General features: G+C 44.5%; 18 protein-coding genes across 34 annotated transcripts; 13 read left to right on the forward strand and 5 right to left on the reverse strand.

Annotated features, from left to right (window-relative positions):
* Window positions 1–7137: 7137 nt before the first annotated feature.
* Window positions 7138–18452, forward strand: si:ch211-199g17.2. 6 transcript variants are annotated; one of them, XM_034294773.1, is made up of 9 exons: window positions 7138–7412; window positions 10081–10123; window positions 10213–10290; window positions 10405–10544; window positions 14175–14297; window positions 14377–14434; window positions 14566–14778; window positions 15112–16287; window positions 16417–18452. In XM_034294773.1, the coding sequence occupies exons 1-9, from the start codon at window positions 7347–7349 to the stop codon at window positions 17244–17246; spliced, it is 2727 nt and encodes a 908-aa protein (XP_034150664.1). In that variant the 5' UTR covers window positions 7138–7346; the 3' UTR covers window positions 17247–18452. The 6 variants fall into 6 exon arrangements, with proteins under 6 accessions (XP_034150664.1, XP_034150663.1, XP_010871602.4 ...); XM_034294772.1 differs by having other exon boundaries at window positions 7139–7412; window positions 15112–16204; window positions 16265–18452; XM_013135512.4 differs by lacking the exon at window positions 7138–7412 and adding exons at window positions 7489–7504; window positions 7900–7977 and having other exon boundaries at window positions 15112–18452.
* A 1715-nt stretch (window positions 18453–20167) lies between these two features.
* si:ch211-199g17.9 (SYCE1 domain-containing protein) lies at window positions 20168–31000 on the forward strand. The gene is made up of 9 exons (XM_020050117.2): window positions 20168–20183; window positions 20289–20354; window positions 20514–20588; window positions 28639–28686; window positions 28989–29043; window positions 29796–29885; window positions 29988–30051; window positions 30216–30282; window positions 30380–31000. Exons 1-9 carry the CDS (start codon window positions 20174–20176, stop codon window positions 30469–30471), a joined length of 567 nt encoding a protein of 188 aa, XP_019905676.1. The 5' UTR covers window positions 20168–20173; the 3' UTR covers window positions 30472–31000.
* Window positions 31001–33805: 2805 nt separating this feature from the next.
* fam83hb (family with sequence similarity 83 member Hb) lies at window positions 33806–50950 on the forward strand. Of its 3 annotated transcripts, none has more exons than XM_010873306.5 (13): window positions 33806–33973; window positions 40727–40889; window positions 40982–41116; window positions 41629–41826; window positions 42531–42695; window positions 43518–43642; window positions 43793–44203; window positions 44383–44520; window positions 44713–44961; window positions 45101–45698; window positions 45813–46773; window positions 46913–47424; window positions 48111–50950. In XM_010873306.5, exons 2-13 carry the CDS (start codon window positions 40767–40769, stop codon window positions 48129–48131), a joined length of 3636 nt encoding a protein of 1211 aa, XP_010871608.5. In that variant the 5' UTR covers window positions 33806–33973; window positions 40727–40766; the 3' UTR covers window positions 48132–50950. The 3 variants fall into 3 exon arrangements, with proteins under 3 accessions (XP_010871608.5, XP_010871606.5, XP_019905670.3); XM_010873304.5 differs by having other exon boundaries at window positions 33807–34046; XM_020050111.3 differs by lacking the exon at window positions 33806–33973 and adding an exon at window positions 38686–38940.
* Window positions 50951–51415: 465 nt separating this feature from the next.
* rtp3 (receptor (chemosensory) transporter protein 3) lies at window positions 51416–52888 on the forward strand. Its single transcript, NM_001304185.1, is given in 5 exon segments — window positions 51416–51516; window positions 51864–52029; window positions 52263–52402; window positions 52404–52408; window positions 52410–52888. Coding segments are annotated over 5 exon segments (531 nt in total). The 5' UTR covers window positions 51416–51506; the 3' UTR covers window positions 52620–52888.
* Window positions 52889–55044: 2156 nt separating this feature from the next.
* Window positions 55045–68785, forward strand: LOC105012452 (ankyrin repeat and IBR domain-containing protein 1). Of its 2 annotated transcripts, none has more exons than XM_034294788.1 (21): window positions 55045–55215; window positions 56426–56498; window positions 56692–56881; window positions 57640–57811; window positions 57906–58037; window positions 58286–58465; window positions 59737–59869; window positions 60246–60457; window positions 60767–60855; window positions 61029–61173; window positions 61588–61745; window positions 63431–63519; window positions 63629–63759; window positions 63833–63967; window positions 64575–64661; window positions 64767–64833; window positions 64916–65061; window positions 65182–65360; window positions 65530–65581; window positions 65708–65831; window positions 65929–68785. In XM_034294788.1, exons 3-21 carry the CDS (start codon window positions 56694–56696, stop codon window positions 67569–67571), a joined length of 4062 nt encoding a protein of 1353 aa, XP_034150679.1. In that variant the 5' UTR covers window positions 55045–55215; window positions 56426–56498; window positions 56692–56693; the 3' UTR covers window positions 67572–68785. The 2 variants fall into 2 exon arrangements, with proteins under 2 accessions (XP_034150679.1, XP_010871610.2); XM_010873308.4 differs by having other exon boundaries at window positions 59737–59854.
* Window positions 68786–69732: 947 nt separating this feature from the next.
* snrpd1 (small nuclear ribonucleoprotein D1 polypeptide) lies at window positions 69733–72968 on the forward strand. Its single transcript, XM_010873309.4, has 4 exons — window positions 69733–69861; window positions 70521–70597; window positions 72080–72271; window positions 72743–72968. The coding sequence occupies exons 1-4, from the start codon at window positions 69848–69850 to the stop codon at window positions 72817–72819; spliced, it is 360 nt and encodes a 119-aa protein (XP_010871611.1). The 5' UTR covers window positions 69733–69847; the 3' UTR covers window positions 72820–72968.
* Window positions 72969–75098: 2130 nt separating this feature from the next.
* On the forward strand, window positions 75099–76901 carry ggcta (gamma-glutamylcyclotransferase a). Its single transcript, XM_010873310.5, has 4 exons — window positions 75099–75366; window positions 75737–75882; window positions 76042–76177; window positions 76573–76901. Exons 1-4 carry the CDS (start codon window positions 75253–75255, stop codon window positions 76696–76698), a joined length of 522 nt encoding a protein of 173 aa, XP_010871612.1. The 5' UTR covers window positions 75099–75252; the 3' UTR covers window positions 76699–76901.
* A 98-nt stretch (window positions 76902–76999) lies between these two features.
* On the reverse strand, window positions 77000–82106 carry znrf2a (zinc and ring finger 2a). Of its 2 annotated transcripts, none has more exons than XM_010873311.4 (5): window positions 81262–82106; window positions 80933–81083; window positions 79627–79722; window positions 79404–79509; window positions 77000–79317 (listed from the first exon to the last, which is right to left on the reverse strand). In XM_010873311.4, the coding sequence occupies exons 1-5, from the start codon at window positions 81433–81435 to the stop codon at window positions 79260–79262; spliced, it is 585 nt and encodes a 194-aa protein (XP_010871613.1). In that variant the 5' UTR covers window positions 81436–82106; the 3' UTR covers window positions 77000–79259. The 2 variants fall into 2 exon arrangements, with proteins under 2 accessions (XP_010871613.1, XP_010871614.1); XM_010873312.4 differs by having other exon boundaries at window positions 81268–82104.
* A 3304-nt stretch (window positions 82107–85410) lies between these two features.
* mturn (maturin, neural progenitor differentiation regulator homolog (Xenopus)) lies at window positions 85411–93771 on the reverse strand. Its single transcript, XM_010873314.4, has 4 exons — window positions 93670–93771; window positions 91164–91469; window positions 86898–87020; window positions 85411–86662 (listed from the first exon to the last, which is right to left on the reverse strand). The coding sequence occupies exons 2-4, from the start codon at window positions 91332–91334 to the stop codon at window positions 86555–86557; spliced, it is 402 nt and encodes a 133-aa protein (XP_010871616.1). The 5' UTR covers window positions 91335–91469; window positions 93670–93771; the 3' UTR covers window positions 85411–86554.
* Window positions 93772–94388: 617 nt separating this feature from the next.
* On the forward strand, window positions 94389–109628 carry sh3bp5a (SH3-domain binding protein 5a (BTK-associated)). Its single transcript, XM_010873315.5, has 9 exons — window positions 94389–95138; window positions 97300–97362; window positions 100675–100803; window positions 105571–105735; window positions 105940–106070; window positions 107774–107816; window positions 107912–108128; window positions 108234–108560; window positions 108826–109628. The coding sequence occupies exons 1-9, from the start codon at window positions 95061–95063 to the stop codon at window positions 108954–108956; spliced, it is 1284 nt and encodes a 427-aa protein (XP_010871617.2). The 5' UTR covers window positions 94389–95060; the 3' UTR covers window positions 108957–109628.
* A 2300-nt stretch (window positions 109629–111928) lies between these two features.
* Window positions 111929–114800, forward strand: btd (biotinidase). The gene is made up of 6 exons (XM_010873320.3): window positions 111929–112433; window positions 112630–112779; window positions 112859–113016; window positions 113320–113497; window positions 113597–114217; window positions 114449–114800. Exons 1-6 carry the CDS (start codon window positions 112194–112196, stop codon window positions 114713–114715), a joined length of 1614 nt encoding a protein of 537 aa, XP_010871622.2. The 5' UTR covers window positions 111929–112193; the 3' UTR covers window positions 114716–114800.
* A 655-nt stretch (window positions 114801–115455) lies between these two features.
* LOC105012459 (serine/threonine-protein phosphatase 6 regulatory ankyrin repeat subunit A) lies at window positions 115456–133801 on the reverse strand. Of its 3 annotated transcripts, none has more exons than XM_010873318.4 (28): window positions 133404–133801; window positions 124724–124807; window positions 123393–123471; window positions 122868–122938; window positions 122556–122756; window positions 122212–122299; window positions 121950–122092; window positions 121754–121861; window positions 121464–121568; window positions 121088–121166; window positions 120889–121003; window positions 120406–120552; window positions 120224–120292; window positions 119984–120121; window positions 119801–119912; window positions 119674–119700; window positions 119479–119553; window positions 119168–119369; window positions 119006–119093; window positions 118411–118528; window positions 118109–118328; window positions 117873–117960; window positions 117587–117670; window positions 117353–117501; window positions 117170–117252; window positions 116968–117050; window positions 116734–116825; window positions 115456–116505 (listed from the first exon to the last, which is right to left on the reverse strand). In XM_010873318.4, exons 1-28 carry the CDS (start codon window positions 133428–133430, stop codon window positions 116231–116233), a joined length of 3150 nt encoding a protein of 1049 aa, XP_010871620.2. In that variant the 5' UTR covers window positions 133431–133801; the 3' UTR covers window positions 115456–116230. The 3 variants fall into 3 exon arrangements, with proteins under 3 accessions (XP_010871620.2, XP_010871618.2, XP_010871621.2); XM_010873316.4 differs by lacking the exon at window positions 133404–133801 and adding an exon at window positions 126117–126749; XM_010873319.3 differs by lacking the exon at window positions 133404–133801 and adding an exon at window positions 125956–126058.
* A 1507-nt stretch (window positions 133802–135308) lies between these two features.
* On the reverse strand, window positions 135309–157315 carry snx13 (sorting nexin 13). Of its 6 annotated transcripts, none has more exons than XM_029122749.2 (27): window positions 157100–157315; window positions 149729–149841; window positions 149438–149540; window positions 148539–148628; window positions 148034–148155; window positions 147613–147734; window positions 147403–147507; window positions 147213–147301; window positions 146873–146956; window positions 146604–146742; window positions 146425–146513; window positions 146195–146294; window positions 145878–146068; window positions 145651–145758; window positions 145379–145511; window positions 144592–144629; window positions 144239–144308; window positions 143970–144077; window positions 143161–143369; window positions 142874–142981; window positions 142574–142684; window positions 141295–141456; window positions 139218–139289; window positions 138980–139125; window positions 138776–138844; window positions 138576–138688; window positions 135309–138460 (listed from the first exon to the last, which is right to left on the reverse strand). In XM_029122749.2, exons 1-27 carry the CDS (start codon window positions 157109–157111, stop codon window positions 138225–138227), a joined length of 3042 nt encoding a protein of 1013 aa, XP_028978582.1. In that variant the 5' UTR covers window positions 157112–157315; the 3' UTR covers window positions 135309–138224. The 6 variants fall into 6 exon arrangements, with proteins under 6 accessions (XP_028978582.1, XP_034150603.1, XP_028978583.1 ...); XM_034294712.1 differs by lacking the exon at window positions 157100–157315 and adding an exon at window positions 156748–156895; XM_029122750.2 differs by lacking the exon at window positions 157100–157315 and having other exon boundaries at window positions 143161–143303.
* A 5520-nt stretch (window positions 157316–162835) lies between these two features.
* On the forward strand, window positions 162836–166029 carry LOC105012526 (fer3-like protein). Its single transcript, XM_034294900.1, has one exon. The coding sequence runs from the start codon at window positions 163648–163650 to the stop codon at window positions 164176–164178; it is 531 nt and encodes a 176-aa protein (XP_034150791.1). The 5' UTR covers window positions 162836–163647; the 3' UTR covers window positions 164179–166029.
* Window positions 166030–166792: 763 nt separating this feature from the next.
* twist1a (twist family bHLH transcription factor 1a) lies at window positions 166793–169767 on the forward strand. Its single transcript, XM_010873324.3, has 3 exons — window positions 166793–168168; window positions 168377–168566; window positions 168733–169767. Exons 1-2 carry the CDS (start codon window positions 167736–167738, stop codon window positions 168532–168534), a joined length of 591 nt encoding a protein of 196 aa, XP_010871626.2. The 5' UTR covers window positions 166793–167735; the 3' UTR covers window positions 168535–168566; window positions 168733–169767.
* A 655-nt stretch (window positions 169768–170422) lies between these two features.
* Window positions 170423–174696, forward strand: polr1f (RNA polymerase I subunit F). Its single transcript, XM_010873325.3, has 4 exons — window positions 170423–170771; window positions 172896–173037; window positions 173180–173388; window positions 173555–174696. Exons 1-4 carry the CDS (start codon window positions 170473–170475, stop codon window positions 173985–173987), a joined length of 1083 nt encoding a protein of 360 aa, XP_010871627.1. The 5' UTR covers window positions 170423–170472; the 3' UTR covers window positions 173988–174696.
* An 8019-nt stretch (window positions 174697–182715) lies between these two features.
* Window positions 182716–201794, reverse strand: LOC105012527 (transmembrane protein 196). The gene is made up of 6 exons (XM_020050177.2): window positions 201733–201794; window positions 187108–187363; window positions 186640–186696; window positions 184028–184163; window positions 183667–183809; window positions 182716–183526 (listed from the first exon to the last, which is right to left on the reverse strand). The coding sequence occupies exons 2-6, from the start codon at window positions 187270–187272 to the stop codon at window positions 183458–183460; spliced, it is 570 nt and encodes a 189-aa protein (XP_019905736.1). The 5' UTR covers window positions 187273–187363; window positions 201733–201794; the 3' UTR covers window positions 182716–183457.
* Window positions 201795–219238: 17444 nt separating this feature from the next.
* Window positions 219239–233063, forward strand: itgb8 (integrin, beta 8). Its single transcript, XM_010873326.3, has 16 exons — window positions 219239–220048; window positions 223367–223452; window positions 225117–225285; window positions 225433–225539; window positions 225891–226030; window positions 226147–226312; window positions 227050–227208; window positions 227320–227415; window positions 227692–227772; window positions 228479–228622; window positions 229297–229711; window positions 229913–230135; window positions 230331–230434; window positions 230697–230798; window positions 231757–231917; window positions 232043–233063. The coding sequence occupies exons 1-16, from the start codon at window positions 219949–219951 to the stop codon at window positions 232169–232171; spliced, it is 2382 nt and encodes a 793-aa protein (XP_010871628.2). The 5' UTR covers window positions 219239–219948; the 3' UTR covers window positions 232172–233063.
* Window positions 233064–235260: the final 2197 nt, after the last annotated feature.

A 235260-nucleotide genomic window follows, 5' to 3' on the forward strand; every position in this document is an offset into this window, starting at 1 on the left:
GAAAGAACTATGGAAGGTTATCATCGTAAACCTCATGCTGAATAAAGGCTCTCCCCTGACTTCTGGTTGCATTTATTTTGTTCATGGATCAAACTTGGACAGAATCTAACAATCTAAACATGGGGACACAATAATTTAATCAATTAGAATCAGTTCAAGAAATGTCCATAACATACTTCTTTATCTTATGCTATATGAGGTGCCATATTGCAAGCAGTTGGTATCCACTGTTGAGGGGCCCTACACAACCTGATAAGCATGTGGCCCAGGAATTTGAAAGGGGACACTACCAGGCCATGTTAGATTAGGATATAGAATACACGTGTGTGATTGAAAGACAGCCAGATACTACAGGGGATGTGCTGGAGAATAAAATACTGTGTTAACTTTGTAATTATTGGAGAACATGTAAGAACTGTGCAAGATCAACATCTTGGACTCATGCTAAATAAAGACTCTCCCCTGACTTCATGTTGCATACATTTTGTTCACGGATCAAAAATGGACAGAATCTAACACCTATCACCTCTATTTCATCCAACATATTTTCCTCCTGAGTGTTTGACGTCTCCTTTCACCTTTACCACGCCCGTAACTATTGAGTATACTATTGAGCTGGTGTAAGGTGGGGGCCTTACTTGTCCTCCTTTCTCACTTTTTCTGTGCCTTCCTCACTTTCCTTCAGCAGTTCTCTAGCCTTCTTCATGTTCTTCAGTAATCATTCTATTTTAACTAGTCTCAATACTTCCTGTTCTTTTTCTCTCTTCTTGTGTCTGTTTTTTCCCCTTATTTTTTGCATGTTTTTTACATACAGTTTCCATCTCCTCACACAATGAGACATCGAATGTTCCCTTCTCCTGCCAAACTGTACCCATCTTACTTGTATGCTTGTTCCATCATGCTGTTAGATTCTGTCCAAGTATGATCCATGAACAAAATAAATGCAACCGGAAGTCAGGGGAGAGCCATCTTTATTCAGCATGAGTCTATGATGTTGACCTTCCATTTCTCATTTCAATCTCTCTCCAATGATTTCAAAGTGGACACAGTATTTATGCCCCAGCACATCCCCTCCAACATCTGGCTGTCTTCCAATCACATAAGTGTATTCTACATCCTAACCTCACATGGCCTAATAGTGTCCCCTCTTAAGTTTCTTGGGTCCACAGCTTATCAGGTTGTGTGAGGCCCCTCAGTAGTAGATACCAACTGCTTGTGATACGGTACCTCATATGGCACAAGATAACAAACCACTTCTTCTAACAAGAGAATAGAGCTAAAATACATGCATATCATCAGGTACAGACAGGTTTCCTCACAATGGTGTGTGACAACCTACGGTCCATGGGACTATTCATAGGGTCTATGAAAGTCAGATGGAAAACTCCTATCAGGAGGTATGGACAGGATGTGTGGAAATCATCAGAAATGGGGCATCACATTTCCTACCTAGTGTCCTTCGTACAGAGGTCATTAATACTCTCATACATTGTGTAATTCAGCTACTTTTCTATCAGTGCCATGCTTATTTCCACTCTACACATCCTGTATCTATCTCCCAAAAGCTCTCCGGCTGTCTTAGTCATTTTTAAGGTCTATTCTTTCAAGTCAATTACTGTCACTTTTAGATTCAGGTATTTCTCTTTTGGTAGGGTTTGCAGGTACTTTTCTATGTGTCCTAATTTTTCTATCTTTTCCTTTTATTTTCCTAAGGATAATCTGTCCACACGCTCTCTTCTTCCATCCACAATTCAACTACAGTAAATATCAGAATCCAAAATGATTTTATTGGCAGGAAAGTTTCACAACAAACGAGGAATTTGTTCTGGCCCGTTGGTGCAGCAATCAATACAAAAGGAATAAGGGAAATAAAAACAAATAAGAACAGTAGACATTGCATAAAAACGGTAGACTGAGCATTTATAAATAATAAAAAAATATTTAAGGTTCATGATTTGTCCAGTTCAGCGTTGTGTGTGTGTGGGGGGGGCAGGGGTTATAGATTTGTACTGTTGAGGGTTGTGTGTGTATGTGGGCAGGGGTTATAGATTTGTACTGTTGAGGGTTGTGTGTGTATGTGGGCAGGGGTTATAGATTTGTACTGTTGAGGGTTGTGTGTGTATGTGGGGAGGGGTTATAGATTTGTACTGTTGAGGGTTGTGTGTGTATGTGGGCAGGGGTTATAGATTTGTACTGTTGAGGGTTGTGTGTGTATGTGGGCAGGGGTTATAGATTTGTACTGTTGAGGGTTGTGTGTGTATGTGGGCAGGGGTTATAGATTTGTACTGTTGAGGGTTGTGTGTGTGTATGTGGGGAGGGGTTATAGATTTGTACTGTTGAGGGTTGTGTGTGTATGTGGGCAGGGGTTATAGATTTGTACTGTTGAGGGTTGTGTGTGTATGCGGGGAGGGGTTATAGATTTGTACTGTTGAGGGTTGTGTGTATGTGGGCAGAGGTTATAGATTTGTACTGTTGAGGGTTGTGTGTGTATGTGAGCAGGGGTTATAGATTTGTACTGTTGAGGGTTGTGTGTGTATGTGGGCAGGGGTTATAGATTTGTACTGTTGAGGGTTGTGTGTGTATGTGGGCAGGGGTTATAGATTTGTACTGTTGAGGGTTGTGTGTGTATGTGGGGAGGGGTTATAGATTTGTACTGTTGAGGGTTGTGTGTGTATGTGGGCAGGGGTTATAGATTTGTACTGTTGAGGGTTGTGTGTGTATGTGGGCAGGGGTTATAGATTTGTACTGTTGAGGGTTGTGTGTGTATGTGGGCAGGGGTTATAGATTTGTACTGTTGAGGGTTGTGTGTATGTGGGCAGGGGTTATAGATTTGTACTGTTGAGGGTTGTGTGTGTATGTGGGGAGGGGTTATAGATTTGTACTGTTGAGGGTTGTGTGTGTATGAGGGGAGGGGTTATAGATTTGTACTGTTGAGGGTTGTGTGTATGTGGGCAGGGGTTATAGATTTGTCCAGTTGAGGGTTCTGTGTGTATGAGGGGAGGGGTTATAGATTTGTACTGTTGAGGGTTGTGTGTATGTGGGCAGAGGTTATAGATTTGCCCAGTTGAGGGTTGAGTGTGTATGTGGGGAGGGGTTATAGATTTGTCCAGTTGAGGGTTGTGTGTGTATGCGGGGAGGGGTTATAGATTTGTCCAGTTGAGGGTTCTGTGTGTATGAGGGGAGGCTATAGTCAGTTTGGTTCTGGGGGCATGTTCATGAGGCCTACTGCTATAGTAAAGAAACTGTTCTTGTGGCAAGAGGTTTTGGTCCTGATAGACCTCTACCTTCCGCCAGAGGGGAGAGCTCTGAATGGTCCATTTCATGGGTGAGAGGGAGCAGCCCCTCACATTGCCGCCCACCTCTGCGTGCTGGACGTGTCTAGAGTTTGTGTAGACATGGCAGATTGCAACCAATCACCCTTTCTGCAGAGTAGACGATGCACTGCAGCCTGCTCTCGTCTTTGGCATCGGCTGCAGCATACCAGACGCTGATGGAAGAGGTCAGAATGGACTCCAGGATGGCAGTGTAGAAATGCACTATCGTAATCTTTGACAGGTTGAACGAGTGAATCAGCCAACCAGGACAAATGGAATGAATGAACTCGAATGAACAAGTGAACCAGCCTGGACAGACCAAATGAACAAAACAAGCTGAATCGAACAAATCGAAGCAACTGAGTTGAACAAGTGAGTCAGACAACCCACACGAGTGACCCACGAAGACGGAATGAATGAGAACGACCGAACGGAGCAGACTGAGTGATCCACCGGAATAAGCCACGTTTCCCTGTGTTCCCTACTATAATAACCTAATTATTTTGCATGCATTTTTTTCAAGCTCAGAATTATACATTTTTTCAGAGAGACCTACTTTATTTGGAGAGACCTACTTTGTGTCCTAGCTGCGGGGGCCGTCAACAGGGCAAGCCACACAATTTCTATGCTAATTAGTAAGAACTCAGCCCACCTGTCTTTTCGTGGCCACCTTGTGTAGCTGGCTCCAGAAATCGTACCCAGACGCAGGCATTCACCTTTCTTAATCTCTTTTCTTCAACCCTGCTCGCAGTGTCAAAGTATGTGGTAGAAATTCTTCTTCAAAAAAGGACTTACCACATGTGGGCTTAAAACAAGGAACCCCTAACTGGAATGGTCCTGACTCCACCCGCCCCTTCGGTCTACATTAGATGTACCTGACTCTGACTTTGGATTGGAACACCCCAAAGAAAGACCTTAATCGTATTCCTAAAATCCCCTCCTCCCAAGCAGTTTCTTTCCTTGTGCTCTGGCCCTCAGCAACTAGCCTGTCCCACAGTGTCTAACTAGACTATGCTCACCATGTTGGGCAGCTGTTAGTCAGTGTATATGTTGTATACATTTCCCATGATCCTATAAGTTGACCACCCATTGTTAGAAACACTGTCATTTTAGTGTGTTCTGCATGCTGTCTACCAGAAGCAGTGACATTACGGAGTAACATTCAGAGCACATGTATGTGTACATTTACTTCATTCTGTATCCTTGAGACCCTTAGCTAACAGCACTGGCCTACACCAGAGGATACTATTAAACCCCAGGCTCCCGAAAAATGGATCAGAACCAAACGCTGACACTGAACTGTCCCTTCGCACTGAGCCGACTGAGCCGACTTCGCACTGAGCTCTTGACTTTGAAATTTACTTTATTATGACTAACAAAGCCGATGGGATCCTACGGACACCAACTCTGGTCTCCCTTAACATACCTTTTCACATTTACATAAACATGTATGTCCATCCCTTTCTGGCACTATTCCTTAATTCCCTTGTGCAGTGCTCACCAGGTATTGTGGCTAGTGGTTTTCCAAAGTTACTAGTCACTTAGCATTTTCACTAGCCATCATTTTGGTGTAGGGAAATTATGTTTTGTTTGTTTATCAGTGCTACATCGTAGCCTGTCTAGTTTACACTGTTGGTCACTGGTGTGCAAGGCAAAAGGCCTAACACAAATGGACAAGAATCCAACACTGTATGTAAGAAGTGCTCATGGGAGTCGTAATGTCACTCTCATTGCAATGAATAAAAACATGTGTGTGTGTTTATACGTATATACAGGTGCTGGTCATAAAATTAGAATATCATCAAAAAGTTGATTTATTTCAGTAATTCCATTCAAAAAGTGAAACTTGTATATTATATTCATTCATTACACACAGACTGATATATTTCAAATGTTTATTTCTTTAATTGTGATGATTATAACTGACAACTAATGAAAATCCCAAATTCAGTATCTCGGAAAATTAGAATTAGAAACCTGTATTAAATCTGCCTTGTGTTAAATCTGCCCTGTTGTCCATGTCCACGTGAGCTGCTAATGCACGCTGCAATGTCCTCCCTAATATCAACCAAAATATATAAGCAATATATTTATTCTTAACATAGACCTATTAGCATGTTATTTAAAAAGAAATATGAAATCAATCATGGGCTATATATCAGCCAATATTATTGTTGTCTATTTTCGTTGTTATGCTATATTCTTGTTAATATAGACTTGCATGTATATATTACAGCCTTGTCACGTTATTCTTTCCTCCATCCTTGCCCTGACGCCATATCGTTAATCTCCCTCTCTCGACCTCCATCTGTACTAGGCTCTGTTGTCGCTGATCCAAAGTCTTCTTCACGTACATATATTTAAATTCTTAGTGACTTAAATATGTTAATTGTATATATTTTTTTATTGTATATTGCATATATAGCCCAATGTTTTTGGTGACAGTACACACCCTAATCTGATTATCTTTTCACCAGTCATCTTCATTTGTCTCGTGATCTCTCTTAAAATAAATCTGTAATTGTATTAGTCACTTGAAAGGTCACTTGAAAAAATGTATGCGGCTTGGATGTAGTTTGAGATTATTACGTTTTAATGAAATATTTTTACATGCTTGGGTGTAAAAGAAAACTAAGATCTACTTACTATCCACTTATTTCTTATTTCTGACTTAACTCATCTCCGCTATGTCAGGACCCGTGTGGTCCTTTATGCAAGGTTGTATTTCATTAAAAGTACGGCTATTCTCCTGCAGAAAATCATGTTTTACCATGCCACACACAGAGGCGGTGCGAGATTTTGGTTTGAGTTTTGAAACATGGAAATCCCCTGTGTATAGATATAGAATGCCACCCGCCAAAGTGGCTAGTAATAGTGACTGCGTTACCCGCCACAGCCGAATTCCACCTGCATTTGGCAGGTGGGCGGGTGCCAATGTCAAGCACTGCTCTTGTGATATGGTGCATATTCCTTACTCAAAGTTGTCCCCCTTCTCTCTCTGCTGCGCCTAAAATCTATAGTATAATTCCAAACATCCGCATAAACATTCTGAGTTTCTCAAACTCAGAGACCCCGTTTCTCAATGATCTGTACATTGTGTGACAGATTCTTATCGTTTCTGAGTCAGGTGTCTGGCTCTCTCCCCTTCTCATAGTATTAGTCCTTTTTCTTTTCTAGCCTTGGCATCCTTTTTTCTCTGATCTGTATTCTAGTATTAGTACGGCCTACCCTGAATGGCATTTGTACATTATACAAATCTCTCAGCTTAAACTTCTACAGGAATATATTATCTGCAAATACTTTATTAGTTATACAGTGAATGTAGTAATGAACATCAGTGCTCCTTTACTTTAAATCAGATTATACTGATAAATATTCCATAACTTCAATAGTCCTTACCACAACACAAATGCCAGCTATGCAGACACCGTCTTTTACCTGCTAGCACTCAGCTCTTAAAAGCATTGACGTCTTCTTGAACAGGTCCTAACATTAGATTACTCCACTGATGGTGTCTGTGAGGTCAAGAGGTATGGACCTTGACTTGATCTGAACACTACCCTAGTTGGGGTTTATGAAATACCATGTCAGTGCTCATCCCAAAAGTATGCAGTGTGTATTGTAATGCTTATGGTGGTATTAAAAAAATCTGTAGAAGAGATTAACTAAGATTTTGAAAGGCATCAGTTTGGTTTTCGTCCTAGCACAGAATATGTGAAAAAATATGTGACATGTTGCAAATGAGGAAGGACTTACTGGTTAAAGACAGATAGTGGTTAAAGAGAAGTTGCCTAAGTCAAAGCGAACAAGAATATTTCTCCATGAATAATAGATGAACGAATGGTCCTCCTGAATACTCTGGGGCGAGGATAGGTCTTTATTGCAGGCTGTACAATAATATTACAAGCAGGAGCCAGACAATTTACATGTAAATACGGCGAATTGTGTGATTTCCATGGCATAGCAACAGTAACAAATGTGTACACCCAAAGTGTATTTTTAATACATCCAAAGTGTATTAAAAAAAACATTATGATCAATATTATTGTGTATGCGGCAGAGCAATTCCCGAATCTTCACGACTGCTTGACAGAAGAGGTAAGTAGATAAGAATCAGGAGCATTAACATTTACGCCCTAGTGTCTGGAGGACAGAACGACAAAAGCTGGGAAACCCCACTGAAGAAACCGGTAGTGCTATATATATATATATGCTGTTCGTTTATGTTTCTTTATCTGTTAGTCGCAGCTTTTAGTTTTCACAGGTTACTCGCGGAGATCGAATTAGGCAATAATTGTACAGTGGATCATCTGACTCCATTACGAATCATTATCTTATATCAAACTCTTTTACAAGAATTCATGTGGAATTTTAAATGATTTCGAGGATCTCTGTGGACATCAGATACGTTGGAATCTTGTTGTGGATCCTCTGACCTGATGAGTAATCATTATCTTATCTAAAAAAATAACTGTAACAAGGACAGATTCGAAGGCTCAAAGAGATTCCTGACCACTCCGGCTTCGCAATCTACACTCGTTTGTGTCCCGACACGTGCATTTTGTTCTCTTGTCTTACTCTACAGGTCTTATTGTTTCTTCTGACAACTTATATTTAAGACAGAGAGATCAAGCTCGTCATTAACACCGACGTGTACATTCGGGTAGGTGTTCATTGTGTTACTTTAAACGTTAACGAGGAACTTAACCATCTGGCTAACTTTTTTTTTTTAGATAGCTAACTGCTTAGCTAGCGATTTGATTAGCTATTACTACTACGGGCACAGCAGTTTTGCGTGGAGAGTCAGCCGGAGTGTCATTTCTGTATCAATTCATTGATGCATAGCAATACAAGTAAGCTAAGCTTAGCAAAACGTTCGTCCTTTATTTTTCATAGGAATCTACTCTTATCGCTCTAGGAAACCGCTTGCCGACAATTTGAGTCCCGGAGTTACTTTCGTTTCGTTTTAGTAAACAACTTTAGTGAATGCGTCAACTATAAACTTGTATTAGTATAGTAATATTATGCTTATGGTAAGCTACTGTACTAGCCTCATTTAAAAACTTTTAACCTACACTACATGTATAGGGTCACTGGATGTTTCGTAGTATTATGCGTTAAATTACGAATTACAGACGTAATTTTACAGACAGACGTGAAGGAGTAGTCTTCAGGCAGGTAGCTTCTAAGCTTAAAAGTTATTGTGTACTGTCCTGGCTTTGTGGCAAAAATCTATCGCACATAATTCAGAACAGGCAAATGTATACATAATTTGGGACCAAGGTGCAAACTTTACTGACAGCACGAGCGGGAAGACGTTTTGTTCAGTGGATGCTGAGAGGCCGAGTGTGGGACGGTATGAAACAGATCTGGAATTGACAGACGAAGCGTGTCTGTTCGCTGCATTATCGTTTGTGAAAATTTGGTAAATATATATATGGGTGACCTGTTGACAAAACACGGACGGAGGTCATTTACAACATCCAAGATGCGCTAATGTCAGCCTGCAGTGAGAAATCTTATCAATTTCTAAATCAGCTGTTGAATACATTAATTTTTTTGCCGTGAACTAGAGATATTTATCAGATACCGAAATATATACCCAAACCGAACGGTTAGTGGAATTCCAATCCGGCACCTACAATATCCTTTCGTTTTTTGTAAAAACAATATCGATTCAGACCGGGGTAGGTAATATTTAAATTTAAGTTGTGTCGGATATGCATAGGACTCAAATATTAGAATGACACCTGCTAGCAGAAGATGCCTGTTTTAACCTGCGACTCTGAACGTTGAACCACATCCCAACATCTACAGACCGAAATATTGTCATCCATTCTTTAGAATGTCGAAGATATATTAAGAAGATATTATTGCGCTCATCCTTTCACATCCTTTCTCCAAATTGCACTCTATTTTGCTTGTGGTAAATAGATAACAAAAGCAGAAGACAGGCAACATTTGTCCAAGTGAATAAACTTTAAACATCACGTTTCTTTCATCCTATAACCGTTTCTTCTTGAGGATAAACCTCGTGGAGGATTGGTGTTGAATTCACCTGTTTTACCCGCCTGGGAAATGTACTGATGTAGGCTTACTGTTCAACATGTCTATGTGTGGAATATTAAAAACACTCAAGGGAATATCAGCCTGTTCCCAAGCTAGCTTGTTTTGATTGACTAAAGAAAACGTAATTTTTCCAAAGCTATTCAGGTCTTTTACTGCTAATTCTGCACCATCATTATTACAGGGAATCCTTTTTATTAAATTTTTTAAGTTAGTTGTTTTCTGACAGTTGTTCTTTGGTAGGTTTCTACACTGTCTTTCTTCCATATAAAGCATTTCTTAAAATAATGCAGTTTGCCTCGTGGTTGAGTACTGCTTGTTTGAGGTAGGTTGTGTTTTTTCTGTGTTCTGAAAGCGTTGTGCAGACAGTGAATGCTCTGAGAGCCTCTGAGGTAGGTTGTGTTTTTTCTGTGTTCTGATAGCGTTGTGCAGACATTGAATGCTCTGAGAGCCTCTGGGTTGAGGTCAGTGATGACATATTCTACATTTCTGCTGCCAAGGATGAGTTGTAGGTTGTATCCACTGTATGAGTCCCCTCGAACCCTGATGGAAACATTTGACTCACATATAATAAATAACAATGGAAACAATATAAAAAATATAAAGTAAATACCTAGTAAACATTACACAAGATACATTTTGAGCCATATGTTATAGTCATTTTTCTCTCTCTGCCCCCCCCCCCCCCCCCCCCATTTAGTGTTTCCTGAAATCTGCCGCTATGCAGCTGGAAGCACAGAAAGGTAGGCTAAGGTGTCATCAGCTATTTATAATGGAATTCATCCTTTCACTCATCAACTGATATCATTTGTTCATTCTCTTTATCATGAAGTTGTATGTGGCCAGAGCTTGCTGTCCAGTTCCCTCAGAGTGTATCTGAACAACAAGAACCGACTGCAGCCCATCATCGGTCAGAACGTGTGTGTGTGTGTGTGTGTGTGTGTGATACATGTTTGTGTATTTTACTTACACATCTGCTTTGAATCCCTGTGAGCTGCGTGCATGTGACGTGTGTTTGTTTCAGGTCTGAGCTGCATGACAGAGTGTGTTAAGCTCAGTGGAGGCTCTGAGGCGGTGTACTTGTGTGATGTGTGTATGTGTCGTCTCGGTAAGGCCGACGTCCGGAGCCACATCATGGGGAGTCTCCACCGATACAACTACATCGTAAGTCCGTGTTTCGGGATCTGTTTACTAACAAGCTACTCTCTGGTCTTGAAGGGTGGTTGTAATACCCGGTACCGGGTTCTGGACTTTTGGGGTCCCTAAGAAATATTTGATTCGGGGCCCTTTCTCTCCTAGTGGTCGGGGGTTCCCTAGTTGTTGGGGGACCACTAGCGGTCGGGGCCCTGAGCGAATGCTTGTGTCGCTTATGCCTAGAACCGGCCCGGGTAATACCTCCATGTCGGGTTGGTGTTGAGGTTCACCAAATCCACAATACACTTCTACTTTCTGAACCAGAATCTCTGAAAGAGGATTCTGGTTTCTTGGGATAGACGTGAACATGGCTCAGATTGGTATTGGGGCTTTTATGTTAAACTGTGATACTGCCTCATACTGAGCTTCTGTCTGCTGCCCAGTCATGTTCCTCTCAACGGGGGCGTGCTGTAATAGTTAAAAACACTCAAGGGAATATCAGCCTGTTCCCAAGCAAGCTTGTTTTGATTGACTAAACAAAATGTAATTTTTACAAAGCTATTCAGGTCTTTTACTGCTAATTCTGCACCATCATTATTCCAGGGAATCCTTTTTATTTTTTAACGTTAGTTGTTTTTTGACAGTTGTTCTTTGGTAGGTTTCTTCACTGTCTTTCTTCCATGTAGAGCATTTCTTAAAATAATGCAGTTTGCCTCGTGGTTGAGTACTGCTTGTTTGAGGTAGGTTGTGTTTTTTCTGTGTTCTGATAGCGTTGTGCAGACAGTGAATGCTCTGAGAGCCTCTGGGTTGAGGTCAGTGATGACATATTCTACATTTCTGCTGTCAAACATGAGCTGTAGGTTGTATCCACTGTATGAGTCCCCTTGAACCCTGATGGAAACATTTGACTCCCATATAATAAATAATATGTATAATACAAGTGTTAATTCACTGTGGGTACAAGAGTTTCAGACCACTGTGATAAGTGCAACACTTTAGAGGCTTGCCTTTATAATCGAGGCTACTACCTGTTTGCGCTAATGAGGGCTTGAGGGACGTTCATAACGTGTCTCAAACACATCATTATTGGGGGAGGGTGTTCTACCGCTGAGTGAACTGTCTCTCTCCTTAGTTATTTTTAGTTTTTTTTTTTTTAGGCTTTGTTTGACGGTAGGAATCAGGGAGATGGGTGAAGTGGAGGAGGGTGGAAATGGGTATCGAACCCCGCTCTCTGACGAGGAGACACCTTTTTGCGTTGAGCCGGGAGTGTCACCATTGGGGGCCTAGAGGGCCGCACAAAACCCCCTATTTTCAACCACAGAATGGACACATGGCCACAGATGGGAGCAGAGTCGAGATTAACGTGTGCTCACGCCTCCTGTTGTTTCAGACGGAACCTGAAACAGTGGATTCCAACTCCACCATTACTCGCCACGTGTAATGCACGTTTGTTTTGGTCCCGGATAAACATACCAATTCCCATCTAATTTACACGGCCTGCTGATATGTTCACAGGTTGAACAGGTGTTTTTGTGTTGAGGAAGAAATTCGCCAGAGAGGGAGATGTTGGATATTATGCCTTTGCCCAGCCTAGAACAAGGCAGTACTGTGGTGAAAGAATACCAAGAGATTCTGGTCAACAACAATGTAAACTGTGTGTGTCTGTCTGTCTGTGTGTGTGTGTGGAAGACAGCTGGTGCGTCCCGTTATTCTCTTATCTGTGCTCCTACTCCCATGGTCTGTAAGAGTGAATGGTATTTTTATCTCCTGTGGAGGACAGATTAACAGCCTGTTTCCTTGACTCTCCTGAAGGAGTATATGTATCCACATTACCTAGGGGGAGGGTGGGAACCTCAGGATGGTTGCATTATGATGTGTAACTCCGTTCTTTCCCCTGGGCTCTGGGGGAAAAAAAGAAAAGAATAATTGACTTCAGAAACACTAGCCTTGATTTCTTTTAATTAGGAATACTGGGACGCTGCCAGGATTAGACTCAAAGGTTACATGTCACACACAACTTACAGTTCAGACACACTGACAGAAGGGAGGGCTGAGTCGGTCTAAGTTCTTGCAGGGTGTAGTGTATATTTCTAGTTAAAGAAATGAAGGTGATTGTCTCTGAGTCACTGATTCTTTTATTCCAAGCTGGTTGTTGGTGCCAGACGGGCCGGTCTGAGTATTTAACAATCTGCTCAGTTACTGGGATTTTCACGCACAACCATTTCTAGGGTTTACAAAGAATGGTGTGAAAAGGTGTGGAAAAACATCCAGTATGCGGCAGTCCTGTGGGCGAAAATGCCTTGTTGATGCTAGAGGTCAGAGGAGAATGGGCCGACTGATTCAAGCAGATAGAAGAGCAACTTTGACTGAAATAACCACTCGTTACAACTGAGGTATGCAGCAAAGCATTTGTGAAGCCACAACACGCACAACCTTGAGGCGGATGGGCTACAACAGCAGAAGACCCAACCGGGTACCACTCATCTCCACTACAAATAGGAAAAAGAGGCTACAATTTGCACGAGCTCACCAAAATTGGACAGTTGAAGACTGGAACAATGTTGCCTGGTCTGATGAGTTTCGATTTCTGTTGAGACATTCAGATAGTAGAGTCAGAATTTGGCGTAAACAGAATGAGAACATGGATCCATCCTGCCTTGTTACCACTGTGCAGGCTGGTGGTGGTGGTGTAATGGTGTGGGGGATGTTTTCTTGGCACACTTTAGGCCCCTTAGTGCCAATCGGGCATCGTTTAAATGCCACGGCCTACCTGAGCATTGTTTCTTACCATGTCCATCCCTTAAATGACCACCATGTACCCATCCTCTGATGGCTACTTCCAGCAGGATAATGCACCATGTCACAAAGCTCGAATCATTTCAAATTGGTTTCTTGAACATGACAATGAGTTCACTGTACTGAAATGGCCCCCACAGTCACCAGATCTCAACCCAATAGAGCATGGGATGTGGTGGAACGGGAGCTTCGTGCCCTGGATGTGCATCCCACAAATCTCCATCAACTGCAAGATGCTATCCTATCAATATGGGCCAACATTTCTAAAGAATGCTTTCAGCACCTTGTTGAATCAATGCCACGTAGAATTAAGGCAGTTCTGAAGGCGAAAGGGGGTCAAACACAGTATTAGTATGGTGTTCCTAATAATCCTTTAGGTGAGTGTATGTTCTGGACTTTCAGTCAAGTTTACATGAACTGCTCCACAGCAGTTTTTTGTTTTTGTTGCATTCCTCTAAGCCCCCTTTCCCATCTTGCTTAAGAAACAAATCCAGTGTGTAATAATGTTTTTCGGCAAAGGAAACGCATGAGTAAACTTTATGCATAGCCAAGTAACCTGGGGCAGAGACATGGTCTTATCTTTTGCTCTTGTCTGAGGCTGGTGGGGTAAAAAAGTGTTACTGTTTAGGGTGGAGTTGGAAACCAATGGTATACAAGGTTTTGGGGCGGGGGTTCCAGCTTAAAAAAAGACCAGCTTTGGCGTGGTCTATAGACTGTTGTCATACAGGCAGTGATTTACCTGTACAATGTAAGCACAAGTCAGTACACAATCACTGACTAGCCTAATACAGCAGCATGCGTACAACAAATACTTATTCAAGCTAATATGTGTGCATCCTCTGTTTGTTGGCTGTGGTTGCATAGAAAATCCATCACCCTCACTTTGTGTCTGAGTGGAAGCAGAGCACTGAGCTGTCCAAGATGGCTCGGCCTCTTATGGAGATGGCTCAAATACTGGAGAACAAGGAAGGAACCGGGGACGTGCAGGTCTGCATATGTTTCTTTATGTTTGGCGTATGTCTGTGTGTGTGTCTGGGTGAAAATGTCCTCTGTCCTGTCCTGTTAGGTGCTGAGGTTGGATGCTGCTATGTTTGAGGAGGTCACAGCCCACAGTGAGAGTGATGGTGAGAATGGGTATTACTGGTCCATCCTCTCCTCTCACCTCTCCTCTGTCTATCCTGTATCACCAAATCACCCTTCATCACCCTCTCCTCTCATTCCCTTTCACTCCTTCACCTCTTCCTCTCTCCTCAAGTTCTCATCCTGTTGCGTGCTATCAAGACCGAACAAAAGCGGACGGTGACCCAGGGCCAATCGGAGGAGGCTTTAGCCGGTTCTGAGTGTTCACTCGTCCCGTCACAGAGAACTGTGATATCCCCCGGGAGGCTCCCGGTCCAGCTGGAGAAGGCTGCTGTCCAAATTGACAGCCAGAGGGGAGGGTTTGTCCACAGAAGCAACCCCCTGCTTGGTGAGTGTATGACCTCGTGGGATGATATACTGTCTTTATTTATTACAAGTGTGTTAAGTCTGGGTTGGGGTATCAAGTGTGAGAGACACAGTTTTGTTGGACTCCGATTCTATGCGTTGCGTCCTCTTTTAGCGCCAAATCATCCTTTTACACACATTGCTACAGTTGTTGTTGTTGTTATGTGGATGAGTCGTTAATTTTGCCCTTAGCTTGGGAACTGTAGTGTTAATATCTCACTCTTACCTGACATTTATCACTCTACTCTGTGAGTGTGTCCTCCCTCGCTCTCTCTCTTGCTCTGTCGCTCTCCCTCCTGTTTTTCTTCCACCAAAGGTGCTTCAGTAAAGCGTCCTGCATCAGCCTTACCATGGCCGCACGACAACGGTCTTTCCCTGATCCATGATGACGTCACAGACGGAGGTCAGGTGTTACCGGGCGGGTCTGTGGGGGAGGGGTTTGGACAAGACGGAGTTCCTGCGAAGCTTATTCGTTGTGAGCCGGTGTTCAAGGTGAGTCTGCCTTTGACTGATGGCCCCCTGCTGCTGGAGAGGAATTCCTTTAGCCTGGAACCCTCCCCCGCCTCCCCCGCCTCCCCCATACACTCACCCGTTCACTCAACCAGCGTAGGTGCCTCGCCCCAGCCCCCTTCCACATCCTTGCATTCAGTTGGTCAGCCAAGAAACAGAGCTGCAACGGGACCTGGAAACACACAGATAGTTGAATATAAACGCACTGTCAATGCCAGAGTCGACACAGCCAGACACAATCAACAGCTGACTAGGGGAGAGGAACAGAGGGCAACTGACCACGGCCTGTACATCGGGAGAGATCAGGACAGAGCTGACCGTCTGTTTTCAAAGAATACCAGATTCACCGATACAAAGTTCGGTGTCCGCGTGATACAGGACCACAGACTGCGCAGTACTGACCCTGGTGCTGGAGATACGATCGCTGACTTAGTGTCTGCTGCCCAACCGATTTTCCTTACTACTGGTCATCACTCGGGTTGTGTGGAAGAGGAGAGCTTGACCAACAGTCCTCCAATGGATGAAGAACAGGAGGAAGTGAAAGGGAATATTTGTCATTCTGCTAGGGGACAGAGGCTTGCAGAGGACCACAGGACAACAGACTGTCTGTATTCTACTGGAGAGAGGATAGCTGACAGTGGGTATTCCACAGGAAGCAAGTCAATTGACAGAATGTACCAAACAGTAGAAAGATCAACTGACAGTCAGTTCTTTATAGCAGAAGCGACGTCTGATCGTGGGTACTCAACTGGAGTGGCGCTTACTGAACGGGGGTACTCAGGAGTGGGGCTAACTGAACGGGGGTACTCTACAGGAGTGGGCCTAACTGAACGGGGGTACTCAGGAGTGGGGCTAACTGAACGTGGGTACTCTTCAGGAGAGGGGCTAACTGAACGGGGGTACTCAGGAGTGGGGCTAACTGAACGGGGGTACTCAGGAGTGGGGCTAACTGAACGGGGGTACTCTTCAGGAGAGGGGCTAACTGAACGGGGGTACTCTTCAGGAGAGGGGCTAACTGAACGGGGGTACTCAGGAGTGGGGCTAACTGAACGTGGGTACTCTTCAGGAGAGGGGCTAACTGAATGGGGGTACTCTTCAAGAGAGGGGCTAACTGAACGGGGGTACTCTTCAGGAGTGGGGCTAACTGACTGTGAGGTTTTAGAGGAAGAAAAGGGTTTCAGAGATGAAATGCAGAAAGGATGTGGACTTATTGTAGAGGTCATGGTGGGGAACCATAGACGGGGAAGAAAAAGTGAAAAGAAAAAAAGAAAGAGGGAGAAATCGAACTTTTACAGAAAACAGTACTTTAAATTGCAGCCTCCAAAACTGCACCAGGCACAGGGTTTCACAGGAGCTCATAACGGTGCCTCAGGGCTTTGCATGGTTGACACAGTAGATCTCCAACATGGCATAGCCACCTATAGAGACCAGACAGAGCCAGTCTACCACAGAGCAGACATGAGCAGTCATAATGATGTCATAAGTAGACCTATGAGTGACCTAGCAGCAATGTCACAGGTACACTTGGAGTGCAGAAGATCCTGGCACTATGAAGGCACACAGCTGACCGCTGATACTTACAGAACCGGGCCATGTGAGTATGAGACCCACCCTAATCACTCTAACCCTGACCGGTTCAGACCCGAGCCCCTCCGGTACCCGCATCATGCTCTGGCCCCAGGGACTAGACCCCATCTTGACTCTGGTCCTTTCCCCGTGAAGATTGGGGGCGTTCAGACACCAGGTTATGATGGGTTTCCCCGGGCCCTGTCTGTGACGGCTTCTTCACCCCGCCACCCTTGGCCCTGTGAAGTGGAAGGTTATGGCCCGGCCCCGTCTGACCCATACCCGCTCCCGAGCCATGATCGTTACAGAGAGGTGGCCCGGGGCCACGGGCCTGCCACGTTTCAGTGGACTTTTTCAGCACCACCCCGGTTCTAGCTACCACACGTGTTTTGTATTTCATTTACACTAGTCGTTCTCCGACCACTCCTCAGGACGCCCAGATGTCTCGCAATTCCTTTTTAACGCTGAACTAGGGACTAGTTGAAAAATGCAAACTGGTCAAAACTGTAACATTTGCTGAACATTTACATTGCTGTGCAATGTGCATGAAAAGTAAATGATGATAATTAACTAGCTAACCTGAATTATATAGCTGATAATGAGTTTACAGAGGTGGCCTGCAGTACGTCAAATACGTGGAATGGCTGGGGTGCCCAGGAAACGTTTGAAAACCACTCCTTAAGTTTCACTTTATGTTGGTTAAAATGGGCAGGTGTTTTGTGTGTTTGTTTTATACACTGGATTTCACCCTGTAAATGTGATTTGGATTTCATGCCTTCTTGATTCTTTTAGCTTTTCTGTGTGGGAACGTATTTTTGTATGCCGAATGAAGATGGAGTTATAAAAAAAGCATTGAATAGTGCCTCAGTATTTGTCTGTTGTTAAGCCTATGTGAGCACATTCTTAGTTTGACATGCTGTTTAAAGAATATGATACAGAATATGCTACGGAGCTGATCTATGTTGAAATTCAGCAATTTTGCTAAAATGTTAAAAGGTAATTGAGGAGAAATGTTATTGGGTCTATTCTATAGGTTGAATATTGATCTTTCTTGAAGTCCTGAGGGAAGCTTCACCATGTACATACATTTTTAATTTGGATCAGCTGAGGAATCAGCTTGAGGTTCAGTGTGTTGAACATGTTATGGACAACACAGGTTTTTTAACTTTCATTTTCTTACCAAGTAACTTGTCTATGAGGTTATATTATATTCAGCAAACATCCATGTTGAGCAATTTCATATGGTTAATTTGCTCATGTGAAGATTTTTTCTTTGTAATTTACAAGTTCCGCACCACCCTGTAAAGTGATTTGAGGATTTATTCTTGTTTGTTTTTTTGTCACTTGTGTGTTGTCACTTGGCCTGTTCTCAATTGTTCTCCTTACCTCGCCTCCTGAAAACCAGTTTGTAGAGAAGGGCAGGACATATGACTTCTCAGCCAGATGGGGTGCAGAGGCTATTGTTAAATAGCAGTTGACCAAACTAAAGCTTCTCACCGCCCAATATATGTTTGTGAAGAACACACTGAATTGAAGTAAAATTTTCTAGCAGTTCCTAATAAAGACTTGAATAACACCTTTCATGTAGTAAATTGTTTTTTATTTTACTTCATTCAGTTTCAGGTAATGTATTGAAGCTTCTCATTTCATTGTCTACCTTTGTGTTGCTGCTGCATTTGAGCCTATTTGCTAATGAAGTCAGTATTATCATTGTCTTGCTTCCTCTAATTCAATGATTCTCTACTGGATTTATATAAACAAGCCACCTTTCATTGAGTCAAATATATATACTGTACAAACATCTTTTCTGAATTTGTAAGACCCATCGTTATAAATCCATTATAGAGAAAAGCTTAACACAGGTATCAAACCGGATCCAAGGAGGGCTGAGTGCAGGTTTTTGCTCTCATCTTGTGCTTGATTGGTTAATTAGATAAATAATGTGTTAGTACCTCACCTTGCCTGGTTGTGTATGTCTCAAATGGGCACAAAAAACTAAAACCAGCATATACTATGGCCCTCTGTGGAATCTGTTTGACACCTGTGTCTTAAAGGGTTATTACACTGGTCTACTACTGGACTGAAAACGCTGCAAGTTAATTGACAGTTCAACTGTGTAATATAATCTATTGAATCAGGTTATTCAGATTTAAGGTTGAAATCCTGTGTGGAAAATATAGTTTTATTACTTATTATAGTACTTTGTTCTTTCCAAATTCCTGTTTTTCTGTTTACCTGATGCACAATGAATAACCATAGCTATGTCTTCCATGGTCATTGTGTTTTCCTACTGTGTATCGAGGCACATTGTAATGTGCAAGGCTCCTCGTTTTGGTCAGTTTGAGGAAGACTAGGCCTTGGGCCCAGTAGAAACCATTAGAAGTCTTTCTTTTGGTAGAACACGTTAATAGCAGCGCTGGTGCTCCTGCTCCTTGTATCGTGAAAGTGAACAGGACTCAATTCCTTACTGGCAGAGCTAAGTTAGCAGAACCATGTATTGGAACATACCCCAACTGTCCTGCATGATTTTTGACCATGTTGTCTGGGTAACCAACATTCTATGATTACCTATGTCTTCTAGGTCTATGTCTATATTCGACTGATGGAAGTAATCCATACAATTTGGAAAGCTATATATAAATGGGACAAGCATTAGCTGGAGTCCACATCAATTCCAGATACATTTCTGCATTTACACGGGAAAGTTTCTTTTGATCTTTTCCTAATCAGATCAGCTAAGAATAAGTTTGATGTGATTGGACAAAAGATGACTGGGACAATGTTAGCAATGCTTTTGCTTGGTGTACGTTAGCTTACAAAATGAGATACATGCTGTTTTTAAATTCTGTAACGTTCTATTGAAAGGGACCAATTCAGTGATTTAAAGATGTAACTGGGAGAACAAAAACAATCCTTGCAGCATTATTCACAATGCGCGTGAGAAACGCTGACTTGTCTGGCGCCAATTTTAAACGGTCCCGAAGAAGGAAGCAGTTGTCCTGACTGAGAGTTTGTCTCTGGTTTTTACTTTTTTGTCTTTAGCAGGGCAAAAGCTGTCATAATAATGGGCGTGCGTATAGGTCAGTGGTCATTTGTGAGATATTTAAGAAGTTGGTTTTTTATCGAACTTGATAAAAAAAAATATATTTAACTATAACAAGCTAGCAGAAATCAGAGCTAGCCTTTTAACCCCGTTAAACGTGTAAAAGTGTACTGTGTTAGCTGTAAGTGGTCTCTTTTGTATACAAACTTTCGTCTTTATAGGTTCATCTTTTAACGTTGAGGATATCCTTAGACCTTCTATGAACGATGGTAACATTAACCTAACTTTCTAATAGTCTGATTTAATTGATCACGTTGCTCAGAAAATTATGTTTTCATAACATAAGCCAAGCTGACCGTTGTTTTGTGTTTTAGGTTGGCATGAACATGTGGAACCTAAGGTTGAGCAGCTAACAAATAAACTAAGAAGGCTGCAACAAGGTTTTCATTACCCTCCCATACAAATTGATCATGTAGTCTTTACTATTCTTCTAATATGTAGAACATTTTAAAAATAAAGAAATACCCTTGAATGAAGAGGTGTGTCCAAACTTATGACTGGTACTTTATGTTGTACATGTGGTTTGTGTTTTCTTTAAGGTAAGCAAGCTCTGGGTGAAGAGGTAAAAGAGGTGCAGTCACTCAGAGACTCTCTTCAGGAAGAACTTGATGCCTGTAAGAAAACCCTGAAGAAATCCCGTCTTCAGTTCTTGTGCTTTATAATATTAGCTACAACCATTGTTCATTATTCTATTGCTTTGTTTGCATAATTACTTATCCACATGCTATCTCTTCCACGTTCACCCATCCATGATCTTCAATTAGAGAAAAGCATACTTCAACGACAGTGTTATTGTGTAAAGTACAAAAACAGTTTTTAAAAATGTGGTTAAAGGGGCTTACAAACCGGAACCGGCAACCGCCGACCGAAACGCCTCGTTTTTATTAATCATCGGTGGCAATTAGGGCGGTACGCAAAGAGGCAAACATGTTGAGCGATTTTCTGGGGATCAAGTCACTGTGATGTCATTCACGTTTTGGTCAACATCTACTCTGACTTGACATATCAGTTCGCCAAGTATGTTAATATTATAATTTCAGTTAGTAATATGTACAACTAAACTGAATGTGAAATATCGGTTTGGTACATGTTGTGATCCAATGAATATAGTCTAGTTTAACCGCGCACGTAACTTTTTTGTGTGTGGAATTGTAAACTCCGATTTTCCCCCGGAACGGACCTTGGAGCCGTAACTATAGCAACCGAAGTAGCCTAGCACATTTGATGCAACATAGTAAACATGGCAAATGACAAGTGCTGAAGTCTAACACTTCCCCGAGTTGGTTTGATGGAAAGGAGAATAACACACCAGGGGTCAGGTCAATACCAATTCCGTATCATCCGTTTATTACAGAAGCTTCTGGAGACAGAGTGTCGCCCCACAATGTCTGAATATCAGCAGTATCACAAATACTATTTATACTATGAATACACCTAGAAAGCCAAGCGTGTGCGTCCTTCGACCTGTTAGGTTCTGTGTCTCCTGTGTGTACGTGCAGCCCAACCATCATCTTGCCCTTTGTGGTTTCTGTCTTGTCTATTCTTAATCCATCCCTGCCCAGACAATGTGCATGTGTTAGTTATCTGTCCTCTTCTGTTTCCTGTTAGTCTGACACCCGGGCTTAGTCTGCTCTTCGACCCCAGCATCAGCTTTCAATTTCAGCTTATGCTACATACATTCAATATCTTGCTTTAATGCTCATAACAGTTTTAAAGCTTGTACATTCAGTGTATCCACAATTCCCCCTTTTGATCTCTCCTCAGAGAGATCACCCCAATTCTCCAAGCTCCAGTTCCCCTGGGTCGTGCTGTTCCAGTGGAGGCATCAGCATCCCTGGTGATGGTCCTGGAGCCTTCTCTGTGGCTGTAGAGATCACTCTCATGGCGAGCCCTCTTATGCATAGGATACAACAACACCCATAAGTCACCAATATAGCACAAAATGTAGCAAGCGATAAAAGAACAGACATTATCAAACCTTTCCACTGGCCGAACATGGAGGTCATCCATTCCTCCAGCGGGTTGTCTATCCCAGAATGCTGTATGCGACCCCTTAACATAGTCCAATTCAATGCCCCCAAATTTCCTCAAGCAGGTGTCCTCAGGTGGGGTCGCGAACCTCTTCGCTGGGGGAATGAAGACCCGATCCCAACCTGGGAAACCTGTAGCAACATACAACACCCATATCATTATTCCACCAACGCCCATGTACCACTTCATCCTGTCATCATCCTCCTACCCCTTTCTCTGTAACCCTGTCATCTTGGTACGAGTGGTAGGAGCCACTCTGTGTCCTATACCCCCTTTTGTTACAGTATTCTTCAGTTCCTTCCCCTAAAAGTATATTCCCCTGGCACCATCCTTTGTCTCCTTCTCTTGCTCGTAGTCCCGCAGTATCCTGGGGTCCGCTCCGGGCACCGGTCCGGCTGGTTTTGGTCCTCCTTCCATCCACACTGGGGCGAGCTCCTTCCCGGTTTGCATGTTTTAGGCCCAATAGGCTCTCTACCTTCTGTAAGTCTTAAAGTGATTCCGACCTGTCTGACCTGATTTTCTCCAGGAAGCCGTGTCTGGGAATGTACTGGTTTATTAAACACTTGATTACTGTCTGGCTGTCCTCCTTTCTTGCCGGCCAGGCCTCTGGGCACCCTGTAAACACATCCACACACACCAACAGATACCGGCAACCCCGTACTGGATTCCCCATGTCTGCGTAATCTATCACTATCTCTTGTCCAGGTCTCGTCGTCATGGGGAACGCCCCCATCTCAGGTTTAATCGTTGGTTTCGGATTGTGATGGGTGCAAATGGTGCACGTCTTAGTGTAGATACGTACCATGTCAACCATGAAAGGATGCCACCAGTGGCACAGATTTCTTAGCATCTGCGCCGGCCCCACATGCCCTAACCCATGGGCTTCTGCATACTTGTCGCCCCGCATGGCCGGTGGCAATATGACTTTGCCTTCTGGCCCCCTCCAGACCCCCTGTGTTTCTGTAGCTCCCCTCTGTTGCCAAATTGTTTTCTCCTGTGGGGACGCCCCCTTTTGGTGTTTAACTAGTTCGTCTCTCTCTGGGCCTTCCCCCCACCTGTCTTCCTACTCTGCTCTTACCATCATTACACGCGGGGTGTATCCTGCTGCCTGTTTCGCTGCTGTGTCTGCCGCTCGATTTCCCTGAGCTACTACGCTATTTGAGTTATCGTGTCCCTTGCATTTTATGATTGCTACCTTTTCGGGCAGCTCCAGGGCCTCGGCTAGCTCTCTCATCTCTGCCTTGTGTTTAATCGGTTTGTCCCCTGCTGTCCTAAACCCGGCTTTTAACCACTGTCCTAGCTCCACGCGCCTGCCGCGTATGCCAAACCTGTGTAGATGTTTACCCGCTTCCCTTTGGCCTGCCTAAGTGCCTCTATCACTGCTCTCACTTCTGATCTCTGAGCTGACTGCAGCCCCTGGAGCCTTTCTCTTTTCACTGTGACTAAACCCTCTGGTGTTTGTTTCACTACCGCAAACGCCGCCCTCAGCCCATCTTGTTTGTGTCTGAAAGAACACCCATCGGTGAAGAGGTCCTCTGTCCCTTTGAGGGGTTCTGCCTCCAGATCGGTTTGTGTCTTACTGTCCCTCACTACCTCTTGCGTGCACTCATGTGGCAGCCCCGTCCCCATCCGGTCTGCCATGTTTATCCCCTCATGTGTGAAATTTGGAGCTCCGAGATTTTTGCGGAGGTGTTGTTGCCTGAGGGAAGTCATGGTGAACATCTGTGAGTTTACATACACCACTACACTGTGTGTTGTGAGTATCTGAAGTTGATGTCCCATCACTATGTGTGCGCATTTTGAATGAGTCTCGCCACCCCCGCGGCATGCTGTGTGCAGGTGGGGTGCTTTTTTTCGGTTTTGTCAAGTCCTACGCTGATGTACATGAGGATGTGCCTATCGCCCCCTTTTTTCTGAAACAGGACCCTGTTCATGACTTGCCCTGTTTCAGAAACATCTAGAAAAAAGGTTTTTGTGTAGTCTGGAATTGCCAGATCGGCTGCGGTCGCTAGTTGTTGTTTTAGCAGAATGAAGGCCTGGTCAGCCGGGCAAGTCCAATTGAATGTGGCTTTATGTTTACGCATTCCCTGCTCTTTAACTAGCGCTCTGAGTGGCTCTGTGAGCCCTGAGTAGTTTGGGATGTAATTGTGACTATACCCCGTGAGCCCCAGGAATGATAGCATTTCCTGAAGGGTTGTGGGTTTGGGATGGTGGAGGATGGTTGTGCGGTGTGCCGGTGAAAGCCCCGCTCCCTTATGCGAGATAACTCTGCCCAGAAAGGAGACCTGTGTTCTTACCAGCTGTAGCTTTTCTTTCGACACCTTGAACCCTTTCTCAGCCAGTCTGGTGAGGACCATCATTGTGGCATGGATGCAGGTTGCCTCCGTCGGGGCCGCCAGTAACAGGTCATCTACGTACTGGACCAAAGTCACCCCTATCGGAAGCGAGCATCCCTGTAGCGCTTCCCTCAATACCTGGTTGAATAGGCCAGTGAAAAGTGCGAACCCCTGTGGTAGTCTCATGTATCGCCATTGCCGCCCCCTATGTGTAAACGAGAAGATGTCTCGGAGATCCTCTGCTAGTGGGAGACAGAAAAAAGTGTTAGCCAGGTCAATGCAGGTGAAGCATTTTTGATCAGGGGTCAAATTAGTGAGTGCTAAATACGGGTTAGGTACCGGTATGGTGGGTGTGAGTAAAATGTTGTTAATAGCTCTGAGATCATGGGCCATACGGTATTTCCCCGTCCCTTTCTTTTCAACTGGGAGGATAGGCGTGTTCCATGCGGAACACGACTCCTCCAACACCCCTGTGGGCCACAAGCCGTTCAATGTCACATCCAGCCCTTCCTCCGCCTCTGGTTTGTGTGGGTATTGAGGCAGCCATATGGGCTCTCCCGGTCTGATTTTAAAGGTGACCGGTGGGCAATCGGTGAGCCCCACGTCCCCAACTCATTGAGTCTTGCCGTGGCTGCAGGGTGATCCATCCTTTCCCTCCCATTATCCCAAGTTATCTCCCTTCGTTCTAAATATACCCAATCGGTCCCTGGTGCATGTCTTACAGCTGGGTGAGTACCATACGTTTGGCACCTGAGTGGGTGTCCAATCAGTGCATTCGACCGCCCTTTTAACCATGGGCCCCAGGTCTTTCGCTTGGTGTTTAGGATGCAGGGCCAGTGACACATGCGGGACGGACTCCTCCGCCATCATGTGCCACTGTTCCTGCTCGTCAGTCAATTGTACATCTGCCGCTACCCCTTCCGGGCCTACATATATGAATTTAGACCCGATCTGCCACGTGTCCCCACACACTGCATCCCCAAACCCCTCTCTATACACCTCGTCACCCTGCCGATCATAAAATAGGGTTACGTGAGGGGGGTCTGGCGGGGGGAAAGTACGGCTCGAGAAGAGAGATCCACGGCCTCCACTTGAAGTACTGTGACAAAATGCCCTGTTTGTCCGGCTTTTCGCCCTTCACTGGCTGGTGGACTACTGGCTTTGATGGACTACTGGCTTTCCGTCTGGTCTCGGGCCCGCACACCGCCGACATCCCATTCGGTAACGTGACAGTTAGTCCATCTGGAGAACATAAAATAGTAGCCCCCAGTTTTATTAGTAAGTCTCTTCCCAATAAGTTCACTGGTGTGTTTGCCGACACCACATACGGATGGCTGAGGGCCTGTTTACCCAGTATCGTTTTAAGGGGAAACGTCACTGGCAACGTCTGTCCCACCCCTTCAAACCCCACAACCTCCACTGTCTTGGAGGATAGTAGTCCTGAGGCGGGAGGGGCGGTGATGGTGGAAAAAGTGGCACCTGTGTCGACCAGAAAGGAAAAGTCCCTCCCGTCGACATTCAGGGACAGCATTGGGTCTGCCTTTCCCCCGCTGTCCCCTCCCCTCCCTGTGGACCGTCATTCCTGGTCCCACCCACCCTTATAAGAGAGCGGGTACTGGCCAGGTGCACTAGGTGGTGGGACGGCGTGTGGGTTGGGAACTGGAGCTGCCCCTGGGTTCGGGTATCCTCTGCCTCTTCCGGCGTTCTGTGGGCACTCCCTTGACCAGTGGTTCGGGTCCCCACACCTAAAACAGGCTCCGTATGGGACTTGGGCTCCCGGGGCCCCTCTGCCTCTATCCCGCCCTCTCCCCCTACCGTAACCTCCCCTCGGAGTCCCTGGTCGATAGGGCGCGGTGAATGCCCCCCGGCAAACATGAGGTTGGGGAGCCCATGGGGGAACAGGGTATAAATCGGGTGTGTCTGGCTCCTCTGAGCCCAGGGCCGCCATCTGCTTATGTTTCTTTTTACACTCGTTTGCCTTTACTTTGAAATCCCGTAGCTGTAAGCGCAACAACCTCTCTTTCAGGTAATCTATTTGTTTCTCTTTTTCTGACTCCTCGTCCTTAGCTCTCTGCAGATGGTGTACTACATGTACTACATGCCTTTCCCGTACGTGTGACTCGCTCCAAGGCAAGTCTGGATTTGCCTCTTTTATTTTCTCTGGTAGTCCCTCTAACACTGCCCTTCTAAACCACTCCTGCTGCATACCTCCCTTCCCCGGATGGTGCCCTGTGTGTTTGGCCCATGTTTCTTTGCATTCTTCCAGATTCTGTCTAGGGTGTTGATCTGTTTCCCAGGGTAACTTAGGTACCGGGGCCCCAGCTGTTAATGGGAATCGTTCCCTCAAGGCTGCGTCTATGCGTCCGACCACCTGACCGAAAGGGGTGTCGTCAGGGTTCCGCCTAGTGGCGGCCCCTTTTTCTATCTCAGTCATATCCTGGGCGGACATGGCTCGGGCGGCTACTGCCCTCCAGTCCCCCAGTGCCAACGTTTGACTGGCTGTGAGTTTGTCAAATTGTGCCAACCACAGTCCACCTACCTCTCCCATCAGGGGTAATTTATCTACCAGTGCCTGTACGTCTCCCAGCCCCAGTGGTTTGTACCGTGCCTCGCCGCCTCCCACTCTAAAAAAAGGCAGCTGTAACCCAGCGCCGCTACCTTTGCCTGCTTGTGATCGTGTGTACATTTTTGTCTTTTGAGCCGATTCTACTGCGTCGTGGTGTAGTTTTTGTTCTGGTGGGGGCGAACGCGGAGGACGGTCTACATCTACGTCTCCCTCCCCCCAGTCTCTACTGCTGTCTGAGTCGGTGTCTGAGTCTGCCCATCTCGCTACTGCTTTCCCCGTGAGTACCATCTGTCCCTTGTGTGAATTTCCCTTTTTCTTCTTCCCATCAGACCCCGACTCTGTGTCCTTGTCTAACCAGCCTTTGCCACTGCCCGACTTCTTCCTCCTAACTCCTTTCACCTCATCCTGTTTCTCCAAAACCGTCTCCTGTACCTCTCTCTGTTTTTTCTCTCCTACTTTCTTCGCTTTCTTACTCCTCTCCTCATACCTCCCGCACTCTCTCTCTGCTCTTGCCTTAAACGGCCTCACTTCCTCCTCAGTGTCTGTCTCGCTCTCTGACTTTGCCTTTCTACTTAACTTCTTCTTTTCTTTCTTTCCCCACCCATCATCATCCAACTCTCTCTCAAATTCCCCGTTCATTTCCTTAATATTGTCTATCTGTCGTGTGAAACGTTAACTCACTCGTTATATTCGAAGTGTCCCTATCTCCTCGGGCCTTTAACCCAACTGATTGTCGAGACTCTAGCTCACAATCTCCACCTCCCCGTCGAGAAGTGGTGGGGGGTAGTCAACCCCAGAACAATTACCGTCCCGCACGACCTCCTGAATTTAAACCAGTCCACCTATGTTCTTCACAGGTTCACAATTTGGTTCACAGCCAATACGCAGATTTAGATATAACAGGCTCTGCTTACCTTTCTGATGCGCCGGCGCTGGAACCTGTGAATACCGTGTAGGTTAGCTGGACCGGATCGAATTCCTTCTCCTTTATTCCAACCCAGACGAACCGCCAAAATTGTTGAAGTCTAACACTTCCCCGAGTTGGTTTGATGGAAAGGAGAATAACACACCAGGAGTCAGGGCAATACCAATTCCGTATCATCCGTTTATAACAGAAGCTTCTGGAGACAGAGTGTCGCCCCACAATGTCTGCATATCAGCAGTATCACAAATACTATTTATACTACGAATTCACCTAGCCCAGACTATGTGCATGTGTTAGTTATCTGTCCTCTTCTGTTTCTTGTTAATCTGACATCCGGGCTTAGTCTGCTCTTCTACCCCAGCAAAAGCCTAAATAAGATTTTCTGTTTTCTACTTGCAACTTTCAGTTTCAGCTTATGCCACATACATTCAATATCTTGCTTTAATGCTCACAACAGTTTGACAGCTTTATACATTCAGTGTATCCACACAAGCCAAACTTTTATGTGCCTTCCTTCGTTTAGGGAATTATGCCGAATTTCGTTTTGTTACTATATCATTCTTAGACGTTGTGTAATTTAACTCCGGGTACTCTGACACCATAAAAAATGTCCATTGTTGCGATAGAGCAACCGAGACAAAAGCACGATCTCTGATTGGCTATCGTCCAGCGGCAAGAGGCAAACGTTGAACTTGGTGGAGTAGGCAGCGTTTGCCGGTTCCGGTGTGTAAGCCCCATAAGTGGTCTTTGTTTTCTAGTAGTCTTGAAGTCTACAGAATTGGTTACAACAGTATTCTTTTCCCTAGTACAAACAGAAGCCTACCAACTAGAGGCATTTCACAAAGAGAAAGAAGGTACAACGATAACATGCAAAACAATTCTTAGAAATACGTTAGTAAAATACATTTGTATTGATGTAATGATAAAGGTAGACTTTCTGGATTCTTATACATTGACATCATGGTAACAGCCATGCTTTGAAAGTATACAGACCCTCTTCTTTGGTTAACTCAATTAGTTTATAACTTATGCACAATTGTTTACAACACATTCATGCACATACTATCATAATCATTACACTCTGTTTCCTTCTATTCCTTTCTTTCAGTGGACAGTTTTGTCTATTTAAATTTCATTATGATTATTTTTACCGTAGAGTTGTGCAGGATCCTGCAGTTTCAATGTGAGGAGATAGAGCAGGACTCTACCAGGTAGGCAGTTACACCTGCCTAGTAACACATACCTTCACATCTATTCGCAAACATCGTTTTAGTCAAATAGTCAGCTTCCGGACCACATAAACAGATTATATCTTCAGATCAGAAGCTAGGTGGCAGCATAGGTTCATGTTAAACGGATAATATCTTCAGATCAGAAGGTAGGTGGCAGCATATGTTCATGTTAAAGCAGGCCTCTTTTCTATTCAGAATGAGTTTAAAGAACTTGATTTTCAATGGTTCCCCTTATTGAAAGAAGTACATAGGCCAAAATAAACGGATTAAAATTACATCTACTTACATGCCCCCATTACCGCCATAGAATTGTTACTAGCGTTGGCCTAAGTTAACTGATACTAGTAATGACTATTTATATAAAATTTAACCTGAACCATCTAAAATCAATTTAAAATAAAACATTTCAATGCTTTATTTTAAAAAGGTGACCCCATGCAGTGTTTGAATCATAGTTGTATCCAGGGTTGGTTTCAGACAATAGTTGCCTTTTGCAACTGCTTGTTGTAGGTTGGATGCCCGCAGGCTCAATAGTGGTTGTTGTTTGGTGAATGCATTCTCCATTAAGAGCGTCAGTGCTTGCGAATGCTTCCTGGTTGAACAAACCAGGGTGATTAGAACCAGAATTGTTTGGCAAGATGTGCTATTCAGTACACCTTAAAAAAAGGTGGTAGAAAGCATATCGGAGGTGCAGACATTAAGTTTAATGTATGTAAGTGTCCTGTCCACAGGCAAAAGCAGCTAAACAGGAGAAGTAAGGACCTGATAGAACTGTACAGATGTCAGATACAAGAGACCAAACTCAGACACAGGAAACAAAGGTTACTACATTGAATATTGATGGAGGGGGAGGGAACAGAATGTGGGCTTTAACTAACACCTGCATAAAATCAGACCATTGTGTTCCTTATTTTTTCTGACAGGATGAAGTTTGAAAACCAGCTCCAACAGCTGATCGAGCAGCATAAGAACCTGCACTCTCTATTTGTGAGTTTTCTGCTCTCCTGTGGGAAATCCTTGAATCTCAATAGCTGTTAAAAAAAAAAAGAAGGAAAAAAAAGAAAATGGCATGAACTGAGCATGCGAATAAGCTTCAGTTTTATCTATCCAGTCCAGTCCAGTTTTCAGACCATTTTGTCTCCTCTCGTTAGAGCCCAGACAGACTGCCGTCTGAAATAGAGAATGTTACAAACAGCAAGTTTCAGCTGCTGAAGGCTGGTAAGAAACTCTACATGTGATGGACTTCAACATGAGCCATTTAACACCACCTGGTGTGTTAACTGTGGCGTGTGCGTGTGGGCATCTATGTTTATAGAGCAGCAGAAGTTGTCTCAGCTCTGCCATCTAGAAGAGAAGCTGGATGAGGCCAGGAGTCGGACTGAGACGACTGACACACACACAGGTTGAACCCTGGGCCACTGTGTACATCATAGCTAAAGATACTTTAATGGCTTATAGTTACAGATAGTTCCATAGTTTGTAGGTGTGTAGCAAAGTTATGATTGTTCTTAACTTTGCGCATATATAATGATTGTTCTTCTACTTTATGATATTTTGTGTTGTATTCCCCTTTATTATCACTTATTTATTTTCTGCTGCTCAGATTGCTTTTAAATAGAGGCCGTTGGTGATGTGTTTGAGGTTTCAGAGTCTCACACTGAGTGACAGACAATAACACAAATGATCGACAGACTGTTCTGGTAACAGTAACCTACTGTAGTTATGAAGGCCTTATTGGAAACACTTGGATATTTTTAACCAACAGAAGAACAATTTAAGATAGGGATTCAAATGTATCAAGTTTGGGTGTAGTTTCAGTCACCTTAAGGTTAGGGAAATGCGTAACGATAACAATTAGAATACTGATCATTTCCCGTTGGTCCAACTGGCTGGGAAACGTTTAAAAACCACTGTATGCCCTTTTGTTTACTGTAAATTTCTCTGAATTAGAGTGTCATCTAAATTAAAATAAAGTAATATTTAAATGTGTACAACCGGTTGGTGGTGACTAACCTTTACAAGAATTACACTTCACAATAAATACACTAATTAAAGCATATTCCATCTGACACATTGCTGTCTAATGCTGTAGAACCTGCTGAGAAACAGAGGTCTCTATCTGAATGTAACTACACCTGACACACACATATCTGCCACACAGACACATCCTGATCTCCCACATACGCACCTTTCCCTGATGCACGCACATGCAATGCATACCTGTGAGCTGTTTCTACAGGCACGTCTGATGAGGTACTTTTAAAAATTGCCTGAAATGTAATCAGTTGTCACTACTGGCACGTTACAGTACTAAGGTGTTGTATGTCGGAGAAAGGGGAATAGAATTTTCCCTGATACTGGTGCAATAACCTTTCTGGTTCCTTCATACTGCTGTGGGAGTGTGTCAGGTTTCTTGTGTCTTGTCTCTTATATTATGCAGGCACTCACAACCCCTCAGAGGGCAACACTGAGGTAGTCAACACAGATGTCTTACTAAAAGCAATGGATGTGGTCTCTCATCAGTGTTGGACACACACACACACACACACAGCATGCTGACATGCTACTGCCTACCTCTACTCCACACAGTGAGGTGAGGGACAGCCTTGCACCACACTATGTGAATGTGTGGTTGACCTTAAAGTGTGTTTGGGCTAAAGCAAGTCACTTGATATGCAGGTGTGACATTACAGCGGGCAAAATGCATTCTGGGAAAGCTAACTAGGAGGGTACTATTCATGTTTCCCCAAGTGCATTCATAGCGGTTACGGTATCTAACCAGTAATTTAAACATTGCCAAATCAAATCCCCTAGCTGGCAAACTGAAGTTAAAATATGTAATTTTGTTCTTGAGCAAGACAGTTAACATTAAATCATCCTGTACAGTTACACTGAAAGATATATTCTGCTATTAACATAAATGTATGAATGTCTGGGTGCATTGAGGGGTTTTACATCAACGTATAACCTTTTCGCCAATGCCCCATTCTCTGAATTAAAGGCTTGAGGTTGATCATTGTCTTCTGCTTTAAATAGGATTTCTCTCAAACCCCTGATCCACCTAATCCACTGATCCCATCCCACTCTCTCAAGAGCCCCAGGTTACATTTCAGTGTGATCCATGCCAGGGTTTATTTTCTTCCCAGCATAATGCCCTGACCTGTGGCTTTGTTCTGTTGCTGCATTCATTACCAAGTTGGGAAATTACCAGTTGTGAACTCATAAATGCCAGTTGCTAACCCGACCAGTAGAGTCAACCAAACAGCTATAACACTTGAAAACAAACAATGTAGAGTTCCAAAACCAAATCCATGAATATATTTTTAAGTAATGTATTGTTGTTGAATATAACTGACAAAAATAAAATTTCGTGTTATTTCCCAATAGTTTATAGCAGAGGTTCTCATGTGGGAGAAGTCAGTACTCAGACATGCTTTGAAAAGTCAGAATTATAGACAAGTTTCCCACTTAATTACCCGTTGGAGTCTTAAACTGGATTTTTCTGTGTTGAATGTGGTAAATTACCACTTCCCGTTTGTTTACGAACACATCGCTGTGCTAGGAGATGAGTCAGAGAGAGGGGGTAAGAAAGGAGAGGAAAGGGGAGCTGGGTGTGGCTCTATAGCCTGAGGCACATTCCAAGTGGCTGCACCCTCAATAGCATCTTGCACACAGACTCACCTTTCCAGCTGTTAACTTGGTTGAGTAAAATGTTCAGCCTGGTAGCAAACTCTACTCATTCAAGTTTGTTGATATACTCACAACATATGCAAATACACATAGTAGTATATTTGCATACATTGTAGTATATTTGTCTTTACCGGGTCTAGAGTAGTTGTGTTTGCATCTGTGCATCTGCAGGTATGGTAGGCTCCACCCAGCTAAGCGGGCAGACATCCAAACCATGAGACACACCCTGAGGAGCAAATACTGAAAGATATCTGGGGATCAGGGTAGGGCGGATCTGACAGGACAAAGGACAGTTTACGTCACAAATACTCAAAAAAACACAGTAAGCAAACTTGGTGCCCCTCATAATCTAAGGAAGAGAAATACCATCAAACAATCCTCACCATACAATTTATCTTCACCATCGAAGGGTTGAGAATTTTCCCTTTTTTGTGGGTTCCACATTACTGGGCAGGGCAAATGAAAGAATTTGAGTACATTCAAAAGTATGTGACAGATGCATCAGACCTGTGGCTGGTGGACATGAGGGACATGGCTGTTTTAACACTTTGCTGCTGAATCAGCATGCTGGACATAAAGCTCTATGACTCAGACTTCCCAGTTGGTACTTAAAAGACAGAGGGGGAGGAGGGTAGTTTCAGAAACTCGCCCCTAGGATACACTGTGGTAAACTAAGAAAGAGGGACATTAGAGAGATGGGGAGGGAGAGAGAGGTGTTCACACCTGGTAGTAAATAAACAAATGAATAGTAGGACACGCCACTATTCTACCGTTGTATATCTCACAATTTTCCCAACGACTGCAACATTCAAGAAATCATACATAATCCAAGGTGGACTTTTTATGAATATTTTTAACTGGCTCTAAAACGTACAGAACCGAAGACAATGCAGAAATATCCCCGGGGGACCGTACCCCATCCCTAACCTCGGTCCAAGGTTATCATTTTTGAAAAATGTCACTACAGTTAACTTCCAATGGTAAGAGGGGGAGGAGTTAGGGGAAAAGTCTGGCAAAGGGAGTAACTAAACTTTTCCTGGTTTCCTGGTTTCTGTGTGGAAGAGGGCGGGCAAACGGTAGATGAAGTCGACGCAAACTGGTCGAGCCTGAGTAGTGTGCAGATCCAGGGTATTTTGGGCGGTTACCGGGAGACAGGAATGTATCACACCGCGGACAGGCACTGACGAGCCGTGGAACACTAGTGGAAGTACGGCGGGAGGTACTGATATACATCCATATCAAGCGGCCTAAGCCAAAAAGAAAAAATTATTTAACTTGTTGCCTGCGTGAGGGTAAGAGATTGTATTATTCTGTCTTTAACAAACAGGTTAATCTATCCAGGTGATCTCTACGTGCTGGAAAATTAGCCTACATTTAAGTCAACGTATGTAGTTTTCAGTGAGATTAAATGGTCATTCAATTTTCAACCAGTTCCGTACGTGATGTATATTTTGTTCATTGTTCTATAATTAGGTTATAACTCTTTAGTAACTTTGGGTTTTATTGAAAGTTGCGAAAAGGCACTGAATACTGTACTATTATAGCCCTCTATTTTAGACTATACTCCTGCAATCATGCATAGACAAAACATGTTGAGCGGCCCAATAATACGATATGGCCAGTGTAGGCTACGGGGGGGGGAAAGTCAATTGATCATACATGTATTTTCTGTTGCAAAATACCAAAAAGGTGTGTTTAAGCGCTGAGTATAGATGTTTTGTTCTGTGTCTGACAGAGACTTTGGTTCATGACTATAGAGCCTGTCAGATAATAGAAATACTGTAGCTTCCTTTTATATCAGTATAATACTGTTTCTGTGTTAGAGTTTGGGACAATAAACCGGAAATGATCCATACCATGCCATAATGACCACTTGATGTTCTATAAAAATCTGTTTTCCACTATGATTAATTATTATTGGGGACAGTTAATTGCTACAATAATTAAATTACACACAAAAAATGGTTCTTCATCTGTCCCTTTAGGGCAGTGTTTCATAATCCTGGTCCTGGGGACCCAAAGGGGACCCAAATTAAAGACTTGATTATAGGTTGATCACGTCAATCAAGTGTGTGAGTGGTAGGGCAACAATTGAATCAGTTGTGTGAGTGCTAGGGCCAAAACAAAAACATGCAACCCTTTGGGTCCCCAGGACCAGGATTAAGAAACACTGCTGTAGGGGAACTCTATTTTGGTTCCAGGGACAACACTTTTTGGTACTAGAGAATCACTACAAATTGTGTACCTGAAGTTAGTCTGTATTGGCCTCAAGACTTCTATATAATACCACATAAAAACATACAAATGTAAAAATAAAAACGAGACGCACTTCGTTGTAAACTCAATGACAATACGTGGCTCTAATCTTAGAGTTCAGACTTTGTATTGTAATATACTGGATATGAACATAGGAACAGAACATATGGACCTCTTCAGTGCATGTCTCTTTACTTGCAAACTGTAAACAGCAATGGTGTGTGTGTGTGCGCACGTTTGTTTGGCTCCCATTTGCCCATTTGCAGTCAAGTTGCACCCATTATGTTTGCATTGTCTGTGCGAGGTGCCTGTCCATCTGGGGTCCTGTGTGGATCAGACGCTGCGGAATGGCTCTTGCTTTGCCAGGATGGTGCAATGGATTGCCAGGGCCGTCATCACGTGAACGTCATTACTTCAAGTCGGAGTTATGACTAAAAGCGTCTGCTGGATACATATTGTCATTGTTGTCCCTTGGGATAGTTATTTACAACGCGGGCATGTTTGTGCTTGTAGTATGTGACCTTGAGTCAGTGTGTCTGGTGGCTTGCCTGTACATTCAGGGGCCGTCTTATCATTCAGACATGACAGCACGGTGATAATGTAGGAGACCGTTGCCTCGCTGCGCTTCAGTTGACGGCTGCTCCCCATTGCAAGGTACATCTGCCCGGTACCCGGGAAGACTACAGGACAGGCGTTTGTTAACGTGTTATTAGAAGAGAATTAAGATGAGGAAAGGACGCGACAAAGCCCTTACTAGCCCGCTACAGCCTTTGTGCGGTGTCTCTCAGTCACTTTCTGTCTTTCCCTCTGTTATTCTCTCTGGGTAATCTGTTTAGATGAACAACTGTAGAATCCACCTGAATTGGTATGCATGGTCAATCTGTGTGTTTGTTCTGTGAGGTGTGTTTAGGTGTGTTTGCATGCGGGTTCTGTCTCAGAGTTACTCATTCACGTGTTGAGACAGAGACAAATGGACCCTCTTTTCTCTCTCCCGATCCCTTGCTTCCACATCATCTCTCTCCCTCTCTCTCTCCCTCTCTCCCTCCCTCCCTCTATCTCTCCTACTTTCTCCATTTCTCCCTCTTCCCTACTCTGCCTCCGTTCAAACAGGAATGCAGAGAATGAGCATGCAGAAAGTTGATTGAACAAGCATGCGTTAGGCAACTCTGAGTCACAGGAAGAGGATATATATATATGGCTGTGCAGTCTGGAGGGCAGGTTTGGGGTTTGGCTGGTGGTCCGATCCTCTTGTGTGTTCGTTTTTTCTGCCGTTAAAAGTTGTCTGCTCTTTTCTAAGAAACACAGCAGATAAAAAAACACATTCATTTGCAGACACAAATATATGTATACCCACTACACTTGTGAGTTTTGTTTCGCAGGCCAAAATGTATTCACATCAGCGCATCACTGCAAAAGGCCATACAACTGGCCAGCACTTCCTGGGTTTGAGGGGTTAGAATAGGCTTTCCTCGTCACGCTCTACCAACTCCATGTAACAGCCTGCGCCGAGTGTGCTTAGTCAAGGTAGAAGCCAGAGGAAAAGGATTCCAGTCTAAACTTCCTGGTTGAGCAGTTTGAACAAGAAGGACATCAGATGTCCTTCAGAAGAGACATATCTTGACACCAACTGTCCCAATTCCACTGGGAGCAGCTGCCGTGAAGCAGTGCCTAAATCACAACTTTGGAGAAAAATAAAATCTGAATATCCCTCCAAACCATAAACAGCCTGTTTTTCATGTAACGACTGGCAAAATGTCATAGGTTTTCCTGATTTGCAGTGGCTTGTTATTCTTGTGAAGACTTCTGGTTCTCACAAGTGGGTAATACACATACACTAACTACAATGAAGAGACAGACTCACACACTCACACAGACTCACACACTCACACATACAGACTCACACACTCAAAAACACAGACTCACACACTCACACATACAGACTCATGAACTCACACACAGACTCTCACACTCACACATACAGACTCATGAACTCACACACAGACTCTCACACTCACACATACAGACTCACTCACTCACGCATACAGACTCACACACTCACACATACAGACACACGCACTCACACACACAGACCCACGCACTCACACACACAGACTCACACTTACAGACTCACACACTCACACACACAGACTCACACAGACTCACTCACGCACTCACACACACAGACTCACACACTCACACACATAGACTCACACACTCACACACACAGACTCACACACTCACACATACAGACTCACACACACACAGACTCACACACACAGACTCACGCACACAGACTCACACAATAGCAAAGCAGAAGGGTTCTTGTTATTGTTTCTGTTTGAGTTGATAAAAAAGTTGTTGCCACCACAAACCCCCAAAAAACTGTCATGACTGGATGTGACTGTTCATCTGATTTTTAGGTACAGTAGAAACTGTCAGGACTGGATGTGGTTGTTCCTCTGATATTTATGTACAGTGGAAACTGTCAGGATTGGATGTGATTGTTCGTCTGATTTTTACTGATATCGTTCATCAGTCTGAAAATCAGTCAGCAGGCCTCTTGTTCTCATACATTCAGTAAAACGGTTTGTGAATGGCTGCCTGCAGAGCTAGGACGATAAACCGGAGGTGACAGCCGTCCCAGGTGCACGCTCTGTGTTGAGTAACCTCTACTTGCCCTTAGGTCAGGGTGTGTTACCTCACCTAGACAGGTATACTGTAGCTCTGACCAAATAATGGATGTCAAAGGACAGGTTAGTGCAGGCCTTAATCAGATGATCTAGATTAAACTTGGCCTCTGGGTGTTACCGTTAGCCAATAACTTTAGTGTACCAGTTGTAGACTGTTAGCCGTAGGCCACCGGCCTTTTCTGTCTGACTGCTGGGGCTACTGAAGGCTAGCAGTCTTGACCAACTCACAGGTGAGTCTCAGTGCTGATGTAGACTGGCAGTCTTGAGCAAACTTCAAGTGAGTCATATTGGAGCTATGGCCATCTTCTGAAACGGAGGGTAGGACCTCAACCTACCTGGTTATTAACAGTATAGCTGTAGTTGTGTGAGAACGTTTCCTTAACATATAAATACACATGCACTCAGTAAGCCCACAGGCTAAATCAGGAACAGACCGCAGGTTTCCATGGTGACGCAAGCAAACAGGGGAAAACAATTTCTCCAGTTTAGTTGACATGTTCAGACTCCATTTAAGAACAGGGCCAGTAAATACATCCTTATGGCCCACATATATTGCTGTTTAAGGCATTTTATTGTATTCATAGATGTTCCCATGTTCCATCTACTGTGGATTGTATTCACCTCCTTTGGACTTTTTCAATTTGTTGCGCTATAAAGTGTGATTTTAAGGGATTTAATTTGATTTTGTTTTATAATGGATCTATAAAAAATATCCCAAAATGTCAAAGGGAACATAAAAGTTGACATATTTTTACACATTTTGAAATCGTTTACCATATTTACTTTACATGCCCAAACTCAGTTGGGCTTCGCCAAATAATATGGCTGATATGTTAATACATTGACTTTGGTTGCCGATTTTCCCCACGTCCGAGGAAATGTGACTGTTGCAGACAGGCTCACTCCCCCATGTAAAGATTTAAATTCACCCCTCAGAATTTGATTGGAATTCAGCAATTCAGTAGATTGGATTGAACCACACTGTTACCAGGCTTTATGTGCCGGAAGTTCAGGTCATGGGAAGAGGTTGAGCAACACCTAATCGAGTTACTTTTCTGACTGTCAAGCCTGGACGTGACTGTAACATGGGAATGCTTGACATCAGCAAAGACGGGAGTTTTTCAGTTGAAAAGAAATGGGATGCAGATAAGCCCAGGCAAAATCTTTGAAGACCTGTTTCAGTGTTCTTTGTCCCCAATTCAAAGCCAAATCAACGCTGGAGTTGATCACCAAGATTACAGTGAATGTTTCTAATGTTTCTAAGTTTTGACTTAAGTTCTGTCACGTGCGCTTTACCAAAGTGAATGCCCACCCATGTCAAACTAGCTGCAGTTCAGCGCGCCTAATAGCGTTTCGGTGCTCAGTTAGGGCGTAGAATATTCTACTTGTGTATTACATATTACAAGTTAAGAATGTGTAGTCATCTAGCTATTATTTTACACGTGTGAACTGCTTTACCCACTGAAAGTACCAAAAGCACCGCAATGGACGTCTTACCAAAGCGTGTGCGACTTACTTAAAAAGTGCGAGCGACTTAGTTAAGCGCGCGTGCAACTTAGTTAAGCGTGCATGCAAGTTATATAACGCACACGCCCTTAACATTTTTCCCCAATCCATGTCACCTCCGGGTCTCTGTAGTTTACAAAACAAATAAGTATTAGTACTTGCAAGGATGACAGCACTGAGCCTTTTCCTGTCGGTATGAGGATGCAGAACAACTTCGAAGGGGTCCGTTTCTGCACACAAAATCTTTTCAAGTCTTCGAGGTCCTCCTGTCAGCATTTGTGAACTATCTTCGTAAATTCAAACCACAGATTTTCGATGTTATTTCAGTTTAGAGAGATGAAAGATGGCCATTGGAAAATGTTGATCTTATTGTCAATTAACTATTTCTTTGTGGAATTTGATGTGTGCTTGGTGTCTTGCTGGAAGAACCATTGTGAACAAGTTTCAGCCTCTGGGGAAGGCCCACCAGGTGTTTTGTCTGACAGTAGCACCCAATTCCAGTCCAGGTGCCGATGCCATACATTTGTTGGTTGCTGTCAATGAAAGCTATTTTCTGGCAAAGTCGCCTACTGGCATGGCCGTGGTGCCTGACTTTACATTTTAATCTTGGTGAACCCAAAACGTAACTCAACTCCTGTGACTCCAGCTGTGGCCCTTGGATCCTTGTTTGCCTCCTGAACAATCTTTGTCACTGTGGGTGGGGCATATGTGTAATCAACCAGTTGTTTCATACCCATTGCCTGAATGAAAGTCAACAACCGTTTGTTTCTTTTCAGTAGTGATTTTTTTTTTTGCAATCCCCCATGGTAACAGATGACAAATGGATTTTAAACATGTTACCTAATTTGTACCACAGTGAAACAGGAACCCACAGAAGGCCACGAGACAGTTCCTTAAGACTGAGAAGTGCATTAACTAAGTAAAGTGTTAATGCAGAATTTTTTGTTTGACTTGAGATTATCTGAGGGGCCAATAATGTGTTGTTTGTTTTACAGCCTTTCCCCTTTTATTAAAGGTGCCAGTAATTTTGGCAGTGACTGGAAGAACCAATTTCCTGCAGGATATTATAGAGAGCCGTGTGGGAATCAATGCTACGTGGGGCTATTGGTGTCAGTTAGTGTGTGTTAATGTGGAAAGTGTGATCTTCACGGGTGTGATCTGTGATCTGATATTTGTTGAGTCACTGTAGTCTGTGACTCAACAACATCAGCAACAACAATGGCATGTCTCTCTAAGAGGCCATCAGCAATAACAAGAAAGTCGTTTGACTGTGAGGCCTCTTTCTCTAATCTAATAATGACCTGTTTGAATCCTTGTCTCTTTATATTCCATCTCTCTCTATCTCCTCCTTTCTGGTTACAGCGTATTGTTGAGAGAGAATGTTATGTTTTGTATACGCTAAGCGGTGGATTGTTTTTAATAAGGTTATGTTTGCTCTGTTACCTTCAGACACAACATATGCAGTAGGATATGCGAAGGAACCTTACTAAATTGAGTAACAATCTGTTTCTTTCTCACAGGTTTGAGTCCCTGACCCCTGAACTCTAACCCTAATCCATCATGCCCAACCGGTCCCAGAGTTCGGATGTCGGGGACAACCCTCTAGACCCTAATTACCTGCCACCCCACTACAGAGAAGAATACCGTATTGCCATCGATGCCCTGGTGGAGAATGACAGAGAGGTACAATATGTCTGTCAGTGTGTGTGTGTAATACTTCAGTGTTTGTGTCTCTGTGTCAGTGTGTGACAATTGTGTGCTTGTTCTCACTCCAGGGCTACCTTGAATTCCTCCAGAAAGCAGACGTGGTCGATTTCCTCAGTGAACCAGAGATTGAACACATTAAGAGCACGATCCAAACACCAAACCCTGCACCAACCTCAGCCGTACCGGAGCTGCTCTATCATGAGGTAGCACTTAATATGGGTACACAGACCCGCCCGGCAGCCACTGCAGACCGCCGTCAAGTTTCCGATCACTGATAGGTTTATATTTTCCCGGTTGACATAGGATAAATATAGTGTTCTGTAGTTAAGTACAGATGCCATAACGTAATTTTAGCATGTTTTACACAGCATGTGGATTATAATTCATGGATTTTTTTTTAAAGAAGTTGATATTTATTTTCAGGGCAAAAATATTTGAAAATGTAACGGACAACTACGAGCCTTTTATACCTTGAATACACTTCAGTCTTTTGCTGTGCTGGAGAAGTTGTGCAACAACAAGATGATCCAATTAAGATACAGCCTTTTGCTGTGGTAGAGAGGTTGTGCAACAACAAGATACAGCCTTTTTGCTGTGCTAGAGAAGTTGTGCAACAACAAGATACAGCCTTTTGCTGTGGTAGAGAAGTTGTGCAACAACAAGATGACCCAATTAAGATCCAGCCAATTTAGCAGCCTGCCCGTGTTTACCTCAGGCTAACGCAGACGGCTCGTCAGACACCTACTGGCCGCTACACTCTGACACCGCGGCGCCGGGACTGGACCTGGGCTGGCCTCCCCAGGCACACAGCTTCATTGGCCCCACAGAGGTCACGACCCTGGTCAACCCCAGTGAACCCGAAATGCCTAGCATCAAGGAGCAGGCCAGACGACTCATCAAGAATGCACAGCACGTAAGTGTCACACACTGACACACAGCGCCTGAAGAGGTTCATAAGCACCCCTGTTCAGGTCTACATGGTGTAAAACAGTGTCTCCCAACCTTTTTCAGTTACTGTACCCCCCAAAAAAATGTGCACTGCTTTCAGTACCCCTGAAGTACCCCCTCATGTTAATTTCACTAGTAAGTCTATGGTGTCATGAGTGTTTTCAAGTACCCCCTGTGGAGAGGCCAAGTACCCCCAGGGGTCCTAGTACCCCTGGTTGGGAACCACTGGTGTAAAAGGTAGTGAGTGTTCCAGTCCACTGAGCGACAGATCACATCCCAGAGTTACAGTGGATCCATGATTCCCTGTAACGCTGCCATTTGCGTTATCACAAACTCAGTGTCAGTCTGTCTGGTTAGTCAGCCTGCTGCCCTCCACTACGCCCTTTGTGTTAATGTGGTGTGTGTGTTAATGTCCCCAGAGTGGGCGAACCGGTTAGTCCCTCTCTCTAACTCTCCTGCCTAGAGAGCGTGTGTCTGTGTTTTGTGTCTGTGTTTTGTTTGGCGCGTTTTGATACTCTGTTATTAAAAGACAAAGGAAAATGTCTACTACATGGCCTCACCATGTATTTGTTTGATGCACAACCCTGTGAAAAAAAACGGAACCCAATGTGATATTTCTCTGTTTCTAATTGGCTGGTGTAATATTCCCCCATCTCTGATTGGGCGTAGGTGATTGCCGTGGTGATGGACATGTTTACCGACGTGGACCTGTTTGCTGACTTACTGGATGCTGCTGCGCGTCATGTGCCTGTCTACATCCTATTGGACGAACAGAACGCCTGTTACTTTGTCTCCATGGTGCACAAATGCAACGTCAATCTGGACCTCATCCACGTGAGTCCCAGTGTGTCCCCTGCATTTAACTATTTTAGGTGGCGGCGAGTCTCCACGCCTTAACTCAGGTTACTCCTGTCCCTAAAGACCTACTGGCTGTGCAGGCTTTTGATACAGCCCAACACTTCCATAAAATGCAATGACGTTATTAATAACATTAGTTAATGTTATGCTGAAACACTGTTTTACAGTCTTAAAAACAGTGATCAGGTGTGTGTGTGTGTGTGTGTGTTAATTGGCAGGGGGCCAATGTCTCATAACCGTAGTCATTATTTACCTACTGTAACGTGACATAACGTCTGACTCTGGCTGGACCACGGGGTCTTCAACATTTTGGGCATAAGGGCTACTTATTGAAACATGCGCCTATTTCATGGGCCAGTCTTGGATTAGTCTTTAGCCTACAACTGCAAATATTTCATACAAATAATGTACTTATGATGCTTTGCAGTTTTGAGAAGGTTTTGGAGAAAGTTCCAATTATTTCTGTCAACCCTCAAGACATGATTACCATTGACTGATCAAATGCACCTCACATGATGTGAATGAGCTGCCAGATATGGCGTTAGGTTCTGATAATGTCTTGAGCAAACGGTGGGATAATGTCAATGACGTATGGCTTAGATCGTTTCTGGGAATCTGCAGTGTCTGCAAGTCGCCAGGAGCTTGCGATTGAGCCATTGGAGCCCTCTGCTCTGGACCTCGGAGAGGTTACACAATGTAAACAGAATAGCTAAACGGGTTGGATTCCCCCTTAGACCTCAACACAGAAGACAAGAAACCCTGGTGACTGAGTAACTTGCTGTTGTGTGTGTGCTGCAGATGATGCGTGTGCGGACTGTGGCGGGGGTGACCTATTTCTGCCGGACAGGAAAGTCTTTCAAAGGACAGGTTAAAGACCGCTTCCTATTGGCTGACTGCAGAGCCGTGCTCAGTGGAAACTACAGGTGAGCCTAGAAACAGAAGGGATATCATGTTATCCATTAGAAACACAGAGTTTTGTGTTTTTTATTCATTTTCCGAGTGAGGTTTCATAAGAGAATCTGCATTGCTGAGGTATTGGTTGTAATAAATGGTTCTGATGATGTTTCCTGTAGTTTCATGTGGTCCTATGAAAAGCTTCATCGCTGCATCGCTCATCTCTTCCTGGGTGAGCTGGTCGCCTCCTTTGACGAGGAGTTCCGGATCCTCTTTGCCCAATCACAGCCTCTCACCGTAGACCACGCCCTGGTGCCCGTCTCCTCGGACAACAGTTACTATAGCAAACAGTTCGGCCTGAAGCGCACCCAGTCCCTGTTGAACCCCCGTGGATTTCAGCGAAACACTCCAGAACTCCAGGCCTTCCCATTGGGAGGAGGAGATCTAGAGCGTACTGCGTTCCGTAGGGATGACCTGTTCCGGCACAACATGGAACCCGGAGGAGGGCTGACTTTTGGGAAGTTTGCGACTTCGCAGCAGTTCAGGATGCAGCAGTCTTTCCTGGAGCAGGGCCGCTCCATGGTCTCCAGGTGGGATTTATAGAACTCCCCATCACATGAAGGATCGTGTCAGGACTCCCACTGTAATCCCTATAGATACTACAACAAAGTGAACCTTTGACATTTCGATTACCTACTTTGGGTAACCCCACCCTTGAAACTACATAATGTACTGAAGTGTTCATACATCATGTTTCCTGTATTTTCAGGCAGATGGAAATAAGCGCCATTGATTATAAGAGGCACAGCTATGCAGAGGGAACCCAGGAGAGCTACTCCTCGTCCAGACAATACATGAAGCACAGGGTCATGAATAACCTGGAGGAGACTGAGCAGCAGTACCGCCGGTAGTAGATCGTTTGTAACTTTCAACGCGGTAATAATATGGTGATTGTCTTAATCAAATGCCTAGGGGCCCTGGTGATCATCTTACAAAAATACATTTTGAGTTTTTATAGTTTGTTATTGTTAAAACGATGCTCCCCCCCCTGTTGCTCGTGACGATAGTTCTAATGATTTATTCCAACGTTTGTATTCAGGGAGCAGGTCAGCCACCTCTACCAGGGTGGGGAGGTCCCTGGGTTAATGCCGGGTCTGGGCTCAGGCATGGGAGGGTCAGGGTCAGGCCATGGACACTACGACAGGCTGAGGAACAGACTGGCCCTGGACCAGTACTCTGACTCAGGTTATCCCCACGAGGAACCGCCTGGCTCAGAGGGCTACAGCAGAGACTACCTCTCCTCAGGGGACCTGAAACCCCACCTAGGGCAACCGCCGGCGGGCGACAGGTACGTGGCGCGCAGGAGCCCCACGGGCTAAAGAATAATCGTGTTAGCAGTGCACGTGTGACGCTCGGTCAAACCCCCCTGTATGCCTGTCAACCACGTCGGTCGAAAATGTCCCTAAAGGAAAAGTTTCCCTCTTCAGGTACGGAGGCGGGGTCGGTCAGAAGAGGCCGTCCGTGGGTCAGTCCTACGCCTGCCAGCCGTCCCCCACCCATCCACACCCTCCGGAGAAGCATCTGTTTGCGGCCCCTGCAGAGTCGGGGCAAGACAAGGACCCCAACCTCCGTAGCTGGAGGATCAACTCCTTCCTCAGCACCTGTGAGGACCCCGGGGAAGAGGGGCTGTCCCAACCTATGGGGCCCGATGCCTTCGAAGAGCAAGAGTCTGAGGGCAAACCATACGCCGCTGAGGGGCCTGCGCCCCGCTATGGGGTGAAAGAGCCTCCCAATGTCCCCTCTAAGCCTAGAGTGGACATCCGACCGCCGCGCTACGGCAAGCCTTTCATTCCCGAGAGAACGGACAGCCGGACCGCAGAGTGGGAGAGAGACAAGCTGAGGGAGGCGGGTGTGGACGTGGAGGTGCCGCCGTCGAGGGAGGCTCCGGGGGAGGTTGGGCTCTCCAAAAACGAGTCATTCCGGACGCGGATCAACCCGATGCTCCAGAGGAGCTCCCGGCTGCGCTCTTCCCTCATCTTTTCCTCCTCCAAGACAGAGAGCCACTTGGGAAGCCTTGGAATGAAGGTTGGTCTTTATCATCTTTACTTATCATCTAGGGTTGTTTTTCATGTATTCATGTGCTGCGTTGTGAACAGCACAGAATGTAAACGTGCTGAACAGATGCTTGATTTGATGCAGGTGGCCGACGAGGAGGAAGAGGATTCCAACCTGATCCGCACTACCTCCATCGTCCAGCAGATCCTGGAGAAGAGACGCTCCATGACCCGGGAACCGTTCGAGTGGAGGAAGAAGGCAGAGGAGGCGGAGATGGAGAAGAAGGGGAAAGAGGAGAAAATGGCGCAGTTGAAAGAGGAGGCCAAGCCAATGGACGATACCCTGAATGTCACTCCAGCTAGCAGACAGGTGCCTAAGCACACCCTGGCAGAGGTGGAAAGCCAAAAGAACGACGCAGCATCTACCAACCCCACCCAACCCCAGCCCATAAACATGAATGACCCTGCCAGTAGATTAAAATACTTTAAAGAGCTGGCCGCTAAGAGGAATGCATCCAAAGAGGCTGTGATGAAAGAACCCCCTCAGAAGAAACCAGATCACTCAGAACCTCCTTCGTCCGTCACCACACCCACCTCCTCCACCTCGACTACTCCTGTCCCCTCTGTGTGTGTGACGGCTCCGGAGCCTGCCCCAAAGCAACTAGAAATACCAGCCACACCAGAGCCAACACGCAAGCTGTCCCTCTCTTCAATAATGAAAACGTTTGAGCCGTCTTCTACCGCAGCCCAGAGAAAAGACAGTAGCTCGGAGTCATCAAAGAAAGAGAAGGAGGCCAGTAAGACTCTGAAGCCGGCTCTTTCTCCGAAGATCATAAAGAGGGAACTGCTGAAGCCGTTTAAGAGCTCCAATCCCCGCCGCGTCTCCTATGACGAGGATATGCTAACGACAGATGCAACGGACGCGGAGAAGAGCAAGCTAAAGAAGTCTCGCTCCCTTAGCACATCAGGCATGCTGCAGGCGGAGGTCAAGGATGGCCTCCACAAGAACCTGGGCTCCAACACCTCCCTTAACTCCTTGGCAGGGGAGGGCAAGGTCGACGCCAAACCCATGGACTTCATCAAGAAGCAGACCCAGAGACTGAAAGGTACTGCCTGTAGTGTACTGCACGTCCGTCACAGATTGTGTATCATTTAGCATCGCTATGCTCATGATGAGGATTTTATTGAAAACATGTTCATTTAGGGGTTTTCATTCATTGGTTAATGTGTTTCCTCGTTCAAAAGGATTCCTGGGAACCAAGGACAAGAAGAGCTCCGGCAGCGCTACGACAGCGTCCAGCAGCGATGACAAGGGCATGAGTACCGTGCCGGAGAGCTCAGAGGAGCCTGGGACTGTCGGCAAACCCCTGAGCTCCCCCACCGCCGACACTAAAACCATTGAATACACCCCACCCGCAGCCAATCACAAAGCTGCGTCCAAAACGACCAGTCCATCTCGCTACCATAGCTCGGGCGGCTCGATTCTGTTCAGCAGCAACTTGAGAGACGACACCAAGGTCATCTTGGAACAGATCTCCGCCAACAGCCAGAAGAACCGCCTGGAGAGAGGAGGAGGAGAGGAGGTCAAAGTAGAGAAGGGGGTAGATGTGGAGGGAGAGGAAGGAGGACTGCAGAGAGGGTCGTCCATTCGAAACAGCCGTTTCCAGAGGCCCCCGGTCAACCCTCAGGAGAGAGAAAGCCTGCTGAAGAGGATGGAGAGCATGAGGAAGGAGAAGAAGGTCTACAGCCGCTTTGAGGTACTCTACCGTAGCAGACAGGAGGTCTGCAGGGAGCAGGAAGACTACAGGGGAGGGCGAGGAGAGGAGGAATTGGAGGGAGCAGAGGAGGGAGAGGGAGGATAAGGGGAGAGTAATGAGGAGAAAACATACACGTCCAGTCCAGGAGATAAAATCCCTCGACTCGATAGGAGGCATTTCATTGGAGTGTGAACTTTACAATTAATTTATGTTAACTGATAGCCCTTAATGTGAAAAATATATTTGATGATGTCCTTTATAGGCCGTTACACTACATTTTATTAGATTTTTTTTGTTCATTGCGTTTGATAAGAATTTCCAAGACGTGGTTGGTTGCTGAGGGAGATGACAACTTCTTGTCTGTCACACTGAGTAGTGATGCTGTCTGTCTTACTCTCCCTGACTGTGTTGGCTAAATGCAGGCTTCAACAATAAATATTTATGATATTTTGCATATTGCAAAGAATGACTCAGTGGGTTTTCATTGTGTGACTATGTGTTGATGATCTTGTAGGGGCGTTAGTTTGGTTTAAAGATTACTTAAGTAACCTTTAATCCCAGTGAACAGTGAAGCATATTAGATCCAGAGTAGCTTTGTCCACGCTGAAATCTGATAAGCTGGTGGGGGGGGGGGGGGGGCTGTGGCTTCATTCACGTTCCACTCACTGTTGTTTTTCTGTTAACAGATGGGGAATAACCTAGGATAAGTAAAGATGGCCGAAGTTCCTATTGACTGGAAGCTGAGTATGTGTGCGGAGGGGCACCCAAATTCCCACCAACACACACACTCACACACAGTTTGCCAAACGGAACATCAGAACACCAGAAGGTGGAAGAGTTGATAAAACAGCAGATACCTCCTGTGACATCAGACTGCAGTGTTCCTGGATACAGTCCGATACAGCACTAATCCATTAACGGACTGACTAAAGCCTGAGCTCAAACTGTACCCACTTGAGTGCCAAGGCAGGCCTCATCTGGTTTATTTTATTTTTGTGCCTTATATGGAAGTAAGAAAGAATGTGAAACAGACTCCCTCACTATGGGTTTATGGGACAACTCTTCACCAACTCACCACCGCCCTTCATCAAACACCTTAAGTGGGAAAAAGAGAGTGTTTGTGTCTGTGAAAGAGAGAGAGAAACTGAGAGCAATGGAGAATGGAAGCTACTGAACACATGCTCTGCCGTCAAACATGCCTGTACTGAGCTGCACACTCCCAATGCCAGTGTGTGTTTGTGTTCTAGTAGAAGGGAGTGTGTGGAAACTGGTAATGTTTAAAGTATTTCTTTGGGTTTACTTTGTGCCAACGAAGCTTCAGATTTCCTCGTAAAACGCAGAGACCTATTATTAACCAATCTCCAAACTAAAGACCTAGGAGGGAGACAGAGAGACGAAGACATGTAGAAAGAGTTGGTGAAAATTAGAGAGGAGCAGAAAAAGTGAGATCATAGGAGATGGAATGAGATGGGCCGACGGAGTAAAAGGGAGAAGTGATCATAAACATAGTCAGCACGTGGCTTGCAGGGCTTTACAAAAAGTATTTTATTGATGAACTACTTTAGAAGACAAGTAGAGGTTGAAATGGGTTCGCTGACGCCCCAGTGTAAATACAGATACAGTTACATGCTCTTTCACTAACTGGACTGACTGTAGAAAGTAGGAAGTGAAATTTTTACAGTAAACCCCTTCACATATTTTCAGGTCAGACATCACTTTAAGTCAGTCTTGGGTCCTGTCTGTCTCTCCATTACACCCCCCCAAAAAAAACAAGGACATGAACAGTCAGTGAGGGAATAACAAATAATTAATTAATGATGAGTGATATTGTATATATTTTATAAATAAAAGGGTTTATTGTTGGTGCTGTAACAAGTGATAGCCTGCAGTGCTGTTACCGGGCTTTAAAAGACCATTGTCTTGTTTCGTTATTAACAGGTTTAGTAACTGTAATAAGACAATCCAACTCAATATCAACTGGGAACATTTTATTTTATAACTGTGTTTTACGATCATTTTTATTAAAAAGGTGCATTGTAATAAAGTCTGTATGTGGCCAAAGCAGACAATTGCTGATGTGTGTGAATTGGATGATTGAGTGTGTGGGATGGTACCTTGGTGTGTTAAGGTGTAAAACCTACCAGTCACAGCAGCCAGGCAGCCCTGATTGAACAATGCAGGATCAATGAGTTTTCTAGTTAACTTGCCTAAATAAAATGAAGTAACTCTTGATAAGCAATGATAAACAAAATTGGTATGGTCTACTTTACTTTCTTAATTAAACGTGGAAATAGTTATTTCTTGTTGTTTATTGAAGTGGGCTGGCTAACTCATTCATTATGCTTTGGAATTTCCTCTCTGGACCCCCAGAGAATGAGGCTGACAAACTAATCTAAACAAAGTCAAACAATTACACTGACGCTGTACGAACAAAACATTTCAAAGCAACATCCAGGTACCATTAAATATGAACAAAACTGCCATCTACTGGTAGTATACTGTTTTACTATACTGCTGATGACCAAAAAACCCACCATGACATTGAGCTAGATCCATCAAGGAAAAAGTATATTTCTGGTTAAGTCTTTGGTTTTTATTGCCAGTAATGAGATAGAGTGGGAGAAAGAGAAAATGCTGAGAGCACTTTATTCTTGTTTTAACCATAGAATCCTCTGTTTCTTTCTACCCTTCTGCCCATTGTGAAGGACAGTATCCTTAGCACTTTTCTGTCAAGCAGAGTGGCTATTAGGATCATGAGTGTCTAATACATTACATCAGGGCAACAAGGGTCCTTGGGCCAGTAAACAGAAGGTTGTTGGTTCTAATACTGAAGCCGACAAGGTGAAAATAAAATGCCATACATGTCCAAAACGTAACTCTACCACCATGTTTCACAGAGTTGGTAAGCTGTAATTCAGGGCAGATAGATTTTTTATTCAACCTTTCTTTCTTATTGCCATCTCTGGTACAGGTACATTTTCAACTCATTACTCCATAAGACATTCAGTTTCAGAAGTCTAAAAGCCCTTTCAGTTACATTTTAGCCAACTGTACCCTGGCCAATCTTCTGTGTTTTCATGACACACATCTACGCCTTTCTCCAGGAGAGTGTTACTAATTAGTTGGACTGAAAGTGTTCTTCTGTCATCCCCTGTATTGGTTTTCCTTGGTCAACCTAGTCATTTGCCATTGTTAAGCTTACCAGTGCCTTATTTTGTCTTAATATAGCAAACAGCTGATTTTGCGACTCCTAATGTGTTGGCTAGGCCTCTAATCGATTTATTCTTATTCATCTGATGGCAAGTAACAAACTCCAAAAACAAATGCAAAGGCTAGAATTACGATTAGACATTCAGAGGTTTTTTGTGCATGCACTAACAAGGCAGGCACACACTTGCTTAATAATAAACAGCTTTGGAGCCAGTTGTCCAAATACCTTTTATATTACTAAATACTTGTTATGCTGTAATTTCTAAATTGTGAATTTGATATGGATGAAAATTAAAGCAGACGGTATCCACATTAACCCCATAGTGTCATTGTATCATTTCACATTAAACGTGCTGGAACAGAGTCCCAAAATCAGTGTGTCACCGATCAAATACTTTTGGGGTTCTGTATATAAAAGTGCAGTTGTTATGCAGTGTACTGCCATTGGTGCTGTTAGACTGACCACTGACCCTGCATTCCACGCGGGGCTAGGGTAGCAATGACCTGAGCATTATCGATCTTTAGCTAGATTCTGAAACGTTTGTATTTTAAGTATGAATTGCAAGATCCCTAAGGACCGCGGTTGGCACATTAATGGTATATGTTCACGTGTTCTTTTTCCAAGTATCTAGCAAACAGAGCTAGCATTGGCCAATTCCCTGCTCGTACTAAAACTACACGTTGAAGCAGGTCTGAGAGATAGGAAAACGAAAGTAGACAAGTTTCGGTTTCCAAATCCACACGTCAACAGGACCCTATAAATTCCCAGTACCGAGCAATCGACACAACACAAAAGGATTCGTCCAGCAACAGTACTTATAGTTCTTTGTTCTTAAACTTTCTTGAGCATTTGTTCTTCCAAACTGACGACCATGAGTACAGGTAGGCATTTCAGAAATGCTTTTATTTTTGTCTTTATGTAGGCTATTTTGTTTTTGTAGATCTGTGTAATTAGTCCTGTCATTTCTGGAAATTAATATAATAAACATCTGCGGTATATTTATGCTTTAACATTCAGAGTCTGTGGATAAAGATCGGGGTAAACTGAGTCGAGATTTTGCTAAAACAGCTGGATTCATGGTGCGGCAGGAGCCAATATCAGAGGCAGCTGCACCTCTGGACTAACCTAGGCTTCCCTGCACCACATTCTGACCAGATGTGACTTTGTTTTTGTTTTGTGTCTGGGTGGTGTGTGCGTGCATCATGCTGCTTGTGTGTGTGTTGCCTAGATTGGACGCCCAGCCAATGGCTAGATTGTTTTGAGGACATGGTGGAAGAGGACCTGGACAGAAGTGACAAGTGGACTTTACATTTCAACTACAGTCTGACCGAAACACTCTCCAAGGAAGAGAGGAGGAGAGGATGGAAAATACACAGCCACTGTGCTTATGGACAGTATGTTTTTCTCTATGATGGTTTTACACATTTTCTGTTTAAGCCTGTGATCTTTTGCCCGAACTTGTCCTGACCCAACAATAAACACCTCAGGTTTAGTAGATTGTGTTACAGGTCTATTGTGGAAAAAAGACAATGTCTAAAACACAATTGGAACTCGGAATGACGTGCTTTTAGTAAAATACACTCTCTCCTGTTATCTCTCCCACGCGTCCTTGTCAACCTCTTGTCAGGTTCCAGTGTGTTGACTGTTCCAAGACGTGGGGGTCTGCTCGGGTGGTGTTAGTGTTCAGGTACCGCCTGCGGGATGAGACAGCTCGGGGGACGGTGCTAATGCGGCCATTCGGCCAGGCATGCCGACGCTGCCGGGAGGGAGTTTTGAACTTCCTGGCTTTACCCAAAACGAGGTGGAGGAGGCACTTCTGCGGCTGTTTGGAAAGATTAAGAAGAACTGTTATGGGGAGGAAGAAGAGGAAGATGAGGAAGATGAGGAGGAAGGATCAGAAGGATCAGAAAAGGTCTGGACAAAGCCTCACGAGAAAGCTCTGTGTGAAGCCTGTAGACTGGGCATCTGTTGTGATGAGGGTTAAAGGGTAAACAGAGAGTGAGAGGAGAGAGAGTGTATAGCCTGTGAGTGAGTGTGTGAGAGACAGAGGGTGAATGTGTTGTAAAAACATGAAAAACAGCATTATATATATTATTTTCCTATGAACTCAAGTAAATACTCTACATGTATCCTAATTTAAAGTACTTTCTTTTAGCAAAACAATGGATTTTCTTTTTTTAAATGTAATTACAAGGATAAATTCTTATTCATAACTTCTTTATATCTTGGTGTTGTAAAATAAATTAAATGGACAAACGCTGATGTGCTTTGAGTGTTTCTTCTACTACCACCTATCCTACTACTTATACATTTAGCAAATTTTAAGTAATAAAATCCTCCACAAAACACTGTGGGTAGCTTAACGGTAAGTGACCAGTAACTGAAATATTGCTAGATGCAAACCCAGAGCTGGGTTAGTCATGTTCTCAAGTAATGTTTTCGATGGAATGCAGATTTCTTCCCATAGCTTGATATAACGTGACCCTGTCAGTGTGTTTGTGTGTTAGCGTTATTGTCTTTGAATAAGATTTTTATCAGTAGTGTGAAAGCAGTCTTTTAGCTTACGAAAGTCCTCCCCAGTTCATTTCCGCATTGTTTTTGACAGACTGTTTTGTGGTTGTCTTGTATGCAGGAATGAGTTGGAGCATCACAAGGTCTGAGTTCCAACGGGGGGGGGGGGGGGGGGGGCAATGCATGCCCCTTTAATAGGGTTTTAGGCAATCCAACAGCTGTCTTTGTTGTCTAGAACATTTTACCAGTCGCCTTTGGGAAGATCTTGTTTAATTAAGCTTTTGAGGTTGAAATCTCCCATTATAGTCTCTGTAGAATTGAGATTTTGTGTGTGTAAGTGTATTTGGCCTGAACTGTGGTTCTGTGGCGATGCAGGCCCTTGGAGAAATGTAAAACTCCAGATAAAATAACTAAGTGATCTAAGGGTTTGCGGTGTATGAAAATGAATTCCAGTTCAACGGAGCTGAATTAAGACAGGGTGACGTCCGCACACGCCTTGATTTGCATAAAGACACACCTACCGCCTTTGAATTTGTTGAAGTTAAAGGCTCTGTAGTTCCAGTGCAGTCACAATGTTGGGAGTTAAATAGTCTGGATTCAGTGCAGCAGAGGTATCAGTGAGAGAGAAGTCCTTATTTGTATTGACACAATTTAGGACAAACGGTTGGTAATGTGTCCTAAATTGTTCCGTAGAGCATTCCATTGATTCTTTTGGTGTTCCAAAGTTAAAAAACAAACACGTGAGCAGTGTATGGAACGCTATGTGGCTGCCACTGGGAGGAGCATAAGGTGGGGGAAATCAACTGTCTTGGCGGATGTGGACAAAGATAGACCAGGTTGAGAGTGGAATAGTCATCTAGGGGCTTTCTGACCTTTAGGGGCATGAATGAGGGCTGGGCTGGGCCTTGTTCTGGGGCTATAAGGCTCTCTGAGTAGGCTTCATGTATAGCTTGACTACATCTGCTCTACTTAGGAGCGATATGTACATTATCATGTTTATTTTGTTGTCTAGTATTGTGGCCTGTGAGGTAGAACAATTTCTTTAAGTACTTTCTATATTCCCAATAGCCAAGTTCAGCTGTTTACTGCTGACATAACGTTCTGTAGGCTGACTGGCCAACAGACCAACTTAATTTAAGGGGCAATTTTAAATCACTGCCAGAATAGAAAGGGAGTGGTTTCACATCTCCTAGGCTCGCTTTGATTTGTGTGAGGACTAAATCCTCCTTAGTTTTTTCAGTGGCAGCTGGAAGCAGCATTCTTGTCAAGCAACAGTGCTGTTGCCTAAAACAAAAGCTGTTGCCTGAAACAAAGACTGTTTCCTTAAACAAAGATGTTTCTGCTGAGCTGTTCGGCTAAGACAGGGAGGAAGTGGCTCTCTCTCATCCTTTAGTATCTTATCATGGCTTATTTAAAAGATAACAATGCTACACTATCCTTTGTGTCACCAAGGCTCTGCCCAAGCTTACACACTGTCGCTGTGCTCACCTGATCTGTACATTGTCTTTGACATTGTGAACATTCTGGGGACATGTCGTCTCACGTGTGAACTACTGCAATTCTCTGTTGGTAGGGTTTCCTGCATGTGCCACCAAAACCCTGCAATTTATGGAGAATTAAGCTGCAAACACTACAAAACCACAGTGCATGCCTACAAGTTCAGTAAGAACGCCATACCAGGCAAAGATTAAACCTGAAATCCATTCCCCAGCAATTATTAATGTCTGCTATGAAGTTGAATGAGATTTTCATAATTGTTTTCCGAAAACATTAGAGACAGAAAACCACTAGCATCCAGATTTTGACATACAATCATGTTTAAGTTGTCAGTGACCAGTGACAACTTGTGCTGCGCATGCTTATGATGCATCTCTTCCTGGCAGCACCAAAACCATCAACAGAATCAGCAGCGCATCATTACCATCATCACTCAGAAGAACTGAGATTGGAGCGAATGAAATGGAAGAAAGGAAGGATGGTGAAGAGTCGAGGAGAAAAATTATGAAATAGCGGTATTCTACCGATGTGAACGTTTGGATGTACGATTGGTGACCAAGTGAATCGATGGTGTAAGTACTGATTGATATATAGATGATATATAGCTAGCTATGGCAATTATGGTTGTTAGCTAGGTACGTTAGCTAACATCGGCTAGCTAGTAGCAGCTAGTCGATGCTTTCTCAGCTGTATCATTCAGCTATTTAGACAGTTCTAGTTATGCATCTAGCTATGTAGGTAACTTTGCTAGCTATAAACATTCGGGAATATTGAATTCAGGGGAAAATACCCAAAGACTCTGTAGCTAGCTTTATGAAACCACAGCACTGTCCTTCTGCTTGCACCGGCATACGCTGACTGCACACTTGGGATTCACGTCAGCCAGATCCTTGAACGGGTGTAGCTAGCTACCTAGTTCGCTCTTCGTTTTAGTTGACCTTTGTTTTATTTATCTTAGTTAGTCATAGCTACAGTTAGTTGGTAAGAGTACGTCTATACTAGCTAGCCTGGTGCAAGCCAGACAGCACAAAACAAATCAACGAACGTTTGCAAACTTAGCAGGCTACATACATAGGAAGTGAACGAGTTTGTGAACCAGATTGTACAGCGATATACAGGCAAGTCGGACAGGCTCGCTGTTTTCTAGCTGGCTAACTACTCTTTATTTCGAGTCTGACACAAACACATAAACATGTACGGTTTTCAGGATTTCATTCGTTCTTTGAAAATGTGCTAGATATTTGTTTTGGGCTAACTTCACTATAAGACGTTTATAAACACTAGACTGTGTCTTATTAATGTTAGGAACACTTATGCACTGTGTGTCATAAACACGTCATGCCACCATTAGCCAATGGCTTTTAGAGTTGAGACCCTTTGCCAATATAAGACAGTGATTATTGCTTATCAGGATGCTGCAATGCTGTTGACATAAGAACAGGGAGAAGAGAGGAAGAAAGAGAGAAAGGCAGGGGTGTGCTAGAAGAAACTGAGGCTATGTGGATCCGACAGTAGAGCAGACAGTGTGACCTATAAACTGTCAGTGCCCCCGCCCCCCACAGACACACACACACACACACACACACACATCGTCTACGGCAGAGTTACTGGAGCAGAAAATGGAGGCACAGAGACTGTTTATAAATGATGGCATCTGTGGATCCTGATATATGCTTTATGTAGTAGACATGGTGATTAATAACAGACCTTTTCCTTAGTCAATCGGCAAGTTAGTCAATTCTGATGGCTAATTAACCACAATCTCTTCCTGTCACTCTTCAGGGTGAGGGTGTGGGACATGTCTGAATAGTGTGCTGAGAGGACAGGAGGAGGAGGAGGAGGAGGGGAAACGGAGGTGAGGACCGAGTAGCGGAGGTGACACGTTATCATCATCGAATGTTCAACTGAATATGATTTATTATTACAAGTGCTGTACTGTATTATGATAGGTGTAAGGTAGCCCACACACATGGAGTACATCAATAATGAATAACACGGGTCATTAATTTTGTTGCTTAACGCCCGTGCGACGCCCGCCTGGACGGCAGGGATGGGGAACACAGCCACTAAGTTCCGGAAGGCTCTAGTCAGCGGCGACGAGGCGTTGGCATGGCAACTGTACGAGGGCAACAGCCAGTTCAGGGAGGGGCTGGACCCCAACGCGTCCTACGGAGAGACCTACCAACACAACACGCCCCTCCACTACACCTGTCGGCACGCCATGACACGCCTGCTCAGGTAACACACACGGAGTGAGGAAGAAAGGAGGGTTGGAAGACATCTGCGTTTGTCGTCTGACTCCTGGGAGGGGACTTTGAGCCAGTGGTTTCTTTGCCCTTCACTCTTCTGTTGTATCTCTGGGTGATTACACGGGGGCAGAGGAAGCAGTTGGAAAAAGGAAAGCTAATTATGTATGTGTTTGTTAGAGGCCAGTTAGGTAATTGCGGGTCTATTTTCGGTGCCTTCCTGTCTACTAAATTACCCTTTCCTTCAGCCATCTGATGAAGTACACTCAGCCGGCTGGGCTTCGGTTGGTGTTTCAGCCTGTCATTTACATTATGCGATTATTGCTGAAGCTGTTTTTGCAATGTGATAAATGCTGTTTCTCACAGAGTCAGCAAAGGGCAGGGAGAGAAGACGGAGGCGGACGAAAAGTAGCGGGGAGGAGGAAGAGGAGAAATGGCTTAGGTGGAGGAAGAGGAGAGGGGGATGAGGGGAGGAGAAAGAGGAGAGGGGGATGAGGGGAGGAGAAATGGCTTAGGTGGAGGAAGAGGAGAGGGGGATGAGGGGAGGAGAAATGGCTTAGGTGGAGGAAGAGATGGAGACTCTAGACCACCTGATGACTGCAACCTCAGCTTTAGTTGGACTTAGTTAACTGGAATGTCTGACATCTGTCCTCCGATGAAAGTATGCTTCCTTTTCTGTAAAGACAGTGCACAATCTGTCTCTATTCCCTCTCTTATTCTCTCTCTCCCTGTCACCCCCCCCCCCCCCAGGTCATTTCTGTTCAATAAGGAGGGGAACCCCAACAAGCGCAATGTTCAGAATGAGACGTGTTTGCATGTGTTGTGTCAGGGAGCACATATCCTTCTGCTGCCAGAGGGGGCGCTGTCTCACAGACTGGCCAGACCCCAGAGAGACGAACAACGCAGAGCGGACTGTCTACAGGTAAACACACACACAATCTCTCAGAAACACACAAACGAATGTGTGAGGGGGACTAAGGATGTGTGTGTGTGTGTGTGTGTGTGTGTGTGTCTAGATGATCCTGAGCTGGACAGGGGCCAGGCTGGACAGAGGACAGTATGAGAGAGCAAACGTCAATGCTGCAGACAACAGGAACAGCACCTGTCTTCATTATGCTGCCGCTGCTGGACTGAAGAGCTGTGTGGAGGTGAGAGAGAGAGAGAGAGAGAGAGAGGCAGAGAGAGAGAGAGAGAGAGGCAGAGAGAGAGAGAGAGAGGCAGAGAGAGAGAGAGAGGCAGAGAGAGAGAGAGAGAGAGAGAGAGAGAGGCAGAGAGACTGTGCTGGATTATGTTTGTTAATGCTGAATTATGTTCATTGTTAATGTGATTTATAATTTTTTTTGTTTCCCGCATCTTTTAACTGTCCGCCTCTTCCCTCTTCCTGCTTGTGTGTCAGCTGCTGGTTCAGAGTGGGTCGGACCTGTTCGTGGAGGACGAGGAGAAGCTGACCCCATGTGACCACGCGGAGCGGCAACAGCACACACACCTGGCCCTGCGCCTCGAGGCCATGATGGTGTTTTCACAGCACGCACAAACTGACACACACACGCCCAGCAGTACATTGCGTCGTAAAGAGGTGAGCTTCACACACACACACACACACACTCTCTTTTAGGTTTGTCTCTGATAATAGCCACAGGAAGGTGTAGAATACTGATGTTTTTTTTTTTTTTTGCTGAACCGTGTTAGCAGAGCCAGGCTAAGAAGAGCGAATGTCTGACTGCCCCTTGTTAAATACCGTAGTGGTTAGAGAAGTGGATTTGTGAACTATAGGTCCCGGGTTCGTATCTCCTTGCTGGCAAAGCGAAGTACGCATTATGAATTATTCCGTATAGATGAAAACTTTGCTGGCTATAACCATTAGTATCTACATTAACCTTATACTGTATACGGTTATATTGCAGCTGTTTCTGGCATGGGATAGTTCATCTTCAGCCTCGCTAACAATTGCTAAATTCTTATGATAATTCATAGGAAGTTAGTAGATACTAGTAAGCCTATTACTGGCTAATAACCTGTTAAAACGACCAGTGGCAAAAGCAATTCACTTCGTAGATGCTATGTTGGAGTTAAACGTAATAAGAAACATTAGTCAGTTTAACACAATCCTCAATGGCTTCTAGCGACTCCTGAAACGTGTAATGCAGGTGTGTAGTGGTTAAAGACAGTGCCTCTCAAGTTCGAATCTATTGACAGCAACGACATTTATTAATTATTTCTGGTAGATGCCACGATTCTCTTGATTCTTCACTTGATATTGTCGCCTTCACTGATAGTACTGTATAAATGTCATTCACGAATGAAAGACAAAAGTATGTTGCTTTGCCATGAAAGAAAAAGAGACGTTCTTATGCCATGAAATGAAATAGCTTGTCAGACTCGCTAGCAATTGCTCAATTCTTAAGACTGTTCCAGTAAGGGTTAGTAGATACCGGTAAAGCTTATTACTGGCTAATACACTGTTAAAATGGCCAGTGGTAAACACAATACATAGCCGCTATTTGCGGTGGAGGTGAACTTAGCAAAAAACGTTAGTCAGTTTAACTGTATCAATGTCATTCACAAATGACCAATTAACTATTAAAACGGCCAGTGGCAAAAGAGGATTTGTTCAGGATATACAGACAAGAGACTGTGCTGACAGCCAGTGTACGTACAGCTCCGTGGTGTCGTGGTTAACAACACAGCCTTTCATGTGGGCGACCCGCGTTCGAATCTCGAGATTTCAACTCTTTCAATTCTGGGCCGGCTGTACCAGGCTTGCCTGGTTTCCTTGTTTTAATCTCTTTTTATAATCTGTGAAATCTTTTTTTTTTAAAGCGTTAATAACCCTGCCCCCCTTTCCAGGCCTATGAGGGCCTGAAGCTGCAGGACCTGAGGAGACTGAAGGACATGTTGATTGTGGAGACGGCAGACATGCTACAGGCTCCTCTCTTCACCGCCGAGGCTCTGCTCCGAGCACATGGTCGGTGGGATTTGTGTGTGTATCTTTTCGTTTCCTGTCGGGACAAATTCACCAGAGTGTCCTGTCATTCCATGAGAACAGGGAGCTTGTGGGTTAGGTTCAAGGTTTGGGCTAGGGGTCTTACCCTGGGATTCTGTTCCACTTCATCGTTAATTGCGCCCACTTGGCGTCCCAGGTCTCAAGCGGTCCCTGGTAAAACACAGTGGAACTGGACTGAGGTCGAGAATTCACTTCGGGGGATTTATGGTTATGGTTTGGGAAAACTGGTTTTTAAATGTACAAAACAGGTTTTTTTTGTGTGCATGTGTGTGTTTAATGTGTGTGAATATTTGTTTAGCGTTGGTGTGTGTGTCCTGTGTGTCTGGCTCTAACCCTGATCCCCGCATTGCAGACTGGGACAGGGAGAAGCTGTTGGAGGCGTGGATGAGTGACTCTGAGGGGTGTTGCCAGCGCTCTGGGGTATTAATGCCCACCCCCCCTCCCAGTGGGTACAATGCCTGGGACACCCTGCCCTCCCCCCGTACCCCCCGCTCACCTCTCACCTTCACCCTCACCTCCCCCACCGACAGCTGCCTCACCCCAGGGGAGGAAGGACTCGCTACGGTATGACGCATTACTCCCTTGTCCAAGTTGTATGTTTAAGCCCGGCACGTCCACAGATGACTGTACTGGTATCCAGGCTACAGCCTGGCTCCCGTCCAAAACTAAATCATGTGTGTCTTTATAACATCTGACCACATCACATATGTAGCTGAGAACAAAGCATTGAATAAAATGCCCGACACTTGGTTAAAAGCTTTCTGGTAGCTGACTGGACCGTCTACTTTGACATGCAACCATTGCTGCCTGCAACATTGAAGCACTGGAAGCACAGACATATTCCAGTGAATCTGTGTGTCTCTCTTCCTCCAGTGTGGAATCTGCCTCTGTTCCATCTCAGTGTTCGAGGACCCAATTGACGTGTCCTGTGGCCATGAGTTCTGCCGGGCCTGCTGGGAAGGGTAAGAATTGACCTGAACAACACGGCTCCTCAGGGAAATTCTAGGAACTACACACTAATACATTTGTGGATAGAGTGTGACAGGAAAATGCAGTAAGACAGAAACGGCAGGAGCAAGCCGTTTCACTTGACTGTGGATTGGAGAGCGATTTAACTGAATGTGAGGTGTTTCAGGTTTCTGAATGTGAAGATCCAGGAGGGAGAGGCTCATAACATCTTCTGCCCTGCCTATGACTGTTACCAGCTGGTGCCTGTTCAGGTTATAGAGAGTGTTGTCTCCCGAGAGATGGACAAACGATACCTGCAGTTCGACATCAAGGTACACATGACACCAGTGTTTCCTCTGTTGTTCCCAGGGCTACTAAGTTGATGCCCGCCACACTCAAAAATAACTTAGAAAGTTTGGGGATGGTAAAATGTAGTCTTGAGTAAACTTAAACTAACTATCACCAAAATAAAAGCCAAACACTATGGCGACACTGTTTGTAATGTTATGTAAACATTCAAGATGATTACAGTATCTGTTTTGTAACGCTGCTGAACAGTTTTTAAAGCTGTTTGTACTTTGTATCCACGGAGACGGTAGTCAACCTCCAAATCACAAATTGGGGGAAAAAAACTCCTTTCAAATGTCTGAGGCTGTAAGTGTGTGTGTGTGTATGTGTCTGTGTGCCTGCCTGCTGGCTTTCCTGTGTGTGTGTGTGTGTGTGTGTGTGGATTCCTCTCTCACTAGGCGTTCGTAGAAAACAATCCGTCCATCCGGTGGTGTCCAGCAGTGCAGTGTGAGAGAGCGGTCCGACTGACCCGACCTGGTCCAGGGGTCAACGACCTGGGATTCCCTGTGCTGCCCTCCCCTGCGGTCGACTGTGGCAAGGGCCACCTGTTCTGCTGGTACACACACACACACACACACACACACATGCAGGCCTACTGACAGACAGATAGGCACACAAACAAACGCAAACACTACCAGGTGTGTCAGTGGATGCTTTAGTCTGTGGCTCAGTGCTGTGGCCGTCAGGGCATTTTGTCAGGCGGTAATTGTCATGTAAATGACTGCCAGGCTCACTATAATTTCCCTTATTACAGGGCCATCTGGAGTTCTTGGATCCTTTTTTTGTTTTTTATTTACCTGCAAATGAATTATAATTCTTCATTGATTCGTGAAAATAGAAATATGTTTGGTTGATGTCCAAATGAGATTAGAACTGCTAATATCATCATGTTGTACTCTATTTCTCCAGCCCCATCAGTCCAGCTTTTTACAGGAGTGAGTGAGGAGTGGGGCGTTATTGTTTCAATGTCTGATTGACAACACATTCAGCAACTCCAGCCTTCATCATGCCTGTGATGCGCTCATCTATATTTAAAAAAACTAAAGAAATACATTCATGATATACAGCATTACAATGAATCTGTTATTTATGTTAGGCATTTTGGAATGGACATTAGCCAGGACAGGAAAATCATCCGCAGAAACATGTCCCACATATAGTTCACTGATATTTTACCAAAATGGAGTATAAAAGAGAAGAGAGAGAAATGCACAGAGGTGAGACGTAATGTAAGGTAATGTCAGGCCTATGAATAATGAACATGCTAAAAGGCCCTATTATTCTAAGTGAAACCCTGAACAATCTATAAATCAACAGCAAATGTTCTCGCCTAGTCTCATGGATAGAACTTTAGAGCAGCTAGCGTAACCAGTTCAAGCAATGTACATAATTATATGGTCAACACACAAACACTATAAACACTATAACACTTTTTTTAGTAGTTAAATTATGTACCAAGCACATTTTATTTATCAATTTTGGGAAAACAGAATATTGAACTCATGCTCTTCTATTAAAGGAATAGGAGCTGAGGACAAGTGACTGAGTATCTCTATTTACTCCACTCTGAAGCCTCCCAAATACAGTTGTGGCCTTAAGTACTGGCACCTGTACCCTTCATTCAATAATGGACCATTTCTTCTAGAAAACTGTTGAAATTGAAAACTCTTTTGGTGTCCACATATGTATTACGTCAGGTTGTATATTATTTGAATTAATCAGCGCCTTAAAAATCACTTTCTCTTCAAGTTCTGTTTGGCATTTAAACAAGGTCCTGGTAGTTTTCTGTTCAGTTACATCGTATTTATTAACATATTTTTTTTAACCTAAAACTATTTTTTCACCCATTTGCATTGATATCACAAGTACATGCAGGGACATTAGGTGTAACGTTTACAGTGCTGACTACCAGGCCATTAGTGACCTACAGTGTCGCTGGCTGATGGAGGCTGTTAAAGTACTAGCAACACATCCAAACTGGAGGACGTTGCTTTCAGTCAACTGTCATGTGGAATGTGAGTGCGGTAATGACTCGTAACTGGCGGTCTGGGGCTGGTATGGTCACCACTTCAGACTTATTTTCACTGTCTTTCAGTAATCATTCTCCCTCACCCTTTATGGTTGGAAAGTCCCAGCAGTGGAGAATGATGGAATGACATTCTCTCTCTATCTCCTTGCATTTCTCCCCTGCCTCCCCTCCTCTCCTCTCCCCTCTCTTTCTGTGTCTCTGTCTCATTTCAGGGAGTGTCTAGGGGAGGCTCATGAGCCTTGTGACTGTCAGACATGGAGGATGTGGCTGCAGAAAGTCTCAGAGATGAAGCCAGAAGAGTGTAAGCACACACACAAGCACACACACACACACACATACTCACACATACACACCAACATTATGTATGATAATGGTGTGCGTGTGATCGTGATGTGTGTGTGTGTGTGTAGTGGCAGGTGTATCGGAGGCGTATGAGGATGCAGCTAACTGTCTGTGGTTGCTGACCAACTCTAAACCCTGTGCCAACTGCAAGTCCCCCATACAGAAGAATGAGGGATGCAACCACATGCAGTGTGCCAAGGTACTCACACACACACACACTCACACACACCAGCGCAGTGGCTGTTTAATGACAGGCGTTCCTCTGTCTGCAGTGTAAATATGATTTCTGCTGGATCTGTCTTGAAGAGTGGAAGAAGCACAGCTCTTCAACTGGAGGTTACTACCGATGTACACGCTACGAAGTCATAACTCAGCTGGAGGAGCAGTCCAAGGAGATGACTGGAGAGGTATTCACACACACACACAGTCCAAGGAGATGACTGGAGAGGTATTCACACACACACACAGTCCAAGGAGATAACTGGAGAGGTATTCACTCACACACACAGTCCAAGGAGATGACTGGAGAGGTATTCACACTCACACACACACACAGTCCAAGGAGATGACTGGAGAGGTATTCACACACACACACACACACAGTCCAAGGAGATAACTGGAGAGGTATTCACTCACACACACACACAGTCCAAGGAGATGACTGGAGAGGTATTCACACACACACATAGTCCAAGGAGATGACTGGCGAGGTATTCAAACACACACACAGTCCAAGGAGATGACTGATGAGGTATTCACACACACACACAATCCAAGGAAATTACTGGCAAGGTATTCTCACACACACACACAGTCCAAGGAGATGACTGGTGAGGTATTCACACACACACAGTCCAAGGAAATGACTGGTGATGTGTTCACACACACACACACACACACACAGTCCAATGAGATAACTGGAGAGGGATTCGCACACACACACGTTCATACACACACTAGCACTGCAAACACCGATCCCACTGTAAATATTAAACAGCAGTGTTTGTTTTGCAGGCGGAAAAGAAGCACAGGAGTTTCCAGGAGCTGGACCGTTTCATGCACTACTACACCCGCTACAAGAACCATGAACACAGCTACAAGGTAACAAAACACCCACTGTTCTTATATTGTACATGGCTGTCTAACAGGGATGTTTTCCAACCCCCCCATCACTGTCTCTACCCACCCTGTTCCCTCCCCATGTAGTTAGAACAGAGACTGTTGAAAACCGCCAAAGAGAAGATGGAACAGCTGAGTAGAGCCTTTATTGGATGTGAGTCTCGAGCCGACCTAACTCTACCTTGTGTCTTGCCTGTATGTAGGGAGGTATCTAAGAGCTCTGCGTGTGTGTTTAGGTGAAGGCTCCCCTCCAGACACCCGGTTCATAGAAGATGGTGTGTGTGAGTTGTTGAAGACGCGTCGTGTGCTGAAGTGTTCATACCCTTATGGCTTCTTCCTCCAGCCTCACAGTACACAGAAGGAGATATTTGAGCTCATGCAGGTGGGTTCGTAACAGACGGTGGGACATGGTCTTTAACTGCCCTTTTCGCCTGTACTCTCTGAACTTTTCTTGACCTCTGTCTTTCTCTCCCCCCCTTTTCTTTTCTTCTTTCTCTCTCAGACTGATCTTGAGATGGCGGTGGAGGACTTGGCACAGAAGGTGAACCGTCCTTACCTGCGTACGCCGTGTCACAAGATCATCAGTGCCGCCTGTCTGGTACAACAGAAGAGGGAGGAGTTTCTGGCCTCCGTGGCTAGAGGAGTGGCCCCTAATGACTCACCTGAAGTACCTAGAAGGAGGTAGGTTGGAGATCAGGGAGAGAGATGGGGAGACAGAGGGGGGGCCAAAAGATAGAAATTAGCATATAGAAATGAACACAAAATGTATTTTGAGGGCACAGTGAACCAGTAGATAAAACTGAGCTGACCATTGCGTAAAAAACCAAACTCTATATTGAATGTCTTTCAGTTTCCCCGCTGGCTCATGGGACTGGGAGTACCTAGGATTCACCTCTCCTGAGGTAACCACGCTACACCAGAGACAATCATCCTCTGTGACATTTTTGCCACAGGTCCATATGTGACCGTCATGCCCTCCCTTGTCTCAACATCCACGCGACTTGACCTGTGTTATGTCCCACCTACAGGAGTATGCCGATTTCCAGAACCGGCGGAGACACAGGCCGCGCCGTAGAGGAGACATGCTGAGTTTACATAATTTGAGAAGCAACAGCAGTACTCCTGAAACCAACCAGAATGCTGAGAATACAGGTACGTACACACACACACACACACACACAGTGTACCAGTATATCCTGTATTTTTCTGACCTTTGACCCCATGTTGTTTGTGTAATAATGCGTTACAGAGGTCCTTCAGGAGAGAGTTGAGGGGAGGAGACAGCCTCTGAGGTCACTGGATGAGGACGACCCCAACATTCTTCTGGCCATCCAGCTGTCACTGCAGGACTCACGGAGGGAGAGAGAGATGGAGGGAGGGATGGGGGGAGGGATGGGGAGGAGCTCCGGTGCATTTGAGGGACCGGGGCTTGGGTCTGGACAGGGTTTGGATATAGGTCCAGTAACGGGCCAAAGAGCGGGGGGCCTCAGTAGCACTCAGGGCCCCCAAAGTGTTGGTGCTTCTCTGGGGGCCAGTGGCTCCGCCCCCCACCCGAGACCAGACCCTAACCTGTCACTCAACGCTGAGCTGTTAGAGCTCGGAGAAAGTCTGATGAGACTGGGACAAATCACCACCCCATATACCCTAGACAACGCTAATATCACTACGCCGTATAACTTAGACCACTACAACCCTGTCCACAGCTGCACTCTGGGTCAGGATCACAACTATGCTATTCTGGAACTGGACCACACCGCACCTTATACATACAGCTACGGTCGCACCGGGGACAGTAACCAGGACCACGGCATTATCAACATTCCCTTCACTCCAGAGCATGACCACAGCTGTGGTCCAAACCCAAACCGTGACCACCCGGATGTCGACACCGCCTACAGCTCTGTTCACTGCCAACCCAGACCCTACACTGACACTCCTCCTCACCCAGACCTTACAGGCTCTTCTAGCTCCAGACAAACAGGCCTTTATGCCTCCGACCCACAGCCCATGGTCAGCCTTCCCCATCACCCTGACCCGGATCAGGCCGTCTCTCGTACCCAGATTACACATCCCGACCCAAACCAGCACCAATCCTGCTCCTCCATCGTTGTCCCGGACCTTCACAGCCTGAACCCGCTCAACCTAGAGTCTCTCACCGCTGACCTTGACCCTGCAACCAACCCAGACCGGAATTCCTCTGCCACACCCCAGACCCATTCCCACTCCTCCTCAGACACCCTAGCCCCCAAGAACCCAACCACAGGTGCCCGCTCCTTCTTGCTGTCGTCCCCAGACCCAGACCTCCTGTCTCCAGTGGTCCCTCCAGGAGATCCCTTCTCACCCAATGACCCGGGCTGCCTGGAGCCCCTCGACGCCACAGCCGGAGCCCTGCTCCTTGACAATATTATGGCCTGGATCCAACACACACACCCCCAGGACAGTCCACAGAACATCGCCCTCATCCCCTCCGTTAGTTCCGAGACTGAATCGCCCCCAGAGAAAGACTCTGCGACTATTTTACCCCAAAATGGCACGGACCGAAAGAGGGATTGCCCTCCCAACTCTGAGGCCAGTTGCAGCGAAGCAGCGCTAGCTGAGCTACAGCGGGCCCAAGGGGGTGAGGCGCGGGGGGCACATGACAGCCCTGGGGATAGCCCGGAGGTTAAAAGACCCAGCACTCTGGATCTAGAGTGTCGCGGGGGTGAAGAGCGTGTGGAGTATGTAGACACAGGGTGTGGGTCGGACCTGTCCCAGGATGCAGTTGAGACGCGCTCGCACGCAAACTGTGGCGATGGCAACCTCACCCCCGCTGAAGTGGACCCAAGCTCTGCCCCCTGGCTAGTGGATGATCAGTCATCTGAAGAGTGGGATGAGCAAATTCACCTGGTGTGACAGCACATGGGACAGATGACAGCGAGAGAAAGGGATGTGGAAACTGAGATAATGACCAACAACAGATTGAGGATGAGAATATAGGGAGAGAGAAAAGAATGGAAGAGAAAATGTTGGTAGGGGAATGATTGACAGCATTATCATAGAGCGCTTAGGAAAGACGTAGGGAGGGAGAGCACTTAGAGAAAACGTACTACATTAAACATGGGGTGTCCACTAAATGTAGCTTGCTGGGCAGAGGAAGTGTATGTGTGCCCCAGGTCCATTCAGGTCATGCAGTTGCCTGATTTAATGACAGATGTTGTGTGTTCAAATACAATAATGTATGAGTGATTTTATCTTCCATAACCATTTCACTACTGATGGACAGGCTGCTTGTATGCGGCTGTCTGAGAGTAACACCAGGGCAGGTTTGTGTTTGTTTTTATTTAACTGTTATCCAGTTTAGAACCCTTGAGAGATGGATAAGAGGGTTTGTGACATGGTCAATTTTTAGAAACATTGTCCACAACTGAGGTGATTTGTGTGCCTTCATTTTCGATAGTTCTTTTTATTGACAATCGTCTTTTTGTTGATGCAGATAATATTATTACTACTTTTGTGTTTTTTGTTCTTTTTCTTTTGTTTGTGTGGGGGGTTTACATGGTTTCTTTTTTAGATGGGTTCATGGACGCAGCTGTGGTCTGAAGCCATATGTCTGAGTAGGAGAGCAGATCGAGCTTCTAGTCCTCCCTGTCTATGTAATCTGATTAATTATGATCTGAAAGTAGGACTAAACTGATCTTAGAAAAGTTCTACTCCAAGACACGTCATCCTTATAGCACCAAGCCTTTGATTAGGTACGGGACAGGAGGCCTTGTGTTGGTGTGATGGATACAGTATGCACTGGTAGACAGACAATGTACGAGAGATGAATCTGCTGTATACAAGGAAAGAGATTTTAATAAAATGTCTGAAATCGTATTTCTGTAATTCTAATGAACTATGTTGCTCTACTTCAGGGCTGTTCAACTCCGGTACTGGAGGGCCAAAACACTTCTAGTTTACATCCTCTCTTTAATAGCAGGATGTGTTGTTTTGCCCTGAGGTTATAGAAAACATGAACGTGTAGTTTGGATTCAAAGTCTTAATTTTTTTGTACAAAATCACTGTTTTAAGTTGAGATAATTGTTAAGCCCGACTTTGTTCACAATAAAAAAAAATGTTGTTTTGTATTTTTTGGGTTATCTGATTTTAGGTTCTAAGGCCAGTGGCTGTGTCATGTTTTCTAACCCATGCATCATATTTTTATATTACTGTACCCTGGAAACCATAAACCTTCATGTTATTTACACTTTCTTAGAAGATACTTGATACCTTCCCAGTCCATATAAATGACAGCAACATGTGATGTGTGGCCAAGGAATGATAGTATCAGTAAAAGGTTTACTTTTAAATGTTTATGTTATTTAGGCATGTACTTAAGCAATAAGGGACAAGGGATGTAGTAACCAGTAATAATCAATATACAACGCTCCTACAATGTTATGTTATTTTTATGCACAAAGCAACATGGAGGGCCTGGATACAACCCCTTTTCTCAGTGGTATATTGGAAATCCTGAATGATGATAGTGGTATATGAGACCATATTGCACAAATATGACATCACATCAGTTTTTACTGATATAATTGCTTTGGTAACTGGTTCATAACAGCAATAAAGCATTTTGAGGTGGTTGTAATATATTGCCAATATACTGCAACTAAGCACTATGTCTAGGCACTCCACAGTGCGTTGTACCTAAGAACAACTCTTGGCGTTGGTATATTGGCCATATACCACACCCTCTCCTGCCTTGTTGTATACATGCATTACTGCTACTGAAAACTGGTTACCAATCTAATTAGAACAGTAAACCGCTTTTTGTCTTCTATCTTGCTACTGTATAATGCTTTGAATAAGGGAGTTGTACAGCCTCATCACAAAACCATCCAATTGTAGCTAAAAAAAAAAAGGTCTGCTACTGTTTTATTGATGCATTTTGTTTATACTGTTTTAGTTAGGCATTTTGTTTTATTTGTTGCATAAACCGGTATCAGCCACTAGAGGGGCTTTTTTTTAATGCTTTTTGTGAATTCCTTTTTGCGATTTCCGGGTTCTGTCGTTTTTGTATGACGTTGGTGTTCCTGCGACGAAAACGTATTTCATTCAACAGCGGCGGCCTGTGATTTCACTTGAACGCTGTAATTTTTCTGTCTTTGGTGGAGGATTTGTCTTTGCAATCCATCACCATCATGAAACTCGTAAGGTAAGAATAATAAAGAACATATCTGAGTTCTTATGCGTCCATGAATATACAAAAAATATGGGTTTAACTTGCTGGATGGGTTTAGATATGGAGTGTAGGCTTTGAAGTAGAATTCGGAGGCGGGAAGAAGCTAACTGAGCTTGAATGAATGTATAAGATGCGTGCCAATATCCTATTCATTCTGACTTCGCTATCTTTTGTTTAAACAATTACAAAATATGTAGTCCCGAAAAATCATCGGAGAAATAGGATTAACTGCCGCTGAGAACTATATTTTTGCCCAGTTACTCTGTATTGAATGCTGTTGTTATTTGCTAGCCACCAAATGCTAATTTGGTATTGGCTAACAGATCACTGTGCAGACTGGGCCCTATCTGGTTTACTACAACAATAATAGACCTGCATTGTGTTTTCCTCTTGCGTTAATTTTTGCTTTCATATATTCTGGTCGGTTATTCTCGTTTGTTTTTGGACATTTTAGACAACAAAATATTGCAACGTTAACGAACACCCCGTTGTCTGTCGGAATTGTTTACTGCAGGGCCTATGTGAGGACAACCTGGAAAGCAAATGTGTACTGTAATTCTGTTAACTCACAAACAAGATAAGCAACTATTCGTATAACATTACTTGATATCATAATGCTTTCTCTCCTGTAGATTTTTGATGAAACTCAGCCATGAAACTGTGACCATTGAGTTGAAAAATGGAACCCAGGTCCATGGAACAATCACAGGTAAGACCCCCGTAGCTGACAATTACTACACCGCCAATTAACCACTGTTTACTAGTGTTGACCTAAATGTTATCAACAGCTACACATTCTGGTTTAAATGCAGGTTATTCTTTGGTTACTAGAATGTCATTTTGGATGAAGTGTTATGTGATAAAGGATCTACAGTTAGGGCTGCAACATATGGCAAAAAAAAGATTTATCACGATTTCTTTGACAAATATTGCAATTATGATTTGTGATTTTCGAACATGATGTAAACAGTGTAGATTATGTAGACTATGATACCTATCTATTAAACTGAATATAATTTAGTTCTAGTGTTTTTAGTTTTCACTTACAGCCTGTGTCAAAACATTGAACTATGGTTTGTTTAACTACTCATTTAATGCAATGGCGTTTGCTGCATTTGCTATATTGGTTGCTGTTGCCATAGCTAGTTAGACAACATTTTGCAATTCTTGATGTATACTTGCAACCATATTAAGTATTTTTGTAGGCACTAACGTTGAAGCCGAAGCTTTTAATAACCATGCTGTTGTGTATATGGGAGTATCTTGGCGCCACTCACTAGCTTGAAGCAGGTGTATTTGCTGGCGGTTGCAGTGTTAACTCAAACTAATATTAAAAAACCAAGTATTTCAACAAAATGACTTAGTAATCTCCAAAAATACCTACATCATCCGCAAGAAAAACTATGGAAGTTGGCAGGTTGGATATTGTACATGTCAATATTGCAATTTTGATTAATTATGCAGCCCCATCTACAGTTTGTATTGATTGTGGTGCAACTCCATTGGTGTTAGGTGTAACCTTCTGTGTGACCAGTGTATAGGCATGGCAAAGGGAGAGCCAGGACTCTGGCTGGGAGAGGCAACTTAGAGGGCCCACAACAGTCTGAATTCATCATGAAGGGGCTGCGTTGACTGGCGTGCCCAGATGCCCATCTTCCACAATTGTTTTGCATTGTGTAGTTAACTTCTTGCAATTTTTCACATTTTGCCAGTTAAGATTTAGCCATTTTACAACACATTATGCAATTCTGCACTGGCATAAGTGACTAATAAGACCAATTGAGTGAGAAGTGATTACTAGTTTTTTAGATGTTGGTTGCTCCAATTAACAAAAATATAAATACAACTTGCCAAAACCTGATTGATTTCTAGACTCAAAGTTCATGGAAGGAAATAATTAGATTTATTAGACCCCATTTCATTTCGAATGACTTGTGGAATGTGTGCGTGATCTTTTATTTCAGCCCAACTTTGTGTTGCTTCCAATATTGTCCTGCGCTGAATAACATGACAGTCAAAAAAAACGTATAGCAAACAAAGGCAAATCGAGTGACCATAATGGGAATACTGGTGCACGACCACATTTTGGAAAGCTTTGTCAGTAACCTTTGAATAGGGCGGCGCCGTAACAGTGTGCATGGTCTGTCACATTGTGTAATGACACTAACAGTGGTGATTGACCCTGTCCCAGGTGTGGATGTGAGTATGAACACCCACCTGAAGGCGGTGAGAATGACTCTGAAGAACCGGGAGCCCACCCAGCTGGAGAGCCTTAGTATCCGTGGCAACAACATTAGATACTTCATTCTGCCGGACAGCCTGCCCCTGGACACTCTGCTGGTGGACATAGAACCCAAGGTCAAATCCAAGAAGCGAGAGGCTGGTGAGTACACACACACACAGAGAGCAGAGACATGGGGAGGCCGGTCAGCGGCTTGAGATCTGGGTCGGAACAGGCCCCTTTCAAAGATTTCGCTCAGGAAGAGAAACAACCTATATGAACAAAATGTATATTAAAAAAAACATGGATTCCCCCCTGGTCACGTTTAGACGTTGAAGGCCAAATGTTTCTATTTGGCTCTTTGAGAATCAAGCATTTGGATATTTTAATACTTGTCTGTTATTGTTCTGTAATTAACGTTGCATGTTCACACTAGTACTCCCCATTTGAAAGTGTCTTGATTATTTTCACTACAGATTAACCTAACACTACAGATTAACCTAACACTACAGATTCTGTCTCCCATCGATGAGCTTTGAAACAAGTCTTTAGGACATGAGTGAGAGGCATTTGTGACTCATAACTAATCTTTCTCTCATCCTTTTCCAACCCCTTACCTCCATATTATTTCAGTTGCTGGGCGTGGTCGGGGCAGAGGAAGAGGGCGTGGCAGAGGTAGGGGCAGGGGCAGAGGAGGGCCCAGGAGATGATTGCCGTAATGACACAGCTGTCAGTCATGTCCTACTGTTTGTACAGCAATGTTTTTTGTCACTTTTTCTCAGAAACATTTGTGAATCTCAGTGCAGGTTTTTGTTTTTCTTATTTTGTACATTAAAGATGTTCTACGTGAACAACCAATTGTCTGTGTGCTTTGCCTGTTTTTGCTTTGTTGTGTGAAGTTGGTCCAAATGACTTGATTGGCTCCGTTGACAGAAACCAGATTTATTTATTTAACCAGAGTTATTTTTAACTGCCAAATGCAGGGTTAGTGTTTAACTGCATTTGGCAGTTAAAGGGGATTCTGGTGTTTAGGCATCTTCAATTTAGTGTTCTTTTCATCTGATTGGTTGTGGGGACTCTTTCTGACATTTTTTACATTTGCTACATTGTTGAAGATGCAGTCCAGTCACATAATCATCCATCTGATAATTATTTTTTTCTTCAATAATACCAAAAGTTAATTGGTTTAGACCAGTGATTCCTGGTCCTGGGTACTCAAAGGGGTGCATGTTTTGATTTTTGCCCCAGTACTCAGTACCTGTTTTAAATGTTGCTTTACCGCTTACACACTTGATGTAATCAATCGATCATCAATTCATTGATTTGAATGGTGTGAGTGCTAGGGCAAAAACATCTACCCCTTGGGGTCCCAGGACCATGATTGGGAAACACTGGTTTAGAGTGACAACTACTTCTACCCTATTAAAACAGAACAAGACATTCCCCTCCCAACACCCTGCTGCCCACCTGAAACTGATTTTGATTGGTGGTGATTTTTGAGACAAGGTGAAGTCACTTAGAACAGTCTTTGAACGAATATTCAACCACCATTAACTTTTTATCTAAAATGAAGTGATTAATCTGGACGTGCTGTTTGAAAAATACCACAAACAGGACTTGTGTGCAAAATTTTTAATGACAAAGAAGATGGTCAAATGCAATTTTTGTTTTAGGTGAGTACCAGCTTTGAACGTTAGTGTAGTTTTAGGGTCGTTGTCTTGCTGAAACGGGAATTTCCCCCAAGTTTTGTTCCATTCACCCCTCAACCGGGACTCATATTGTCTGCCACACATGTTGCCGTTGCACCAGAACATTTTTATTTCAGGTCAGAGTTTTTAGTGGCTCTGGCTGAAGAATTTTACCATGGTCCATTGCCATTAACATGGGGCCTTACACAAAAAGATTTTATTTTGCACAAGCGGACTGTTTTCAAACATGTGACTTCTGACATTTGCTGCAACAAAGATTGTTTGATAACGGGGAAATATTTCTGTTTTATTTTTAGTAAATAAATATACATTAGTGCCATTATTTTAATACAAGTGAGAGGAAAATATCTGTTGATTCCTTTTTAGTTTGAGATGGGGTTGAAAACTTGTGAAGTCTACTGCAATCCATCCACGAGGCCATGTGTAGTTGTATGTATCACAATAGTCCCCATGGACGGTAAGAATTTATCGAATCAACCCTGGCTAAGTTTTAGCATGAATAGCCTTGTGTTTTGGGGGAAGTTGTCGTTATAGCAAATAACTTGGGTGGAGTTAAGGTTACTGGAAGTTTGCCTTCGCATTGAACGGTATATTTTAGCGTTTAACTGTTTATTAAAAGATATGCAACCAAACTGGTTTGTTCAGTACTAGGTCTTTCAATTCTGCCTTGAATTAAGAAATGCACAGATAATAAACATAATTTTAAAACGTCAATAATTTACGTTTCTAAGGATTACAAAAAATTTGTGTATGGCCGAATTATGCACTGTGACTTTAACAGACTGAGTTCCTTCTAACCAATGAGATAAGTAGGATAGTCCTGCTTGTTGCGCATTCTGAGTATTTTTGGTGAGCCGGGTCTTCTGGCGCGATTCACCTGAAAGATCCGGCTCTCGAACGACTCTTAGTTGAAAACGCTTAAAAATAAAACCAAAAACATTAAACAAAGATCAAATATTCAACGTAAGGGCAAAATTGTAACCTATGATTATTAATATGTAACATATTTGAAAATGCATTTCATATTAACTGCTTTTGTTTGACTGAAATTACCCTAATGGAAAAATGCTAGTGGAACACAAAGGCTCCCTCCACAATTTATTGATTCTACTGTGCGGATATACAATCTTCTGTAAATATGTTTTTACTTTATCTGCAAATGGGTCTAATGGTTGCTTGAGCTTAGAAAGGAGCCAAATAAATACTTCTCCTTTACTTTCACCAATGAGATTCGGTTCCCAACGTTCACAAAGAGACGTTTAAGAGAGAATTTTGTAAGCGAACGAACCATCAGACATCAAGGGCAATGAAATACCGCTTGCTTTAACGTGTCAATAGTCTATTTTTATTTCCGTATTTTTCTTTATTTCAAAACTCTCAGTAGGGCTTCGTGGTTGTAACTTGGCTCTTATCCCAACGTTTTACTCCAGAAATATGTCAACAACAGAAGAGCACTTCATGTATTTTGCCTTCGGAAGCAATTTGTTAAAGGAGAGACTTCAGCTTGCGAACCCTTCGGCAATATTTCACTCCACCGGACGACTGAAGGTAAAAATTTCCCCATGGACCTTTTCAGAAAACTGTCATCGTCTGGTGGCGCGGAACATATATTTCTTTAGTGTACCACGTTTGTTTCGTGAGCGATCCCACCTTTTCCAGCCGCGTGGGAGTCGCGAAGAACGCAGATCGGAAGCACGAATAGCGTACCTCGTAAAGCTAACAGTGTTTCAGAATCATGTCAGGTGTGCTCAGGCTACAACAGGGGTTGCTGCCGCTCGCCTGCCTCCCGCAGCTATGAGCATATTAATTTTCCTCCTGTCCATAAAGAATGGAAAATAATGAACACGTTCCTGACGGTGAGAATACCGGCTGTGTGACAGGACACACACCCAAAGATGTAATGTTTCTCCCTTCTCAGGACTACACATTAAACTTTGGTCTGTGGGGGGAGCATATTGACAACCGTTGGCATGGAGGGGTAGCAACCATTGAGCCGAAGGAGGGGGAAGAAGTGTGGGGTGTTATCTGGAGGATGTGCAACCAACACCTAACCAGCCTAGACCAGTGAGTCTCGCACGGACACACACACTTAACCGATGGCCTCGTGTATTCTGTGGTATTTAGCTGGTGCTTCATCTCTACTTTTTCACTCTGTGTGTGTGTGTGTGTGTGTGTGTGTGTGTGTGTGTGTGTGTGTGTGTGTGTGTGTGTGTGTGTGTGTAGGCAGGAGGGGGTTGACAGGGGTATGTACTGTCCACTAGAGGTGACGGTGGAGACCAGTGACGGGACGACGCTGCTCTGTAGAACATACCAGATGAATCACTTTCACGCCTGTCTCCCTTCACCACAATACAAACAGGTCCATACGCGCGCGCACACACAGTCTCCCTTTACTTGAAAAGAATCAGGTACACACACACACCTGTCTCCTTTCACCACAATACAAACAGGTATACAAACAACAGTAACATCTAGTGAAAGGAAAATGTGTGTGTGATCCTGGTTTTCCTGTTCATGTAGGAACTAGAAAGCTTACAAGTAGAAGGCTATTTTGGGGTTCAGGGTTAAACTTATAATTAGGGTTAGGGTAAGGTGAAGGCATTAGGGGTTATGTTTCGAGTTATGCAGTTATGTTAGGTTAAACCTAGGCATTAGGTTTAGGAAAAACTGAATATTTTTTCCTGGTCCCCACAAAGATAGAAAAAAGTGTGTGTGTGTGTGTGTGTGTGTGTGGGTGTGTGTGTGAGAAAATAGGTGGTGTGTTTAGGAGCCCAGCAGAATGGTCTACCGATGCAGTATGTTAGGAAGCTAGAGGAGGTTCAGACCAACAGCTACAACGGACCTTCAATCCTGGACCAGATCTCACAGGTCATGAAGTAAACAAAGGAACAACCCTGGTCAGAAGGAGGACACGCATAAAAATTAGGGGGCCAATTTGGGATAAAGAGATATCAACAAGACTGAGATGTTGCTTTGAAGAGAGATGGGAGAAACTGTAATGTATTAATGTGGCCCTAAATTGAAATGATTTACTGCAGGAATCAATTTGTTTAATGAAAATGATTCTTTGGCTCATAAGACATTTCTGATGGATACAGTAGTATTACAAATATGTACATATGTAACAGATTCTACATGATTGAAATTTAATTTTGTTATCCACAAATGACAAACATACAACTGTGATGTAGTAACATTGTGTTACTGTGCAGGTTCTGGAGTTGATTTGTGCTTTATTTTTCTCAAAGAATACAAGCTCTTGTGCAAAGTATCTTAGTGACACTTAATCAAAGTTTTTGGTTTTGTATAATACCATCACATTGATTTTACACAATCACAAAAATAAAACAAGGAGCCAACAAAGATCAACAGAATGTGATTTCATAATTGACATAAATAAGTGTTTAAATGAGAAATTAGCAGCATGTTCTTGTCACAGCACTTGAAGGCCTAGAAACTGCATGTCACAGCACAGGCCAAGAAACCGCATGCATTCCTACAGAAGGGACTTGCTGTCTGAATCCCCTGTCATCCCACAGCATCACAGCTGAGGATCAAGCCACATTCACCCCCTCCAGATGACCACACCCCTACCCACTAAACACTAGTGTAGATCGGAGAAAATTAGATCATTGCAGGCAGCATGTAAGTCTTGCAGGTTGTCCACCCACCAGTGCGTCTCGCCATTATGACATCATCACTCTGAGGTGACATCTGTGTTTTATCTGAGCAGCGTCGGACGTTATCAGTCGAGGCTTGACTGTATGTGCTGTTTAAGTTGTCCACGGACACTCGGAAGACCTTTTTCTGTCCTGGCACGTCCACCACATTGGAAGTTTGTGGCCTCCAAAAGTGTTTTGAGGGTGTTCTCTCATTCTGTCTTCGTAGGCTACACGTCCCAAGCTTGTGTGATTCTTCTTCAAGCACTTGTCAGACAGATATAGGTAGATTAACAGACCAGCAGGTCAAGCGTAGATGTACAGTACCAGTGAATAGTTTGGACATGCCTACTTATTCACAGGTATTTCTTAATTTTTATACTATTTCCCACATTGTAGAAAAATAGTGAAGACATGAAATTACTTTGAATCATGTAGCAACCAAAAAAAAGGGCTTAAATCAAAATACATCTATATTTTAGATTCTTCAAAGTATCCACCCTTTGCCTTGATGACAGGTTTGCACTCTTTGCTTTGTCTGAACATGCTTCATGGGGTAGTTACCTGGAATGCATTTCAAATAACGTATGCCTTGTTAAAAGTTCATTTGTAGAATTTATTTCCTTAATGAGTTAGGGTGGGTATACAGAACATCATTATGTTTGTACTGTAGTAGTCCCTATGTCAAGAGCAGCTCAAATAACCACAGAGAAACGACAGTCCATCATTACTTTAAGGCATGAAGGTCAGTCAAGCCGGAAAATGTCAAGAACTTTGAACGTTTCTTCAAGTGCATTCACAAAAACCATCACCCGCTGTAATGAAAATGGTCCTTTTGAGGACCACCACAGGAAAGGAAGACCCAGATTTACATCTGCTGCAGAGGATAGGCATTAGTTACCAGCCTCAAATCTACAATTAACTGCACTACAGATTGCATCCCAAATAAATGCTTCACAGAGTTCAAGTAACAGACATCTCAACATCAAGTGTTCAGGGTAGAGTCCGTGAATCAGGCCTTTATTGAACTGTTGCAAAGAAACCACTACTGAAGAACAAACAGAGACCTGCTTGGGCCAAGAAATATGAGAAATGGACGTTAAGCCGGTGGAAATCTTTCCTTTGCTCTGATGAGTCCAAATGTAAGATATTTGGTTCCAACCGCCGTGTATTTGTGAGACGCAGAGTGGCTGAAGGGATGATCTAAACACGGGTGCCTCTGTGTGAAGCACAGAGGAGGAGGTGTGAGGGTCCTTGGTGACACTGTGATTCCAAGCTGTGTGAGAGCTATTTGACCAAGAAGGAGAGTAAAGGTGCTGGATCAGATGACCTGGCCTCCAGAATCACCCAACCTCAACCCAATTGAGATGGTTTATGATGAGTTGGTCTGCAGAGTGAAGGAAAATCAGCCAACAAGTGCTCAGCGTATGCAGGAGCATTTCCAGTGACTACATCATGACACTGGTTGAGGGAAAGCCAAGAGTTTTCTAAGCTGTCATAAAGGCAAAGAGGGTCTACTTGGAAGACTACAAGATTAAATGTATTTTGACCTGTTTAATTTTTTTGGGGGTTACTACATGATTCTATACGTTTTATTTTATAGCTGATGTATTTACTATTATTCTACTGTGTGGAATATTTTTTTAAATAAACAGAAATACCCTTGAGTGAGTAGGTGTCCCAACTTTTGACTGGTACTGTAGGTACAGATTCAGCATGTCATGAAGACGTAGATCTGGATGAAGTAGATAGATAGTTGACATGCTGTGGATATCTGAGCCCTTAGTCTGAAGGATGCTCCGGACACGAACGATTCACCTCAAACCACTCCTCTATACACCTGAGTGAAAGAGTGGGGATAGGTTGTTACAGCTGTGTGTGTGTGTGTCTGTGTGTCTCTGTGTGTGTGTGTGTGTGTTTACTTACCCTTTGTGGTAGATACAGAGGCAGGGCAATCTACCAATGGTGTCTCCCTGCTCCATCTCATCTAGACAGATGGCACACTCCCCACTATCTTTTGCCAGAATGTCCTCTGTAGGGACACACCCCACGTCACCACAATGCTAACCGATCAGAACGCATCCTGAACTAGCAGAGTTAGTTGAGTCCATGAACACAGACACACGCACACAAACACACAGACACTTACCGTTGTAGGAGATCCGCGGCTTCGTTAGACACATGATCAAGTGAACCTCCATTTCATCTGACGCGACAAACTTACTGCAGACAGGACAGTGGAAGCCTGGAAAATATAGAGTAGGACATGGCAGCACGCGCACACACACACATCCACAAGCCTCTTTTTCGCTGCCTCTCTCTCGCTATTTTGTTACAAACCTTGTGTGGTTGTGGCAAGACAAGGATAGAGCAACTTGGAGACTCTTTAGGGAAATACGCGAGCAACAAATTGAACAGCCCTGTCATTTTTTTCCGATGTATTTTCATACATAAAGTTGTCTATATAAAGTGTATAGTTAAGCTGAACAAAGCTAAATTACAACAGTTGGCTATGTTCTTCCTCTACCTCAAACCCGCTCAACAATCTCATGTGGAGGCATGGAGGTGTGTCGTGTGCCGAGAAACTCATCCAACTGACAGTAAAATAACAGGTATTTCTGCCACTACCACTCAAGTCTATTATTTTTACTTGGGCAATAACCATATTTTATCACTGTTTTTCCCCCCAGAGGAATGACCGACTTGGGCCATGTTATTTGTTGTCAGTAAATAGCATTTCCCTTCACACAGCAATTCCCAAGTGGGCGTCTCTCCAGAAAGTAGCGTGGGCTACCTCGGAAGGCTGCGGCTCAAGAGTCATTTTTGTTTATTTATACTATAAAAATGTATTTGGCTCAAGTGTTCTTCGATGCATTTCTGGGAAAATACGGTTATGTAAAAACAGAAAATATGGTAATGAGTGTGTATTACTGTGCGTGTCTGTGTATTTCTGTGTGTCTGTATGCGCTTGCTTGCCTCGCACACTGTCAGACACATCAGAATGGAACATAAAGCCAGGAGTTTCTCCTGACACAGTGTGTGTGTGTGTGTGTGTGTGTGCGTGTGTGTGTGTGTGTGTGAGAGAGAGAAAGACATAGCAAGGAGGAAGTAAATGCTTATCTGCTGGCCTAAATGTACTCCTCTCGCCTCACACAGGGAGGGTGTGTGTTTCACAAGGAAAAAGGAGCATGTGACTGACTATGTAAGAGTCTTGTTTTGTTATCTTTTATTTTCTAATCTGCCTATTGAAAGGGAAGAGGGATTAGAACAGCAGTTTCCTTGTGGAATAAGATATCATGTCAACAGACAGAACCAGCAGATATCATGTCCAAAATACACAGATTTGACCCTAAAGCAATTGGAACTTTTACTCTAAATCCAACAATTAAACTGAAAATAGCCCTTTTCCTAGGTCCCCACAAGTCTAGTAAAACCCTATATACATGTTAGCCTACCTCCCAGTAGGTGAGGGGAAAGGTGAAGTGGTAGCGAGCCAACCATCAGCCGGTGTTCTCTCTCTGCATCTCTGTCGGTCACCTCCAGGTCCAAATCGCTTCCAATCACCTCCAGTCTGTTCCGACGGCCCTGGGGGATATTCACCCTAGCCTGGTTGAACACACACACACACACAACGTGAAAACACCGTGGATGGCTGTGAGTATGCCACAGGCATACCTGACCGGAGTTTGTACCCCTTGCGGCACAAGGATGTTAGTCCTGTGAACTTGGCATTAGCTTGGGGATCTAACCCAGCTCTTCAGTTCTCCAGCAGTGTTTCACTCACACAAACCTGGTGGTAGGTGCTGGGCTGGTTCCCTCCGGTGTAGTGAATTTGGGGGCCACCTGGTCCGACTGTGTATCTGAACCCGGCGTTAGTGCTGCTTCCAGAGGGGTCGACTGGGCTAGAATACGCCCGGGTACGACTCTCGGCCACGGGGCTACTCTGCCTGACACCCATGGTGTCTCCTCCCCTGTGTAGGTGCCCCACAGGTTTTAAGTCTATTTGCTCTATGAAACAGAACAGACCTAGTATGTCCTCTTCACTCTCATTAATCCTTTCAAAAGTCCATCCAGGGACAGGTGTTTACAATTGTTCTAGGCAAAAGTTCTGATAATTGTAAATAATATGTTTTAATGTGCTTATATCTGTCTTGATTCAAATAAACCATTAATAGCCTGGAAAAAATGCAGAAACTCGATGTCATACGAGAGACCGAGAGCGCATGACAGCGTCCAGTCCAGCAGTTCCGTTGACTGGCAAAACAGAGAAACCGCAAAATAAATAAAAGTTGTTTGAAAAGTTAAAGTAATATCCAATACAATAACAGACTGATTCTCGACGGACAGCATTCACCGCCAACTTGCTTCATTTTCCAGTTCAAAGTTTATTGGTGCGTCGCGGCATTATTCCAATGTTCCATGCGCTATAGGTCATGGGCAGTTTGCCGCACAACAACTTCGTCACCGTTACAGTCCGACTTCTGTAACTAAATGCACTTGATGAATAATTCTCGATTAGACTTCAAATCTTACGTTAGTGGGGGAAAAAAGCGTCGCTAAGAGCTCAACCTGCTCTGCTGTGGTCTAGTCTGCTGACTGTGATTGTTGACGACAGAAACAGGGATTGCCCTAATGCCCTCCTCCTGTGTGTGTGTGTGTGTTTTTGTGTGTGTGTTTCTGTGTGTGTGTGTGTGTGTGTGTGTTAGGTCAAGTGACGTCAAACCCATGAATAACATCAACAGTTCCATGGACACAGATTAGGCTAGGCCTATAGCAGGTGTTTATAACAAGTCAGATAATTGTCACATGTAGGCCTGTTATAGACAAGGGAGGTTCAGGGTTAAACGCCCTTCTGTAATTCCCACAAAACACCACTCCATGTAACAAAAAACACTCTAGAGACTTAATCAAATAAAAATGGAATCTTTCTCATCTCAACATCTTAAAGTCACTCCAAGAAAAGGCTGAGGTACAGTTACCTAATATTTTGTAACTGAGGATGAGGTTATTTTACACAACCCTGTTTCCAAAGAAGTTGGGACGCTGTGTAAAATGTCAAGAAAAACAGAATGCAATGATGTGCAAATCATTTAAACCCTATATTCAATAGAAAATAGTACAAAGAAAACATATCAAATGTTGAAACTGAGACATTGTAGTGTTTCTTGAAAAATATATGCCCACTTTGAATTTGATGCCAGCAGCATGTTTTATCACACAACTAATTAGGTCAATACACAACAGGTCAGTAACAATACTGGGTATTAAAAGATCATTCCAGAGTTGATGAGTCTTTCAGAAGTAAAGATGGGGAGGGGTTCACCACTCTGTGAAAGACTGCACAGGCAAACAGTGCTACAATTTAAGAATAAGAATGTTTCTCAACGTAAAATTGGAAAGAGTTTGGGGATCTCATCATCCACAGTACCAAAAATCATTAAAATATTCAGAGAATCCAGAGTGAGTGTACTCTGCATGCAAGGGACACTTTGAAAACCAATATTGGATGATTGTGATCTTTGGGCCCTCAGGCGGCACTGCTTTAAAAACAGTCATGATTCTGTAGTGGAAATCATTACATGGGCTCAGGAACGCTTCAGAAAACCTGTGAACACAGTATGTTGCTGCATCCACAAATGCATGATAAAACTCTACAATGCAAAGAAGAAACCAGATATAAACAAGATCCAGAACCACTGCCACCTTCTCTGGACCCAAGCCGGTTTAAGATGGACTGAGGCGAAGTTGAAAACTGTCCTGTTATCTGACAAATCAAAATGTGAAAATCTTTATCAGTGCACAGTTCGAAAGCCAGCATCCGTGATGGTATGGGGGTGCATTAGTGCACATGGCATGTGTGACTTACACATCTATAAACGCACCATTAATGCAGAACAATATATACAGGTTTTGGAGCAACATATGCTACCATCCAGACAACGTCTTTTTCAGGGAAGGCTTTGCTTATTTCAGCAAGACAATGCCAAACCACATTCTGCAGGTTTTATAACAGCATGGCTCCATAGTAAAATAGTCTGGGTCATTAATTGGCCTTCCTGCAGTTCAGACCTGTCACCCATTGAAAAGATTTGGCGCATTATGAAACGAAAAATACGACAAAGGAGACCCTGAACTGAGCCGCTCAAACCTTATATCAAGCAACAAAACATAACATTTTCAAAACTACAGCAATTATTGGCCTCAGTTCCTAAACGCTTACAGAGTATTGTTAAAAGAAGAGGTGATGCCACCAAGTGGTAAATATGCCCCTGTCCCAACTTTTTTGAAACGTGTTACTGGCATAAAATTTAAAATGGGCAAGTATTTTTCCAAAAACAATATAATTTCTCAGTTTCAACATGTTGTCTTTGTACAATAAAAAATACATCTCAAAAAAATTAAGGGAACACTTAAATCGAGTCTCGATAAACTGAACAATAAAGATCAAAATGTGTAATTTGTTGAGAACAAAATGACGAAAACAACGGTCAATGGAAACCAAAATCACCAGCTGATTGAGGGCTGGATTCAAAATAAAAGCAAACAATTGAAATCACAGGCTGTTCCAACTTGCGTGAATTTCATCACGGCAACTCATAATGTGACTCACTAGTGTGTATGGCCCCCATGTGCCTTTATGTACTCCCGACAACGTCTGGGCATGCTCCTGATGAGATGGCAGATGTACCTATATACAATGATCAGCCATAACCTAATGCCCCACCTGCCTAATATGGTGTAGGTCCCTCTTTTGCCACCAAAACAGCCCTGACCCATCGAGGCATGGACTCCACTAGACCTCTAAAGGTGTGCTGTGGTATCTGGCACCAAGACATTAGCAGCAGATCCTTTAAGTCCTGTATGTTGCGAGGTGGGGCCTCCATGGATCGGACCTGTTTGTCCAGCACATCCCACAGATGCTCGATTGGATTGAGATCTGGGGAATTTGGAGGCCAGGTCAACACCTTGAACTCGTTGTGTTCCTCAAACCATTCCTGAACCATTTTTGCTTTGTGGCAGGCCGCACAATCCTGCTGAAAGAGGCCATTGCCATCAGGGAATACCGTTGCCATGAAAGGGTGCACATGGTCTGCAACGATGCTTAGGTAGGTGGTATGTGTCAAAGTTACATCCACATGAATGGCAGGACCCAAGATTTCTCAGCAGAACATTGCCCAAAGCATCACACTGCCTCCACCAGCTTGCCTTCTTCCCATAGTGCATCCCATGTGTTCTCCAGGTAAGCGACACACACGCACTGGGCCATTCACATGATGTAAAAGGTAACGTGATTCATCAGACCAGGCCACCTTCTTCCATTGCTCTGTGGTCCAGTTCTGATGCTCACGTGCCCATTGTAGGTGCTTTCGGCAGTGGACAGGGCTCAGCATGGGCACCCTGACTGGTCTGCGGCTACACAGCCACATACGCAACAAACTGCAGAGCACTGTGCGTTCTGATACCTTTCTATCAGTACCAGCATTAACTTTTTCAGTAATAGTAGCTCGTCTGTGGACACTAGCAAAACGCAAAACTAGAGAATAATCAGCCAGGAAGGATAAGGAGAAAGCAATGTTTTAACTCATTACTAAAAGATGCCTACATTTTAGCTTTTAAGAGTGTCATTTGGTCTATTCAAAAATCCACATGAAATAAAGCATTAATTTTTAACACATTTATTTTCAGGGAGCATTTTGCCCCAGAGTGGGGAATTCTGACCTCATAGTCGGACAAAAATACCCCCCCACCCCACCCCCCCCTCAAAAGTCTGGATTTATTGAATAACAAAGAAACTATCAATTCTGCCCATGTATTTCCCATTAAATTGTGATTGCCTAGGGAAAGCCAGTATTGTAACCTATTATAAAATGTTTGCATCTAAAAAGTGTAATTTTTTATCTGTGTTTTTCCATAAAAGACTCAGACTCGCTGCTCCCTCCATGTGTGTTTTATTGAATACCCTCATACACATTAAAGAACAGAAAACACACATTAGTATGACAAACATTTAATTAAATATTTTTCATGAACTCAACAGATATGTTTATAAGCCAAAGTAAAAACTTAAATAATTCCAGGGGAGACACATGTAATGTAGTTTCCGTGTAGATTTCGGTAAGGTGGAGGAAGGCCGCTCAGACATTGCCTGCAGACACAGATCAAGTCTTGCGTTGCTAAAATTCTACAATCGCCATGTTGTTGTCACGTCTCCCTGGCTTACGCAGATCTAAGCCCCAGTCCTTACGAGGGGGAAAATGCTAAACTGACCTTTGATCAGTGTCTAGACACAACTTCCTCCTACTCCTTTAGGGCTGTGGGGATAGTTGAAGCATAGCAGTGCACTAATGGTGGACACACAGACACACACACACACACACACACACACATTCTCACACTCACACAATAAACACATAGACACAGCAGATTTTCTCAGACCTTGCAGTGGAGCACAAGTGACCATCTCTACCATAATTCAATCGCAAACCATTTCATTCCTTCTCCCATTTACCCCACTGACTTTGTCACAAGGTCACAACAATGCGCTGATTGTGCTGACACTGTGGTACAGCGAATGGGTACAGTAAGGTGTTGTGTGGTCAACACACTGACCGACCGGGGCGTGTGTTGCTGGGTTGGATTCTGCGTGGTTGTCTTTAGGTGGACATGCTGAGCAGTGTTGTGATTGACGGCGTACAGATTAGTTGTAATAGTAAATACAGTCATGTTGGAAGTCTGTCTGTGATTGATAAAGATAATCAGGTTGTTCAACACAAATGGGCACGGTTGGGTATGTGTGTGTGTGTGTGTGTGTGTGTGTTGGGAGACGAGAGGGAGTGCACCTGGATCTGGGCAGCATAGCTTTTGAGAAGTTAAAGAACGCAATGGTAAATTTTAGCAGGCTGTAGTGTGTGTGTGTGTGTGCACATGTGTGTGTGTGTGTGTGTGTGCATAATTTGAGAATACATTATGACTTTGTGTAGTCGCTACAGGGTTGTTGGGCCTGTTTGTTGGTGCAGGGGAGAATCCAGGGGCTCGGGTAGTTATTCTAGCCCACCCAGACATCTCATCTCGCCACATCATTGCTGGCTGACTCCCATCTGCTGGTGGTCCGGCTCTGGCTCGTCCTCCACGCCTGCATGGTACTGCTCAAATGTTTCATCGTCTATGTCTGGTAGACCCAGCAGCTAGACAGAGAGAGCGAGTCAGAAAAGGGGGACAGGGAGACAGAGAGAGATTACACTTACGTTTTAGTAATTTAGCGGATGCTCTCATCCAGTAAGTAATGTAACACATATTAAAGGGATGAGGGTGACATTTTATGGTTGGTTGATTTTGTGTTCTTTCATAGGGTCGTGGCATTATTATTTGAATTTGAATTATTACGGGCTAGTGATGTACGGGGTCATTTATGAGACGTACGGGTCGAAAGGAAGTGAAGACTTTGTCCAGGACCTCTAGCAACGTCTTCTTCCCACAGGAAGAGATGTAGTCTTGGGCTAGCTGGAGAAACGGCAGGCAGTCTTCACTCTCACTCCATACATGCTGTAGACACACGCGCGCACACGCACACACACACACACACACACACACAGGTTAGAAACTCAACACACACAGCCACATCATTAGCGTAGTACTGTTGGAATATCAAAGGTGGGTCCAGATGGTAGCTAGATGCTGGTAAAAGGCTGGGTTTATGAGGTCATAGTACAGAGATTTACACAGAGAGAGATAATGCTCATGATTCAGGGACGAGAGGCCAAGGAATGTCACAGGACAAAATAACCACCGTAGCTCTACATGTATGAACACAAACACACACACACACACACACACACACGCTGACATGCTCACACGCACACATTGTGACGGCCAACAGTATTGACAACCATGCAAATGATGAAACTTAAAGGGTCTTTGTGTATAATGTTTCCATTGTAATATCAGAAAATGTCCATAATACATTGCCAGTGGAATGGAAATGTTTCACAACATTTGCTCACCAAACAATTATTTTGGGTGGATACTAAAGCATGTCCTTAAATGTCGAATTTCTATTGGTTGAAAGAAGCTGCTCTCTAATTTGTTGTCAAATGGAAAAGCTGCAGCCTCTCATCTGTCAGAGTCACTAGAAGACGTGATGTTCTCCTCCTAAAGACCATCAAAGAACAATGGCAGACTGGACTGAGTGAAAGTCTTTGGTAATTTCCTAGTGGCTAAAAGTCTACACAGTTCACTCAATGTATGTTCGAGGAAGAAAATATTAACTGAATAGTAAAGGAAATAATTATGCAATCTAAATCTCTATAAAACACCTTTAAAATATCCCCAAATTATATATTTTACATACAGGGCCAATTTCCATATACAGAGAAACCAACTGCCACAGATATGTCATTTTTAAAACTAAATTCACCTCACTAGATTGGGGAAAGTTGGTTTTACTGTGAAATGTTCTTACTGCTATTCACTTCCACACTGAGAATAATTTCTCCATCCAGCCCAAAATCCTCACATTACAGAACTTTCCATGGTCGACTTTACCTGAGAAAACTTGAGATCCTCACAAGTATAGTAAGACAAACGCACGACCAAAACATCAACATATTACAGCAATTTAAAATGTGGGACTGTGTACCAATCTACTACAAGGACTGTGTGATAGGCCCGTAAACTAAAGCCTTTGGCACAACCATAGGCTCACTAATTGGCAACCACAATAAAGCGCCCCCTGTGACCAAGATGGAATAGTGCATTTACTGTGCATGCGAGTCCCATCTGATAGAAGTATTGATTGGCAGCGTAACAGGAACTAATGATTCGATTAGACAACGTCTTTCAGAGCGAGAGGTGCCATATCTCACTGCAGACTAGCACTGAAAGTCTTTCTTTGACTAATAATAAGTAATACTAAGTTATTGGACGCACATATCGTTCTGTTACAAGCTTTAATCGACCACTAATGTGTAGCTCCCACCCAATTGATGCACCAATTTGGTGCCTGAACCCTCACCACACATTAGTTACGTGGTGGAGAAGTGAGGGGTGATATATGCCAATTAGGTACAACGCAAAAGGAAACATTTCATGCCCCACAGACAAGGGGAGCCCAACCCTGGGCAAATCCCTGTCATTTTGTCAATGCCAGATCTTTATAACAAGCCACATCATTCACAGAGTTTCAGTCAACGTTGGGCCTATTGGTTTCCGAGATATCTTGTCGACTGGCCAAGCGCGTGTTTCTTAGCGCGTGCCCCAATCTCGATCACAGAGTGAAATGGATGGAGATAAACGTGTGTCCATTATATTTCCATCATGTGCTTAACGTTAATTTTCTGGCATGTGTTGTTTCAAATATGTTTTAAAGAACACAAATATATAGGCATCAGAGGAATTGAAATTAAAACTGAAGTGAAAGAGACAATGTGATATAAACAGTGACTTTACCCACTTCCCCAAGATAGTTTCTGTGCTAAGGGTACTCCAATAACCTTTTTTTTTAGAGTACAGACCTTATGTCATTTTGAAAGGCTGTCACTCATATAGCATATTCAATTATCTCTAAATGTTGTGTGTTAACTATAATTTAACTATAATTTATAATTATAATTTCAAAACATCATTATGAATTGCCCTGATGGCATCTGAGGAGGATGTTTTGACAGGTTTAATCATGATATACACACAAATGACTACTACATTTAAAGGAAGCAGGAGCCTCGTCAAGCCAATATATGACAGTGTGGGTGTTCCCAGAAGAATGGGTTGAAGATTGAGTCCAGATGTTTATAAAGATGTGTTTTTTCAGGCAGTGCATGCTTAATTTTGACAGGAGACGTGGTGAGAGACAGAGGGGACTGTCCTTGTCCAAAGAGCAGTGGGTCTAATTAGAACCGACACTGTGGCATTAAATGTGGGCCCAAGGCAGTGGGTCGCACCGCTGTATCATGCTGAGCCAAAGTTAAAAAAAATTCGATTACAGAAGGATTAAGGTAGAAATATAAGGATATTCCAGAAAATGTCAAAAGTCACTGAAGGAAAAAAATCACTGGTATTATTCTTCCCAGCAGGGATATCATAAAGTTTAGCTCAAGTATGACCCACAGAGGGATGGCGTTCACTTTGAGTCGGGATTTCTCTTTCTTTTTCATAATTTCAAACCCCGGGCAGGTACGGTACATTCACCCAGGTAGATGTTAAATGGGATATGTTCTAACCAAGAGTGGTTTTGCATCAGAACGGGTGTAATTTTGCTCTTATTCCAAAATGATTCAATATCCAGAGAAGGTAACAAATAAATTGACCAAGTCAGGCATGTGTGGGATTTTTGGACTGGGATTCAGTTACAAAGAGGAGAATGTCATCCGCATACCAAGACATTTTATGTAGACTATCATTAGTATTATAACCATCTCTTGCTACACGAGACCTTACGATTTGAATGTGAAAGTGAAAAGCAGAGGTGAAAGTCAACATCCCTGTCTCGTCCCTAATGGGACCTCCTCCATCACAAACTGCAATGTATTGTATGATCCTTGGCTGCCATCTGCACTCCACTGAGCACATACATAACTCCAGGACTAGAAAGTGTGCATGCAAGATCATTGTAGACCCCTTTCAGTAAGGTTACCCACTGTTCCAAACATTTTGCTCCGATAGGAAAAGGGCAGGAGTGCAGTACAGGACTATTAGGCAGGATCAGTAGTTAATGAGTTGGAGGATGAGGGACATTTCTTTCCTGTTAACTTTTTTTTCTTCACAAAAATCTGTTCCTATATTCCTTGTTTTTACTTATTTTAAAAAAAAAACATACTTATTTCTTGTATAATTTCTGTGTGTAAACACATCCAATATTTAGCCATTTAAAAAAATTCTTAAATACTGTAACTTACTGATAAAATCCAATGTGAAATGTCTTCATCCCTTTGAAACGTTTATTTGCAATTTCTTGAGAAATACCATTTTAACTGAAATTAAAGGAATCTGAGAGGTAGACAGTCGATGGGGTGGTCACAACATGCCAGGCTGAGGATGAAGTGAAAGCAATCAGAGAGTTAGAGCCAGAGCGGTGGTCAGAACACTGGGGATGAGGATGAGGCCTAGTTCAGGCAACATTCGCATACTGCATAGAACAGATGGGGATGGCATTAAGCCTTCATGAAAACCCCATCTGCATCACACAGGAGCTGAGTGACTTTGCATTACGTTTATACGGAAACATCAGCGGAACATTCTAGGGAAGGAGCCATGCTTCTGGGCTTTACTACATCTAGCTACTGCTGAGGCTGCATGTGATATCATCTGTTTGCCGCTAGGCTACGCGCCAGGCCAACTGTCGTCCCCGCCCTCTGGTCCCGGCAGAGCAGCGCGGACGCAGCGGACAAAACAACAACAGCACTGCTATCGCAGGCCTGTCTATATACTGTACACTATGCGCAGGACAGGCGGCTGGCACATAGCAGCTCAATGCGGTTTATCATAACTGTCTTCAGATGAAAGATTATCAAATAACACACGCGCCACACGTGCTGTAGTCCGGTGCACCAAACTCCAGTGACATCATTCTCGTTGCTTGCACACGGCGCACACACCGCGCGGGGGGACTCGTGGGGCAAACCCCGAAACACCGCAACCATACGCGCGCACGCGCGCGCTCTCTCCCTCTCTCACACACGCACACACACTTACGAAATTATCGGTTCCTCCGGTCATGTTATCCGGACAAAGGACATAGAAGGAGATTCCAGGTTCAGCATAGAAGTCCAGTCTCCTCTCATCATCCTCCTCCGCAAAGATCAGATCGAACGGAACCGACAAACACCACTTCTCCGCAACCTCCACCAGCTGCTTAAACGCCATTCTCCTCTTTCTCTCTCTCCCTCTCTCGCTGTCTATTTTCTCTGTTCCTCCTCTAGTCCTTCCCGTCTGTGGGGGTCCGGGGAGCCGGTATGGGCTATAGTCTGTGGACTCGTGCCCTCCCTGTGATGCTGCTATCTGTCGGTAAATAAAAACAGCTGACCGGACAGACAGCTGTAGCCTACAGTATATCCTAACGCGCCATTCGCATGGCGAAACAGACTAGAATTCACTGTCGCATTACACTGTCGTCACGGTATTCGGTAACTAGACTATAAGGTGTTCTCAACCCCTTTTCTTTATTTCGTTAACAGATGAGATCAGCGGGAACAAGTCCACTATGGGGTCGCATACAAAACGTTACGCACACGGCCTTGGAACGTTTATACGCCTGTTAACGGTTCAACGCGATGACGACAGGCAATAAAGCTGCACCGGACTGTCATCGATAAATTTCGTGCTTCCATACTAAATTTAATCACAGCCAACGACCATCGCTCAATAGGCTTGAGCTATTCATGTTAATAGGCTGTTTTCTATTTGTATGGTCTATTTTCGATGATAAATGCATTTTATCCTACATAGGCCTAGAGGTCAAATTTTGTTGTTTGGGAGTGTATGAATTGTATACGTTATTGCACTTAAAATATTAAAATATATAATTTTGCCAATATCATTAAATCTGTACTAACGTTCATTTCCACAACCGTGTCATCTGAATAAGGCATGCTTTTCAGTTCATGCATCATCTGTAAAGAGATTAGTGGGTGTGAGGGCCTACTGCAGTGGCGGCTCCTGATTGGCTGTGTAGCACGGGTGTCATTAGGGCGGTGCCAAATTAAGGGATTTTTTTAATCAACAGAGATGTTGAGGACCCTTCAAGCAATCAGTTGTAAGTCAAATAAATAAAACGTATGCCTAGTAATTTTTCGCTCTGTAAACACGCAGGACAAAATTAAACAATACAGGAAGTGGCAAGCATCGGTTTAGCTCACAAAATAACAATCGACGTCAATAATGCAATCTCGATCTCAAATAACTCTGCATACTATACTATGATGTACAGAGAAAAACAATGATATAGAACGTTAACAGAACATTAAACTAGATCAATAGCTAGAATAATAACTAGCCAACACAAAACTTTGCGTTTTTCTCGCCTGATGCTCGCCTAATGGATCCATAAACATTAAGATGACTAAACGACTAACAATCTCTACTCCAACATTGTTGCTGAGGTTGTCTTGCTAGTTAGCTAAACCCAAGATGTCATCTCAGCCGTGCCTAGTAGGAGGATAATGACAACAAAGCGATACGTATTTCTAATAACAGTTTCAAGTCGATGGCCAACCCAAGCCATCTATCACGAATTAATTTGAATTGCTCATTTGAGTCTGCCATTTGTTCTGGTTTTAAGGATTCAATGAAAACACTCGACATACAATTACTGAGCATATCATTAACAGATTATGATTGAATTTAAATTGTATAGATGAGTAATTACAATGGCATTATACTTACATTTATTTTTCAGAATTATTGACTACTTCCTGGCTAGTTATACAGAGGTGTAAAAAGTACAAATTTAAAGTACTCATCTGTGTTCACCTGTTTTGGAAAGTTCCTAAGGAAGGGCTAAATGACCAGGTAAACAGAGCTCAACTGACCAGTGACCTTAATTGATAATTTACACTCTTCCTTTTTATTTATTTAATTACTGGTTAGTTTTGAACTCTCTTTAAATGGTTACTATATATCTTAATTTGAAATTTACCTTAAGTGGTGAACACTGCTGAACCCAGTTCACTACTTTTACTTTGTACCTTTTTCACCTCTGCAGGATACCCAGCAGTGGCTAACAAAAGACAATGAAGTGATACGTATTTCTAATGATAGTTTTAAGCCTATGGCTAATGTCAAACATGAGCCAGCTGGTAAGTCTAGCTAACTATTATTACACATTTGGCGACAACACGCATAGCAGGAATGCACTCCGCCAACGGAGGCCAAACCGAGGAAGGCCGCTGGAAACGCGCGGGTACTGATAAGTCTTTGCTAGCTGGGATGGCTATAGCTAGCTACTTCCACTGCCCACCGAGTTAAGCTAGGCTATATACTGTAGTTACAAGTGGTCAAACAAGAAACATGAGTATAGCTCTTGCATTACAGACTGGTACAGTGAAAGCATGAAACATATTAAAACATGCTGCAATATGATACAGTTTCTCAAAGCTCAGAAAATTATCAACTGAGCTAGGTCAGAGCTGCTGCTTAGAGTAGTAGGCATATGAAAAGCATATTTCTAATAAATGTAGGAAAGTGTAATTTTGATAGTTACGTGGGGCTCCGCTCCTAACAGGCTGCCACTGGCATAGGGAGTATGCTACCATATGTGTGGCTTAGAGTAGCCTGAGCTGTACAGCGTGTACCAATAGTCTGCTTCACCGTACAGTTTCTGGGCGCTAGGTGGAAGCAGCACCCTATCTAACTTCCAATGGGCCACTTTAAAACTACACTGTGGAGACCTGAAAACTGTGCCATTGACAGTATGTGTGTGTGCGTTTGTGTGTTTCCCAAAACCGCAATGAGAGACGTTAGTACATCCCCAGAATGTGATTCTTATGACTGTTTGTTGGTGTGTTTGGTATATCAATCAATATGACAACCTTTTAATAAACTGATACATGACTGGAAAAACACACACACCTGTCTTGAATCACAGATGCACGGCTCCTTCCATAGACCGTGCCTGAGGTATTCTCAAATTGTAATAAAAGTCAGGACTGTACTGTACAAAAAATAAAATAAAAAATCATTGAGTTCTAATCGTAAAAGTAAGACTTTAACCCTTAACCTAACCCAAACCTTAATCTCAATAACCTGTTATGACTAAACGTAACTATTAATGCCTACACTCTAACCCTAATTATAAGCCTATTTCTAAACTTAGTATCAAGCCTAAAATCAGCGTAATTTGTGACCGGACCAAAAAAATAATAATTTAAATAGTTTGTAACTCAAACTGGTCCTCACTTTGTTAGCAACACATACACACTCAGGAAGCAATCTCATTTGCGTGAACGAGACGGAGATATTTGTCAGTCGGATTCCCTCCCCCGATACCATACTTTAATTATAGACAACTATCAGCCCTGCTGTTGTTCTTCAATAATACCTATGAAGTGCTAATAAGTGGCTTATAAACAGTATTACATGTTTAACCTGAGCTTGACTATACATTAGGCATTTGTATGTATTAGGAATTCTGTTCTTGACTTAGATTAGTCTGTTGTTTCTGAGCCCCTTGCACTACTTCTGCATTTCTCCTAGTGGTCAGAAGGGGGCGCAGTAAACACAATTCCCATGTCATCCCACGTCTCATTTCACAGCGCTCTCTCCCCCGCTCCTTAGCTTTCTCTTACCCACCCATACTCACGCACACAGCGACTGTGCCTTTCAGGAAAGGTATTTTGTGTCTGTACGATTAATTCCAGCGGTGACCAACCAACAGACCCATTTTCCTGTCTCTCCGTTTCTCTGTATCTGACGTTTGCAGTACAAGCGCACGGTTGTCGCTATAATGGGTTACATTATAACGGAATACTATTGAGTCTTCTCCGTTCTCCGCGTGCAGACATAGTCCACAGACCAACTGAAATCTAAGTATTTTTCTGTGGATCGCGTTTCATACCGAGTTCCCTGGTTGTGAGCCCCTCATCCCGCGAAACAATGGAGAAGTTGGAGAAGGGAAACAAATCAGAGGAAGATTGTGTATCTCTAGAGGAGGAAGTTGACCCACGGATTCAGGTACAGATCAGCCTATTATATTTGTGTATGTGCGTGTTTGTATGTATGTGTGTATATATATATATATATATATATATATATATATATATATATATATATATATATATATATATATATATATATATATATACATACATACAAACATACACATTATATGTATATATATATATATATATATATATATATATATATATATATATATAATGATGTGATATAATGATATATATATATATATATAATGTGTATATATATATATATATATATATATATATATATATATATATATATAATGTGTATGTATATATATAATATGTATGTATGTGTGTGTGTGTTTATATATGTGTGTTTATATATGGGTGATATATACACGCATTTCCATTTAGAGACCAGTAGAGAGCTGCTTCAGTCCCTGCGTGACAGTGAAGTGGAAAAATACCTTAAACCCTGATTGTGTAATAAAACCGTGAATGTTATGATATCTTGAACGTTATGATATCTGGAACGTTATGTGTTTGGAGGATGTGCGTAAGTGAACCCAATGTGTATAATAGAAAAACAGAGTAGAAGTATTCTGAGAACGGCCTTCATCTAAATAATGTGTTTTTTTATTAAGAGTTTTGTGAAAGCCCTTGGGTGATTCAGTGCAGAATCAAAGGCAGCATCTAACCACCAATAAATGTTTACAGACTCATACAAAGAAAATGTTAAGAAACGCACATTTTTATATTGAACACACTTCTGGGGCAGTACATTTAAATATAATGTCATTGCAATATACTTGCAGATATACTTCATTAGCTCGTCAACTCTTTTCTGTATTGCGATTTCAACCTGGAAAAAAGAGTAAAAACCAACTTACCTTTAATGACAAGGAAAGCAAGTTGAATTAAATAATTGTAATGCTTTCAAGATTCTGGTTTTTCCCTAATTTATTTAGTGCATTTAAAAATATATATTTTGGCATTTTATGCTTTTATTGATATAGAGCAAGTTTTAAGCTTACAGAGGAGAGCACATTCAAACAGCAATGACCTGGAATCAAACCCACACCGCAACGGACTCTGTGCACTGAATGCAATGGCCCAGACTGCTATGCCACCCCAGGATTTAAAGCTCCATGATAGTGTTAGAGAGAGGAAAGACACTGGAAGGGAGGGCTTCTATTTCAGCAGTCAGCAGAGTTGAAAACACCAAATTAGTGTTTTTAACCTTTTCTGGTAGCAGTCCCAGTCACTGGCACCAAGGTTGTGCAAAACAGTTGATTGAGGGGTGTCACCACACACTGTGTCATGGTTCAAAACAGCTTAGGATTGTTGTGTTTCAGTAAGCAAAGTCAGGGTTTCTTCTTCTTCGCTTTAGCCTCAGAAGCCATGTTTTGGATTTTACAAAGCACTTCATTTTAAGAGTGTGTGATAATAACTAGCACTGCCTGTCACAGGGCTAAGAAACAGAGTGTGTGATAATGACTAGCACTGCCTGTCACAGGGCTAAGAAACAGAGTGTGTGATAATGACTAGCACTGCCTGTCACAGGGCTAAGAAACAGAGTGTGTGATAATGACTAGCACTGCCTGTCACAGGGCTAAGAAACAGAGTGTGTGATAATGATTAGCACTGCCTGTCACAGGGCTAAGAAACAGAGTGTGTGATAATGACTAGCACTGCCTGTCACAGGGCTAAGAAACAGAGTGTGTGATAATGACTAGCACTGCCTGTCACAGGGCTAAGAAACAGAGTGTGTGATAATGATTAGCATTGACTGTCACAGGGCTCAGAAACTGCAATGTGCCTGTATGTGTGTTTGTGGATGAGTGCACGTGTGTGGTGAGGTTTCACTATGGTTTTAAGGAAATTCCACTGGTTGTGACACACACACACACACACACACACACACACACACACACAGTGTGAATATTAAAGCCCTCTTTAGATGTGTCAGGGTCTGGCTGATATCATGACAGATGAGTTAATGCTCCCATTTTCTTTCCATTAAATTCCTTTTTTTTCCCCCCACACATTTCATTTCTATTCTCCTCGTTCCTTTTGCCTTATTCTGTCTCCTTTCCTCTATTTCCCTCTATCCTCACTCCCTCCATTTTCTCTGGGCTGCTTTTCTTTCCTTCCCTCATCCTCCTTGTCTCCTGTCTGCTGCATATAAACAGGGGGAGTTGGAGAAGTTGAACCAGTCTACTGATGACATCAACCGCTGGGAATCAGAGCTTGAGGTAGGCCTGTGTGTGTGTGATAGACCTCTCGCCTCCTAGAGGACACATTATCTGTGTGATGTGTGTCAGTGTTTTCCTGGATGGAAACCCTGGTAAAAAAAACCAAAAGGCACATTCTCATTTTGCTCAATCCTCCTCATCCCTCCTCCATACATATTATAATGAAAGAAACACACTAATGTATATACTGCTAAATTGAGGGGTTGTTATGGATAGAATATTTTTTTTTAAATCTTATTGGTTTGGACAGACACAACTCTTGATTTGTAATTTTTTTTAAAGAATCTATCATTCCCCCCAGTTTCAATGAAGAACCCTAAAGGATCCTAAAGAACCTTTTGTTTTAGATAATATTTGTTTTATAATTTAGTCCAGTAAAAGAGTGACGGCCAGGGAGAGAAGTGTGAGCTTGATGAGGTGTTTGTCAAGTTGTTCACATTGTGAACCGGATGTGACCTCTGACCTCCTGTCTCCAGGCCCCCATAGGCCAGACATAGGCACAGTGAAACCTAGGAATACATTGGGTCAGGACTTGAGATTTTGAATTAAGGCACTGGCTTGAAGGAAACCCATGAAAGAAAAAAACTATTTTCAACTTCAGGAGTTCAGGGGTCAGCATTAAGGCCCTTACCGATGGGCTGAGGTAAGCGACAACTGAACAGCAAGAGAATTCTGCCTACAGTGTGTACTAGTTGAATAGAAGTTCAAGACTGAACCAGAGATCACTAGCCCTTCTGGAATCACGATAAGTAAACCTGTCATGATGGGGACACTGATTGGCCACATACTGGAGGGCATTAAACAACACTGGAGGGAATTAAACAACACTGGAGGGAATTGAACAACACTGGAGGGAATTGAACAACACTGGAGGGAATTAAACAACACTGGAGGGAATTAAACAACACTGGAGGGAATTAAACAACACTGGAGGGAATTAAACAACACTGGAGGGAATTAAACAACACTGGAGGGAGTTAAACAACACTGGAGGGAATTAAACAACACTGGAGGGAGATGCAATAGCCTACTTCACTATCAATGCATATCAGTGCTACAGTCACGTTACCTTGCCGTCACATACAAATATGGAAGCACCTTAAACAGCTGCTTGTTTCGGTGCTCCTCAACATCTAAATCCAAAACAGCAGTCATTAATTTATTCTCCATTTTTGCGCTTGAATATCAATGTTGTCAGTGATTTGATTGGTTTACAAGATGATCACTGTTCATTGGTCGACAGAAGCGGCACCACGTGCCACCCTACTCCAATTGAAAGCCTATGAGACCTTCACTGCGGCCTGTAGGTGTGTAGGTAACTTCCCATGGCAGCAAACAATATGTGTATTTGTTGTAAGCATTCCTCACTGTGTGTCCCAGAAACCTTTACTACATCATAGTGTTGTCACTACGGAAACAATACCTGAAGTGTGACAAAGTCACGGAAACAGGCCTCAATATACTCCCCATCCCGTCTACACACTGTTCTCTGTACCCCCACCCTTTTGGGGACAGGATGCAGGTGTTAGTGACCCCCCCCCCCCCACACACACACACACACACACAACGCACACAACGCACACATATATATATACATAGGTGCTGGTCATAAAATTTGAATATCATCAAAAAGTTGATTTATATCAGTAATTCCATTCAAAAAGTCAAACTTGTATATTATATTCACTCATTGCACACAGACTGATTTCAAATGTTTATTTATTTTAATTGTGATGATTATAACTGACAACTAAAAGAAATCCCAAATTCAGTAACTCAGAACATTTTAATATTACTTAAGACCAATACAAAAAAAAGATTTTTAGAAATGTTGGCCAACTGAGAAGTATGAACATGAAAAGTATGAGCATGTACAGCACTCAATACTTAGTTGGGGCTCCTTTTGTTGGGTCTGGCGTATTGCATCTTCCTCTTCACAATACCCCATAGATTATCTATAGGGTTAAGGTCAGGTGAGTTTGCTGGCCAAATAAGAACAGGGATACCATGGTCCTTAAACCAGGTACTGGTAGCTTTGGCACTGTGTGCAGGTGCCAAGTACTGTTGGAAAATGAAATCTGCATCTCCATAAAGTTGGTCAGCAGCAGGAAGCATGAAGTGCTCTAAAACTTCCTGATAGACGGCTGCGTTGACCTTGGACCTCAGAAAACACAGTGGACCAACACCAGCAGATGACATGGCACCCCAATGTCCTTTTTGTCTTTAGCCCAGGCGAGACGCTTCTGATGCTGTGTCTTGTTCAAGAGTGGCTTAACACAAGGAATGCGACAGCTGAAACCCATGTCTTGCATACTTCTGTGCGTGGTGGTTCTTGAAGCAGTTCTTGAGTCCAGCTGCAGTCCACTCTTTGTGAATCTCCCCCACATTTTTGAACGGGTTTTGTTTCACAATCCTCTCCAGGGTGCGGTTATCCCTATTGCTTGTACACTTTTATTCTACAACATATTTTCCTTCCCTTTGCCTCTCTATTAATGTGCTTGGACACAGAGCTCTGTGAACAGCCAGCCTCTTTAGCAATGACCTTTTGTGTCTTGCCCTCCTTATGCAAGGTGTCAATGGTCATCTTTTGGACAGCTGTCAAGTCAGCAATCTTCCCCATGATTGTGTAGCCTATTGATTTTGAAAATCTTTTATTTAAGGATTGTGATCATATGAAGCCATTTAAAATCACATAGTTGTTTAGCTCCCTTTTAAATCATAATGATAACAGAAATAACCCAAATGGCTCTGATCAAAAGTTTACATGCCCTTGAATGTTTGGCCTTGTTATAGACCCACAAGGTGACACACCTTTAATTGCCAAAATGGCAATTAAAGGTGAATTTCCCACACCGGTGAAATTGAATTGCAATTAGTGTCTGTGTATAAATAATCAATGAATTCTCCAAGGGTATGCAAACGTTTGAGCACAACTGTATGATCAGCTTGTCTGTGTGTGTGTGTCATTCTTGTGTGTGTGTGTCATGCTTGTGTGTGTGTGTGTGTGTCATGCTTGTGTGTTCCTGTGTTTCTTCTGTGCTAGGTTAAGTGCGTTGTGTTGTATTGAGTTAGCAGACACAGTTCTATTGAGAAAAGCAAAAAGCCTGACTATCACTTTTCTGTTTGGGTGGAGGGGGAAAGAGGAGACCGAGAGGTAAAAACCTTTTCCAAAACAAAAGGTTTTGGATGATGAATGGCTGCCGTGTGTGGATCTAACACGTAGCACACAGTAAAATGAAAGGACAGAATGCAATGCATGTAAGATGGAGATATGTTGGTGTTTAACTAACTGCTGTGTGTGTGTGTGTGTAGGACGGTCGCCAACGGTTTCGGGCAGTGCTGGTGGAAGCCACGGTGAAGCTGGATGAGCAGGTGAAGAGGATCGGTCGAGCTGTAGAAGAATCCAAGCCTTACTGGGAGGCCAGGAAAGTGGCCAGACAGGTACACAAATACACACACCAAACACAGCCAAGAAAGTTCAGTGACAGAGTAGTGCCATATCTATTTATAACTCTGTCACATCCCTGAATTCAGATTCAACACACGCAGTGTTACTGACCAACAAAGGGGACTCAAGGTGATGGAGAACAGGGGGGTGGAGTCCACGGTGGTTGTGTTTAATCTTTACTTTATGGAAGTCGGTAGAGGGAGACCAAATGCCATTCAGGGGTATTGTGGATATTTTGGGACAGGTCCTCTCCCCCTCCTGTTGCGGCCACCTCCTAGAGCTGCTCTGATTGGCTGCTGACAGGTATTGAGACGTCCTAGGGGGCTCGTCGCTGACCCCTGGCAGTAGCCTATGGGTGAGCAGTGTTTCAGTCATTCAACATATGAATGGCATGTTTGTATGTCCGCCAAAAAAACTTGCCAACCTCTCTGTGTTAACGGGGAAGGGTTGGGCTACAGGGGGAACCGAGCAGGCCTCTCTGTGTTATATGGGAAGGGTTGGGCTACAGGGGGAACCGAGTAGGCCTTTCTGTGTTATATGGCAAGGGTTGGGCTACAGGGGGAACCGAGCAGGCCTCTCTGCGTTATATGGGAAGGGTTGGGCTACAGGGGGAACCCAGCAGGCCTCTCTGTGTTATATGGGAAGGGTTGGGCTACAGGGGGAACCGAGCAGGCCTCTCTGTGTTATATGGGAAGGGTTGGGCTACAGGGGGAACCGAGCAGGTCTCTCTGTGTTATATGGGAAGGGTTGGGCTACAGGGGGAACCCAGCAGGCCTCTCTGTGTTATATGGGAAGGGTTGGGCTACAGGGGGAATCCAGCAGGCCTCTCTGTGTTATATGGGAAGGGTTGGGCTACAGGGGGAACCCAGCAGGCGTCTCTGTGTTATATGGGAAGGGTTGGGCTACAGGGGGAACCCAGCAGGCGTCTCTGTGTTATATGGGAAGGGTTGGGCTACAGGGGGAACCCAGCAGGCGTCTCTGTGTTATATGGGAAGGGTTGGGCTACAGGGGGAACCCAGCAGGCGTCTCTGTGTTAAATGGGAAGGGTTGGGCTACAGGGGGAACCCAGCAGGCCTCTCTGTGTTAACAGGGAAGGGTTGGGCTACAGGGGGAACCGAGCAGGCCTCTCTGTGTTATATGGCAAGGGTTGGGCTACAGGGGGAACCGAGCAGGCCTCTCTGTGTTATATGGCCGCTTCGGGAAGGAAGGAAGCATCTGGATTAGTGAATAGAGTAGCGAGTGGGTTCAGATATGATGACACACATTCATGCAAGGTCTTCACAAGCTCCTAAACACACACACACACACAAAGACAATGACTGGCGTTGTATGCATTGTTATGTGTGTGTGTGTGCGCGCGTGTGCGTGAGAGAAGGGGGAGTGACGTAAATAGGACACAGCCCTTGGTAGCAAGCAGCCCTTGCTGAGCCTTGGGGATCAAACCTTCCAATGTTTAGTCATGAATCATGTCTGAATATCTGATGGGACCTCTATTCTGATCCAACACTTACAGAGTCCCTTTGTGTCACCTTCATCCCCATTCGGCTCAGTTGGCAGGAGCCTGGTGCCTGCGACACCAAGGTCGTGGGTCCCATAGGGATCCCATACTGAAAGATACATGTGCTCACTGTACTTGGGTCCCCCCCCCCACCACCTACGGCCCCTTTAACCACTTCCCGGAGCACGCCCGTATGCCTGACGCCAGGCCCCCCCAAAGCCAATTCACTCACAGCCTCCCCCCTGACATTCCAATGCGGAGACAGAGGGGAAAGGACAGGGGTGGAAAGTTCAGGAGGCTTTTAAGGAAGCTGTCTGTGTTTCTCTCTCTCTCTAAGTTACGTGTAAATTAAAATGCCTTTGTTCGCATGGGAAACATTTGTTAGCTGCTCTGATTGCACATTGTGGCAACGTATATGGAAGTTAATACATTTCTGTGCGTCTGTATGATCTGAGGGGACAATTGCTCTGTTTCCACCTTATTTTCTGGGCAGTGTGCACATTGCCAGTTTTCTCAAGGCTCGGGTCCGCCTGTGGTGGCCTCTTGAAAGCATGGTCATGTTCATGGAGCCTGTACGTTGTCAAGGTTTTTCTTCGGGTCAGTACTCATAGTTTAGTTAGAGGTGCAGTTTGGTTGATTCTTTCTAATAGTTGTCTTTTAGTTTTTTTCTCGTGTTTCAGTAGGATTTCTACTGCTGTCTTGGCGCTCTGTTTAGGTTTGAGAACGGAGCTCAGAGAACAGCTGTCTCAGGATGCTCTTCTCTAGGTTCATCTTTATGTAGATCAGGACTTTGTTATGAAGGGTCTGAGAACTGCTTTCCTTTAGCTGGGCGTTTACTTGAACAGCTGCATTTTGTTTTATGATATTCTTGATAGCATTACAAGGTCCTTCTTGCCTTGTGTCAATTTCTCAGTAGCCCCGCCCACTCGCCTTTCTCCCAGCATGAAAGAGGGAGGGTCTAGCAAGTGAACTGTTATCTGTATGTTGTGACGGAGTGACCTATATGCTAAGTGTGTGCTCTTCCAGATGACGCGAAGGACAGTTAGTTGTGTGACGCACACACTCACGCACACTTCCTGGGGCAAGAACCCCATAGTTCCTGGCCCCATCCTGTGCCTGTGCCCGGGAGATACAGTACACACACGCGTTCTGGCATGTTTCGTACTTGATTTGTATGGAGAGTCCCTGGAGAGTTTTCAGCTTATCGACATAGGCAGTGATATAGTTCCTCTAACCTAAACCTGGTAACCAGGTTGTTCAGCTGATTACATGGAAGGGAGGTAGAGAGGGGGCTGAGATAAGAACCAGACCCCCCCCCCGGGTAGAGAGGGGGCTGAGATAAGAACCAGACCCCCCCCCCCCCCCGGGCAGAGAGGGTCCTCATGCTCCCCTCAGCTATTTGTTTGGATAACCTTTGTCCTCTGCCCTCTCACTGTATTTCCCCGGCTACCCAAACTCCGTACTCTCGGCAAACTCCACGGACACCCTGGTCGCAAAAAACAACAGATCATCTGATTGGTACCAGAAACCGATGGGTTGGCTCCGATTCGTCTGAGAAACCGCTGGGTTGAGTCTGATTGGTCTGAAAAACCGATGGGTTGGGCCAGTGCCAGAACCCTGGTGGGTAATAAAACATTTTGAAAATGCATCATTTACTTTGATAATTTGATTGGTTAGAGATTTACAATGTTTGACCACACTCCTCATGTCCTCCTGTTGATGTCATGGCAATGTAATACGTTTCAGACTAAAATGTACAGCAAACGATAGTGAACTGCTCAAACATAGTAAAACAATAGTATATATCTGTAGTATACGAGGGAGCATGACTTGCTAATAGGAATGTATGAACCAGAGAGTTGGACTGGGTCTAGATGGGAGTGTATGAACCAAGCAGTTGGACTGGGTCTACATGGGAGTGTATGAACCAAGCAGTTGGACTGGGTCTAGATGGGAGTGTATGAACCAGAGAGTTGGACTGGGTCTAGATGGGAGTGTATAAACCAGAGAGTTGGACTGGGTCTACATGGGAGTGTATGAACCAGAGAGTTGGACTGGGTCTACATGGGAGTGTATGAACCAAGCAGTTGGACTGGGTCTAGATGGGAGTGTATGAACCAGAGAGTTGGACTGGGTCTAGATGGGAGTGTATGAACCAGAGAGTTGGACTGGGTCTACATGGGAGTGTATGAACCAGAGAGTTGGACTGGGTCTAGATGGGAGTGTATGAACCAGAGAGTTGGACTGGGTCTACATGGGTGTGTATGAACCAGAGAGTTGGACTGGGTCTACATGGGAGTGTATGAACCAGAGAGTTGGACTGGGTCTAGATGGGAGTGTATGAACCAGAGAGTTGGACTGGGTCTACATGGGTGTGTATGAACCAGAGAGTTGGACTGGGTCTACATGGGAGTGTATGAACCAGACAGTTGGACTGGGTTTATATGGGAGTGTATGAACCAGAGAGTTGGACTGGGTCTACATGGGTGTGTATGAACCAGAGAGTTGGACTGGGTCTACATGGGAGTGTATGAACCAGAGAGTTGGACTGGGTCTACATGGGAGTGTATGAACCAGAGAGTTGGACTGGGTTTATATGGGAGTGTATGAACCAGGCAGTTGGAGTGGTTCTACATTGGAGTGAATGAACCAGAGAGTTGGACTGGGTCTAGATCTTGGGTGTCAGAACCTGTGTCTGTCTCCAAAGGACATTGTTCAGTGTGACTTGTCTAGTGACTATGAGACAGTCGGCAACCCAGAGACGCATGAGAGACCACGTGAAGAGCACAGAGGAGAGTGTGTGTTCTAGGTGGGTTGGTTCTAATTAATGCTAAAATGCCTGTCTCATTCCCTCCTCTCTCCTGCCCACGCCCCCCCCCACCTACCCTGGTGTTCATCAAAGCCTCCTGTTGTTGTGTCGTTGAGGCTGTCAGAAAGGAACACACAGAGAGATGGGGAGAAGCAGAGGCTTGGAGTGTGTGATGAGAATCAGTTTGAACATGAGAATCACTCCCCCCCCGTCTCCCCTTCAACGTGTGTCTGTGTGTGTGTATGTGTGTATGTAGATATTCAAATTGCAGTAGCAGCAGCAGTCACGCTGCAGAATTCACAGCATTATCACAAGTACTCAGTCTCCCAGAAACCCCTCCTGACCCTCTTTCCAGCCTCCCCCTCATCTTCCCTGTTGCCAGTCAGAGAGAAAGTTTCCCCCGTGAATAAAACATTCAGGTCTTCGTTTGAACGTGAAAGCATTCCCTCCCAGGCTCAGCTGGATGCCCAGAAGGCGACGGGGGAGTTCCAGCGTGCGGTGGAGGTCCTCAGGGCAGCTAAGGAGACCATCGCCCTGGCGGAGGAGAGGCTCCTGGAGGACGACAGCAGACAGTTCGACTCGGCCTGGCAGGAGATGCTCAACCACGCCACCAACAGGGTATCCGCGGCGTTCTGCGCAACTTTCCATTCTGCGTGTGACAACGTTAATTTGGGAAAACTCTTGGACTCGGAAGCCACATTGCCCTAACTGGCTGGGTTTATTGGCTGAGCTGGATTAGACATTTAGTTGTAGTCTCTTAGAAGTGATAGGTTATATCTTGCTTCCCTTAAACTGACTCTTCCACCCTATTGGCTGTTGCAGGTGATGGAGGCTGAGACGACGAGGACTCGTAGCGAAATGGAGCACAGAAAAACAGCAAACCACTATAATGCCTGCATTAGTCATATGAGGCAGCTGGAGAAGAAACTCAAGCGCACCATCAACAAGTCAAGGTTTGTCTCTGTTTTACTATCTGTTTTGGCCTCTGTGTTTTATGGGAAGGGTTGGGCTACAGGGGGAACCCAGCAGGCCTCTCTGTGTTATATGGGAAGGGTTGGGCTACAGGGGGAACCCAGCAGGCCTCTCTGTGTTATATGGGAAGGGTTGGGCTACAGGGGGAACCCAGCAGGCCTCTCTGTGTTATATGGGAAGGGTTGGGCTACAGGGGGAACCCAGCAGGCCTCTCTGTGTTATATGGGAAGGGTTGGGCTACAGGGGGAACCGAGCAGGCCTCTCTGTGTTATATGGGAAGGGTTGGGCTACAGGGGGAACCCAGCAGGCCTCTCTGTGTTATATGGCAAGGGTTGGGCTACAGGGGGAACCCAGCAGGCCCCTCTGTGTCAGGGGTACAGTTACGGTTCTGGTTAGAAGTAAGGTGAAATCGGAAAACCTTTTCAGAGCGCCCACGCAAGGAAAATAAATGTTATAATCACGGCCTAAAAATCGAATCATCGTTACACTGAATGGAAGCTCTCTTGCTTTTCCAAAGGACAAGCGTTTCTACCGCCAGCTTGGGTGTCAGCCTGTCTTTTTGGGGCGGGTGTACTTGCCCTGCCAAGCATTGTCGCTTAGAGCCGTCATGGTAACGTGTCTTACTAGAATGCACCTGGTGCCCTCCGTGCGTTCTGTCACCGACAGTGGGTTAGAACCTACTGAGGATCCGTACCCCCTGTGACCGGGTTCCACGTATACGCAGATCAGGGTTTCCGTTAAGCCAACAGTTCCTTCGCCGGCGTTCTCATGCCAGCCGTGGCTAGCCCAGTGAATTGTGGGGGATTACCTTGGCGCCCGACAACCAAGGTGGCCTGCCGTGGCAGATGTTGGGGCTGGGGTTGGCTGGGCTTCACCTCACACGTTTCTGAGGTTTCATTACCTCCATAGTGTGCTGCTGGCTGGGAGAGGACAGGTCCAGTAGGTAGCCTTTTTATTCAGTGTTGGCTGTTTGTTTTTGGGCCCCTTTGTTAATTGTGCCTGGGCATCGTGGGGCGTATGTCCACATGATGGGTTGATATGAAACTTATAGTTAGGTTATGAGATAATGACTATCAACCCGGTTCCCTGAAGGAGGCTCGAGGGAAGACATTGTGAAACGCAGGGCTTACTGTCGTGCTTGAGCCCTGGGCTGTTTTCACGATGAGTTAGTCTGTGCAACTCTGACGTGTCTTACCGCATTCCATTCCTTTGGGGAACCAGGGTTTATGGGCATAACCTAAAGTTCGGGTTCTCTTACTGTAATTGACTCTTACTGAGAAGAGAGAGAACTCAGTCACCCCTGTTTTTAGCCCCTGGTTGCTGAAATGTGTGTATGATGTCATCCAGATGTTGGCTGAGTAGGCCTGGGCCGTGGCGTTCATGTGTGTGCTAGTACATTTCATTTGGGAGGCGTTTGTTTATGTGTGTCTGAGTGTGTATGTGATTTGGTGGAGTGATTGTGTGTGTGTGTGTGTGTGTAACTCTTGGAGGTGGACTGTTATTTTTCCAGCAGTTCATGGTTGCTATGATGATTTAACAGCGCACTGCCAGAAAAACTTTAATCTCTCCCACCATTTCTCTCTCCCTCTTTCTCTCGCTTTCGTTTTCCCTCGCTTTCTCTTTCCCTCCCTTTCTTTCTTCTTTCTCTCTAACTCTTTCTCTCTCTTGCCTCCCCCAACTACAGGCCATATTTTGAGCTGAAGGCTAAATATTATCTACAACTTGAGGTATGTGGATTGTTCTTGGTTCATATTACATACTCCTAGTGGGCACAATATTTTCTACCAGAAAGTGTGTGTAACACTGTCCTTTACTCTCTCAGCAACTAAAACGCCACATAGACGAGCGCCAGGCGAAGCTGACCGTTGCCAAGGCTGACTACCGCACAGCGCTGCGTAACCTGGAGACCATCTCAGAGGAGATCCATGCACGGCGACGCTGTGTTACCATGGGAACCAGAGGGAGGGGCGTCGGGTCTGAGGTAGATGGAGGCCACGAGGACATTACCAACTTCAAGATGGAGTCAGACGGACTGTCCAGTGAGTGACGCACACACACACACCCAAATACGCTTAACACTATGAATGTTCCTTGGACCTGTGCGCTTACCTGCTTGTGCGCGCGCATGTGTGTGTGTTTTCCAGTGGCGTCTGTGACGTTTGATGATGATGGCGGTACCAGTGGGGGGTCGGAGGAAGAAACAGGAACACACTCCACGTCCGCTCCCGTTGACATGCCGTCCTCCTCCCTCCACCCTAACCCCTCCTGCTTCTCCTCCCCCTCTGCCGACCTCTCCTCCTCTCCCTCCCTCCTCCCTGCGTCCTGTCCTGGCACCACGGAAAGAGCCAGGTCAGGCGGCTGGCTCAGCCCAGAGGGGAGGTGTGGTTCTGGGCCTGACTCTCCTCTCCTCGGTGCCCGCTCCCAGTGTAGCGGAGCCTCGTCTCCAGACCTAGACTCTGAACAGGAAAGAGGTGTGTCTGTGTCTTCCAGTCACTTTGTGCCTTTGATTGTGGTAATTATTTGAATTATTGTTTGGCTATTATTCAAAGGGTTATATCATAGACAACAAGCATCACCTTTTCTGTGTGTGCGTGTGGAACTCTTGGAGGTGGACTGTTATTTGTCCAGCAGTTCATGGTGGCTGTGATGATTTACCAGTGCCCTGCCAGAACAACTTTAATCTGTCCCTCCATTTCCCCTCCCTCTTTCTCTTTATTTGTGTGTTTGTTTGTTTAGGAGACAGGGCGGAGGGTGCAGAGCATAAACTGGAGGCAGGTTTGCGTAAACTGACCCTGACGAAAACACATCCACTGCATCCTGGGAATGATGACCAAAGTGGTCTCCAGCCACACCCCTTTGGCTCATAGACCCACCCCAACCCTGACCAACAGCACGAACAGAACGAACAGGCGACTTCAGCTCCAAACAATGACTCATAACCTTTAACCCTGAGCGTTGACATGAAGTTCAGTCTGGACTTCATACAGCAACACTGTTTTGTTCCCTCCAGAGGATAATTGGACAACCCTCTCTATGTACATAAAGCAATAAGGACATGGAACGTACAGAGCCATTTTAGAACTTGCCCAGAACTGAACTGGGAAAACCTTGGTGGGGAAAATAACATGATCTGGTCATAGCCAGGTGAGCCTAAACCTTAAAACCCTCTGAAAAAAGGGTGTGAAAGAAACCTCACTGTGGCTGATTCCTGAGTATCTACTCAAAGGTTGTCTTTACACAGTCCTCACCATGGATTAACATAGTCCATTGGTGTAAACTGGAGGGGGTTTAGTTGACTGTTGGAATGACCCTGCACAGGGGACAACAGAAATACAGACAGGCTGTGACATCACGGCTTAAGCCCCGATCCCATAGGGCATGAGAAAAGCAAAGGGTACTGTGTCCTCTGCACACGTGTGCGTGCGTGTGTGCGCCAGAGGAACTGCATGTGGCTCCAGTTTTCTGCTTCACACAGACTGAATGTGATTGTTGTTTGCAAACATGATGCTCTGTGTGTGTGTGTGTGTGTGTGTGTGTGTGTGTGTGTGTGTGTGTGTGTGTGTGTGTGTGTGTGTGTGTGTGTGTGTGTGTGTGTGTGTCGCCATATGTGGGGCTAAAGTTAGGACGATTCTCAGGCCCTAAAAAAAATATTGGAACATTAGGTAAATTATATATGGACCTGTCCTATTTTCTTTTCTTGATGTTGGCAAAAAGTAAACACCCAGAGAGCCTCAGTATTGCGTATAACCCCCCCTTCACATGAAATGGTTCGGTCCTGTCCCCAAACCAGGCACGATGGTACTTGCTAGCAGTGAATTGCGAGTGGGGAGTGCTGGTGGATCATCAGTGATGTCTCAGCTTACTAAAGAAAAATCAGTTTTCCTGAAACGAAAGACAGGAGAGAGAAAAGAAAGGGCGACAGTATGTTACCCAATTTTTCAAAAAGGAAGGCGGGTGTAGCCTGAGTGGTGGAAATTAACTTGTCAGCTTAGTCCAATTGTGAAATAGGCTGCTTTTGCTCCAATAATATAGTTACTTAATATCTACACAGACAATTCTGAGACTTTTCATTCCTCTTTTAGCCAACATTTAATCAATGCAGACAAACGTTTAGCAAGCTATTGATAGTAAATCAGGTGTCCCTGCCCAGGCCAACAGATACAGCTTCAGGCTCAGCAGCCCTGTCTGTCCATCCCCATACCCCTGAACCAGCCCTACTCCCAACTAAAGGAGGTGAGCAGTATTGCGTTGAATGACATGTCAGTTGGCATAATTGCAGGGGGTCTGTGGGATAATTAGGTATTTTTTAAAATATTTTTATTACAATGAAAAAAATAATTGTTCAATCATTTTCAATGATATCAATTCAAACATTCTTTTCCCACCTAAAGACCTCCCCCCATGTGCCCATGGGGGGGGCCCAAAATCCCTGGCGGCGCCCGTGTGTGTGTGTGTGTGTGGTACTTTGAGGACAGTATGTGAGTAGTACTGTATGAGCATAGTAAAGGTTGACTTGTAGGTAGAGAGACATCCTATATTTATACCCTCTCTCGTTCTTACACTATGTATCCCTTGTTCATTAAAACATGTCTCATGTGTTATATTCTTGGTAGTATGTGTGTGTCTGATGGGTTGTTACAAACAGGAACCGGTGCCAAACAGATTTTTTTTTCTTGTAAACCCTCCCCCATCACCAACTTACGTTTGTTTTACTCTTCATGGGGACCAAGAAAATATTCCAGCTAAAAAAGTATTTTCCATAATCCTAACCCACTACCTTAAAACTAACTTTAACCCCAAACTTAAACTTAATCCTAACCCGAAACACCGAACCCGGAGGCAGACCTGACACAAACGTTTTCTTCCTGCTGTCCTCAGTGTTTGAAGTGTTTTCTCATGACTTGTGTTAGAGCTCTGAAACTCACTGCTGACAAAATTAGCTCAACACACTGACACACATTTTAGTGTTCTCTATCATTTTAGGGACAAAACTTGCATTGAGGATTCTACTTCACCCAATCCCTATCTCCAACCTAGCAACCAGCAAACATTTTATTTAAATTTGACACCTAAGCCAGAACCTTTTTTTTTTTTTGTGGTGGTCACATTTTCCTTGTTTTATTTTGATTGTGGAGTTTTTTTGTCCAAGTTAACCCAGCAGGTTAAATGTAATGTAAACCCAGACACTAAAGGTTTTAGTATCCATATGGAGACCCAAAAAAGTTTTCCTATTCAAAATTCGACTTTCCCTAACCCCTAGCTTGTAATATTTACACACCCACACACCAAACAGAATGCTGGGTGTCACACTTACTAGATTGTTTTGAAATCACTGCATAATCACTGATGTGTCATTTTCACCTGGCGTACACCACTGTTGTTCTGGGTGTTCATATGGGCCTCCGCCCCTCAGCAGCTGGGATAATTATTAAGCAACTCTCCTTGAAAGGAGCTCTGTGTACTTCGTTTTCCTGTCGCTCAAATGTCTTTAATTGATTTTAAGCCGGGGTTAATTAACCACGATGATGGTCTTTTGACAGAAAGTTTGGATTTATCCAAAACACAATTGAACGCAAGCAAAACAGTAGTGCTGTTTAGGTTTATTTTACAGACATGCAGTTTTTCCTCTAAACACATAACATCATAAGGTGTTTTTCTGTTTTCACTAGTTTTGAACCTAAGCCAAACATGGACAAAACAAAAAATACTGCATTGTTATACTCGTATTCTACAGAGCTGCTGCCTCCTAGCGGTAATGCATGTGTTCACACAGGAGAACAGACAATCAGAACAACCAATAGGGGTTTGCCAGAGGCTGGAACAATGACCGAGGTATCTTTAATCAACCAACTAGATTGAGCCGACTGCGAGAGTACTGACAACAAACATGAGTTTAGGAATTTCGCAATTGACAATGGAAGAACAACATGTTAGTTTTGTATCCGTTCAATGAATAGCTAGACTTTTGGACAAACTCACCATGTAAGCAGGTGAGATTGGGAAACGTGACAGTATTTGTTTAATGAGTACTGAGAACATTCAATTGAGTGATCTGGACTCGCACTCGGCCCTACGCTGAATCTCCCGTTTCTGGTCAGTCAGCAATGTCCGTCCTTATCCTGGCAGTGGCGGTAGCTGCTCTGCGCCTGTCACAGGCCACATTAACCCGGACCGGGGACGCGACAGATGACATTCCCGGCCCATCCTACGTTGCCGCGATCTACGAGCACAAGGTGATCCTGAACCCGGAACCGCACGTGCCTCTGTCCCGGTCCGATGCGCTCGAGCACATGATGAGGAACCTGGAGGTGTATGAGCGGCAGGCCTTGCGGGCGGCGGAACAGGTAGGTTACATTTGGGAGTCTTGTGTTGTTTCCTTATTTTTTTAAACCACGTCTATGGCCGGAACTAAAGCTGCACAAACTGTTGCTTTCAGGTAGAGTGAACACATTCACGTTGAATGTTGTTAGTCATAAAGCTGACTCCTATTTCCTCTCACCTAACTCCGCTCCACGCCTCCCCTCTGTTCTCTTCCTTCAGGGGGCTCAGATCATAGTATTTCCAGAGGACGGTATCCACGGGTTCAACTTCAGTCGTCTGTCCATATCAGGGTACCTAGAGACCATCCCTGACCCCCTGACTGAGGACTGGAACCCCTGTACAGAACCCCACAGGCACACTTCCACTGAGGTGTGTACACACTCAGCCAAATACACACTCAGAGTTGTCAAATATCAGCATTAACATGTGTTCTGTCGTGTGCTCTCAGGTTCTCCAGAGGTTGAGCTGCATGGCTCGACGTCATCGCCTCTACCTAGTGGCCAACATGGCTAGTGTCCAGCCTTGCCCTCTGAACTCCAGCCTGGACCTTGACCCCGCCTGTCCGCCCGACGGACGTTGGCAGTTCAACACAAATGCAGTCTTCAAGTTGGCAGTTCCATTGTTGTTTCCATTGTTGTTTCAGTTCCATTGTTGTTTCTCACTGGTCAGTCGTGACCAGTGAGAAAACAGGGTTTTGTTTGAGAGCATCAGGGATTCTAGAATATGGGAATTACATTCTATTACATTCGTATTGATCTCCAAAGGCTTTTTAATGCTACACACTTCTGCCATGGATTTATGTTTTTGCTTTATTGTTCCATCCACATCGCACCTTATCATGAACCATTTTCTCAACATGTTAAAATACTTATTTAGTTACTTTGACATGTTGGGCTATATTCACCGCAGGTCCGATGGGTCCTTGGTTGCGCGCTACCACAAACACAATTTGTACTTTGAGAAAGCCTTTGATGCCCCGCCTAGGCTAGAGGTGGTGACCTTCGACACGCCGTTCGCCGGAAAGTTTGGGGTGTTAACCTGCTTCGACATCCTGTTTCATGACCCCGCTGTCAGACTACTGGATCAGGTGCACACGCACACCCCACGTTTCATGGCGGCTCAAAACGAAGTGGTCAAACGTCTGTGTTAACGTGTGTGTCTCCCCCCTGCCCGCCCCGGCCTTCAGGGAGTCCGACAGATGGTCTACCCCACGGCTTGGATGAACCAACTTCCTCTGCTGGCCGCGGTTCAGTTCCAGAGGGCTTTCAGTCTGGGCGCTAACGTGACGCTGCTGGCGGCTAACATCCGGGCGGACAGCTTGGGTATGACCGGCAGTGGCGTCTTCACCCCCGACGCTGCCACCTACCATCACGCCCGTGCCGGGGACCCCGAGGAGGGCAGGCTGCTTGTGGTCAGGGTGCCTGTGCTGGACACGGACTGGCTGGCAACGGAGAACCGGGCGGCGGGGCAGGCGAGAGGAGGAACTGTGGAGGCCGGTTCACCTGTGCCTCCATCTGGCCAAGAGGTGGACTCTGGGTTCTGTCGACTGGGGAGCCAGCAATGCCAGGGCGAACATCTGCCTCATTCCCCCTCTCCCTCGCCGCCCTCCCCTTTTACCACCTCTATGATGTACGATCCGTTCTCCTTCCTGCTGCTCCGCGGGTCAGAGGGCAAGCTGACCGTGTGTGACGGGCCGCTTTGCTGCCACCTGCAGTACCAACGTTCTCCATTGGGTGGCAATGCAGAGCTGTATGCTCTAGGGGCGTTCGCTGGCATTCACACGGTTAATGGACGATACGCTGTACAGGTAGGAACTTCATATATATAAGCACATTACAATTTAAATTTTGGAACTAGTTTCAGGACTCCATCACTATGTGAACTTGCAACATCTGTCAGTATTTGGCTTTTTCCGTTATAAGTATTGTGTAAGTACACAATGCCCCGTCTTTTAAGCATGCACCATCTTATAATAGTCAAGCCTACTCGAGCGACACAAGTCAGGTTTGGCATTAAGGATCGACCCCTCCCCCTCCAGGTGTGCGCATTGGTCCGCTGCTCCGGGTCAGAGGCCAGCTCCTGTGGACAGGAAGTGGAGGAGGCAGAGTCCAGATTGGACTTTGTGTTGGAGGGAAAGTTCAGAACACGTCACGTTTACCCGTCAGTGCTAGGCAGTGGAATGGTCCTAGAACAACCTAACCGGGTTGAGACGACCCCAGATGGTCGGGTGACGATGGCGCACTCTGGAATGACTGTTGGACTGGTGACCGCATGTCTCTACGGCAGAGTGTACGATCAGGACTAGAGCATGTGAATGCGTGTGGGAGAGTACGTGTGAGTAATGATTGTCTTGTTTCTACGTTAGCTAATAAAGGTTCTCCAATCTCTTACTCACTGTGCTATTCATGTTGACTCGGAAATGAAACCCTCTTGTCTGAAACCTAGCTGAATGTTAAATGCAAAATAACTGCACTTTTCCCATAGGATACTTTTATCTACTTCCAATAAGGTCAGTGTTTCTCTTAAGTCTACCCTGCAACAGTATTTTGATACTGGTGTAAATGTTAGGTTGATGTAGTTGATGGTATAGATAGAAGTCACCTTGTCCTATAGATATGAACAGTTGTGTAGTCAGTGTAAGCCTACACAAAACAGACCTTTTTTGGAGTAGATGATACAAACAAAAAAAAAAAACAATGGCAGAAATTGTGGGTAATTGTGAAAATGGTCAGAGAGCCGTAATCGTATTGGCGCTAGGTTTTATGGGGATAATGATTCCTCGACCCTCTGTCAGTTCCCTTTACCATAACTCAGGACATTCACTCAGAGAGGAATAGCTGAAAGACTGGTACTCAGTGAAAAGTCAAGGTGGTCTTGCTGTACCCTCCCTGAAATGCCACCAGCTTGCACAATTAAAATGCCTACAGCCATTCAGACCAAGGCAAGTGAACACTGGGAAGAAAAAGGGTTATTGGGATGAGCCACCTATTTCGTACGTTTAACCCCATCCCGCCGTCGTCTGTGGAGCAACCCAGGAACTTCAAATGAAATGTAAAATATTTATGTATTCATTAACAATCATTATTAAGACCCTTGCCCCATATTATGTCCATACTGTGCCTTGAGACTTCTCACTCCTGAAACGTTTTAGGCAAAAAATTTTACACACACACACACACACACACACCCTGTCTCCAGTACAGTGTATAAATGTTCTGAGAGGGAAGTTAATTGATGGCACCTTAGTAACCTTACTAACTCCTCTCTTGGAGCAATGGACTATGAATCAGACCACCCTGTGTATTATAACTCCTGTGTGAACCATTGTGTCAGGACCTACTCAGCATGACTCAGAGGTTAAAGTTTTTTCTCTGTTGTCCATTATAATAAATTATTTCTGAAATAGAATAAAACTAGTCTGCGTACCCATCTGTTTAGCCACTTTCCTTTCCTGCTGAACAGCTTTGGCATACGACATTGGCGAAACAAAACCGGTACCCAGGCTAGAAAAACATACATGAGAGATCTGGAGATACAGAGGAAAGGAAGAAGAAAAGTTGTAGGGTCTGTTTGGTCCATGGCTAAGATTGTCCCTCTGCTCTCTCCATAAGTACAGCCCCAGCCTTGGTTGTCATAGGACAGAGGTTTGGTACCAGGGACCAATCGCTGTAGACTGGAGCGACCCACCGTTGACGCCCAGTCCTGGCTTTTCAGAATGAAACCTTGACAAGGAGACTACAGGACTTAACATAGTGGAGTCATGGGGTCAGAGTAGTCTTAAAATCCCAACAATGAACATAAAGTACGGCCCAAATTATATTCAGTACGTCTCAGAATCTGAGTCATTGAGCTCGTTATCGTCGTCAGAGGCAACGCAGAGTATGCGGTCCGGCCGGCAGTAGGAGGCGTGGTCAGGCCTCAGAGGGGGAGGGCAGTTGTAGGCCACACCCTTCGATTGGTGGTTGGAGTAATTATTCACAGAAGAAAGCGTTGCTATGGAGACCAGAGGAGAGACCGGCAGCATGGAGTTGAGGATGAGAGCCAGACAGTCAGCTACATCTCTGTTAGGGGCGCAGGACAGGGCTGGAGTGTAACCTAGAGAGAGTCAGAGAGAGTGTGTGTTAGTAAAATAATCAACAGAAACAGGCATTATTTGGCCTAAACTACAGTTATTTCTCATTGCGGTTAAGTTATGATACCCATGTTATTATAAAATATGAAACCTCGCCAACAGAAGTTTGTATTTTATTTTCAATCCGTTGGTCTGTAAGGTATTTTGTGGTTGTGTTTGTGCTCATCTCTGTGTGTGTATGTGATACTGACCGTTCTCATCTACTGCCAGGACACTGGCCCCTTTCCCCAGCAGTTCCTGGACCACCACCGTCAACCCAGTCTTAGCTGCTACATGGAGGGGCCTAACACACACACACACACACACACACACACACACACACACACACACACACACACACACACACACGTGTCACAGTAGCCTAATAACCTTTAACAGTGTGTACATTGGTGTTGTACTGTCCCATTTCTAGGATTATCACGTACGTCTGGAGGGAGGTGTTGGTGCAGTTGATGACGTTTCTGTCTGATATCTTCTCTAGTATCAACAACGCACAGGTCTCATGGCCCTGAGAGAGGGACAAGAGAGAAATGGGGGAGAGAAAGAGAGAGAGACAGACAGATGGGGGAGTGGAAGAGTTAAGATGAACAAACTGATTTAATGAGTGTGCGTGTGTGTCTGTGTTACCTTGCTACAAGCCAGGTGAAGCGCTGTGTTCTTGCCAGAATCCTGTAGTGTGAGATCTGCCTTAGCACTTCTTACTAACACTTCTACAGTGTGGATAGAGAGAATCCAGTTAGCAAGTGGGGGGGGGGGGGGGGGGGTAAAGGAGGGGAGAAGAGGAATAAAGGAGAAGAGGAGAGGACTGACCCACGGCGTTGGTCTGTCCATTGTGTGCTGCCATCATCAGTGGGGTGGAGCCTGTGTGAGTGTCAGCGGCGTTGGCCTGTGCTCCATGACTCAACAACAAGGACACACACTCCACGTGGTCGGAGAACGCTGCCGCATGGAGGGGAGTCCTGTGGCAAGGTGACAATAGACAACGTTACACACACACACACACGCACGCACACACGTTTCTCAGTGTGTTTACTAATGTCTGACCTGCCCTTGGCGTCTGTAGCGTTGACTATAGCCGAACCCAGAGAGTCAATCAACATCTCAGCGACTCCCTCGTTGTCATTCATACTGAAACACAGCAGAGTATTACTCCTGTCCAATATTTCGTTTATACTTTTTGATTGATTCAGATATTGATTCAGATATTGGGGGAATGCAATAAATTGTCAAAGTCAGCGTCGGTGAGGTTGGCCTGGGTTCAACTCCGGCAGGACTGTGTTAGCCTGCGGAGCTTCAGCCTGGGCATAAGCTGTGAGAGGTGGAGGCTTACATGGCACAGTGCAGAGGGCTGAAGGGGTTTCCCTGAGTCTTCCTGAACACCTCCTGTTCCAACAACAACTCCACACACCCGTCATAACCTGGAGGAGGGAAGAGGACGATGGCAGAGAGGAGCAGAAGGAGACCAACACACCCAGGGACAGTGAGATCAGACTCTCTCCTATAAGTAGTGGTTACGTCTGAGTATGTTCTGAAACGTACAGTGTGAGTGAGTGTGTGTGTGTGTACCATTATAGCAGGCCCAATGCAGCGGTGTGTATCCATGGTTGTCGGTGAGGTGTGTGCGTGTGTGTGAGGCGTTACACGCCAGCAGCAGAGCTCCCAGAACCCCCGTGTCACCGCAGGCTGCCGCCAGGTGCACTGGAGAACGTCCAGACCGGTCACACACCGACACACTGGCCCCGCGCTGCAACAACGCCTCCACACACTCCTCGTGACCCGACACCGCCTGGCCAAATGAAACGGGTCAGTTATAGGGTCTGTGGCCATTTCACTGGTTGTGTGTGTGTGTGTGTGTGTCTCAGTCTCACCCCGCGGTGTAGTGCCGTCCTGCCCCACTGGTCTTTAGCCTCTACGTTAGCTCCTCTACTCAACAGAGAATACACACACTCTGTGTGTCCGCTCAGTACCGCCAGCATCAGAGGAGTCCTACAAACACACACCGCCAATTTAAATGTGTATGTGGTTTTACCGATCGATCGTTGATTAATCACTCCACACACACACACAAGTTTGTATGGCAATCCTCATGGGGACCAGAAAATAGAAATGGCATGCTCCCTTTCCCTAATCTTAACCCTAACCAGTACCTTAACCCTAATCTAAACCTAACCTTAACCTCAATAAAGAAACATTTATGCCTAAACTTTACCTAGATTTAATGCCTAACCTTAACCCTAAACTTAACCAACAACGCCTGGACCTTAAAGAAACCCCAATTCTAACTCTAAAGTTAACTAAGTTTTGCCCTAAACCTAAACCCTGAGCCAGGAAATTGACTTTTGCCTCATGGGGACCGGCATAAGGTACCCATGAGTCCATTTGTTCTGGTTTTACTATACTCATGGGGACATTTGGTCCCCATGAGTATAGTTGGACCTAAAACACACACACACACACACTCACTGTCCACTGGCATCCTGAACATCCACAGAGTTGTGTGTGTCGTTGTTACTGATTAGAAGACGGAGACACTCCGCGTGGCCGTTCATCGCTGCAGGGCGAGAGAGACTGTTAAGGAAGAGCCGGGAGTCGCGTATGTACGTGCGTGCGTGTAATAACCTCTACCTGCACTGTGTAAAGCGGTCCTCTTTAGTGTGTAGTCCTTGGTGTGCGTGTGAGCTCCATGCTGCAGTAACAGGGACACACACTCCTGGTGACCCCTGCAGCAGGCCAGGTTCAGGGGAGTCTGTCCCTCGGGGGTCCGCGGGTCCACCTCCAACAGAGAGGCAGCCAGCACCTCCAGAACACCACAGTGACCATGGTACGCCTGGGGAACATCAGACACTCGGTCAAACCCCTCCCACTCCGTTCACATCTGTATGTTCCTGCTAGCGGTTCCCCAAGCCCCCCCCCCCCCAAGGGACGCTATGACCCACCGAGAGGTGAAGGGGGCTGACGAGGGCGTGGTTATCGGGGTCATTCAGGATGTCTGTACCTGATGTCTCCAGCAGCTGGCAAAGACACAACAGAAAAGATTCAGGTTGAAGTAAGCGCACTAGAGCCACCAGCAGAGGGCGCTCCTCTCGTGTTCTATAACCCCATGGACGGACGGACGTTCTTGAGCAACTTACCACATCTAGGGGAGTCTCCCTGGCTATCTGAAAGATCGGAAGACCGTGTCACACACAGGTACTAGTTGTGGCTGACAGTATGTGTAGGTGTACCTGGCACTTCTTGTAGCTGACAATATGTACTAACCAGTTCCAGGCACTGTGTGTTTCCGTAGGCTGATGCATAGTGGACGGGGTTGTAACCCTGCCGGTCTCTGATCCTTGGGTTAGCGTCACTCCTCAACAGGTACTCGACACATCTGGAAAACGGACACAGTCGGAGATATGTTCTCAGTCAGCCAGTGACCCAAGCAGCCAGTCAGCTACTCACTTTCCGTCTGTTCCCGCAGCGGCGTAGTGTAGAGGAGAGCAGCCCCTCTCGTCCAGCTCGTTCACTCCAGCCCCGGAGCCCACCAGGGCAAACACACACTGACAGCTACTGCTACAACAGGCATAGTGCAGCGGAGTCCTGGAGACGACAAGCCACACAACACTTCATCCTTCCGCATCATTGCAGACAATGGAAATGGGTCTTTTTTTGCGCACCGCCAAACGTGAAGCAGAACCTGACCTTCCAAACCGGTCCTTCTTGTTGAAGTCGGCTCCCGTGTTCAACAGCAGGTTCAGACACTCCAGGTTCCTGGCGGATCGAGAGCGAGAGAAAGGTGTTGGCTTCGTGCGAGACGGGGAGTAAAGAGGTATTCAATAACACGGCCCAGTCTCGCCTCCTTCGGCTGAGTGCTCCTGTCTCACCCTCCGGCGGCGGCGGCGTGCAGACAGGTCCTCCCGAAGTCGTCCGGCGTGTCGATGTGGAAGCCGGGCGACAGCAGTTTCCTGCAGCAGTCCGAGAAACCACTGAGGGCAGCCAGGTGGAGGGGGAACATACCGTGTATGCCGCGCCTGGAACAAACCACACGCTGTCAGGCGGGCTCAGACGGGGGTGTGTGTGTGTGTGTGTGTATGTCACTGGGGGCGGATGGAATGTCAAATCCAGGCAGAAAACATCCATTCCATCAGCTGAAGCCATATATTCAGATGAGATGTGTGTTATACACTTCAATGTGTTTTTGGCCATTTTTATATCTTAGTTAGCAATGTAACCACCTCAAGACATCCAACTAATTAGTAGAGTCAAGCTTGTTGGGGTCATTGGTTGCTGGAATACACGTCACCTTCCCATGGGAGACTAGAGACGCGGCACGGAGCGCAGAGCCAAATAAAACAGTCATGTCTTACTTGGCGGTGTCGGCTCCGTGTGTGAGCAGATTGTTGATCAGTAGCTGGTGGCCGTAGCGAGCGGCTATGTGAAGGGGACAGTTGCCATTGTTATCCTCACAGTCCACATCAGCACCTGCGCACACGCACACAATGAGTTGTGATACAGACAAACGTGGGGTTCGGAAAAGGAAAGCTGTTAGGGCCGGTTGGTCCTCACCGTTCTGGATAACAGCCTGAGAACGCGAGAACCTTCCATGGACCGCAGCCATGTGGAGAGGAGTCTTCCCGTCCTTACTCTGGAGGGGGAGAGGGGGAGAGGGGGATGAAAGAGAAGAGAGCCAGAGACTGAGAGCAATTATGCAGCACAGAGTGGAACAGCTCTTAGCAGTGCTGCTCCTGGTATCATCGACCTTCCCAGTGAGAGGAGGACTGTGCTTGAACTCTAAAGGACAAGTGCCTAGAGCAGCCTGGACCCAGAGAGGTTCAGCACACTCATACCCCCCACCATGTCACACAGATACCCTGTGGCTCTATGATCTGTGTGTGTGTGTGTGTGTGTGTGTGTGTGTGTGTGTGTGTGTGTGTGTGTGTACCTTGATGTTGACATTAGCACCGTTCCCCAGTAGTAGTTCCAGACACAGCGCCCCCTGGCGGGAACAGGCTGAAAAGTGGAGTGGAGACAGACCCCGCTCATTCACCTGTTAGAGAGAGATACCATAACTACATACACACACAGACCCCGCTCATTCACCTGTTAGAGAGAGATACCATAACTACATACACACACAGACCCCGCTCATTCACCTGTTAGAGAGAGATACCATAACTACATACACACACACACTATAGATGATAAATACCCAACACAGATAAACAGGTGTACCTGATTGACGGAGGCCCCAGCCTCCAGGAGTTGGTTGACCACCACATCCTGACCATTGTAACAGGCTATATGGAGAGCAGAGTTCCCGTACATATTACCCTGATTAATCTGGGGAGAGACGAGGGGGGGGGGGGCAGTCAGTCATTTCAGTATGCTTCCCCTCAGGTGAGGACACGGGTAGATGGGGGGGTGTTACCTGAACGCCCAGCCCTAGCAGGTACTGCACCGTGGTGGTCATGCCACTGGAGGCAGCGACGTGTAGCGGACTGTAACCCTTCTTATCTTTACAGTCCACCTCGGCCCCGTTAGACACCAACAACCTGACCACCTCCACGTGACCTGTCGGGGAGGCATACCGTTAAATCAAACTGCATCGTTTAGCCATAGCTCTGTGTGTGTTTGGGTGGGTGTGTGTGTGTGTGTGTTTGGGTGTGTGTGTGTGTGTGTGTGTGTCGTACCCATGTAGGCAGCCCAGTGGATAGCTCTCCTGTCCTTCTTATCAAAGGCGTTGACGTTGGCATCTCTGGAGAGAAGCAGCCTCACCATCTGAGGCACATTTTAAAACGTCTTTATTGGAAACCAAGAGGACGGAACAATGTAAAGGAGTTACAGATATATCTCCACCCCTGTTTCTCTCTCCAATTTCTGATTAAGGCCCTGCTTCATAACAGCAAATTCGGGACAGTCGAGATATGCCTTCTGAAGCCACTCTCTCTGGCCTTCTACTGAGCCCAAGCCACCACAAAGTTTATCTAGGGGGAGACTATGCTGCCCAATCACACTTCCTTATTTTTTTTTTTACCTCCAGGTGTCCGCTAAAGGCAGCATGGTGGAGGGCTGTCCGGCCTCCCCGGTCCGACACGTTGACGTTGCTAAGCAACGGGAGGAGGGCCTCGGCAACGCGGAGAGCCTTGTTACTGGACGCCACGTGGAGAGGAGTCTGCCAGTTCTTGTCCCGCGCGTTCACGTCAGCACTGTGTTTTATCAACACAGACACGGCGTCCTGCAACGCACGCGCACGCGCACGCACAGTGTTTCACAGGGTATATCCAGAAAAAAAGCATTCATGACAGTGTGTTTAACATGACAGTTAGCATGTACAGTGCTGTGTTACCTCACTACCAGAGGCAACGGCCCGGTGAAGAGGAGTCAACCATTGGTTGTCTTTAGCATTTACTCTGGCTCCTGGAAGGAGGAAGGAGAGCGGGAGAGAGAGAGAGAGGTGTCAAAAACAAATGTTTCCCCTCCCTCCTTAAATTGTGATGTTTTAATTCAGATAGGGTGAGAGAGAAAGAGGGTGAGGTTTAACTGCTAGGGTCCCATGGGTTACTGGGGCATGGGGGGAAAAACTCCCATGATCCTTGGTGATGCTCATGCGTGTCAGGGGTTAAAATAGACCAATGCCACCTGTTACTGTTCCATCATGAAGCAAACAGAACCCCACCCCCACGCTCGTCTTCTAATCTGCTAGGCTTTTTAGGTATGCAAGATTTTATTGGTTCATTTTCCAGTCACCAGATTTAGTCCCATAGCTAATGTCCACATTTATATATATATTTTTTATTTTTTATTGTGAAATCAATGCCCGGTTCGACTCATAATTCTTTGCTAATGCAGAAAGGCCAAGTCACTAGTGCACCTGAGAGGATGAGCTGCTGGATGATGTCAGCATCTCCACGGTAGGCGGCAGCGTGGAGTGGGGTCCTCTTCTCATTGTCCTGGTTGAGTAGAGAGCAGACAGGTTACAGGTCACACACAACACGCAGTGGGGACTGGGAAAACAGAAATCCATGTACCCTATACCCTTGCTCTATATCTAACCCTTAATTACCAAACCCTTATGCCTAAACTTGACCTAACCCAGAATGCATACAACAGTAAATCCAATTCTAACACTATCCCCAGTTTTAAGTATTTACCAGAAACCCAACCCCTAGGCTGGAAATCGTATTATTCGTTGTGGTTTCCAGCGCAAAAACATTGTGGGTATCAAATTGTCGGGTTTTACCATCTTTGTGGGGACGGAAAAAAACTTCCTCTCTGCTTTCTCTGGGGGCCAGCATATCGAACGGCACTCCTGTGTATGTGTCTGTCCAGTGTCTGCCTGGTGTGAAAGTGACCGATGGGTGACTTCAGCAAGACTAGCACTCGGTTTCTCTTTTCCATCTCTCCCAGACAGAGTACTGTAATATGGATGTTTGTTTACGGTCTGTTTGACTAGAAAACCCACGTCCCCTCTCTTCAGAACCAGGCTAGCAAATCTGGATGGAACAATCAATTTCAGCTCTCTCCCTCCCCCGCCTCGCTCATTCTCTGAATTTCTCCATCACTAGCATGCCTCTCTCTCTCCCTCTCTCCATCCCCCTGTCAACCCTGTCCCCCCCCCCCCCGTCCCTCTCTCCTTGTCTGCATTCCTCCATCTCTTGTTCTGTCCATGCAGCAGAGGGCAATCTGTGGAGTGCTGTAGGTTGTAAACAAGGTCACATGTCTGAGACGGAGGCCTGTGATAGGTCAGACTGAAAACTGCTGACTCGACCAAATGTCTCTGATGACCCCAGCATTATAGAGAGGATCAGAGAGGGGGATGAAGGACATGGAAGGAGAGGTACAGCAGTGCTGGTGGTGGTGGTGGTGGTGGGGGGGCAGACCACAGTCCTAACCTGATGGATGGGCTTGAAGACTGAGGCTTCCCTAAACTGATTGACAGGCTGAAAGCCTCTGGCTTCTCAACACTGATTAAGCTTCCCTTCTTCCAGAGGGTTTCTGGTACTTCACTGCACTGATATTAAACAGACTAGGAAAGGCAGGCGAACGTAACGACGAGCCTTCGCCCGTCAAGGCTTTTTCAACTGGCAGTGATTGTGAAGTGGGCGATGGGAGGACAGATTTGCAAGCAGTTCAGGTGGAGACTGAAGTCTTTCTGGACAGACTGAGGGTCCAGCGTGAGACCAGTACCGGCCCGTTCCTTACCTGAACATTGACATCTTCCTTTTTGAGTATGAGGGAGCGGACTTCATCAGGGTCCACAGAAAATATGGCTTTCAGCAGAGAGGGCTGTATGGAGACAAGCACAGACAGCCATCAGCACACACGTGTACAAGTAGCTTTTTTACCCCGAAGCCAGCCAGGCGGTGAGGGGTCAAAACACAGCCCAGCCACCTGTCAGAATACCAGCTGGTTATGTGATAGAGAGGGGAGGGGGGGGGGGGGGAAGAGGTACCGAGGGGAAGTGTGCTCGCAGGGAAGTTAAATATGGCTCCTGTCAGAGTTCTTATTGACAGAAAGATAAAGTGAATGAACCTCCTGCATCCTCTCATTTCTCACTGGCACCCCCACACACCATTCTGCGAGTATGAATGGAAATAATGTGAGTAGGAAAGAGTGTGGCTGCTTGATACCGACTGTGCCTTAGTTACACAGACCTCGTGTATACATGCAAGGCATCCCAGCCTCATTTTACTTAGAATTTATTTTATTTTACAGAAAGTGATAAACTCCAAGCTTTATTTTCCATTCTATTCAACCAGAGGTCACACTGACCTTTTCATCTCTTTAGTAATTGTGTCATGTGTACATTGATGGACACACATTCGACGAAATCCCTTCCCAAACAGAGAAAAACCTAACATATATTTTCCTAGCCGCAGCTTTCTCTGTCATTATAAGTTGTTTTCTATCATGTCATCAGATATATATGTCGGTATGGAACGATCAAACGTAAGGCAAATAAAAAAAAAGAAATATATATTTTTATCAAATCATGTAATGCCCCACACCCGACAGGGAACATAATCGCCGTAAATTGACAAGGCCTGGACTAGAAAGCATGAATCGAACAACACTGATTATCTTATCCTCCGTCACATCTAAAACCCCATGGCCAGCAACGTCATGGAGTAAGAAGCAATGAAGATTCTCTATTTAATCCTTAAACTGTGTCCAGAGTTCATCTAAAGCTAATCTAAAACTCCATACAGGGTCTGCATCCACACGTGTTAACTGCCCAATTCGAGCTGCAGTTCACCTTGTGGGATGATGCTAAATGTCACGTAAAATACAAAAATGTAACGGCAGCCAATACATTCCTCATCACTACTAGTTACACCCGTGGAAAAAATATAATCGCACCCACATAAACAACAAACACTAAAATAGTAAGCAGGTGTTACACAAAAGTACACAACACTGCCGTAGAACCTTACATTGAGTGTTGAGTAATACGTACATATTACATTGTTTTGGTGGTGCTGTTTGAGTTGCGCCGGACTGATTCCTTCACGAGGACAATAAATGACTATATTCTGAATGCCCACAAACTGAATGCATCTCTAGCTCAGGTTATACAACGCGCTAAGCATCTCACCTTATCTTCTTGAGCTCTGCGACGCACGGCATGATGGGACTTGCGGTCTGGAGAGGGTTTGGGGTGAAAGGGGGGAGAGGGGCGAGGAAAAGGAGAGGGGCGAGGAGGAGAGGAATGTTCATCCTCCTCTTCTTCCTCCAGCACTACGATACACACACGGCTTGCCCGCTCTGACCGCATCACAACGTACCCCCTCTGTCACTCACACACGCAGCTCCGTAACTTCTACCTCATCAGGAAGACACATTGTACCCCCTCTTTTATAACCCCCCATTCCATTGACACTACAGTTCCTAGGGTGTATTATAATCCAGGATAGAAAGCGGCGCTGTCCTCTCTGTCCTCCAGGGTTACAGCATTCTGGAAGGCAGGCAGCTTCGTCTCTAACTGACACACACACACATTCTCTCTCTCCTTCTCTCCCTCTCTCTGTCCCTCTCTCTCTCTGTGTGTGAAACACACGTTGGCTAGCACATGGATTCCTCAGGATAAGGGCAGCGATGGCATGCGGCACTCTGATCTGACTGGCTAGCACACAGGAAGCAGCATATCCCCACCGCCTGCACCGCTGCAGCCAAACACACGCGCTCCCCGTTCACACGCCCACGCGCTCAGAGGTGCTGCGATTAGTGAGGACAATGCTACTGGGCTGGGCTGTGTTGGTCGCGCCATTCACAAGGCTGCTGAAACCAGCGCTTTCAGGGAAACCAGGGGAGCCAGAGAGAGAGAGAGAGAGAGGGAAGTGGGGGTGCAAATGACAGAAAGAGAAGGGGATGAGGTAACAATAAAACCAGCAAGGAGGAAAGGGAGATCGAGAATGGTGAAAGAGGTGGGGGGAGAGGTAACCGAGAAAGGAAAAAGAGCAAGAGAGAATGGTGGATAGTGAATGGTAGGGAGCAAGGCTGTAGCCATGGAGTGAACATTGGGGGGGGGGGACCAAATCAGCCGGGGGTCTCCAGGTCCCCACAGAAATTTAAAGTATCTATAAATCTTAACCATAAATATTTACACAATCTCATATCGCCTTGTTGTTCCTGCAACATCATATTGAATGTTGCTCGAGGACCATCATTGCAACTGACCTGTAGTTAGTTGATTATCCCAGTCCAAAGACAGAATATTCCCCCACTCCCCACCCTTTGACCTAACCCTAACCTCAGAGACATCTGTGCCTAAACCTAACCTCACTGGTACCTGTGCCTAAACCTAACCTCAGTTGTGCCAACATCAATTATAATGTTGTCGGAACAACACCAACATGGTGATATCAGATTGGTCAACAATATTTGCTTCTTTTCTCACTCACCATGTCACCTGCACACCCTGCCCCTGCCAGTCTTTGAGGGATCATAACTAGGTAGCTAGTAATAAGATTGTTCTCTCTCATTCTCTCCATGGTCATTAGTTTTTGTCTCAAACGGGGGGAAATAATCTTGATAGATTGCATGATTGTACATCTATCTGATGTTCAAAGACAATTTGCAAAGGTGGATAAGAAATGTTCATGACCTGATGCTGTCAGACATTTCTAACTTTGCCAGCATGTTCCTTAGAACTCTCCTGTTAGTTGCATGCAGTTTTACAATGTTATGTCATTTATTTTGGGATTTATGATCACTTCAAACTATAAATTGTAGGTAGCACAGAGGCCCTATCAAATGGACCAAAAATACAGATAATTTTATTATAACAATTTTATTATCCCATCTGTTGTGGGAATTGATTAACTTATTATAGGAAATGAATAGATACAATCCATATTCATTACAAACAACTGTAAATATGTCATATTATGCAATAGTCTCCACTCCCAAGCTTTCATATTTTACACATAAGGTTCCATAAGGATGAATTGAATGCTTTGCGGGTTACTTTTAAGGATCAATTACTAAAGAATTCCACAGTAGAATTGTCTGATCTGGTTCCAACCTACAGATAACAGTGTGAAGTTGCTAGATGTAATCCTCCCAAAATGTTACCTATTGTTATTTTGGTATGGTTGCATGTTTAGTGCAGTCACAAACAGTCAAAATTGCATGGTGATTTTGACAATTTTATAGATTTCTGGTCATATCTTGGCCTTAGATAAAGAAACAGGCAAGCTACTTCAGCAACTCCTTCTAGACTAGTTTCCAGGTGACATATTCTAAGCAAAAGTCTCAACTCCCAAGCTTTCATATTTTACACAGGGGTCAGGGTTGTTCCATAAGGATGCTTTGCGGGTTAATTTTCAGGATCTATAACTAAAGAATTCCTCCGTAATATTATCTGATCTGGTTCCAACCTATAGATATTAGTGTGATGTGGCTGGATTTTATACTCCCATATAACGAATTTGTAGATTTGTACCATTATCTTTGGTATTGAACAGGTTAAAGGTAAGCTTCCTTTGCCATTACTTCCAAATGTATCTCTCTCTCTCTCTCTCTCTCTCTGTGTGAACATGAAATAAATACTATCAGTAAACAAGTGGCGTTTCTTGCCATGATGTTTAGGAATGGACTACTTACCATTTCTGATTTGAATGGCAATGATTATATCAATAAACATTGACTCACCTCTTGTGCTACTGTACTTTTATCTTCTGACTGGTACTCATTTTCTCACTGCTTTCAGCTTAATTTTATTTTCTGAGGCTGCCCTAAAAATCTGATGAATGTCACTGCCACCCTTCCTCTTGCTCATGACGACACTCACTGTGAATGAAAGCTGACTAATAAAACTGCTAGCACTAATCATACAAACACTAATAATGCTATAAGCAAATATAGCTCTAAAGTATATATTGAATACATACAGTTGAATACGCACATGAGCACCATTGTTGGTCGCTGAGTGAATGTGTGGCTGATTAGCTTTCCAGGTAACTTAGCTTCGACAGATAACATTAGTGATTGATTGATTAGCACGCGCAAATCGGCTCGTTTTCACCAAAAACGTTTGTTTACACTCCATGCAATTACTGACACTTATAGCAAACGTATTCATTTCCACAATTACAGGTCCAGCAAAAAATGATGTGTTGATGTTAAAACGATCACAATTGACAGGAAGGTAGCCTACATACAACTCACATTACATTCGAGTTTTCCACTTTTTTTAAACATTTTAAAGTAGTAGGCTAATGAAAGAGAGAGACAGTACAATGTTTGACATTGTACTTACCAACAACAGTCCACCAACTGGGGTACGGCAAAGCACAAGCAGAACTGCAGCAAACCGTAGAACTAGAACCGGTAATAAAAATAACGGCAATTTGTTAAGTTATGATTATGTTTACATTTACAAATGATTATTTATCGCATTTTTATTTTATTTATAATTTATATATCAATATACTGGGGGGGGGCATATTTGAATATTGGGGGGGGGGGGGCTCCAATATATATTGTAATTACGGCCTTGGTAGGTAGACAGGGAAAGAGTAGGGTATGTACAGTAGGTAGAGTGGGTGGGTCTGTTAGTATATAGTAAGCTGTTATAGACTCTAGTGGTTGAAGCTGGTCTGTCTGTACTGGTTTGTTGTTATTTAGTGCAGTCCATAATGGTAGTCTGTACTGGTTTGCACTGATCTGTTTATTAGGAGCACAAAGACTCTGCTGTTCTCCAGAGAAGAGAGGCTTTATCTTTCCCATAGAACTTAAAGAGGAGTGTTTGCTAGAGCGTGTTTGCCAGTAACCCTTATGTTTGCCAGTAACCCAGAATTTGTGGTTGAGCTACAAGATCCCCCATTCCCTTATTACATAAAATGTACAAACTGGCAAGTCAACTAGAGCAGTGTATGTTTGTTATTTACTGTGTGTGTGTGTGTGTGTACGTATAACTGTTACTCATATGAGAGGCAGAGTCTGTGGAGAATTCTAGCCTGGCCACAAAACCCCATTAAATCACTGTGTCTGTGTCTGTCTGTTTTTCATTTGCTCTGAGTAGGTTGGTAAAACTGCAAAAGAGTAGCTCTGAATCATATGACATATGGTCCCTGTCTGTGTTCCCAGTCAATGCCAGTGGTCCAGGCCAGTACCAGCCCCAGAGAAGGCAGTATGTCTAGGCAGTTTGCAGGAATACCAGCACCAGTCAGGAAAAACCACAGACCATCTGGAAAATACCGTAGCCCTCTGCTCCATAAAGCTGTGCTGTTAGACGGGCCTATATTGTCTTTACATAAGGTTTTCCTAAAATAACTGCAGCATTTCTGCTGAGCTCAGGAGGCCCTTTACAACACAGAACCCAAACTGCTCATACCAAAAATACTGCAACACACCTCACATATGGAACACATACACCCAGTGACCTCTCACCCCTAACACAGCTCCTATTTTCTCTAAACCTGTTAACAAGAAGACATGCCTAATGTGAGACCCATTCACACATCTTTTCTAACACACACCACACACACACACAGACACCACACACACACACACACACACACGGTCTAAGGGTTGTATTTGTGAAGAGGGCACATCAAACGTCATGTGACCATATCCACACACAGTCCTGCATCAATCAATCAAAACTGGGTTTGCACTTCTGAGGCTTTTTTTGTTTTGGAATATCTTTCAACAGAGGGATTTAAAAAAAATAAATAATAATAATAATAATAATAAGGTCAGGCCATGTATATCTACTGTTCCTGTTGTGTTTTAATAAAACGTAATCTCTCCATACTCCCAATAAAATAAAATAAATCACGAGGATGTTGTTAGCAGACACCATCTAGAGGAGAAATAATGAACTGCTTTCTTTTTCCTACAACCCTGTGTGTGGTCCTATTTTTACTACACATAAGGGGGACCCCACAAAAATTGAGAAACCTGAGAATATTGTCCCCACAATGTTTTTTTTTGCTGCTTTCCATATGGGGGAAAAACTATATTGGACTTAGAGGCGGTTTAGGGTAAAACTTACTATTGGGGTTGGTGTTATAATTGGGCTTCATCTTAGGCATTAGGGTTTCACGTTAGGGTTAGGCTAAGTTTAGGCATAAAGGTAAGGTTACAGGAATAGGAAACATAGGGAATCATTTTCCTGGGACCCACAGGAATAGAAAAACCGAAGTGTGTTCATTCATTTTATAATAAGATTGCCGACTCATGAAAGTAAACAGGGAAGTGGATAATGGACTAACGTTTTGTGACTAGTGGGTGTATACTGGCTGTCTGAGGGTTAGTTCTGTGCAAGCCCTTTTAGGGGGTCATAAACTAAACAACTTGGAGTAAGATGAACCTTTGGACACACACAGTATCACAATACAAACAATTGATTGCACAAACAAAACCTTAACCCCAAATTGTACCCGATGTTAATATTGGACAAATTCAAGTACAACCCCGTTTCCCCCAAAATTGGGATGCTGTGTAAAATGTAAAGAAAACCAGAATGCAATCATGTGCAAATCATTTATACCCTATATTAATAGGAAATAGTACAAAGATAACATATCCAATATTGAAACTGAGAAATGCTATTGTTTCTTGAAAAATATATGCCCACTGTATTTGATTCCAGCAATGTTTCTTTCAGAAGTAAAGTTGGGGGGGGAGTTCAGCACTCTGTGAAAGACTGCACAGGCAAATAAGGCAACAATGTAAGAATAACGTTTCTTAACATAAAATTGCAGGGAGTTGGGGCATCTCATCATATATGGTGCATTAAAATCAATTAAAGATTCAGAGAATCAAGGGAAATGTCTGCATCCAAGGGACAAGGCCGAAAACCAATATTGGATGGCTGAGATCTTCGGGCCCTCAGACGGCACTGCATTAATAACCAACACATTTCTGTAGTGGAAATTACTGCATGGGCTCAGGAACACTTCAGAAAACCATTGTCTGTAAACACAGTACGTCGCTGCATCCACAAATGCAAGTTAAAAGTCTACCATGCAAAAAAGAAACTCGATATAAACCAGATTCTGAAACACCACCGCGGCCTTCTCTGGGCCCAAGCTCATTAAGGTGGACTGAGGAAAAATGGAAAACTGTCTTTTGGACTGACAAATTAAAATGTTTATTGTTTTTGGGAATCATAGAATGCCGCGTCCTCTGGGCAAAAGAGGAGAGGGACCATAAAGCTTGTTATCAGCGCACAGTTCAAAAGCCAGCATCCTTGATGGTATGGGGGTGCATTAGTGCACATGGCATGGTCGACATGCACATCTGTGAAGGCACCATTAATGCAGAACAATATATTCAGGTTTTGGGGCAACATATGCTGCCATCCAGATGTCTTTTTCAGGGAAGGCCTTGCTTATTTCAGCAAGACAATACCAAATCACATTCTGCATGTATCACAACAGCACGGCTCTGTGGTACAAGAGTCTGGGTGCTAAACTGGCATGCCTGATGTCCAGACCTGTCACCCTTCGAAAAACATTTGGCACATTATGAAACGAAAAATACAAGAGACCCCAAACTGTTGAGCAGCTGAAATGGAAAACATTTCACTTTCAATACTATAGCAATTGGTCGCCTCAGTTCCCAAATGCTTACAGAGTATTGTTAAAATAAGGTGATGCAACACAAAGATAAACACCCCTGTCCCAACTTTTTCGAAACGTGTTGCTGGCATCATATTTAAAATGGGCATGTTTCCAAAAACAATACAATTTCTTCGTTTCAACATTCAATGTGTTCTCTTTGTACTGTTCTTAATTAAATATAGGGATAAACGATTTGATTCGCATTTTACGCAGCGTCACAACGTTTTTTGGAAAATAGATTGTAGAATTAAATAAGTCCCCGATTAGGTGGTGGTAATGATTTTTTTTTACTGGAACTGGCTTCTAGGGCCAGATTTTAATCCTCCTAGAACAGGAACTCTGTCCAACAATACACTTTTCAACTAAAAGTTTGTAATGAATACATTAGCCTATGTGTCTATGACTAGGTGACTCGGTCGCTAGTCTTTGATTTGACTGTAAAAGGTCGTTTACTGGCAATTCAACAGTTGACTAAGAAATGAATTAACACTAGTATCTTTGCTTTTAGCTTTTTAGCTAGTAAGATGATCGTATTTATGGGATATATATATATTTAGTTTATTATACTCTCAAGACTTTTACTTTCTACAAAGAAATCAAGTCCGTAAAAAATGTTTCCATTACTTTGTCTTTTGACCAATCGCATCAGATCAGGTATTTTTTTCAGGGCTGATGTGATTGGTCAAAATACCAATTAGTTAAAAGAAATTTCCGAAATAGTCTGCCTGCGTGAACACAGCTTACGTAAACCACAACCGGTTTATTTTCAGTTAGTATGTTAGCTATGACTGTATAAGTCAACAGCCTACCTGGTCCCGAATCTTCAGAACCACCATTTTCTCGGTTCGCCGATGGCTCTCACGTGTCTTTTACCGGCGAATATAGCAAAAGGGCTTTTTTTTGTAGGTTACAGAACGTTATAGTTCCGTTTGCATCGGGTTGTCTCTTTCAAAGAAAGACAGGCAATGAAAGAAAGCAAGAAATTCACACAGGACACTAAACTAACTCCACAACAACATAAGAGCGACGGTTCGTCACTATCTTCTATAGCCACAAAGTCATAAACCCCGCCTTTTCCTACAATTTGTGTTCTTGAAACCAGATTTTAAACCACATCATAACCTTAAACACACTACAAACCTGATATCCAACCTTTATCTTAAATTAGTACCAAAAGTACATATGTACATGTGTATATAATTCTGACTGTTGCTGTAGAATCGGACTTATCAGAATCGCAGCAGTAAGCATACTATTGATTGGCTGAGGCAAGTTCCACCCAACAGCAATAAGAAAGGTGGTTAGCCAGCTGCAAACCACAGTTTTCAATGTGTCAAAATGTTTCATTCATAAAATCAGCAGAAACGGCCCTTGAATAATTACATAGGTCCATATAAATCCATAGATTAAAACGTTGTTACTTTGTATAACAACTTTTATAACGAAATAGATTAGATAAAGGGCAAATGTAGAAGTCACACACTAGCTTATAGAAATGGCCTATAATAACTTTCAGGAAAAAAGTCAATCTCATGTTGTTTGATTGACATGCCAGTCTGTCCCTGATATAAATAGATTCAAGATATGCATAGTCTGGCACCGCTAGTTGCCCCAGACAAACACTGAGTTGAACGAATTGAGGGCCTTTTGATTAGTTGAATCTGGGGTGTTTCTTCTGAATCTTAAATGATATTCAGAATTATGGTCCACAGGGAGCATCTTCACTGGTAGTACTTGAAGGTTGGTAGCTTGTAGATATCGGACCACGGACTATAAAGTAAACAGAATAAAACAATGCTTATTTGATGCACAGACCTTGTCATGACAGAGTAGCACTGCTTACCAGATGCATGTCTGTTAGAGACAGACAGTTTGGGCAAACGAGATGCACTTTACTTGAGCCATATTCAAACAGGTTATCTGGTTAAATGCAAGTATGAATTGACATCTTCTAATGCAGGGCTGCTCAATCCTGTTCCTGGAGAGCTTCCATCCTGCAGGTTCACTTTTCAACCCTAATTTTGCACACCTGATTATGAGCTGGATGAAAAGCCAAGTCAGGTTGTTGGAGAAAACCTACTGGAGGGTAGATCTCCAGGAACAGGATGGAGCAGCCCTCTAAGTAGTACTCTTGTCCCAAATAACCTCCACTGCAAGTCAGGCAGAAGATAGCCAAATGTATCCTTCATTATTCAATAATAAAGTTGTGAGAAATTCCCAGTGAGAAAGGCATTAGATTTCTTCTCTGCTTACCAACCAATCATCTCCTAGATCACCTACCCCCATTCAGACACCATAACTGTGCTGTAACACTGAAACACTGACTTGTGCCAGAACAACAGTGACTAGACTAGATGACATAGAAAAGTGCATACATTAACATACATTAGAAACACTGCTCCATTTTGGAGCCAATCTTCATCGTACTCCTGATTGACAAAAATCAATAAAGTACTTGAGGTCACTCACATTGAACTATACTGTCAACCCCACTAAGGCCAACTTTGAGTTCTTGTTGTCCCAGGCTTATGTGCTCTGCTCAATAGCCTGGAAATTAGGTTAGAATCATCAACCCTTTAACAGCAGCTCCACACTCCAGGTTAAGTGTAAGTGTAAGGAGAATGTGAGAATAAAGGAGAACGGGAAAAAAAGTTTGCGGAACCAGAGCATGGACAGAAAGAGAGGTGCCTGAAGAATTACACACCACACAGTGGTCTGTTAGTCAGAGTTATCGTTTTATTATTAGTGTTATACTGATCTGAGTTCAGCGTCTCCAAAGGAATAGTTTGATAAGCATGATGCAAAAACACCCCGGAAAAGGGATGTCCAACTATGCTCCTGAAGTTAGGCTTCTGTGCAGAATATTGCTCTAGCCCAGCTGAAACACTTGCACATTTATGGAAACCAGCTGCTCGTCCTCCATACCTTTATTGGCTAAACTGCGTGTTCGAATAGAGCAGGTCTGGAGAAAATGTCTGCACAGCCAGTAGTTCTCCTGGAGGGTTGGCCACCCATGGTTCTAGAATCTATAACTTACCCCTGGCTCTAGAATCTTTAGTTGCCTGGTTCTAGAGTATTCAAAAGTTCCCTTCAGTTCACTCTAAAATGACAATGACATTCTGATTGATCCTTTTGTTAAAGAAAAATATGAAAATAGAGTTGACAGAACATTTAGGCACACTATTGACACATACTGGACACAGATATGCAGTAGATTTATAATGTACTAGAAGACCCCGTTTTTTTTTTTTTTGCACAGCCATGTTTCATCCAAATCTACATGATGTAGTCTCATATTGTGTTCATCACTCCATTCTGTGTTTAGTTTACATTTAGTAGAACACAGGGACATGTTGATGTGGGGTGAACGCTAGGAAAACCTTTCCCCAAGAGATATAAAAAAAACATCAAAAGCCAAGCCATTGTGAACATGAGAAGAGTGTAGGCTTTAAGTTGCAGTGTTCCACTGAGTAGACAATAGAGAAAGCAAGACCTCCCACTCCATTTTCTCTCCTGGCTGCTCTGGTCTACTTGATGCTACTGGGTTCTGTAGAATGAGACATATCACAGGGCTATATGTAAACCAGAGCCGTCAATTCCCTCTCCCGCATCAGCATGCCAGAGATCATGCCGGAACTTGTGAGCTCACGCAGGGAACGCCTTTCCTACAAAGGTAAACGGTTTGAGTCTTTCCAACGCATTCTTCTCCACCATCTTTGCCACAGGTCACCTCTTCTGTTCGGAAAATCCACCTCTCTTAAACAAGCAACACATCTTAGAGTTCACATCCTAGTGGTGCAAATGAGAGTCCTGGGCTAATCAAGCCCAGCCAATCAGAGCAGAGAACGGACCATCCGGTGGCAGCGGCAAAGTTGGTTCAGCCAATGGAAGGACTCCTGCACTAAGTGCTCTTCAGCAGTGATTCTGTCATTTCAAAAGGACACAGTGTTCCTGCGATTCAGACGATCCCAAGTCTCTCCTGTCATTGGTTAATACCGGAGGAAGTCATTTCTGTTTATTCTCCAATCAACAGGCTCATGTGCATAATAAACACCCCAAACCATTATGGCTAGACCATTGAGATTCAGCTAAACGGGTTGGACCACTTGTCACTCCTACAGGTACATCGGCAGGAAAATCACAGATTCATCAGGAGTGAAAAAACAAAACCAAAACACAACTCAGACTTATAAAACAAGTCTGTAAATAAATGTGGTTTTTTTTGTGTTTCTTTACAACAACGGAATGTAGCTAGGTTGTAGGGGTTAGAATACCTCTTTGGGGGGGAGGGACATTTTTTTCAACTTGTTTCAAAACGGTACAGTTCATTTTTTGTACATTGTACAGGTATTCAAAATCACATGCATCAAGAAAAAAAATATTGCACAAAATTAATAAAATTGTATATGAATAAAAGTGTGATTAAGTAGCGTATCAGTGTGTTTCCTCTCTGTAACCTAGTGGTATGAGTATGTGTGTGTGTGTGTTACTAGTGTGATTCTCTTGGTCTGTAATAAGGCTGCTTCACTAAAGCTTACACTGACACACGCACACACGCACACAAGAGCAGAGAGTACATTCTTAGAGGATACCGGTGTATGTCCACACACGCAACAGACAGCAACATTCACACAGTCTGGATGGGTTCCTTTCATTCCAGCCCTGTCAGAAATGGCACCATACTCCCAGGCAACGCACAGCCATTGCAGATTTACCCTGGGCTCTCCTGTCAAGAGGGTAGGTGAGCTCTGGGTTCTTTTGCTTGATTAACAAGATGAAGCACAGTAGAGCTGTTTTAATCTCCCCGGGTCTCTACCTCACAGACACACACACGCGCACACACACACACACACACACACACACGCACGCTCTAGAGCTTTGGTTGTCATCATTACTGACAGGTGGATTAAAAAGGGACGTAGCGGCCTTGGGCCAAATCCCAACCTCCTCCTGTCCTAGAGGATTACGGCAGGCATGAATGATGTCATACTGTGCAACAAACAAACAAACAAACAAAAAGAAAAATCACAACGAGAAAACGTGACGAACAGAAGCCTTAGAGAAAGAGACATGGTCGACACAGCAGGCCCGTCTTGTCTCTCCCCACGATCTCCTGACATTTAAAAGACCCACAGTATAAAGCAGAGCCAGACATACTGAATAGAAACTAAGTCTGTGTGTATAAGCATGTCTGTCTACCTTCAGAATTCTGCAATAATTCAGAGCCATACAGATGTCCATGTACTGTATCCCCCTCCCTCTAGGCTCTAGTGTCTGTAACCGAGCTCGCCTCCTGTGCGGATCAGAGCAATCTTGCCAGAACCCACACCTATGATAAAACAGCATAAAATAAAAAAGGTACAAAAACTGAAATAAAACCCGAAGCGGCCTGTTAGTGCACAGGCGGGGGGGGGGCGTGGGGGGTGTCCGAGTGTGGGGGCATGCACCGCAGGGGCAGCTGAGGGGGGCAGACTGAACAGCTGACAGGACCCATGCCCGCACGCAAATCCGAAAAACCTCTTCTCAGCACGCCCGCATCACTCAAGCCTTCCCACCGGCCGACCTCTTCTCTCTCCGGGCCTGTGAGAGAGCGCCCCCCGGGTGGCCCCCCCCACAGAACCCGTCTCGTGTCACCTCTTCAGGGAGGTGCTCTTCAGTTTCTGCGTGTATCTGGTGGTGCGCGGCGACCGGGAGTGCAGCTTGACAAACAGCTCGGGAAACTTGTACTGGGGGAACATGGTCTCCAGGAAGCCTTCCAGGAGCACGTAGACCAGCCGCCGATTCATTGGCCCGTGCTGGAACATGTCGAACACGCGCAGGATGCCCTTGCGAGTGGTGTCGGCCCCGATGATGTGCTTCAACTCGTCTGGAGGACACACAGACACGGGGCAGATCAATAGGGAACGAGGCCGCGTACAGCCTATGGGCGTATGTGAACACGTGTAGGCGTGTCAATGCGTGCGCGTGCGTGCGTTTGTTACCCGGCATGATTCCCAACAGGTTGGTCTTGGCAGCAACCCTGGTCCTCATGCGGATGTTCTTGTCCCGCCGGGGCGGAGACTCAGCCAGGATCCCGTTGGGCCAGTAGGAATCCCTGCACACGGACCGGCCCACCAAGTTACTGACGCACTGCTCTGTTCGCACGAAGCGCAGTCTAATTGTGTGTGTGTGTGTGTGTTACCTGAACTTCTTCACATAGTCAGCCACCTGTTCTGGAGCGGTCATGAAGTCCACGTGATCCACAATCTTTCTGCACAGACCAAAGTTAAAGGCCATACAGTTAGATCTCCATATGTGGCAGGATGGTGTGTGCGTATATGTATGTTACCGGTTAATAGTGTCTCCATATGTGGCAGGATGGTGTGTGTGTGTGTGTGTATGTTACCGGTTAATAGTGTCTCCATATGTGGCTCGGATGAGTTGTTGCAGCAGGTTCTTGATGTTCCTTCGGAGCCATTGGTTTCTCTCCTTCAGGTCAAACACCTCATCCATCAGCAGCAGCATGACACGCAGGGGGATATTGTCATCAACCTACACACACACACACACACACACACAATATTACTTTGACACGAAAGCCTAGAACTGCTGGGTACCCGTGCTAGTCAAGACGTTGTACTTACATTGTCATCCAGTTGGGCCGATACTCTGCAGTGTTCTGGGTCGATGTCCGACTTCGGGAGCATAGGAGGAACCTGGAGACGGTACAGTATGCTTAGAATATGGTTGAATTATGGTCAATAGTATGGTTAACTTTGCCAGAACCCAAGTGAATTACAGTCAGAGTAATATAACAGTACTGAATTAAGGTCAGAGTATGGGGGAGGTTAGGTCATTGTATGGGTGAATTATGGTGAGTTTGTGTTTAACTAGATTATGGCGAGGCGATGTGCAAAATAAATCATATCCCCTTATATCCCGACTCATATTCCACACCAGATAGGACTGCCTTATACCCCCACCACCTGTAAATGAAACATAGGCGATTTTATTGGTAAATGTTTGCCAAAAAAGGGAGCACCAAGCATGCCAGACGATTAACCCAAAAACCCATAGCGATAGATTGAGAAACATAGCATGTGGTCTGGGCTCACAGAGCTCAACCACGAAATCCTTATTAGGAACCCAAAAAAAATATCCAGCAGCCAATCACAGGGGAGCATAGACATGCTAAAACATGCATGGGAACTGCCCAAAGCACTTATTGAGAAACATTTTCACAATAACTGGTACAGAGGTATAAAGAAAAAGCAACAGAGAATCAATCCAAAAAATCTGAAAAAGTTGTCAAACTGAATCATTGTCTCCCCAAGTCTTATGAAAATAACACCAGCATGGATTCTTGTGTTTATGGCAGATGTCTCCATATTGGTTTTCCTTTTATTTGACTGCAAGCCCAGTGCAAGACCATGACCGGTCAGACAATTTCACTAAAATGGCACAAAATCCAAAAACATTAAAATAGATGACTCATCCATTTGATCATGGACTTAACATCAATCTCTTGGGAATTTTATTTCTAATTTTAGCATTTTAGTGGCCTCCTGCTTTTTATTCTTTGAGCACCACTTTTGTTCTGGAATTCAAATATGTCGATTGATTACATTGTCTTCTTACTTCTTTTGTTCTAACTCGCTTAAAGTTGATACTCACACAAATATCCAGCGCAAGACAACAGAAACTGACAGTATTTAAATAATTTCCCAGAAACCTTTGCAATAGACATTACCTTTAAACGGTTCAGTGAGATTTAGTATGTGAATCAAATATATTTACGGCTGTCAATAAATGTAAATACTTTTAGTGCATGCAATACATTGGCAAAAAGCACAGGTAAAGAAATTATGACCGTGGCCGAGATGAGTTGTCATGCAAATATGTTGCCATGCCCATATGTTACTATGCTTTGAGTTATTTCCGAGGAGGCAGATTTGCCAGCAATAAAAGTACTAAAGGGCTCACGCACGGCTCCAGACCCACAAGTGCACCGCATGGAGCTACGCCGGTGGTATTGTTTCAGAATGGTTGAATTATGGTCAGAGAATGGTTAGAGTAAGTACAACGAAAGGTAAGAGTATGGTTGAATTAAAATCAGTACAATGAAAAAATATAAGAGTATGGTTGAAATATGGTCAGAGAATGGTTAGCATGTGGCTGAATTACATCAGACTACTGGCTACTGTATGGTTGATTTATGATCAGAGTACGGTTGGACTACTAGTAGGTATTCTCCCAGTCAATATTAAATAGAAAGCAGGAACCCCAACCACCTGTGGCTCCTTGGTTACATGTAGGGTCACAGCAAAGCTTTTTTTAGGCTGCATTTCATTACGTCAGAGCATTGCAAACCCTAGGCCAGGAAAACCGACCTAGTTAAATGTATATTGAGCAACACGCTTTGTTGTCGTTTCTATATAAATACAAATCCACAACAAAGCTGGCCGTTTTACAGTAGCTTGGTTTTGCCTCACTTGTGGTAGTGGTCAAGCAGAAATCCTTCTTATGATGTGAATATAGACGGGGAGAATCAACCAGACCATAGAATAAGAATGAAGCAAAGATTTAGAATATTCTACGAACCAGACTTAAATACGAACCATCTGAACACGCCCCATCCTCCCAGGCATGCATCCCATGTTGGCTAACGTTATAAGCTTTGCTAAAGGATCTACTGATCTTGTAGAGTAGTTAGGTCCGTACCTTGAACATGGACTGTTTGATGTCCTGCCCCAGTTTCTCTGACATGCGTCCCATGTTGTCAGCAGCCTTGTTCATTCCTTCGGCCAGACTGTCTGGCAGGCCCTTCACAGCGTTGGACACGTTACGCATCGAGCTACGCAGCGGGTTGACAAACGTATCCATCTAGGAGACACATGGACCCAGAGGTGGGTGTCTGGAGTCAGGCCAAGCCACAGGGGTGTGTTCGCCAGGGAAAAGGTTATGCAGGGTGTCCCCCAGGTCCAGATTGAGTTGCATTGAGGATATTAAAGACCTTCTCAATTCCACTTGAAATTGTATATAATATCAATATCCAGTTGTGTGTGCACAGTAAACTCGCTAGCATGATGTAACATGATGTAACAGGGCAAACCTTGCACGGCACAGAGCCAATTTGCAATGCCTAAGTGGGACTCCCAGTCTTGACCGGAATGGCGTGACCAGGGATATATCGCATGGAGGTAGCCTAGTGGATAGAGCGTTGTGCCAGTTAACCAAAGGCTTGGTGTTTTAAATCCCCAGCTGCAAAGGTGAACGCGCCGTCATTGTGCTGTACAACCTTACGTCCAAAGGTTAGCTTTAAACCCACTAACGTAAGCCTACAGGAGAATGTCATTGGCTAAAAGCATCAGTTTATGCTCTAGATGGGCGAAACATGGGGTGGTACATCCGCACTTGTTCAGGCTAATCGCTAGCTCTATCAAAGCAAAACACCAGAATCAGGACAAGGACACCACCACGGATGTTGTATAACGATGCTTAACACCATCACTACACTGCAGCCAAAATAGAATTCACCGGAAGTAGCCATGCATTAGACTAACGTCAAAAGTTCTGTTCCTAAAAAAATTTATTAAAACAGTGCTGTCGTAACTACAGTACCTACAGTGGCCAGGGTGCGTTCTGCACGGCCATTATCGGGCGGCGACCCGACTCACGTGGGAACGCACCTTCTGTATCAGGACCCGAGGGGCTCAGCTGACGGGTCATGGCGCTTACAACCCAAGGGTTGTGGGTTTGATTCCCATGTGGGGTGCCAGCAGAAAAACAAATGAAAGGGCATGCAATCGCGACTGCAAGTCGCGCAGTGTAAGAGCGTCTTGTAAAATACTTGGATGTAAAATGCAAAGCAGATGTATTTTTGTTGTGGCGGCAACAGTTAAGCTGCACCACAGCACAGCAGAAACAACTTTCGGATGCATTTCTAAGACATTTGAAAAGTTCCGATATAGGTAAGGGCTCTGTATGGGAGTGTGTCTACCTTGCGTGCAAAGTCTCCTTTGCCCTTGCTGTACTGCTTATTCTCCAGGAAGTCATAGACGTAAGGGACCAGATTCGGACAGGCCTTCACCATCTCTGGATTCAGCAGCAGCTAACACACACACACACACACACACACACACACACACACACACACACACACACACACACACACACACACACACACACACACACACACACACACACACACACACACACACACACACACACACACACACACGGTTATAGCAACGTAAACAGGGCAGACTTAAGGCAAAACCGAGACACGTCCCAATCCCACCTGTAGATATGTGTTGAGGTCTTTTTTCCTCTTCTCCAGGAAGTCTCTGTCCATGTTGTTGAATGTCTTCTTCCCCGGAAGCTTCAGGATCGACGTCAAGTTGTCAAACTGGAAAATCACAGAAACAGACATCTTGTTGCTCAGGTGGGGGTAGAACGCGCGGCCGTAGTGGGGTCCAGCCTGGACATACCACCATCTGCTGCCCTGGAGTGTGTATCCACTCAGTTTAAAGCGAAACATCGGTCATGTGACCCCCCCCCCACAACACGCACCCCAGCGACCTTTACCTGCTCCGTGATCCTCATGTGGAAGTCGTGGAAGTCGGAATAGCGTCGGTACGTCTTCCATGTCTCCTCGCTGCCGTCGTGGTTACGGCGGAACACCGTGATGGCGTAGAGGGCGTAGGTCTTTCCATGGTCGTTACACACCCCTATAGCACCCAGCAGGCCCAACCCCGACCCAACACCCAACCCAGCCCCAGGGAGAGACGAATCAGCTACGCATACACAGAGCCCACCGAGGGGAGGGGTGTGGGGGGGGTGGGAGGAGAGAGGGGAGGGGGGGGGGGCGACAGCACACAGGAAGGGGCATGAGCAGATCGGTGGGAGTGTGAACAGGAGAGACAGCGAGAGGGAGACAGCGAGAGAGGAGACAAGAAAAGGGAAGTGAAGGAAAAAAGGAAAAACAGAAGAAATGGTAAAGGTTATGGAACAATGAAAGTGCGAAAAGTCGAAGCAACATGAGATGGAAAAATTAGTGAACGTGAAGAGATCAGGACGTTACAGATCAAAGGTCAAATGGCGATGCAGAGGAGAGGAGGGGACTGGTCAGGGGGAGGGTTTAGCGGGTCAAAAGGCAGACACACAGTTCTTGGCCCTAAACATGTTACCCGTCACATTGTGATAAAACAACAGGAAATGCCTTCCGAGCCCGTCCCATTCAGTGAAAGCAATGAATCAAAATGCCCTGGTGGCCATTTCCTCATCCTCGACACACCTTCCATTCCATGAATGCCATATGATGTTCTACACTGAAGTCATTATGTAAAGCGTGGCGCGTTTCCTGTTCGATAACACTGTGTAACTTGATAACTCACGGGACTGTCTTGCGTTAGGAGATAACACTCCATCTAGGGTCCAGACAACATCAAGGCATTTTGACAGGGTAATGTTTTTAGGGCCAGTGCTGTAATACCCACACATCTCTGAATGAAGCAACATTAGTAGTCAGTAGTCACACATGCAAGAGCGTGGGCATAGATAAGTTAAGATCATGTTCTATATTACACAGGCTTACAATGTATCATACCTGACACAGTACTCATCTGAATGGAGGGTGTGTGTGTGTGTGTGTGTGTGTGTGTACCTGTATCAGAGATAAAGGCGTGTAGCTGTAAATTGTCATCATGGCAAGAGTTCGACAGGTCATCCAGAGACTAAACAGTGGAGAGACAAACAGCCAGTCAATCCCTGTAATAACATCCAATCAGCACCAGTGCTACGGTAAATCCCTCCCAGGTCTAACAGCCAACCAAAAGCAGCCATACAGCTACTGGGACCTCTGCAGTAAAAGTCAACCATTTCTGACCTGGTTTTAAATCTTATCAACTGTACAGCGGAGTGGTAAACGCCATTACTGGGCCAGTAAAACCCGTTCTTCCAGGCAGTTCTGTGACTATATCCACTGACTACTGACAGCTGAGCAATAGGAGTACATACTAGATTAATGCTCCCAGTGGGGGATCCGTTGAAAGATTCTGGAGAGGAAGAGACACAAGTGTTAGACTCAAAGGGCCACAGAAAGGTGTCTCCTGTTTCTGTTACAGTCTGCAACCCCACAGTTTGGTTTTGTTTCGATTGAAGGGGGAAAAGCAAAAACATTCTACTTTTCTAAACTTTTGATCTCTGATGCAAATGATCAGAACGCGAGCCACAGTTTCATCTGGTGCCTTTCCACTGGGTATCCCCCCCCCCCCCACACACACCCCAGAAAACCTGCCTCTGGAATCTGGAGCAGACTTAGCGTTCAGAATCATGCCGTTTGGTAAAAGTATTTATTTTCTTCCACTCCTAGTAATTATTTTGTATGTTAGTGAATGGGATAGAATGGAGTTAGAAAGACAGGAAATTTGAGGGGGGGTGGATTAAAGGACAGCAGCTGGATTCTAACCCCAGCCAACTCCTACATATGACTCCATTACCAGAATTATTCAGTTCAGGTGAAACCGGTTATTTTGCTTTCACAAACATATAGATGTCAGCGCAGGCGTTGGCGCTTTAGCTTCCACTGGGATACTGGCTACACTAGCTAATGTTAGCATTGGTTGAGCAGTGCAAAAGGTGGAGTTAACTTGTTGCTATGCAACGTTTTCATGGCCGTGGCGTTTCTGTATGACGCAACCACACACTAAACGACATTGGGAGAGAAGACGTGAACATTGACTCAGGGTAAAAGTCCACTTTAAAACGTAGACCAGGGGGTTCCCAGGTGCTTTCCCGCTTTTACCTCCGTCTCCATCATCTGATCCTCTATAAGAGGGTTCTTTGAGCATGTCCAGTTCAGCTAACATCCTGACGTAGAGGGGACTCTGTCTGAACGATGGGTAGTACCTATCATCACGCAGCATCATGTCATATACCTGCAACAAACACACACGCAAGCACACTATTTGTATTGAAGCTGAAGTACAAGAGCATCCAATAAAGCCAACATAGATGTAGTGTGCTTGCTGGCTGTTGAAGTTGCCAACGGTGGACGTAACGGAAATTAAAACGCACCTTTCTCTGGATTTCGTCAAAAATCTCCGGAGTGGGGTCGCCGTCCTTCTGGAGCTTCTCTCCCAGTTTAAGTACAGACGCTTCATCTACCTGTACCCGGGGGGAGGCCTGGCGGGCGGGCGGGCGGGGGGGGCAAAAGACAGAAATAGACATCAAGAGAATGAAAGAGAAGACAACATTTACAGAAACGGCGTGTTAAGTAAAAGTGGTGTGTGTGTGTGTGTTACCTTATCAGACAGGTACTGTTCATAGACACCCAGTGCCGCCGCCTTCAGCAGTCCTTTAGTGCCCCCCCCCTTCTTGCCATCTCTCTCCCACCCCTCCATCACCTCTAGCTGTTGCTGGGCTGTTACTCTGTAGCCCTCCACTGTCAGCCAGAAGAACAGCTCTGCCTGAGCCCCAGCAGCCTGCATGTAGTCTAGAGGACAGAGCAGAGGCCAAAGGTCAGGGGGTCAGGGGCTACGCTCTGCAGCCTCCCAGCCGTGTCAGGCAGAAAAAAGCCAATAAGCCGGCATATCAGGGGACTGGGGTCTGTGGTACTCACCCATGAAGAACTGCAGCGCAATGTTGTGTACGAGGATGTGCTCCAGTGGTATGATACACAGCTTCCCAAAGTTAGCGGCTAATTTCAGAGCGTCCACCTCCTACAGCAGAGACAGAGGGAGATGAGGAGAGGTTCACGCCGTGTCCCAACGCACAAGGCTTGTCAGGGCGTCTGCCTGACTGACTGTTCTTCACACACTCCAATGTGCACGACATTCTCTAATGTCTTACCTTCCCAGAGTTCAGTCTCTGGATTCTGGTTTCACAGACCTTCTTCACAAACAGCAGACTGTTGATCTGATTCTTTATGACATTGATATCTGAGAGAGATAAAGGGGAGAGTTAGATGGGGCAACACGCAGAGTGGCAGAAGGATTCATAGTTTCAGGTGTTCAGGAGTGTGTGTGTACCATCTCCAGCAGTGTCCAGTGATCGTAGGTATTGCAGTTCCTCCAGGGCCTTGTCTTTAACAGCCTCCAGCTCTGCCACTTTGTCCGTCAGCTTCAAGATGTTCATAAATGCCTCATAGTTACAGCTAGAGTCACGAATCTACACACACACACACACACACACACACACACTTCTGAACAGGAGATACATTTGTTGTACTGATAACACTTATTGATCTCTAGCCATAGTTAGTCAATCCTGCTAACAAAGACCGCTATTATCCACTGACCATCCAGATGACAAACTGGTTGATGTAGTCAGGATCACTCAGCTGGTTGATCAGGGGAAGGAGAACGCCTCGAGCCAGAATCTCCTGTAACACGGACACAGTGCCATTATGTCACCGTCGTTCCTGAACACGACAACTCAGGCAATGTGGAAGCAGCTGCGATCCAAGGCAACTCACAGGCAACTGTGAACACATCTTTCTTATACGTGACCGCAGCAGGTATCGAACCCGCAACTCTTGTCGTTGCAAGCGCCACGCTCTACCGACCGATGTTTTTCTTTCACTGCTATTATTGCATTCAGAAAATGCGGACAGGATAATGTGGGAGTGCGCGTCTCACCCTGAGGAAGTATCTCATGTTCTTGTTGTGGAAGTCTCCAGGAGGTAGTAAGAGGTAGAGCAGCACCTCACACAGATCCCTCAGGAACCCTGCCACACACAGACACACAGACACCTGGATGTCAACATTATGCCAAATAGGCTCAGTGGTTTGCCCATCTTGAGGAGGTGCAGTGTGTGTGTGTGTGTACCTTCCTCGTCCTTCGAGGACGTGCAGACCACGTCTCTGCAGATGTTCCTCTCCATCTCCACCTCCGCCTCAAAGAACGATTCCACCATCTCCTCCGACAAGTCCCCTAGAAACAAACAACCATGAATACTCGACACCATTCATCACCTCCAGAATCATCATGAAAGAAACCTGTGTGTGTGTGTGTGTGTGTGTGTGCGTGCATTCTCACTCTGTTTACAGTCCTCCCGCCCCTCCAGTCTGTCTTGTGCCTTTCTGAAGACCCGGAGGTGAGTAGCGAAGTCATCCACGAGTCTAGTGGTAAAATACGGCTGCCAATCCACATCTTTAGACCTGCAGAAAACCACTAAATAAGTAACACACTCATTCTAGAAGTGACATTTCTTGTGTTCTTTAACAGACAAGGCACGGCAAAGTACATTGTTCCATGGTAATGTCCCGATCCTAGTTATCCAGAAGACTTAACAACTGTCGTGTTAAGGTGCACTCTAGAACTCATTCTAGCCAGTCAGCAACAAGTGTTCAACAATAACGCTGCATGATAAGCATTAATATAATATTTATAAAGCAGTACTATTGGAGTAAAACTAGAGCAGATGCTGTGTAGAAATATAACAGTAATGTAGTGTTACCGTGTTGAGAACTGGACCAGAGCGTTTTGGACAGTCTGTCTGATTTCCAACAGGAAAGACTCATCTTCACTCAGAGTGTAATACCAGTACTGTATATAGTCCCTCAAAGCAAACTGAATGACCTGGAAAGGAAGACAGAAACAGACCGAACGCCAGAGGGAGATAAACAACGGAGATAGTGAAGGGGGAGGGACACAAATAGAGTGACGTCTGCAGAGAGACAGTGGGGCAGCTCAACCAGGAAGAGCCTAATCTAATTACGCAACTTAATGACATGTCCTCACTTCATCTGGCTGCTATGGAAACAAACTACAGCTTCGGTGGACACATTTCAGTAAAGGCCCTCATTCTCTAGGCAGGGAATGTCGGCTACGTTCTCAACACTGAGGTATACACACATCAACCCACAAAGAAAGCACGTTGTCTGTCAGCACTGTGCCGACACCCGTTCTCCCTCCCTCTGGGACGTCTGTGGTCACCCATCCATCCTTCAGTTGCCACTGACCTGCTGCAGAGGCTCATCTATGTAGTGGGAGCCGGTCAGCCTCCTATCGATTTTTATAGGCTTCGGCTCCAACCGCATCTCGTCCAACGTCTGGGGGGGCGAGAGAAAGAGAGAGTCATCTCTGTGCCTGGGTGAGTTTTGTGGGTGTGTCAGTGCTAGCGACAGACTGTCGACCCCTGTGGGGTCACGGAGGCCTCTGTGACCCCACGATAGAGAAAGGTGCTCCTAGACGCCAGCCAGGTGCTTCAGGCTGCAGACGAAACTGGACTGTCCACTGGCCCTGCGCCGGTGAATACATTTCCTAGCATGCCTATTGACATGGATGATTATTCCTGGGGGGAGCCCTGAGGGAGTCGCTCATCGCTGAAGTAGGCTGCTCCTTCCATTGCTACTTGGACCAGGCAGCAAGAGAAACGCTCCTTGAGTGGCAGCTCCTGGTAGCAGCCCCTGGTAGCAGCCCCTGGTAGCAGCCCCTGGTAGCAGCCCCTGGTAGCAGCCCCTGGTAGCAGCCCCTGGTAGCAGCCCCTGGTAGCAGCCCCTGGTAGCAAGCTTGGACAGCTTCGGACACTGGTGCAGACTGGTTTCAGCCACGGGACGTGGTGTGCAGCACGTGGCCTCCGGATTGCAGGCCTGGCGCAGACAAAGCAGTGGTCTAGGCACCTTTCTCTAACAGCAGGGGTGGGCGTCCTAACCGCTTGGAGAAGGATGTGGCTGCCGTCTGCACCGCTGGTCCTCAATACATACCGGAAACACCGGTTCATCTCCCCCCCCCCCTTTCAAACCCATTACCATGTGGTAGTCAGTGTCCAGGCTCTAGGTACTCCTGGTGACATTTGGACCCTCCTTCAAACTGTACAATTGATCTGTTGACCTAAAGAAAGTGTTTAAAAATGTCCTACCTTCTGTATACCCGTTTGGGTGGCCGGCAGGTAGGAGTGTTCACACTTCTCTAGATGTTTCTCTGAGTTAGTCTTCCCAAACAACAGAGTGACCACAAAACCACTGAAGGATTCGAGAAGGCCAGAGAGGAGAGGGGAAATGGAAACGAACAGGTCAATAAGACGTTAGGATGACGCAGCATACGTCATTCCAGTCAGAAACAAATAAATAGATGTTTTATTGAAATCAGGGAAACAAACCAAAACACCACCAACGACATTCTGACTTGAACCCAGGTTGCGTACACTTACCCTCCTACGAAGCAGAATATATAGAACGCCAGGTAGAAGATGGCGAAAGGTCCGAATGTGATGAGGAACAGCACCACCCCTAGACCCCCCCATCCCCACAGAGACAGACTGGCCTGGGGACACAGACAGGGAGACACAGAGTGGAGAAAGACAAAACACAGAGAGGGCGAGGCAGAAAGAGGGGAAGAGACAGTCATTTTATAGGAACAACCAGCACTAACATCACACAAGGTCCCATTTTAATTCAGGCTACAAGAACAGTAGAAAGCCAAACAGAGAGGGGAAGGAGAGTGACAGAAAGAGAAACGGGGAGTGTTTCTCATCCTTGTTTCCTGTTATTGTCCGAACAGGAAAGTAAATGAACTAACTGCTGACCTCAATGGTAAAGACACCAGGACGCACTGCATCCTAACCCAGTGTCAGACATATTACAGTAAGGCTAAAGCTAACGCTCACATCACAACCAGTGACCTGTTTGACATAAATGTTCTTATACCGAGCTGTGATTTCCTCTCTCATTTATAGTAGAGTGTACAGCAGTGCTCTCTACTATAATTCAATATCAATATATAAAGTGTAATTTATGTCACCTTTATCTACCCAGGTACAACTTGGCTGAGGACATAAATATTGCAAGACATCATTCTGTTGCAACCAAAACACTATGTGCAGGGGATTAGGAAAACCATCAACAAATTGCACCATGTGAAGTGATGCACGTATAACATTTGGATATGGTACTGATCAGGTTCAGGGCAACTGGAGCAGCTCAGACAATTTGTTATCGAAGGAGACAAAAATCGACAAAAGGTCACATGTTTGAAAGTCTTTTGGAATTCCTTCCAGTGATTGGTGGTAAAGTGAACGCAGGTGTAAAAGACACAGGTACTTCAACAACATTTCAACAGCTGAGCCAAAACCACAGGTCCAAACAGGAACAGAGGGTGGCAAGGCAATTTCAAATGTCAGATTTTCATGGTAGGCTATTCCATTGAATGATGAATGAATTGAGAAAAAAAAAAACTAGGGTATATACCGAGTGCAGTTTCCATTGGATAAATCAGCTTTAGGACTGAATGGGTTTTTAATAAAATCTTAAAAAATCTTATTATTTATTTCACCGGACCAGAACTTTTCAGAAACCTTTCCGGGGCCAGCAGGCAACCCAGATGTGGAGCCCTAACAGAACTAAAGTGCATGCATTGCTTAACTCTGCAACAGTAAATACTCTGCTATGATGTGAGAAATTATAAAGAGACAGTTTGTGTCCAGGCTTCAGTTAGCCTGTCTTGTCTTGAAGAAACACATAGAGCAGGGTCAGCCTGCCTTCACATCACCATGAATAGCGGAGGTGTGTAGTTGTCAAGAAAGAGTTGGGTAAAAACTCTCTGCTATTCCATCACTGACATTGTGGTGCTGGTCGGCTCTCAGATTTTGTTTAGTCCTGGTGTCAGACAGACTATGTTACAGCTGTTCCTTAACATGGTGACCAGCATCCGGTTAGTCAATAATAATAAATGAGACCATTACTTGATGCTTAATGGCTTAGCTTTCCTTTGGCTGTTGCAAACCATAGTTCCTGGAGAGAGAAAAAAAACTGTTGTGCAATTGCTTTTTTTTTTTTAACAGAGAAGAAGCATTTATTTTGTTTTAACAGCTGAACTAGAGAATCCAAAGAGACAATAATAATAATGTGCACTAGGCCTAAGCAATGGAAATATTTTGAAGTGATAATAAGAGAGTGAATGTACATATCACAATGTTATATAACGGATGCGGGTTCAAATCCTGAATTCTGACTGACTGATAGTCGTGGTATAAGTAAGAAATAAAGCATGGGGGTGTGGTACTTTGCCAATATACTACAGCTAAGCTGTACCACTCCAAGATGAGGCATATTGACCATATACACACCTTTGCGGTGATATACAGTATGTTGAAAACTCAGCCAGCATTGATCCAGTCCCAAGTCAACTGCCAAGGCTATGCTATCTTTGTCACTCACATTTTGGCCCTTTCTCCCACAGCCACAGGTCATCTACACTAGATCGACCTACACTGTCTACAGTCCCCAAGGTACGCCAGCATGGACCAATGAAACGGTTCTATCATGCGCTTATCAAATCAGATTAAATCGGACACTGCCATTTAAACCACATACATGTAGTCTAATTTGGTGTTTTCAGAAACGACAAGGGGGACCAAAGCCCATCCTAGATGAGACAGAACCAGTCCGACCACAGGGCAGATACCAGACTAACCTAGGGCATGACTCAGTGTGTCCGAGACATAGCAAGCGTTCTAGAATGTTTTGAAACATAGCCACTCCTCTTTGACATTATTGCCTAGCAGCCTGTTATAGCTACTCCTCAGACAGTATAGCCTAGTAGCCTCTAATAGCCACTCCTCTTTGACAGTATAGTCAAATAGCCTGTAATAGCTACACCTGTTTGACAGTGTAGACCAGTAGCCTGTTATAGCCGCTCCTCTTTTACAGTGTAGCTTAGCAGCCTGTTATAGCCACTCCTCATTGACAGTATAGTCTAGTAACCTGTTATAGCCACTCTTCTTTGACAGTGTAGTCCAGTAGCCTGTTATAGCCACTCCTCTTATACAGTATAGTCTATTAGGCTGTTAAAGTCATTCAGTATTACTGCCTCCTGGGTAGCAACTTAGTAGAAAGAAAATCTGAACAGTAGACAGTAGTGCTGCAACATGGCAGACACACACACCCTTTTTCGGGGGTCAGTGTGATGGTGTTGACTAGCTCAGCACAGCACAAGCGAGGCACTAGGCAGGAGCCAGCAACAGTACACTCTGAATCACTCCAGCTTACACAGGCAGCACTAACAAACACCATCTGTTCCAATCAACAACATTGGACAGAGCCGGGCTATCCCTTACACAACTTCATATTACACAACTGAGCCCACAGATGCACATAGGCACGGCACGCACGCACGCAGTCTCACATACATGGGCAATTGACACACACACAGTGGCTCCCTCGTTCACAGCCTAAATAGGGTCTTTATACTACTAACAAGAGCAAAGGAGTCCTCGCATTCACAAGGTGCCTACTGCTAGCAAACGTCCTTGACACACACACAATGGTGCCGTATCAGCGGGCCAGACCCAGGGTTATCTGGTAATCACAGAGTGACTTTCACAGTGGAGCCAACGGGGAACGGTCGCTGCCTGAATCCAGGGACAGTCTGACAAACAGGGAGCCTGACATGCTACTGGCTAGCCCCCTCTGACAGGCAAACATCCTCAGGGCTCAGGGAACAGAGACGGCTAGACAGCCATGGGCTGGTTGGCTAGAGCACAGCAGCAGCAGCTCAGGTGAAGTCACTCACAAAGCAGGACAACAAAAAACATTTTGTGACAGCGAACGTCCTCCGTGATTACGCGGCATCATAAAGACAGAAAAGGGCACTGAGACGAGTAAAACTCCCCTCGGCACGTAACCTCCGTGAGCCGTGACGCCTCTCGCCAGATGCAGCCAGTCGATCGCATACGATCGAATGCATAACGCCCATCATTCAAGTGGGACGATGACAGTGCTTATTCCCCTGCTAGGGTTGGGTAGGGTAGACTGGTGCTATTTGCAAGCTGAGCGAGCCGATCAACTACTTCACTGGCTTAACACTGAGGTTGGTCAGTCGAGGCGCTGTCCTCCATGTGCAGCGTAATCTGCCCTGAGCCCCGGGAGAACCGCCGTTCCCCTCCTGGGGCACCACTGTGTCCTCCGAAGCGTCGGCATCCGTGTCCAGTTCAAACTCCCAGACTAAAGCAACACAAAGCATTCCTGGTAGACCACCTGATCATATAGTTCTAAGACATGTTGGGGCTCACCCGCTCAGTCAACCGGACTGTGTGTTCAATAAGCCGAGATTGTTTATGTTGACAGTAATATATACATTATTTTGTTTGTTTACGGTGCAGGAGACACTAGTCTGACTTTCGCCGGACTCAAGACTAATCTATTGCATGTTTGGGACAGGGGGATGTGGGGGTTGTACACTTGTACGCTAGGCCTACTGACAATGACATTCATTTTTAATTTGCAACGATTTGCCAAAGCGTCTCATCTGTCCTCAACACCAGAGGCTCGGTATCTGCCTGTCTGCAACAGGGCCATGTGGAGCCAGTTATCCCAACATGCTATCGGAAATTAACATCAGAATACATTGTTTATCCACAGGCGAACCAGCAGAGAACGTTGAGTGGTGTATTACGTTGAGACAATGTTATCTAGCCTACTCTGTTAAAACCCCCAAAAAACTAATGCACTGAGTGAGGCAAGTAACCAATATAATGACAGATGAAATAAAAGTAAGTTTGGTAAGTCCTGGTGGCAACTTCCCAGAATACATGGGCTCTTTCAGAGGGTCGGTGTGGAAAATGCTATCAACTTCCCCCTGGCCTTTCATTATAACACATAGGGCGTGACAGTGTATGGAAACACAGGATTTCAAAATTGAACTGAGCGATTTTTTTTTTTAAACAACCGTAATCTCTGGATTGACCAAGATTTTGTTTTTGTCTGAGAAAGCCCAGGAGAGATTGCACAACCCCTGCCACGTGACGTCAGCCCTTGCCCAGTCGGGTTTCACTTCCCACGGGACAACAGCCTCTGCGCCCGACGGCAGTCGCTAGCGGTTAAGGGGGCGACAGGTCAAGTATTGGCGAATCCATGCTTCAGATTAATCATCGAAACAGCACGACCCCTATGACAGAGTCAAGTTACTGTTGGTTAGACGAGGCTTTAGTGAACACATGCGGATTATGGGGTTAGTGAGCGAGAGGTCAGTGAACTGAGGGATTACCACATTAAAGCAAGCTCTCCTCTGAGAAAGTGAGGGGAGATGGGGAACTGAGGCCTCAGGATGATGTGCGCCTGCTGTTCCCACCGACCGGCACCACACTACGGGCCAGTTAAAGCCAGGTTGTCCTCAGGCAGATCCTGAGTGTGTGGAGCCGTTCTGATGGGCTGGCATCTCCTTGTCACTAAGCTCTTTGATTAAGACAGACTAATGAGATTTAGCGGAGTGGAACACATATCAGTGAGGGTGCATATTACATTGTAACACCACACTTGTAACTTACAGAGGAGCCCTCCCTTCTGCTAGCCTGGCCACTCCACTCCGGCATGTGTTCGGTCAGGCACCTGCACGCTGAAGCCAAACGTTTCGAAATAGGAAACGAATGATTCAGGAAGTAGGCTGCCACCCGGTCTGACTGGTTAACTGCATTTTTCCAGGTTAAGGGAGGATGGCCCAGGTCATTCAGACCGTGACTGGTTGACGGTGATGGGGCTTGAGCGACAGGAAGACAGTCTGTAAGGGTGGTGTAATATCTGGCAGAACAACATGCCCTCTTTCTTCCATAACACCCAGATTAACTTGAGACAACCTGCCAAGTCGGCCAAACTAAATTTACCCCAAAGAGGCCAGTAAGGTATAGACGTTCTAGCGTCGCTATGGACCGACTGACCACAGCAGATTCGGGAGAGATGTGAAAGTAGATTCCTCTCACAGCAAAGACAAAACAATCAGCGATAGGACAGTCTTCACAGACTAACTGAAAAACAAATGTCTTTGGGCATGGCTGGAGAAAAGAGTCCGGGTAGCAGCACATAATCAATACATTCCACTTGTAAAATACACTATACTTAATACTTTTCAATTTTCTGCCCTTTTGTATTCACACTTCTGGTTAGGTGCAAACTGCATTTCATTGTACTGTAGTAGTAATGTCCAATGAGAATAAAGTTGAATCTAATCTAACAAACACGCCACCGAGCGGTAACACGCCACCGAGCGGTAACACGCCACCGAGCGGTAACACGTAACATGCCACCAAGCGGTAACACGCCACCAAGCGGTAACACGTAACACGCCACCAAGCGGGAACACGTAACACGCCACCAAGCGGTAACACGTAACACGCCACCAAGCGGGAACACGTAACACGCCACCAAGCGGGAACACGTAACACGCCACCGAGCGGTAACAGACATAAAGAATTATGTTTTCTAAAACTGCCTGTCAGATGAGAATTTTTCTTGAAAGACGCTGTAGCAAAAAACATGGAAATAAAAAATGTATAATAAAACAGCATCACTAGTGAATGACAATGCCCACTTCTTTTCCCAGAAGAAAGCTTTTACTTTCTTTGTGTATTATATTGACATTTTGAGAAGGTGTATATACTAAGCAACCCTTCAATACATTCTTTAAAGTTCAAAACACAAACAACAGTATGTCAAAGATGTGTACTGGAAAACGTGGGTGTCTATGTACATTGGTTTGTGTGAACTTCCCTTCCTTTTTGTCTCACTTAGGGTTTCATAGAAATATAATGAGTAGGGCTGCTGAGCTAACAATTACCAATTCCTCATGACAGGCAGTCATATCTGTTCTACACAATCTTCATTTTAGACACGACACTGGACTGACATCAGTAGAACTGTATTTTTAGTAACAAAAAGAAGTGGATAAAAACTTCATCCCACCTTCAGAAGCCTAATGATAACTTTGTAAATAACTATAATAAACATAGTAGAAATAGTAAGAATGGTTGTAGTAGCAATAGCTTCTGGTACATTTTCGAACATACCTGATGTTATGAGAGCTATTTTAAACAGAAACCGGTGACTGGCCAGAATTAAAGGTGTAAACCAGATAATGATGGGTTAAGATGAACTAAACGTCACGTCGTATGATCACCAACATAAACATACCATGGATGTCGAGACACCGAAACGACAGTTTTAAGTACCTGACAAACATTACCAACTTAAATAAAATCAGAACCATCCTACAAAATAGGAAGGCCTATCTAGCTGTGAAATGGTTGTGCCATAAACAGCTTGTTCTAGCTAGCAGCTAGTTGGCTAAGTTAATATAGCCAGAATGCAAATAGGGCAAGTGAAATCAATGATGTTCGCAGGCACCATCCAGTTACCCACCTAGCTAGATACCTATTATGGGACGCGCCCATTCCATTCTCACCTGAAACAGCTGGGCTAAATAGATCCTCCAGTTAGCAACGTCGTTACTCATAATAACGTGAAAACATAACGTTGGTTATTCCACCTAGCCAGCGAGCTAATTCCAGCAGTGTTGTCAAGGATAACTTCAGCTCATCGTATTAGCTTCTAATCCTGGACTGACTAACACCGAGGTAGCAAGCAGGCTTTTTCCAAAACTGACAAGCCTGTATATGCACGTCGTCCTATGTTTACCTGTGGTCCAATCCTATACGGTTAGCTAGCTAACAACACATAGCTGTGTAGCTAGCTGTCACTACCACCGCCGAAAACAAACTAGCTGTAGACTAGCCTTTATGCAAGTATGAACTTACCTCTGCAAACATCGTTTACAATGTTATGGATGTCGTGGCTTTGGCTAACTCCCCCACATTGTACAAGGTTTAAATATATGGATTTTCTGGTTTAAAAACGGTTGTATCGCCACTCTCCGTAGTCTCTTCGGAGAGTCGCCATGTTGCAAGCTTTACGTTTCGGGCAGACAGGGCACCCCTTTTCTCGACGTGGCTGCGATTGGTTGAAAACTGTTATGACGCAACCAACACACCCGTGACTGGTTTTAATTTTACATTCTACTACTGCAACTGCAAACAACATACTTTCTAATAGACTGTTAGGATTGTGTAAACTAGCGCAACGACAAGTTTTTATACGGAAGGGTGAGGTCCAATAGAATGTTGCGTAAAATGGGGGGAGAAATCCTACTGCTCTACAACCTGTATTGATGGATTGCGTACACAACACGACATTTTTATAAAAATGTTGCTTAATCAGCTCTCAATAAATGAAAAATAAACAATCAAGTGCATGCTTGACCAGCGCCTGACAGCTAACCACGCACAACTAACCTGCATAGTCACATGGTTCACCCAGGGACTGCATGACCAGCAAGTAGATGCATTATTCATTCAGGGATCTGCTAACAACACTGGGACAAGCAGCGGCAGGAGGTTTTGACTGTGGAAGCTATGACGGGGTTAGGTCGAGGCCAGGGGGTGCTGATCTCCAGCGGCGCCGATCTCTCGCGTACTGCGGTTTGGAGTCGAGTATCGCGCCTCATCCATCGACGAACACTCGACGCGTGGCCGTCAGCTCAGCTGACGTGCGTGGACGCGTTCCAGAATCATTCTTAGGGGTTCGCCAGTGAACATTGGGTATATAAAACCGTAGATGGCACGAGTAAGGATGACCAAGAAATCGAGAGATAAGAGTTGGGGTGGAGTTAGGCCAGACAGAAAAAAAGTAAGTATGAAAGAGAACTGGAGACAAGGAAACGGAGAAAGAGAGTGAAAGGGAATCCTGTGAAGAGGTCAGAGCTAATTGATTGTGGAAAGCTTATATAAATCCAGGTGGGAATTGCCCCAGCAGGATCACACAGCAGGTAGGAGTGGAGATGAATATGGTCCCAGGCAGTGTTGGCAGATACAAGGGGGAAGGAAGCTCTAACCAGCCCAACCATCCTTTCTAGGCAAAGGTCCAATGCAGTGTGTGTGTGTGTGTCAGCAGTAGAAATTCATAGAAATTACATCTAGTTACTCCATTGGTGTCTCTACTCTCTAACACACACACACCTGCTGATCACAGTGTTTCATGAGACTCAGTAAACTTTGCACTTCCATTTTTTCGTTATTTATTACCAGGCTGGAAGAGGAAATTGGGCTGTTATCACATATTTCTAATTTTTTGTTGCAGTCCTACTTGTAGCTTATGAGTTATGTCTTCATATTTAAGATACTATATATACACCGATCAGCCATAGCATTATGACCACCTGCCTAATATTATGTAGGTCCCCCTTTTGCCGCCAAAACAGCCCTGACCCGTCAAGGCATGGACCCTACTAGACCTCTGAAGGTGTGCCGTGGTATCTGGCACCAAGACTTTAGCAGCAGATCCTTTAAGTCCTGGTAAGTTGTGAGGTGGGGCCTCCATGGATCGGACCTGTTTGTCCAGCACATCCCACAGATGCTTGATTGGACTGAGATCTGGGGATCACACAGATCCCTAGCAGTTTCTTGTCCCAAACCAATTTACCTGTGATGTTCCAAGAATTCCACTAGAGGACACTGCTTTTCCACTCAAGACTCAACAGGAGCGCTCTTTTGGTGTTGTGAAAGGCAGCCTATGCGAGCAATGTGTTCCTGGTTTGAGCTCCTGGAAATACTTGAAACAATTAAGTATATTGTTTTGAAACAATTGTCTTGTGTATATTGTGTATATTGTCTTGTGTACTTGATTCATACTTCAAGTACACAAAACATGATGTGTAAAACAAAAATCTACACTACACTCAATCAGAGGGCACTTTCCAATGTGCATCCTATGTACAAATCATCAGATGCATTTTTATGGGATTTGGAAAATGGCGTATAGTTTGTGTTACCAGAATAAGTACCAATTTAGGTTAACAACGGCTTTCTGCAAGGCAATAAAGGCAGACACTGAGTGCCAGAGGCCACTGTACCCAACAGTGTAGTACGATCTACTGGGAAATACAGGAGCATCAGGCATGGGGAAAAATGGCAAAACGTACTTCAAACCAAGCCTGCATTAATTCCGTCGCTGAGCCAAACAGGCAGATTTTAGGAAATCACTCCACTAAATTTAGCAATTCTATGGAATAACTCTCCCTGTTAGCATAAAGTTGTTTCCAACATGGCATGAGACATTCCATCCAGTGCGATGAAGAACCGAAGAACCGAAAAACCTGAGGATAAGAGCACAGCAGGGATTCTATCACCTGGGAGGTGGAGCTTTCAAAGGGCTTGGGCCCTCATTGGCCTAGAAAGGCAGTAGCTGTGTGTCTTCAGGTGTGGATACAGTAAGAGCATTGTAACAAATCTCATTCACAGAGAAGGAACCAGAATGTCAAAGTTTATGTCATTCCATATTTGGCATCAAAATGAGCATGTTTACATGCAATAGTCCAAGTCTTTCTAAAAGCTTTGAATATAGTAGGGTTAGCCATAACAGAGTCCTAATCAGGCCTGTAAACTGGATCTTGGGCCGACCAAAGCCAGTGGAGCAGAAGCCCGATACCAGGCCTGGTCCATTAACGAAATGTACACCTGAATTTGCCCAAAACTTGATTCTGTCCAGACGGAATAGCTATAATAAATAAAAGCACATTGAGGAAAGGGAGACGATAGGGGAGAGAGATGTGTAGATAATTGGGTGGATAAGAAAACAAAGGTTGAATAATTTTTTTGGGGTGGCATGGAATAAACTCTGTGTTGACTAGATGCTAGATTTTCTTTCATTTCCTCTAAAAACCCACCACCTTCCCCATCTCACTGTCCCGCTGTCTATATCTTCCTTCCTCTCGCTCATGCTCTCTCCCACTTGCTCCCTGTCTTTCTCTCCCAGTCTCTCTGTCCGTCAGTTTCACAAACATCCCTTAGATAAGCGACAAGTCTTCAGTTATTAGTGTTTGACCACTGTCTCAATAGCTCAGCAGACTGCAGGTTAACGCAGACTACTGGTCTGTTAAATGTCCTTTTCAAGTGGATTAATATCAATCTCTGTGTGTGTGTGTGTGTCTGTGAGAGAGAGAGGTTGAGAGCAAAAGAGTGTTAGTGTGTATGTCCTTGTAGTTTTACTTCTCATTTAAGACCAATATTTACCCAGCAGCCTTAGGGTGAGATTACCTCATATCTCTGTCCAGCTGTGCTTTCTCAGCATTACCACGACTACCACGGGAATGTCACCGTTTACCCTCCTGCCAGGACAACAGAGAAAGAGAGAGAGAGAGAGAGAGAGAGAGAAAGGGAGACAGGGAGAGAGAGGTGGGGGCAGGTCGGGGGGAGGAGTTAGAGATTAAGGAGAACTTCTCAACTTTGAGTGCCGACATACACGCACCTGAACACACACTTGCACATGTGCACAAACATATTGTTGTACTGTTGGACCCCTTAATTACATTGACCTGTTCCTGAGGGGCTATGGGATGGTGGTACTTCTGCTAAATATACTGTTGTTGTGAAGAGTGTTGTTATTTTGCAGAATTACATTTCCCACAGCGCCCCAGTGTAAATAATGTCCATTCTAAAGATCCCTTGTTAAACGCTGGCCTCCTCTAATTCTATTTTCTCTTTCTGGTCTTGAAAACCCAACCCTAGGCAACAGCAGTGACTATGCCATGGTTTCATTGATGGTCTCTCCTGGAAAATTTGATAAAGGGAAATAGTATGAAACCAAAGTTTATATTCTCTGTCGTCTATTCAAAGGTGTTATCAGTAACATACTTGTATATTTATACATTTTAACTCATAAGGCACTGTTATAAAACCTCACACACATTGCGTACTTAAAGGAGATATCCCTAATTTGCTCCCACCATGTGGAATTGAACTGAATTGCAGTTCACGCCAGTTCACATTCAAACCAACTCTCCTCTTATAACGCGCTCGCAACACGAGCATACAGATCTTAAAGGAATGCGTGGAACATGATCCACACACACGCTGATCTATAGCCTGAGACATTCTCAGGTCAGAGAAGATTTCACGTACACAACCACAGCCTAAAAATAACCTTGGCGGTCTCCATTCTCCTGTTCTGTATTTAGAATTGGACACATGTGAAGTAGTGATCTAGGCACTGATGAATGCTGAACGAAAAATATGAACATAACATGCAACAATTGAAAAATATTTTTTCTCAGTTACGGTTCATAAATAAATCAATAAACTGAACATGATTTGGACCCTAATGTATGGACCTCACACGACTGGGAATATAGTTATGCATCTGTTTGTGAAATGGGGATGGAAAAGTATTTTTCGTGGATCAGATAACTGGTCAGTGTCTGGTGTGACCACTATATGCCTGATGCACTGCGACATGTCTGCTTTGTCCCACTCCTTTCCAATGGCTGTTTCCGGAAGTTTCCGGATGTTGGTGGGAACTGGACTAGCTGCCGTGCACACCGACCCACAGCATCCCGGACATGCTCACTGGGTGACATGTCTGGTGAGTACGCAGGCTACAGAACTGGGACATTTTCAGCTTTGAGAACTGGTGCACAGATCCTTGTGACGCGGAGCCGTGCGTTATTGTGCTGGGGGATGAGGCGATGGCGGCGGGTGAATGACACGACCCCGGGACTCAGGATCTTGTCACAGTGTCTCTGCGCATTCAAATCCATAACCCCACTGCCAGCACAGGTCACTGTTAACAATGCTTGACAGCGCCAAACTGCTCACCGACGCCATGCAAGTGTCCACCATCTCCCCTGGTCCGGTTGAAACCGGGACACATCCGTGAAGAGCACACTTCCCCCCCGGTGCCGGTTACCGTCTGAGTTGAGCACACGCCCACTGGAGCGATTACGGCGGCAAAATGCAAATCGGGTCAAGACCCTGGTGAGGATATCCAGCACACAGATCAACCTCCCTGGGGTGGTTTCTGACAGTTTCAGCAGAAATATTTTGATTGCGCAAGCCCATATTTCATCAGCTGGCATTGTGTTGTGTGACCAACCTGCACATTTTACAGTACAGTCAAGTGTTTTTATTCTTTATTGTCCAAATCACAGGGTACACCTGTGTAATGATCATGCTGGGTAATCAGCCTTCTGATAAGCCACACCTGTCAGGTGGATGGATTACCTTTGGAAAGGAGATATGCTCGCTAACAGGGATGTAAACAAATGTGTGCACTGTATTTGAGAGAAATTATAGGCTTTTGTACACTTTCCATATTTTTCTTCAGTGTAATTCTTCTCTGCCAAAAGATCACTGCTGTTGCTTTATCCCTCCTGGCCTCCTTTCTTCCTCTGTCCTCTCCCACTGGCCTGTACTGCTCTGGCCTACTTGCCCTGCTTCCTCCTCTGGCCTTTAAAAAAAAAAAATGTCTGCTCTCCTTTCTTTCCATCTCCTTTTCCTCTACTTTCCTCTGGCCTCCCATCCAGGCCTATACTGCTGTGTAGACACTGCCCTCCTACCATGGGAACGAACAGCTATTTACACTGATTTGCAACAGAAAGCCTTGTGGAGGATAGCGACAGTTGGGAATGTATTGTTTGGTCTCTATCTCTCTCTGGCCTATGTAAGTGGTAGAAGTGTCATTATTTAGCCTATGAAGTGAAGGGGAGAGAAGAGAGCAAACACGACTGAATGACCCTGGGGTGGGAAAGGCTCTCGACTCCACTACCTCATTAAAGCTTAAAGCGTTCAGATGGACAACACATCAAATGGTGGTCCCGACCTCACAAGCTTCGGCTACTGCTCTCCAATCCCACCCAACTCACTTCACTTCCATGGAGATCAGCTCACAGTTAACTTCTGAAATGGACTCTGTTTAGAAGTGTAAAAACATGAAAGGCGTTACGCTGAGGGAGAGGACAGAAGGGACTTATTAAAACAGCAGGACCGATGACAGTTTGGTGGTTGGACTCGAGCCAAAGAGGAACTCAGAACCTAACATGTCATGCCCTGACAGGATTTGGAAATCTCAGGTGGGAACTGGACCAGACACATATTCAGAAACCACAACAAGAACAAGAAGAAGAAGAAATTATGTCCTTTTGGCCTCAACTGCTGTTTTAGGATTTGAAAATCTGAAATAATGGTAGGATAGATGTCTTCCACTTCAAACCAGAAGCCGGCAGCCGTGCGTGGTTATCATCAGGCTCAAAGTTAATAGTGGTGGAGCGTTCATCTTCACGAAGCCAAACCCTAATCTAGTCACGGCTCTGATGAAAGATTATTGTGCTTCAGTGGTTCCCTAAAGTAACAGGACTATATATTCATTAACTCTTTCCCTGACAGAGGCCTTGAAGGTTTTTTAGTAGGTGTGTGTGTGTGTGTGAGGTGAGTCTTTGTCTGTGTGTGTGCAACCAGCGTGTGCGTGAGAGTTATAAATGGAGAGGCAGGGATGTCTTGGAGACTCTGAGCTGTATGACTTTGTCAGCGATATAAATCTCATGGAGTTTCACCCAAAGTCCACTGCGGGACCTAAACAGCTGGGGGACGGTGCTCAGTCTCCCATGGCCTACCGGAGTCGGTTCTACAACCTCTCCTACGTTCCTGGGGGCCACCGGGAGACGGCTTCATTCCAGGGGGAGCACAGTGAAGACGGACAGCCCCTGCACGAACCAGCCCCCGGGGACACATCCGTGTACCCCTACAGCCCAGGCCCTTTCCCACACACACCCCCCCCCCCCCTCACACACGCCGGTCGGTCGAAGCGGAGGCGCGTGATCTCGGTGGGCCAGCGTCAGGCGGCGAACGTCCGGGAGAGGAAGAGGATGTTCAGTCTGAACGAGGCGTTCGACGAGCTGCGGAGGAAGGTGCCGACTTTTGCCTACGAGAAGAGGCTCTCCCGCATCGAGACGCTTCGGCTCGCCATTATTTATATCACCTTCATGACGGACCTGTTGGAGAGCACCTGACCTGATCGCATAGAGTCATCGGGGTGATAGGAATCCGACACATTTATCAGACTGGTTAGATGTATTGACGCTTTGACTCCACATCATCTATGTCTTCTCTGTGACGTACCTGTTTAGAACCACTGATCAGGCTCACCGTGGCCAAGAGTGATTGGAAACCTGGTTAATTGATATGTTCTGTTCATGGCAGGCCAATACTGGAAAAACACCTGACCAGGAGCGATGTGAGTGATAAGATATCTGATTTATTATATGTATTTATGGATCTTCCCGTCTTAGAATGTTGCTGTGGTTGGTAACATTTAATACGAAAAGGGTTTTTAGTTGCATTGTAGAAATGTGTTATTAACATTACTCAGAAAACAATAATTATCTTACAAACAGTTGAACTGTGGAATGATATGTGCTAAGTAATCTTTTGGTTTAGCAGTCTAAATTGGGTTCATTTTCATGGCAAAAAATAATAATAATATTGTAATGAGATATCAAAGAGAAACCACTTAACTGATACCATTAAGGTGTCTGCACAGGGGTTGGCCAAAAGGCCTAGAACCCCACGGGGAGTGTTTGTGATTAATAAGGAGTTAAAGATAAACGCTGATGGTGTTGACTCATCATCAACTCTATTTATCTATCGGACGGTAAAGTGCTAACTGCTTGTGAGGATTTCATGAGTGAACTGCAGGGGAAGGAGTGGGATTAGAGAGATTTACCACTAGAGGAGAAGCTACCTCATCAGCCCCAACTGTTTGTGTGTCACAGTATGCAACTCCCTGGTGAGCAACCTAGTCCCCCTCCCCTCTTTTCATAGGAGAGTATGCCACCTAGTGGCCATTTACTTACCGTTAACATTCATTACTGAAGGCCTACCTTTAACCAGGGCTCTCTAACTGTATTTCCACTTAAAAGGTTTATGCAATTGTAACGCAGCACTCCTTTACATAATAAGCCTAGACTTATTTTTATTTTTTATGCTTTGTATGACAGGAACATTTGAAGAAATAGACAACAGGGTTTTTTCAGAAAGAGCATTGGGCCAGATTCAAACCCATAATACCCCAGAGACAATGGCTTAGACCACAGAACCACCAGAATCTATCGTTGAAAAAATAACAAAGCCAATAACCACATCTGTTTTGGTAAAAATAAGTAATATTAATACAAATTTTTTAAAACAGTGAATGCAAGGAATGATGTTCATTCAATTAACATTATAGTTTGAGCTTTGACCATATACAGCGTTTGTTTATGCATTCATTGCTCACCAACAATAAAGTAAAACAACACTCTAAATAATGCTCCAAATCTGGGCAATTTTGACAACCCACAATGGGGTCCATATTGGACAAACAGAGCATTGTTATTATTCTACCCAGCAAGGTTGGGTTGTGAGATAAACCCAGAACACCAGTTTGAACCATCACCGCTGTCATTATATATGTAATCGTTTTGTAATGTTCTGTGTCATCGCAATTAAAATGTGGGTCACATAGTTTTGCATTCTCTACTATCCCACCCTTTCTCCTTTTCTACCAGTATCTTGATCACCTGTGGGCAGGGACAAGTGTCCCCTAGGATGAACCTGAGTAGGGTCCATTCACCTCTGCCTGGTATCGGTAAAGTTAGAACCTGCCTAAAACCACACATTCACAGGGTTTAACCGTATATGACACCATTATTATGAGATTGTTTTCCTGCATTTAGTAGATAGTTAGTAGTTGGAGATGCTATCACACTACAGTAAATTCAGGAGTTAAAAATGAATCACCCTGAGCTTGCTAAAACTTGTGTTTCCGGCTCAAATCTGTGTTTAGGTTGCAGTCTGCAAACTGAGAGTCAGTGAGAAAACATCTGCTTTGCTTTGTAATAGTTAGAGGAACGAGATAATTCATCTGACAGAGCACTGTGTACTTTGAGAAAATATAAACCAAATACAGATATTTTAATGGCGATGTATATGGATGGAAGTAATCTAGATATATGCCCATGCCGTCTACTAACTAATGTTGAGTGCAAGATAATGGTTTGAAACGTGTTATGGAGAGAATATTCAGCTGTATATAGCTTCGACACGTTACAGTACTAAACTATTTCCTGAGTTCACAAACGAAGTTACATTTCGGTGAAAACGTTGGTTTTTAAATGAAATATGGATACATATAATTTACAAAACAATAATAAATGTTTCTCCACATAAATATATTTGATTGAAAGTGCTTGCTAATCTTGTGAATTAATGGTTCAAAGAGAGTATTTTTAATTACCTAATCCGAAGCAATATTGCCTCAGCGAAGCTAAGAGCTAGCATCTTGGGTCAGCCAAACAAACAGAAAAGGGGATTTTGATGGGGTACAGTTGAGCTATACGCTGTGGGTTATCATTGTTCATTCATATTCTAGTAACTATCATATTCATATTCTATATGAATTATTTAACCATATGTAGTTAATTGCGTAATGCATTAATGTGGGTGGTCTCACGGTTAAATACGAGTATAGTTCGGGTGCTGTGCGTGCGTTTATGTTTATTTGTTCGCGTGCGTGCGCGTTGGTCCCCTCCGCGTCTTTGCCCTCCAAGCGCCTTCAATGTTTGCATAGCGCTCCAGCAGTCCACCGCACCAGCGACATGCTGTGAGCTTCGATCCGCCCTGAGAGCTCCCTGGGCAGGCTTGCTTTAAAACCTGAGCTGCTGTCCCGGGGTCCCAGTGGGGAGGAGAACCACTTAGTCGCATACCTTAGCAAAGAAAAATAAACATTCAAACTTTTTTAGGCCCTGGAAAAGCTGCTGTTTACACTTCTCTGTTCTGAAATGTCGGATATTCTCACAGGCTTTTCATTTCATGCGATGGAGCAAAATAGGTAAACTATCTTATCTAACTGTAAGCATTCTCACAGGCTTTTCATTTCATGCGATGGAGCAAAATTGGTAAACTATCTTCTCTAACTGTAAGCTGCTAGGACTGTTTTCACGATCTCATTAAAAATTAACCAAAATTAATTAAATTAAACCTGAATGATTTGCTTAAAGCAAAGTCAATAGGTCTACAAGTGTGGTATTTTGGGTTGTACAAATTTTGCGACCAAAGACAGAACGAGCCGGGGAAGATTTGACAAGCAGCAGAGGCGCCCCATTCCTTATTTCAACACTTACCTTGCAGCTCACTACAGGGTCCTGCTCCCTCTCACACACCCCTCCTGTCGTCACATAATCAGCTCATCCAATCACAGCGTTCCTCAATATCCGTGCGCTGTGCATGGCACAGTTATAAAGATCTTGAACTAGCAGAGTATATTCTAAATGATGGCAAGACCTGGCGTGAGAATGCATCCCCTTTAACTATCTACACTCCACTGTGATAGTAAAAAGAGAGAGGAGGGACAGACGGGGAAGTGGAAGTGAAATATAGAGAAAAGAAAAACGAAAGAAAAAGAAGGATCTTTATTCCTTTTCTTTTTTTTTTTAAAGGAACAGAAACCACCAGGTGGTGTTTATTGATGCTGTGACCTGGGTGGGGTGTTAAGGTCATTAGTCAGGGGTTAAGGGTCAGGGATAAAGTGATGTTTGGCAGTGTGACGAGTCCTCCAGAAGGATCTCCGGTTGACAGTGCTGGGAACAGCGAGGAGGAGTCGAACAAACAGCGGAGGCCCCAAAGAGGTCCTAGAAAACAGCGGGCGAGCCGAAGGACACAGAGAGGGCAGGATGAAGAGAAAGAAGAAAACTGGAACCAGGAAAGCCTGAGCCCTGGGAAGGTGAGACGGAAGAGGTGTTGGGGCAGTGACGGGAGTGACGGGAGTGACGTTAGCGCTGTGTGTAGCCCAGCCAGATGCCTGGAGGTTCTGCAGTCTCAGCGTGTCATAGCAAACGTGCGAGAGCGTCAGAGGACCCAGTCCCTCAACCAGGCTTTCGCCTCGCTACGACAGATCATCCCCACACTGCCCTCGGACAAACTGAGCAAGATCCAGACACTCAAACTGGCAACGAGGTATATAGGTAGGCCACACACTGTTGTCAAGATAATTCAATCATAAAAATGTTACCATTTATAATGTAAGGTGCCAGGCCGCGTTTTGGGCTGTGGTGCAGTTACAGTGACAACATCTTGATGATGAATGGTCCTAATTAAATGTATACTACAGTGGCGGTGGTGATAGTCACAGCCACGTTAATGATAATGTTTCCCCTGTTCCTCTTCTTCCAGACTTCCTCCATCACGTGCTGCAGAGCGAGGGGACGGACCTGGACAGCCTGCATGGGTTCGCGGCCGCCAGCTGTGGTCACGCGGCTCACGAGCGTCTGAGATACGCGTTTTCACTGTGGAGGACGGAGGAGGGAGCGTTGCCCAAGATTGCTACGTAGCACTGCCCACTGCTGAGGCACAACCAAACGTGGTAAACTGGTCCTCACGTTTGTCCAGTGATTGATGCGCAACAACTAAATGCATGTTTCATTCTGGAATGACACAAATCAATATGTGTTTTAGAACAATATTTGTATTGACAGTATGTACATTAAACAAAATACCAGACAACTGAACAATATCTTATCAATCCATAGATGATCCAACAAGGTGCGTACTGGGAAGTGGATTCCTCAGGCTGAAATCTGGAATACCACTGGGACTAATTGGCTGAGGAAACTACATTCAAAAAGGAATTTCAGAGGCATGGACAAAGATGGCTGTTTTCTCAATTTCAATGATTCTCCTGCGTGCATGGTATACGCCTTATGGGGAACACAGGTCAATTACCGTCGGTGGACAACTATGGCTTATTTCGGTCCTTTCCATGCCTTACGCAGGCAACAAGTAGACTGGGACTGTACCAACTGACCTCATGGGCATTGGAAACATGTGTAGTGCCAGTTTTGGTATCTACAAATTAATTGAAAGTATTTATTGATGTTACAATGAAGATGTATCCATTTCTAGATGCATTTCTAATTTAATATTTTTTTGTGTGCTATAAATCAGAGTTTTTGGTCAATTCCAATTGAAAGCAGGCGATTCAGAAAGTAAAAGTTTTCAAGTATATATATTTATTTTAAATAGGGAGTATTCAAATCCCATTTGGATCTGACTACCTCCAGTTAGAACTGATCCTAACGCTTCTGTAAATATCTTTAAATATTTTCTGAAATAAACATTTAAGTATGATTACAATTTTGATCATTCAAACTGTACTTTTTAGCAAGACAAAGTGAACAAGACTAATGTTTGACAGAGGTTAGAACAGACCCTGATTGAGCAGTGGGCCGGATTGAAACCAGCGCTGTGGCATTGCGTGTACACCAGAGGCAGACGTTTAGACTGCAGGACCCCCCTTAGCCAATGTAGGCATTTTATATATAATATATCTAGAAGTCTTGGCAATGTGCAAACACTCTCCATACAACATCTCCCAATTGTATCATGTGTACATTAAGCTTGTCTTGAGCAGAAGCATGCATGCTATCTGGGTTCAATATGGATAATGTTGATAGTCAGACAACTGTCAAATGTTAAGAAAGCTAGCTAGTATTAGCAATTTTAGAAAATATATAACGCCAGCAAAACTGTTATTAGTTGAGGAATTGTTCTGACTTCAAAGGCACTTAAACACATTTCATGGAAAATTGGTAACGCCTTGTTTACTTTTTTGTTTTGAGAAACTCTTCTGAAAGTTATTATTCATTTATAACATTAGTGATTTACAAGGGCATTATATAGCATTTCTGCATTGTAACATAAGAAACTGTCTGCAATGATAGTGGAATCATAATGTTTCACAATATTTACTCAACAGACATTTTGGGTGCATATAGAAGCACATACTAAAATGTAGATGTTTTACAGCTTTTGTAAGGTGGTGGACCAAAGGTGATATGAAGTGAAGGTTGAGTTGTTTGAATGCGTTGCTGTAATTCAGTTAACTTCCACAAATTACGAGGAGATTTGGGTTAGGGTTAACAAAACCCTTTAATTGAATCTGTGAGCAAGGTAGGTTGTTAAGCCTGTCCTTTCACAATTTCTTTCACTCCACTATAACATTAATTTCCCATCGTGATTTAACCTTTTACAATGTCTGTATGTGGAATGTGCTAAAAAATTGTTTCATGGTCGGGGACATAAGAGTTTTCAAATTCATATTTTTATAATTCGAAATCAGACCATGGACCATGATATGATGTGGTAATTCACTACTCCTTCACACTAGACGGCGACATACCAGAAACACTGACTGCCTGTCAACAACTAACCGTCCCTCTTCACTGACAAAGACTTTTCTCGTCGATTTCCTTCTTAGTTTCTCCCACAGCATGGCAAACTTAGAGCAAGCAGAACATGAGCCAAAACATGCCAAAATGTCCACCGATGTCTCTGCTTTAAACAAGCAGATACCAAACGGACACGCCGGGGCTTGCGGCGGTAATATAGACACGCTGCCAACACTCATTCCGTCGTTTGCTGAGGCGTGCAAGTTGGTGTCCGCGCCGTACTCGTGTCTCGTCATGGACACGCACAAAAGACACATTGCTCTGTCGCCCATGTACTTAAAGAAGAAACGGACAGGTATCCAAGAGGAACTCAATACTGAACTACTAAGATACTCGGAAAGGTAAACTAAAGTTATGCATTATGCTAGTTCGCTTGTTTGAAAATTGTTAGTCTGCTGTTATGCTGCTAGTTACTCTGCTAATGTTTCAGTGCACCTACTACGGATCCACGCGCACCAGAAAATACAGTCAATATGTCATTAAATACAGTTCAACACAGCTTAACGTAGCGCATGTATGAGTTGGGAACAAGGAGATAAAGAAAAATAATAAATGGTAACTTACTGAAACTCTACGCCATTTTAAAATTATAAAGTTGTCTGGAGAACAGCAAAGTAGATCAAAAAATTACTTCAGCCGTTATCATTTTAACTCGGTGTGCATGGGTTGCCGGGAGGGCATAGACAGCTAAATGTAAATGTTTACAAATACATTATCAAACGAGGAATACATTATTTGAACTAATAGCTGGATTTTTGCTCACGATTACAACATTTTTATTTATTATTCACGGATTGCAACGGGCTGATTACATTTTGTATAAATGACACTATAGGAACCGCAAACTCTGGTCCTTGAAGCCAGTTCCACGCCACTTTTTAATTTCAACCCTTTAATCAAGGACTGGTTAAAACTTGGGACGCCAGGGTGCAAGTTATAAACGGGCACGTAGACCAGGTAACCAGCAAGCTTTGGACATTGTAGAGTAACTAAGAGTTGAATACCCCTGCATAGCGACTCAGCATTGATAAAGTAGGCTATTCAATAGACACATCATATCAAATATACTTGGAAAGATGGCAGTGTTGTCATAAGCTAGCAATGTCTGTCAAGAATAACTGGGGGTGCTAACGTCGTAAGCTAGCATACAGTTCGGTGGACCAATATTAGCTAACTGACTGGCTAGTTAACGTTATAATGCATCTAATGTCGAATGATGGCAAAATCTTTACCTACTAATTATTTTCCTTCTTTGGCTGGTATCGTGTTTCCGTGCCTTAGTGGACTTAAATCTTGATCCGCTCCCATTGAAAATGCGTTGAGTAGAATGCTCACACTTGGACATCCACCCCGAAATAACCTCCTAAACAGTATTGTGACGAAGCGCGCAAACCCACTCGTGACGAAATAATTTGACGACTCCAAATAATAACAAACATCTTGTCTGTCTCCTCTCCTCCATTCCTCTATACGTTTATTTGTGCCTTATGAAATAGTGCAGTCAAATTAAATATGGTTACATAATCAGAAAGTTTGGGATTCAGAGAATTTTCTGGGAATGGGAAAAGACCCCACTGTCTTAACTTTAATGGGAAGCTGGTTTCATCGTTAGGCTTCCAAGATGGAGAGGAGCTTTGGCTTGGCTGACCAAGAGTTGCCCTTACACATTTCGCCCTTATGCGTTCTTTGTGATTGCTGAGGTCATCAGTTCCTTTTATGTTCCAAACTGTTGTTTTCGGAAACCTATCATTTAGGATGTTTTGATTCTTTCAGATTTTTTCCAGCTCATTGACATTTTATTGACACCTATGATCCTCATCTTAACACACAGTTTGCACACTCGAAAGGCAAACAATCTAACTGTGACCTTTTCCAGTCATGCACCCATTCTCCGAGTCATGATTTGTTTGTCTATATAAAACAGGTGTCACAGGATGGTTAAGATTTCCTTCTGTCTTACAAACACTTTGTCAACCCTCTGCATCATCTAGTTACCTACTTGCTTCCATTAGTTTACAAAACTTGTCTGTGTTTCATGGTAATAGCCTTGATGCTAAAAAAGGAAAAACTGTTAGTAATTCCCCTCACTGAAGAGAGGCAGGTGCTTTTAGAATTCTGACATAGGCTGACTTTACATAAAAAATTAAATAATTGGTTACTCTAGTTAGTAACACAGTGATGAGGTCCGGCCCTCTGGTGCAGATAGTACAGTCAAAGACAGGAACATATCTTAATTTGGTTTGTAAATCCCGTGCTTTGTTGAAGACTGTCACTGAATTAAATTCCTCAAACAATAATACAATAGATACTGGAGATTATGCAGCATTTGTTAAAGGTCCCATGGACCACATTGTCCGCCACACCCACTATTCTCAGGTGACTACATTTGTCCAATGGGAATTTGTTGCTGTGTGTTTTCCTATGATGCTGTGCATTAATGATAAGGACCTTGTCTGTCTGTGCAGTCTGAAGGGTGTGCCTCTGGCCTATGATGAAGTCTGTGTACTGGGGCAGCATGGGGACATCTATGACGACAGTGGATACATCCACCTTGACATACAGGCCAACTTTGTTGTTTTCCAACCCCGGAAAGGACAGAAACTTCTGGTGAGCCGTGCGTGCTTGTGCGACATTAACATCAGTACAACCGTTTTTTTGGGTTCTTAGAGGACTGCACAGTTTTGATGTGTTTTTGGTTATATAGTTTAAGCTAACTCTCTCTCCCTCCACCCTTTTATCCCACCCACAGGGTGTAGTTAACAAGCTGAGTATGAATCACGCAGGCTGTTTGGTCCACGGCTGCTTCAACGCCAGCATTCCGAAGCCAGCCCATGTCACCGTGGAAACCTGGAGGGATGCGGGGCCTAGGATAGGGGCGGAGCTGGAGTTTGAGGTCTGCCAGTTGGATGCAGACACTGTGGGAGTGATCCTAATTCGAGGACGTCTGCGCCGGACTCGGTAACTACAGAATCACAAACTAACAAAAACCCTTGCATCCCAATTAGGAAGTCAGTTCTGCTCAAACAGATCCCCTGAAACATGCATCACTAGCAGGGTGAATGTGAGGGTGTAGTAGAGTGGTTCTGCCTGAGACTCAGCAGGGGTTTGTGTATTTCTTTGACAGGGTTCAGGAGCTGATGGCGGCAGTAGAGATTTCTGATCCCAGTGACCCAGCAGAAACGCTGGAGGAGCCATATCCAGAAGTAGAACCAAGCCAGGACTTGCCCGATGCGTCTGGGAAAGTCAAGAAGAAAAAGAAGAAAAAGGACAAACACTGCGTGGAAGAGGCTGCGATACCACCTACCGACCATGAGGTGGGCACTGTGAACGGAATAGTGGAGGACAGCAGCACTAATGGCCACATAAAGAAGAAAAAGAAGGAGAAACGACAGAAAGAGGATGAATTGGAGTGTACATCTTCTGGAGTTGTTCAGGGGAGTGACTCCAGTGGTTACCTTAGTGACAAGCAATCCAGGAAGAGAAAACATGGTGATAAAATCACGTCCTCCTGCCAAGACGACCCAGAAACACCGAAAATCAAGAAGAAAAAACTATGATACAACTGCAACTAAAAGACTGAAGAAAAATTATGTTTTGGAGCTGAATGAACATCAACAATGATAATGACGACTGTAAAGGAATACCATAAAAGGATATTTATGTTTCTTGCGTGTTAGACCTACTTTTCCATATCCGTTTTAGTGTTGAAACATCAAGGAAGTCGTTTCGGTCAGTGTTAAATTTCTGAGATTGAGTCTGCTTTTTAGTTGCGTGCATGACCAATATACTGCAGTCGGTAAGCAGGGCAAGATATATTCTTCAAAACTACACAACCATTTCAGGTCTATAAAGGCATGTCTGCAAAAGCGCTTTGCCACTATTATAATCAAAAATGTGTGTAACTCAAAGTGTATTTACCTCCTGCTTTGTCCTTGTATTGAAAATAATTTATGTCTGTGCACTGCCAGTCTCGCTCTGCCACTTACACATAAAGAATTTCTGAGCTTTCTGGGTGATGTTTCAATATTAAAATTAACTGGAAAATTATTTCTGAATTGCTAAAATACAAAATATCCCTTTAAGCATACCACAGGTTTATACACCCAAGTGTTTCAGTTATAACTGTCAGATTCTGTTGAGAAAATTCAGACAGTTTCCTACCCGTTTCTTTCTGTTTGACCAAACAGGAAGGAGAATAAGTTAATTTGAATCTCTGTTAAACTAAATGCTTTACAAATTAAAAAGGCTTTGATTTGTGGATAACTACACCCCTGGTGACGTTGATTAGTAGATTCATCAGCAGTATTGTTGGTGAGATCGATTTCACCCAAACATCAGTTTGTGTAATTCTGTTTAGCAACCTGCAGAGAGAGCCAAACCTCCATTGAGACTTGTCGTTGAAGACATCAGTAAAACAAAATGTTTTCTAATAATTAAATATATATTTTCAAGTGACTTTGGTGATTAAATAATTAAATCTATATTTTCAAGTGACTTTGGTCTTTCATTCAGTAGCTGTGGTAAAGGATGGTTGTATAGGTGGATCTACAACCCCGTTTCCAAAAAAGTTGGCACGCTGTGTTAAAAGCTAATAAAAATCATTTATCCCCATATTTAATTGAAAAATGAACAAAGACAACATCTCATGTTGAAACTGAAGTGTTTAGGAGAAATTCATTCCCATTTTGAATATGATGCCAGCAAAACTTCTGAAACAAGTTGGGTCAGGGGCATGTTTACCACTGTTGCATCACTTCTTTTAACAATACTCTGTAAGCCAGAGGTGTCAAACCGGCTCCATGGAGGGCCGAGTGTCTGCAGGTTTTTGCTCTCTCCTTGTACATGATTAATTTGTTCACTAATTGGTTAGTTTCTACCCTCACCTGGTTGTTTAGGTCTGAACTGGGAACCAGTTTATAGGAAAAAACTCAAACCTGCTGGCACTCGGCCCTCTGTAGAACCGGTTTGTAACCCCTGCTGTAAGTATTTGGGAATTGAAGAGACCAATTGCTGTAATTTCGAAAGTGAAATGTTTTCCCATTCTTGCTTTTGATCTAGGATTTCAGCTGTTCAACAATTTGGGGTCTCCTTTGTCATACGTTTTGTTTCATAATGCGCCAAATGTTTTCAGTGGGTGACAGGTCCGGACTGCAGGCAGGCCGGTTATGACGCAGACTCTTTTACTACAGAGCCATGCTGTTGTAATACATGCAGAATGTGGTTTGGCACTGTCTTGATGAAATAAGCAAAGCATTCCCAGAAAAATACATCTGGATGGCAGCATATTTTGCTCTAAAACCTGTATATATTGTTCAGCATTAATGGTGCCTTCACAGATGTACAAGTCACACATGCCATGTGCACTAAGAACCCCCCATGCCTGGAGGACGCGGTTCCCAAAAATTAATCTGTCCACAGGACAGTTTTCCACTTTGCCCATCCCAGCCTTGTGCAGGTCTGCAATTTTATCCCTGATGGCCTTACACAGCTCTCTGGTCTTGATAATTTTGTGGAGAGGTTGAAGTCTGTTTGATTGAATGTGTGGACAGGTGTCTTTTATACAGGTAATGAGTTCAAACAGGTCTATTAATACAGGTAATGAGTGGAGAACAGGATAGCTTCTTAAAGAAAAACTAACAGGTCTGTGAGAGCCAGAATTCTTACTGGTTGGTAGGTGATCAAATACTTATGTCATGTAATAAAATGCAAATTAATTACTTAATAATCACACAATGTGATTTTTGGGATTTTTGTTTTAGATTCTGTCTCTCACAGTTGAAGTGTACCTACGATAAAAATGTACAAGGACTACATGCTTTGTAAGTAGGAAAACCTGCAAAATCGGCAGTGTATCAAATACTTGTTCTCACCACTGTATTATGTATCATAGTGACACCACCAAACTCTTAGCAATTTTACATTGAGAAACGTTTTCTTAAATTGTTGGACTATTTTCATGTGCAGTCTTTCACAGAGTGGTGAATCCCTCCCCATCATCTGTAAGACGTATCCACTCTGGGATGCTCTTCTTCTACCCTGTCATGTTACTGACCCGTTCCTAAGTAACAACTTCCAGTCTTTTGTTGCTCCTCTCCCAGCTTTTTAAAAAAAACATGTTTCTGGCATAATATTCGGAATGTGCATTTCTCAGTTTCAACATTTGATATGTTGTCGGTGCTATTTTCAATAGAATATAGGGTGTAAATTATTTGCACGTAATTGCGTTGTGTTTTTCTTTACATTGTACACCGCGTCACAACTTGTTTGGAAATAGGGTTGTGTGTACACAGTTGATAGCCTGATGGACGTCCTGAGTGATGTCTCCTCAATTCATCTAAGTGGGTGAGTTATGTGTTCTACAGTTTGGCATGTTGTCCGCTGGGTGGTTTCCATCATGCAATCTGATCTGACGGCTATAAACCTCTATAAAGATGAGTCTGTATAGCCTGGCTACCCAATAAATGAAATGTACTTTAGAAAACGTTTACCTTTCATGGCAACATTGTTTTATTTTATCAGTTATATAGTCAGTCGATTACAACATTTGGAGAAAGTGAAGGGGTCTACATATTTTCTGAATGCATTGTACGTAATCTGTGAAGTCTTCTTTTACTCCTCTTCACTCTGAAAATCAGTTTGGTTCCTCAGCAATTGAAAAGGTGTTTGTGTATGGACAAAATGTAGTCTAGCAGTTTTCAATAATGCTGTGAGTAATCAATGAAAACAGCAGCGAAGTGGCAGACAGACGGTGACAAAATAATTTGTATTAGTCTCATTCTTTGTAGATGAAAGGGTTAATTCAACAAGAATCAGATCTGTATGATCAGTGACTTGCTTTAGGATAAACATTGACCTAACAGGATTTAAATGAGCCTTCACATAACTACAGGTGATCACTTTCTCCCATTTGCCTTGCATGGAATGACTGCATCCAGCTTGCCACTGTACTGTAGTGTCAGGACTGTTTCAGGAAATGTCTTCCCAGATGGACATAAATGAATAAGGAATTATATCAAGTCATTGGGGAACCACTTCTTTTGAAAATATAATTTGGTTCTAAACATCAGTTGGCGCTGTATCAATTACGTTTTGTCGTTCAAGATGAGCCAGCCGAGTGTGAAGCGGTGGGGATGAAAATCAGTACCTCCAAATCCGAGGCCATGGTCCTCAGTCGGAAAAGGGTGGCTTGCCCACTTCAGGTTGGTGGAGAGTGCCTGCCTCAAGTGGAGGAGTTTAAGTATCTAGGGGTCTTGTTCACGAGTGAGGGAAGGATGGAACGGGAGATTGACAGACGGATCGGTGCAGCTTCTGCAGTAATGCAGTCGATGTATCGGTCTGTCGTGGTGAAGAAAGAGCTGAGCCGCAAGGCGAAGCTCTCGATTTACCAGTCAATCTACGTTCCTACTCTCACCTATGGTCATGAGCTTTGGGTCATGACCGAAAGGACAAGATCCCGGATACAGGCGGCCGAAATGAGCTTTCTCCGCAGGGTGGCCGGGCGATCCCTTAGAGATAGGGTGAGAAGCTCGGTCACCCGGGAGGAGCTCAGAGTAGAGCCGCTGCTCCTCCACATCGAGAGGGGTCAGCTGAGGTGGCTTGGGCATCTTTTTCGGATGCCTCCGGAACGCCTTCCTGGGAAGGTGTTCCGGTCCCGTCCCACCGGGAGGAGACCCCGGGGAAGACCTAGGACACGCTGGAGGGACTATGTCTCCCGGCTGGCCTGGGAACGCCTCGGTGTCCCCCCGGAAGAGCTGGAGGAAGTGTCTGGGGAGAGGGAAGTCTGGGCATCCCTGCTTAGACTGCTGCCTCCGCGACCCGGCCCCGGATAAGCGGAAGAAGATGGACGTTCAAGATGAGGTCATTTGTTGCAAGGCTGAGTTTACTCAGGGCGGCCCAGTTATGATACACTAATTGGTCTTTTGGGAATGAGAAAGCTGAATCTGATCTGCAGTAATCCAGGAGACTGATTATTGGAAGACGATATATATGTCAATATATAGTTTGCTAAATCATTTTTATATAGTAGAATGTATACATCTTTATGATGTATTTATAGCCAGTATATATTCACTTTATACACATTACACTATGGTTGTGTATGTCCACCTATATATAAGTGGACTATGGCGCAAAGTACTGGCTCAAACCTGGGCTCATGAACGTTATCCATTATTTAGGACTGACTGCATTCTAGATCTGATGTATGCAGAAATACTGAAAATGTCAAATGGTTCAAATGTCTTTCCCTACTGTGTTGTTCCAACCACTAGAGATCAGATGTTTCCAGAAGTGAACACAGACGTTGTTTTTCCCCCCTTTGTGTCCTATTGACTTGAATGTTATCGATCCAAGCCTGACTTGATGTCAAATTATAGCTTCTTGGGATTGGTGGGTTTTAGAGGTATTGAATCATAAGCGGCTGTCTCATTTCTCCTGCCACGCTGAGACTCATGGCTATAATTGCTGCCGAATATGCCTCTAACAAATATTGACTAAAGGGGGTGGATATTTATACGACAAATTATTTCCTGTTTTGTAAATAACAAATACATTCTTAAATAAATGTCATTCATTTTGTAACAATAATATGTGGTCCAGGGGTATGAATACTTTTGACAACCACTATGTCATGGGTAAGTTGTGACTGACTGACTGGTGTATAAATTATAATTTGATAGTTATATTATGTTAATTTGTAGTCAGTTGGCAGTTGATTAATAATTTGGCTGTCGAATGAATCGGTTTGATCCACTCCAACACTGCCAATTTCTCATACAAAGGCCAGTGCCATTTACATTTGGGAATGTCTCTTCTCTTGTAGAATGAAGCTCTCAGATAAACCCTTCTCTTCTGCTAATTTCACCTGGGTTTATCCTGGCCAGAAAATACATTTTTGTTTTAATAAATGTTTACAATATAGACCACTTTATGGGTTTAGAATCTTTAGGAAAGGTTTTACGATCTACACATAGGCTTAAAGTCACCGCCCCAGTTTAAGTACTCGATCCAGTATATTTATCACATCCCATAATGTGGATGTTGACTCATTCCAACCAATAAACCTGCCCACAAGGGATTATCTATTTTAAATTAATTGTTCCCTCAGTGGGAGTAGGTACACTAATGTGACCTGGGTTGTAAGTCAGTCAGCATGACACGCGCGCACACACACACGCATACACTCTCCTCTAGTGTTACAACTTTGTGACATAGCAGCACTCGGTAAGGTCGGCTGGTCTGATTCAGCGCTGGCCGTTTGTCTTCAGAACAACCATACACACAAACACAAACATGCACATAATTGTGTGTTCTACAGTAACCTAATAACCTTGACCCATAAGGTGGAAATTATTCTTCCTTTTGGGGTCCTGCCAAGAAAAGCTTGTGGAGACCAATTTGTCAGGTTTATTATCTTTGTGGGAACTTTGGGTTCCCAAATGTACACACAGACCTGTATCTCTCTTTCTCTAACGCACACACGCGCACACACACACACACAGCTGGCATTTGTGACCTAGGCGCAGTGATAAATAGGGATGTGGCTCCTCAGTCAGCAAGATAGCCCCTGGCTAAAACTTTTGACGTTGTCCCTGTCAATACCAGCGCGGAACTGTCAGGGCCCTCCACACCCTCAGAGAGGGCCTAAGGATAGATACAAATCTGTATATATTTTTATATTATAATTAGCAGTTTTGTTTTCACTGATTTAATCATTTTTGTCTTAATTGTATTGATCTTCCTATTGAATTTCTTCGGTTTGTGTTTGAAAAAGAAGGGTTAATATCCAAGAAAAAATAACCAATCAGAATCTTTCTTTGATAGAAATAATCTAGCTGGGCTCAATGCTCATTGGCTAGGCCCTCAGGCTTTGAATAGAAGGCACCAGCCAATGTCATTGACATTTTCAATTAGAGCAGCATTTTGGAATGACAGTAGAATCAACCAATCACAAATAGTCTTGTAATAAGTGGGACAATTGTATGACGCCTTAAGGCCCTCTAGAGGGCCTAAGCATACGTCTCTAATTCAGAGTCAATAGCAAGCCTTATCTTGTTTTCTCAAGGTTGAGCCCGCTTGAGCCTAGCTAGCTGGCTAGCTTTTTGCAGTGAGTGTGTTTAACGATGGTGATGGCCTGACTCTCAGCCCTGGCTTTGATCTCCATTGAAAAAAGAACTTATTTTGGATTTTAAATCAAGCTGCATGAATCTGCCTTTATCCATTTCATAAAGAGGGACAGGAAAATGGATGAGGTCAGATATTTTTCTGCTACTGCGGGCCTAGCTCCAATAGTCACGGTTCGCCACTGGTCAATACACTCACACGTGCTTGTTTGTTTTTTTCTTGACAAAAATGTATTCCCATAATGAAAAATAAATGTTACTCTAAATCCTAAACTTACAACTAACCCTTAATGCCTAACCTTAACCCTAATTCTAATCCTAAACCTTATCAGAACCCTATCCCTAACCTTAACCCTAATTCTAATTCTAAACCTTATCAGAACCCTATCCCTAACCTTAACCCTAATTCTAATCCTAAACCTTATTAGAACCCTATCCCTAACCTTAACCTTAATTCTAATCCTAAACCTTATTAGAACCCTATCCCTAACCTTAAGCCTAATTCTAATCCTAAACCTTATTAGAACCCTATCCCTAACCTTAACCTTAATTCTAATCCTAAACCTTATTAGAACCCTATCCCTAACCTTAACCTTAATTCTAATCCTAAACCTTATCAGAACCCTATCCCTAACCTTAACCCCAGGTCTAAAAGAGTCATTTAAAAAAGTAAGAATTGGCTAAATGTCCTCACTAGTCATGAATTATCATAAGTCACTGTATTAGTGAGGACATCTGGATCTCACAGGGTATAGTAATACACACACACCTTCACACAAAATAACACACACATACACAAACTGCATGCTGTGTTGTCTGATGGAAGCGAACAGGTTAATGAGCTATTGAACAGCATTGATGTAGTCTAAAATCAGTGGCTATATATCTCTCTGAGAGGTCACATTGGGGTTATACGTTTGAGTGTGTGTGTGTGCGGTGTTTGTGTATGTGTGATTTGTCTGTGTGTGAATAGGTCATGGATCTGTGTGTATTAGCAGCAGAGCTTGACTTGGGCTGGAACGGTCTGGAACCAGTGCTGTTCCAGTGCTTCGAATTTTAGGCAAATAGCGTTCCTGTTCCTTTTATAGGCAGGCCTTATTTACGCTTACATTTTCATGAACATAGTCTAATTTGCGATTTGTCAGTTCCTGCACTTATTTTATCCCAAGTCAAGCCCTGATTAACAGAGATAAGTCTAGTTACCAACTGTATAGAACCTGTCGATGTTTAGTAGCAGATGGTGAGAGATGTTTGCCATTAGGATTAACTACACACACACACACACACACACACACGCACACACACATACAGGAATGGAAGATCAATCTCTTGGACTCCCACAGTAATAGCTTCCCCAGCAGAGTATGTCTGTTTCCAATAAATATGAAGATGAATGCCTGAGATCAGTGTTGTTTTGTTGTGTGTGTCTTCTGGGTGTATCAAACACACCAATATTGTTGTTGTGGGGGTAGGCCAGGAAGGTACTGTAGTAGGCCATCAACAGACATGTAGTTCTGGGGTAGGTGCTCATCAACAGACATGTAGTTCTGGGGTAAGTGCTCATCAACAGACATGTAGTTCTGGGGTAGGTGCTCATCAACAGACATGTAGTTCTGGGGTAGGTCCTCATCAACAGACATGTAGTTCTGGGGTAGGTCCTCATCAACAGACATGTAGTTCTGGGGTAGGTCCTCATCAACAGACATGTAGTTCTGGGGTAGGTCCTCATCAACAGACTTGTAGTTCTGGGGTAGGTGCTCATCAGCAGACTTTTAGTTCTGGGGTAGGTCTTCATCAACAGACTTGTAGTTCTGGGGTAGGTCTTCATCAACAGACTTGTAGTTCTGGGGTAGGTCCTCATCAACAGACTTGTAGTTCTGGGGTAGGTCCTCATCAACAGACATGTAGTTCTGGGGTAGGTCCTCATCAACAGACGTGTAGTTCTGGGGTAGGTCTTCATCAACAGACTTGTAGTTCTGGGGTAGGTCTTCATCAACAGACGTGTAGTTCTGGTGTTTGGGATTCTGCCGTGCATATGGAATGACTGGTTGTATGCTTTTTTTGTATCCAGAAGTGTTTAGATATCCATGATTTCACTTAGATAATTGTATCTGTAAGGCTATTTGTGGATTGAAATAAAGTATTTAAAATATTTGTGTGACAGTCACTAGTTTCTCTCATTTACCATAGTTTAATATTTGTTTTATAAGAAGGCTATAGAAAAATATCATAACTCCATAGAATAATCCCTGTTTTCCTGATATACAAGCATTAATATACAACGTGGGTGTCCCACCCTCCTCCTGATGAACTACTTGGTAAGTAGTTGTGTTAGTGCAGGGCTTGAGCAAAAACCTGCACCCAGCTCCCAATGAGCAGGGTTGGGCACCACTGATTTACAGTGTGCATTGTTGGATGTCTTTGACCTATTGATATTTTAAAGCATTCCTTATTCAGCTCTACATCAGATAGCTTAAGCACTGTTCTTCATATATCAAATACCTCTCTTCATACAGTCAGATGCAGAGTAAAGAGAGAGAGAGAGACAGAGAAAGGAGAGAGAGTAAGATTTTAAACATTGGAATTGATTGCACGCTTGTTTTGGTCTCCTCTGTTTAAAGTGTCTGACTGTACGTCTGTTCATCCGGTCCATAAGGTCAGAGGTCATATGCATTTGTCTAACTATCAGATCTAGTAACAAATTATCCAAGAAAATCATTCATTGCTGAAGATCCATTCGTGCTGAAATCCCATATGCGTTGTTCTCCAGCAGCTGCTGTGAGTGACTTTTCAAAGCTCTTGGATGTGCTGTGGATCCAGGTGTGCTGTTGTTAGGGCAACAAGGTGTGTCCATTGTCAGGGCAACAAGGTGTGTCCATTGTCAGGGAAACATAGTGTATATGTTGTCAAAGAGACGTGGTGTTGCCATTGTAGGAGATCTGAGGAATCCCGTTGCTGGAGTTGTCCAGGATCTCCTGTTGGGAAACACACAACCATGCACGCACACACACACACACACACACAGAACATTAGTGTCAATGAGTCGTGTCGCTGAGGAGCGATCCAGAGCTGGGTGAAAGGCCAGTGCGTTTAAGTCAGCGTGTTGGTTTCTTACAAAAGATCCGTGCGTGCATGGTTCCTTTTCAGCCATCTCATGGGAGTGATGCAATGAGTGTTCCCTCTCCAGGAACATTCTCTGTTGTTCTGAACTGGCCAGGCGACAGGTCAACCAGGTGGAGAGAGTACAGGAAGAGATCCCTATAGCAGACACAGAGAGAAACTCTGTCAAATGTACACATTAACTCATTTGAATGTGTACCAATTTGAACTGTACCAAGGTTCTTATCTAAGAAGAGGTATTACTGTTAATTAGAGACTGTAATGCAAGTTAGAGGGTTTAACTGGAATAAGCGGATTCCAGTATAATGTTGAACTGTGTTTTATGTTATGTGGCAGGGTTTCCTAGCATTGCATACCCAGGCAGGCAATGGTCATGGCTGCTAGATGCAGGGAGCGGAGAGAGTCTGGTCGCCGTGACAACGCCCTAACAAACTGGAAGTTGAGAATCCCCCCAATCAGACCACAGATACAGCAGGCTGAGAACAGAATCATCTGGAGTGAGGGAGAGAGATGGACATGGAGAGACATGGTTCACTTAGCAGTAAACAAAATATACTGAGAAACTTTTGTTTTTTGTCATAGAGTGCTGTACACGAATCCACACATTGTTTGTACATTGAATTTACATTAAACATATCTAACACATAACCCACACGTAGCCTTTTTCCTCATGGCAACTAAGGTCAGATTTTCTTTGTTTTAGCTTGGCAGGAGCGTCAATGCCACAAATGTTGTCAAGGGAGTGCAACTACAGAAGTCTGGCATGCCAACACGAGTCCTCTCGAAATACAACAACCGCACGGTCAAGAGGATCCTGACCGGCTGCATCACAGCCTGGTATGGGAACTGCTCTGCCTCCAGCTGCAAGGGCCATTGAGATGGACCAGTACATCACTGGGGCCTAGCACCCTGCCCATCCAAGACATCTGACCCAACGGCTGCCCAAGGCCAGCTGCGTTGTCTAGAAACCCACGCACCCACGGCGTTCATCCGCCTGTATCAGAGCATAAGTTCCCATGCCAACAGACTCTGAGGCAGCCAGTAGGCTGGTTCAACACTTGAATTAGACAGGCTGACTGCACACACACACACACATACACACACCTCACTTAAAAACAGCCACTACCAGATCCTTTTTTAATGTTTATTAAAGCTCAGACTCTGTTACAATTTACTTCTGCACTATGTAAAAATCCATGTGCAATACACTTGTAAATATGGCAAACACTGTAATAACAGATTTACTCTGATTTCACACTTTATTTGCACTGCTATTTTGTCTAAATTTTTTTATTTATTAGTACTTGTATTGTATGTGCATTGTCATGAGGGAATCGGCAAGCAAGCATTTTCTTGAATGGTCTTTACCTTGTTTATACAACAATCCTACTTGAAACGTGACACACATTTTGGATCGTTTCAGGAAGCTCAGTTACAGTTATTTGCTTTCAGGTAACCAGTCACATTAAGAACCACTATGCTGTCTAATGTTAAGTATGCATGTGCGTGCGTGCGTGCGTGCCATAGGTTTTTTTAGTGTTTCATGTGCCTTCTGTAAATGTCTGCATGGAAAATCAGAGCTCTTGTTTCAGTCATCATCCATTGTTAGGAATCTCATCTGTCTCCAGATCTACACTAACCTAACATAACCTAATCAACACGCAGAGGAGAGGAGAATGGCTTCAACTGAAATGAGATTGAATGACAGTAAGATAGATAGCGTGTGAAAGGATGAGACAGTGGCCTGATGGACAGAGAGGGATGATGGAGAGAGAGGGCTGAGGTAGAGAGAGGGATGATGGAGAGAGGGATTGTGGAGAGGGCTCATGATGTGAGACAGGATGAAGGGATGTTGGAGAGAAGAAGCTCAAGGGGAAGGAGAACGATGATAAAGAGACAGAGAGATGACAGAGAGGGATGAATGATGGAGAGAGGGATTGTGGAAAGAGAGGGCTCAGTAGGTGAGATAGGATGAAGGAATGATGGAGAGAGAAAACTCCAGGGGAATGAGAGCGATGATGCAGAGCCAGAGAGATGATGGAGAGGGATGGATGATGAAGAGAGAGGTAGAGAGAGGGATGGATGATGGAGAGAGAGGTAGAGAGAGGGATGGATGATGGAGAGGGATGGATGATGGAGAGAGAGGTAGAGAGGGGGATGGATGAGGGAGAGAGAGATGATAGAGAGGGATGGATGATGGAGAGAGAGGTAGAGAGGGGGATGGATGAGGGAGAGAGAGATGATAGAGAGGGATGGATGATGGAGAGAGAGGTAGAGAGAGGGCTCATGGCGAGAAACGGTTGATGAGGAAAGAGCGACAGAGGGCTGGAGCGAGAGAAGACCCGGAGATGGAGTGGCAGGAGTGGAAAGAGAGAATGACACACTGAGAGAAATGAGAGGCAGGTTTCACTTTGATATTGATCAGTTATTTACACCCTTCGTGACTTCTGAGAGAAGGAGAGCGAGAAGAGTCTCTGCCGAGAGAAAAGGAGAGGAAGAGAGAAGTGGGTGAGAGAGAAAGATTGGGAAGGAGAGAAGCGGGAAAGACAGAGGGGGAACAGAGAAGAGAGGAGTAGTCTTTCTCTCTGAAGAACTTGCCTCCTGTTATGGATATTTCTGCACGTGCCCAGTGCCCTCACAAAGAGGACAACAGTGATACAGTAACTGACCTGGCAAAGGTTTTTGTACTCTGGTGTACGATATGGTCATTTTTAGCACTGTGTGTTTCTGGAATCCAGTTCTAACAATAAAGCTTTTTTTGCTGGTCCTCACTAGATAAATAATATAAATGGCTTAGGCTTTAGGTTTAGGGTAGAACTGGAGTTAATTATGTAATTAGGTTAGGGTTAATATTATGGTAAGGGTTAGAATTAGGGTTCAGAGATAAGGAACAAGGATTTCTATTTTATTTTGGTCCCCAAAACAAATGTGTGGGGGTGCGTGTGTGGATGTGTGTGTGTGTACTTACAATGAGTCCAGTCCTCTTCTTAGCACACAGGACTCCACACATCCCACAGATTAGAAACTGAGAGAGAAAAACCAGAAGTTGTTCAGAACCTGATAAACAGTTTAGAATTAGATCATAAATTAGCACTAGATTTGAGAGAAAGTTAACTGATTTTAACGTTAAAAGGGACACATAGGCCTAAGTGAAATTATGCCAGCATGAAAACTTTCTAATAATTTAGAAGGCCACTTGTTAAAAATAAGAAGAATTATAGGTATTTAGTTGACTAACAAGCTCTTCTGGCGAACAATAACCGTTAAGACCTCTGTGGAACATGTCACCCAGAGAAGTGAAATCGAGACAATAAGGCTGTCTTCTGTATGGGCGCGCCAATGTACCCCGAGGCCGGGAGCAGTACGGAGAACATTTCAATTAAACTGACAGCATGCCACAGACACAAAACGATGGTAAACAAAAAATTCCACGTACACACAGGCCACTCCAAACCGGAGAAGCGTCTCCTTGCAGCGGCTTGTGCTCCTCCCTGACACGGCTAATCCCCACTGCTCCCAGGACGATACTGGCGACGCCTAGCCCCACCTCCAACACTGACAGTAACAGCAGACTCCACAGAATCTTCCGGCTGGAGCACATCCTGCCCGAGCATCCTCCTGGAGACCACTCTGCCTGTCTGCTGTTTTAGGTAGGCTTAAGTCAGGAGGGCAAACCTGTCTGCAGCAAAAAACTTTTGAAAGGCAAATTTTTTTTTTTGCGAATTCCCAGAAAAGAGTCACGGTTGTTACTAAGTTGACAATTCCCGTTCTATAAAGAATAACTGAACTGGGTAAGTGCAGCTTCCCCTCTTTTCGAACACAAGAATCTTGTTTTTGTTCCAACTAGCAACCGGACCTATACAGTCTATGGTCTGGAGGAGCCGCAGTGCCGTAGCTTAGGAAAATTATGAACAGACGCTCGGGGAAATCGGTGTGAAAAGTGAAAGCTGGTCAACCGAAATCTGTAATTTAGAACAGTTTCTAAATAAATGTAAAAAAAAAAAAAAAAAAAAAAACTATTTCCCTTGTATTTTTGGAAGACTAACCGGAATGAATAAAAACTAGATCATCATTCCTTCATAGTGGAATCGTTGCGTCTCTGGTTAAAAAGGGTGCTCTCCCGTTAATCATGAAGGGAGCGGGTCCTCTGAACTTCTTGCTGGTCGGTGGCTAACAGACTGTTGTGCGGTTGCTGTCCGTGGTACTCAGATGCTTGCTCAGACAAACTCAACACTCCGCGACCCGACCCAGGCGCCCTCCGGTTTACTCTCTCGTTCCGTCTGCCGGTCTCTCTCTCATACGCTCACACTCCCCCTGGACAGTACGACACCTCCTCCCCCAGTCTTTCAGTTACATTTAAACTGTCGCGACTCCTGTGCTGATTCACATGAGCAGGTGTCATTACCACAACACCGTTAAATCCAATCACAGCTGGTCTGATCTTATTCTCCAAGTCACACACACAAACATTATATACACCATCGAACTGTTAACTACATTTCTCCACTGAAGTAAGTAACATGCAAACACCTGTAATTACGTGTAGAGGATTCAAATATATTTATTTTTATAAATGCCATTACTGAAACGGATTCAGACTCTGAATCATCACTATGCAGAGCATTAGTTTTATGTTTCAGAACAAAATCAATCAACTTCCTACGGTTTTTCATGTGAGTTCCCTTCAGTTGTTTGTAGTTATAGAGTCATACACACAAAACCTTTCTCAAGTTACACACATAACCTAAGGTTTTTGGGGTGTGGTCGGTAATCAGTTAACTGTGTGAAAACCACTATTCCACATAAATACCATTCAGCATACCATTCGTATGCCTGCTTAGGGGAGTCCAGCAAAACACTCAGTAGACATTTATATCACTGTGCCTCCCTGGTACTCCCAATCCTCTCACTCTCTCATAGTCACCTGTCCTCCCCCTCTCTCCTTTACCGCTGTTCTCTTTCTCTCCTCTCCTCCCGTCCTCCACCGCTCCTCTTACTCTGTCCTACCTCTCTCTCCTATTCCACTGTCCCCCCTTCCTGTCTCCCCCGCACCCCTCCACCCTGCAGTGTCAGTCCCTATAAAGCGACAGAAGATAGCCGCGCTCAGACTCTGTTCACATAGCAGTTTTCCCAGCTCCAGATTGATTGTTTCTCTCTCTTTCTTTCTCTCTCTCTCCCCTCTCTCTTTTTTCTCTCTCCCCCACTCTCTCCCTTTCCCATGTGTCTTTACCTCTATCCCCTCTCTCCCTTTCTCTGTCTGTGTCTGTGTGTGTGTGTGTCTGTGTGTGTGTGTGTGCTATGTTTCGCTTAAAAAACCATTGTAAATAAAAGCTGTATTTAGATGGTGGAACATTCAAGGGTCGTTTCTGCTCTAGATGCTGTTCAGTATTAATACATTTTCCAAGCACACTTATACCAAATGCTTTTACATACCACATAAAGGTTTGCACAGTGTTTGTGGGTAATCTAGTGGTCTATTATCTACCCAGATCCTCAGCTGTGCTTCGGCTCAGGATCCGGTATTGTCACACCCTGATGTGTTTCACCTGTTGTTTTGTCCCCGCCCCTCACCAGGTGTTCCCGGTTCCCTATTAGCCCCGTGTATTTAAACCCTGTTCTCTGTTTGGCAGTTGCCAGATCGTCTTGTCCCGTACAGTCGTTTCCAGCGTTCTATGTGTTCATCAGTCAGTCTACCTGTCCTTCTATTCCCCGGTTACGACCCTTGCCTGTTTTCCGGATTACGAGCCTGCCTGCCCTCTCCTGTACCTTCGACCATCCGACCGCCCGACAACGAACACTGCCTGTCCCCCACTACGAGCCTGCCTGCCCTCTCCTGTACCTTCGACCATCTGACCCCCCGACAACAAACACTGCCTGTCCCCCACCACGAGCCTGCCTGCCCTCTCCTGTGCCTTCGACCATCTGAACGCCCGATAACGAACCCTGCCTGTCCACCACTACGAGCCTGCCCACTGCCTGGTTGTTCAATAAATACTTTGGACCGCCCTCCTCTGCCTCTGTGTCCGCATTTGGGTCCCCACCCGTTCATCGGTGTGATAGGTATAGCTGTAACTCAGTAACTCAACTCAGTGTGAGTTGGCATTCAGAGTCTGTTGGAGCATTTATAAGCTTTATACCTCAAACACACAACTTACCCGAGAGGCAAGTACATCTAGGCTGGACCCACATTCCCTGTATAGTGTTTCAGCCAAAGTAGAGATCCTTTACTGAGTCTATGGTCACTCCAAGATTATCCCCCATTTAAAATGGCCTGGGTGGTATGTTGTTGTTGTTGAGATAGTCCCTTCAACATAGCAGTACAATAATCATTATCAATAATAAGACAAATAACAACTAATAAAATATGTATACACAATAGTCAAGCAGGACTGTATTTAAAAATATTAAATGAGAAATGTCTTGGTCAAACATCAAATTACTTATGAGAGACTGTCCCACTGTTGCATCAGTGGGACAGTTTCAGGTCAGAACAGGTCAAAGGACAAGAGAAGAGAGTACAGGAAGTGACATCAGGGGACAAGAGAACAGGGAACAGGAAAAGACATTAGAGGACATTGACAGACAATCTAACTTTAGAACATCTTTCTGATGTGATGAGTACATATCTTTTGGTTTGAGCTTCTACTTCCCTTGAGGGACACTTAGAAAGAGAGAGAGAAAGAGAGAAGTGCCTGTTTTTATTCTCTTTGTTTGTCCTTGCATCTGTCTCTGTCTCATATCAAACGGCCCGTTAGTCTGTCTCAGAAATAGTCAGCAAAACAACCCTGGAAGTCAGAATGTAGTTAACTCTAAAGTACTAGACAGTTAGCTAATAGGATGAGTGGTTTATTCTAAAATACAGAACAGTCTGCTAACAGGAAGTGAGGTAAATTCTGAATTACCATTCATTCTAAAGTACTAGACTGTCTGCTGACCGTAGCAGTTCTTGAATAGAATTACGTGAGTTGGTCACAGTCTGTAAAGAAGTGAAATAGACTCTATTCTGCTAAATGACTAGAAAGAAGGTTGTCCTCCCTCTCAGCTTAAGCTTCAGAGCTCATTTTGTCCCTAAACAGTGTCTTTGGTTCACTGGTGATCTTCTAATCAATGTTAGATTGGCACACACACACACACACACACGGGCACATGTGCATGGTAACACACAAACTACACACTACCATTCACACCATGTTGTCTTGTTCAGGTTTCCTTTAAAGTGCTGTGAGCTAAAAATAAAAGTGCTGATGGGACTGTCAGAATTTAGGAACTGGAATAGACCTGGGCCACAGTGCTGTGTTGTCGTGTATGTGTATTTGCCATTGTGTGTGTGTTGTCATGTATGTGTGTTGTCGTGTGTCTGTGTGTGTGTGTGATTGTTGGATAGAAACCCATGTGCCGAACGCAGTAAGCGGGAATAGAGATGGGGGGCCATGCTATTTTTAGCCCCCTGCCACTCACTGTTACATAATGAGTGTGTGTTATGGGTTGAGGTGGTGCCTTGTATTGCACATCAACAGGAGAGCAAATGTCCACTTCTGTTTCCTCGCAAGCAAGAGAGGGCAAAGAAAGAGACAGAGAAACAGAGAGAGTCCGAAATGCGTGTTGGCTTGAATTAGTCACATTATCAGACCTGCAGAGATCTGTGTGTGTGTGTGTGTGTGTGTGTCGGAGATTCCGCTGCCATCTGTATTTGCCCCAGCTCTGCTCTCATGGCTTTATTAAATCCTATTAAAATCACCCTAACAGGAAAGTCTACGTGATTTTCTCACAGTGAGTTATTCTCCAATGAACGACATGATATCCTTCCCCCCCTGTTTAGTTGTTATATTAATTGTTTTTGTTGTATCTGTTGGTTATTTTCTCCAAGTGAAATCTCAGATACAAGACCAAGGGTCAATGGATCAGGGCTTAGAAATCCTATAATCTCTATGTTGTGTTCTGTGGTATAATTGTCATGAGATGCATGTGTTGTTAAATCACTTCAGTTGCCAGGGACTGGGAGAACACCGGAGCTCATTTTCCAACTTTGTGATCCGGTTTTGTAGGCACAGATTATTAATGGACTAGGCTTAGTCTGTGTCTGCAAAAGAGGCCCTTAATGGTTGAATTCAGTCAGCTTTTTGAGCCTTTCTGTTTTCACACTGTAGCAACACCCTAGAAAAAAGACAACAGACTCCCACATGACTTGCCCTCTGGTCTGTCGTGGACACACACACACACACACACACACACACAAGCAGCTACGCACCCAGACATACAACTCCCTACGGCTTTAAATGCTGACCCTGGCTCCAAATGCAAACACATCTCTTCAGGTCTGCAGATAGTTTGTGTGAACTACATAAAGGTAATGATAACGTTGATGAAGACACGCAAACGCACACACACACACACACACAAACACTGCCTGATTCTCTGTTTAATGGGACGAAGCACATTGCTTGATGAGGTAAACAACAAGCTGCAGTCCCAAAATGCATTGCAGCAGTGTGGACAAAAGGGGATCTACTGACACAGGTAGGAGTTTGCTTCACACACCATCATCAACAAACATACATACCTGCAATACTTTCCATTAGATCGAGGAGAGTTGGTCAGTCACCTGATTCTGACCTATTGATTGCTAATTTGTTGCCCCCTCCCCCTCCGCTCATCGCTTTTCACTCACACACACACACACACACACACACACTCACTCACGCACACATGCACACGAATACAGAGTTGCTGGGGTAGAGGAGAGGAGTCGTATTTCACCTCACACTGATGACTTAGAGGAGAATTGACCTAAGAGAAGACAGGGAGACAGAGAGGGGGATAGAGAGTGATACAGAGAGAAAGAGAAGGACAGAGATAAAGAGAGAGAGAGAAGGATGGAGCAAAAAAGTGAAATAGAGGGAGAGACAGAGAGAGGGATAAAGAGAGGCAGAGGGAGGCAGATCGATAAGGAGGTTTCAGTGTGATTTCTAAGAGACACAGCCCTAAAGTCAATCCTCTCTGCAATACCAAACATTCTCCCTGTCAGCGCTGACACACCTTGAGAAAGTGACAGTGGTGGTCAGAAGTCAGAGGTCGGGTGTATCTGTTGAACCTTCTAACCGTCCTAAACATCAACAAACCATCTGGAATGGAAAGCTTAGGCTGCGCAGTGTTTCCCCCCTATTGTAATCAGAGTGGCGCCCCGCCGCTGGTAAATTGTTATGCAATATTTTTTTAAATTGCCCCCCCCCCCCCAAACTGCGTGCAGTTTACCATCGTGCACAGTTTACTATCGCACAAGCATCAGAACAGGGCAATAACGTCCTGCACCCGGCCTATGTAATATCAAGCCTTGGAGTGAGGTCAAAGAAATGTAACTGGCTGTGTCTGTGTACGTGCACGTTTGTGTTGAACCGTCAGTATGTGGCTGTGACATTGATATAAAGAAGGTAGCCATCGTCTGAGCGACAACCAAAGGTCAGAAGCAGGCTAGCTAACTGACTGTCAAACATTGATAGCTATAATCGGCTACAATAGATTTGTGTTATGCTGGAAACATTAGAGATTTGGCAGCAACAATAAGACCTACCGTTTTCGTATTTTGCGAAAAAAGGAAAAACTATGTGGGAAAAATATAAACAAAACAAAATGACTATTTAAATAATATTTTAAATAAGTTAAACAATATTAGAATGTAGAGCAATGAGTAATGGTTAGGAATGGTTATCTAATATAAAAAAGTACATTTTGATGTTATTAATGTTGTTAATTTGCTTGTGCTCATTAGCTTTGGGGAAGTATTGGGTAATAAATCCAACCCCCTCCGTAATGTACAAGGGATACTTTTTGTGGAAAAACTGTCCAGTGCTGCAGTGAATGTCCTGTATGAAATACTCAGGAGAGTTTGTAAAGTTACAAATATAATGTGAAATCATGGGCCACTGTGTGCTACATCCAGCAAAACTATAATTCCTACCCCGTCTTTAACCCCCAATGCAACACATGGTAATATAGTGTACATGGAATTCATATTGCCTCATCGGTTAGTAGCTAGTGACTTTTATTAGTCTGGGAGGCGATTCATGAACAGTTTTAGAGAATGGTTAATTGAGGGGGAGTACTTTTCACGCATCAAGCCTTTTGTGTCGTTGATGCCGGTGTGTTGCCCCACAACCCCCCCACTGTTGGGAAAAGACAAAGGAAAACACTGGGCTCCGTTTACACAGGCAGTTCAATTCTGATCTTTCATTCCAGTAGTTTGCCTTTTGACTAATCACATCAGATCTTTGTCAGCCTCTCTCTTGGGTATCAGCGTTGAGCTCAGTATACCTCAGACTTTGTGTGTATGTGGGCGTGTCCATACCACCCAATCAGGCTGTGATCTGACATGATCTTGCGCATCGTCAACAGAGGGACGTGATGTAACGTGTGATTTGGCACAACACACATACATCTGATGGACAGAAAAGCTGAGCCTGCAATCTCCCTGGGTGACACACACACACACACACACACACACATAACCACATACACACAGACAGACATGTAGCTGATGGACAGAAAAGCTGGGCCCTTGCTGATGCACACACACACACACACACACACACACACACACACACACACACACACACACACACACAACGCCTGTCCCTAACACTGTTCTCAGTTCAAGGACATTCATCACCACTCTCCTGGCAAAGCTGTAGCCTCTGTCACCCTCTCTTCTTTCTTCTCTTTGTCCCACTAACAGGAAATGTGTCCTCACACTGCAGGACCATCATTCCAGAGCCTGCCAGACACAGCTGGACACACACACGCACACACACACGCACACATATGGACAGAGCAGTAATCAGGTGTGCCAGGACAAGGTTATGGGCAGAGGGAAACAGTCTCTCTGTTCCTGTGTCTTGCTGTTGTTCTGGCTGGCTGGTTTTCTGTTTTACTATTTGTCAATCAGGCTGGTTGGCTGGCTGAATATCTTTCTGGCGTTTTATTGGTCTGTCCCAATGTCTGTCTCAATTGTGAATTCACACTTCGCTGTGAAAAATGTATCAAAATATTAGGTAGTTCTCTAATGATCTAGAATATACATTCAGAGAAGCTGACCTAGGGGTCCAGTATACAGTATACAGACCAACAACATGGACCAAGACAACTGCTTGCACTCATTCACACCTACATATAGCAACACATAGAGAAACACTCAAAAACACCAACAGAGCTGTAGAGAAACACTCATACCCACCAACAGAGCTGTAGAGAATATACATAACTGCATTGCATCAATATAGAAACACAAACCATATTCATGTCTGTTTATCACCTACTTATAAAACAGTTGCTGCGTTGTGTTTATCACGTCCTCTGGTGTGGTGTGTGTGTGTGTGTGTGTGTTTGTGTGACTAGTTGTGTTAACCAACCAGGCCTGTGGTGATGATGTCTGTAAAATATGTCTGAACAGGCTTTTGTAAGAGTCCACCTAGACTCTCAATATATTATCATATTACTTTTTGTATCCTGTTTTTCAGTTTTCATCCTTCCAACTGCATCTGAGCCAGAACCTTGCTGAGTTAGCCTGCTGAGCTAAAGTTCAGGGTCTGAGCTGGAAGGTTGCTGAGTTAGCCTGCTGAGGAAAAAATATAGAACCTACTCCAGGATTCTGCACAGTGCCACTCACAACTGCAGTCTTTCAAAATATTTTTCCTCTCGTTTAATTCCACAAAATGTTGCAGAGCTCAACTGTGTGTCTGTGTGTGGGTGGTATGTGTCTATGTGTGTGTGTGTGTGTGTGTCTATCTGTGTATGCCTGTCCATTTTATAATTGTTTCATTTATAGACACCGAGCACCAATATCCATAGGGCCAATGTTACTAAGATGTACAGTACGCGTTCCGGCAAGCTGTCTTCCACTGATTTACTGTCAGAATGTGACATTTAAAAATGATGGGTGTGGTGGCTAAAGTCTCCAATGAAATTGTCCTAGACGGGAAAAGAGACGTCTCGCTGTAGCCTAGGGGTCAGGAGTCAGACGTTATCCATATTGATTTCTGCTTTCCAAATGGCCCCCTATTTTCTACATGGCACACTACATTTCGACCATGCTCTCCGGTCAGAGGTAGTGCGCTGCACAGGGGATAGTGTGTGGTTAGGGATGCCCCCATCTGCTCCCTAGCTTGCAGAGTTGTTTGTAACAGCGGTAGTAGATTAAAACTGATCATCTCCCGGGGTCACGAATGAATGTGTGAGTGTGTGCGTGTTTGTGTGTGTGTGCGTGCGCATGTGTATGCAGACGCGTGTGTGTGTGCAAGCCTCTGTGAGGGTGTGACGTGAGTCGGTGGGTTGGGCTCGTGCACTTGCATGGTTAATTTATGAGTGTGTTGTTAATTATTAAAGTCTTGGAAAATTTGCCAACAGAACCATCACTTTCATTGCCAGGCACACACAAATTGGTCTGGCGAACAACACCAATGTTTTAGTGTGTGATGTGTGTGTGTGTTTATATGTGTGTGTGTGTGTGCATGTGTGTGCGTGCATGTGTCTGTGCGTGCGTGCATGCGTGTGACTGAGGACTGAACCCGGATCTCCTGAATGACATTTTAAACTGAACATGTTTACAAGCAAATTAGTCATGTAAATGCCTTACTCCGCTAATCTTTATCTGTGTCGGTCAAATACTAAGGAAGCATGCGCCAACTGCACCTGATTTTCGGAGCAGGATTTCAATTTGTACTAGGTTACATGCACACAAAATTGAGATTGTTCTTTATCAGTCTTGAGTCATCAATCTTTTGTCTTTCAATATTTTGACACTATCAAACCACGTTTGTTTGAAATGATTACATGCTTTGCAAAACTCCGAAAATACTGTTTTCATGGACACATTTGAAAATTGCTACTAAAAATAAAAGTTCTAACAGTTCTTATGCAAATTTTTTGGACAAATAATGTAAAATGTGTAATAACTCTTTCTATGGCCCCTAAACGGAGCAGCGGAAAAGTCACTGCTTCGCAGTAAGCTGCGTCATTGTGAGACCAGAGTTCAAATCCTTTTCTCAGATCAACCCAGAGGTCCTCCAGAAGGCAATGAAATGGGCCATCATTGTCCGGGTTTGTGTGGGGTTGATGAGAGAGTCGTATATGGTTGCCTTGACCGGGTGGCTTGTGATCTAAATCAAAGTAGAATATTCTGGAGGACACATACCTTGACATCCACTGTCTTGAGTCTGCTGGGAATCGCTCTGATAAAGCAGGGCCTCGATCACAAAGCCGAGGAGTAATATATAAGTATATATGTGTTAGAAGTAGTTAACAAAAAAGGTAACTACTTTTAAGTACTTCAAATGGACGACCAATTAAGGTGTTTACATGCTCTAAACATTTGAACGATTGCCCAGAAAAACAGGTGTTTGAATTGGCATATGCACACTTGATGATGAAGTGATAAACAGGGTGAAGTGTTTACATGACAAATGCCGTCGTTGGCCTACTGCCGTGGTCGGCTTAGTGCTAAACTGTTAGTGTGACTGTAAACATACTAAATGAGGACATGTAAACTGAGTCAAGTGTGTTCCACTCAAACTATGTGTCTTAGAAGTGGTTCCCATGTACAAACTTTATATGTAAGAATTTGGAATTGAACACATGGTCAAAATGGTTAGTGATTTTTTGCATTTATCAAAGCCCCTTCAGTTGGCCAAATTTCATGTGTGCATGTATACAGGATCATTAAAGAAATAGTTATTATTTTCCAAAGCACATACAAGGTTTTATCAAACTATTATGGGAATCTGACTGATCACAATAATCCCTCTCAATAGAGATGTCACATGACTGTTGATGCAAGGCTTCAGGTCTCAGGCAAGTGCTAATCACTTAACCTCCTACAACATACCTACAACCCTCCACACACACACACACACACACACACACACACACTTTCACACACACACACACACACACACACACACACACACACACTTTCCTTTTAAGTCACTGAATAACACCAGCTGTGTCAGTCACCATCTTTGCCAAGTAAACAACTGCCTTATTAACTATTTATCACGTTATTATAAACCAACCAACCACACACACACACACACAAGTTTGTATGGCTATCCTCGTGGGGACCAAAAAATAAAAATTGCATGCTCCCTTGCCCTAATCTTAACCCTAAACCTAACCCTAACCTCAAAAAAGTAACATTTATGCCTAAACGTTAACTAGATGTTACACCTAACCTTAACCCTAAACTTAACCAACCATGCCTGGACCTTAAAGAAACCCCAATTCTAACTCTAAAATGAATTGTAAGTTTGACCCTAAACCTAAACCCTGAGCCGGAAATTGACTTTTGCCTCATGGAGACCGTAAAAAGGTCCTCATGAGTACAATATTTTCTGGTATTACTATACTCATTGGGACATTTGGTCCCCATGAGTGTATTTAGACCTAAAACACTCACTCACACACACACACATGCACACACACACGCTCACACATGCGTACGCTCACACCCAGACAGACACGTTTTCCCTCCCGAGACCTGGGAAATTGCCCACTGAAGATGTTTGGGGTACAGGAAAGGGAAGAGAGTATCTCTCTCCTTGTTTTCCACGTCTCAGTGAAATAAGATCTGTCTGTACTCCACCTCACACAGAACCACCCATTTAATGTAGAATATACTAACTAAGTGCATGGTATGTAGCATACACGACAGCAATCACAGCAAATCACAGAGAATTAAAAAAGAGAATAGTTTGCTACCAGTAAGGTAAATAATATGCATATTAGTATAACTAAAATCTACGGATTTAGTACACCAAACCCTAAACATAACCTGCATCCAGCAATGAATATTATAGTCAAAGACTATTGACACAATATTGACCAACATGGGAGGACTTTCTGTGATAATAATGGTCTGCATTAATGCTCTGCATTATTATCCCTGTCAATCAATCAAGTCCTACAGGATCTACCTCAGGCACACCAGGATAACTGCCCATTTGTAGTTGTGCTCATAAGTTTGATTACTCTGGGAGAAATTGTGACATTTTGGCATTGATTTAGAAAATATGACTGATCATTTAAAAATAAATGTATTTTATTTAAGGATAGTGATCATATGAAGCCATTTATTATCACATAGTTGTTTGGCTCCTTTTTAAATCATAATGTTAACAGAAATCACCCAAATAGCCCTGTTTGGCCTTGTTACAGACATACAAGGTGATACACACAGGTGAAAATGGCAATTAAAGGTGAATTGCAATGGGACATTTTTAAAATTGCAGTTAGTGTCTGTGTATAAATAGTCAATTACTATTTATACACAGACCCTGCTCAGCCGACATACCATTCATCACTGCCCCTGAAATCAAGACACTGACCTCATAAGTTGGAGACAGAGAGAGACAAGTCTTTCAGTATATGTGTAATTGACCAAGCATGCGGAATACCAAACCCTTCTAATAAGATAATGAATAAATAAGGATGATAATAAATTAATTTCCTACAGTTTGTTAGCTCTTATGTGGATGCACTGAGGAGGCTAGATACTGAGCTATGGGGAGCAGAAAAGACCTGAGTAACAAGGTAATGGAACATTATAATGATGGAAAAAGATATCCAAAGCCTTGCAAATGCCAGTCAGTACTGTTCAATCACTTATTAAGAAGTGGAACATTTGGGGATCTCTTGATACCAAGCCAAGGACCAAGAAAGATTTCAGCCAAACCTGCCAGAAGAATTGTTCGGGAGACAAAGAAAAGTCCACAGGTAACCTCAAGAGAAATCCAGGCTGCTCTGGAGAAAGACAGTGTGGTTGTTTCAGGGAGCATAATACAATGATACTTGAACAAAAATTAGCTGTATAGTTGAATTGTCAGAAAGAAGCCTTTACAGCGCCAATGCCACAAAAAGGTGTAGTTACAAAATGCCCTCAACACCTTGACATGCCTCACAGCTTCTGGCACACTGTAATTTGGAGTGACAAGACCAAAATAGAGCTTTATGGTCACAACCATAAGCGCTATGTTTGGAGAGGGGTCAGCAAGGCCTATAACGCTGAATAAAGATGGCTTCTGGTTGCATTTATTTTGTCCATGGTTCAAAACAGGACTGAATCTAACATAGTGAACAGAATACCATCTCCACTGTAACATGCAGCATGTTATCAGAAAATACTGGCAGACAATTCTTCTGCATTTTTCTGCATGAAAGCTGCCCATTGGACTTTCCAGCACGACAATGACCCTAAGCGTAAGGCCAAGTTGACCCTCCAGTGGTTGCAGCAGTAAAAGGTGAAGGTTCTGGAGTGGCCATCACAGTATCGTGACCTTAATATCATCAAGCCACTCTGGGGAGATCTCAAATGTGCGGTTCATGCAAGATGACCAAAAACTTTGCATGATCTGGAGGTGTTTTGCCAAGACGAATGGGCAGCTGTACCACCTGCAAGAATTCGGGGCCTCATAGACAACTATTATAAAAGACTGCATGCTGTCATTGATGCTAAAAGGGGCAATACACAGTATTAAGAACTAAGGGTATGCAGACTTTTAAAAAGGGGTCATTTGATTTTCTTCTTTGTTGCCATGTTTTATTTTATGATTGTGCCTTTCTGTTATGACCTACAGTTGAATGTGAATCCCATAAGAAATAAAGACATGTGTTTTGCCTGCTCACTCATGTTTTCTTTACAAATGGTACATATATTACCAATTCTCTGAGGGTATGCAAACTTTTGAGCACAACTGTATATGGTCCAGTGCGCCAATAAAGGTCTAGAACCGAGCAGCCGAGCAATATCAAAAAGACTCAAAGGAAAGAATGACTGGATTACTTTAATGGTAATATATATGGGTAGCACTCAGCTAGGTGTCACCATATATTAAAGACCTGTCTGTTGATGACCTCTTCCAACTTCCTATATCAAATGTCTGCCAGCGTTGAATGCTTTTGTAAGTTAATCAACCAAACGTGAAAATGCATATTCATTATATATATTTTTAACAACCTCAAATCAGGTAAGGCCCAGGGCCCCCTAAGGAAATAAGGTCACCACATTTTGGGGGTTCCCTGAGCGTATCTAGCCTGCTCCAACCCTAGTCACTGTGTGTCTGTTATACCATCTCTGACCACAAGAGGGTATTGTTGCCTCATATTCCCAATCGCAATGAACCGCATTCAGTGTAGTGTCAAATTATTCAGTTTGTATTTCTGTCATGGTAAATCATTCTTACCTAAAACATTTTTATCCTGCTGACCGACTTCAACCTATGCATAGTTACAATAGTAACTGTTTAGCTTTAGCTGATAAAACTTTACAACTACAGTAATGTTCTGTTTAAAAGAGCCATAATATTTTCACTATACAAATGCATACTTGAAAAAGTGTGTACACACTCATCGAGTCGGTGACTTATTTTTTATTCATATTGATCCGGTTGTTGTGCGCTGTTATGGACCAGAAAAGAAAGCTGTTGGCCTTATTTCTCCTCCCGGTAAGTATTCCAGGTAGCAAGCTGCTTTATCTAGTATTAGTTGTAGTGAAAGCTACCCATATATCTCTGTCCAGCCACTAGCCAGGGACAAGTACACATGAAGTACTTGTCCACTCGGTTATTGTTACACCATGAACAGGCATAGAAATCTTAAACCTCATGTCGTAAAATGTTGTCTGAAACGGCAATAGCTGTTATCAAATTTCTTCATATAGGCTAAATACAGTAAGCTCTGTCCTGCGCCACTACCCTAGAACATATACTGTGGATGAACAAAAAGTGTTTGTTTACTTGGTAATTGGTATACCACAGGGCATAAAATAAGCTATAAAACCAGACATTCCAAACCAAACGTTGTGGCCTGATAGTTTTGTTATATAGAGTTACTGTATAAATACATTGTTTCTGCTATTCAGCTGCAAGCCCTTTAGAAATACAATAGTATGTTTAGCTGAAGTTAAAAACACTTTGGAACTGCAGTAACAATGGTAAAACACTACAGAACCACTTCTTTCTTTAAACATTTTAGGAACTCAGTACACAGTTTTTTGGAGTCCCTTGCAAAACGTGTTTACCTTAGCTAACGTTTTCCCAGCATTTCAGAAATTCGCTGAAAGATTGTAATGAACCATCCCAGAAGCTCCAATCCAGAGCGATTTGCAAGATCACAATCTCCTTTTTTTTTTTAAGTACATTTACACATTCAGGGTCACTGGGCATTCTGCCACCTGCCTGTTGATGTTTTTATTTTAATTTCCTCGCAGCATCAGAAGATTCTTCATAGAATATAAGTGGAATGAATCACTCCACTTGGTTTTGCATTTTTCTAGTGTAGCCGTTCCGCCATGGAAGAAACATCGTTGGCATTCCTGATATTTTTAATGTGTAGAATGACCGGAAATTAATTATTCATTTTTTTCTTGAATTAAATTTGTTTCAAATATTTAGTATTTGACTCAGAGCCTTGCAAAAAGTATACAGATCCCAGACCAATTCTCTCACATTTCTGAATTACAAATAGTAAATTTACATTTTGTTCTGATTGATATTTTATTTAAAAACAGTGACACTAAAAATCTATTACTGTATGCAGGGGCAATTTAACCTGCCTTAGGCCCCAGGGCTACAGCTCTTTTGTAGGCCTCACTAGCCTACCATCTCCCAGCCCTCCAACTTGCAACGTCTAACTGGTCATCTCAACAACACCTAGCTCCTTGGCTGCTGCCCCAATGTAATTGCATTATGTTAAAGACATGCTGTGTTTTATTCGTAAATTACAGACAGTACCTGACTTGGAAGTAGATCAGTGCAGGAGCTGTTTTTTCCACGTCAGTCAAAAACACCAGGGTGTCACAGACCTTAAATGTCAACCCTCAACCTACCACAATAACGGGCAGTGTCTATTTATAGCCCACATAATTTCAAATTGAAGGTTACTGGTTTCTGATCTCATAGTTCTACCATCTCCTACCTTTGCACTTTTGATTTAGGCACCAAGTACAATAACTGCTATTTAGGCTACTGTATAAAACATACAGTATGTCAAGAACTGCCACCTTAACGTGGTGGAGGGGTTTGAGTACCCGAGTGACCCTAGGAGCTATGTTGTCTGGGGCTATATGCCCCTGGTAGGGTCTCCCAAGGCAAACAGGTCTTAGGTGACGGGTCAGACTAAGAGCGGTTCAAACCCCCCTTAATGAAGAACAACATAATGAGTACCGTGACGTCGCCCGGTATGGCGCAGCCGGGGCCCCACCCTGGAGCCAGGCCCGGGGTTGGGGCTCGTATGCGAGCGCCTGGTGGCCGGGCCTTCCCCCATGGGGCCCGGCCGGGCTCAGCCCGAACGGGTGACGTGGGGCCGCCCTCCCGTGGGCTCACCACCCACAGGAGGGACCATAAGGGGCCGGTGCGAAGAGGATCGGGCGGCAGTCGAAGGCAGGGGCCTAGACAACCCGATCTCTGGACACAGAAACTAGCTCTAGGGACGTGGAATGTCACCTCGCTGGCGGGGAAGGAGCCTGAGCTAGTGCGTGAGGTTGAGAGGTTCCGATTAGAGGTAGTCGGGATCACCTCTACGCACGGCTTGGGCTCTGGAACCACACTCCTTGAGAGAGGATGGACTCTTCACCACTCTGGAGTTGCCCATGGTGAGAGGCGGCGGGCTGGTGTGGGTTTGCTTATAGCTCCCCAGCTCTGCCGCCATGTGTTGGAGTTTACCCCGGTGAACGAGAGGGTCGTTTCCCTGCGCCTACGGGTCGGGGATAGGTCTCTCACTGTTGTTTGTGCCTACGGGCCGAACGGCAGTGCAGAGTACCCGACCTTCTTGGAGTCTCTGGGAGGGGTGCTGGAAAGTGCTCCGACTGGGGACTCTATTGTTCTACTGGGGGACTTCAACGCCCACGTGGGCAACGACAGTGACACCTGGAGGGGCGTGATTGGGAGGAACGGCCCCCCTGATCTGAACCCGAGTGGTGTTCAGTTATTGGACTTCTGTGCTAGTCACAGTTTGTCCATAACGAACACCATGTTCAAGCATAAGGGTGTCCATCAGTGCACGTGGCACCAGGACACCCTAGGCCGCAGGTCGATGATCGACTTTGTTGTCGTCTCATCTGACCTGCGGCCGTATGTCTTGGACACTCGGGTGAAGAGAGGGGCGGAGCTGTCAACTGATCACCACCTGGTTGTGAGTTGGATCCGATGGCGGGGGAGAAAGCTGGACAGACTCGGCAGGCCCAAGCGAACTGTAAGGGTCTGCTGGGAACGTCTGGCCGAGTCTCCTGTCAGAGAGATCTTTAACTCCCACCTCCGGCAGAGCTTCGACTGGATCCCGAGGGAGGTTGGAGATATTGAGTCCGAGTGGACCATGTTCTCCACCGCCATTGTCGAAGCGGCCGCTCGGAGCTGTGGCCGTAAGGTCTCCGGTGCCTGTCGAGGCGGCAATCCCCGAACCCGGTGGTGGACACCGGAAGTAAGGGATGCCGTCAAGCTGAAGAAGGAGTCCTATCAGGCCTGGTTGGCTTGTGGGACTCCTGACGCAGCTGACGGGTACCGACAGGCCAAGCGGGCTGCAGCCCGGGTGGTTGTGGAGGCAAAAACTCGGGCCTGGGAGGAGTTCGGTGAGGCCATGGAGAAGGACTATCGGCTGGCCTCGAAGAGATTCTGGCAAACCATCCGGCGCCTCAGGAGAGGGAAACAGTGCCCTACCAACGCTGTTTACAGTAGAGGTGGGCAGCTGTTGACCTCAACTGAGGATGTCGTCGGGCGGTGGAAGGAATACTTCGAGGATCTCCTCAATCCCGCTGTCACTTCTTCCATTGAGGAAGCAGAGGATGAGGGCTCAGAGGTGGACTCGTCCATCACCCGGGCTGAAGTCACTGAGATGGTCAAGAAACTCCTCGGTGGCAAGGCACCGGGGGTGGATGAGATCCGCCCTGAGTACCTCAAGTCTCTGGATGTTGTGGGGCTGTCTTGGTTGACACGCCTGTGCAACATCGCGTGGCGGTCGGGGACAGTGCCTCTGGGATGGCAGACCGGTGTGGTGGTCCCTCTTTTTAAGAAGGGGGACCGGAGGGTGTGTTCCAACTATAGGGGGATCACACTTCTCAGCCTCCCCGGGAAAGTCTATGCCAGGGTACTGGAGAGGAGAATACGGCCGATAGTAGAACCTCGGATTCAGGAGGAACAGTGTGGTTTTCGTCCGGGCCGTGGAACACTGGACCAGCTCTATACCCTCTACGGGGTGTTGGAGGGTTCATGGGAGTTTGCCCAACCAATCCACATGTGTTTTGTGGATTTGGAAAAGGCATTCGACTGTGTACCTCGCGGCATCTTGTGGAGGGTGCTTGGGGAATATGGGGTCCTGGGTCCTTTGCTAAGGGCTGTCAGGTCCCTGTACAACCGAAGCAGGAGCTTGGTCCGCATTGCCGGCAGTAAGTCAGACTTGTTCCCAGTGCATGTTGGACTCCGGCAGGGCTGCCCTTTGTCACCGGTTCTGTTCGTAATTTTTATGGACAGAATTTCTAGGCGCAGCCAGGGGCCGGAGGGTGTCAGGTTTGGGGACCACACAATTTCGTCTCTGCTTTTTGCAGATGATGTTGTCGTGTTGGCCCCTTCTAACCAGGACCTTCAGCATGCGCTGGGACGGTTTGCAGCCGAGTGTGAAGCGGTGGGGATGAGAATCAGTACCTCCAAATCAGAGGCCATGGTCCTCAGTCGGAAAAGGGTGGCTTGCCCGCTTCAGGTTGGTGGAGAGTGCCTGCCTCAAGTGGAGGAGTTTAAGTATCTAGGGGTCTTGTTCACGAGTGAGGGAAGGATGGAACGGGAGATTGACAGACGGATCGGTGCAGCTTCTGCAGTAATGCAGTCGATGTATCGGTCTGTCGTGGTGAAGAAAGAGCTGAGCCGTAAGGCGAAGCTCTCGATTTACCAGTCAATCTACGTTCCTACTCTCACCTATGGTCATGAGCTTTGGGTCATGACCGAAAGGACAAGATCCCGGATACAGGCGGCCGAAATGAGCTTTCTCCGCAGGGTGGCCGGGCGATCCCTTAGAGATAGGGTGAGAAGCTCGGTCACCCGGGAGGAGCTCAGAGTAGAGCCGCTGCTCCTCCACATCGAGAGGGGTCAGCTGAGGTGGCTTGGGCATCTTTTTCGGATGCCTCCGGAACGCCTTCCTGGGAAGGTGTTCCGGTCCCGTCCCACCGGGAGGAGACCCCGGGGAAGACCTAGGACTCGCTGGAGGGACTATGTCTCCCGGCTGGCCTGGGAACGCCTCGGTGTCCCCCCGGAAGAGCTAGAGGAAGTGTCTGGGGAGAGGGAAGTCTGGGCATCCCTGCTTAGACTGCTGCCCCCGCGACCCGGCCCCGGATAAGCGGAAGAAGATGACATGACATGACATAAAACATACAGTATCTCACAAAAGTGAGTACACCCCTCACATTTTTGCAAATATTTGATTATATCTTTTCATGTGACAGTGAGGAAATTACACTTGCTACAATGTAGTGAGTGTACAGGTTGTATAACAGTGTACATTTGCTGTTCCCTCAAAATAACACAACACACAGCCATTAATGTCTAAACCGCTGGCAACAAAAGTGAGTACACCCCTAATTGGGCCCAATTAGCCATTTTCCCTCCCCGGTGTCATGTGACTCATAGGTGTTACAAGGTCTCAGGTGTGAATGAGGAGCAGGTGTGTTAAATTTGGTGTTATCGCTCTCACACTCCCTCATACTGGTCACTGGAAGTTCAACATGGCACCTCATGGCAAAGAACTCTCTGAGGATCTGAAAAAAACAATTGTTGCTCTACATAAAGATGACCTAGGCTATAAGAAGATTGCCAAGACCCTGAAACTGAGCTGCAGCACGGTGGCCAAGACCATACAGCGGTTTATCAGGACAGGTTCCACTCAGAACAGGACTCGCCATGGTCGACCAAAGAAGTTGAGTGCACGTGTTCAGCGTCATATCCAGAGGTTGTCTTTGGGAAATAGACGTATGAGTGCTGCCAGCATTGCTGCAGAGGTTGAAGGGGTGGGAGGTCAGTCTGTCAGTGCTCAGACCATATGCCGCACACTGCATCAAATAGGTCTGCATGGCTGTTGTCCCAGAAGGAAGCCTCTTCTAAAGATGATGCACAAGAATGCCCGCAAACAGTTTGCTGAAGACAAGCAGACTAAGGACATGGATTACTGGAACCATGTCCTGTGGTCTGATGAGACCAAGATAAACTTATTTGGTTCAGATGATATCAAGCGTATGTGGCAGCAACCAGGTGAGGAGTAGTCTATTTGAGGAAGGAAAAGTGTCTCTTGCCTACAGTCAAGCATGGTGGTGGGAGTATCATGGTCTGGGGCTGCATGAGTGTTGCCGGTACTGGGGAGCTACAGTTCATTGAGGGAACCATGAATGCCAACATGTACTGTGATATACTGAAGCAGAGCATGATCCCCTCCCTTCGTAGACTGGGCCACAGGGCAGTATTCCAACATAACGACCCCAAACACACCTCCAAGACGACCACTGCCTTGCTAAAGAAGCTGAGGGTAAAGGTGATGGACTGGCCAAGCATGTCACCAGACCTAAACCTTATTGAGCATCTGTGGGGCATCCTCAAACGGAAGGTGGAGAAGCTCAAGGTCTCTAACATCCACCAGCTCCGTGATGTCGTCATGGAGGAGTGTAAGAGGACTCTAGTGGCAACCTGTGAAGCTCTGGTGAACTCCATGCCCAAGAGTGTTAAGACAGTGCTGGAAAATGATGGTGGCCACACAAAATATTGACACTTTGGTCCCAATTTGGAAATGTTCACTTAGGGGTGTACTCACTTTTGTTGCCAGTGGTTTAGACATATATGGCTGTATGTTGTGTTGTTTTGAGGGGACAGCAAATTTACATTGTTATACAAGCTGTACACTCACTACTTTACATTGTAGCAAAGTGTAAATTCTTCAGTGTTGTCTCATGAAAAGATATAATCAAATATTTTAAAGAATGTGAGGGGTGTACTCACTTTTGTGAGATACTGTATATGCACCAGTTATATGTAGATCTGCAGGGTGTGCAGGCATTTGATCTAACACTAAATCACACCTAAGCTTGTTGAGGCACCTTCCTTGGATGTTTAGGCTGAACTGTGGTAAGAATGGGGTTAAAATGGGGGGCTGTGAACAGTAGAATTCCTGATGGATGGTTGGCCTCAACCAAATACTTTTGTCTTTTTCAAATTATTCCCAAATTCAAATGCATAAGGTAGGCTACTTGAATCATGGGCAAAGGAATGCGGTAATCAAAGTGGCGGGAGACGTTTATCCACAAAGTTCAACCGGAGAAACCTGTTATTTTTGCAGAGCACGAAAGTTGTTTCTTAAATCCACTTTTACAACATGTTTTGATGGAAAAGCAACCGAAGATGACATCAATGATTAGCTCAGGCTAGCAAAAGCATTAAATAATGAAAACATAACATATTACAAGCAGGGTGTAGCCAGTGGATATGTGTCAGGATCAATTGCAGAAGAGGGTCAGAGTTTGGGGAGGCGCCACTGGCCTTGTTCAATGTTTTTTCTGGAGGGAAACGCAAGAGAGATTTCCATCGATGCGAAACAAACACGTGCATACTTTATGCAGGATTCGTAAACTAGTGGAGAGTGAACGCAATTCACAACATTAACGCGTGCTATGTTGCAAAAGTACCTGTGAAGCGCTCTGAAAAACTCCAACGCAAGTCAAGCGCCAGTAAAATCACTGATCAGCCGGTTCCTTTACAATGATGCTCTGCTGAATTTGGTCTTTACATATCAAATGCACACGCACAGGTAGTGCCACCTGAACATCAAAGCCCAATATCCCCTCTGGTATTTATCTAGCAAATGTGACACTTCCCTCCCGATAGGCTCAGTTCAAAACATGAATAAAGCACCCTGCACCTAAAATGTAATTAGTGATCTGAAATTCGGTATTTCGTGGACACAGGACAAAGTCTTTCTGAATTGTACAGTAGGCCAGGGTAAACTAAATCGATGCCTATTTCCTGACCATTTGTATGTGAGAACTATGTGAATGACATCCAGTCTGTCCCCATCATAGCTAATATTAAACCTGAAGAAGTTGACTCATCTTTGTCCTCCCAGTGAGATCAGCTGCTGAAGGTGTGACTTTGAGGTGGTCCACGTGATTCTGGCTGGCAGTTCACCCAGTTGTTGCTACAAGCTTGTCATCCAGGCAGTTGTGGCTGTTTCACACCCAGTCGGCAGCTGACTGGAACTGGGAGCTGGCTGTCGGGCTTACCAAAATACTGAATTTCTGTGTTTTTCTTTTGCTTTCTTTCTGACATTTTGATCAGGCTAAGCTACTTCCTAGAGTGGACATGACATGAAGAACATCAAAGATAGCAAACAAACATTGTGCCAATGTTACAAACAATCAATTCCAAATATGCCCCTGGGGTCTGTAGCCCTGGGCCATTGATTATATATATATATATATATATATATATACACACAGTGGGGAGTTTTTGATACACTGCCGATTTTGCATGTTTTCCCACTTACAAAGCATGTTGAAGTCTGTCATTTTTATCATAGGTACTCATCAACTGTGAGTGACGGAATCTATAACAAAAATCCAGAAAATCACATTGTATGATTTTTAAGTAATTAATTTGCATTTTATTGCATGACATGAGTATTTGATACATCAGAAAAGCAGAACTTAATATTTGGTACAGAAACCTTTGTTTGCAATTACAGAGATCATACGTTTCCTGTAGTTCTTGACCAGGTTTGCACACACTGCAGCAGGGATTTTGGCCCACTGCTCCATACAGACCTTCTCCAGATCCTTCAGGTTTCAGGGCTGTCACTGGGCAATACGGACTTTCAGCTCCCTCCAAAGATTTTCTATTGGGTTCAGGTATGGAGACTGGCTAGGCCACTCCAGGACCTTGAGATGCTTCTTACGGAGCCACTCCTTAGTTGCCCTGGCTGTGCGTTTCGGTTCGTTGTTATGCTGGAAAAACCAGCCACGACCCATCTTCAATGCTCCTACTGAGGGAAGGACGTTGTTGGCCAAGATCTCGCGATACATGGCCCCATCCATCCTCCCCTCAATACGGTGCAGTCATCCTGTCCCCTTGGCAGAAAAGCATCCCCAAAGAATGATGTGTCCACCTCCATGCTACACGGTTAGGATGGTGTTCTTGGGGTTGTACTCATCCTTCATCTTCCTCCAAACATGGCGAGTGGAGTTTAGACCAAAATGCTCTATTTTTGTCTCATCAGACCACATGACCTTCTCCCATTGCTCCTCTGGTTCATCCAGATGGTCATTGGCAAACTTCAGACGGGCCTGGACATGCACTGGCTTGAGCAGGGGGACCTTGCGTGTACTGCAGGATTTTAATCCATGACGGCGTAGTGTGTTACTAATGGTTTTCTATGAGACTGATGTCCTTACACAGCTCTCTGGTCTTGGCCATTGTGGAGAGGTTGGAGTCTGTTTGATTGAGTGTGTGGACAGGTGTCTTTTATACAGTTAACGAGTTCAAACAGGTGCAGTTTATACAGCTAATGAGTGGAGAATAGGAGGGCTTCTTAAAGAAAAACTAAAAGGTCTGTAAGAGCCGGAATTATTACTGGTTGGTAGGTGATCAAATACTTATGTCATGCAATAAAATGCAAATTCATTATTTAAAAATCATAGTACCTAGAACCACAATGGGTTCACAACTTCGACATCAGCAAAGCGCTTGCCCACACAATGCCATATGTACATTTGAAACCAGGATTGAAACCAACGGTACATTTCAAACCAGGATTCATCTGTGAAGACCACACTTCTCCTGCTTGCCAGTGGCCATTGAACATTTGCCCACTGATGCTGGTTATGTTTTTGAGCTGCAGTCAAGTCAAGACCCTGGATGATGAGTAGCGTCTGGATGTTAGTAGCAGATGAGCTTCCATGGAATGGTTTCTGACATTTTCTGGAGAAATTATTTGGTTGCTCAAATGCACAGTATCATTAGCTGTTCGGATGGCTTGTCTCAGACGTTTCTACTGGTGAAGAAGCCAGATGTGGGAGTCCTGGGTCTGGTTACGTGTAGTCTGCGGTTGTGAGGCCAGTTAAACATCCTGCCAAACTCTCTAAAATGACAGTGGAGGTGGCTTATGGTAGACAACAGCTCTGGCAGACATTCCTGCTGTCAGCATGCTAATTACACGCCACCTCAAAACCTGCAATATCTGTGGCATTGTGTTAAGCAATAAAACAGCACATTGTACAGTGGAGTAAATCTGTGAAGGCACCATTAATGCAGAACAATATATACAGGTTTTGGAGCAACATATGCTGCCATTCAGACAATGTATTTTTCAGGGAAGGCCTTCCTTATTTCAGCAAGACAATGCCAAATCACATTCTGCATGTATCACAACAGCACGGCTCATAGTACAAGAGTCCGGGCGCTAAACTAGCTTGTCTGCTATCCAGATCTGTCCCCTATTTGAAAACATTTGGCACATTATGAAACGAAAAATATGACAGAGACCCTGAACTGTTGAGCAGCTGCAATCCTGTATCAAGCAAGAATGGGAAAACATTTCACTTTCAAAACTACAGCAAATGGTCTCTTCAATTCCCAAATACTTACAGCAGTGGTTACAAAACGGTTCCACAGAGGGCGGAGTGTCTGCAGGTTTTACGTTTTTCCTATAAATTGGTTCCCAGTTCAGACCTAAACAACCAGGTTAGGGTAGAAACTAACCAATTAGTGAGCAAATGAATCAATCATGAATAAGGTGAGAGCAAAAACCTGCAGACACTTGGCCCTCCATGGAGCCGGTTTGACACCTCTGGCTTACAGAGTATTGTTAAAAGAAGTGATGCAACAGTGGTAAACATGCCCCTGACCCAACTGTGAAATGTGTTGCTGGCATCAGATTCAACAAGGGCATTCATTTCTCCCAAAACGATAACATTTCTCAATTTCAACATTCGATATTGTGAGGGCAGGGTTTGCCTGTCTTGTCTTGTGTTTTTTATTTTGTCTTTGTAGCATTGTTTCAGTGTTGTTTTGAATGTAGCCTTCTTCCCTGTGTTAGTCCTAATGAGTTTCACCTGTGTTTCTGTTCACTTGCTCTCTATCAATCAATCAATCAATCAAATGTATTTATTAAGCCCTTTTTACAACAGCAGTTGTCACAAAGTGCTTTTACAGGAACACCCGGCCTAAAACCCCAAGGAGCAAACAACAGTAGTTTTGAATTTCAGTGGCTAGGAAAAACTCCGAATTTTAGGAAGAAACCTAGAGAGGACCCAGGCTCAGAGGGGTGACCTGTCCTCTTCTGGCTGTGCCGAGTGAGATATTAAAAGTCCAATTGGGAGGAGACTGAGAAAATTCAGAAAATGCATTCCTCATATCAACAACGATTTGTAACTTAGTGGGGAAGGAGAACTCTCTATCAGTTTCGATATAGATGCAGTTCTATTTGTAGCTTTGTGAGGTACTGTGTTTATGTGTCACTCTACTGAGTCTTTCTTTCTCTTCAATTGTAGTGTTTACCAGTGTACGATTAGTGTTTTGACCACGACTCTGCTTTAGTCCTTCTGTATCTTTGCCTCTGCCTGACCTCATGTACCGTCCTTTTGGCCTTTGTTTGGCCCTGGTTTCTGGACTTTGGATTGGGTTGTTTTAAAACACTTTGTGTTATATTGTCTTTATACTATTTTCATTTAAATATAAAGATAAATGATTTGCACATCATTGCATTCAATTTTTTGCAGCGTCCCAACTTTTTGGGAAACGGTGTGGTACAATCAACTGCTTAAGTTACATGTATACATTTCACTTTTCCTTTCCCTTCCAGACCAACTTACAGCAGTGACTTCATATATATTCATAATTCCTTGAACAGTTCCCATGTTGGAATAAAACAAACAGTCCTAGCGTTGCTAGTACCATGGGTCTCTAACAGTGTAAGCACACATACTAACTGCAGGGTTAGAATCCAGCCCACTTCTTTCAGTAAAAACCCTCAACATATTTTTTCCTCACTGTTACTGTCCATGAAGTGCTTGTTAATAATGTATTTTAAGACTTGAGAAGTTTTTCATGACCTTTTGTATGACCTTCAATGTTGAATAACATAACCTTTTTGTTTTTACAGATGGCTAAGCGAGGGTTAGCCGTAACGGGAATTACCGCTCGTTTCCCACCTCAACCATGAAAGCATTCCACAAACTATCTCAACATTGAGCAATCACACACCATAGCTGTTGGGAGTATGTGTGGACAAAAATCCTGTGTTCACAAATGACTTTGAATAAGGCGTTGTGAGATTTCATTAATGACTCCCGTGTACATTCTTAGTCCAGTCTCTCTGATTCACAAAAGTGTATTAAGTTCAAATGGTTCTGTTGTGTATGTCACGACAGATTAAATAAATCATAGATTTTACACTTATGTCTGTCACAGGAGAGACTGGACTTGACAAAATCTCTACTTTCGTACCAGCAATGACAGGCAGGGCCTGTTCTAGGCAAATGTGACATAAGCGGTTGCGTAGGGCCCCTGACCGCTGGGAGCCCCCAACTGATAAGGGGAGAGGGGGCCCCAAATCACATTTTGCATAGGGCCCCCAAAAGGCACCTGTGAGCTAAATCGACGTTGTTTGCTGGGAAACGTAGTTCTTCATCAGTGGTGTATGCTATAAGAAACCTCCCGGTTGATCAAAAAGTGTTATGAAGAAGGCTTGGCGAGATGTGATTCAAAGTAAACTTGTTTCGATATTTCGATTAATTCAACAGATGAGTCCCTGAAGATTTTAATTTCACTATTCGGGAAATTAGATGTTTCACTGTTTAAACATTAAAGGAGCAATATGTAGGATGTATTAGGTGGATTTTTGACCATCGTTCCGTACAGAATCTAATTGTTTTTACAATTAGCCATTAGCCATTGCTGTGGATTTCAACAAGGGCTTGGGTTCATTGTCATGCTGGAACATTCACTTGCCATGTTTCAGTCTCCTAGAAGATGCAACCATATTTTTGGCTAAAATGAATGAGCTTCCTATGCCAGGGAGGTTTATCGCTGTTCCACTGACTGGTATATTTAGTGGTAATAGTGGTAGGTGGTATATTTAGTGGTAATAGTGGCAGGTGGTATATTTAGTGATAATAGTGGTAGGTGGTATATTTAGTGGTAATAGTGGTAGGTGGTATATTTAGTGGTAATAGTGGTAGGTGGTATATTTAGTGATAATAGTGGTAGGTGGTATATTTAGTGATAATAGTGGTAGGTGGTATATTTAGTGATAATAGTGGTAGGTGGTATATTTAGTGGTAATAGTGGTTGGTGGTATATTTAGTGGTAATAGTGGTAGGTGGTATATTTAGTGGTATATTTAGGCCTTTATATTTAGGCCATCTGTGCCTACAATCAGGGTTTTTACCCGTTTTATTTTATATTCATGGCCTAATTCATGAAGGTCAAAAACCATTAGTCTCTTTTCATTTCCAAATCCTTTGCCTGCCCCAGTGGCGTTAGATTACATTTGATATGTTTGTTACCACATTTTTATGACCTAGTGAAACAGGAAGCTATGGAAGGCCAAAATACAGTTGTATTTATTTTGCAAGTTAGTGACATAACCATTTCCAGTGGCGGTGAGCGGGGTCAAGTTGAGGCCACATCTGTAAGTGTGTATTTCTCTGTCTGGCGTAAGTCCGAGTATAGCAGAATGACATGGGGGTTTGGAGCTGCTGCTGCTGAATGTCTTTGGATGAGGTTAAGTTAAGAAAACACAGAAACAAACATACAGACGTATGTCCATTCATTAGAATGTCTGCTGCTGGTAACTCACCACATTTAACACAACCACAAGAGTGTGTGTGTGTGTGTGTGTGTGCGTTGTGTATTGTGTGCCTGCTTGCCTGTGCCTGCGACCACAATATGGCCATTGCTTCTCCTTCCAAAGACATTCCTCTTGAACGATAAGAGCCTCTCATGCTGTGATTGACACACCTGCAACAGGGTCATAATGAACGGATGTGATGGCACTCTTAAAGGACACAGAGTGGTTGCGGTGAACCTCACACTTGGTGATTGTGACAGGCAGGACTTATGCTCCCTCCCCCTTAACAATGCCGTCATCTGTGCCTTTTATGACGACATTGGGACAGAGACAGGGTCATTGTGGTTAACCCCCATACTGATGTTGACAGGGGTGGTTTAACTTTACATCTGTGTGTTTATTTGTGTTTGCATGCATAAGGATGGGTGTAACACTAACAGGACAATGGTGGTGACTGGTCAGAGACCACAGGGTTTCCCTGGTCTGCATTCAGGGGTACAGAACAGGAAGGGACCTGGTACTGTACCTATTTTCTAAACATCCAGACTGTTTAGTTCCGTATTGGAACTCTGCATATTTGGGAAATAACCTTTTAGTTACTGAGTTTTGTCTGTCTGGTGACCTTTGATTATTTGCCTAAAATAGTATCCAACAGAGTATATAATTCTGCTAAAAAAACACCTATTTTGTTTTCAGCGGAAAACAAAGTCTTGTATGAAAAACATGACTGAGAGTTAAGACTGGCCTTTTAAAGAGCCGTTTTAATTTTCACACTAGAAAGAGGAAGAGGACTAATACAGATCAAAGAACGTTTCAGTTCTACATTTCAGAAACTTAAGTATATTGCAGTATGTATACACAACAAATGATGGTAGTAGTTCCATAATAGTCCTTTGATGGGATTTCTGGCAGCCCAGATAGTTTAGGTCTCTAGCCAATGGCTGATAGAATAGGTAGTTTAGGTCTCTAGCCTGACTGATAGAATAGGAAGTTTAGGTCTCTAGCCTATGACTGATAGAATAGGTAGTTTAGGTCTCTAGCCTATGACTGATAGAATAGCTAGTTTAGGTCTCTAGCCTGACTGATAGAATAGGTAGTTCAGGTCTCTAGCCTATGACTGATAGAATAGGTAGTTTAGGTCTCTAGCCTATGACTGATAGGCCAGGTAGTTTATGTCTCTAGCCAATGACTGAATGACTTTGTACTGTGCTAATTGTGTTGATGAATGGTTTTGTGATGGCAATAAGGTATCTCAGGGATTTTGGGAATAGGGCTAAGTGCTCCATCCAGACACTCCTCAGTGCATCATGCCTAACAACAGCTCGTAGCAATGGAATATTGGCCATATACGACCCCCCCTACCGAAGTACACCTGCAGAAATCCTCTTCTTGCAGTAGCCGTATGAATTTCTCTGGTGCATGAAGTGATGAGCCATTACAGTCTTTTCTATTAGCGGTCAGCCAATGTGGACTGAAAGGTCATGTAAATTAACAGGTCAAAAAAGTCACCTTTCAACATGCTCTCTTTCTCGTAGTGTGAAAAGGTCCTAGGTCTCTATGGCGGCTTTCACCATAATTACTAGAGGTTAGTGAGGGTTTGTGTGAATTGCTCTCTCTTTCTCTCCCTCTTTTCCTGTTCCCAAATTTTCTTTAAGACCATCCCCCTCTCCCCCTCTCCCCCTCTCGACAGGGGCTGACAGGGGGACAAGAACACCCATTGTCCAACAGACCCTCATCAACGTTCCCAGCCTTTGTCCAATCCACTACACACACACACACACACACACTGTGTGTAATGTAACATTACCATAATTGACAATGAGTGTTGCGGGGTGAGGGGAAAATTGGCCCACTATGAGTATAATTGAAGTGTGTGTGGTGATATACTGTATGGGTGACCCAGTTATCACTAGTATGGTAACCCATGGTGAATCCGGAAAAGTTAACACATTTTGCCGGTCCACACTTATAAAGTACACACATTTTAGGGTTTGGGTTATATGAAGGTTTATGGTTAGAATCAAGATTAATGTTGACACTTGGAGTTTGGTTAATGAGTCACGGTTAGATTTTAGGGTTTTAGGAATAAAGCTTCAGGTCAGGGTGATGGTTAAGTTTAGTTTTTTAGTGTTTGGAGCTAGGGAAAATAGGTAAAGAAAGGCCAACGCAGTAGTATAGTCAAACATTTGTGTGTGTCTGTATTCCCATTTTACTAACTTAGTGTCCTCAGTACAATAGTAAAGCAAAGGATAATCATGCTGTCCAAATGTCCTCACTTTGACAAGAAGCTTAACTTGACTTCGGATAAAATTTAGGCATTAAGGATAAGGTTTAGGTGTTAGGTTAAACTGAGGCAAAAAGGTTAGATTATTGAGTTTAAGATTAGGGTAACATTATGGTTGAAGTTAGGATTAGGGGTACATTGAAATAGTTATTTTTAAAGGTACTAAATTGCCAGTCCTCACCTTGATGGTAAAACCAAGTGTGTGTGTGTCCATGAACACTGTCTGCTTTCCTCTATGGTGTATACAGGATGTAGTGCTATTTGTTGTAGGTGGGGGAACTCACTTTTAGTGACGTCATAATTTCTAGTTTGTAAATGTAGAAGGTTAAGAAAGATGTAGATTATTGAATAAATGTAGCATTATTGCAAAGTCTGCCTATCCCCACACATAGACAACTGTCACAAGAAGATGTAATATTTTTAATAGAAAACAATACATTGTAAGCATTAAGAATATGCCATCATTATAGTGAAAGGTGAAACATACCTGTGCAATATCCGAACTGCATTGCTATTGCAAGCTGTTTTGTTCCTGGTAACATGCTAATTAACATTAGGCCTGTTTGTGGCTACTATATGAGATGCATTGTTTAAACTTTAAGCTACTAACAAACACATTTCTGAGAAGTGATCATGTATTTGATCTTAACTGAGTTGCCTGGTTCAATAAAGGTAAAATTAAATAAATAGCAAGCAGTGACAATAATGAGGGAATAATAAGGGTGTAAAATGGCTATGTGGTGTAATCAACAGTTCATGGTGAGCGAAGTTTCAAGACCTGTTTCAGTTGTTCTCACTCCCTGAGTGACAGTGTTCTATTCTTTTTACAGGGCTCACCCAGCACACAACCCAGTCCTTTAAAAGAATGGAACCTTGCATTAGCCACCTTCTCAGTGGCGTGCACAAAAACTCGGTTGACAGCCAAGCACACACATTACTGTCACCAACTTTGTGTGTGTGTGTGTGCGCTTGAAATCAGAGACACATGCATTATTTTGCACTAAGCATTGAGGATAGATTTCCATAATTGTGAATGCATTGTCAAAATTTTGTGTTTATCCCACGGAGTGCAATATTGGATGGCAATGTTGCACTCAACCACAGAGTGAAACTCAAGCTCCATCCCTGTCTCACAACCCAGTCCCAAGGAAAGCTCCATCCCTGTCTCACAACCCAGTCCCACGGAAAGCTCCATCCCTGTCTCACAACCCAGTCCCAAGGAAAGCTCCATCCCTGTCTCACAACCCAGTCCCAAGGAAAGCTCCATCCCTGTCTCACCACCCAGTCCAAAGGAAAGCTCCATGCCTGTCTCACAACCCAGTCCCAAGAAAAGTCCCCTCCCTGTCTCACCACCCAGTCCCAAGGAAAGCTCCATCCCTGTCTCACCACCCAGTCCCAAGGAAAGCTCCATCCCTGTCTCACCACCCAGTCCCAAGGAAAGCTCCATCCCTGTCTCACAACCCAGTCCCAAGGAAAGCTCCATCCCTGTCTCACAACCCAATCCCAAGAAAAGCCCCATCCCGGTCTCACCACCCAGTCCCAAGGAAAGCTCTAATATCATAGATATATCATAGGTTTCCCCCAACACTGTTTTCCATTCATTTGTGCACCAGACCTTAACGCCAAAATGAATCAAAAGCTTCTTTGAATAGCACTGCCTCTCCCATAGTCTCTCTTTCCCTTTTCCTCTCTCTGTTCTTCTGTCCTCCACCGTCTCTCTCCCGTTGTCTGTCTCATGTTATCTATCTCTCTCATGTTGTCTGCCTCTTAATCAATCACATTGTCTCTTTCCCACTGTCTAATGATCTCCCTTCGCTCATCACGTCACTTATGACTGCTCTAAGTGTGTCTGTAACCGTTTTATAAGAGCTGTAAGTCATCTCTGTGATTTGAGATAGATTGCCAATATACCACGGCTAAGTGCTGTGTCGTGCCTTTGAAGAGCTCTTCGGTGTGGTATATTGACCATATACCACACCCACTCGTGCCTTATTGCTTACATATACCACGGCTATCAGCCAATCAGCAATCAGGATTCGAAACCTCCAGTTATAATAAACCACAGATGTGAAAGCTCAATTTTCATATAATTTTACAGGCAGTGTGCACATAACCGGTTTTCTCTCAAGGGCCCTGTCTGCCTATGGTGGCCTGTCTTGATAGATTTGGGTCAGCCACAGTGGTTAGGTATTCTGAGACTAGGCTCCCATGCTCTCCATCAGGTGTCTCTTCGTCTCTCCTTATCACATTTCTTTGACCTCTATCTCTACCTTTGTTCTCCTTTCCCACTCTGTCCTTATACTTCCCAACTCCCTCTGGCTCCTGCTTTAGTTCAGAGGTTGGCTGAGGCTACTCCTAGTCCCCACATCTCTCTTTACAAAAGACTAACTACACTCCATTCATTACTAAACTCATAATAGTACGACACAACACGATGACACAAGCGAACCACTAAACCAGAATAACCACATGCATTTTTACAGTAGACCCTCATTCTCTGCAACTGTGTGGGAAGCCTTTCGCGTTTGTTGCCATGACGGTGCCTGAGTCAGTGCGCGGGTTAAAACAAAACCCATGGAGGGGGAGAGAGAAAGAAAGACGGAGAGTGAGAGGGATATTTTCTCACGCGGTGCATTACAATCCCTTTTGTCAGCGTATGCTGATCTTCTTGGCAAAAAAGCTAGAATCACGGGAGCAACCAGCGCGAGCTGAGATGCCGGTCCATGTCGTTTGAACGGGCTCAATCTCTCCCCGGACGCATAAAATGTGACGGGGACACAGAAAACGCTACTACACCTGCTGCAGCCTCGAACGAATGGGCGTTAGAAACGGGGAACGACAGGGGTCTCTTTTTCACTTTTCCTTTGCACTTCAAATGGCGTTGCCGGTAAATCCCATGTGAAGCTGATTTCTGGGAATAGACTAACTCTTTGGAAGGTTATTGGGTGAATAGAAAACAAACAACAATGCCCCGCCGACGCGCGGTGCATTCCCGGTGCTGCTTCTTCTTCACTTGGAGACACTGTATTTCCCGGTTCATTCCCGTTTTTTGAGGTTGTCAGCAGTAGCCGGTGAGCGGAGCTGCTGCCTTCGTGTCACCGGTGTCTCGAGCTGGTCGGCTTCCTACAGCCTGCCCCAGGCGTGGATATGACTTCCTGGATACGTAAATACTGTAACTCGATTCTACATCGCGTGCTGTTCTGCGTGATATTGGCCGCCAACATCACCAGCGGGAGATCTAATTCCGGTGAGTGATAGAATATACTGGGCAGGTAGGCAGAAAGGGTCCAATGGAATGAATGAATGAATCAATGCAGGATAGTCTTGAATGCAGGGCCTACATGCTAACGTCATTATTGTTTCAATGAAATAATTTATCTTTAAGAATAAATTAACGTCAGGTAAAGATGTCAACGTGTTTCCTGTCAATTCTCTGGCTGGTCAATCTGCTGGTCCGCGTCTACTACGATGACACACAAACACACACACACACACACACACACACACTCCCAGTCCTAACCTTGCGGGTACGTGAAAATGAAATTCCATATTCCCGAACCCAAACTTTAACCATTACCCTAACGTTAACCTCAATTACCTAACCTTAACATAACTTAAAGTATACCTTAACTTAACCTATCCCTAATGCCTAACCCTAACCCATAATGCCTTAACCTGGTCCTAATGGGAAGTTTCATCCTAAACCTAATTCCTATGCCCGAAAATCCTACAGTCTGACATTTTTTGTTTTTTCTTTTAGTCCCCAAAAGGTAAGTAAAGCAAGCCTTCACAAACACACACACAAAACGTCCATGTTTCTATTAATAAATATGAGTTTATCAATGCTTATCAATCTATTGGTGCCCATTAATACCATTGTATTAATTCTAGTGTTTCTGCTGATGTATTCAGTATTACCTTTAGTGTTTTCTTGATGTACAGTGCCCTCTGTAGCTAATTATTGGGATAGTGAAGTATGTTTTTTCTTCTTTTGGCTATGTAATCCAAAATGTTGTATTTGAGATACCAGAAAGACTGATACCAGAAAGTATCGATTCACATCCTTAACTTGAGGGAAACGTGTAAAGTTTTTGTGTTATTTTTAAACGCATTATTTTGAATAGTCACACAAACCGGCCAATCAATGGATACTGAAGTGTGTAGGCTATTAATACTGACTTATACAATGCCCTCCAATATTCAATCCAAAGCCCTCATGATAAAGGAATAGTGCAGAGTCTAGTATGATATTCTACTATCTAGTGCAGTTTACTACAGAATTACACATGTATTCTACACACTCAGAAATACAAGTACCGGTGTGTACTTACAAGGGTACAAATGCTTGTAGCTGGGGGGCGGGGTACCTTTTTGAGAGACAATTGTGTACCCTTTAGTGCCAGTCCGTTCTTGTACCTTATCAAATTGTACCAGCAAATGACCTACACACGTTTTTCAGTGCTGCAGCGTCTAATGCAGCCCCTACCCTTGGGGTTGAAATGGTACAAATGTGTTCTTTATTTTGTTTTGATTCACACTGTACAATTTCTGTTAGTCAAATGGTTCTCCCCTGTCCCCATAAAGACCAACATTGTACCTTTGAGGGAAAATTCTTCAAAAGTGTACCTATAAGTACAGAACTGTTCTTGTTTTGTACTTCCATTTTTGAGTGTGTTTAGTATACTGTAGTACTGTATTATTCTATAGTACACTGTAGTACTGTGTTATTCTAGAGTACACTGTAGTACTGTATTATTCTAGAGTACACTGTAGTACTGTATTATTCTAGAGTACACTGTAGTAATCCTTTCTTGGTTATGGATGTATCTAATATATCTTGTGTAATCTAGCTATTACTGGCACTGTAATTAGGTCGGAGCTGCTATTATAATCCATTAATCGTTCATTATTTCACGAATGACTCAAACTGAAACCTGGGGTATTTCTCGTACAGCCTACATTCTCCTGCACACCAGTCAGTCTAAGAGGAGTGTGTGGTCTGTTAGCCACAGGTTGACAAACCTCAAAGTGGTGAGTTTATGCAGTGACACAAAGCACAGGCGAAAAAGTCTGAAGAGAAGAATATTTACCATATGCCCAAATATGGTCTCAGAATTGGCCTTTGCCATGGGAACATCCACTATGCTTTAGGAAAAACAAAGGTATTTATGGATGGAATGCCGTTTAGGTCTCTGTGTGTCTGAATAGGCTATATTCTTCAGATAACAACATCTCTATCGAAAATGTGGCTTCTTGAGCCATCGATATCTGCAAGTTTACAAAACAAAATAATCTAGCGTCTAGAGTCTTCTTCAATATGTCTCGGAGAATGTGGCGTAATAGAAACAAGCTGGGACTGCAGATCCAAAAAAAGATAACTAGCTCGTGGATTCATACATATTGTTTAAATACTCACGTATCAGATAGCATTCGTTGATGGTTGTGTTTGGACACCCTATGTTCACACAAGGCATGTGGAAAGAGTTATAACTGCTTGGGACAAGAGTGCTGCCTTTTTGCCTGGTTTATGTTCATAATCTGTTATGTTGTTTATATAAACCTAAGGATTATTAACATAAACCAAGTGATCAAGTCATAGATTAATAAATCAATGCCAAGAAAAAGGTAAAAGGGTCATGGTTTTCACGCTGGTTGTAAAAAGAAAGGAGTGGAATGAACTGGGTGTCACAGGAAAGGCTTGCTCCAACGTGAAAAACTGTTTTCCTCTGATTCTTGTTTTTCTTTACCTTTCTCCTAGTCGCAATGTGCAACAATCTCTAATATTTTCTGTGTTACAATTCTTTAAAGGAAATATGTGAACTGACAGATTCATTAGGCCCTAATCAATGGATTTCAAATGACTGGTGATACAGATGCCTGAGTCTGGGATCTTTTATTTCAGGTCATGATCTTTCATCCAAGACCTTAAGGGTTTTCTTTATGTTTTGGATCATTGTAGAAAGCACCACCACATAGAATGCCAGCCATGTTTTGTCTTTTGATTATTCAAATAATGAAGAATTATAATAATAATTTTAATACAAATTTGTGACAAAATTAGACTGAAGCATCAGTTTGCACACACACTGACATTTTAAGAATTTTGCTTATGGGGGCACCAAAAACATGTCCCATTCAGAATTCTAGTTTCCAAAACTTGACCTTAACCTAAATGCCAAAAACATAACCTTAACCCTAAACCTGTCTCTTAACCCTAACCATTAACACCGGACCCCGATTGTAGCATAAACCCCAAGGGTAACTTTTACATCAAACCTGAACCCTAGTTCAAAAAGGTTTTACATATTTCCCCACGAGTGTAGTAAAACGTGAACACTCACATACACACATACACACGTACACACACACACACACACACACACACACACACACACACACACACACAAGCATACCCCCAGTAAGCTGTTGTTGTTAATTATTTCCTGATTTAAGTACGGCAGTTGACAGGGCCGGCCTGTTACATGGTTAATGACTGATGAACCAGTCAGTGTTTCTTGTAATAATCCTCTCCTATCTTGCCTTTTCTCTCTCTCTCCTTCTGCAGGTGTGAGTGTGTGTTCGTCTCCTCCTGTCTTGTCGTGTTCAGAGTGCCTCCAGCGCGGGCCGTTATGTTCCTGGTGCTTTCAGGAGGTAGGGCAGAGTGAGATGGAGGACAGTGAAGAGGGTGCTGGGAAACAAACATGGAGGAGTGCAGCATTCCCCCTCCCTTAGCAAAGCCGACACTCTCTGATGTTGTTCAGAGAGGTGTATAATGTGTGTGTTCAATAGCGCGTGAAAGATATCACCCACACACACACCCACACACAGACACACACACAGACACACAGACACAACATATAATGGCCTAGGTCACTGGTTTTTAGACCTTGAGCACTGTGTGATTTGGAAAGCACCCCTCCCACTCACCCTTTCTCCAAGTGGGTTACCTCAGTGTGAAAGCCCCTTCAACCCACTGTCAGTTTCAGTTAGTGCCATTAATTTGGGCTTGGGTGGGAGGAAAGTCCCTGTCTGACTGTGGTTCAGATCACAGGCATGTAGCCAGTGGCCGGAGCTGACCACTATTGAAAACTAACAGCTTTTGGTCTGATCCTGCATTCTTCGGAAAAGAAAAGGCTTCCTGAATGGTTATTCAGAGGGGTTCCCCAACTGGGACAGCTAGAGAACCCTTTTGGAATCTGCTTTCTGAGAGCGTGTGGTCACCTGCCCAATGACATTTTCCAGGTTAGTTGGAAGCAGCTTGTTTAGAATCGTCTTACCGAAGCTCCGAAATACCTATCCTTTTATATCCGGGATATGTTTTAGAGCTACAATGGTGGTGATATTTTTTGGCGGAGTACTAACGTTGCATACTAGTGGCTTGTTGTTTTGTGTCTGTTGTACCAGGCTATCAGCTCTTTAATCCTCGATGACCAGCCACCGGAAAGCCCTAAGGCATGACACAGTTGACACAATCCCATTCACAGAAGTCGCTCTCTTTACTTGGATTAGTGTCGGTGTTGTGTTATGGGACTGCAGGGCACTGCCAAGCTTTAAAACAACAATTACAACACACTCAAACATACACACACACACACACACACGCACACACACATACCCACACGCACACACGCCGTCCTATATCCTCCATCTTTTCTTTTTAGCTATACGAAACATAAGCGTTAAAGTCAATCATATTTGTACTCAGGCAATTTGAAAGATTACAATCCCTTTTCATACGTGAGAAAACGTGGTCATTTAAATTAAAAGCTTACTTGTCCCCCATGCTTACATGTGTTTCCACTTCATCCCTTATAGTAACAGTGTATTAAAACATTTATATAGTAATCTTCTATCCTTTAGGGCAGTGGCTCCCAACCAGGGGTACTAGGACCCCTGGGGGTACTTGGCCTCTCCACAGGGGGTACTTGAAAACACTCATGACACCATAGACTTACTAGTGAAATTAACATGAGGGGGTACTTCAGGGGTACTGAAAGCAGTGCAAAAACATTTTGGGGGTACAGTAACTGAAAAAGGTTGGGAGACAATGCTTTAGGCAGTGAATTTAAATGGATGTGATCCCCTAATGTCAGGGATCGAAAGACATGGGTGCATATCTTGGTTAACCAACAACTGAAGTCCTGCTGAATTGTTCAAATGCTTCATTAAGTCCTGGGTCAGAACTTCCAATACAGCAAGTCCATGAGTCGAATGTCCCCTCTTCATAATTTGAAAGATGCTAACACCTGCAAAAACGTGACTCGCCAAATAACCACAGAAGAACGGTGGTATAAATAAAGTTTGACCCCTGACAGGGTTTCCTGGACGGAGCGGTGGGAGTGCGCTGTGGCCTGGCAGGAACCCTGGCCATGAGGGGGTGTGGCCCGGAGTTCATAGAGCATCCGGAGGTCACGGTGGAGGTCAACGCAGCGACCGGAAGAACTCAGGTGTCCCCGGCCGAGGTGACGGTCACGGTCAGACCAGGTAAGGGGGTAGCGTTCGGCCTCGCCGTTTCGTGGCTGGTTGGTGAACAAACGCCGCTGACACACGGGCCTGTCCTTTCACACTGTCCTCACTGCTGCCTGGCCCGGGTGGAGTGAGCAGGCCACTGATTCGTGATGCTGTGTGCAGGGTCCGAGGCCAGGGTTACGGTGGCAGTCCGGCAGTTAGAGAGATATCCAGTAGACCTGTACTACCTGGTGGACGTGTCGGCATCCATGCAGGAAAACCTGGACCAGGTGTGTGATTGGCTTGCTCTCTACATCGCCTGCTTGACCTTGCAGGACCCGGCCTTGTGAACACGAGAAAAACGTTTGAGTCACAAGCGCCGGGCCCGACGTGGCATCAGTCGACGCCGTGCTAGCGGAATACCTCCAGTCATAAATGTTGTAAAACTTAAATATTCACCCACATTTATTTATTGCGAGCATTTATTGCACGTACGCGAATTGCACTTGAGACCACAAGTGCAACCACGCATTTCCAAACAGAGACTCACAGAGGTGAGTCAGTAACATCGTGCAAAAACAGTACAATAAATCGCTAAAGCCCGCTTATTGGTTGGGTGTGCCCTGTGCAACTCTCCACAGTTGAAGACAGTGGGCGTGGCCTTGTCTCATCGTATGGGCGAGTATTCCAGTGACCTGCGGCTGGGATTCGGCTCGTTCGTTGACAAACCTGTCTCTCCCTACATCAACGTACACCCCTCCAAGATAAACAACCCATGCAGGTAGTGGTCCACCGGACGCGCACGTTCACACTGCCCCCCACGGACTGGTTGACAGGCTGACCGACTGGTTTTTACTGACTGTCTGACTGGGTTTCTTCTTCTCTCGTCTCCCTCAGTGACTACGAGGTGAAGTGTCGCCCGGCCCATGGCTTCCACCATGTTCTTAGTATGACGGCGAACATGTCCGAGTTTACGCGTGTGATTAAGAGGCAGAGGATATCTGGCAACATGGACACACCTGAGGGAGGGCTGGACGCTATGCTGCAAGCTACTGTCTGCCAGGTGGGTGTGGTTATGGGTGTGGGTGTGGTTATGGGTGTGGGTGTAGTGCATTAAATGAGTCAGACCCCCTTTCCCTTGCCTCAGCCATGGGATGACTCGCTAAGCAGGGCAGTGTGTGTGTGTGTGTGTGTTCAGGGATAATGGTGACTTGCTGAGTCAGCACTGGGTTGTGCTACATTGCTCCCTCACTGGTATTTGAATCACGAACACACACACACACACACACTCACACAATTTCTGAATCTATCCTTGTGGGGACACAATTAAACCTAATTTGTGTCCCCTGACCTTTCCCCCAGACCTGCGAAAAGGTCACAACTAACTCTGATTTGTGTCCCCTAACCTTCCCTCTAACCTGCAAAAAGGTCAAACGTTCCTTGCTTTACACTGTGGGAATTATCAGTCCCAAAACACGAACACACACACACACACACACACTCAGGGCGAGTGACAGCATTGGCGTGGAATGGGACGTTGTGGAGTCAGAGCCAGCAGGGGGTAGGAACACAGTCACCCCAAACTCTCCTCACTTTTTCCCAAACAGACTGGATTAACCCGTCATGACTGGTCAGCAGCCACTTAGACAATAGAAATTAATCTCTCCCCCTTCCTCCCCTTCAACTCCCCCCTCCCTCATTTCCCCCCTCATCTCCTTCATCTCCCTTGCTCTACATCCCTGCTTTTTTCTTTTCCCCGCCCCCCCCTCCCTCTCTGTCTCTCCTCTGTCCCCCTGGCAGGATGTGGTGGGTTGGCGCCGGGAGGCCAAGCGTCTGTTGTTGCTGATGACGGACCAGCCTTCTCACCTGGCCCTGGACGGCAGACTGGCCGGCATAGTCAGACCCCACGACGGCCTCTGTCACATGGAGAACAACGTGTACACGGAGAGCACTTCAATGGTGAGGTGCACACACACACACACACACACACACAAGGTCAGACACCACACGCTGATAACACAAACCAACGTGGACTCAATAGAATCTTGACTCGTCCTATCTGTCGGTCAGGACCACCCCAGTTTGGGCCAATTGGCCGAGAAGCTTCTGGAGAACCATATCTACTCTCTCTTTGCTGTGGAACAGCAACAGTATCAGTGGTATGAGGTAATGAAATACACGCACATACGCACGCACACACACACACACACACACACACACGTACACAACACTCTCTTTGACACGATTTCTCTAGAACACAAACCCATCATATCAGCATTGTCTCAAAATGAGTGTCCCAGATACTGTGTTTCATTGGCCTTGGAATTGACATCTTTCTCTCCCTTTCCTCTCCTCCCTCTGTTTCTCCTCTCTCTGTCTCTCTACCTCTCTCTCTTTCCCTCTCTCCACTCCTCTCTCCTCTCTCTTTCTCTCTCTCTCTAGGAGCTGATCAGGTTGATACCAGGCTCCAATCTCTTGTTCCAGACACCTAACCTTATAGACTTGGTGGTGGATGCTTACACGGTAACACATACACCCACGCAAACCGACACACACACACACACACACACACACACTAGTGGGATCGGGATGTTGTTGTGTGGGCGGAGGGGTGGGTGGGTATGGCATGGCCCATTCTAATCTCGATCTCGCCCCAGGGCACAAGAAAGCCATTATTCTTTATGGGAATCTGCTGACTCTACAGGCTTGCACACACACGCACGCACACACACACACACGCAATGAATCTGCAGAACAGAGCCTGGCATTATTAAGACTATCCCGTCTCCAAGGTAACACAGTTTAATCACTGATAAATACAAAGACACTATTTTTAGACCCCCCCCCCCCCGTCAGCCTCTCTATTGATCAGAGGACAGGAGAACAATGGAGGCTTTCTGAGGACATGTTCTGTCTTTCTCCCCCTCTCTGCCTCTCTCTCTCTCCCCCCCACTCTCATCCCTTCTCTATTACTTCCTCTCTCTCTCCCCCAATGTTGTTCCTTTTCTCTCCCTCCTTTTATTTCTTTATCGCTCCTTTCTTCCTCTCTCGCTCGGTTTGGCCCTCTCACCTTATTTCTCACTCTGTCTCCCTCTCCATTTCTCCCGCGCTACATCTCTATTCAGTTTCAATTTAAAGGGCTTTGTTGGCTTGGGAATCATTTGTTTACATTGCCAAAGCAAGTGGACAAGAATACATGTAAATAAAGAATTGTCTGTCTGTACTGTAGAGGTTGCTGTCCGTCGTCCAGGTCTCAGTGTCAGTGGAGGACAGAGCCTTCAGGCATTTCCTGGTCAGAGTCTCTCCTCTCTGTCCGGTAGGATCTGTATCCCACGACAACCACAGCTGCTCCAATGTTCAGCCCAACCAGACGGTACACACGCCCACACACACACACACACACACACACACTTTAGGTTTTACTGGTATTGGGGGAACAGTATTCCTGATCCAAATCCTATTTTCCCTAACTGCTAAGCCTAACGCTAACTCCTTAACATTTCCCCCAAACACTAAGCCTAACCCGCATTCTAACTCTAACCGTATACTGAACCCAGAGCCTAAACCCTTGGGCTGAAATAGCTGTTTTCCTCATGGAGCCTGAAATATCCCTGCCAATGTCATATCTTATTGTTCTTAAGATCCTTGTGTTGATGTTTGGGCCCAGCTGGGATGGTGAAACATGCACATGAACACCAGCAAGTCTTGGTGGATCAGTGTTTGTAGATGCATGTGTGTCTATGTCCGTGTGTGTGTGTGTGTGTGTGTGTGTGTGCGCTTGTGTGCTTGTGTTTGTTCATACTGACATAGGCCTGTTATGGAGTAATCAGATCTGAGTAGATTATGACTCAACAAATTAGCTTGTCCTGTGATTACCAACAGACCTCTCGTTATTATGTCTGAAAAGCTTCTGGGTTATTGGACAGGCTACAGTGTAATGAGCAAAGTCAGAGTTTTTTGCACAGTCTCCCATTGAAGTAGGGCTTCCAACCGGCTGTCCATCACGATGCCTCAACTGCTTAACCTTTAGTCAACCGCTCTACGCAGGTCTACTTCAACGTCGCTATCGGCCTGCGCTCCTGCCCCGACGACGGCGATGAAGACGACGCGGTCCTGGTCTTCGTCAGGCCCGTGGGTTACAACGAATCGACCGTTGTCAAGGTTCGTTCGAGGTGTCGCTGTCACTGTGGACCGGATCGGAGTTGCCACGACGACACAACCGAGCAGCAGTCAAAGTGTCAAGCCGACGCCGCTGACAGAAACCACAGCCATAAAGACACGCTCCCATCCGAGGGGCAGCTGCACTGTCGTCCAGACGGGTCGGGCGTGGATTGTAGCGGTCGCGGAGAATGTGTGTGTGGGAGGTGTGTGTGTGAGAGACACAGCCTGGGGACAACGTACGGAAGGTACTGTGAGATGGACGATTACTCCTGCCCCTACCATCAAGGAAAGCTGTGTGGAGGTAACACACACACCACGCCAGGCACGCACACAAACACACCATGCGCGCCCACACACAAACACACACCGCGCACACACACACACAAACAAAAATAGTACTCCTATTTTGTACGTTTTGCACTTCAGAGGTTTTAAACAATAAATTCTCTGTGTATGTGGTGATTGTCAAATGTCTCTCGCTGTCTCTCTCTCTCGCTGCCAGGCCGGGGTGTGTGTGTGCACAGCGAGTGTGTGTGTGAGGACGGCTGGACAGGGGAGAGCTGCGGGTGCCCGGTTTCCACAGCAACCTGCTCGCTTGACAATGGATTGCTTTGCAGCGGGCGTGGCCGGTGTGTGTGTGGCAAGTGCGAGTGCGACGACTACCGACACTCCGGAACATTCTGCGAGTTATGTCCCACCTGCCTCAGCTCCTGCCAGTCACACTGGTGAGGCTTTAGCTCAGCGGGCTAACACGATCCTACTTGATGGCGTTCAGACGACCCAGGCTAAAACACGGTTCATCGCGTCATGTCAAGCACTCATGTAATCACTTCCTCCTTCGCTCCCTCTCCACGTCTTTCATTCTTGTTCTCTCTCTCTCTCTTTCCCTCTCCCTCTCTCTCGTGTTCCCCCTCTCTCAGGATGTGCATAGACTGCCACTTGTCTCACGGTCTGTCTCAGAATGCGGCGTGGCAGTGCAACCATACCTGCACCCCATTGGTCGGTTATGTCAGTGATGTCGCAGGTACAGTGGGGCCAGATTTTACAACATAGATCAGCTAGTCACCGCTGGATGATGCATGCCAGATTTTACAACATAGATCAGCTAGTCACCGCTGGATGATGCATGCAGTGTCTTACAGGGGCCATCCGACTCCGCGCAAAAACACACAAACATCATGAGGGTCTTTGATGATGGGATGAATGATGGGATATACATGAATACTCACGGTCTCTCTGTCTCTCTCTGTCTCTCTGTCTCTCCCTGTCATCCTTCTTCCTTCCAGTTACAATAGATGGGGTGTGGAGACAGTGTGTTTACATGAAAGACAACTGTCACTACCGCTTCCACACAGCAAATACTCAGCTACACATCAACACCCAGCCTGGTGAGAGAACCACAACACAAGCTGAAACACATGTACTTTTCACATCGACTCACTTATGTGTGTTGAAAAGGACAAATGTAAGAACCTTGTGGTTGACACACACATGAAGACCCACACACCATGTTCCAGTGTTGAGTCAACAAGTCTGACGTCACCTTGACATTTCCTCATTAACGCCACTGTCTCACTCTAAGTTACATACACTCGGAGAACACCCCTCTGACTCGTCCTCTACTCCCTTTGACTCCCCTTTTACTCTCTTTGACTCCCCTCTACACCCTTTGACTCCCCATCTACTCCCTTTGACTCCCCTTTACTTCCCCCATGAACCCCGCTGACTCTCCCACAACTCGCCCCTGAATGTCCCTGGGCGCCTCCCTGACCCCCCTCAACTCTCTGGCGTCTCCCCCGCTCTCTCTGTTCCCTTCTTGTCCTGTACTCCGGAACACTCCCACTCATGGTGCGGAAGCCAAAATTCCATGGCAACAGTCATAAATGTCCTGGTAGAACTTTACTGTCATTGTCTGATGGATGGATGAGTCCATGCAGTCTTTGTGCGTGGTCCTGGGTTTCCCCCAAAGATAGTATAACCTTACAATTCCGGTTTTTTTCAGCAGGTTCCCAGAAGGAAAATTGCTACTTTCACGTCAGGGGTTAGGGTAAAACCTATTGTTTGAACTGGTGTTCGTTTTAAGTTTAGGCTTTAGGTGTAGGGTTAAGTTCAGGGATAGATGTAGACATATGTTAATGTCTGTGTCTGTGGCAGGTTACGATTAGGTATAGTGGATAGAGAAAATAGGGAATAATATTTCTGGTTCCCACAAGGACAGTATACAAACGTGTGTACGTGTGTGTGTTTCTAGACATTTCCAAGGTCAAATATTGACGAGTTGTGTCTGTGTTTCTATACACTACAATAGATAAATACAACCATGTGTGTGTGTGTGTGTGTCTTCAGAGTGTGTGTCCAGTGGACGGTACATGGGGACGTTCCTCAGTGTGTGTGTGCTGACTTTTCTCCCGGGCCTGGTGATATTGGTGGTGCTTGTGCTGGTGCTGCAGAGACGAGCTCTTCCACACAGTGGCGCCACCAACCGGCAATTTAACTCCGCTGGCAAGGTAAGACAGTCTGGGAATCAATACATCTTTTGGTAAGATACTCCAATACTCAGGACTACACGCACACAGGAACTGCTGTGTGTGCGTGTGTGTGTTTTTGACTGCATTTGCATGTTTTATCAAAGGACATATATATCCCAACGACCAATGAGAAGACAGTATCCTACCGGAGAGACCACCCCCTAGGACCTGACCGGCCAATGGAGATGCATATCACCATTCCTAAGATGCCCCTGGGGGAACCCTGGCAGTGAGGGGTTGAGGGTCAGATGAATATGACGGGTATAGAAAAGCATTTTCTGTTTTATTTCTTTTTGTGACACATCTCATAGAGTACATTTGTTTTACATATTTTTGGGCATTTCTTCTGATTTTATTGATAGGTGTGAGTGTGTGCTCAAACAGGGGTTAGACCACCTCACACTTACTCTGAAATATGAAACACTGGCACGGTAATGTGAGTATGAGGACCTCTCCAAGCACTAGTTCCAGGTTAGGGGAAGAAAACTGGACAGGGTACAATTCCACACAGCCTTTTTTTATGATGTAATTATCGGTGGCTTTTTGGACTGGCAGCCATTGAAAGGTACTCAGCGTTGGTTATCAATGTTTATCAATGGACAGCAAGCACAGAGAACACTACAACTTCACTGGATCTCCCTCCATCACTGCTCAACCTATGCTAGCCTCCCACCTAGTGGACAGGCGTGAAGGACACACGGATAGATGGAAGACAGCGGACTAGCACCAGCAGTAATGGGTATATGTGAAACTCCTTCGACCCAGTGCCACCGAATCGACTTGATTTCTTAATTTTGTGTGCGTATGACTAGAATTTCACGGCGATTGTCAGATTCTCCGATGTTTTATACTGTACAGTTTGAATCTCTTTAATGTGATATGAAATGCTTGTTTGTCAAAACCGGCATACTTTATGTGAAGAGGTATAGTACAGATTTGCACTAGCATTGTTACTACTGTAGAATTACAGTGTGGCATCAGACTACTGATCTTTAATTGGTTCCTTAACTATTGGGGCTGCTGCTGATTGGTTCCTAAACTACTGAGGCTCTCGATTGGCTCCTGAATGTTCCTTAATTCATTTCTAATACATCTTGTCTGAATAAATTCCAGTAAACAAAACTATTAATTATTAACAAAGAATCAATTACATTGTCACTGTTTCTATATGCAGCATTTTAAGGAGAAGCTGCTAATTTATTTAGTTTAGAAACACTAATTAGGTGTGCTTGCCACCTTATCATGTTTAGGCTAGCAAGAATTTTAATTGACTGGTACGATTTATTTAGCCTCATTTTTAAGTAAGACCAAAACAACTTTGTTTCACGTGTTTTGGCTACACTTACTGAAAATGTGTGTATTTTGAGTGACTTTATTAAATACATACTGATGAGCCAAAATATTATGACCACCCACAGGCCAAGCGAATAACATCTCCTGACAAGGGCACAGGTCAAGGTCTGGGTAGATTAGATGGCAAGCATACTGGTCGGAACTGACAGAAGGTCCACTGTGGCACGAGTCAAAGTAAATGTTAGTGATGGTTACAGGAGGACCGTGTCACAACACACGGCCCATCACACCCTGCTGCGCGTGGGGCAGCGTAGCCGCACATCAGAGGGGCCCACGATGACCCCTGTCCACCGTCGGAAGCGATTACAATGGGCACATGAGCGTCGGAGGTGGACTTTGGAGCAGTGGAAGAAGTTCGCCTGGTCCGATGAGTCCTGTTTTCTTTGACGTCACGTGGACGGCCGTGTACGTGTGCGCCGTTTACCTGGGGAAGTGTCAGCACCAGGATGCACTGTGGGAAGGCGACAAGCCCGTGGAGGGAGTGTGGTGCTCTGGGCAATGTTCTGCTGGGAAACCCTGGGTCCGGGCATTCATGTGGACGTCAATTGGACACCTGCCATCTACCTAAACATCGGTGGAGACCAGGTACACCCCTTCATGGTAATGGTATTCCCTGATGTCAGTGGCCTCTTCCAGCAGGATAATGTGCCCTGCCACACTGTTTGGCAATGGTTTGAGGAACATGAAGAAGAGTTCATGATGAAGAATTCAAGCAGCTCCACCTTGCAACTTACAGGACTTGAAGGATCTGCTGCTAATGTCTTGGTGCCAGATACCACAGGACACCTCCAGGGGTCTTGTAGAGTCCATACCTCGGCGGGTCGGTGCTGTTTTGGGCGGCACGTGGACAACCAACAGCATATTAGGCAGATGGTCATAAGGTTTTGGCTCATCAGTGTATGGGTCAGTGTAATTTGAATAATTAGCATTAATTAACCCTAAAAGAGTGTATCTTGAACTGTTCAAGCGAGGGATTCCAAAACCAAAAAAATTGCCTATCCCAACTTAAAATATGTACATTTCTATTGTTTCTGAGTACTAATTTGCATAATTATCATAAATGTATCGGCGGCAGTGTCTCCTGAGTGACCGAGGTAGAGACCAATCCATCTTTGTTTCACATATTTACACTATCCCAAATTAACCTCTAGCTGTATTTGTTTCACATGTTGAGGTTTGTGATCAGCTATTCATTTGTAGAATTAACATAAATGAATCCACTAACAGTATCTATTAAACTTTTCAAGCTAGGGACATGAAACAAAGTGTGTTTAACATGTTTAATCTATCCTAACTTCAAAATCAAACATTAAAAAATAAACAGGTTGGCTAGCACACCACGTTTACTTCTGTAAATGTATTTTGTAGTTATCAATGATTGTGAAATTATTTATTGTGATTTATTTCCTTTTTTTAAATATTTTTTTATTTGTGCTCTTTTAGAGTGTTTTGCATATTTTGCATTAATGGTACTGACTAGGCTAAAGGGGCTATATTACAATGTTGTTTCTCAGTGTTTACTGAATCAGCAATAATATTCATCTCTCTTACTGGCAGACCTTGGTCAAATGATGTCCAATACTTTCAAAAAACGGGTATCCCTTTATTAACGTGAACCACGTGAATCACATCCAATAGCTTGACAACTCCATCTACACTGCCTTGTTTATTAAATGTTTGTGGCAAGTTAGTCATTCCAACACAATTTCAGTGTCATCACTGAGTTTGCCCGGCACAATGGAATATTGCAATATTTCGGAGTTCAGCAGAATTAAAGCGCACATATGTGACATGTATTTGATACATATTTGACATGTATTTGACCACTGGCTGCTAAGTGGGCATTGTGTTTGTTTTCTGGTTATTTTCAGTTATAACAACTGTTTTCTTGTTATTTTCTATTAGTTCACCCGATTGTTTCCAGTAACATGAATATTTCAATGAAATAATTAAACATGTTTCAGTTTTT

This window comes from Esox lucius, chromosome 10 (assembly GCF_011004845.1).
Source record: "Esox lucius isolate fEsoLuc1 chromosome 10, fEsoLuc1.pri, whole genome shotgun sequence".
In the NCBI taxonomy this organism is placed as follows: Eukaryota; Metazoa; Chordata; class Actinopteri; order Esociformes; family Esocidae; genus Esox; species Esox lucius.

What these genes read in the sequence shown, in the direction of transcription:
- itgb8 (XM_010873326.3), top strand. Translation starts at nt 219,949, where the DNA reads ATGACTTCCTGGATACGTAAATACTGTAACTCGATTCTACATCGCGTG. An exon ending in TGGTGGTGGATGCTTACACG is followed by an intron (nt 227,773 to 228,478) that starts GTAACACATACA and finishes TCTGTACTGTAG; the next exon opens with AGGTTGCTGTCCGTCGTCCA. An exon ending in AGCTCCTGCCAGTCACACTG is followed by an intron (nt 230,136 to 230,330) that starts GTGAGGCTTTAG and finishes CCCCTCTCTCAG; the next exon opens with GATGTGCATAGACTGCCACT.
- si:ch211-199g17.9 (XM_020050117.2), top strand. An exon ending in ACTAAGAAGGCTGCAACAAG is followed by an intron (nt 20,355 to 20,513) that starts GTTTTCATTACC and finishes GTTTTCTTTAAG; the next exon opens with GTAAGCAAGCTCTGGGTGAA. An exon ending in AGAACCTGCACTCTCTATTT is followed by an intron (nt 30,052 to 30,215) that starts GTGAGTTTTCTG and finishes TCCTCTCGTTAG; the next exon opens with AGCCCAGACAGACTGCCGTC.
- mturn (XM_010873314.4), bottom strand. Translation starts at nt 91,334, where the DNA reads ATGGCGTTTAAGCAGCTGGTGGAGGTTGCGGAGAAGTGGTGTTTGTCG. An exon ending in CCGGAGGAACCGATAATTTC is followed by an intron (nt 87,021 to 91,163) that starts GTAAGTGTGTGT and finishes GTGTGTCTACAG; the next exon opens with CATGTATGGAGTGAGAGTGA. An exon ending in TCTTCACTTCCTTTCGACCC is followed by an intron (nt 86,663 to 86,897) that starts GTACGTCTCATA and finishes CTCTCTGTCTAG; the next exon opens with CTGCTGGGTCTACCAGACAT.
- snx13 (XM_034294712.1), bottom strand. Translation starts at nt 156,798, where the DNA reads ATGAGTAACGACGTTGCTAACTGGAGGATCTATTTAGCCCAGCTGTTT. An exon ending in CCACTGGGAGCATTAATCTA is followed by an intron (nt 144,309 to 144,591) that starts GTATGTACTCCT and finishes TCCACTGTTTAG; the next exon opens with TCTCTGGATGACCTGTCGAA. An exon ending in TCAAACAGTCCATGTTCAAG is followed by an intron (nt 139,290 to 141,294) that starts GTACGGACCTAA and finishes TACCGTCTCCAG; the next exon opens with GTTCCTCCTATGCTCCCGAA.
- fam83hb (XM_010873306.5), top strand. Translation starts at nt 40,767, where the DNA reads ATGCCCAACCGGTCCCAGAGTTCGGATGTCGGGGACAACCCTCTAGAC. An exon ending in GGCCGCTCCATGGTCTCCAG is followed by an intron (nt 44,204 to 44,382) that starts GTGGGATTTATA and finishes CTGTATTTTCAG; the next exon opens with GCAGATGGAAATAAGCGCCA. An exon ending in TGGGAAGCCTTGGAATGAAG is followed by an intron (nt 45,699 to 45,812) that starts GTTGGTCTTTAT and finishes GATTTGATGCAG; the next exon opens with GTGGCCGACGAGGAGGAAGA.
- btd (XM_010873320.3), top strand. Translation starts at nt 112,194, where the DNA reads ATGTCCGTCCTTATCCTGGCAGTGGCGGTAGCTGCTCTGCGCCTGTCA. An exon ending in CCTTGCGGGCGGCGGAACAG is followed by an intron (nt 112,434 to 112,629) that starts GTAGGTTACATT and finishes CTCTTCCTTCAG; the next exon opens with GGGGCTCAGATCATAGTATT. An exon ending in CTGTCAGACTACTGGATCAG is followed by an intron (nt 113,498 to 113,596) that starts GTGCACACGCAC and finishes CCCGGCCTTCAG; the next exon opens with GGAGTCCGACAGATGGTCTA.
- LOC105012452 (XM_034294788.1), top strand. Translation starts at nt 56,694, where the DNA reads ATGGGGAACACAGCCACTAAGTTCCGGAAGGCTCTAGTCAGCGGCGAC. An exon ending in GCAGAGCGGACTGTCTACAG is followed by an intron (nt 57,812 to 57,905) that starts GTAAACACACAC and finishes GTGTGTGTCTAG; the next exon opens with ATGATCCTGAGCTGGACAGG. An exon ending in ACCATGAACACAGCTACAAG is followed by an intron (nt 64,662 to 64,766) that starts GTAACAAAACAC and finishes CTCCCCATGTAG; the next exon opens with TTAGAACAGAGACTGTTGAA.
- si:ch211-199g17.2 (XM_010873300.5), top strand. Translation starts at nt 7,347, where the DNA reads ATGATCAATATTATTGTGTATGCGGCAGAGCAATTCCCGAATCTTCAC. An exon ending in GCAGCTGGAAGCACAGAAAG is followed by an intron (nt 10,124 to 10,212) that starts GTAGGCTAAGGT and finishes TTTATCATGAAG; the next exon opens with TTGTATGTGGCCAGAGCTTG. An exon ending in CCGACTGCAGCCCATCATCG is followed by an intron (nt 10,291 to 10,404) that starts GTCAGAACGTGT and finishes TGTTTGTTTCAG; the next exon opens with GTCTGAGCTGCATGACAGAG.
- snrpd1 (XM_010873309.4), top strand. An exon ending in GGTCCATGGAACAATCACAG is followed by an intron (nt 70,598 to 72,079) that starts GTAAGACCCCCG and finishes ACCCTGTCCCAG; the next exon opens with GTGTGGATGTGAGTATGAAC. An exon ending in ATCCAAGAAGCGAGAGGCTG is followed by an intron (nt 72,272 to 72,742) that starts GTGAGTACACAC and finishes ATATTATTTCAG; the next exon opens with TTGCTGGGCGTGGTCGGGGC.
- sh3bp5a (XM_010873315.5), top strand. Translation starts at nt 95,061, where the DNA reads ATGGAGAAGTTGGAGAAGGGAAACAAATCAGAGGAAGATTGTGTATCT. An exon ending in AAGTTGACCCACGGATTCAG is followed by an intron (nt 95,139 to 97,299) that starts GTACAGATCAGC and finishes GCATATAAACAG; the next exon opens with GGGGAGTTGGAGAAGTTGAA. An exon ending in TCAACCACGCCACCAACAGG is followed by an intron (nt 105,736 to 105,939) that starts GTATCCGCGGCG and finishes TGGCTGTTGCAG; the next exon opens with GTGATGGAGGCTGAGACGAC.
- LOC105012527 (XM_020050177.2), bottom strand. Translation starts at nt 187,272, where the DNA reads ATGTGCTCCAGCCGGAAGATTCTGTGGAGTCTGCTGTTACTGTCAGTG. An exon ending in AGAAGAGGACTGGACTCATT is followed by an intron (nt 184,164 to 186,639) that starts GTAAGTACACAC and finishes CCCTCACTCCAG; the next exon opens with ATGATTCTGTTCTCAGCCTG. An exon ending in CATGCACGCACGGATCTTTT is followed by an intron (nt 183,527 to 183,666) that starts GTAAGAAACCAA and finishes GTTTCCCAACAG; the next exon opens with GAGATCCTGGACAACTCCAG.
- LOC105012526 (XM_034294900.1), top strand. Translation starts at nt 163,648, where the DNA reads ATGGAGAGGCAGGGATGTCTTGGAGACTCTGAGCTGTATGACTTTGTC.
- polr1f (XM_010873325.3), top strand. Translation starts at nt 170,473, where the DNA reads ATGGCAAACTTAGAGCAAGCAGAACATGAGCCAAAACATGCCAAAATG. An exon ending in GGAAAGGACAGAAACTTCTG is followed by an intron (nt 173,038 to 173,179) that starts GTGAGCCGTGCG and finishes TCCCACCCACAG; the next exon opens with GGTGTAGTTAACAAGCTGAG. An exon ending in GGACGTCTGCGCCGGACTCG is followed by an intron (nt 173,389 to 173,554) that starts GTAACTACAGAA and finishes TTTCTTTGACAG; the next exon opens with GGTTCAGGAGCTGATGGCGG.
- twist1a (XM_010873324.3), top strand. Translation starts at nt 167,736, where the DNA reads ATGTTTGGCAGTGTGACGAGTCCTCCAGAAGGATCTCCGGTTGACAGT. An exon ending in ACTGGCAACGAGGTATATAG is followed by an intron (nt 168,169 to 168,376) that starts GTAGGCCACACA and finishes CTCTTCTTCCAG; the next exon opens with ACTTCCTCCATCACGTGCTG.
- LOC105012459 (XM_010873316.4), bottom strand. Translation starts at nt 126,296, where the DNA reads ATGCGGTCAGAGCGGGCAAGCCGTGTGTGTATCGTAGTGCTGGAGGAA. An exon ending in CACGGAGCCGACACCGCCAA is followed by an intron (nt 120,553 to 120,888) that starts GTAAGACATGAC and finishes GGTTTGTTCCAG; the next exon opens with GCGCGGCATACACGGTATGT. An exon ending in GCTGCGGGAACAGACGGAAA is followed by an intron (nt 119,913 to 119,983) that starts GTGAGTAGCTGA and finishes TCCGTTTTCCAG; the next exon opens with ATGTGTCGAGTACCTGTTGA.
- ggcta (XM_010873310.5), top strand. Translation starts at nt 75,253, where the DNA reads ATGTCAACAACAGAAGAGCACTTCATGTATTTTGCCTTCGGAAGCAAT. An exon ending in ACTCCACCGGACGACTGAAG is followed by an intron (nt 75,367 to 75,736) that starts GTAAAAATTTCC and finishes CTCCCTTCTCAG; the next exon opens with GACTACACATTAAACTTTGG. An exon ending in CTTCACCACAATACAAACAG is followed by an intron (nt 76,178 to 76,572) that starts GTCCATACGCGC and finishes GTGAGAAAATAG; the next exon opens with GTGGTGTGTTTAGGAGCCCA.
- znrf2a (XM_010873311.4), bottom strand. Translation starts at nt 81,435, where the DNA reads ATGGGTGTCAGGCAGAGTAGCCCCGTGGCCGAGAGTCGTACCCGGGCG. An exon ending in TTCCCCTCACCTACTGGGAG is followed by an intron (nt 79,723 to 80,932) that starts GTAGGCTAACAT and finishes TATATTTTCCAG; the next exon opens with GCTTCCACTGTCCTGTCTGC. An exon ending in CTCTGTATCTACCACAAAGG is followed by an intron (nt 79,318 to 79,403) that starts GTAAGTAAACAC and finishes TCTTTCACTCAG; the next exon opens with GTGTATAGAGGAGTGGTTTG.